Source organism: Plecotus auritus, assembly GCF_963455305.1.
Source record: "Plecotus auritus genome assembly, chromosome: 2".
Lineage (NCBI taxonomy): Eukaryota > Metazoa > Chordata > Mammalia > Chiroptera > Vespertilionidae > Plecotus > Plecotus auritus.
The window spans coordinates 23,327,485-23,608,144 of NC_137771.1; the positions used below are offsets into that span (position 1 = coordinate 23,327,485).

The 280,660-nt window shown below is 44.2% G+C and overlaps 5 protein-coding genes and 2 pseudogenes across 20 annotated transcripts; 2 read left to right on the forward strand and 5 right to left on the reverse strand.

Moving 5' to 3' along the window:
- Positions 1–10,288: 10,288 nt before the first annotated feature.
- KIAA0319L (KIAA0319 like) lies at positions 10,289–142,051 on the reverse strand. Of its 4 annotated transcripts, none has more exons than XM_080653144.1 (21): positions 141,720–142,051; positions 138,042–138,211; positions 96,393–96,919; positions 57,472–57,718; positions 54,267–54,368; positions 50,504–50,601; positions 47,865–47,952; positions 46,591–46,683; positions 44,712–44,844; positions 38,907–39,135; positions 37,553–37,676; positions 36,835–36,967; positions 34,595–34,743; positions 33,303–33,454; positions 32,805–32,943; positions 30,959–31,118; positions 23,933–24,075; positions 22,773–22,895; positions 22,147–22,237; positions 21,138–21,229; positions 10,289–13,629 (listed from the first exon to the last, which is right to left on the reverse strand). In XM_080653144.1, exons 2-21 carry the CDS (start codon positions 138,181–138,183, stop codon positions 13,442–13,444), a joined length of 3,153 nt encoding a protein of 1,050 aa, XP_080509270.1. In that variant the 5' UTR covers positions 138,184–138,211; positions 141,720–142,051; the 3' UTR covers positions 10,289–13,441. The 4 variants fall into 4 exon arrangements, with proteins under 4 accessions (XP_080509270.1, XP_080509271.1, XP_080509268.1 ...); XM_080653145.1 differs by having other exon boundaries at positions 141,716–141,860; XM_080653142.1 differs by lacking the exon at positions 141,720–142,051 and adding an exon at positions 141,387–141,588.
- On the reverse strand, positions 63,579–65,338 carry LOC308242559 (acyl-CoA 6-desaturase-like; annotated as a pseudogene). Its single transcript has 2 exons — positions 64,469–65,338; positions 63,579–63,696 (listed from the first exon to the last, which is right to left on the reverse strand). The product of its transcript is annotated as an acyl-CoA 6-desaturase-like (transcript).
- LOC308242560 (ubiquilin-1-like) lies at positions 71,920–74,388 on the reverse strand (annotated as a pseudogene). The gene is made up of 3 exons: positions 74,322–74,388; positions 72,531–73,833; positions 71,920–72,313 (listed from the first exon to the last, which is right to left on the reverse strand). The product of its transcript is annotated as a ubiquilin-1-like (transcript).
- NCDN (neurochondrin) lies at positions 141,926–150,383 on the forward strand. 11 transcript variants are annotated; one of them, XM_080653168.1, is made up of 8 exons: positions 141,959–142,389; positions 143,235–143,375; positions 144,309–144,361; positions 144,439–145,425; positions 146,145–146,386; positions 146,918–147,142; positions 147,509–147,651; positions 148,879–150,383. In XM_080653168.1, the coding sequence occupies exons 3-8, from the start codon at positions 144,332–144,334 to the stop codon at positions 149,313–149,315; spliced, it is 2,064 nt and encodes a 687-aa protein (XP_080509294.1). In that variant the 5' UTR covers positions 141,959–142,389; positions 143,235–143,375; positions 144,309–144,331; the 3' UTR covers positions 149,316–150,383. The 11 variants fall into 11 exon arrangements, with proteins under 11 accessions (XP_080509291.1, XP_080509288.1, XP_080509294.1 ...); XM_080653163.1 differs by having other exon boundaries at positions 141,959–142,057; positions 144,457–145,425; XM_080653171.1 differs by having other exon boundaries at positions 141,963–142,389; positions 144,457–145,425.
- Positions 150,384–156,792: 6,409 nt separating this feature from the next.
- TFAP2E (transcription factor AP-2 epsilon) lies at positions 156,793–170,217 on the forward strand (the record flags this gene model as incomplete). Its single annotated transcript, XM_080655641.1, has 7 exons — positions 156,793–156,819; positions 157,096–157,578; positions 158,139–158,190; positions 165,820–166,042; positions 167,276–167,394; positions 167,934–168,075; positions 169,935–170,217. The coding sequence occupies 7 exons, from the start codon at positions 156,793–156,795 to the stop codon at positions 170,215–170,217; spliced, it is 1,329 nt and encodes a 442-aa protein (XP_080511767.1).
- A 2,427-nt stretch (positions 170,218–172,644) lies between these two features.
- PSMB2 (proteasome 20S subunit beta 2) lies at positions 172,645–214,204 on the reverse strand. Its single transcript, XM_080654747.1, has 6 exons — positions 213,968–214,204; positions 207,709–207,831; positions 205,570–205,640; positions 177,182–177,344; positions 175,043–175,092; positions 172,645–172,879 (listed from the first exon to the last, which is right to left on the reverse strand). The coding sequence occupies exons 1-6, from the start codon at positions 214,056–214,058 to the stop codon at positions 172,772–172,774; spliced, it is 606 nt and encodes a 201-aa protein (XP_080510873.1). The 5' UTR covers positions 214,059–214,204; the 3' UTR covers positions 172,645–172,771.
- A 52,278-nt stretch (positions 214,205–266,482) lies between these two features.
- LOC308241440 (UPF0500 protein C1orf216) lies at positions 266,483–271,903 on the reverse strand. Its single transcript, XM_080654868.1, has 2 exons — positions 271,568–271,903; positions 266,483–268,959 (listed from the first exon to the last, which is right to left on the reverse strand). The coding sequence occupies exon 2, from the start codon at positions 268,952–268,954 to the stop codon at positions 268,277–268,279; it is 678 nt and encodes a 225-aa protein (XP_080510994.1). The 5' UTR covers positions 268,955–268,959; positions 271,568–271,903; the 3' UTR covers positions 266,483–268,276.
- Between the last annotated feature and the right edge of the window lie 8,757 nt (positions 271,904–280,660).

A 280,660-nucleotide genomic window follows, 5' to 3' on the forward strand; every position in this document is an offset into this window, starting at 1 on the left:
TTATCTTATATAATTGAAACTTTGTAGCCTTAAGCGGAGGCCTGGGCCGGCCAGGGTGTGCAGAAAGCTTGTCTTCCTCCATCGCTGGGGAAACCCAAGCCTCCCTCCTGCTCTCTCCGTGGCCGCAGCCATCTTGGTTGGGTTAATTTGCATACTTGCTCCTGATTGGGTGGTGGGCATGGCTTGTTGGTGCAGCAGAGTGATGGTTAATTTGCATATTACTCTTTTATTAGATAGGATATTGAAAACCCTGAAAGCTAGAAATATCAGGTATATTGTATATATTTCATTTCGGGCAAACTTTTTTGAGATTTACAAAGCTTGCATCCATTCAGCTTATACAATTTTGAAATTGTGGAATTAGAATAAAGAATATGTCCATTTTTAAGAATATTTACATATTTAATTTGGGAATGTGGGGCTAAATGGTATTTTCCTTAGATTTTAGAGCTATCTTTACAAATATACCTTCAATTCCATATACACTTTCTATCAAACTGCCCTTGTGGCATTACTAATTTTGTAAAATAGAACTTTTCTAAAAAGTTCAACGTAAAATGAATTTTTGCTAATGAATCCCAGTTTTCTGTTAAATTCAGAATTTAATTTTCCATGTTGGAAAGGTTCCCTATGGTACTGAGTTGAAATTTTAGGAAAGAATTAAGCAATAATACCCCAAATTCTTCCTGTCTATCATCATCATATGTTACTATCATTGAAAAAATATAGAGGTATTGTTATAGAATGGAAGATCCAAGGTTTTGGATGCTAGTCTTTTCACTTACTGGTTGTATAGCTTGTAAATTATTTAACCTCTCTGTGCCTCAGTTTTTCTCACAAAGTGGAATAATAATAACTTATCATTTATGCCTGGCTTTCAAATGTTAAGTAAAGATATATGTACCCCTGTATTCATTGCAGCATTATTCACAATAGCCAAGATATGGAAACAACCTAATTGTCTTTCAATGTACAATTAAAGCTGTGATACATTTATACAATGGAATACCACTTAGCCATATAAAAACGTAGAATGTGTTACCTTTTAAACAGAAGAAAATTATCCATTGCTACTCAGTGGAATGCAGCAGGGAGGTGGGGAGGGGAGTACAGTAAATAGAAATTGTAAAATAACAGCAGAAATAAGTTCTAAATTATAGTGAATGTAAACATCTTAAATTTAACTGAAGACAGATTCTTACCCTTGTTTTCCCATCTTTATTTACTTGCCCTTCTCTGCATAGAGACATTAGTGTTTGAGGAAGTAAAAGCATGGAGGAATTGGTGTGTGCTGGAGCCCATGGAAGCCCGCTGGTGAGAGGTGCCACAGTGAAGCAGCGCAGCATCAGAGCAAGTGAGGCAGTGAGTGGCTGGAATGGTTAGGAGACTGATTACATTGTGCAAATAAGTTAAATGATTGAGAAATAAGTATACATATATTGAGCATAATGGGAGCCAGATTTCTCACTGTTTGAGAAAGGATTTATGAACAAGGAAAGGGAGAAGGCTAGGAAGAACCCTGAGATGTTGAAATTGGAAGAGTTGGTATGACCTCATAGGTTTAGACAGATAGATATAGTTGTATATAGTGATATGAGTATCTATATATATAAAAGGCTAAGTGACCGTCTGACTGTCCGACCGGCTGGTAGGTATGACATGTACTGACCACCAGGGGGCAAATGCTCAATACAGGAGCTGCCGAGCTGCAGTGACTTGGCAGTGACGGTTCTTGGGTGACACACCCGAGAACCAGAGAAGAGGGAGCCCGATTCCTCACAGGGCTGCGTGATTCCACCTTTGGCCATAGGTTATGTTGTTGCTGGGGCACTGTCAGCCCCGAATCTGGTTTACTGCACACTTGTGTTTGCATTGCACACCCCGTATAACAGCAACTTTGCAGAGAGCCCTCTCGCACTATGGGACCCCTCCGGGGATATAGGAGAGCCAGTTTTGGCCCGGTCCCCTCAGGCCAGGCTGAGGGACCCCACCTGCTGGAGGGATCACACTCACTCCGCTGCTGTGCCACCTCAGGTGCAGCCAGCTGGGAAGGGACCACGGGAGATTGGATCCAGGGCATGTCTGGCCCATCTTGCCCAGGCCCAGTCCCGCCCCACGGGCCACCGTCTAATTAATTGCCTTTCAATGTGCACTAGTGTGTATGTGTATTTTATGGATTGATAGATTCTATCCACTGACATGGTATAGAAACAGTTTTACCTTGGTAGCAATGAGCATACCAAGAGCCTTGCATGAGGGCTCAATGACTGATTCCAAGACTGGGGAAAGAAAGATAATCCTGGAATCCCTTTTGAGTATGTAAATGCTAAAAAAAAGATAGGGACATGTCAGAAGGAACTAGGAGGCAGACAGAAGAGGCTTCCATTGGTTAAATCTAGGAAAATTTGTGTATCAGATTACAACCTAATGAATAAAATAGGAATTCATGAGTTGATATTGATATAAATGAGTAAAAAATTACAAGACTGGATAAATTTTAAAAAATCTAACAAGGGTAAAAGTGATGCAAAAACATTATTAGACAAATATTAAGAGATATCTGGGGAAGCAATATTCATAGTATTTGATAAAAAGGATTTAATGCAAAAAAAGGTGGATTACATACTGATAGAATTAATAAAAAATTATAAATATGGATATTACTGTACTTCATAAATAGTCTGAAAACTACCAATATTTTGGGTGAAAGGGAGGATGGATAACCCTTGGAATAAAAAGGGAAATGAGAAAATTATTATGTCTGAATCTGGGAACACAGCTGAAGCAGAACCGAGATGGAAAAATTAGATTTAAAATCATGTTTCCTTTACATGAAATCATTTTCAGGGAACAGAGATTATGAATGAATAAAGCAATCATTCAATTCAATAATTTAAAGAATGAACAACAGGGGAAAAAAGAAAATAGTAATAAAATCAGAAAAAAATGGAAAAGACGACTATCATATATGGCCTTTATTGTGTTGAGGCACTTTCCTTCTATACCATTTTATTGAGTGTTTGTTTTTTGTGTGTGTGTGTTTTCTTTAGGTAGCGAGGTAAGGGTTCTTTTCAGGTTTTGTTCTTTTTAATTTAATCTTTATTCAGATTATTACAATTGTTCCTCTTTTTTCCCCCCATAGCTCCCCTCCACCCGGTTCCCACCCCACCCTCTGCCCTTACCTCCCCCACACTGTCTTCCTTCATAGGTGTACGCTTTTTGTCCAGTCTCTTCCCACACCTCACACACCCCTTTCCCCCCGAGAATTGTCAGTCCACTCCCTTTCTATGGCCCTGATTCTATTATATTTACCAGATTATTCTGTTCATCAGATTTTTTATTCACTTGATTTTTAGATTCACTTGTTGATAGACATGTATTTGTTGTTCATAATTTTTATCTCTACCTTTTTCTTCTTCTTCCTCTTCTTAAAGAATACCTTTCAGCATTTCATATAATACTGGTTTGGCGGTGATGAACTCCTTTAGCTTTTTCTTATCTGTGAAGCTCTTTATCTGCCCTTCAATTCTGAATGATAGCTTTGCTGGGTAGAGTAATCTTGGTTGTAGGTTCTTGCTATTCATCACTTTGAAAATTTCTTGCCACTCCCGTCTGGCCTGCATAGTTTCTGTTGAGAAATCAGCTGACAGTCGTATGGGTGCTCCCTTGTAGGTAACTAACTGTTTTTCTCTTGCTGCTTTTAATATTCTCTCTTTGTCTTTTGCTCTTGGCATTTTAATTATGATGTGTCTTGGTGTGGTCCTCTTTGGATTCCTTTTGTTTGGGGTTCTGTGCGCTTCCTGGACTTGTAAGTCTATTTCTTTCACCAGGTGGGGGGAGTTTTCTGTCATTATTTCTTCAAATAGGTTTTCAGTATCTTGCTCTCTCTCTTCTTCTGGCACCTCCATAATTTGGATGTTGGTACGCTTGAGGTTGTCCCAGAGGCTCCTTACACATCTTCAAATTTTTGGATTCTTTTTTCTTTTCAGGCTGAGCGTTTTTTCCTTCTTTGTATTTCAACTCTTTGACTTGATTCTTGCAGTCCTGTGATCTGCTGTTAGGTCTCTGTATAATATTTTTTATTTCAGTCAGTGTATGTTTAATTTCTAGTTGGTCCTTTTTCATATCCTCGAGGGTCTCGCTAAATTTATCAGCCTTTTCTAGGAAATTCTTGAAAAACCTTGTAACCGTGGTTTTGAACTCTATATCTAGTTGTTTGTTTTCCTCCATTTCTTTCCTTTGTGATCTGTTTCTTTGTCTCCGCATTTTTGCTGCTTCCCTGAGTTGGTGGAGTGGTAGGTGAGCTTTGTGTGGTACATGTCCTCTAGGGCACAGTGGCTCAGCCTCCCCAGTTACCTGAGGTGGACACTCTTGCTGCACCCCTTTGTGGACTGTGTGCTCAGCCTTGTTATAGTTAAGTCTTGATTGTTGTTGGTATCACTGGGAGGAATTGACCTCCAGGCCAATTGGCTGTGAGGATCAGCTATGTCTACGCTGGGAGAACTTCTGTGCTGGAGACACTCTTTGAGACAAGACTTGCAAAATTGCAAAAACCTCTGTCCTCAACTTGGATGGGGTTTCCCGTCAGCCCTGCCCTATGAGGCCCCTGGGTCTCAGTGTCCCTCGGTAATTGCTGCAAGCACCTCTGAGAGAAAGCTGCCCTCGAGTTTTGCCCACTGCCAGACAGTCCAGTTTCTCCCCAAATGAGTCGTGGTTCTCAGAAACTTGCCCGGAACTGGAGTTCAGCACAGTCGGGAGCTTCCGTCTCCCTCCTGCTTTAGAAAGCCAGCCGCGCACTCAGCCTCCCCTGCATTCAGCAGTCAGTACTCTGCCCGCGTGCACCTCTGGACCTCTGCCTCCTTCCGCAGCTCCCAAGTAAGTGTGCTTTCTCTTTCCCTGACAGTCCAAACCCCCCCACCCCCCGCCAATGAATCTGGTTTCCCAGCGTCTTGCCCGGGACTGGAGTTCAGTGCAGTCAGGAGCTTCCGTCTTCCTCCCGCTTTAGAAAGCCAGCCGCGCACGCTGCCGCCCATGCACACAGCCACCCATCCTCTCCGTGTGCGAGTCTCCGTACCTCAGCCTTTTGCAGCTCCTCTGAGTCTCAATGTGCTTTCCTCTTTCCTTCTACTTGTAGAATTTCCACTCAGCCAGCTTTCCTGTGGTTCTGGATGGTGTCCGTTTTGTCTTTTAGTCGTAATTTTGATATTGTTGTGCAAGGCAGCAGTTTAGGTGTTTACATATGCCTCCATCTTGGTTTCTCCTCTTGAGTGTTTTTATCATAAATGGATGTTGTATCTTTTCAAATGCTTTTTTTTGCGTCTGTTGATATGATCATATAAGTTTTATTGTGTTAATGTGGTATATCACATTGATTTGTAGATGATGAATCATCTTTGCATCCTTGGGATGAACCCCACTTGATCATGATGTGTGATCCTTTTAATATATTGATTTGACTTGTTAGTATCTTATTTAGGATTTTTGCATCTTGTTCATCAAAGACACTGGCCTGTAACTTTTTTTTTTTTTTTTTTTTGTATTGTATTGCCTGGTGTTAGTATCTGGGTAATGTTGGCCTTCTAAAATGAGTTGGGAAGTATTCCTCCTCTTGAGTATTTTTAGAAGAGGTTGAGGAAGGGTGGTAAAATTGACCAGCGTTTTCGGGGAGGTTTTGATTATTCTATTTCCTTACTATAGTGATTGGTCTATGTAGGTTTTACAGTTCCTTATGATTCAGCCTAGAAAGTCGTATGCTTCTAAGAATTTGTCCATTTCTTCTAGGTTATAAAATTTGGTGCCATATAGACTTTCATAGTATTCTTGTATAGTCCTTTGGATTTCTGTGGTGTCTGTTGTAACTTCTCATTCTTTTATTGTTTATCTTTTCATAGAACCAGCTCTTTGTTTCATTAATTTTTTTCTATTGCCTTTTCAATCTCTATTTCATTTATTTCTACTCTAATATTTATTATTTCTTTCCTTCTATCTGCTATTTTAGAAAACAGAGATTTAGTAAGAATTGGTGGACCTTGAAAATGACTTCAGGTTTTCTCACTGTGCAGAATATAGACAAACACTGCTGAAATTAAATATTTTACCCTTTGTTCTCCCTGTGTGATCTACAATAATAATCTGCTTTGTGTTGATAGTTACTACTGTGTTGCTGACAATTACCTGAAAGAGAAGTTGGGGTGCTTCACTGGGCTGGAAAAACTTCAGCTAAATCAGAAAGCAGGTCTAATTAAGGAAGTTTATTCTATATCTATAAAAGGCTAAGTTGACTCGTACATGCGCGATACATATAAAGCTCTCACTGGCGCCAATCACACGTGTATTTTTTTTAAAATATATTTTATTGATTTTTTACAGAGAGGAAGGAAGAGGGATAGAGAGTTAGAAACATCGATGAGAGAGAAACATCGATCAGCCGCCTCCTGCACACCTCCTACTGGGGATGTGCCCGCAACCAAGTTACGTGCCATTGACCAGAATCGAACCTGGGACCCTTCAGTCCGCAGGCCGACTCTCTATCCACTGAGCCAAACCGGTTTTGGCAATCACATGTGTATTTCAATCTGTCATTGTTGATCATGAATTTGGTTAACACTTCTATTATAGAAAAAGGGTGAATAGCGATATTAAAATATTTCTTCTAGTTAAGTTTCTTTCAATGTGCATGAATCCATGCACTGGGACATTAGTGTACAGGCAGTCCTCGGGTTATGTCGGATATCTGTTCCTATGGCACAATGATTTTTGCTGTAAGTCAGAACCCACGTACATAACCACCTACGTCACTCACATGGAGCACATACACAGCAGTAATTAAGTGAAACAGTAAAAAAATTTTAAAAGAAAGATAAAAATTCCTAACTTTTACTTGTGGTAAATAAATAATAAAAAACATAAAGCACATATGTACATATATCAAAATGATGGAACTTTTTTTTTAATACTGTAAATGAGAGATGGCGACGTAACCATGAAACGACATAAGTCGAGTCTGACGTAACTCGAGGACTGCCTGTACATATAAACTTCCCTCTTAATACTACTTTTGCTGTGTCCCAAGACTTTTGGTATGTTGTATTTTTATCTGTCTCTGTGTATCTTTTCATCTCTTCTTTTATTTCTTCTTCGAATCTATAATTAGTTGTTCAGTAGCATGTTTAATCTCCACATAAGCAGGAGTACCGGTTAATAATGAGGATTTTTTTCACTAGATGGATTTACACATGTGTTGATATATATGCGATTTGATATGTATGCTGTTTGTTGTATTGACAGCAAGCTTCAAAACTTCATATGTCAATTTGCTGAAGGTATTAACATCATAGGTATTTTTACGCTTGAAAATGTTGAATTTCGTGCCAAAAACGAGCATTTGTGGGAAGTTTTAATTCATTATTTTGAAGAAGTTATCGTATACTTTGGGAAGCTTATGGTGAACATGCTCCATCTCAAGATACTTGTGAACACTGGTTAAACGCTTTAAAGGTGATGATTTCGATGGGAAAGACAAAGAACGTCCAGGTCAACCTAAAAAGTTTGAAAACCAACAATTACAAGTATTATGTGTATTCTGTCATTTTAGGCGGGAAAGTTGTAGAATATCAACTAAGTCTGTTTGGTCTAATGTGTCATTTAATGCTATTTTCTTATTGACTTTTTGTCAGGGTGATCTCTCATTGCGGTCAATGGGGTATTAAGGTCCCCTGCTAGAATTGTAGTTTTATCCGTTTTCTTTTTCTTTTAGGTCTGCTGGTAAATTATTCCATGTATTTTGGTGCTCTCATCAGGTTGGGTCCAAATATATATTTGTTATGTCTTCTTGATGAGTTGTCCCCTTTATCATTATAAAATAGCCATCTTTGTCTCTTAACTTTTTTATCTTGAAATATTTTGTTTGATATAAGTACTGCTACACCTACTTTTCTGTGGATGCCATTTGCTTGAAGTATCATCTTCCATCCCTTCACTTTGAGCCTGTGTTTGTCTTTGTAGTGGTCTCTCACGGCCAACATTATAGTTGGGATTTGTTTTTTAATCTGTCCCACTATTTTATGCCTTTTGATTGATGTTTAGTTCATTTACATTTAGGGGATTATTGATGTATTAAACTTACTATAGATAATTTATCTTTTCTTGCTACTTTTGTATCTCTCTTTTCCCCCCCTTGTGATTCTGTCTGCTATTTTAGTTTGGTAGTTTTCTATGTTATTTTTTTCTCCATTTCCTCTTTATTTTTGGAATCTCAGCTCTGGATATTTGTTTTGTGGTTAGCATAAGGTTTATGTAAAATGTTTCATACATATGGTAGTCCTTGTTCTTCTGATTCAGTCTTCCTTCACCTGTACCTACTCAAGTCACTTTCCACCCCACTTTTATGATTTTGTGGTCACAAATTCTCCCTTTTTATGATATTACCACATTGCAGTAGCATCTCTTCACTGCCCCCCCCATTGACCTTTGTTATAACTGTTTAATATCATATTCTGAAGTAGATTTCCAGTTTCCTGTTTCTGTTAGTCATCTTACTCAGTTTTATATACCTTTGTCTTTTTGTTTCCAATAAAAGAGCTACTTTCAACAATCCTTGCAATGCAGGTCTTGTGGTGATAAATTCTCAGCTTTTGTCTGGGAAAGCTTTCATTTCTCCTTCATATCTATAGACTAACGTGCTAGATATGTTACCCTTGGCTGATGGTTCTTTCAATATTTTGAATATTTCCTTCCATTACTCCTGTATTGTTATGTTCTACTATGAAATCTGATCATCTAATGGGGTTTCCTTTGTAGGTTAGTCTTTTTTTCTCCCTGACTTCCTTGGGAATTGTCATTGATTTTTGACAGTTTGAATAAAATGTGTCATGGAGAAGGTCTTTTTGCATTGATATAATTAGGTGTTATGTTCACTTCCTCTATTATAAAGTCCAGTTCTTTCCATGGGGTTTGGAAAGGTTCTCTTCAATTATTTGAGTAGGCTCTCTGTTCCTTTTTCTTCTGGTATACCTGTTATCCGTATATTGCTCTTTCTAGTTGGATAGTTTTCAGAGTTCTTTTTGTTTGTTTCTTTGTTAATCCTCACCCAAGGATATTTCTTCCATTGATTTTTAGAGTGGAAGAGAGAAAGGGAGGTGAACAAACATTGATGTGACAGACATACATTGATTGGTTGCCTCCTGCACATGCCCCAGCTAGGGCACGGATCAAACCTGCAACCTAAGTATGTGCCCTTGACTGGGAATCAAACCCGAGACCCTTCAGCGCATGGGCTAATGCTCTAACCACTGACATAGGCCAGGACATAGAGTACTTTCATTTTAAACTCTCAGTTCTCTTCTCCCTCCTGGGTCATTTCTAGATTTCCATCTTTCAGCTGTTTCTCTCTTCCATTTGATCTGCTCTATTTTCATTGCTCTTTAATGCATTCCTCAGCTCATTTATTGAGTTCTTCAGCTCCAGAATTTGATTCTTTTTATAGTTCCAGTCTCTTTAGTCAAGTACTCCTTTTGTTCATTAGCTCATTGAACTGCCCTTCTGAGTTTTCTTGTATATCATTGAAGTTTCTTGATAGCTGCAATCTTGAATTCTGACATTTAAATCACCATCTTCCATGACTTTGAGTTTGGTTTCTGGACATTTCATTTTGTGTGCTCCCAAGTTACCTTGGTTGGTCATGTTATTTGATGGATTCTCTATCTGTGCATTTGAGGTAGTGAACTTTGTTTACTGTTTTGCTTTCAACAATTCAGCATGTTGATAGGTAGGGCACTTTATTTTCCACTAGATGGTGGTATAGCACAAGTTTTTGTTTTCTTTCTTACCTGCAGTATTTGAGCCTCTATAATCACAAAGAGCAGCAGTGCTTTTGTTAAGAAAAATGCCATGTACCTACATGAGTTAAGGGGCACCCCTAGGAATATGGTGGATGGTAGAGAACTGATTTTCTGAGCTCCCAGAATTCCCTACTTTTCACTAATGGCTGCTGTCACAGCTGGGTGTTTTTTTGGGGGGGTGGGTGGGGAGGGAAGGGTGTCTCAACTGCCTCTACTAGTCTGTGCTCGGATGTGTGGAGCAATGGAGGCAGGTTTGGAATTTCACGGTTCTACCCCTGCCTGCAGTGGCTGTTGGTACTGCTATGCCGTGTAGGGCAGCATAAATCTGTTGTGGCAGCCTGAGCTGAGGCATCATTGTCAACCCTAGTAAGTACTTGGGCCCAGGGAGACCTGTGACAGAAGCGAGCCTAGACCCATAATCTTTTTATTTTTATTCTTTATTTTTTGTTAATCCTCACCCAATGATATTTTTCCATTGATCTTTTTAGAGAGAGTGGAAGAGAGAGGGAAATACAAAGAACAAAGAGAAACATCGATGTGAGAGAAACACATCAATTGGTTGCCTCCTGCATGCACCCCGAGCAGAGCCCAGGCGCGGAGGAGCCTGCAACCAACGTATGTGCCCTTGACTGGAATCAAACCCGGGACTCTTTGGGACCGCAGGCCGACTCTCTATCCACTGAACCAAACTGGTAGGTTTACCAGCCGTGGGCAAACTATGGCCCGCAGGCCGGATCCGGCCCGTTCGGCTGTTCTATCCAGCCCGCGGAGCCGGAAGAGCGGAGGGTTCTCTTGCTCTCCCCTCCGCTCCTTTACTTTGAATTTATATTAGTTCACACAAACACTCATCCATGCTTTTGTTCCAGCCCTCTGGTCCAGTTTAAGAACCCATTGTGGCCCTCGAGTCAAAAAGTTTGCCCACCCCTGCTTTAGACACATAATCTTAACATGAGTTTTTTTAAATATATTTTTATTTCTCAACAATCCAAAGGCCATTCTGGTAGGGCAGCTCTCTTCCAGATGGTGGTTCAGGAAGAAGGTTCCCCAAGTGCGCCTCTGCTCTGGCCAGCAGATAGAGGAAGGGAGCGGGAGTCACAGAAAACTTGAATGGGCCAGGGCTGAAGATGGAATTCTCTTCTGCTCATATTGTGCAGAAGTCTGGAAATGTAGATGAGCTGTGTGTCCTGGGAAAGGACCTTGGTTTGGTGAACAGTTGATCTCTGCCACACCCAATTTCAGGGGCCTCTCCCTGCAGTGGTTAAGAGGTACTGGGTGTCTGGGTACTTTACCTCTTTGTCTACCAAACCCAACTGGCTATTTCCCCCTAGTCCAGGACTTGGTATGGCTTCACAAATTATAGGAGGACTTAATAAAAGTTCAGTTAAATATTCAAAAGTCAAAACCTCCTGTGTGTGGGTTCCAGGTATTAGTGTGGTTTAAAAGGTGCTCAGGTGATTCTAATAGGCAGTCAGCATAGGATCCACAGCTATTGTTGCCAGAATGTGATTAGCTTAGAAGTGAGAAGGGGTAAGGGAGGGTCAGGGTTAGGCTAGGGCAGTGGTCGGCAAACTCATTAGTCAACAGAGCCAAATATCAACAGTACAACGATTGAAATTTCTTTTGAGAGCCAAATTTTTTAAACTTCTTCTAACGCCACTTCTTCAAAATAGACTCGCCCAGGCTGTGGTATTTTGTGGAAGAGCCACACTCAAGGGGCTCTCGAGCCGCATGTGGCTCTCGAGCCGCAGTTTGCCGACCACGGGACTAGGGCAAATTTGAATCTGCACTGAGAATTGGATAGAAAACTGGCCAAAGGACAGGTCTTGGTCAAGACCTGTCCTTTGCATGAGAGGTAAATACCCTTCAATGTCAAACCTGAGCAACTCTTTCCAGCGGGAGGCACAACGGTAGACAGCCACAGCTCCAATGCTGGAAATACTGGAAACTAGGTAGCAACACCAACCCCACCCCCAAACTGAGGGGTAATAGTTGGAAGGGGTTATAATCATGGTCTGGGCATAACGCAAGAATGTATAGGCCCCTTAAACCCATCAACACAGATTCCACAAAAGTCAAGGGCCTCATCCATGCTCCTGAAACTCTTTTTTCCAGGGACTGATGGCCCGACTGCATGCACCTTCTTTCCATCCTATTTTCAGAGAGTAACCCTCAATGTATGTGACCACTTCTTCAGCTCCTTCCATTTATCAGATGGGCCAAAGGGAAGTTGTAAGGACAAAGATCAGTCTCCCCCAAGCAGGAAGGCCAAGGCTGCAGCCTTCCAGCCCTAGGAGTTTTCTTTGAGTTTTGCTTTCTGGTAAGTTTCCTCTATGTACCTAGTGGGGTTCCAGAAATGCAAGGATGCCTTATATTTGGCATTCCTTGGCGACAGGCCCTGGGGTAAGGGGAAGCTGTGGGTATTGAACGAAGGACAGAAAACTCCCCTCCCTAAAAGCCAGGGCATCTGGCCAGCAGGGGCCAGGAGGGATGCACTCCTCCACCAGCAGCCAGGCACAACCCCAGCACCATTGGCCACAGCGTTGATGCCAGTCCCACGACTTCCCTGCTAGAGGCCATCACCTCTCAGGGATGTACCGGTGGCTGGACCTATGGTACAGGTCAGTGATGGAGCACAGTAGCACAGTCCGTGGGCACATGTACAATTAAATAGCATGTTTAATCATCTCACAACAGACAGTAGTATAAACTGTAAGCTTTTTAAAAAGTCACCCCCCCGCCCCCAAAAGCTCCCATTCCTCAATACCCAGACACCATAGGAAGTCTCTCTTCCAAGGAGCTGAAAGTCTTTCCAGGTCAGGGTCGCCTTGTGAGTAGCCAATGCGCGCACACACACACGCACCAGTGCACACAGACACACACATACACGGGACACAAAGAAGAACATGGTGGGACAATCGCACACATGCGCTCTCATGCCATAACATTCCAGTCAGCTGTGGCTCTCTGCTCTCGGCCAGCACTGGTCAGGAGGAGATGGGGATGCAGTCTGTGTCCAGCCTCACTGCTCTGACACAATTGCCAGCTCTTCCTTACCCTTGGGCCAGACACCATGTCTCACCACCAGCCCAGCATCTGTGGTGAGGAGAACGCGGTGCTACATCCTCTGGACCCAGTGATCCCAAAGAAGAGAAGAATACAGGGCAGGCTCTTGTAGACTGGTAGTGCTTGGTTCTGTACCCAGGCGTGGGGGGCACAGCCAGTCCTCGCTGTGCAGGTGCTCTGGGAGTGCAACACTGCCAACAGGGAGCTGGCTGTGTCTACCCTCAGAGCAGGGGAGGGGTTTGCAAAAAAGGAGGCCCTGAGGTGAGGATATACGGGGGAAAGAGGAGGTAAGAGGGGAAGGGAAACTACCAGATGGTTTAAAGAGGAAACCTCTTCATTCACAGCTTTGTTCAGGGTTCCTGGAGAATGTCTCTGGATCCAGGTATCAGCAGCTCTGGTTGTGGATATGGGGAGAGTTGACCAGCGAATGCTGGCAGAACAGCTGCCCACTGAAATGGGAGGTTTGAGAACCAGCCTGGCAATGCTGTGGACCCCAGCACTGCCAACCTCTACCCTGAGGAGACAGACCAGGTGGCTGGCTATAAGAGCTCCTCCCGTGGGCTCCTGGCCTTAAGTGGGGTCTGTCCGTTGGGCACGGAGCCATTCTGACCGTGCAAGAGTTTGCCCTTCTCTCTGTCTGGCCACGTGAAGATGGCATCATCGCTGTCCAGCTCCGACTCAGAGTGCATCAGGCTGCTGCTCAGCATTGGGCCTTTCTGTTTGATGCCTGCAAGGGAGATAAGGGACTTCCGCATCAGGAGCACCAACCTTCCCCAGCTTGAGCCACACCCTCCTCCCAGCCTGAAGAGCAGGGGGACAGGGAGTCATGGTCCCCTCTTCCTGCTGGGAGGGGCAGGTTGGAAGGAGGCGGCTTCCTGAGTCTTCCCAGTGCTGGCTAGCTGGAACAGCCCTATGAGGGAAGTCAGAGTAAATGAGACCAACAGTTCCAATGCTGATTATCTCCAGTAGTTTTGGTTAGTGCCACCCAATGACATTCTCTTTCTCTTAAATGCGCAATGTTTTATCTCCCTTTATGAATAGGATGGAGTTCTTGGGAGGCAGGAAAGCAAGCTCTAACACGTTCTCCGTGTTCTGGCTCAGCACGGGTGTGAAGTGCTCGCCAGTTTCTGACACTGAGTCAGCCTGGACTTCACTCTACAGAGATGTTTGCACTGGCTTCACTGAGCGGGACCAGAGGTGGGAGAGCAGGCACCTGGCTCGGGAAGGCTCTCCTGCTGGGAGAGCCTGACTAAATAGGGACCCTGAGACAGTTTTCCAAGCCATCAGCTCATCAGAATATGCAAATAAGGACCTATAAGAAGCACCCGAGGTAAGAAAATATGTCTGAGATTCACCAAGCCATGGAGGAGGTCACGTTTACTACTGTCCCTGTGGCTGCAGAGAGGCCACACTGTACAGTGTGGTCTGGCCAGGGCTTTAGGGCAGATCCTGTCCAACAGCAAGATGGCTTGGGCTCTGACTGGTGCAAATAACATTCCAGAGAAAGCAAAAGGTAGGCTGAGACAGGAGACAGCACAGCAGGATTAGAAATGGGACTTGTTTCCAACAATGAGAATCCAGCGTGGCAGTGCTCTGAGTCCTGACACTGCCCACACCCAAGAGCTAACCTATCTCCTTTCCTAAAAAGGTGACTAGTCAGATGAGGTATTCGAACCCTCATCATCCAACAATCACTTTCCCTCCCCAGGTCCCACTCAGATCCCCAGATGATTCAGAGCCATTGTGCCTCTTCCCCGCCAGACATTCCTGAAGTCTGTGAATGCTGAGGGCAACCAGACTCTGACTGCATCTGGGCACCATCTCGAGTACAGTTCTGGGACATAACTGCAGAGCAGCAGGGCCAAAGAAGAACCCTCAGCATCTTGGGCTTCTCCAATGTGGTGGGGGATTACCCAACTTAAGAACCATGCCCGGGTGAGGCTCAAGGTCCTCAATACCCCTGCTTTGCCCCTGTAGATGAAATATCCCTGCCTCTCTGTGCCCTCTGGGGGCTTTCCCCAACCAGTCCCCACTCGAAGCTTCCCTTCTTCCCCACAGCCCTCCCAGTCCATAGCTGAAGAGGACAGAAGCCTGAGGGGGAGACAAATGCTCCTGGCTCCACAATACATAGCACTACACAGGGCCCTCCCATTGTGGGCTTCTGCTCTGCTTGAAGAAGTGAGTGACCTTTGAGAGAAACCAAGATGGAGGCATAGGTAAGCACCTAAACTGCTGCCTCGCACAACAATTTCAAAACTACAACTAAGAGACAGAACAGACACCATCCAGAACCACAGGAAAGCTGGCTGAGTGGAAATTCTACAACTAGAAGGAAAGAGAAAAGCTCACAGAGAATTGGAGGTATGGCAAAGGGTCTTTGTGTGCGCAGAGAGGTAGGGCGGCTGAGGGCCTGGCTGACTTTCTCTGGCGGGAGGGGGAAGGAAGCCACTGACTGCACTGAACCCCAGTTCCGGGCGAAACCCCATGGACCCAGGCTCATACAGGGGGAGTCGGGACTGTCAGAGAGAAAGGCACCCGGAGACTTGGAGACCCAGGGGAGCCCCGGTGGGCAGGGGTCTGAAGGCACGCACACCAGTGTGCACAAAGACGGCAGAGGTTGCCACAGGCTTTCCCTAGCAGAAGGGAGTCAGAAGCTCCTGACTGCACTGAACCCCAGTTCTGACTGCACTGAACCCCAGTTCCAGGCGAGCCCCTGGGGACCCAAGCTCTTGCATGGGGAAATCTGGACTCTCGGGCGGAGACTCGGGAGCCGGGGAAGGCAGAGGTCTGGAGGCGCGCGAGCGCGCGCAAGGACAAGGCTGACTGGAAGCCAAGACTGTCTGCTCCACCCCATCCAAGCTGAGCACAGAGGCTTTTACAATTTGGCAAGTCTAATCCTATAAGGCTGTCTCCAGCACTGAACTTCTCCCAGCGTAGACACAGCTGATCCTCACAGCCAACTGGCCTGGAGGTCAATTCCTCCCAGTGATACCAACAACAATCAAGACTTAACTACAACAAGGCTGTACACACAGTCCACAAAGGGGTGCACCAAGAGTATCCACCTCAGGTTAACTGGGGAGGCTGAACCACTGGCCCATATAGGAAACCTAGCACAAAAAGCGACCCTACCAACTCAGGGAAGCAGTGAAAATGCGGCGACAAATAAACAGATCACAAACGAAAGAAATGAAGGAAAACAAACGACTGGATATAGAATTCAAAACCACGGTTATAATGCTTTTCAAGAATATCCTAGAAAAGGCCAATAAATATAACGAGAGCCTCGAAAATATGAAAAAGGACCAACTAGAAATTAAACATACACTGACTGAAATAAAAAATATTATACAGAGACCCAACAACAGACTAGAGGAACACAAGAATCAAGTCAAAGAATTGAAATACAAAGAAGCAAAAAACACTCAACCGAAATAGCAAAAAGAAAAAAAAAAAAAATCCAAAAAGTTGAAGATAGTGTAAGAAGCCTCTGGGACAACTTCAAGCATACCAACATCAGAATTATGGGGGTGCCAGAAGAAGAGAGAGAGCAAGATACTGAAAACCTATTTGAAGAAATGACTGAAAACTTCCCCCACCTGGTGAAAGCAATACACTTACAAGTCCAGGTAGCGCACAGAACCCCAAACAAAAGGAATCCAAAGAGGACCACACCAAGACATGTCATAATTAAAATGCCAAGAGCAAAAGACAGAGAATATTAAAAGCAGCAAGAGAAAAACAGTTAATTACCTACAAGGGAGCACCCATACGACTGTCAGCTGATTTCTCAACAGAAACTATGCAGGCCAGACGGGAGTGGCAAGAAATTTTCAAAGTGATGAATAGCAAGAACCTACAACCAAGATTACTCTACCCAGCAAAGCTATCATTCAGAATTGAAGGGCAGATAAAGAGCTTCACAGATAAGAAAAAGCTAAAGGAGTTCATCACCACCAAACCAGTATTATATGAAATGCTGAAAGGTATTCTTAAAGAAGAGGAAGAAGAAAAAAGTAAAGATAAAAATTATGCACAACAAATACATATCCATCAACAAGTGAACCTAAAAATCAAGTGAATTAAAAACCCGAGGAACAGAATAATCTGGTGAATATAATAGAATCAGGGGCATAGAAAGGGAGTGGACTGATAATTCTCAGGGGGAAAGGGGTATGGGGGGGTTCATGAAGAGACTGGACAAAAATCATACACCTATGGATGAGGACAGTGGGGGGGAAGTAAGGGCAGAAGGTGGGGTAGGAACCGGGTGGAGTGGAGCTATGGGGGGGAAAAGGAGAAACAATTGTAATAATCTGAATATTTAATTATATGTATAAAAAAGTGAGCAACCTTTGCTCACTACACAGTACAAGCTGGGAAACTGGTAACATCAATGGGAGGTGAACAGACATTTATGACTCAGCAATTCCATTCGTAGAGCTATACCTAACAGAAACCCATACATATGTCCACTGAGGACATGGCAGAGGAACATCTATAATGCCACTCCTCATAACAGCCAAAAATAGAAAGAAAGCAATTGCCAATTAACAGTATTCCTGACGAATATTCAAACCGGAAATTATCCTATATAATAAAAGCCTAATATGCAAATTGACCAAACAGTAGAACGACCGGTTGCTATGACACACACTGACCACTAGGGGGCTGACACTCAACGCAGGAGCTGCCTGTAGGCTAGGCTGGCTAAGGTGGGTGCCAGCAAGGGGGAGGGGGTCCGCCCTGCTGGTTTCCCCACAGATTGGCCCTGATCACTGGCCAGGCATAGGGAACCTATGTGTGCACAAATTTCGTGCACCAGGCCTCCAGTACAGCAATAAGAATGAATGAACTATTGCCCTGCCTAATAATATGGGTGAACATGATAAATAGAATGTTGAGTGAAAGGAGCCAAATACACTGATTTCATTTATATCAAACTCCCAAGATATTAGAAGTTAGGGGAGGTGGGGACAGTGGCTGGAGAGAAGCACAAAGGAGGCACTTCTGGGGGGCTGATTACCTGTGCCTGTTCAGTTGTGAAAACCCATTGAACTGTGTTGAACCACAAAAATGCCATTTTTAGAAGCTAAATAGTAATTTCACATGGTTCAACCTAATATACTTCAATAAAATGTGTTTTTTTTAAAAATGATAGAATAGCATAACAAAATCCAAAAGAACAGCTGCTAAATGTGAATCCCATCTTCGGAGGGGGCACGCCCCATGCTCCACCTGGCGGCCTTTGTCCCCAAGAGTTCCCTCAGGTGGAACCATTCTGTCTCCAGTCACCCCTCACCCAGGCTTACCCTGGCTCCCAGCAAACATGTCTTCCTCCACAACATGCCCCACTAATTCCCTTCTTCAAGCTGAACTTCAAGTCCATACTTCGTACAATATAGTCTTGAATTCCATTCCCTCATCCTACTAGTGAACCTGCTCTAGGCTGCTCCTGCTAATCCACAGAGCCCAAAACAAGGGCCAGGGCTTGTGGCCTGGTCAGCCACCCCAAATCCAAGGGCATTCTCACCGCCCCCTTAGTTAGACACTGCCCTTAAGAGAAGGGCCTGCTGAGCCTCACCTAGTCTCAGTGTAGTTACATAGATGCGATTGGTCACGCTGGCCTCTCGGGCTCTTCCTCACCACCCTCCCCTTTCACAAGAAGCCTGCCATACTGCAGTCCACCCTCCCATTTTGCCTTTTCAACCCAGCACTTAGTGCGGCCAGCCAGCTTTTCCTCCCTTCCTCAGAAGAGGTGTTGTAGTTTCATTTATACTCCTCTCTCCTTTTTGCCCTACTCCCTCCATCCTTCTCAGGAACCGCACCTGTACCATCTACATCTCGTGAACCCCATTTGAGGAAACTTTGCCTTCGAAGCCCTGTCCTGCTGCTTCTCCACTTTTCATTGCTCAGCTTCTACGAGGACTTTCAAATAGCTAGGGCCTGCAATTCCACACCACCTACTTCCTAAGTAACATGTACTTTCGCCCTAGCTAGTATTGCTCAGTGGATAGAGCACTGGCCTGCAGAACAAAGGGTCCTAGGTTCGATTCTGGTCAAGAGCATGTACCTTGGTTGCAGGCTCCTCCTTGGTTGGGGTTCATGCAGGAGGCAACCAATCAATGTATTTCTCTCACATCAATGTTTCTGTCTTTCTTTCTCTCTTCCACTCTCCCTAAAAATCAATGGGAAAATATCCTCGGGCAAATATTAACCAAAAAAACCAAAAACCTGCACTTTCTGCTGTCATCCACCACTACTCTAGCTTTTTTTTTTTTATTGTTTAAGTATTACATATGTCTCCTTTTTCTCCCGATTGACCCCCCACCACCACGCCAACCCCCCAGGACAAGCCCCCACCACCCCAGTGTCCGTGTCCATTGGTTATGCTAATATGCATGCATACAAGTCCTTTGGTTGATATCTTACCCCCACTACTCTAGCTCTTTAGGTGACCAGAAACTACTCTGTGTTGTCATCCTTCTCAATTCTCTTCCTGCAGCGGCAAGTACTGTTGACCACTCTTTTCATGATGCCCCTCTTCCTTTCCTGATGACCATCCTTAGACTGCTCAGCCCTGGGCTCTTCTCTTATCCCTCAACATTCTCCCCAGAGGGATCTGACCCACGTATGTGGTGCTGACTGGTACCACCAGCATATAGAAGATCCCTATATATTGACACTTCTCCTAACTGTTCTGTTGACTTCAATGTAACTCATCTTCTCTCATCCAAACCCATCACTGCACTAGATGTCCATATTCTGTCAACAGTGCTATCATTCTCTGTCAGGTCAGAAGCCAACCCTGGCCTTTCCTGCTGTCTCTCCCCTTCAATCGATGAAATGTTATCATTAGACTAATTTTCCCAAAGCCAGCACTTTGAAGATGTCACTTCTCATCACATCAAAATAAATGCTTAATTCCTTAGGCTGACGTACAAATCTTTTCACAGTTTGATCCTTGTCAATCTTCCAGCCTCATTTCCTCATCCCAATCCATAACTGTCCTGAAACAAACACTTCATCTCCATTTCTTCCAGGCATCCTCACCTCGAGCAGTAACATCACCCAACCCAGAGATGCTCAAAGCAGCAGCTTGGTGGGAGGACCATCCTCTCTCACACCCCTCTGACAACATACCACGGACCTCATTAAGTCCCCCCCTAAGTGTATTTGCCTCTGTCTCATCATCTCTACCATGAAGACATTCTAGCGAATCTCCTTTCACTTACTCTTGCCCCTCTCCAATTCCTTCACACAGTAGCCTTCTTAAAATGTCTATCATATTGCACCATTCAAGGCTTAAAAACTATATGTGGCTCCCTATGCTCTTAGAAGGAACCTACAGCAAGTTCCCCACTCGTCCAGCCTCATGCCACTTGCCCCATGATCATCATGTCGCCTCCTTCCACTTCCTCAAATGTCCTCTGCTCTTTCCAGCAAATGACCTTCACTGACTACTCTTTGCCTGAAATGCTATTTCCCAGGCTTTACATGACTAACTTCTACTTGTCCCTCAGGACTCGGCTTGACTGTTAATCTTTATAAAGACCTTTCATTATCACCTTTGTGTGTATTTATGAGTTTGTCTGGTTTGCTATAATACAAGTGGTGTCTGGCACAGGGCCTGGTACACAGTGGTCTCAATCCATGTTCACAGATGAGTAAGATAGATGTTGCCTGTCCTGTGGCATTCATGATGGATGGAAACCACCCATGACAGCCCAGCGAGGAAGAGAGGCCCTCTGCAGTCCTGACTCTCCCAGCCCCACCCCTGGAACCAGCTGGGAACCTGCCCTCCTCTGGTTCTAAGACAAGGACAGAGGCTATGGATCTACCTGTAAACACTGGAGAGAAGTGAAAGGAGGTCAGCTGGCAGACATCCCTTTAATCGCATCGCTGCCTCACCTTGTTGTCTGCACAGAAAGGAGAGCCACAGTCCCTGAGCCTGACTACACAGGGCAGCTTGAAGAGCGAAACCCCAGGGAATAAGCAGGCAAAGGAGAGCAGGAGGCCTCGCCTGTCTGCAAAGTGAAAGGACTGCTGAGAGAGCCTTGGCATCAGAGCTGGTCCAGCAGGCAGCTTCTGCCAGCACAGGGCCAAGCCCACCCTCGGCCTTCATCAGTCAGGACACAAAATGCTTTTCCAGCACAAACAGCTGTGAGTGACAGTGGCTCCTCACAGGGAGAGTGCACAAACAGACGCCCCAGCCCCAGCTCCCAGGGCTACTACCTGCTCGGGAGGTTGGCTTCAGCTCCAGGCTTTCCTGATCCGTGGCATCCAGGATTTTGTACTTGCTTTTTCTCTTGGGTTTTCCTTTTTGCCTGAAAAACGCAATCCCCTCCCCTGCTTAGGAAGGAGGCTGTGTGTGAGGTTCAGGTTGACCCCACAGGATGCCAGCCATGCCCGTGCTAGTGGGAGAGCTGTTTCTCCTGCCTTTCAGCCAGGAAAGTTGGCAACTATAATTTATTCAAATAATCCTCACCAATTCCAGGAAAGGGCAAGGGAGACGTGAATATCTTAGCGTGGACTCACCAGTCCACAGTGATACCCAGGGGCAGATTAGTTAAAAATGTAAAGAAAATGAAAACTGTATGCTAAAAGTTCTTTTAATTTTCTGTCTTATACTGCAGGTTGAATCTCAGCTCTGCCACTTATTTACTGTGTGTCCATGGACAGGTGACGTCTATAAGACGAGGAAAGGTTGTCATGTGCATTAAAACAGCTATTATCTATACAATTTATCATGGTGCTTGACACACAGTAAATGTAGAAATCATACTTACAGTGAAAAACATAATAAGCATTACTATTAAGTATTATAAGACTAGATAGGAAGACCAAATGAAAAAACCCATTACCCTTAACCATGACTAACCTAAGTCTGTAACTATGTGAAAACTTGTATACATGTGAATCCCAACGAGTGAGGAAGGCCGAATATAAAATGATCTAAGGTCGTGCGGATGAGGTATGGAGTGTTAAAAGACATACGTCCTAGAGATGTGATCGAGTTCCATACCCAGGCCCTCCCACTCCCACCCTAGCCACCCTTCCCAGGATGCGTATCACTGCGCTGACAGCACTGGCTGAAGGATGTGGGCCAGAGCACTGGAACACTGACAGGAAGGGAGGAGCCCAGGACTCAGTGCCTTCCGTGTGGAAAGGGCCAGATACCTCTCTGATGAGTGACTACAGTGACTAGAAGCCTGAATGAATTTCCAAAGATAATCCAACTTACCTCTTACAACAACAGATCACAGTCCAGGACAGGGTTCCGAAGGCAACGACAATGACAAAGCAAGCAATGATAACATATAACACGCTCCACTCTGCCAAGAAAAACAAAATGGTCAGAGTTGTAGAGAGAGAGAGGCTAGAGGGAGGTCTGGGCTGCCCCCACCTGAGCGAGAGATGGCTTCACTCTGTAGATAATAATGACCCAGGGCTCCCCAGGGAAGGTGAGACATCAGAGTTGAAGGCAGCTCAAGTTTTAAACCTTCAGAATTGTCCCGCTTTCCAGTCCCTTCTCTGAGACCCTGGGACAGTGGGCAGCTGTAAGGAGCTATAACAGAGGGACGGGGGAGCAGAAAGACAGGCCTTGCGGCTGGTTTGATGTAGGCTGCAGTTAGCAGTTGCAGTGAGCAGTTGGTGTGATTTCAGCGTGATTCTTACACAACTGCTTCAGAGCTTTCCTCTAACCTTGAGCAAGTGCAGAGGAAAGAAGTAAAAATCCTCTGCAAACAGAAAATACACAAAGTTCTCCTCGCTTGCTCATCTGCCTCAGAAACACCAACACCCACCCACTCACAACTCAGAACCAGTCAGTGCTAAACCAGCTGGCACAATGCCAAGCAGAAAACTCACCACAGTTGCTGTCTCCATCTCTCAGCTGCACCTTGATGAAATTCTCCATCCAAAAAGGGTCACAGATGCAGCGTTTGGTAAAAGAATCACAGTGGCCATGGTCAGAACAGTTCAACTGGCATGCTGAAAGTAGCAGAAAAGGGAGAAAAGACAACAGGAGTCAGAGCTGGGGGACAGTCAGCGTCCAGTGCCTGTGAAAGCAGGAAGGCACCCCATTCAGTGGCCTGGGAGACGTTTCTTGAAGACCTGCTCCAAGAGCTTCTACACACATTGCCTGTAATTATCATCACAGCTGGATTCAACTGGAGCAGTTAAAAAGGCCACTGGAACATGGTTCCAAACTGTTCGTTTTTGATATTTTGAGAGAGGAAGGGAGACAGGAGGGAGAAAGAGAGATTGATGTGAGAGAAAAATCAATCGGTTGCCTCCCACACTCGCCCCTACCGGGGATTGAACTCCTAACCTGGGTTTGTGCCCTGACCAGAAATGGAACCCACCACCAACCAATTGAGCCACACAGGCCAGGGCGGTTCCAGATTGGTTTTACTTGTTTCTGTATATCAGCAGTTCTTAATATTTCATGTCCTGCAGACCCCCCCTTCTCTGAATAATTTAATTGGCAAAATAAAATGCACAGTATTATAAAGGAAAGCAATTACATTGAATGTGTTTTTAAAATATCTAAGAATATAATTTTTAAAAATAATATATGTGCTTTTATCAAAAAATGAAGTAGCAAGATCTAGAAGCGAGTCTCACAACTGATAACTTTGAAATAGTGATGAGTAAAAATATGTCATCATGCTGTGTGATAGAAATTACCTCTGATTGCTATTGCCTCAAAGTCATGGGTTCTATTAACAGTGTAGTTTGTTGCCTACCTTCATAACTGAGGGAAATAATAAATTTCAGTTAGAGGTTAATGAAAAGAAAGATGTAATTTTTTCCAAAATGTACAGCCCTCTGAACACTCTCAGGGGCCCACAGACCCCTGGTTAAGAACCTCTATGAATCGGGACCCTCATGGTAACAGTAGTGGAGGGAAGAAATTATCTCCATGTTCCTGGAGAACAGGTAATGAGGCCCAAGGACAGTGGGGACTGACAGGTGAGAGGGGGCACTGGGTAGGGTCTTGTTCCCAACACCCCAGAATTACTCACTGACAGTGTAGACTTCCAGGGCTCTGAATACTAGAAAGTCTGCCTTTTGTTTCCGCAGCTCATTCTTGAGCTTCGCTGCCACCTCATGGCCTTTGAAGATCTGGTGCGGAGGCTCGTTTTGAACAAAAAATACCATCTTGGTGCTGCAGAGACAGGCAATGGTATATATGAAAAAGCTGAAGCTGTCAACAACAGCAGCAGCAGCTACCATTTGCCAAGCACCTCTGCTTGTGCCAGAGCCTGTGCTAAGTATTACATGCATTCTCTTACAGCAAGCCAGGGAGAAAGGCCTTATCGGTGTCAGCTCCATTTTACAAAGGACAACACGGGCTCAGAGGGGTTAAGTAACTTGTCCAAGGTCACACAGTTAATTCCGACAGAGCCAGATACCAACCCTGATATGTCTGATCCCAAAGCCTATGCTTTAGAGATGCCCTAAGCTGCCCCAGCTAACAAGAGGACCCATACCAAACAGGTAACCAGAGGCCAGGAAAATGGGGATTTGGTTATGACCACGTCCCTGCTGTCAGCCTTTTAACAGCTAAGACTGTGGTGCTGTTGGATTTGTGCCTGCGTTACTTGTATGACAAACCACAATGCTTTGTGAAATGTAAATTATCAGACGACATCCAATAATTATCCACAGGCCAAAACGATCATTACTACGACAGTAATGACTACACGATGGTGTGGCTAGAACGAGATTCTGTTACTCCAGGCCCAGAATCTGTTTGCTTTCTGACTGTCAATTTCTGTCCAAGGCAGACCATGTTTGAACTCACACCTGGGTGGCACCAAATCTGTTCTCTATGGCTTGGCCTCCACTTTTGGTAGCCTGCCTTTTTACTTCATGTTAGTCTCACAGACCGAACCTTCTCAAGCAGTGAGCCACAGGTTTATAGGTGTGCCCAAGATACTGATGCCCTCCGCACACAGCATAGCTGGGTGGCACCAGCTGCTTACAGTGTAACTCTGTTTACCCCAAAGTGCCATGTAAATTGCATAATTTCCTGTGTGGTATGACATAAAAGTTTGGGAAGCACTGGCATAAAAGTCTTTCTAAAAGCTTGCTGTACAAAAAGGCTAACAATGGATAACATAAATTCTAGAATCAAGAAACAAATCTTTACCATAAAAGATCTGTGGTCCTCTTCTCATTTTCTTATAGTGACCTAATCCATGGGTAATTTCAATTTCTGTCTATATACCAGTAACTCTCACATCTTTAACTCCTTTCCCCGTCTCTCCTGAGTGACCAAATCTTTATCTTTAAATGCTTGCTAGAATATCTGTCCTAGATGTTCCACAGGCACCTTGAATCCAACATGTCTCAAAATAAACTTAGAACAACCATTAATAGGGCACTTACTGTGCATTACGGACTATACAAACATTACCTTATTGGATCCTCAATAACAAGCCTATAAAATGGGTACTGGTTGCCCTGACCGGTTTGGATCAGTGGATAGAGCATCGGCCTGCGGACTCAAGGGTCGCAGGTTCGATTCCGGTCAAGGGCATGTACCTTGGTTGCGGGCACATCCCCAGTAGGGGGTGTGCAGGAGGCAGCTGATCGGTGTTTCTCTCTCATTGATGTTTCCAACTCTCTCTCCCTCTCCCTTCCTCTCTGTAAAGAATCAATAAAATATATATATATTTTAAATGGGTACTGGCATTTTTACTGCTAGAACAGGTTTGGAGAGGGGTGGTAACCTGTCTGGTGGAAGGACCATGCTCTTTCCCACTATATTAACTATCTCCCTCCCAGTATCCAATCCCTCCAACATTCCTCAACTAAGCCAACCAAACCCGAGCCAGAAACCCAGCCACTGTGATGCTCCTCTCTTCTTTCACACTTGATGCGGGGGCAGCAAGTCTGCGAGCAAACCCTTCCACAGTGCTCTGACCAGCACTCACACTGCTTCCACTGCCTGTATCCAGCCAACAGCACCAGCTAGATGGATCCCTGCCTGCTCCCAGGCTGCTGAGCAGAGCTTACAAACCAAGTCCTAAATCACTATGCTGTCTCTGACCCAGTGAACCCTGGCCGCATGTTAGGTTCACCTGGGGAGCTTTCAGACTTTAGGTGCCCAAACCTCACTCTAGACCAGTGGTTCCCAACCTTTTTTGGCTATGCCTCACCTAAGCATCTCTAAAATCCTGATGCTCCCCTGCCATGACATGTAATTCTTATTATTCAAAAAGTGAACTCCTATTCACGTAGAGGAAGCCTAAAAGGCCATTAACTTGGTCTAAACAAGCTTCCAAGAACATGGCATCCATGAAAGAGAAAAATAAAAGAACGAAAGGGCAGTTGAAGTACTGAGGAAGAAATCACTAAGAAATTGTTAACAATAAGAATATGAAGAGAAAGGGGTCCTCTCGAGAAACCAAGATGGCGGCATAGGTAAGCACCTAAACTGCTGCCTCGCACAACAATTTCAAAACTACAACTAAAAGACAGAACGGACACCATCCAGAACCACAGGAAAGCTGGCTGAGTGAAAATTCTACAACTAGAAGGAAAGAGGAAAGCTCACAGAGAATTGGAGGTACGGCAAAGGGGCTTTGTGCGCGCAGAGGAAGGGCGGCTGAGAGCCTGGCTGACTTTCTCTGGCGGAAGGGGGAGGAAGCCCCCGACCACACTGAACCCCAGTTCTGACTGCACTGAACCCCAGTCCCGGGCGAAACCCCATGGACCCAGGCTCATACAGGGGGAGTCTGGACTGTCAGGTAGAGAGAAAGGCACCCGGAGACTCAGAGACCCGGGGCAGACCCGGGGGAGCCCCGGCAGGCAGAGTTCTGGAGGCGCGCACCAGTGTGCACAAAGGCTGCGGAGGTTGCCACAGGCTTTCTCTAGCAGAAGGGAGTCAGAAGCTCCTGACTGCACTGAACCCCAGTTCCAGGTGAGCCCCTGGGGACCCGTGCTCTTACGGGGAGAATCTGGACTCTCGGGCAGAGACTCGGGAACCGGGGAAGGCAGAGGTCTGCAGGCGCGCGCATGCCAGTGCGCACAAAGGCTGCGGAGGTTGCCACAGGCTTTCCCTAGTGGAAGGGAGTCAGAAGCTCCTGACTGCACTGAGCCCCAGTTCTGACTGCATTGAACCCCAGTTCCAGGCGAGCCCCTGGGGACCCAAGCTCTTGCGGGGGGAATCTGGACTCTCGGGCAGAGACTCAGGAGCCGGGGAAGGCAGAGGTCTGCAGGCGCGCACGCGCGCAAGGGCAAGGCTGACTGGAAGCCAAGACTGTCTGCTCCGCCCTCAGACTCCACCCCATCCAAGCTGAGCACAGAGGCTATTGCAATTTGGCAAGTCTAATCCTATAAGGCTGTCTCCAGCACCGAACTTCTCCCAGCGTAGACACAGCTGATCCTTACAGCCAACTGGCCTGGAGGTCAATTTCTACCAGTGATACCAACAACAATCAAGACTTAACTACAACAAGGCTGTACACACAGTCCACAAAGGGGTGCACCAAGAGTGTCCACCTCAGGTTAACTGGGGAGGCCGACCCACTGGGCCATATAGGAAACCTAGCACACAAATCTACCCTACCAACTCAGGGAAGCAGTGAAAATGCGGCGTCAAAGAAACAGATCACAAACGAAAGAAATAGAGGAAAACAAACGACTGGATATAGAATTCAAAACCACGGTTATAAGGCTTTTCAAGAATATCCTAGAAAAGGCCGATAAATATAACGAGACCCTCGAAGATATGAAAAAGGACCAACTAGAAATTAAACATACACTGACTGAAATAAAAAATATTATACAGAGACCCAACAACAGACTAGAGGAACACAAGAATCAAGTCAAAGAATTGAAATACAAAGAAGCAAAAAACACTCAACCGAAAAAGCAAAAAGAAAAAAAAATCCAAAAAGTTGAAGATAGTGTAAGAAGACTCTGGGACAACTTCAAGCGTACCAACATCAGAATTATGGGGGTGCCAGAAGAAGAGAGAGAGCAAGATACTGAAAACCTATTTGAAGAAATAATGGCTGAAAACTTCCCCCACCTGGTGAAAGCAATAGACTTACAAGTCCAGGAAGCGCACAGAACCCCAAACAAAAGGAATCCAAAGAGGACCATACCAAGACACATCATAATTAAAATGCCAAGAGCAAGACAAAGAGAGAATATTAAAAGCAGCAAGAGAAAAACAGTTAATTACCTACAAGGGAGCACCCATACGATTGTCAGCTGATTTCTCAACAGAAACTATGCAGGCCAGACGGGAGTGGCAAGAAATATTCAAAGTGATGAATAGCAAGAACCTACAATCAAGATTACTCTACCCAGCAAAGCTATCATTCAGAATTGAAGGGCAGATAAAGAGCTTCACAGATAAGAAAAAGCTAAAGGAGTTCATCACCACCAAACCAGTATTATATGAAATGCTGAAAGGTATTCTTAAAGAAGAGGAAGAAGAAAAAAAGTAAAGAGAAAAATTATGAACAACAAATACATATCTACCAACAAGTGAACCTAAAAATCAAGTGAATTAAAAACCTGAGGAACAGAATAAACTGGTGAATATAATAGAATCAGGGGCATAGAAAGGGAGTGGACTGATAATTCTCAGGGGGAAAGGGGTATGGGGGGTTCAGGAAGAGACTGGACAAAAATCATACACCCATGGATGAGGACAGTGTGGGGGAGGTAAGCGAAGAGGGTGGGGTGGGAACCGGGTGGAGGGGAGCTATGGGGGGAAAAAGGAGAAACAATTGTAATAATCTGAATAAATATTTATTTAAAAAAAAAAAGAATAAGAAGAGATATGAAAAAATAGCAAATAAAGTTTCAAAACATATAATAGAGAAGTGAAATGCATAAATATGCCACAATATATATTTATATACTGTATTTGAGGCCCCTAGAACCATAAGAAATGCAGTAACTTCACTGTTAATAACTCATTCTCGAACTGTCCCCCTTAAAAGTCAAACTGCCCCCCTTGGGGCGTGTGCCCCACCCCCACTGGGAACCATTGCTCTAGACCAGTGGTCGGCAAACTCATTAGTCAACAGAGCGGCAAACCGCGGCTCTAGACCAGCGGTCGCCCACCTTTCGGACCTCACAGACCACCGCTGCTCCAGACCAAGTGAAATCATCTGTGGGTGAGGCTCAGGTAATGATGTTCATCAAAACCCCATGTGATTCTGGGAACCACTGCTCTCATCGGTCTCTCATCTTGGCTGAGACACCAACATTGCTCAAGACAGCACCCATTCCTGGAGCTGCTACCCCCAACCTTTAGCACTTTCCTCATGCTGCCCATCTCATTCCCACCTGCTCAAGCAGAAGGCCTTGTCTTGTTTCAGAGATGAAACACAGGGTGTTGGCACCAATGGTCTCAAGCTTCATCCTCTCTACCTATAAATTCACCCTAAAATCACATCTTCCCTCCTTTCCTCTATCTCCAGAGTGGTGCTCCTGCTCGATGAGGGCCGGTCCCCAAGACCTACGTCCCTTTATAACCCTCTAAACGCCCCGGTCTCCTTTTCCTGCGCCTGCTCCTCAGTCTTTAAGAATATTCAAGTATTTCCTGTCTTTAAAGGTGTTCTTTTGATCTTATCCCCCATGTTATTTTCAGCATCAACCTCTTCAAAGAGGTGTTATACTTCCCATCTCTGTATCCTCAAACCATAAAATGAATTTGTCCTCTGTCCCCCAACATCTGAGTAAAATGTGTTCTTACCACACCTGCGTCTCTGTAAGCATCTGAATCCTTTGGCAGCCCCCCCTTCCCCTCCCTCCTTAACTTACAGCAGACCAGCCCCACCTGGTTTTCCTCCCACCCCTCTGACTGCTATTTCTTACTTTCCTCGTTAAATATGGGTTCTCCAGAGCTCTGTCCTCAGCCCTCTTGACACTCCCCGGTGTGTCTCATCTGTCCTCATGGCTTTGACTCCTGCTCGGATGCAGACTCCCTCTCTCTGGCTATTCCTCCACCCCAGGTTCCTGCCTATACTTGCTACTATCTGATGAAACATCTTCCCATGCAACCCATAGACACACCAAGTTAAACAGTCAAAACTGAACTCGTTATCTTTTCTTTGAAACTGATTCTTTCTGTATCCCTGATCTCAATTAATGGCATTCACATCTATTCAGGCATTCAAACCCAAAGCCTCATGTTTGATACCTCACAGGGTCTCCAAGTCCTGTTGATTTACCCCTGAATTTCTTCTTAGTTTCTTCTCCTCTTCTGCTGTTTCCATTGCAACTACCTTAATTCAGGTTTTATTACCTTTTTACTAGACTACTCCAAAGTTTCCTGCTTGGTCTCCCAGTCTTTGGTCTCCCTATTTCAGTCTAGCCTTCACACTACTGAATTCCCTTATAAAACAACCACCAATCTCCTTGCTTTAATAAAACAAAAACTTCAGGTACATAAAACAAACTAACTTGAGTCCTCCAGCCCAAAATATAATCTTCTTGACTTGCATATGACTATTCTCAGTCTACACAGCAGTCCTACCTTCCACCACATTCTGGGGCCCAGTAAGCTCTCTGAACCTGTGATTTCTTCTAGAGGGATCATTGTGCTTTCACACCGTAGGACCTGCTCATGCTGTTCCTCCATTCTGAATTTCCTCCTGATTTCCCTAAGCTTGATCAATGCAAGTTTTACTTTGGGAAGAATCTCTGGACTATCGCCTACCCCAACCTCTGGAAGAATTAATTACCCTTGCCTCTGTGCCTCCGTGATACCACACACTCTGTCAAACCCACCCTGTACTGACGTTTACTTGATTATTTCCCTACTAGATTGGCCTTCAAACATAATGGACCTCTTCTGACCTGGTGCCCTGGCCCCTTGCAGCAGTGTCTAGTACAGAGCATGTGACACATATCAGAAGAGAGGAGCTCATTAAAGAAACGGACACCATGAGTGGTTCCTGGTCAGAGAGCCCACTCTTCTCTATCTACCCACACTATTTCTTGGCTCAGTCACAAAGCCCAGGGGGTAGGGGGAGGCGTTGGTCTTTCTTTTCTCCCCCAATTCATTGCCCAGCTACCTCTGTTCCGTGTACGGCTGAATCTTTTGCACAATGATGTCGGAATCCAGCACCCCCAGGAGGACCCCAATCTGGCGGATGAACATCCCCTTCAGCCTCTCAGTCAGCTGACTGACGTTGACATCCAAGATGATCTCCACTAGATTGTTTTTCCTGGGATCTGGAAAGCATGTGGATTAGTCATGGCTTTAGAAGCAGGAGAGGTAACACAGACCCACCACTGTGCATGTGCTTTGGCACAGGAGAGGAAGGAATGAGAGCATACAGAAATGGTGCTGGAGTTTCGAAAGGACTCCTGGTCCCTATGTCAACCTGAGAATTACCACCATGTGCTGGGGGGTGGGGTGGGGGGGTTGTCAGGGAGGCAACAGGGTTTAGTGAAGGGAGTGGGAGAGAGAAACATGCTTTGAAAACCTCTCCTCAACTGGCTTTGCTGAACTCTCTAGGGTGGGTAGGTTTATCTAGCAAACTCTCCTGATCCACATCTGATTTTCAGGGACTGGTGTACTTTGTCTACAACAATGGGAGGGAAAATGCCCATCTCAACCTTCTTATCAATAATGGGAATGCATCTGCCCTGTAGGTTTGAAACAGTCAACACAAAAGAAATCAGGCACAAGGATCCCAGAATCAAGGATTTCCTTGGAGTCACCTCACACAGCTACATGGTGTTTTTACAACTTAGAACTGGGAAACCATTGTGCTTTACTTTTGATTATGTCCTAAAGACTGTTCTACACTTAGAAGTTCAGTGATTATTCAGAATACTTTATTCACACACTTGAATGCAACATTTGCCTGTTCTGATGTATAATTTACACAATTAGTGGACAATGTGATCTGATTTTAAACACAGAAGAGACTTTTGTTTGTTTTAATCCTCACCCGAGGATATTTTTCCATTGATCTTTTAGAGAGATTGGAGCAGAAAGGGAAAGACAGAGAGAAATATCAATGTGAGAGAAACACATTGATTGGTTGCCTCCTGCGTGCGCCCTGACCAGGGCCCTGGCCAGGGAGGAGACTACAACCAAGATATGTGCCCCCAACCAGAATCGAACCCAGGACCCTTTGGTCTCCAGGCCAATACTCTATCCACTGAGTCAAACCAGCTAGGGCCACAGAAGAGACTTTATAGTGACTTGGGTGCTGTCCTTCAGAGAGATGGGACAAGGACTGGAACATCTGCCAAGATCCTTCCCATCTCAGATACGGATACACAGGTTTGGCCTAGATAATAAAGAGCAGGTTTAAAGTTAATCCCTCCTCATCAGATGCTCAGAAATTTATCAAGCTCTATCCCACTCCACACTCACTTCCTCTCTAAAACCAAATTAGCCTCAAAGCAAAATAAAAACATGGTTCTATTTAAGAAAGAAATTTTATTTCTGCAAATCTGAAAAATGTAAAGGACACCAGTTACTTTACCTTCCCTGGATTGTCAGAAAAAGCCTGAGGCTCAACTTATAAAAATAAATGTTTTCTGCATTTGGGTGCTGATGAGACATCACGACTCAAGTTATTCCTGTGCTCAGATCCCCAGGGTACCCTCTCCCGTCACATGTAGAGCAGGAAGTGCTGGACTTGGGCACAAAGGCCCGGCTCTGAGACAACCATCCTGAGTTTCTGTTTCTTCATCTGAGATGAGGAGGAGGAGGTCCATATTCTTGTGTGGGTAGGAGAGGTAATGTTGGAACAGACAGACTCTAAGGGTTTTTCAGCTTGGGGTTTCTGGATTTTTTAAAAAATCTGGCTCTGTCCATGCTGGGGAGAAGGTGTCTCAGGATGGAGGCCCTGCTTGGCTTATCCAGCAATTCCACTCAGTCTCATCACTAAATGAACTCACCAGGTTTCACCTCCACAGTGGTCTGGTCTGTGTTACTCTCACCCTTCGCATCAGTCACTTTCAGATGAAATGTGTAGGTTCCCTCGACCAGGTTGGAAAGAAAGAGGATAGGGTGGTGGTCAGAGTGATTTAACACCTCCTGTGGGGTTGGATAACATGGCTATGTTTGCAAAACAAAACAAACTCCTTCCATGGACTCAGTTGCTGCTGTTACCACTAGGCCCCTCTGAGCTGGACTGCTTCACCTCCAGCAGCTTCTGCTCTGGAACAGCACTGCAGCCCATGGCTGCTCGCGTTAGGGAAGAGAAACTTACCCTGTGCCACGCTAGCTTGCAGAGTGGCCCTATGCAAGTCATTTAACCTCCCTGGATTTCAGAGAGCAATCCAGGTTTGATACAAGAAACCACTTGGTTAGAACAGTAGACCATCTGGCTCAGCCCCCTCTCCCCATCTCACCCCTTGGAACATGTGTTGCTCTCCAGCTCCTGGCACACTTACCCCTGCCGCTGGGCTCCCCTCATCTCGAGTCCAGAGGTAGCTGACTATTCCCTTGTCATCTGAGGACTTGGAGCCATCCAGCTCGGCTGTGTCCGTGGGCAAGGTTATCACCACATTCCCAGTTATCTTGGCTATAGGTGGTTTGTTGGTTTCTAAGCAAAGAGAAATCATTGAAATCATATAATATTCTAGGGGGAAAAAGGAAGTGCTTCTTCATGTTTATGGGAAATTAAATGGAGAACTGTTTTAAGAGTCTATCCATGCAAGCAACTAACAGCATCGATTTTTTATTTTTTTTAAATCCTCACCCAAGGATATTTTTCCAGTGATTTTTAGAGAGTAAAAGGGAGGGATAGAGACAGAGAGAGAAACATCGATGTGAGAGACACACCGGTTGGTTGCCTCCCACACGCATCCTGAACAGAGCCAGGGATCGAGCCTGCAACTGAGGTGTGTGTCCTTGACAGGAATTGAACCCATGCCCCTTCAGTCCACAGGCTGACACTAACCACCGAGCAAACCGACCAGGGCTAAAGGTCCTGAGGCTCCAGTCCCATGGAGAGAGAAATACTCTCTGACCCATACAACAGAGGGGATAAGTGTAGTTTCCTCCTATATTCCCACAGCAGCCTCCCCGAAAGGAACCCATTTATGTCCTTTGGAGGTATATGATAATTGGAAACGAAACCCCACAATTGGATTAAAGCCTTGGAGTTTAGGTTTCATCTATCTGATACCACAAGTTCTCTTTAAAATATGGGTAATATGGATAATATCTGATGGTTTTTCCTACTGTCAGCTTGGAGCCCTCTCTCGAGGCCATTACTGATCATGAGCCTGCAAACCAGAGCAAGGCCAATCAACTCTTGTCTCACGTTGGCTTCGGCGTGCAAGTTCACAGGAAAAGCACAGAAAGCTACAGTGCAGGACAGTCATTCTGAAGTCTGACAGCAGGTGTCACTGTAGCTAGTGGGAGAGTCACAGAAACCCCAGGTCTTAGCAGCACAGAGGCAAAATAAAAATGCAAAGGAAAAAAAAACTTAATTCTTTCCCTATTCAATAGAGAACGAAGGAAAGGAGAAAGGGAGAGAGGGGAATGCAAGAAATGAAAAATCACCTTACAATCACTCTCAATGAAGATTGTTTTAGAAAAGCAAGTATCAGCTGCCCTTACCCCAACTTTCTTCCCCACACCCTGTCTCTAAATCGATTTCTGCAGCCAAACAAGAGATGATGAATTCCTCAGTTATCTAACCCTGAGGCTGCTGTAACAACCTGAGGCAGGGAGGTACCTTCTTTGACAATGACATTCACAGAGCTCTGGCTTTGCAGGTTCCTCTCATCTTTGACAGTCAAGGTGAACACGTAGGTTCCCACTTGCAGCCCAGTCACAGTGGCGACACTGCTGTTAGCCTTCTCGAGCTGCACCCCATCAGGTCCCCTGGACAAAGAGAGAAACCAGAGGCTGGAGTTGTACCTGTTTGCTGCTCTCCTGTCCCTGACTCAGCAGGTGCAGACAATTATTGCCTCAGATGAGACATGAACTACTGTTTCCCAGACCTTGAGAGGACAAGTTTTAAAATATTCCATTTGGACAGCGTGTCATTTGGCCCCACAATACAGGCTACCTGCTGATCAGAAAATTCCATTCACCAGTTTTCAAACAGATCTAGCCTTATCCTTTATATGAGCTTCTAGAACATTCAAACCCTTTGCTGTTCCAGTTTGTAAAAGGAAGAAAGTGTTCTAAGCAGGTCTCTGATCAAAAGAATGATTTCGTAGCGATGTTTCTGAAAAGTATTTCTGGCCCAGTAGTTGGTCCAGCTCTTGCCAGCAAAGAAGCAAAACACATTTCTTAATCATATGACAAACTCACTCTTGCTGAAAAGTCAGAGAAAGGAAATGGGCCAAAGCTGCAGAGGAATTCTCAGGGCAAAACCATCCTCTTCCTAGTGGCTCTGGAAGCAAAGCTCCCGCCAGCTCCCAGACAGGGACCATAGGGGACCAGGCACACTGGGCACCCTTCCTTCTCCCCTGGGGCCTCACTCAGCAGTCTGCAGCAGGCGAGTGAGCTGTGTACTGACACCCAGACACAACACTGCACACACTCTTGAGTCCTTCTGCTCAAGAGTCAAAATGCCCCAGAGCTTTCCTTAAAACTACAGGACAACCAGAGAAATCTATAGACTTTTCTGTTTTGTTTTGCTATTGAAACTTATGACCTCTGGCCCTATTAGCCCCTCCTGAAACAGATTCTCCCCAATGAAGCTTGCTAATAAGCATTATTTCTGCTGTAAACACTAATAAAACTCAACCAAAAGATTCATCACTAGTATCTTCAGTACTTATAATTAAAACACACGGGGCTGAAGAAGAAAGAATAGGTTCTCCAAAAGATAGAAACAAGAGCTGAGAAAAATAATTTCTAGAATCCAACTCACCAATAGTAAGGTAAGTAGTTTCTGTAATCCAATTACAGCCCTTTCCCATCCACCTCTAATGCCCCTGACCAAAAACAAAAACAAAACACCCAGTCTATTCTATGATTGCTACCTTTGGAAACAGAGAAATTTAGCTCCTTTTTAACTTTTAACTCTTCCTTGGAATTCTTTCACTACTTTTGAGTTCCAGTTGTTATGGTTTAAAGGAGCTGAAAGAAACTGTGAGAGCCAGGAATGGTTCAAATTTTAATTAGTATTATTTGGTAGCTGCCTTTCGCCTCTGGCTAATGTAGTTGGTAAGTGTGGTCTTCAAGGATATAGTAATAGAGCAATGCTTTCATTTTGTAGGTGAATTTTCAATTCTCCTTGATAGCTGCTCTGTCCCATCCCCCTGCCAGCCTTACCCAGTTAATTTTGAGCAACAGTATTTTTCTGCTCCATTACCCCTTCCATCTTGGCTCTCAAGTGTAATTAAACTATGCATTTCAGCAGATGGATCACACCTGTAAAAGCACCAGGACTGCAAAATACTACCTGGGGACTAGCTCAGTGGTCGCCAAACCGCGGCTCGCGAGCCACATGCGGCTTGCAAGCCGTGGTTTGCCGCTCTGTTGACTAATGAGTTTGCCGACCACTGGACTAGCTGGTGGTAAGCATTCTTTATTTCTTACAAAAATTAACTTATATAATTTTCTTAGCGTTGAAGTTTGGCATTGCAAACCTTTCTTTCTCAGTTACAGCCCCCTTGAATAAGCCAACAAGAGCAAGTAAGCACTTAAAAAATTTTTGTAATCCTTGCCCGAGAATATTTTAACTGATTTTTAAATTTGTTTATTTATTTCTATTGATTTTTAGAGACTGAAGAAGGGAGGGAGGAAGTGAGAGGGTGGGGGAGAGAAACATCGACCAGTTACCTCCTATACATGCCCCAACTGGGGATCAAACCTGCAACCTTTTGGTGTATGGGATGATGCTACAACCAATTGAGCCACCCAATCAGGGCACAGCAAGTACACTAAAAAAATAAGTAAAACCTTGCTCTGCAAATGTCTGGAGCCTTTGCATAAGTAAGGCTTTGTGTCAGTACTCACTGTGTTTTTTCCCAGAGATACGAGATAATTTTCTGATCATCTGAGCTTTTGCTACCATCCAAGGTTGTGCTATCCATGGGAAGTGTCAGCTCTTTATCTGGGCCTGCATCTGCCCGTGGCGGCTTGTTGTTTTCTAGAAGACAGAGGCATACAGATCAAAAGCAGGCAGTCAGCTGGGAAAGGAGAGGATCCAATTGGGACATATATTCTGGAAGCCATGAGGACTCTGCCTCTCTGCCCAGAGATGGTCAGATACTGTGGGACAGATATGTACTGGGGTGTGATCAGGAAACTCACAATGCAGAATAGAAGACTGAAACATAGAACACTTCTGAAAGAACATGGCAGAAGTTACAATGCCATGCTAAATGGGAAATATAATGCTCTAGGAGTTCAAAGGAAAGGGTATGAGTGATACGACAGGGCTTTCTTAAGGAAGTAGGCTTGAAGCTGGTCCTTAAAAGACACATGATAGGATTTGGGATGGCAGAGACTCTACCTGTTATGTCTCCTTGAAGGCACATTAGCCCAGGGCAAGGGATAAGTTGAGGCTAGGGGAATGGACAACAGAAGTTACAAGGACAATAGAAGCTGCCAGGGGCTCAGTGGATTGGCGCCTCCTACTGCTCACTCATACAGCTCTGAACCCAAACCCTCTTCTCCTCAAGGTTAAAGGAACCAGCCAATAGAAGAGCCTGCACCTCAAGGTTGGACTTACCAGGCTGCACAATAACAGTCACTTGAGCGGTGGCCTGCTGTCCTATTGTGTCAGTCACTGTTAGCTGGTAAGTGTAGTCTCCTTCTTGCATGGCAGAGAGCTGCAGGATTGGTGTTCTAACACCCTGGATATAGAAATACAGACCATGGAAAAGCAGCCTCCAAGAGTCACAACATCATACGCTAAGTCCTGCTTGGGTCTAAGAGACTTACCCAGTTTTCTAAACCTATTTGGTACTAGGCTACTACCTCCTAGAGTTCAGCAAAATTAGTGAATGCTGGATCAGACGCTGTGGGACATCTTGTTAAAAAGTTTCCCCCCTAAAGAGAACAACCCTCCCTGATACAGCAGCAGTTTCAAATAAAATCAGAGCTCTCACAAGGGAGGGGAATACAGGAAAATGTACAAAGATAAATAAGATCAGCCTCTAAGACCAAAGGCAGAAAGAAGACCATGGATATATAATAACACAATTTTTTAAAAGTGTTCTTCCTACGAAGGTTACACAGTGATCCTAATGAAGTGCTCAGTAAAACATGGCAGCAATTCCAGATGCTATGTCACGCTATGATGTTCCCTTACAGATTTGTGCAGATTCTGCAGCAGCAGAGAAACCCAACACAATACTTAAACTAAACCCAGGTGAAACGTGAGCTTTAAGTCATGCCTTAAATCTAGAAACATAGACTCCTGAGTGTCACAAGGAACATTACATATCTTAGGACAAACTCCAATGCAGGAACTTTACAACAGTGGGAAAACCTGACAGCCTCTTGCAGACAGTTTGTTGTGCCTATATGTCTTAAAAGTTGTAAACTTTCACATAAAGGTCTGTATTTCCTGATAATAATGGGACTGTACTTCCATCTGGCCACAACCAGCTGGGCCTGAGGAGCAGCTGGCCCCTTTAGTCAGGGCTTAGGTTCTCTGGTTCACCACAGCCCCATCCAGTTTTCTTTACTTACTTATGTTACCTGTATGGTGACAGATCTAGTCTCTTATTAAATATCTGCAGAGAAGAGCTCACCGCCTAGTTGGGCAATCTACTCCAATTTGTAAGATTCACACCCATGCAGCTTCTAAATAGTTTGACTCTCTGGAATCATCCTAGAGCAGCTACCATTTCTCATCCAGTCTTTTCTTCTGATACTAAACATTTAAGATATAGGTTTTTGATAGTATGTTAATTAAAGGCTCCTTAAACTTTGTGGATTTTTAAAAAAAATTCAAATATTCTATGCACAAATCTGACTTCGGTAATTAAAATACAGCAAAAACAAGCCTTGGGTGGGCGATCCGGTCCAGTAGCTCTAATTCGCCTGGGCAAGAAAAGACAGAAACTCTTCCCTCCTACCTGCATCTCCACCACTTTCCCTTTGCTGCTGGGGCTGAGTGACCACTCATAGCTGGTGATGCCATGGTCATCAGTGCTCTGGTTCCCAAAGAGCGTGATGGAGTTTTGGGGCAGGGTGATCACTTGGTTGGGGCCTGCATTGGCCACAGGGGGGTAATCCACAGCTTTGTTCACTGTCAGGCTTGCAGTGGTCGAGTTGGTAGCTCCATCAGAGTCTACTACAGTCAAGCTATCAGGGCAGAGAGGAGTGCAATCAGGGATGGTTTTCAGTAAAGAAGAAGAAACATAAGAGGACTGAAAATCAAGAATAAGAAATACCAGAGTGGAAGGGTTACTAATTAGTAACCAATTCTTACCATTCCTCTTAGAAAGGTAGAGTAATACTAGAAGCTAACTCTATAACTGAGGGCTCACTGTGTACCAGGCACTGTTCCAAGTGGTTTAGAACACAATAAACAACAGCTCTATAAAGTCCTATCTTCATTCTACTCCCTACACATATGAGGGTCTAAGGCAGAGAGAGGTCAAGTAACTCGCCCAAACTTGAAAGTAGTGGAGTTAGGACCTAAGCCCAGGCAGTGTGTCTCCAGCGCTGTTTTGCTCTGATGCCTGCATGTACCCGTGTGCTGGGACCGGTACAAGCACTGTCTGACCTAGCCCTCACAGCAATCATCAATCTCAATTTATGAGTGGCTAAGAGAGGCTAAGTAACCTGCCCAGCACCCCATTGTGAGCCAAGATGCAAGCCCAGTTCTCTGACTCCCAAGCCTAGAAACCAAGTCTTAAGAGAGAGTCCCTGGTCCCTATTCCTATGGGGTACAGAGACGCTACATTAACTAGTGCTCTGACTGCAACAGGCTCTTCTCCCCACCATCCTTTTCGGCTATGTACACTCACAGGAATGGACATCCTGAGCAGACAGCCTCTGGGATGGACTAGTAGGGCTGGCTGTGGTAAGACAGGAGCCCGAGATGGAAATGAATTCTCCTATGCAACAGTCTCACAGTTTGTGCCAGTGTGAAACAGGATTTGAAAGAGAAAAATAATGTTCATTTATAAGAACAGGGCAGTTACCTAAATGATGCCATCCAGCTGAACAGCCTAAAGCTGCTCTTGCCACCTCAAAATGTGAGCATAAGCAAGCAAGGAGGTTTGGGCTCCTTCCATTTTGCTGACAGAAAGATAAAAAGCATAAAAAAGACATGTCATTTATTTAAATCTTACCACCAGCCACAGACAGGACCAGGCATCTGTGGGGTTTTACCCCACAGCCTCACCTTTTCCTATGGTCTGAAGAGGATTTTTGGTATTACAGCCTTGAGAAAAAGAGCACAAGAACATCCGATACATAGACATGCAAATCAAACATCAGAAGAAAAATCCACAGAAGTTTTCTTCATTTTCCAGTTTGCCTGTTGTTTTCAATTTTTTGTTTTTTATATACTATTTGTCTCCTCTTTCAGAATAAAAGCAAGTTATAGATAGGTGGCAAAATGGAAGCTGCCCATTACCGGCTTTCACCTCGGTCCCTAGCTTACACGCAAGAATGCTGGAAACAAACACCAGCTGACCGCAGGGCTGGGGAAAAAGGATACTGCCATGTAAAAGCAGGGTAGAGGAAAAATGAGTGGAATAGACTGGATCTTAATGTTAATCAAACTCAACCCCGTCAGTTCACAGATTGAGGCTTAGAAAAAAAGAATAGATCCCTAATACCCTATCCATCTGAAACCCTGTTTTTAACCTTGGTTAAACGCTCAGACTGCTTTTGTGACCTTGGGCAAGTTACTTAACCTCTTGGTACATAAATTTTCTAATCTATAAAATAAGAGTAATTATAATATTTGTTGTAAGGTTTAAATGGCCTTCTGCTTGCAAAGAGCTCAGAACAGTACTAAACACATAGCAAATGTTCAAAAACCAGCAGTTATTTTTCAAAACATCAACCTAGCCCAGGTTAAATTCCATAAATGTTAAAATTCCTATATTAGAAATCTAAGAAAATCAATTCACTTTTCCATTTAAAGCCAATAAAAAGGCTTCAACCTTGTTAAATGGCAACTACCTTTCATTCTCCTGAAGTCTTGAGTCAGTGACAGTGCTGCTAAGTCAGAACCTGCATATGTATTTATTTTTATTATTATTTTTTAAAATATATTTTAATGATTTTTTTACAGAGAGGAAGGGAGAGGGATAGAGAGATAGAAACATCGATGGGAGAGAAACATAGATCAGCTGCCTCCTGTACACCTCCTACTGGGGATGTGCCTGCAACCAAGGTACATGCACCTGACCGGAATCGAACCCGGGACCCTTCAGTCCCCAGGCCGACGCTCTATCCACTGAGCCAAACTGGCTAGGGCTGCATATGTATTTATATGGTAGGTGTGGTGCTACGACATTCATCACTGTGTCTCTGGTAGTGTCTAAAACTTGATTAATATCAGAGGGACGGATAGAAGATGGCGGCATAGGTAAGAACCTAAACTGCTGCCTCGCACAACAATTTCAAAACTACAACTAAAAGACAGAACGGACACCATCCAGAACCACAGGAAAGCTGGCTGAGCGGAAATTCTACAACTAGAAGGAAAGAGAAAAGCTCACAGAGAATTGGAGGTACGGCAAAGGGTCTTTGTGCGCGCAGAGAGGAAGGGCGGCTGAGAGCCTGGCTGACTTTCTCTGGTGGGAGGGGGAAAGAAGCCCCCGACTGCACTGAACCCCAGTTCTGGGCGAAACCCCGTGGACCCAGGCTCATACAGGGGGAGTCTGGACTGTCAGGTAGAGAGAAAGGCACCTGGAGACTCGGAGACCCGGGGGAGACCCGTGGGAGCCCTGGCGGACAGGGGCCTGGAGGCGCGCATGCCAGTGTGCACAAAGACTGCGGAGGTTGCCACAGGCTTTCCTTAGCAGAAGGGAGTCGGAAGCTCCTGACTGCACTGAGCCCCAGTTCTGATTGCACCGAGCCCCAGTTCTGACTGCACTGAACCCCAGTTCCAGGCGAGCCCCTGGGGACCCACGCTCTTGCGGGGGGAATCTGGACTCTTGGGCGGAGACTCGGGAGCCGGGGAAGGCAGAGGTCTGCAGGCGCGTGCATGCAAGGGCAAGGCTGACGGGAAGCCAAGACTGTCTGCTCCGCCCTCAGACTCCACCCCATCCAAGCTGAGCACAGAGGCTATTGCAATTTGGCAAGTCTAATCCTATAAGGCTGTCTCCAGCACCGAACTTCTCCCAGCGTAGACACAGCTGATCCTCACAGCCAACTGGCCTGGAGGTCAATTCCTCCCAGTGATACCAACAACAATCAAGACTTAACTAAAACAAGGCTGTACACACAATACACAAAGGGGTGCACCAAGAGTATCCACCTCAGGTTAACTGGGGAGGCCGACCCACTGGGCCATATAGGAAACCCAGCACACAAAGTGACCCTACCAACTCAGGGAAGCAGTGAAAATGCGGCGTCAAAGAAACAGATCACAAACGAAAGAAATGGAGGAAAACAAACGACTGGATATAGAATTCAAAACCACGGTTATAAGGCTTTTCAAGAATATCCTAGAAAAGGCCAATAAATATAATGAGACCCTCGAAGATATGAAAATAAGGACCAACTAGAAATTAAACATACACTGACTGAAATAAAAAATATTATACAGAGACCCAACAACAGACTAGAGGAACACAAGAATCAAGTCAAAGAATTGAAATACAAAGAAGCAAAAAATACTCAACCGAAAAAGCAAAAAGAAAAAAAAAATCCAAAAAGTTGAAGATAGTGTAAGAAGCCTCTGGGACAACTTCAAGCATACCAACATCAGAATTATGGGGGTGCCAGAAGAAGAGAGAGAGCAAGATACTGAAAACCTATTTGAAGAAATGACTGAAAACTTCCCCCACCTGGTGAAAGCAATAGACTTACAAGTCCAGGAAGCGCACAGAACCCCAAACAAAAGGAATCCAAAGAGGACCACACCAAGACACATCATAATTAAAATGCCAAGAGCAAAAGACAAAGAATCTTAAAAGCAGCAAGAGAAAAACAGTTAATTACCTACAAGGGAGCACCCATACGATTGTCAGCTGATTTCTCAACAGAAACTATGCAGGCCAGACGGGAGTGGCAAGAAATTTTCAAAGTGATGAATAGCAAGAACCTACAACCAAGATTACTCTACCCAGCAAAGCTATCATTCAGAATTGAAGGGCAGATAAAGAGCTTCACAGATAAGAAAAAGCTAAAGGAGTTCATCACCACCAAACCAGTATTATATGAAATGCTGAAAGGTATTCTTAAAGAAGAGGAAGAAGAAAAAAGTAAAGAGAAAAATTATGAACAACAAATACATATCTATCAACAAGCCAACCTAAAAATCAAGTGAATTAAAAACCTGAGGAACAGAATAAACTGGTGAATATAATAGAATCAGGGGCATAGAAAGGGAGTGGACTGATAATTCTCAGGGGGAAAGGGGAATGGGGGGGTTCAGGAAGAGACTGGACAAAAATCATACACCTATGGATGAGGACAGTGGGGGGGAGGTAAGGGCAGAAGGTGGGGTGGGAACCGGGTGGAGGAGAGCTACGGGGGAAAAAAGGAGAAACAATTGTAATAATCTGAATAAAGATTTATTAAAAAAATAAAATTAAAAATAATAAAACTTGATTAATATCAGATCTGGTGGGGAACACAAACACCCAAGAATAAGCTGTTGCACCGTGGTAGGTGCCACATAAGGGCACTGAGTGCAACCTTCTCTCCTCTCTGGAGGGATCTAAGACAGCCTCAAAGAAAACTGTAGGTCCCTATGGACAGGCAGAACTCCAACAGACTGAGAAGAACACTCTAGGAAGCAAACAAAATACATATGGGTCAAGTCAAGGAACAGAGTAGAATGAGCCCTGACATGAGGGTTAGAAAATCTGCAATTCAGTGCAGTTTAGTAAATACACTGAGCCTCATTTTTCTCAGATATAAAATGAGGACAGTATCATGTACATATGGTATTTGGATGATACAGTACTTTGTAACAAGGAATTATACAAATGTAAGGAGGATTACTCTAGAGTCAGCCTCACACTCTTATTAATCATATTCTAGAATGTTGGCTCTAGTTCCCAAAAGGACTGTCTTGAAATAAAATTCTCCAAAAAGCCTTCTTTCTCATTTGAATATCAGAAAGATCCTACAACTCATATTCAAATAAACCATGTGTCAAAAGTATTGACCTATTAACCAGGAGGTCACGGTTCAATTCCCGGTCAGGGACCATGCTCAGGTTGCAGGCTCCATCCCCAGTGTGGGGCCTGCAGGAGGCAGTCAATCAATGATCCTCTCACATCATTGATGTTTCTATCTCCCTCGCCCTTCCTCTCTGAAATCAATAAAAATATATTTTTTTAAAAAGTAAAGGTTTTGAGATATTAAGTTAAAGAAGCATTTCTCATAGGGAAGAGACAAGATGGTAGTAGGTTCATGCTAGATTATTCCTGAGAAAAGGCAAAGAAAGATGGGTCCTTTCACTTAATGACAGAAATCCTAAAAATGTCTGGAGAACTGCCAGGTAAGACTTTGAAAAAGACTAACTGTGGTGGATCCTAATCAATCATGCAAGGGCTTTTGCCCTAAAAAGTTATTTGTGTTGTGATCACAATTACTGTAGGGCTCAAAGAACCAATGGAACCACAGGCTATATTTTCAGCCACTCTACAATTAAATTGGTATCTGTCAGTTACTCCTGTAAGAATGCAGAACCCATAAGGAAAATAAAGGCCAATGGTAAACTTGAAGGATCCTGAATTTACCTGAAAGTGTAGTTCCCAGGGACGAGCTTACTTAGTTTTAATATGGCCGTATCTTCAGAAATCTTTTCTTCTCTCAGAGGTCCCTTTAGTTCTTCCCAATGGTACCTGACGATTTTATCATCATCAGTGCTTTCTTGATCATAAAGAAACATCGGTTACAACATGAGAGCGCCTGGTCTCAGCACTTACTCAGTTTACACAAATGAGGGCAACTACCTATAGAGATTTGAGGCTAGGGAAACTTCATGAAATTACAGGCTATCTCTCCAGATTATTTCTTCCCTACGAATATTGGGTCATTCTGCCTCTCTATGACTATTCCACTGCATAGTTTTCCAAGGACTCCAACACAGGCAACTCTGGTTAAAAAGTTACTGCATAAAAAAAGGAAAATAAAAAATTCTTAAATGCATGAAAAGATACTCAACTTCACTTAAAAGAAATGCAAATTTAAATTTCACTTGAGATACCATTTTTACACCTATCAGATTGGTAAAGACCAAAGCTTCATGACACATAAATGGGTAAAGGTGTGGAGAAAGAGGAACTTTCTTAAGTCATGGTGGAAGCATAAATTGATACAACTACTGTAAAGAGCAATTTGGCAAAATTTACTTTTGTCCCTGCAATTCCTCTTCTAGGAATTTATCCTACAGATTTCCTTACATATGTGTTCATCATCATACTTACAAGATTATTCACAGTAACATTATTTGTAATAGTGAAAGACCAAAAATAATCTATATGGTCATCAATAGAGATTGACTGAAAACAAGTATATATTCAAACAATGAAATTGTACATCCATATAATGGAAGGCTATGTAATCGTTAAAAGGAAAAAAGAATGAAGTATTTCATATATTGATTCAGAAAAATTATCCAACATATAGAAACAGGCATTGTACATACTGTTTTATCATAAAGACTGTATATGTATCTCTTTATCTATGCATAAGATAACTTTGGAAAGATACATAAAATAATACCATTGCTTGTCTGCAGAAAAACTGGATAGATGGGAGACAGGAATGATAGAGCTTCTTTTTGCCCTGTACCTTTACATATTATTTAACTTTGACCTATTCAAAAATATAAAATGAAATGGTACTATATGAACCTTTTCTACCACTCTCACAAGTGCCTCTTCCTGTCCTATCTTTTACCTCTTAGCCTGCTATTCTTCTAGCCTCCTCTTGTCAGAACTAGCTACGTGAAATGTCTAACACTGCTGGAGATTCCTCTGCTAAAGCAGTGGCTACCTCTGCCAAAAACTCTGCCAAGATATTCAGGGTAACAGGGCCTTAATGGGTCTCAAGAGAAGCCAAGCAAATATTGGTGAGATGATAGGCCCGAAACCTTCTGCACACACATAGCCAGGATCAATGGCAAAGACCCAGAGATCCTCTCCTGTCCTCTGAAGGGACAATGTTAGTGAGCCAAACAGGGTTGTGGAGCACATTCTGTGAGCCTCTCCAGCAGAAGGCTGACAATCTTGTTAGGCAGTGATGGCTGGATGAGAGCTCCTCAGTTAAGACTCTCAGTTACTCATCTTGCCATGATAGGAAAGAGCTTTATTTCCATAACTGAGAATGGCAACTCCATCTAAAAAAATTTGAAAACCAGCAAGTTCCAACTAAAATAATGCTAAATGCATGCATAATCTCACTTTCTTACCATCTCAGAATAGAAATGTTACTTCAAACAAGCCACATGGGGGTTTTAAATAGGGGTCTGGTTTTTACTTCCTAATCAGTTGCTTCAAGTGGTTGGTCTTCCCATAATGTGGTCAAGAAGCCTAAGCATAATGCTGGTCCAAATCTTTGACCAGAATACCCAGTGAATGCTGTTCTAAAACATTGTGCCCAGTAAGTACTCACGGCTGCCATCAATGACTGTAGAAGTGGTTGGCAGAGAAATCTCCTGGAACTGTGGTGACACAATGGCAACAGGAGGCTGATTTTTACGGGGCTCTGTAAGAAAATGACCCAGAAGAAATTAAAAGAGGGGCTTTGTAATTTATAAGAGGAGCAGACCACCTCTGGGTGGATTATAAATGTTTCCATTACCTAACCTGTGTCTGAAGCATCGTCAAATGTGTAAGTCACAAGACCAGGTTGGCATTCTAACATAAGACATCTAGGAGTGTTTAAGTCTCTTGCAAACCTGACTATTCTTAAGACCACACCCCGTGCATTCTTTCAATGCTCATGTGCTATCTAGTTTGTGAAAAGTACTAAAGTAGCAAGTGACTGCTTTCAGGCAAGCGACCAGAGGTGGACAACAAATAAAATGTGTGCAATAAAGGCGTTGGAAAGCAAACTATCCCTTGCCACAACTGTGCCGAAAAGATGAGTAATTTCTCAACCACCTGGGAGCTGACTATGTGGAAGGTGACTAGGCCGAGTGTTGGAAAGGTCACAAACCACTCACTCTAGTCCACCTCAATGACTGCGAGCCCAGTGGCCTTTTCATTGAGAAATGATCAAATGGTCTTTATGCTAAACACATTTTTAAGAAAGAGAAAGTATTACCTTGGCTACAAAATTAAAGGAATTAAAAGAAAATCTATTACTAACAAAGACAGAATAGTATTAAGAATTTGTGCCAATATATGGGCCACTTGCCAATTTCCCCCAAATATCTCTGAAAATACAAAACAAGATACCTTGCTATCATACTGTAATCTACTGATCACTTAAAAAGAATAAAGGAATTTGGTGTTCAATGTGAAGGAGGAACGGCAGGGGTTCTGTGAGGAAGTCTGTGTACAAAGACCCACATTTCTGGAATGAGATCAGAAAGGGCCAGCCACTTGGCTGGTTCTCCTACATACTTTTCCTAGGCTCCTGGCTTTCTTGTATCTCTTAATTACAACACATGGTCCTCTCTCAGCATGATCCACTGGAGAAGTAGTTCTCAGGCAGACAGGCTATCGCTCAGTGCCATACTGCACTGTAGGTCAGCAAAGTGTTCCAACTAGAACCAAAGTATATACTTTGCCACCCTATACCTTTTTCTACATTGAATTAGGAATTGCCCAATAAATGTATTTTTAAAAAAGAATGGAAATTAAAAACCCCTAAAATCAAATCTCCCTCCTTGGAATCCTCAGAGGGAGCAATGGAGGCACAGCCAGGGCTGAGAAACATACCTGGCTTTACCGTCACGTTCACACAGCCTTCCCCATGGGAATTCTGACCATCTACAATCACTTTGAATTCATACAGGCCTTGAGTGAGCTGCAAAAAGGACAGAAAATCTTATAGTCAACCATAAAGAGGAGCAATTATACTTAAAATCACACATCTGTGAACTTTCCCCTGGTGATTCTTGCACTCTCTTCTTGCACTGTTTTCAAAATGGAGAAAGCAAACTAACCAAAGAGATGAAACAATGAATTATAAACTAAAAAACCATAGCTTTTAATGTGAATCTTATTACTAGCTGACTCTGGAACAACAGAAGGGATTTCAATATCTCTGTACTCCCATTTTCTTTTAAGAAAAACATTAAGGGCCCTACCATCCTACTTCTCAGCATTATGAAATTAAAACAATCATCTCTGCAAAGAAAAACATTTTGTAAAAATACCAAATAGCTCCCAAATATCTGACTATTTTTCCCTACTGACTTTCGCTAACTGTATAAACTTAATATAAAAGAAAAAATAATCATCCAAAATCCCACTGTCCTAACACATCAATTAATCCTATATCTCTTATTTCCTCCCAATCCTTAACCACACAAAACAATAGTTTTAAACAGTTCATCCAATTCAACAAACATTTATTGAGAACCAATTATGTACCAGTTATTGTACAAGTCCTGGGATTTGGAGATAAATAAGATAAGATCCCTGCCTTCAAGGAGCTTGTATGTCAATGGTATTCAGAGTATAGCTAAAAATCAAAGTGTGAGTCAAATTTTTTATTATTCTTTCTTCCATTCATTTAGCATCAACACTTTTCCCATTATAATAGTCTTTTTAATAGTCACTTTAATGGCTGCAGAAAAGTATATGAATAAATGTGTGATAATTCACATAAGCATTCCACATTGCTGGCTATTTGAATTGTTTCCAAATTTTTACTATTATAACCTATTACTGTGACATCCTTTGGGCAAATAGGTTTTCTTTCTTTTGAATTACCTTCTTTGGGTAAATGCTAACTGACTGCATATAGCGTTTTTAACCACTTCCTTCTTTTTGTAATGCTCTCCCTTCCTTGGCTTTCACTTCCCTGCCCACTCCTCATTTTCTTCAATTTCCTCTTTCCCTTAATGACAGTGTTCCCCAACAATCCAATCACAGACCATTTATTTCTTCATTATACACTCTCTGGATGATCTCATCTATTACCATGGCTTCAATTGCCATCTATTTGAAGTTGGTGTGTAAATTTATCTCTCTAGCCCAGATCTCCAATCCATTACCCTTTATTGAACACCTGCACTCAAACGTTTCACAGGTATCTCAAACTCACTCTATCCAAAAATGAATTAATCATCTACAAACTTCCTCTAAACCTACTCCACTTTATTTAAAATAAACCACTTTATTTTTCCAATTTTTCATTTTAACATTTATAAAACATATATTAATATCTAGATCTTGGGGGTGTTATAAAGATTAAATAAAATAATTGCATAAAAGTACTGTTTCTAGCATATGGTATAAGCTCAATAGTTGGTTTTAAATTTTTATTTATTTAGTGTTTTTTTACTCAGCTATCATCATCTCACACCTACATTTGTCAACAGATTCCTCATTGGTCTCCCTGGTTTGAGTCTTATCTCCTCCAATCTGTGGTCAGAGTGATCTTTCTAAACTGAAAATATGAACATGTCTTTCTCTTGCCTGAAACCTTTCAAAGGCTCCATGTTCCCTCTGGATAAAGTTCAAAGTCCTTACAAAGGCTCTGTGCAATCTGCCCTCTGTAACTCCCCAACTTACTTGTGCCACTGCTCTTTTCATACTACAGGGTTGCTGAACCACATATAATTCTTTTTCCCACATTTCCTGTCTAATATTTGGCCCAGTGGACATATTACCTCCCCTGTTTATAGTATTATCACTCTACCCTTTATCCAGTTAAGTTAGTAACTTTTCATGACCCAACTAGACAAACTCTAAAAAATCTACTCTGACTCTCCAAGGTTTCAACATCCTCTGCACTGACCTAGTGAATCCCACGTTATAATTATTTGTTTTCAGTCAGTATCTCTGGTAAATTAACTCACTGGTAACAATACCTGCCACATAACTAGTGTACAATAAATAGTTGTTAAGGAAGGGAGGAAGGAAGAAAGAAAAGGGGGTGAATGAGGAAGGAAGAAAGGAAGGAAGGAAGGAAGGAAGGAAAGAAGGAAGGTAGGAAAGAAGGAAGTTAATTGCTTGACTAAAGAATATGTAAATTTTTATGGCTCTTAATAACTACAGTGAGTCAAAAAAAAAAAAAAAGACTGCACCAATTTACAGTCATGTGGCCACAAATAGTCTACCTTATTTCCCAAATTCTAAAATTCTGATGTTACCCTTAAAAGCAGCTAAGCATATATTTGCACTCAAAAGCTATCACCACCATGCTTATACAGTCTTTTCATCATAAATGAAAATTTGAGAATCACATACTAACAAATACTGGATGTCAGCCAGTCAAGATTTTTGAAGGATTCGCTTCTGAAACATTATTTCCGACTTAAGTGTTGACAGAAAATTCTATGTTATAAACTGTTTTAAATGGTCAACACCTCTAACCCGGTCCTGCAAATGACAGGATACGAATTCACCTTGGATAGTTTGAGGATCTGGGAATGTTTCCCTTCCATTTCTCCACTGTAGTCTTTAGGATGAGTAATCAGCTGCCAGTCGTAGGTGTAGGTTTCTCCTATGGAAGGACAGTTACAAAAATCATCAAAACACACACCTACACACAAAGAGGGCAGCCACACAGCCTGCCAATAACAAATCTCTTCTAAATCTTGACAAGGCCTTAGTTTTTAAGATTTCACTCCAAAACCTATAGGGAAACCAAACATTCTGTTGAAAGAAAGGGTATGTTCTGCTAACTCAGCTATAGTCAGGGTTTCTTCCACTTTCTCCCAGCAATGTTCAATCCTGCCTCATACCCACCCTACTCAGGACCAACCCTCCCTCAAAATACCAGGTTTCTCCTGGTGTGGCATGCCAAAGAAAATGCATGCCCTACCAGCCACTATAGATGAACTCATTGGAAACAAAGGCCATTTTCTTGTAAAATTTCTTTTGCAACAAAGAAAAGCAATAACTTCTAAATAACATGGTTCAAAAATAGCTTTTTATAGAATGCGAACAATGCTCCACTCACTGAGGTCATCACACCCTGGTGAGTTAAAAGAGCTGCTTCATTCCAGCTGAGCGAAATAACACTGCAGAAGATGGCAGAGGATGGCCCACTTAAACAGGCCCCACTGAAGTTAATTAAGATCAAATGAAGCATTAAATGGTCCTCATTTGTAGCTCAGACTATATGACTGGGTGAGGCAAAGACAGAATGCCATTTTCTAAATGGAATCCATTCCCAGTTAAAGTAGTCTTTTTTTTTTTTTAAATATATTTTATTGATATTTCACAGAGAGGAAGGGAGAGAGATAGAGAGCTAGAAACATCGATGAGAGAGAAACATCGATCAGCTGCCTCCTGCACACTTCCCACCGGGGATGTGCCCGCAACCAAGGTACATGCCCCTGACCGGAATCGAACCCAGGACCCTTCAGTCCGCAGGCCGACGCTCTATCCACTGAGCCAAACCAGTTTCGGCCCAGTTAAAGTAGTCTTAAACTTGGGGGAACAAAATGCACGTCTGGCTAGGAAAGAGTGGGATTTGGTAGGAAAGTTTAGTTTAAGTTACACCCAAAGTAAAAAATAAAAGGAAACATAAGAAATCTCAAATGCTTAGCAGAGAATGCTCATCTTTTTCTTATTTCACAAGTTCAAAAGTTAAAGTTAACACATAGAACCTAATTCTAAGATAGCCTTCATCTTAAGACCAGATATTCTTTTATAAGCCTGAGATACAAGATCTATTACTCCACCTTCTTCTCCAAAACACTAGTTTTCTTTTGGCTCACACAAATGTGCATGGAGAAGCTGGGCTAGATAAGGAGCAGGGAAGAAGCAGTAGAAGTAGAATTGGTGTAAGAGATGACATTTCTTCCAACTGTAGTTAAACATATTTTTCCACACAGAAAATAGACCCACACTAGTTTGGGAACTAACAATCCTATATAATAAAAGACTAATATGCTAAGTGCCCAGTCATCCGGTCAGCCATTCAATCAATCAAAGCATAATATGCTAATGATATGCTAAGGCCACTCAACTGCTCGCTATGATGTGCATTGATCACCAGGGGGCATACGCTCTGACCGGTAGGTTAGCTTGCTGCTTGGGGTCGGTCTGATCAGAACTGAGCAAGACGGGCCCGACATGCTCTGGATCCCTCCCACAAGCCCTTCCTGGCAGGCCAACCTCCTCTAAGGAATATAAATAATATTCAGCTACTGCCTGAATTTTGTTCCTCCTCCCCAGCCCTGATCATGCACTGGTGGGGTCCCTTGGCCTGGCCTGCACCCTCTTGCAATCCGGGACCCCTCAGGGGATGTTGGAGAGCTGGTTTTGGCCCGATCCCACAGGCCAGGCTAAGGGGCCCCACCCATGCACGAATTTGTATACCAGGCCTCTAGTTTTATAATATATGAGGCTAACAACACAAATTTCCAAAAAGGACAATAATCCTAGGACAGAAAAACTCAGGGGATGAATTATGCCTTACAGCCAAAAATTTATCCAAGGATAGAAATGACTAAGTATAGGTCTGTTAGACAGATTGCTGGTTTTAATAATTTAGGGCAGTGGTTTTCAAAAATGTGCCTCCAAACCCTGGAGGGATCCTTAGAGTTGCGTCAGGGGCTGCCACAGAAGAGGATGAAGAGCAGGCGTAGCTGGTCCTACCCTCACTGTCCCCACCCTTTGAAAGTTTGAAACATCCACTTTATGTATTTGATTAAAGTCTGAAGAACCTGGGGAATGGAGAGTTGAAAAGGATCTGTTTCTGAACTGATGTGCTTTAGAATACTGAAATACAAGGCAATATTAACCCACAGAAATGTACATGCAAAGAGAGGTTAGAAAAGAAAACACGGTACAGCCCAGCCTATCTTTCACCAAAGAGTAAAAGCAATGGCAGCTCAAGGCAGTTCTTTCCTTACCACCACCTTCAAAGACCATCAAACCCATTCATCTTAGCACCAGAGGAGGAAAGAAAAAAGCTTCTTTACCCTGGCTGGTGTGGCTCATTTGGTTGGAGCATGATCCTGTACACTGAAAAGTTGTGGGTTTGAACCCCAGTTGGGGCATGTATGGAAGGCAACCGATAGATGTTCACACTCACATTGATGTTTCTCTTTCTCCTCCTCCCTCCCTCCTTTCCCTTCTCTCTAAAGTCAGTAAGTATATCCTTGGGTGAGGATTGGGAAAAAAAATACTTCCCTAGAGGAAGGTGGAATGAATTGACAAGGAAAACTCAATTTGAGGACAGAAATATAGAACAGAGTGGGAGGGCATTTAGGTTCTGGAAAGTACCTTTTGCATAAATGTACTATTTGATATGAGGCCCAGAAAGTAGAAATACTGTACTGGAAATGTGTATACCTAAAATGGAAGTACCCCTTCCTGAATCGAGTATGGCATTCTACTTAACTAACCTTATAAATGACAGTAATATAGACCCAATGCAATCATTTTCCATCACAGTATGTTCACTTCATGTCATAGACAGTCTTAAGAGAATATTTATGTGTTTATAAGTCAAACCTTGGTATATTAATGTATATTTCAAAGGTGAAAGGGATGTTCATATTATAAAAGTTTTCTTAAACAATGAATTAATCATCCCTTAATTTATATATTTATAAATTTGAGTTTTGTATATTGTATTGGACCTGTCTTTTTTTTTCCAAGTAACAAATTACAGTAGCAGTAGTCTTGAATAACTTCTCTGTAAGTTTTGTACCTGCTATTTTCTAGTTGTTTGGCCAAAATAAAGAGATCAACCTAAGCTTCAGTTTCTTCTTTTGGTATAATACAACCTTTAATGAGCATCAGCTATATGCTAGGCACTGAAGTGGATGTCTTGTATACCATTTAATTTTGCCCTTAAAGTAACCTAATGATGTAGAAATCATCTGATTTTACTGAGAAATAGAAACTTAGAGAAACTAAATAACTTGCTTAAAATCATTCAGCTAATGACCGGCTGAGTTGGGATTTGAATCCAGGCTTGACATTATTAAAGCCTATGATCTCAAACATTATGTTATATCGCCTCGCATATCACATATATTGTATATTTGTGCACGTGCATGCTATATCCTATTCTCACAGGACTGATGCAGTGAGTAAATGAGTTAAGATACGTAGATTATAAATTAAAACATTATAAATTAAATTATAAATTAAAACATTTCATTATAAATTAAAACATTATCCAAATTTAAGGGGATGTTTTACTACCTTTAAGTGGTTCTTGGAGAACATATGCATTTAACTGGACTGCATTCTTAGGCAGGGTCACCTGGACATTCTCTCCAGCAGATATGACCAGCTTCTTTATAACTGTAAACAAAGAAAATATACAAGAGATAAGAAATTAGACTCGCCCTAACCGGTTTGGCTCAGTGGATAGAGCATCCGCCTACGGACTGAAGGGTCCCAGGTTCAATTCCGGTCAAGGGCATGTACCTTGGTTGCGGGCACATCCCCAATGGGGGGTGTGCAAGAGGCAGCTGATTGATGTTTCTCTCTCATCAATGTTTCTATCTCTCTATCCCTCTCCTTTCCTCTCTGTAAAAAAATCAATAAAATATATTTTTTTAAAAAAGAAAAGAAATTAGACTCGCCCAGCCAGTGTGGCTCAGTGGTTGAGCATCGACCTATGAACCAGGAGGTCACGGTTCGATTCCCGGTCAGGGCACATGCCCGGGTTACCGGCTTGATCCCCAGTGGGAGGAGTGCAGGAGGCAGCCAATCAATGATTCTCTCTTATCTCCCTCTCCCTCTCCTTTCCTCTCTGAAATCAATAAAAATATATATTTAAAAAAAATTAGACCCAAACTATCTCATTTCTATCCTTCCTTTTGTGGCCAAATTTCTTTGATAAACAATATTCAGCTACTGCCTTCATATCCTCATTATTTATCCACTCTAATCGCCTGAAATTTGATTCTGCCTCCACTTTTCACTGAACAGGATCTTCTGAGGCCATTAACAAACTGCTTCTTGGCAGATCAAACAGCTGTTTCTCCACCCTCATCCTTCACTTCTGTGGCATCTAATACTGCTGACTGCCTCTATATATTAAAACTTTGCTATCATGACACCATATTATTCTACTTTTCTTCTTTTCTCTAAGTTTTCTACACTGTATTTTAACTGTGGTTTACCTTTAAGCTCTGTTTGTATAGAGCTCAATAAACAGCTTACCTGTTTCAAGGATCATCTTCATGCTGATAAATAATTTTCTAAATAAAATACACATATGAAGGCCCTGGCCAGGTAGCTCAGTTGGTTGGAGCATCATCCTGATACTCCAAGCTTGTGGGTTCAATCCCCGGTCAGGGCACATGCAAGAATCAATCAATGAGTGAATAAGTGGGACAACAAATCAATATTTCTCTCTCTCAAGTCAATTAAAAAATATATATGAAGTTTCTAGAAGAAAAGCATGTGTCAATCACAAAGCCAGCCTTAATTTATTTCCATTCCAACTGTTATAACCATAGGCTTAGATTATTCCAAGAATCTTCACTATTCTTCCTTCTGTTAGCTCTCCCCACTCTAATCCATTCTGTTTTCCTAAAATACCCACCACCATTAGTTTTTCTAAAATACTCCCCCACCATGTTACTCAAGATGCCCACCCCACCATGTTTAAGGCCAAATTCATAACCTGATACTAGAGAATCATTATCCTCTAATCATACCATCTCATGCTTTCTACCCAATTCTGTCTCTAGTTATATTCATTTTCCGTCTCGTGTTCCCATTGAAGTCTATTCTTTTTTTTAAAAAAATGTATGTATGTATTTATTTTAGAGAGAGAGAAAGGGTGAAGGAGAGGGAGAGAAACATCAATGTCAGAGAGAAACATGGATTGGTTGCACCCCAACTGGGATTGAACCCACAACCTGGGTATGTGCCCCGAACAGGAATCAAACTAGTGACCTTTCCATGCACGGGACAACAGTCACACAACTGAGCCACACAGTCAGGGTATTGAAGTATACTCTTTGGGAATTCAACGGGGGTGTGAGTTTTCTTTATTCTAAATACAGTACTTTGCTTTTAGCTCAAAGCCACTCTTCTCTCCAAGAAATCTTCCCAGACCATTTCAGTTCAAACTGATCTACTTCTTGAACTACTTTAGCATTTTTGGAATACCACATCAGTTAATAGCTATATATTGTCTTTTATACTATTCACCAGCTATTTCATACATGTTAGGATTTCTCAACTTTGACACTTTGGACCAGGTAATTCTTTGTTGTGGGGAAAATTGTGTCCTGTGTATTCTAAGATGTTTAACAGGATCTCTGGCCTCTACCCACCAGATGTTAGCAGCACCCCCTTCTCCATAGTTGTAACAGCCAAAAATATTTACAGGCTGTTGAGAAACACTGATTATATTAATCTTATTTCTCGGACAATAATTGTTCATTTGGTATGGGACCTCAGAACTAGAGAGCTTAAATCAAATAACTGGCTAGTCCACCTACATTTCAAGACTGGACGTGAGAAAGCTTCCTAGACAAATATGAAATCTGAAATTTATCTGTCTGCTTGGGAACACTGCATGCATTGGGGAGAAATAAAACCATCCATTATGGAAGCTTCACCATTTAGACACCCCAGGAGGTGGAATAAGAATTCTCTGAAGTGACTCTCAAAAAAAGAAAAGAAAGAAATAAATCACTATGCTTAGAGAAAGTATAATGGACAAAAATGAAATACAGCCCAAACCTTTCACAATTACACCAAAATTTACAGGCATTTTGTCTGAGTAAAAAGTTACTTTAGTGCCACAGGATTTATACCCATAATTTTACATTGTTTACAATTTAAAAAGACCATTAGAAATTAAAAATTGGCAAAGAATTATTTTTACTGGCTTTGCTTCACCCTTTTGACTTTTTTGGGAGTTGAAGATCAACTTGGTTTCCTTGATTAACCATTTCCTGCTAATACCTTAGAGCAGCACTAATGAAGCACAGACTTGTTCAGGCAATATTCTAAGTATAAATCTTCCTATGGGTTGCTTTAAAAAAATAAAGATGCTGTCAAAATCAGAGAGATAAATATCTGGCCTACACTCAGCTGTACAGAAGGCAAATAGGTGCACAGATCCAACTGTTTCTTCCCAGTGGCCTTTGCTTGCTTGATTCCTTGAACATTCTTAATTGAATTTTATGCCTTTAAGTCCCAAGCACAGTGCAATCTGGTTCTGAGAAAATGAGCTTCATAAACTCCCATAGGTTGGGGCCTGTTGAGAAAAGGACCCAGAGCCCCCAATCCTATGATTACAGGAATACTTACAGGATTTTTCTTTAACCTACATAATTAAAAAGCATGCTTCCCTCCTTTCTTTCCACTAAAAGGGAAAATTTGATCAAATGTTCTACTTTCCCATCCTATCTCCATGGACAGAAGCAAAGGGCCTCACCTGGAAATGGTGCAGAGGTGCTCTGGAAAGAGGTGTGTGGGGTAGGGGTGGCATAACTGTAGGAGGGAGTCACTGGCAGAGGGGTAGCAATCTGGGTTATCCCAGAGTTTTTCACTTGCTGAGTGCTAGACGTAGTACCCAGATCCTCTGACGTCTCAAGTTGGACTGATACAGTCTTTGACCAAACAGGAATCTCCCCAGCCAGATCTGTGGTTAGGGGATTGGAAATTGTAACTGTCTTGTGGACCTAAAGAAATGCAAAAATTCAGTTGAGTAGGCAATGTTATACAGCCTGTTTTTTAGGTTACGTCTCATAAAATAATTGCACATTAAATGTTTTTAATGCAAAACTGTCAAAAATATTAAAGAAACTAATCTCACCACCCGAACTAAAGTGTTAAAATAATGATATAAATTTTCCTAGTCTTTTTTTCTATGGAAAGAGTTTTGCTTAAAACAAAATAGTAATAATTATACTATGTATAGTACTTTTATCTTCTTTTCTCACTTAACATTTATACTCAATCTTTCTAAAAATACTTATTAAGCACCTATATGAAACAGACCTTCTGGATCCAAAATATAAATATAACATAATCACTGTAGTCAAAAGTGCACAATCTAGTGGAGGAGAGAGAACTTAAAAGATAGTAAGCCAAAATTATAAATATATTTATAAAAGTTATGATAAGCCAAAGAAACATAATCTGAGAGTATTTAACTCTGAAAGGGAACATGTAAAGAAGGATGTTTAAAATAAAGGCTCTCTGGCTCAGCCGGTGGTGCTCAGTGGTTGAGCAATGACCTAAGAACCAGGAGGTCACAATTCAATTATCCAGTCAGGACACATGCCCAGATTGAGGGCTCGATCCCCAGTGTGGGACATGCAGGAGGCAGCTGATCAATGATTCTTTCTCACCAATGATGTTTCTCTTTCTCCCACTCCCTTCCTCTCTGAAATCAATAAAATAAATAAATAAATAAATGCTATCTGTAGGGGGACAGTCCTGAGCTGAGTTTTAAAGGATAAAACTAGACAAAAAGCTAACATCAGAGATGAGTACAGGCACAAAAAATGAGGTTAACATGGTGTGTATTGGGAACTGAGAATCATAAGCAAAAAGAAAGGCAGGAAGTAATGGAAAATGAGCCAAAAAGATAGTCAAGGGCCAGACTAAAGAAGACAGAATATGCTACTTTAATGAGCCAAATAAGGGTGAGCAATTAAAGGGTTGTATGCAGGGAAGTGACAAGTTCAGCTTTGTTTTAAATGGATCATTCGGGTTGCTGCCTAGTATATGGGTCTGAAGAAGACAACTGCAGGAATACCGCTTAGGGGAGTACTGTGTTCATCCAAATGAGAAATGATAAGTGCCTAAACAAAGGTGGTGGTATGGATTTTTTTAAAAAATCAACTTAATTGAAGTATAATTTACATAAAATTAACAGCACACATTGAAAGTGTATAGGTCAATGAGTTTTGAAAAGTGTATACATCCATGTAACTGTAATCAAGAGAGAACATTTCTATCAGCCCCAAAAGTTGGTTTTTGCCCCTCTGCAGCAAATTCCTGCCTCAATCCTTAGGCTCAGGCAGCCACCGATTTGTTTTCTGTCACCTTTTACTAGTTTGGCTTTCTTATATTTCATATTTAAAAAAAACTTATAAATACTATTTTTGTTTTTGGCTGTTTTCATGCAACATGTTTTAAAGATTCAGCAATGATTGTGCATATCAGTAGTTCATTCCTTTTTATTACTAATATACCATTATAGAGATATCAAAATGTACTTATCCATTCCCTATTGATAGATTTAAGTTGTTTTCAGTTCTTATAAACAAAGGTGTTATTAATATTTCAATACAAATGTTTCTGTAAACATGTTTTGATTTATTTTGGGTAGATATTTAGAAGTATGTATTGCTAGTTACACATAAGTGTTATGTTTAACTTTATAAGAAATGGTGAACTGTTATCCAAAGTGGCTGTACCATTTTGTATTTCCACCCAAAAATGTATGAGAGTTCCAGTTACTCTACAACTTCACCAATATTTGGTGTTCATCTTTTTATTTTTTGTCACTCTAAAGGTATCTCACTATGATTTATCTTGCACTTTCCTAGTGACTAATGAGGTTGAACATATTTTCATGTGTTTATTAGCCAGTCATATATTTTCTTTGGTTACGTTTATTTAAATCTTTGTTCAATTTTTTACAACTTTAGTAAGGTATAACTCAAACACAATACACTGAACATATTTAAAGTCTACAATTAGGTAAAATTTGACATGTGTGTACACCTATGAGGCCATCACCACAATAGGATAATGAACATATCCATCACATCCAAAGATTCCTTATGTTCCTTTGTAACCCCTTCTCTTTCCTCCCTCTTCCCCACCCAACCACTGATCAGCTTCCTGTCACTATAGATTAGTTTGCATTTCCTAGATTTTTATATAAATGGAATCACACAGTATGGCTTCTCACTCAGCAAAATTATTTTGCTCTTTACCCATGTTGCTATGTGTATTAATAATTCTTTTCTTATGACCGCTGAGTAGCATTCTGTCTGATTCATTCACCAACAGATGAACAATGGATTTGATTCCAGTGTTTGGCTACTACAAATTGAGCTACTATAAATATTCCTCTACAAGCCTTTGTGTGACCATATCCTTTATTTTCTCTTGGAAAAATATCTATGAGTAGAATGCCTGATCATATGAAAGATGCACCTTTAGATTTTAAAAAAACTGCCAATTTTCCAAAGTTTTATATCATTATATAGTCCTGCCACGAGTGTGAGCATTCCAGTTTTCTACAACCTTGCCAAAATTTGGTGTAGGAAGTCTTTTGTCTTTTTAAAATTGTAATCCTCACCAGAGGACATGCTTAGAAAGAGGAAGAGAGAAACAATGTGAGAGAGAAACACCTATCGGCTGCCCTCTGCATGTACCCTGACCGGGGATCAAATCCACAACCCAGGCACATGCCCTGATCGGGAATAGAACTGGCAACCCCTTGGTTCACAGGACAATGCTCCACCAACCTAGCCACTCAGCTGGGCAGGAAGTCTTTTTAATGTTAGCCACTATTGAGGTATATAGTAGCATCTTACTGTGGTTTTAATTTGCATTTTCCTAATGATTAATGATGTTGAGCATCTTTTTATGTATTTGTTGGACATCTGTATAACTTCTTTGGACAATCTGTTCATATTATTAGTTTTCTAACTGAGTTATAAAGAACTCTTTATATATTCCACAAATAAGTCCTTTGTTAGGCATTTAATTTGTAAATATATTTTCCCAGATTGTAGCTTGACTTTTCATATATCTTGATAGCATCTTTTAAATAACAAAAGTTTGTAATCTTGATGAGCTCCAGTTTATCATTTTTTCTTTTTTGTTTCGTGCTTTTAGTGACTCATTCATTCATTCAAGATCACAAAAATGTTCTCCTGTGTTTTCTTCTACAAGTTTTATGGTTTTAGCTCTTAAATTTAGGTCTATGTTCCATTTTGAGCTAATTTTTTATGTGTGATGTGAGGTAAGGGTCAAGGTTCATGTTTTTCCTTACCATTATCCAATACCATATATTCTTTCCCCACTGAATTGCCTTGGCACATCAACTGACCTTATTTGAGTGAGTCTATTTCTGAATTCTATTCTGTTTCATTGATTTAGTTTATACCAACACCACTGCTTTTATAACTGTAGCTTTATAGTAAGTCTTAATGTTAGATAATTCAAGCCCTCCAATTTTATTGTTCATTTTCAAATAATTTTAATTATTATAAGTCCCAATCCATGAGCATGATTGTATTAGTTTCCTAGGGCTGCCAGAACAAGTTACCACAAATTTGGTGAGTTCAAACAACAGAAATTTATTCTCTCATACTTGTAAAGGCCAGAAGTACAAAATCAAGGCATTGGCATGGCCACATTCCCTCTGAAATCTCCCTTTGTGCCTCTTCCAGCTCCCAGAGGCTCTTAGCATTCTTTAGCTTCTGGCAACATAATTCCAATCTCTGTCTCCATTTTCACCTGGCCTTCTTTCTTGTGTCTCTGTGTCCAAATTTCTCTCTCCTTTTTCTGCCAGTCACTGGATTTAGGGCGCACTCTAAATACAGGATGATTTCATCTCAAAATCCTTAACAAATCATACCTGTAAAGACCCTAGTTCCTGCCCTAGCCTGTTTGGCTCAGTGGATAGAGCGTCAGCCTGCAGACTAAAGGGTCTCAGGTTCGAGTCTGGCCAAAGGCACATGCCCAGGTTGTGGGCTCGATCCCCAATGGGGGGCGTGCAGGAGGCAGCCGATCAATGATTCTCTCTCATCGATGTTTCTATCTCTCTATCCCTCTCCCTTCCTCTCTGAAATCAATAAAGAAATATATTTAAAAAAAAAAAAAGACCCTAGTTCCAAATAAAGTCATATACTGAGGTTCCAGGTGTACATGATTTTGGGAGGAACACTTTTAACCCATTACAATGGTATATCTCTCTCCTTTAATTATTTTCTCTCAGCAATGTTTTATAGTTTTCTATAAAACTATTTCATGTTTTTTGGATGTTATAATCATTTTAAAACTTTAATTCCCAATTATGCATTGCTAATATATAAATACAATTGATTTTTGTCTATTGATCTTATATTCCTGCAAGCTTGCCAAATTCACTTAATTCCAGTAGCTTTTATGTACATCCATTGGAATTTTTCTAGGTACATGTTTATTTCATCTGTGAATAAAGACAGTTCTGTTTCTTCATTTCCAAATTGTATTTCTTTCACTTTCTTGCATTATCACATTGGCTAGGACCTCCAGTACAATGCTGAATAAAAGTGGTTAGAAAAAAAAAGTGGTTAGAGCCATTCTTTGTTATGTAATTATTATCTCATTTTCCTTAAAACTTTGAACACAGATTCTTTTAATTTTGAAACATATTTAAAAATTCCTTTGAAGTGTTTGCTAAATCTAACAGGTGAGTCCACTCTGAATTCATTTATGTTGATTATTATTTTTCCCCTGAGCATGGGCCACACTTGGCTGATACTTTTTTGCATGTCTTATAACACCTGGTTAAAAACTGGAAATATTAGATAACATATTGTAGCAACTCTGGATTCTGTTTTATTTTTCTGAAGGGTTGTTATTTTTAGTAACTTCCCTGTACTTAAACTAAAGAATCTCTCCCTCCCCCCGCCTCTCTCTCTCTCTCTCTCTCTCTCTCTCTCTCTCTCTCACACACACACACACACACACACACACACACACACACACACACAGTATGATGCCACTGATGTCTCTGCTCAGTTTTCTTTTTAATTCTTATTTTTACTTTAGCCTGGGTTTCTAGGTATCACCCTAAGTATCTGCATAGTTTAGCAGTCAGAGGTCAAACACCTGAAACTCATAAAGCTTCACCCTCTACTAATCCATCTGTGTATTGCTAGAGGCATGTATTCAAAATTTCAGCTAATTCTTAAATCTCCCTTGATTTTTACTTTTTACCAGGCTCTCTTGGGTCTCTCTTAAACATGCAGATAGTTTCTCAGTCAGCTAGTGATATGTAGAGAGCTTACCTTAGCCCTTCTGTGACTCTCTCTCTCTCTCTTTAAATATATTTTTAAATTTATTTCAGAAAAGAAGGGAGAGGATCGAGCCTGAAACCCAGGCATGTGCCCTGACCAGGAATTGAACCAGGACCTCCTGGTTCATGGGTCGACGCTCAACCACTGAGCCACACCGGCCACGCTGGCTCTCTTATTTTCAGGATCTTCTCCATAAAGCAAGTTTCTGGCAGGTCCTCCACTCACCTCAATGGGCATTGCAATCTCAGCCTAGCAAAGCTGGGGATTTTCTACATTTATTCTCAACCAAGTTTGCCAATTTTAATTGACAAAACTGCAAGTCTTCACCCTCTACCCCAAATAAAGTCCACCCCATCTTGCAGAAGAGTTGCAAGTTTTCATGTCCAGCTACACACTGGTAGAACTACAGGTTTAAAAAAAAAAAATCACAAATTAAATCATTAATTTGTCACCATTAAATGTCCAAATTTTAAACAGATTCTTGGACCTGGGGCTCACATCCATCAGCTCATTCAACTTTAGCAACTGTCGCATCCTCAGTAGCTTTTCTAGAACTGCTACCTTCATCATGAAGTTCCATGAGTTTTCCCAATTCAAAGTTGGACTTCTTCAGCATTTTGACTTTTCTTTTTAAAAAAATATATTTATTTTATTGCTTTCAAAGAGGGGGGGGGGGGGAGAGAGAGAGAGAGAGAAACTCAATGATGAGAGTCATTACTTGGCTGCCTTCTGCATACCCCCTACTGGGGCTCGAGCCTGCTACCTGGGCATATGCCCTGTCTGGGAATTGAACCATGACCTCCTGGTTCATGGGTTGTTGCTCAACCACTGAGCCACACCAACTGAGCAGCATTTTTAAAAAAAATACACACACACACACACACACACACACACACACACACACACTAGAGGCCCAGTGCACAAAAATTTGTGCACTGGGCGGGGGGGGGGGGGGGGAGCGGTCCCTCAGCCCAGCCTGAGCCCTCTCACAATCCGGGAGTCCTCAGGGGATGTCCTACTGATGGCTTAGGCCTCCCACTGCAGGAGGCAACTGGATGGGCCGATCAGGAGACGGTGCCAGCCCCATCACCCCTCCACTGCCACTGGTTGCCGCCCCCACCCCCCATCGTCGTTCCCTCCCTCTGCCCACTTGGCTGGCCTGGCGCCACCTGCTCGCCAGACCCACCTCCCTGCCAACTGGTCGTTTTGTCGTTCGGCCAATTTGCATATTACGCTTTTATTATATAGGATTTTTAAATTGATTTCAGAGAGGAAGGGAGAGGGAGAGAGATAGAAACATCAATGATGAGAGAGAATCATTGATGAGCTGCCTTCTGCATGCCCCCTACTGGGGATCGAGCCCACAACTTGGGCATGTACTCTTGACTAGAATCGAACCCAGGACCCTTCAGTCCACAGGCCAGCTCTCTATCCACTGAGCCAAACCAGCTAGGGCCCAGCCCAATCAGGAAGAAGTACTCATGCTAGTGGTTGTAGGGCAGGTATTTCAGCTTCTTCTTGTCATACTCAGTGGGCTGCCATTCACCCAGGACGAACATGTGCCGCATGTTCACATCTGGATCCTTCGGAAAAACATTGGGTTTTGCGTGATGCTGGAAGTAGTGATGGTTTCACCAGTTGGGAGAGGCACCCTCTAAGTGGCCAATGATGAACTTATGGATGATGTGGTTCTACATGGACTTCTTGCAGACAGAGAGGTGGCTGTAATCCGAGTTGCAGCCAGCCAGCTTAGGCCTGAGCAGTAGCAAGGACAAAGGGTGTGATGATGGTTGGGATCCAGCCATTGCCAAAGTAAAAGATGGTGAACCAAGCGATGCTCTCCATGACGATGATGTGGGCCAGGAGGAGGAGGAAGAAAAGGTGGTTTCTCCTGAACAGGTCATGTCCTCAGCAGTCTTCTTCAGGGCCCAGAAGTCCTCGGTGATCTGGGAGTTCTTGCCCCAGTCCTGGCTGGGTTCCTCTGGGGCCAGCTCACCGATCAGCAGGGGCTTCATGAACTTGCACACAAAATCAAGGTCACAGTGAAGGTGCGGAAGGCATCTGTACCATCTTCCCCTGTGTAGTGCTCAATGACCTGGTGGCCTCCCCAGGTGCCAGCTGGACCATTTGGTGATGTTGTAGACCTTGTAGTCGATGATGAGCCACTTGGTGTACAAGGTTGTGCTTCTGAATTTCCTCCCAGCTGACAGTGGGCATCAGTGACTTGTGCTTGGTGGCCCCCTCGCCCTTGTTCCTCTCCTTCCCCATGTTGCTTATTGACCAGGATCCCCATGTACTGCGGCCTCGGTTGCCCAAGTTCCTAATTTTTCTAACAAAAACATCACGGAACAGATAATTAGATTGGCAAGTGCTTTCTATGTCTTTTCCAGTACTATCTAGAATCAATTTATTGACCACTTCTTTCAAAGTCCTTTGTCTGCACCTCTTGGGTCATGATTTCCATCATCTTCTAGATTTGATGGACCTACTGATGCTGAGCACAGGAGGTCTTCCAAATCTGATTGTTGCTTTATTTAGTAAAATTCACACAGAACAGAAGAAGGAAATAACCATCGTTAGTCTTGACATAAATATGAGCTTCAATCATAGTCTGCCATTTTTTGCCCAAGAAGCAAGTATATTTTGTCACAGGTAAGATCCATGCCACAGGAAATTAGGCAGTTTTTGCCGTGAACATCCTTAGTAATTAGCTTGAGTTTTCTAAATGCAACTTCATCATTCTGCAGATCAGGTAGGCTCACTTCAAAAACACAATCCATGAGCCCTAGCCAGTTTTGCTCAGTGGATAGAGCGTCGGCCTGTGGACTGAAGGGTCCCGGGTTCGATTCTGGTCAAGGGCACATACCCGGGTTACGGGTTCGATCCCCAGTAGGGGGCGTGCAGGAGGCAGCCAATCAATGATTCTCTTTCATCATTGATGTTTCTCTCTCTCCCCCTCTCTCTTCCTCTCTGAAATGAATAAAAATATATTTTAAAAAATTGTTTACATTTATTTCTATTGAAATTCCTTAACTGTTAACACACTAAAACCATTCTCCCTCTTTTTTGGGGGGTTAATCCTCACCTGAGGATATTTTTCCCATTGCTTTTCAAAGAGAGTGGAAGGGAGGGAGGATGGGGGAGAGAAAGGGAGAAGAGAGAGAGAGAGAGAGAGAGAGAGAGAAAGAAAAATCAATGTGAGATAGACACATGGATTGGTTGCCTCCTGTCAGGGCGGGGAACAAACTGCAACCCAGGTATGTGCCCTTGACTGGAAATCAAACCCACCCTTGATACTCAGGCCGACACTAACCACTGAGCAACACCATCCAGGGCAAAACCATTTTTCTTTAATTTCCTTTAGTTCTCTGAACATACTTTGAAGTCTTTGACAACTAACTTGAACATCTGAACAACTTAGAGTCCATTTCTATTGACTGCTTCTCCCCCCCACCACCACCCTGAATACAAGTCACTTTTCCTGTTCCTTTGCATGTCTGATAATTTTTTGAATATTTTGGACATTCTATCGCATACATGTACTGACTTCTAGATTCCACTTGTTTTTCCTTGGGATTGGGGTATTTTTTTTTTCCTAGTAGATAAGTAACTTATCTGGAATTAAACTGTAGACTTTGCTTCCCCTGCAATGTGCAGCAACTGATACACTGTGGAATTCTTTCAGCTCCTTTATTAGCCTGGTTCCCTGCAGGTCTTCTCGAGTAATCTGATGACTGGCCAAAAATTTGGCCATAGATTGTCTCAGATTTGGTGGGGCCTGCTCTCACTGTGCTTTCTTTATTCTGGAGATTACTCCCTAATTTTTCAGTCTTAGACTCTGTCTTCTCACACCTCGATAACCCCAAAAGATAGATCTATTTTTATAAGACTTCAGATTTCTGCCATCTGAGCTACACATGATTGGGAAATGCACTGTTAAAAAAGCAGCAAGGGAGACAAAATGGCGGCAGAATAGACTGACGTGTCCTGAGCCTTGTCCCGGAGCAAATAGAGGGAGCAGCTGAAATGAGTGAAGTCCAGCCCGAATTGGCGAAGGAGGCGCAGCTGGTGAGACAGTTTGCAGCCGGGAAGGGCAGAGATCCCCCTGATAAAGTTTATATAAAGTTACAAAAAGAAATTGACAGCCAGTTTGAAATTGAATTGCCATGGCCTAGAGCAGGGGTGGGCAAACTTTTTTGACTCGAGGGCCACAATGGGTTCTTAAACTGGACCTGAGTGCAGGAACAAAAGTATGGATGGAGTGTTTGTGTGAACTAATATAAATTCAAAGTAAAGGAGGAGCGGAGGGGATCCGGCCCATGGGCCGTAGTTTGCCCACGGCTGGCCTAGAGCAAAGAATATCCTTACATGATATTATTCTACAATGTCATTATAATTTTAGATATTTTACAACAGCATATTGTACAATTATCCCAAACAAACTTACAAACTAATTCTTTGAATGTTTGGCAGCAATTTAAAAAAAAGGACATGAAAGGATTTAATCCCTTTCAGAAGGAATTAAGGCACTGGGAAGGCACTTGAGCATTCTATATTGGCCCCTCTTGCTTTTTGTGCCAAGAGGGACCCTCTTCTCACAATCCAACTGCCTTAAGCTGTTGCCTGAGCTATCAGTTCATGCTGAGCTGGAAGCCTCGTGGTGGCTGGTACCATGGATCTGTCTCTCGCCCAATCGTGTGAGTTGGGCCCTCCCTGGAGAAGAAATCTGAGTTACCCGAGATATGTGATCAGTGCTGGGGCCCCGCCAGCAGGCCAGGGGATCCCAAGGCAGGTGCTGGGCGTGGAGGCCACGGGGGCACAGGCTACCAAGGAGACAGAACTGAACCTCACATCACCCTGCTTGGCCCCAGAGGATGACTGGTTAGCCAGAGACGGGTAAGATTCCTCAGGGAAGGAACAACCTAAGACAGGCACAGTTGCAGAGGGGCAATCAGAAGAGAACTTGGGGGTCAACAGAGGTGGGCACAGACCCTCACCCCCGCAACCTTGCAGGGGCCTGAACCCTCACCCCATCTGAGGGAGGTCTCCTGCCGCCATGGCTGCTTTGCTTCCCACGCCCAGCTCAGATCGGGACACAGGTGACAGACAGTGACTTGGCCCAGCTCATATTGGGTCCCAGGTAACAGACAGAGACTTGGCCGACAGCAGCTGCCCTATATCTAAATCCAGCCTAGCACCAGGAATGCTCAGGGCCTACTCAAGAATGCAAATAATCCTTTCCACTAATATTTACAGGGTAAACTAAGATTGTTGGTAGAGTATTAAATTTGACAGTAAAATAATAATCAAGTTTTCAGATTAATTTAAATAGGCTAATTGAAATAAGTGAATATTCAAGAAAATTTAATTGTACTGGACAAAAAGCTGTTCCTAAAGTGGTAACTAAAATTTCTATTGGTAGTTCATCTCATGGTAAAATTCCTGAACATACAATGAAACTAAAGCAATCATATTTTTGTGCAAAAAATTAAAATTTAAAGTTATCAAGACTGCATTATAAAATTTACAAAAGCCTCCATTAATCAAAAAAAGGGGGATAGTAGGGTAATATCATGTAAGGAAAAATATCCTATAAGTAAATTACATCTAGAAAATTTTTACTTTACAAAATTAATTTTCATTTGTAATGCTAACAGCAAGACACCCATGAAAAACACACATGGTGCCGAAACCGGTTTGACTCAGTTGATAGAGCGTTGGCCTGCAGACTGAAAGGTCCCAGGTTCAATTCCGGTCAAGGGCACATACCTTGGTTGCGGGCACATCCCCAGTGGGGGGTGTGCAGGAGGCAGCTGATTGATGTTTCTCTCTCATCCATGTTTCTAATTCTCTGTCCCTCTCCCTTCCTCTCTGTAAAAAAATCAATAAAATATATTTAAAAAAAAACAAAAAACACATGGTGTCTAAATAAGACAAAGGAAAATCGTTTGGGAAAATAAAAAGGATCCCAAATCAATTATATAGAAAAGATTCCTTTATTAACTTTTGGTCGAGAATATGTTTGTATATTTTCAGAAAACAACTCCAAGACCATGTGGATTCCTGCAACAGAGAGGAATTGACAGGTCTGCTCCAACCACGAAGACAAGAGGAGAAACAGTCCAGAGATGGAAGACGCTGACGACGCCTTGCCACGCTAGTAGTCAGCAGCTGTGCGTCGCAGCAGGTTGCCTAGGACCAAACCAGAGAGGGTCGGACCTGCATTGCCACCATGTGCCCACCATCCAGATATCATTGCCGACATGTACACATAAGGAACTGTTTGACATTGAAACGGGGACTCAGAACTGTTGGACATTGAAATTGGGACTCAAACATTTTTTGTTATTATGTTTATTTCTAGTCTCAGAGGCAAGATTTTTTAAAGGAAAGAAATGGGGGAAAAAATAGATACAGAGGCAAAGAAGCATTGAACAGACTGTGAAACTACAGCGGAAGGCAGGGGAGGTTGCGGGGGGCGGGCTATAAGAGATCAACAGAAGGACTTGTATGCATGCATATAAGCATAACCAATGGATACAAGACACTGGTGGGGGGGACAGGTAAAGGCATGTACTGGGGGGTAGGGGAGGCTGGGGGGGAGGTCAATGGGGAAAAAAAAGGAGACATATGTACTACTATTTGTAATACTTCAAACAATAAAACAATATTTTGTTAAAAAAAAAAAAAGCAGCAAACTCACAGAGCTTACCTGGTGTAGATTCAGTCTTTCAAAGACAGAATTCTGCCTCTCTGATTTCTGCCTGCTTTTTCACCAGGACATCTGGAATCTTCCCACGTTTAGAGGTTTCCCCAGGGCTTTTAGTAGTGTTTATAGTCAGGTTATGGCTTTCACCCTCTTCTATGGTTTTACTTACTTTCAAGGATACCTTCCCTGATATTTCCAGGTAATTTTTCTACCCTGAACTCTGTTCTTTGCCACCATAAGAAAGTAAGACTGAAGTTTTCCACTGCCACTTTCCTCTGCTGTAGGGGTTTGTAAATGCCCTTGGGCAAAAACTTAAAAAGCTGCAAACAGATAATACTTATCATTTCCAATTACTACTTTTTTAAAAGCTAGAGATTTATTATTTTGTGATTAATAACTGTCAAATTGGTTATGACACTATCCCACACTGTATACCACTATTCGCCAGTACAAGTTTTTAAACCAGACTGAGGCATAAGGCAGAGAGAGCAAAGACACATGAGTAATCCTGAACAACTTTCTCTAGCCATGCCTTCACCTTGACCTTCATACAAGTTTTCCTCCTGGGGAAAGTGTCAGAACAGAGCATGGCTGTTGACCCTTTTGAATAGCAAGCAACTTATAGAAGTAATGCAATTCAACTCGTATTTCCTTTGATTTTATTGGTCTGAACTCATTTTAGGTAACTTTAACATTTTAATTTCCTGTACATGAGACTATAAAGACCTAAGAGAATACTGAACCAGAGTCAGCCAAATATATTACTGACCTAAAGTTATGTTTAATTGGTCCTAAAGGAATGTACCACACCAACAATTTGAGAGTTAGGCAAACAGAACTTCTCTGAGGAGGAAAGAAAAAGGCTGTAGAACAGCCAAATGTACTCAACATTGTTAAAACGGCTCTTGTTTATCACCCCTGAATGATACCTGTTTACTACATTATATGCACAGAAATCCCAACAGAACCTTGGGTACCAGTATTATTTAGGCTGGCCCATTCCAGGATAGATCCCTCCCCCTCCCCCAAGTTCCCCTCTCTGAGGCTCTGAAAAGCACAATATTTACCTATTTCTTAATAAACTACCGAAACACTTCAGAAACAAGTAGCTCACAAATCATTTTAAATTCATGTATTGCCTGTGCATGAGAAATCTGATAAACCCAAAAGATAGATCTATTTTTATATGACGATTAAAAATAACTGAAACATCAAGACACTTTCAATGAAAGCAACATTTCAATTACAAACTGTAATGCCTGTTAAACTATCTATGGGAGAAGCTGAAAAGTCCTAGACAAATGCACTTTTGTGTTATATTACCGTGCTCCTTCAGTCTGCACAAAAATTAAGGTAATTTACAATTAATCAGTGAATGTTGAGACACTGTTACATTATGTTGTCTGTACAAGTAAATGTTCTTAAAGAGATAACCATAATCAGCTTTTTCTGACTAACTGGCACTTTTGCTGAAAGATGTTTATCAAAGATGCTGTAAGATTCTACACAATTAGGAGTACTTAACTTGAAAGTATTTCCTTATCTTTACTTTTTTAGTTATGTGTTTTGCTCATAATCTACTGCAGTATGTTTCTAGAAATGCATTCCCAAATGTGCATAATATATTGTATACAAATAAAGTAAAACTGTCAGTAGTATAAATCTTACAGCATTTTGTTTGCAAAAATACATGCCAAAGTCACAATAAGCAATACTATAACCACAAATTATAGTGTGCAAATGATTTGCTTCTTTTAATACTTTTATTCTACATAAATTACCACCATAGGCTAATGTTTAAAAAGCAAATAAATTGGACAGATACAGTACAAAAATCTGTTCACCCACTAAAAAAGGTGATGTTTTTTTAAAAAAATTACAATAAATGCAGAAGTGTTTGATGCATGCAGTGGCCTTAAATGAAAAAGCATTGATTCCCATTGTTCCACAAGGAAAAAAAAACACACACACACACAGAAACTCACATTATCTTACTGTACTCCACCTTAAAATGCATCATTCTGGGTTTGTTTATAACAGCACAGAATTCCAAAAGTCAAAATGAAATATAGCAGGTATTTTAAAGATTTAAGAGCCGTTATAAAAAATAAATTACATTTTTCAAGATACAGAAATGCTGCTATGATGGCTGGGAGCCCAGTAATCTTTCAATAGCCGTACTGATATCACCTCCCATTGCTATCAGTGCTTGTAAGTTTGCTTCACAGTTCAAAAACCCCATTGCACAGAGTTGTTCCAATTGTTGCTGAAATCTGACTTCTGGACTCTGTAACTGAGGATTTACTGCAGCAAGCCCTCGAGCATTTGTTGGATAAACTGCTGGTGTCCAGGTTCCGTGGTTCCTTCTGTGGGTCTTGGGTTTTCCCTAAGGGCAGTGCTAGAGCCATTGGTTCCTGAAGAGCCTCCAGTGCTTCCTAATGTCTCCAAGCCAGGAGTAAAGCCTGGGATGAGGCCGGGTGCTTCCATTGCTAATGTCTGCAAACCCTGCTGAATCTTTAACAAGGCCTGCAATGCTCTAGCAGTGGTCGGCAAACCGCGGCTCGCGAGCCACATGAGGCTCTTTGGCCCCTTGAGTGTGGCTCTTCCACAAAATACCACGGCCTGGGCGAGTCTATTTTGAAGAAGTGGCATTAGAAGAAGTTTAAGTTTAAAAAATTTGGCTCTCAAAAGAAATTTAAATCGTTGTACTGTTGATATTTGGCTCTGTTGACTAATGAGTTTGCCGACCACTGCCTCTAGGGTTTGACTTTGCCGATAATGTATCAGGATTCTGCATTTGTTGGAGGAAAATTGGGAGCTGTTGTCTCATTTGTTCTTGAAGTTGAGGATTTCCAGCAAATATGGGATTATTCAGCATCATCTGTGCACCAAGGTCAGGATTCTGGCTTAGTGACTGCATCATGCTTCTCATGTAGGGGGCAGACAATATGTTTTGCATAAGTTGTGGGTTTTCAGTTATTTGTTGCAACAAGCTCTGCATTCCTGGTGTGTTGAACATACTAGCTCCTACTCCAGGCCCCAAACTTGATGCAGAACTCTGCCCAGCTCTGCTCACAGTACTACTACCAGTGCCCCCCCCCCCCCCCCACAGCGTTGGTGGTGCCACTGGAAGCTGATGAACTCTGAGAAGCCATGGATTGTGTAATGGATCTCTATTTTCTGTACGGGAAGGTTGACTACCTTCACCTGAGGATGTATTGCTCACTAAGGAAGCAAATGGATTACCACCAAACTGTTCTTGCGCAGCACTCAGCATTGGCTCCTAAATATCTGTGTACATGTGCCGTAAAGCATTGTGTCCCCCTGGAATGCTTTCCAGATTACTCAAGGCTCGGTCCTGGTTTCTCATGATTTCCTGCATCATTGCCAGATTCCTGGCAAGTTCCAATGTTTGTCTCATAATATCTGGGTTATTCAGCATATGACTAATTTCTGGATTTCTCTGTATCAACTGCTGCATTTGTGGATTGGCCATAATTAATTGCCTCATCAGGTCAGGATCTGAAAGCATGTTCTGGACAAAGGGATTCTCCATGATCTGGACCGTCATTTCAGGATTGGACATTAGTTGCCGCTGCATCTGGCTTTGTAGTTCAGAGAAGTTGGTAGAATTCAAACCCAAGCTACTTAGACAGGCAAGTCCTCCAAGAACACCTAAACCAAAAGTGTTGCTAGGGGCAGAACCAGATGTAGAGCTACTATTAGGAGCTGAAGATGTGGTAGCATTATTTCCACTAGTATTTATTTGCTGGGCTGAATGATCCTGAGGCCTGTTTTGTGTTTTGATGATAAGGTGAACAATAAGTCTATCATGAATTCCATGCTGACTCAATGTATCTTGATCTTTTAAAATTTTTTCCAGCAAATATCAACATAAGTTGGTCGGTATGTGATTTGAACCGTTTAGAGATTTATTCCTTGAACTGCTGGACAGAGCTATCCTCTGGCACAGAGAACTCCTCCTTCTCCTTCGGGGTCTTCACAGTGACCTTCATGATCTTGGGTTCCACGGAAGCAGCGGCCGTGGGGGCACCTGGTCCCTTTCACTGCTTTCACCACTCTAGGCCATGGTGGCAGCAGTGACTCAGGAAGGAGCAGGCAAGCGATGGGGAGACAGCAGACACCAGAGCCAGCTGGCCCAGACAACGGAGAACGCAGGACCCAATTACTGTTTTTCAAAAGTAAACTCCTCCTCTAGCTTCTGTCTGCTTCTGGACCATTTCCAGTTTCTTTAAATACAATTTTTACATATTTTATAATTATTATATGTGGGAGGGTTCAGGAGACCACTTTACTCTGCCATCATTACTGAAAATTCACCCTGAGGGATGGAGATTTTAAAATATTAAGTTTCTATATTTGTGAAACTGAAATGCACAGTTTGGTGAAAAAAATTTAAGATGACTTCCATGTTTCTAGCTTGAGTGAGGGACTAACTATAGCAGTGTCAAAAACTAAGATAGACTAGCTCTAAGAAAATAACAGGCAGGTTATATTTTAGACATACTGAATCTGAAGTACCTCTGGAAAATTCAAACAGAGATCCCAGAGTTGGAATCAAGTTCCCAACGATAGTAGCTAAAGCCATGGGAATAAATGCACTTTCCCAAGAAGAACATGTAAGTAAAGGAAACAGGATCAAAAATAGAATATGTGGGAATACCAATGTTTAGATGTGAGCACACGAAATGACCTACAAAACTGACTAAAAAGGAATAACTGGAGAGAAGGAAAAAAAACAGGAAATAGTTATAACAAGAAAAAAGGGACAACTGCAACCTATATGAAACAATGCAGGGAGATTCAATCAGATAAGGACTTAAAATAATACACTTGGCAATTGTGAAGTTACCAGTGACCCCAGCAAGAGCAGCTTGAAAACCAAATTCTACAGGGCTGAGGATTAAATACAATCAAATGAAGAAGGGAAAGCAAGTGTAGACTATCCTTCAAAATTTTAAATGAAAAGAGAGAACAATGTAAGAGTAACTCAAGATGCAAGGGGACAAGATCAAGGATATATTTGGAAGGACTGAATCTGAACAATAAGGGCCATGTTCTCAGACTGAAAAGACAATGATAGAGTTTGGGCTATCGCACATTTAGGAGAGCATATGAGCCCGATTTGGGAAAGTGTGTATCAGAGAAGGCTTCCTAGAAGAAGTAAAGCCTGGGGTGAGTCTTGAAGAATGAATAGTAGTTATCAGGTGAATACCGCCCCCCAAAATAAATAAAGACAGTATGATGCACCTGAAACCTATATAATTTTATTAACCAACATCACCCCAATGAATATGATAAAAAATAAATAAACTTTAAAAAGACAAAAAATAGAATTCTGCTTCTAATCAATTCTGTTATGGAGTAACAGCCCAGCCCAGTAGTTGAGCATCAACCTATGAACCAGGAGATCACAGTTGATTCCCGGTCAGGGCACATCCCCAGGTTGCAGGCTCGATCATATTAAAAAATAAAAAAGATGGAGTAACTGAGATTAGATTTATCATCCCATCTGCAACATTCGAAAGCCAGACAAAATATATCAAACAATAGCAGTCAAGACACTGCCATTAATCAATGAAAAGCAATTCCTAAGAAATGAAAATAGTGGGGAGTAATTAACCTGGGAATTTATATGCACATATGCATAGCCCATGGACACAGACAATAGTGTGGTGAAGGCCTGGGAGGGGTGGGTGCGGGGTACAGGGGGTCAATGGGGAAAAAAAACAAAGGGGACACCTGTAATACATCCAACAATAAAGATAAATAAAATAAAATAAATGAACATAAATAAATAAATAAGACGAGTCCTATGAGTGTCCCAGAAAACTGTAGAAATAATTTCTAGGCCACAGCACAGAAAGAGGAAATCCAGAGAGAAACTGGCAGTCTTCCTGAATTGAAGAGGTATAGCTGGAAGTCTGGGAGAGCAGAGAACTACAAAGAGACAGAACTCTAAAAATCTGAAGAGGATCCCCCTAAAGTATTCAACTTAGTATTGATCATCCCATATGTCTGTCAAAACGACAAAGTCCAGAGAAAGAAATACCCAAAATGATTACAGGGCACAGTATACAGAGTTTACATGGACTAGGAATAATACCTATTCCAAAAAGTCAGAATAAAAATTTCATAATTCACGGGGCATCAGTTAGAACACTAATAACCACACAAATGTATCATCTTACAGTTCTAAAGAACAGAAATCCAACACAGATTTCACTGGGCTAAAATGAAGGGGTTGGCAGGGTTGTTCTTATCTGGAGGCTTTAAGAGAGAACTGGTTTCCTTTCTTTTTCAGTTTCTAGGAGCTACCCAGCGACTTGGTTCAAGATTGCTTTCCTCCATTTTCAAAGCAAGCAATGTTACATCTTTCTGTGTTTTTCCATAGTTATAACTTCCTCTTCCACTTTTAAGAATGCTTGTGATTCAATTGGACCAACATAATCTCCTTATTTTAAGCTCAGCTATTTAATAATCTTAATTCCATCTGCAACCCTAATTCCTCTTTACCATGTAACAACATATTCACAGGTTCCTGGATTAGGACATTGGCATCCTTGGGGGAAGGGGTATTATTCTGCTTACCACAACTAGGAAATCAACAAAAGGTAAACTGGAATAAAAAATATACTCCATTAATTCAAAAGGAAGCATAAAAATAGAGACAAAATAAACAAAGCACATATGGGACAAATAGAAAATAAATACTAAGTTGGTAGATTTGAATCCAATAATGTTAATAATCACTCCAGTTAATCAGCAGAGATTGTCAAACTGAATAAAAAGTAATACCCAACTATATGCAATCTGTAAGAAATCTACTTAAAACATAAAGACACAAATAGGTTAAAGGTTAACAGGATGGAAAAAAATATATTATGCTAAGATTAACCAAAAGAAAGCCTGAATGGCTATGTTAATATCAGACAAAAGAGATTTTGGAGTAAAGAATATCACCAGAGATACCGAGGGTAATTTTGTGATGATAAAGAGTCAATTCATCAAGAGGACATAATAATCCTAAACATGTATACATCCCAACTAATAAAGAGGGAATATGCTAATTGACCCTCATAACATCGCAAAAATGGCGGCACCCACAGCCAATAAAGAGGGAATATGCTGACTGTCACGCTCTCAAAGATGGCGGCGCCCACAGCCAATAAGGGACCTCCCTCCAGTGCATGAATATGCTAATTGACTGCCCCACCCTCAAAGATGGCGGTGCCCACAGCCAATAAGGAGGAAATATGCTAATTGACTGCCCACCCTCAAAGATGGTCGCACCCACAGCCACTAGATGGCGGCACCCAGTCCCCTCAGCCCCGCTGGGGCGGAAGGGGAACCCAGCCACTCTGCGCACCTGCCTCTGGAGTCCCCCAGTCCCCTCAGCCCCCCAGACGCCCAGGGCCATCCTGAGGCTCAGGGAACAAGGGCCGGCTAAGGCTTGCGCTGCTGGCAGTGGCAGCAGCAGAGGTGTGATGGGGAGTTGCCTTCCCCTGATCACTGGGTCGCCTCCCGCCCCTGAGGGCTCCCAGACTGTGAGAGGGGGCAGGCCGGGCTGAGGGACCACCCCCCTCCAGTGCATGAATTTTCATGCACAGGGCCTCTAGTCTAATAATAGGACTTCAAAGACCATGAAGCAAAAGCTGATCTAACAGTAAGGAGAAACATATATATCTACAAATACAGGGTGATTATTTCATTCTCTCTCTGATAACTCATAGAAATTAATAAAAAAGAAGTAAGGATATAGAAACTCTGAACAACACTAACCAATGTGACCTAATTGACATTTATAGAACATGTGCTCAACAAATAGCAGGGTACATATTCCTTTCAACTGTACATGAAATATTTAACAGGATAAACCATATTCTGAGCCATAAAACAGGTCTCGATAAATTTAAAAGGATTCAAGCCATACAATGTTCACTGGCTACAATGGCATTAAATTATCAATCAATAATACAATAATATCTAGAAAGTCCCCTCCAATAGTTTAAAACTACATAACATACTTCTAAGCAACTCAAGGGTTAAAGGAGTAGTAACAAGGGAAAATTTAAAGCGTTCTGAACTGAATGAAACTGTAAACAAAAAATATCAAAATTTGTAGGATGTGGCTAAAGCAGTATTTAGAGGGAAATTTATAGCACTAAAATGCCTATGTTAGGAAAGAAGGCAGTCTCAAATCAATTACCTCAGATTATAACTTAAGAAACTAGAAAAGAGCAAATGAAATCCAAATTAAGCAGAAGAAATAAAATATTAAAGATTAGAGCATAAATCAATGAAATAAAAAATAGAAAAGCAATAGAGAAAAATGGATGAAACCAGAGATTGTTTTGGAGAAAAACAAGCTAGTCTGATCAGGAGGAGAGAGGAGAGCGAAGGAAAAGGGAGGACACAAATTACTAATATCAGGAATAGGAGAGGTAACATATTAAAAGGGCAATAAGAGAATATTGTTAACAATTTTATGCCAATAAATTTGACTACTGGGATAAAATGCATAAATTTCTTGAAAGACACAATCTGTCAAAGCTCACTCAAAAAGGGCTATTATCGATAATCAAAATAGTTATATAGCTATTACATAAATTGAATTTGGAGTTTAAAATGTTCCTACAAAGAACTCCAGGCCCAGATGACTTCACTAGAAAATTATATTGAACACTTAAGTAATAAATAGTACCAATTCTACACAAACCCTTCCAGAAAATTAAAGCACAGTGAAAATTGCTCAACTCATTCTATAAGGCCAGCATTACTCTGATACTAAAACCCAACAAAGACATTACAAGAAAACTACTAGTACATATCCCTCATGAACACAGATGCAAAAATTAACAAAATTTTATTAAATAAAATATGACACTTTATACAAAGGATAATAGACCATGACTAAATGGAATTTATCCCAGGAATGCAAGGTTGGATTAACATTCAAATCAATCAAGTTATTCACCATCATTAACACACTAAAACCAAGAAAACTATATAAATCTCAATAGATGGAGAAAAACTATTTGACAAAATCCAACATTTATTTCTGATTCAAATGGACATAAAACTAGGAATAAAAAGGAACTTCCTCTAACAAGTAAAAGACATCTTTAAAAAACCTACCGCTAATATCATACTTAATGGTAAAGACTGAATAATTTCTACTAAAATCAAGAACATGGCAAGTATGTACACTTTCATAACTTCTATTAAACATATATTGAAGATTCTAGCCAATGTGATAGGCAAGAAAAAGAAAAGGCATCCAGATTGGAAAATAAGTAAAATGGTCTTTATTCATAGACAACATGAAACATGATTACACATATAGAAAATCCTATAGAATCTACAAAAAAAGTTACCAGAATGAATTAAGTTAGTTTTGCAAGGTTTCAGGATACAAAATCAATATACTAAAATATAATTATATTTCTGTAAACTAGCAATAAATGGAAACTAAATTTTTTAAAATACCAATTATAATACATAAAAAATATGAAATACTTAGGGATAAATCCAACAAAAGAGAGATCTGCTCCCTAAAAACTACAACACATCGCTGACAGAAATTAGAGATGACTCAAATAAAAGAGAAAATATACTGTGTTCATGGATCAGCAGACTCACTATTATTATTAGGCTATCAATTCTTTCCCAATTGATTTACAGCCCTATATAATCCTAATCAAAATCCTAGAGGGCTTTTAAAAAAGAAAATGAAACAGATTGACGAATCTCAGAGGGAAGGCAGGGGTAGGTGGGTGGGTGGGAAGAGATCAACCAAAGAACTTGTATGCATATATGCTAACCCATGGACAAAGTTAATGGGGAGGGGTGAATGCCTGGGCTGGGGAGGCGGGGGCAGGTTAGAAGGGGTCAACAAGGGAAAAGAGGACATACTAAATACTTTCAACAATAAAGATTTAAAATAAATATAAAAAGAAATTGATGATTCTATAATTTATATGAAAATAGAAAGGACCTAGAATAGTCAAAACATTTTTTATAACAAAATACAAAATTGTAAGATTTACATTATCCGATTTATTTATTTTTCTTTTTTTTTTCTTTTATTTTTTTTTAAATAAATCTTTATTCAGATTATTACAATTGTTTCTCCTTTTCCCCCCCATAGCTCCCCTCCACCCGGTTCCCACCCCACCTTCTGCCCTTACCTCCCCCCGCACTGTCCTCATCCATAGGTGTATGATTTTTGTCCAGTCTCTTCCTGAACCCCCCCATACCCCTTTCCCCCTGAGAATTATCAGTCCACTCCCTTTCTATGCCCCTGATTCTATTATATTCACCAGATTATTCTGTTCCTCAGGTTTTTAATTCACTTGATTTTTAGGTTCACTTGTTGATAGATATGTATTTGTTGTGCATAATTTTTATCTTTACTTTTTTCTTCTTCCTCTTCTTTAAGAATACCTTTCAGCATTTCATATAATACTGGTTTGGTGGTGATGAACTCCTTTAGCTTTTTCTTATCTGTGAAGCTCTTTATCTGCCCTTCAATTCTGAATGATAGCTTTGCTGGGTAGAGTAATCTTGGTTGTAGGTTCTTGCTATTCATCACATTGAAAATTTCTTGCCACTCCCGTCTGGCCTGCATATTTCTGTTGAGAAATCAGCTGACAGTCGTATGGGTGCTCCCTTGTAGGTAATTAACTGTTTTTCTCTTGCTGCTTTTAATATTCTCTCTTTGTCTTTTGCTCTTGGCATTTTAATTATGATGTGTCTTGGTGTGGTCCTCTTTGGATTCCTTTTGTTTGGGGTTCTGTGCACTTCCTGGACTTGTAAGTCTATTTCTTTCACCAGGTGGGGGAAGTTTTCAGTCATTATTTCTTCAAATAGGTTTTCAGTATCTTGCTCTCTCTCTTCTTCTGGCACCCCCGTAATTCTGATGTTGGTATGCTTGAAGTTGTCCCAGAGTCTTCTTACACTATCTTCAACTTTTTGGATTTTTTTATTTTCTTTTTGCTTTTTTGGTTGAGTGTTTTTTGCTTCTTTGACTTGATTCTTGCGTTTCTCTAGTCTGTTTTTGGGTCTCTGTATAATATTTTTTATTTCAGTCAGTGTATGTTTAATTTCTAGTTGGTCCTTTTTCATATCTTCGAGGGTCTCGTTATATTTATCGGCCTTTTCTAGGATATTCTTGAAAAGCCTTATAACCGTGGTTTTGAATTCTATATCCAGTCGTTTGTTTTCCTCCATTTCTTTCATTTGTGATCTGTTTCTTTGACGCCGCATTTTCACTGCTTCCCTGAGTTGGTAGGGTAAATTTGTGTGCTAGGTTTCCTATATGGCCCAGTGGGTCGGCCTCCCCAGTTAACCTGAGGTGGACACTCTTGGTGCACCCCTTTGTGGACTATGTGTACAGCCTTGTTGTAATGAAGTCTTGATTGTTGTTGTTGGTATCACTGGGAGGAATTGACCTCCAGGCCAGTTAGCTGTAAGGATCAGCTGTGTCTATGCTGGGAGAAGTTCGGTGCTGGAGACAGCCTTATAGGATTAGACTTGCCAAATTGCAAAAGCCTCTGTGCTCAGCTTGGATGGGGTGGAGTCTCAGGGCGGAGCAGACAGTCTTGGCTTCCCCTTAGCCTTGCCCTTGCGCGCACTCATAGACCTCTGCCTTCCCAGCTCCCGAGTCTCTGCCTGAGAGTCCAGACTCCCCCCACAAGAGCGTGGGTCCCCAGGGGCTCACCTGGAACCGGGGTTCAGTGCAGTCAGAACTGGGGCTCAGTGCAGTCAGGAGCCTCTGACTCCCTTCCACTAGGGAAAGCCTGTGGCAACCTCCGCTGCCTTTGTGCGCACTGGCACGCGCGCGTCTTCAGACCTCTGCCTTCCCCAGCTCCTGAGTCTCCGCCCGACAGTCCAGACTCCCCCCCCGTAAGAGCGTGGGTCCCCAGAGGCTCGCCCGGAACTGGGGTTCAGTGCAGTCAGAACTGAGGTTCAGTGCGGTTGGGGGCTTCCTTCCCCCTTCCGCCAGAGAAAGTCAGCCAGGCTCTCAGCCGCCCTTCCTCTCTGCGCGCACAAAGACCCTTTGCAGTACCTCCAATTCTCTGTGAGCTTTTCTCTTTCCTTCTAGTTGTAGAATTTTCACTCAGCCAGCTTTCCTGTGGTTCTGGATGGTGTCCGTTCTGTCTTTTAGTTGTAGTTTTGAAATTGTTGTGCGAGGCAGCAGTTTAGGTGCTTACCTATGCCGCCATCTTGGTTTCTCTCTACATTATCCGATTTAAAGGCTTATTACAAAGCTATCAAGACAGTGTGGTATTGCCCTGGCCAGTGTTGCTCAGTGTTTAGAGTGTAGGCCCAGACACCAAAGGGTCGCAGATTTGATTCTTGGTCAGGGTCACATACCTGTGTGGCAGGTTCATCCCAGCCTCTGTGGGGATGAGTGCATGAGGCAACCAATTGATGTGTCTCTCTCACATCAGTGTCTCTGTCTCTGTCTTTCTCTTGCTCTGTCTCTCTCTCTCTCAACCCCCCCTTCCCTTTCACTCTCTCTAAAAAAACCAATGGGAAAAAATATCCTCAGGTGAGAATTAACAACAACAACAACAAAGACAGTGTGGTGTTGATGCTAGTATAAACAAGTAAATTGATGGAACCAAAGAGAATCCAGAAATAGATTAATAAATATATGGCTAACCAGTTTTCAATAAAGATGAAAAGCAATTCAATGGAGAAATGACGGGAAAAAATTATGATGCTTAGCACAACTGAATTTTCATACGCTAACAAACAAAACACAGCAAAACCCTTCCACCCATAACTCCCACCATGTACAAAAATATTCTAGACCTAAATTTAAAATCTGAAACTAAAAAACTTAACCAAAGAACTTATATGCTTTTATACATAGCCCATGGACACGGACAATAGGGTAGTGAAGACCTGGTGGGGGTGGAGGGGTGGTAGGGAGTTGGGAGGAGGGAGTAAGTAAGAGGGAGAAAATAGGAGATATCTGTAATACTATCAACAATAAAAAAAAATACATTTAAAAGTAAAAAAATAAAACTTTTAGAAGAAAACTTAAGAGAAAATCTTTCTTAGATATAATATCAAAAGCGTGATCCATTAAAAAAGCTGATAAACTGGACATCAACAAAATTTATATCTGCTCTTCGAAAGATACTGCTAAGAGAATGAAAAGACAAGACAGACTGAGAGAGAATATTTGTAAATCACATATCTGATAAATGACTTATATGCATAAGATATATGTAAGAAAACGACCCAATTTTTTAAAGTCAGGGGAAATATGAACAAACACTTTACCCAAAAAATATGAACAGAAATTAAGCACATGAAAAGATATTCAACATCATCAGTCATTAAGGAAATGCAAATTAAAACCACCATGTGATCTTATTACACATCTATTACAATGTCTAAAATGAAAAAGACTCACCATACCAAGTGGTGGTGAGAATGTAGAGCAAATGGAACTTTCATATATTACTAATGGGATGTAAAATGGTACAACTGTTTGGAAAAGAGTTTGGCAGTTTCTTAAAATAGTAAATACATACTTACAATATGATCCAGCCATTCCACCACCAGGCATATATCCAAGAGAAATTAAAACATATGCCCATACAAAGACTGGTACATAAATGTTCCTAGCAGCTTTATCTGTAGCCAAAATATGGAAACAATCCAAAAATCCATCAACAAGTGAGTAGATAAACAAATATGAGATGTCCATACAATGAAATACCATCCAGCAATTAAAAGGAACCAACTACTGACACATTGTCTCTCTCACATCAATGTCTCTGTCTCTGTCTTTCTCTATATAATAAAAGGCTAATATGCAAATCCAACAACGGTAGAAGGACCGATCGCTATGATGCACACTGACCACCAGGGGGCAGACACTCAATGCAGGAACTGCCCCCTGGCAGTCAGTACGCTCCCACAGGGGAGTGCCACTCAGTCCGAAGCCCCGAGCCAGGATCACGGCTGGCGAGCGCAGTGGCAGTGGCAGGAGCCTCTCCTGCCTCCGCAGCAGCACCGAGGATGTCTGACTGACACCTTAGGCCCGCCCCCTGGGGAGCAGGCCTAAGCTGTCAGTCGGACATCCCCCAAGGGCTCCCGGACAGTGAGATGGCACAGGCTGGGCTGAGGGCCATCCCCCACCCCCCGCCAAGTATATGAATTCCATGCACCAGGCCTCTAGTAATACAAGAATGAACATCAGAACTGTATGTTAAGTGAAAGAAGCCAGAGACAAAAAGACTACATAGTATATTGTTTCATTTATAAAAAGTCCAGAAAAGGCAAATTTATAGAGACATCAAATTAGTGGATGCCTGGGACTTGGGGTAGGAGTGGGGATGGCACAAGGGAACTTTTTTTTTAATATGTTTTTATTGATTTTAGAGAGAGAGGAAGAGAGAGGGATAGAGAGATAGGAACACTGGTGAGAGAGACACATTGATCGACTGCTTCCTGCACACCCTGCACTGGGGATCATACCCACAACCAGGGCATGTGCCTTGACTGGGAATCAAACTGGGGACCTCTTGGTGCATGGGTCAATGCTCACCTACTAAGCCACACCAGCTGGGCATGAGAACTTTTAAGCAAACTAGCACAAGGGAAGTTTTTGGAGTGATAGAAATGTTAATAAACTGGATTATAGTAATGATTGATAAAATCATTGCACTGTATGCTTAAAAGGAGTGAGTTTTGGATGTAAATTGTTCCTCAATAATGCTGTTAAAAAGAAGAGTACAGCCCTAACCATTTTGGCTCAGTGGATAGAGCGTCGGCCTGCAGACTGAAAGGTCCCAGGTTCGATTCCAGTCAAGGGCATATACCTTGGTTGTGGGCACATCCCGAGTAGGGGGTGTGCAGGAGGCAGCTCATCGATGTTTCTAACTCTCTATCCCTCTCTCTTCCTCTCTGTAAAAAATCAATAAAATATATTTTTTAAAGAAGAGTACATAATGTACAATTCCATTTATTTTTAAATTCTAGAAAATCTATGATAATCTAAAGCATATCAGTGGTTGTCTAGGGATAAGGACAAATTACAAAGGGACAAGAGGAAACTTTTGGGATAATGAGTATCTTTTTTTGTGGTATGGTTTTATGGATATATACATATATAAAAGTTAATCAAATTGTATACTATAAACATGAGCTGTTTATATGTCTATTATACTTTAATAAAACTTTTTTAAAAGTATGGTGTCCACAGAAGAGCAAACATTCAAGTACGGCTGGAGTGAAAAGTAGAAGAGAGACCTAGCCAGTTTGGCTCAGTGGATAGAGTGTTGGCCTGCGGACTGAAAGGTCCCATGTTCGATTCCTGTCAAGGGCACATGCCCGGGTTGCGGGCTCGATCCCCAGTAGACAGCATGCGGGAATTCTCTCTCATCATTGATGTTTCTATCTCTCTCTGCCTCTCCCTTCCCTTCCTCTCTGAAATCAATAAAAATCTATATATATAAAAACCTAATATGCAAAGTGTCCACTTGGGAGTTTGACTGACTGGGAGTTAGATTGCTCGCTATAATGTGCACTGACCACCAGGGGGTGGCGCGGAACAAAGGAAGGCCCTGGCTGACAGCCGGCAGCCAGGGAAGGGAGGCCCTGACCAGCAGCCAGCAGCCACTAGGGACCCTACCTGTGCATGAATTTTGTGCACTAGGCTTCTAAAATATATATATCCTAGCTAATAAAAGAGTAATATGCATATTGACCGTCACTCCAACACACAAGATGGCTGCCCCCATGTGGTCAAAGATGGCTGCCCCCATGTGGACAAAAGATGGCTGCCACAAGATGGCCGGCAGGGGAGGGCAGTTGTGGGCAATCAGGCCAGCAGGGGAGGGCAGTTGTGGGGGACCAGGCCTGCAGGGGAGGGCAGTTGGGGGGGACCAGGCCAGCAGGGGAGGGAAGTTGGGGGGGACAGGCCTGCAGGGGAGGGCAGTTGGGGGGGACCAGGCCAGCAGGGGAGGGCAGTTAGGGGCAATCAGGCCAACAGGGGAGCAGTTAGACATCAATCAGGCTGGCAGGGGAGTGGTTAGGGGGTGATCAGGCTGACAAGCAGAAGCTGTTAGGGGCAATCAGGCAGGCAGGCAAGTGGTTGGGAACCAGCAGTCCTGGATTGTGAGAGGGATGTCGGACTGCCCGTTCCCACCAGGATCGGGCCTAAACGGGCAGTCGGACATCCCTTGAGGGGTACCTGAAAAGATGGCAGCAGCCCCGCACCCCAGCCACTCTGGGCCTGTGGGAGTCGGAGAAGTCGGGTGCCAGCGCCTGAGGCTGGCTGCAGCCCAGGAGACGAAGAAGCCGCCTGCCCCATGATGTCAGGCCTCAGACAATAGCAGAAGCCTTAGAAGCCTTATGTCCGCCTGCCCCACATCCTGGGGGAGACAGAGAAACCGGGCCCCAGCGCCTGAGGCTGGCTGCAGCCCGGGAGACAAAGAAGCCATCTGCCCCATGACCTCAGGCTGCAGACAGCAGCAGAAGCTGCCCACCCCACGTCCGCCCACCCCACGTCCACCCGCTCCACGTCCTGTGGGAGACGGAGAAACCGGGTCCCAGCGCCTGAGGCTGTGTGTGGCCCGGGAGACGAAGAAGCCACCTGCCCCATGATCCCAGGCTGCAGCCAGCCAGAGAAGTCGCCCACACTGCATCCCAGGAAAGACGGAGAAGCTGCCCACCTGCGGTCCAGGCGCCAGCACCTGCGGCTGGCTACAGCCTGGTAGACAGAGAAGCCGCCCATCCCGGTGTCCCAGGCACCAGTACCTGCGGCTGGCTGTGGCCCGGGAGTTGGAGAAGCCGCCCACCCCACAGTCCTAGGCGCCAGCACTTGCAGTTGCAGCCCAGGCGAAGCCACCTGCCCACCATCCCCTGTGGCTACAGCCGGCCTGGGCGCCTATGGCTAACCAGAGGGAGGGAAGCTCGGATCCCGGGTGCCTGTGGTCAGCTGGAGGAGGGAATCCTGGGTCCTGGATGTGGGGCCGAGGCAGAGGTGGTTAGGGGCAATCAAGCCAGCAGGGGCGCAGTTAGGGACAATCAGGTTGGCAGGCAGAAGCAGTTAGGGGCAATCTGGCAGGGAGGCGAGCGGTTGAGAGCCAGTAGTTCTGGATTGTGAGAGGGATGTCCGACTGCCGGTTATCCCCTGAGGGGTCCCAGATTGGAGAAAGTGCAGGCCGGGCTGAGGGACACCCTTCCCCCCAATCCCACCGCCATGCACGAATTTCGTGCACCGGGCCACTAGTATATGTATAAAGTAGAAGAGAGTAACATAAAAGCCATTCATACAACCTGATATACATTTTTTTAAATATATTTTATTGATATTTTACAGAGAGGAAGGGAGAGGGATAGAGAGTTAGAAACATCGATGAGAGAGAAACATCGATCAGCTGCCTCCTGCACACCTCCCACTGGGGATGTGCCCGCAACCAAGGTACGTGCCCTTGACCGGAATCGAACCTGGGACCCTTCAGTCCGCAGGCCGACGCTCCATCCACTGAGCCAAATCGGTTTCGGCCTGATATACATTTTTAATGGCTGCACAATGTACACTTTCTAGTCAGCTTCTACTTTATTAAATAAACAGCATCTCATCATTGCTTTATTTAGAAATTACTGCTTTAGAATAGATTCCTAGAAGTAGAAGTATGAATATTTTTAAGACAGAGTTTTATTTTTAAAGAAACAGCTTTATTATTAACTAGGGGCGCAGTGCACAAATTTGTGCACCTTGAAAGGAACTGTGGGCCACGAGGCTGCAGTAGGCACAGGGGTGGGTCTCGGCCCATCCTCCGTATCCTCGCCCAGCCCCTCCCCCCATGGCCCCGCTCCCGCCACCGCCGCTCCCACATGCTGACGGTGCAGTGTCAGCAGCGGTGCGAATGGGGCCGGTGCTGTCAGCCAGTGCGAGCAGCGGCTGCTGCCCCAATTGCCCCTCAGGAGCAGGGGGAGGTGGAGAAGCCCTCAGGGTGATCAGGGCCGGCAGCCGCCGCTCACACCCACTGATGGTGCTGAGTGATCGGGACCGGCACCAGGCATGGGCAGCGGGTGCGAGCGGAGGCTCTGGCACCAGCTGTGGGTGCAAGCGGGGCTAATGCTAGCAGCAGATGCGAGCAGGGCTGGCGCCGGCAGCAGGTACGAGTGCCGGGCGGGACCACGGTGCGCAGGAGCAAAGAATTTTCAGTAACCACCAGAGGCTCACCCCGATGACAGCGACCGGTGCCTTGGTCTGGCGCCCCCACTCACCTGCTCCACCCTCCTGCCACAGCCAATGCCCACCATGTTCCTCACATGCCCCCTGGTGGTCAGCGCACATCATAGCTACCGTTTGTTCGGCTGTTCTACCGTTCGGTGTATTTGCATATTAGCCTTTTATTATATAGGATTATGATTTTTAAAGAAACAGGAAAAGGAGATATGAAGCAAATTATTTTACTTCAGAAACTCTGAAATAATAGTGACATTTTAGGGGATGATATAGGATTGGGACACTTGGATGAAATTTTCTTAGGCAATTTTTTTCTGGCACTTGACAGAAATCATAAAAACTAACCCAATTCCGAACAAACTCTAAGTCATATAATAATGCCCCAGGAGTACATCTATTTCTTCTTCAAAGAAGCTTTATTCAGAATGATGAAAGGTTTTTATTCATGTTCCCTTTCTCCATCTCTCATTTCTCTTCCTCTTTTTCCCTCTTGCTCCTTCCTCCTTTCTCCTCACCTCAGTCTGGGAGCTACCCTCTCCAAATCAAGCAAGCCAGCCCCACTGGTTATGATTAATACCATAATTCAAGATGACCAAAAAACAAAAACCTCCATCATGAGTTATTCTGTTTTGAGTAATAGACTTCAGGGTACACACAGGATGCTGATACTTATCTGGGTCATAACTTCACAGTCCAGGTAGAGACCCTCCTTGGTAAGATACATGCTACCCTGGTGTTTACTTAATATTAAAGAACTACAGGCCTGGTGCATGAATTTGTGCCTGGGTGGAGTCTTTCGGGGTGGCCTGTGGGGATCGGGCCCCAGTTCATGCCCTTAGGCTTGCAGCCCCAAGCTCGCACCCCCAGCCTTGCAGCCCTGCCTGGCACCCCACCATGGCCTGGTGCCAACCCCCTCACCTACTTCCCCATCCTGCCTGCGGGGCAATCTATCAGGTCCAGGCCCATGCCTGGTTCCCTCAGCTCGTGGGAGCCGGGCAGCGGCTCCACACCCCGCTGCTGCCACTGGTTGCCATCTGTGGGTCTGGCTCCTGCTTGTACCTGCCTTGGCCTGGCACCGCCCGCTCACCTGCTCCACTATCCTGCCACAGTCCCGCTGTCATCCGGGCCGGCAGCGCCTCCACTGACACCCGCTGCCAGCTCCGTGTCGCCGATGCCTGCCACGTTCCGCGCCACCCCCTGGTGGTCAGCGCACATCATAGGGAGTGGTCGAACTCCTAGTCGAACAATTTGCATATTAGGCTTTTATTATATAGGATGATTTGCAAAAATTCAGCTTTTAAAACATTTTGATTTGAGACACAACTGTATTAAAATAAAAACTACCATTGTCACAAACAAAAATCCTACTAGATGAAAGACAGTGTCGTCCTACACTAGCAAAGCCAGTGGGGAATGAAAGACATAACCCAAGCCAATTCTTAGCAACTAAAGATGAGGCTGATATGGCAGGGTTTAAGTTTGTAGTAGTTTGTTCAAAGTTATGTCTTCTCAGATCTCCCTGGAGAAACTAAGACCATCACAGAAAGGAGAAATGGGGAGGGATGTTTTGTTAACTAAGTCTTAGCAGCTTTTGAGACTTTTTTACTGTGGCTCAAGTTTGGCCAATTAGCAAGGATCTGTTAATAAATTCACACCAAAATCAACTCTTGCCTTATTAATTAACTTACAAAGCAGCCAACAAAAACATGTCAAATTCATTTCACATAGTAAAATTAGATAAGCAGATTAAAGAACCAGAATACTAAGAGAGAAAGTAAACAACTGTTGTGAGAAAAAACAAAGAAAGGGCATTATAGTTCAGGCACTAATACTAGGAATTTCTGCACACCCCCACACAAGGAAATGAGCTGCCCAGGTTTTCTCTTCATGCAATAAGCTACTCATGTAAGATTAGAAGGGTGGGGAGGTGGGATTGGGGAAGTGTTTAGTGAATATATGCACACAGACAGTATTGGAAAAGCCTATGTCACTCAGGGGTTAGAAACCCATACAAATTACACAGGCAAAGAGCTGAGGGGGGCCTAGGGCTAAAAAAAATTTTGGTGTCTGCTGCTCAGATAACTAAGAATGAGAATTTGGGAAAAACTAGGTCCTGAGGGATTCCAATTTTGTCAGGAAATAATGGTCAGAATAATAAATGAAACCTTGGCAAAAATTTTACAAGCCCAAAGGATTAAAGGAAAGATTTAAAAACAAAAACCAAAAGAAAGCAACCAAGCAAAAAAAAAACACCCCAATAGACAAACCAAAACAAAACAAAAGCAAGAAGGAAGGGAAGAAAGAGAACTGCTGGGGCTTCTGTCCTTGGATATGAGAGGCTCTTTTGTGTCACTGCCCACAGTCAACACCTCTATCTCCTGGTAAGAGGTATGCTCTGGACAAGAGTTTTCCTCGGTGAAAAAAAAGGCAGCAGAGAGGTGTCCAAGGGCTTGGCTCATTTACCCACTCAGTCATTTGTTCCTCAGAAAACCCTTGGTTTGCAGGGGTTGAAATGCTGTGATTATTGACTGGAAACAGGGAGATGGATGGTAGAGAGAGGAGGATCTCAGTCTCCTAAAGTCAAACCTTATGTGTAGGGATAACCTAATAGGATCTGCATTTCCTGGGCTCAAAGAGAACGCTCCCTTCTTCTTTCACAAAGGCAGCAATTAATTGCCAGAAACTGAAATGCTTATACTGCAAATGTTCCAGTACCAAATCAACAAACCTGCAGGCTCCTCTTGCTAGCAATTCAGAGGTTCATGGCATAGAGCCAACGCGGTAATTAAACCAAGCATTATCAGCTTCTCCTTCTTTAAGTTGAGAGAGGGAAATAAATTGGTGATATTCCTTTGCACTTTGGGAATTGCAAAAGATCCACAATACCTGCTCTTCGATACAATATATGTATGTTTCCAAAAGAATGAAAAATGCTACTGACAACACAGGGCCTCTAGAGCTCTGCAGACATTTCAGGCAAGACAAGAACAATTTATGATACAATTTCTTCCCATTTTGGATGCAGAGTTGCTTGACCTACCTTAGTGAAAACAGTACAAACTAGAAACTAGTGCTGCTAGCCAGTCATCCCTAATTAGAAGGAGAAGATCTGCCGTGTATACATTTCTCTTCCATTCCCTAGTAGTGCATAAACAGAAGTTTGAACACTAAGTCCTCTCCTAAAAGAAATGCCTACCAGTTAACGGTTCTGAATGTACAAGGAAGGTGACCTCACCACCCTTCCAAAGCTATCCATGGCCTTCCTAAGCATAGTATATAAGGTCAAACATAACTTGTCTGGATCTGAAGATTTCACTTGGCCCCATTTTTTAACAATGCTTGCAGTTCTCAAAAGATGCCAAATTCTATGCTGCCTCTGTGCACAAAGGCTCACTCCCACCTTTGGGGCTCATAATCCAAATTCAATATTCCTCCCCCCACACCCATTTTCCATGTTAGACCATTAAACTTGAGATTCTGTTCACTGGCAGCAATTTATTGCCACTGCCCACAGCTGGTGAACAAGAAGAAAAATACAGGATCTTCCTTCAAGCATACAGATGAAGCCTATTAGGACTGAGTTTGAGCTTTCACCATCTTCCAGGAGATTATCAGGTCTAAATCTACCATATTTTCATTTTACTGGTCTACTTCTGTGGGGAAGCACGGGACTTGGTTGGAATGTCTATAAGGAGGAATCTCTGAAAGGTCAGGGCCTCTGAGGGGACCTTGCCGAAGGCGGCAGCCCCTACCTTGACTTTTCCAAACAAGTCCGATCCCCAGGGGTGTTTTGCTAGAATCTCTATGTTTAGTCTTTAAAGGCCCGACCTTGTAGAAGCATATACTTTCTCAAGGACATTTACCCCACTACTTGTATCTACAGGTTATGATAATAAAAACCTAAGGAGGCAGGTGAATGGGACTACTTGGTGACAATAGTCAAGTAGTGCCTTAGCCCTTCTCTTTCACAAAAACGTGTTTTAGAGTAATCATTCATCCATTGTTCAGGGTCTGCCGGTCAGCCACAGCACACTTCTAATTTTATTGATCACAATTATCCTGCAGTGTGCTGACTGTACCCATCTCTCTTAACTCTGTGTTCAGTGAGTTCATGTTGGTAGCTTGAAATTGGTTATGGTGATAGTATTTACACTATGAAATTGACAAAATCTACAATTCAGGGCTTGTTTTTGTTTTCTAGGAAAACCCAGCTGTTAAACATTTACCAGACTAAACTGTTACCCCTATAATCATCCATACTTCCTCTCCTGTGAGACCCAACCTCCTTTTCTTTCACCCAAATATTCCATTGAATTGTCTTGGAATTACTACTCCATGATTAATAAGTCACTTGTATGCTCAGTCGTTTCATCTTTTGTTCCCTATACCTCCTGCAGGACAGGCTACATAATTTGCAGGATCTGGTACAAAATGAAAATGCAGGATCCTTTGTTCAAAATCTATTAAAATTATTAAGAATTTTAAGACAACAACAACAGTAGAGCATTAAACCAAAAACAGGGCCTTTCTAAGAGTGGAGATTTGTATAACCACACAGGTCAAGTGCCCATAAACTAGTGACCACCTATTCTTAACTGTAAGCCTGACCTCCCTTGAGGATACTGTTTCCATGTATGATAGCTACCTATTCTCCCATACTTTAGGATTGAAGGTGGGTTGCTATGTTATTGACTCCCCTTCCCAATTCTCTTTGCAAACAATTACTCTTCTATCTTCTTTGTAAAAACCTCTTCTCCTCTGCCATCTTGCTGCACTACACTTCAACTCTCATCATAGCTGTCATCTCCCAACATACTAGTTACTCCTCCTACTTTACTGATGGCTTTGGTATCTGGCTCTCAAAATTCCTCTTCAACCCAAGTCCATGCCTAATTAAGAGAACAGACTCTGGATAGAAGCAGAGTGCCTGGGTTCAAGTCTTAATACTACCATATATTAGCTATGTTGCCTTGGCCATGCTTTTTTTATTTTTAATATATTTTATTGATTTTTTTTACAGAGAGGAAGGGAGAGGGATGGAGAGCTAGAAACAGCGATGAGAGAGAAACATCGATCAGCTGCCTCCTGCACACTCCCTACTGGGGATGTACCTGCAACCAAGGTACATGCCCCTGACCGGAATCAAACCTGGGACCCTTCAGTCCCCAGGCTGACGCTCTATTCACTGAGCCAAACCGGCTAGGGCTGCCATGCTTCTTAACCTTTTTTTTCTTGAGCTTCCTCATTTATAAACTAGAGATGATATTACTACTTCATAGGATTTGTTGTATGGATTAAAAGAGTTAATACATGTAAAGGGTACAGAATGGTATCTGGCACATATTAAGTGCTCACTCATTAAACATTAGCTATTGCTATTATCATCATCATGGTAAAGTCTATTTCAATGTCTACATGGATAGCTCATTTAGTATGTTCTTTTGAGCTCCCTGTCAATAAATTTCTTCTCCACTCTACCCCAGCAACCTTCTTCCACAGCTACACCCTAGATCCTGTAGGCACTTCTCCACCTCCTAAATCTTAACTTCAAATATCCCTGACTACTACCTCATATCCTTGCAGGACAAACATTTACCTATGCTCCTCCCCGCCCCCCATATGTCTGCTTTCTATCAGCAAACCTATGAATATCAGGTATATCTCTTCTATCATATCTCTGCTATCTTCTGACACTCTCTTTCATCCTCTCTCTTGACAATAACCTCAATTTCCATGCCCCAGTTTCCTTTTACACAAGACTGGCAAAGTTCCAATCTTGGATGAATCAAACTGTCAGTACCACTCTTATAAATTCATGGTCTCCTTCAATGCTGCCCAGCAATCCTTCTATTTCCTTACCTATTCTGCCATCTCCTATACTTCACAATGGCTATTTCAGACCTTTACTGCTCTCTCTGAACTTCTGATATTCCTGCCTCTACCCACCTATCCCCACTCCAGCTATCTTCGCTTCTGCTCTCAGTAACTATCCCACTTCTGAAAAAAACAGGAACAAGATTAAAATTACCACAATGTTCTCTACCAAACCTCAAAATCCACCTTAGCTGCCCTTATATCCATGCATTTCTTCCTTCCTATCACAATGAAGGGGATGTCTCTTCTCCTGCTTAAAGCTAATCTTGTGTTCCATTCTCTGGATTCTAACCCCCCTGTCCTAGAAGGCAATGGTTCCTGAAATATGGTTCTGAGACCAGTAGTTTCAGCATTCTCCAGCATTTTACAAATGCAAATTCTCAGGCCTCGCTCTAGACCTACTAAATCACAAACTCTCAAGTTGGGGCCCAGCAATGTTTAACAAGCCTTCAGGTGATTCTGATGCACGCTAAAGTTTGAGGACCATAGCTCTGAGGGATTATTTTTTATCCCCTTTCCTGTATCTTCAACCTCCTTTTTTAGTTCAATGGTTCCCTTGCTTGAAGAGCCTCCTATTTGAGTGCTCCATGTACATTCTTGCCTTTCTCCAGTCTATTCACCACACAGAAACCTATCTGATCATGCCATTCCCTCCTTAAATAAAGACCAATATTTTAAGACCTTAAGGCTCTGCACACCTCTCAAGTCTTTTCTTGCACCACTCGCTCTCTTGCTCTGTTTGACAAACAAGACCAGTGTCTCTCAACTTCTTGATCTTGCCACGTGACAAACTTTGAATTTGTTATCCCCTCTGCTTGAAATATCCTTGGCTTGTTTCTTTCCCTAGCTCCTACTTCTACTTCAAGTCTCAGATTAAACTTTCCTTTCTTAAAGTAGCCTAACTTACCCCTTAGTCTTGATTAGGTCCCTACTAGATGCTCTTAAAGAATCTGCATTTATCCTTTCATAACCTGCATCAAACTTATAATTATCTAATTATTATAAATGTAATATCTGTCTTCCTTGCCAGAGTGTAAGCTCTATTCGGGCAGAAATCATGTATATCTTATTTACTATAATATTCCTAGTGTCTAGCCTAGTATAGTACCCTGTTCTAATAAATGTGCAATAAATATTTGCTGATAGACTGAGCCTTGCATACATGGTGCCTCTGTCCAGAATACTTATAATATCTTTAATCCCTTAGTGAAAGCCTACTTTCCTTTGAGAAATAAGTTAAACATCTCTATAAAGTGTTCCCTGAACATACACATCACCTCCCTGCTCAAGTGGATCACGACCTCTTTTGTGATCCTATTGTATTGTGTATATAACTCTAATAATGCAATAATTATACACTATTGTAAATATCTATTTTCATGTCTGAGTCTCCAATAGACTGTAAACTTCCTGAGGGAACAGATTATATCTTGCTTACCTATGTATCTCCAGTGCTTAGAAAAGTGCCTGACCTTGATAATAGGTGTCTATAAATGTTTATGGGCATATTAAGCCTAAGTCTATAATCTCTAATAATGGACTGAAAGTTCTTTTCTTAATATTAAATCTGGGTTTCAATTCTAGGTTTGCTATTCATTAGCTGCATGATCAAACTGTTTTAACTTTAGGCCTCAGTTTCCACACCTGACAAACTTTGAAACAGTAAAGCAGGGTTAGTAACACCTATTTGGAAATATTGCTATGAAAATTAAATAAAATGACATGGCAAAATGATCAGCACACACAGTGCCAGGCATGCAGTACTGCCTCCCCACTCTGGCTTCAACTTGATAGAGATAACTAGGACAAAACAAATACAAAAATAAGTCACGGGAATCAAGGGAGACTGAGCATGGAGTGAGTCATTCCTTTTAATAATTTGCCCAGGAAGATCAACAGTGAAGAAACATAATAAGCGGAATAAACTCTACTGGTGGTATCTCCTTTGGTATACAAAGCTTGTGAGAATTCACTGTAGAAACCTCTTGGCTAACGGCCACATCCAGCTCCCTAGCCCAGCAGGTCAGGTCTTAGTCTGCACTACCAGCCCTGGTTACTTCAGACTGGAATAGAAATGACCTCATAAGGAATATGTCTACAGGCAGGAGATAGGGGAAAAGGAGGAGGAGAACTTGACTGCAACCACATCAATCAAGTGTTTTGCAATCTGGCAGAAGTCACTGCAGAATTGTTGGTGGAGACTAACACCCACACAATGGCACTTACCTGCAGCCAACAACCAGTTTAGACTAGATAATGAGCAACTTTCTGCTTTTATCAAAATAATGTCAGATTTGCATGGAGTGAATATCTCTAAGGTCATATTACCCTTGTTCATCTGGGAAGCACCCACAAAGATGACACTAAGCAGCTTTATACATACACTCCTCAGCCTAGGAGCACTGGCCACAAGCACAGCCTCATTACCTATGTGTGCCAAATGTAAAAACAGATTTAACAGATTCTCTGCTCCTTATTCATAATATGCTTACCTCTTCGGAGCCATTGGTTTTCAGATCACCTAGTTCCTTGGAGTCATTCACTTCAGAATGCTGTGTCACTATAGGTATAACTTCTTCACTGGGACTCTCTCTCTTCTGAAGTCTCCTGATTAAGTTCTGTTGGTCACTGGAAGATACAGCAGGTCGGAGTGGAGCTCTGGGAAGGCTCTGTCTCCTCCGAGATGCCCTGCTCCAACCTAGCCCCAGAATATGAGGTGCAACATCTTCAGGTAGAAAGCCCAAGTCATTTGCAGTTTGGAATTTCTTAAAAAACACCAGCATGGAATTGGAAGAGTCTGTCCTAAAAGTCCAGCAGCTCTGGGGACTGTTGCAGTCTGCCTGAATGCACATCCCTTCTAACCACCAAAGGGCATGACATGCAGAGTCCTGGCAGCAGGCAGCCCAACATGCCTGGAGAGAAGGGGTTCCTTCAAGAAGCCGGAGGTAATTTTCTCCCCCAGATCTCAAGCCAACTCCAAACTGTGTCTTCACCTGCTTGCACCTGCTCTCACTGGCATCTAAAAACAAAGAATGAAAATATTTAAAGATGAAATAAAAACAGACTACTACTCTGTAAAGAATCCTGAACACCAACATTTGAGGTTATTGTGAAAACTGGTTTTTAAGGGAGTGGGAACGCTATCTAGTAAGAGGAACAGAAGGTGCAAAATAGAGTGTTTTTGGCTCAGGATTATTTAGCTTGTAGAGTACTGCTCCACATTCATTGCTGGTTCCTCTCTAAATAATTCCCTTCCAAGTAGACCTTTTACAGAGAATTCCATCCAGTTTATAAAACAGAAAAAAAAAATCAAAAGAGCTATTCTGGTGGCAGTGTATGGAGGAAGGGGGTGGGGGATGGAGGGGGGGGTGCACGTGCACACCAAGATGTTTCTCAGGAACAGTGTGAAGACTAAGAGACCAGAAGAGCAGATAGCTAAACCAGATGGAATATGTCTCCCACTGAACTGGCAGCAATACAAACAGATGCTTGACCTTTTGCAGGTTACAGGTTTATCATGTTCTAACCAATTGTTTGCCAGAGTCAGGTGGTTTTGCATATCATGGTATCAGCCAGACCAGTAGTCAAGCTTAACAAAATTTTAATCATGACAAGCTATGTCATGATAGGTAAAACAATGTCCTACTGTGGTTAACCTTGATAAATGGTCCGAAATTCTGGCTAATGCTGCTTATGGAGGAATTTTGGGCTGCTGAATTACTTAAGGCATAGCATTGATTTTCACTTCTGTATTCTTAGATGAAGTAAAGTCAGAGCATTCTCTAAATGAAAGTTGTTATACAGAGTTCATTTTAAGGTACTGTTATATAGGTCTCTATAACCAACTGTGGTCAGGGTGATATAGGGCCAGAACCAGGATAAGGCAAGAGAGGTGCCTGGGGCCCAAAATTTAAGGAGGCGCTTACTCTCAGAGTCATTCAAGTGCAAGGTTGGCTTACCCAACCCTTGAGTGAGTGTCTCCTTAAATTTTATGTCCTATGTGCCTCTTTCTTCACCCTAGCCCTGGCCCTGTGATTATAACATAAAGTATATTTTAGAAGTAATACAGAAAATATGCAGAAGAATCAAAGTATTAAAGATATAGATAATCATATGTCTGCATGTACACATAACTGAAAAAGGGCTATAACTAGCTAAAGCAACAAACTGATAATCATCCAAAGCCAACCTAACTCTCAGAAAATACCTACTAAATGTCCAAGAGACTAAATGTGGACACCAGGCGACTGAGACAATAAAGGCAGGCTTCTGGATCACTGAGTTAAGCAAGTGCTAGGAAAGCCAACTTGCCATTGTTCTTCACAAGAATAGAGAGATACATTAGCACCACCCTAACACTAAACCAGGCAATTTGGAAGGCCATAAAAAAGACAGGACTTCCTTAAGAAAATGAAGAAATAGCTCAGCTGGCATGGCTCGGTGGTTAAGCATCAAACTATGAACCAAGAGGTCACCGTTCGATTCCTGGTCAGGGCACATGCCTGGGTTGTGGATCCCCAGAGTGGAGCATGCAGGAGTCAGCCGATCAATGATTCTCTCTCATCACTGATGTTTCTATCTCTCTCTCCCTCTCCATTCCTCTCTAAAAATCAATACAAAAATATTTTTTAAATAATGAAGAAATAGCAACTATGAAAAAAAAAACCAAAGTTACCAAGAGCTACAGAAATACCCATTTCCTCATTCATCTTCCCACAAAGTAACCAATGGTAACAGCTGAGTGTACAGACTTGGTTGAAATCAAAATATTGATCAGTAACTAGTTACCTTTATATCAATTTTTCATCATTCTTCTCAGAATAATTCTGTCATGTTTAACACTGAAGAGGTCCACACAGATGAAAATAAATTGTACTTTTCTGCAAGCTACTATTTTATATTTTGAAAAATGTACTGTGACCGCCCCCCCCCCCCTCTGCCACTTCTGCCCTTAAGGAAGAAATTGCCATAGTACTTGCCCTCCCACCATGAGAAGCTAGAAAACCAGACAAAATATATGAAACAACTGTTTTTAGATATTGAACAACAGATAGTTCAGGGCTGTGATCTCAAAAAAAAGAGGAAACAAACAAGGTATGACCACCTTGGCTTTCCATATAGAAGCAAGCTCAAAATTGTGGTACAGGGTAAGAGATCCAAAGCAAAACAGAGAGGTCTTGCTGAGGAAAGAGAGTTCAGAGTGACTGTGATAGAATTTTAGAGCAAACTACCAGAAAGGAAAAAGCTCCACAGAGAAAGAGCTCCAGACATCTGGATAATGGTCCCCTTTAATCTTTGAACACTAATTTATGCCAAGTGTAAGTTGAAACTACATGAGAGAAATTAGAAAATATTTGAATGAAAATTAAAACAAAACATATCAAATTTTGTGGGATGTAGTTAAAGCAATGTTTAGAGGGACATTTATAGGTTTAAATGCTTATTTCATCAAAGTCTAAAATCAATGATCTAGAGAGACAAACAAGGAGAAGGCCATGTGACAACAGAGGCAGAGATTGGAGTGAATCAGCTGCAAGCCACAGAATGCTAAGTATTGACAGTGACCACCAAATGCCAGGAAGAGTCAAGGAAGCATTCCACCTAAAGTCTCAGAACATCAACCCTGCCAACACCTTAATTTTGGACTTCCAGCACCAAGAACTATTGGTTTATGCAAGATTCTCTGCCCTTGCCTGGGAGAACAGTTCAGGAGACAGATGGCTCCAAGACTACCAAGTACCTAGATGCAGGGATCACTTGACATTTGAGGATGTGGCTATGCCCTTTACTCAGATTGAATGGAGATGCCTGGATGCTATTCAGTGGACATGTATAGGGATGTGATGCTAGAAAACTATGGGAATTTGGTGTCTGTGGAGATTCTCTCTTCCAACCAAAATTAACTGCCCAACTGGAGCAAGAGGCACAGCCCTGAATGAAGGTAGGAGAAGTTCTGCAGTCCAGGAGTACTTGTTTGAAACAAAGATGTCAGCCCTAAAGCAAAATACTTCTGAAGGACCTGCTCTGGAAGAGTGAACAAAGTGTTATTGACTGATATTGGTCTGGACTGGGAGGACAGAAGCTCCATAGAGAAGTAGTACTATAATGTGGGAAAGTCTTCAAATCTAATTCCTCCTTTATTAGCCATGAGAGAAATCATACTGGTGAGAAATCCTATAAAGGTAAAGAATGTGGGATAGCCTATACGAAAATCTCATTTCTTTTAAATCATCATAAAATTCTCATAAGCAACCTTATAGATGTATTGAATGTGGAAATTTTCTCTTAAGAAACACTTAACAATTATTAATCATCGCAGAATTCACTATGGGGAGAAACCCCACTCAATGAATGGACAAACACTTTCAGAAAGAACGGTATCTTTTTAAGTAACCAGAGAACTCATAACCGTCAGACATGCTACAAATGTAGACTGTGAGAAAGCCTTTGCTCAGAAGGTAGCCCTTACTCTTTATGGGAGAAAACAGTGGAGAAAAGCCTTTTAAATGTATAAATTTGGAAAAGCTTTCAGGGATGATTCAACTATGTTGGAACACCAGAAAATCCATACTGGTGAGAAACCATATTAATATAATAAATGTGGAAAAGGCTTTAGGAAGAGAGCTCAACTTTTTTTTTTTTTTTTAAGATAGCATGGGTTTAATCAGTCTTTCAGTGTTAAATTACATCAAAAGTGTATGTATGTATGTATGTATGTATGTATGTATTTATTTATTTATTTGAAGCCAGCTGGCTTCTAATGGCACTGAAAATATAAGAAAAGCAATTTATAAATTGTGAGGAATGGGCTAAGGGTGTAGCACTAATATACAGGAGCTCAGACCTCAAGATTCTGATACAGCCCTAACCGGTTTGGCTCAGTGGATATAGCGTCGGCCTGCGGACTCAAGGGTCCCAGGTTCGATTCTGGTCAAGGGCATGTACCTTGGTTGCAGGCACATACCCGGTGGGGAGTGTGCAGGAGGCAGCTGATCGATGTTTCTCTCTCATCGATGTTTCTAACTCTCTATCCCTCTCCCTTCCTCTCTGTAAAAAATCAATAAAATATATTTAAAAAAAAAAAAAAAGATTCTGATACAGATGCTCCTGAGGAAAAAATATGTGATTAATGGGATACAAGCCAAAAGAGGCAGGACTGATTCAAAATATCACAACTTACACACCCAAAACAACAGGTAGGCAGGAGGGAGAGGTGGAGGCAGGAGTACTTTCATCAGGCCTCTTAGCAAGAGCTCCTGATAGCAACTCTTAATAGGCACTAAAGAATGCATACATGAAAGAAACCCTATCACTGTAATCAATGTGGAAAATCTTTCAGGTATACATCCTTTGCTGAACATCAGAAAACTCATGGTGGAAATAAACCTTGTTGGTGTAATGAAAGCCTTTACGAAGAACTCAATTCTTATTAGACATCAGAGAATTCATACTAGACAAAAACCCTATCACTGTAAAAAATGTGGGAAAGTCTTCAGTTATAGCTCAAGCCTTGTTGAACATCAAAGAATCCACGAATGTCATTTATGTAGGAAGACTTTTCCCCAAAGTTTGGCCCTTAGGTTTGATTCCCAGTCAAGGTACATGCCCAGGTTGCAGGATCCACCCCAGTAAGGGATGTGCAGGAGACAGTCAACTGATGTTATGTTCCCACATAGATGTTTCTCTCTTCTCTCCTCTTTCTCTCTAAAATTCAATTTAAAAAAAAAAAATCTTTTAAAGTATTTACTCCTTTAAAAAAATAAAATCTGTTTACCTCTATTCTGGGGAACTTCTCAGTTGTTAGGATTTCACTGTAGTATAGTCCATACTCGTGAGATATTTGAAGACTCTAAATGTGTATCAATATGGAAGTAGTTACTAAAGAATATAGTGTGTATAGTGTGCTACAATGTGTTGGGGGGGGGAGAACATAATGTTTATGTATATTATGCATAGATTATTTTTGGAAGAATATTATGTGCAGCCCTCGTTGGTTTGACTCAGTGGAAAGAGCATCGGCCTGTGGACTGAAGGGTTCCAGGTTTGATTCTGATCAAGGGCATGTACCTCGATTGCAGGCTCCTCCCCTGCCCAGGCCCTGGCTGGGGCATGTGCAGAAGACAACCAATCGATGTGTTTCTCTCACATCGATATTTCTCTCTGTCCCTCTCTCTTCCACTCTCTCAAAAAATCAATGGAAAAATATCATTGGGTAAGGATTAAAAAAAAAAAAAAAGAATATTATTGCAATTAAAAACAATGAGGTAGAGTCCTAGCCGGGTAGCTCAGTTGGTTAGAGTGTTGTCCCGATATGACAAGGTTGTGGGTTTGAGCTCTGATCAGGACACATACAGTACAAGAATCAACCAATGAATGCATAAATAAGTGGAATAACAAATTGATGTCTCTCCCTCTCTCCCTAAAAATCAATCAATCAATCAATCAATCAATAATTTTTAAAAATAAAAACAGTAAGGTAGAGTTTTATATTCAGGATGGGGCAAAAGTAGGTTTCAGTTGTGAGTACGCAAAACAGAGTTTATTCTTGTATTATCATTTATTAATTATTATATTATTTTCCATACAAACAACTGTAAACCTACTTTTGCACCACCCTGTGCAGCCATAGAAACAACCCCACAATACCTTGTTAAGTTAAAAAAGCAAGTTGCAGAAAATCTATATATTATGATCTTACTTACATTTTTAAAGGAAGCTTTTTTGTTTCTACATATCCTAGCTAATAAAAGAGTAATATGCAAATTGACTGTACCTCCGCTACACCCACAAGCCACGCCCACCAGCCAATCAGGAGTGAGTATGCAAATTAACCCAACCAAGATGGCTGTGGCCACGGAGCGAGAAGGAGGCTTGGGTTTCCCCAGCGATGGAGGAAGCCAAGCTCCCGCAGCCCTGGCCTCTGCTCAAGGCTACAAAGTTTCAATTTTAGAAGATAAATAAATCCCAACAAAAAATGGCAGCAGCCACGGAGCTAGAGAGAGCAGGAGGCTTGAGTTGCCCCCAGCAATGGAGGAAGCCAAGCTCCCGCAACCCTGGCCTCTGCTCAAGGCTACAAAGTTTCACTTGTAGAAGATAAATAAATCCCAGATACAAGGGCCTCCGCTTGGGTCACCTGGGGGCGTGGTCGGCCTGCAAACCACCACAGGCTCCTCGCCCAGGCCGCCCCAGGCCCCAAGGGAACCCCCATCCTGATCCAGGACACCCTTCAGGGCAAACCAGCTGGCCTCCACCCATGCACCAGACCTCTATCCTATCTAATAAAAGAGTAATATGCAAAATGACCATCACTCCAATACACAAGATGGCTGCCCCCATGTGGAGACAAGATGGCCGCCACAAGATGGCCAGCAGGGGCCGGCAGTTTGGAGGAACCAGGTCTGCAAGGGAGGGCAGTTGTGGGTGATCAGGCCAGCAGGGGAGGGCAGTTGGGAGGGACCAGGCCTGCAAGGGAGGGCAGTTGGGGGCGATCAAGCCTGCAGGGGAGGGCAGTTAGGGGTGACCAGGCTGGCAGAGGAGGGAAGTTGGGGGCAACCAGGCCTGCAGGGAAGGGCAGTTGGGGGGGGACCCAGGCCTGCAGGGGAGAGCAGTTGGGGGGTACCAGGCCTGCAGGGGAGGGAAGTTAGGGGTGACCAGGCCTGCAGGGGAGGGCAGTTAGGGGCAATCAGGTTGGCAGGGGAGCAGTGAGGCATCAATCAGGCTGGCAGGGGAGTGGTTAGGGGGTGATCAGGCTGGCAGGCAGAAGCGGTTAGGGGCAATCAGGAAGGCAGGCAGGCAAGCAGTTGGGAGCCAGCAGTCCTGGATTGTGAGTGGGATGTCCTGCTGCCCGTTTAGGCCCGATCCTACAGGATCGGGCCTAAACGGGCAGCAGGACATCCCTCAAGGGGTCCCAGATTGGAGAGGGTGCAGGCTGGGCTGAGGGACACCCCCCATGCACGAATTTCGTGCACCGGGCCTCTAGTTTATATATATAAAAGGCAAGTGTCCGTCCATCCGACCAGTAGCTATGACGCGCACTGACCACCAGGAGGTAGACGCTCAATGCAGGAGCAGCCATGATGCGCACTTGCCATCTGTATTATAAAAAGCCTGTGGCCGTAATGTCGTGACACTGTAACAACCAAACGAGCAGTGGCTCCTGTGGCAGGCGGGGCAGGGCATCAAGCTACTAGTGGCGGAAAGCTACGAGTGGCGGAGGGCTATGAGTGGCAGAGAGCTATGAGAGGCGGAGGGCGGGGCACGAGCTACAAGTGGTTATAGGCGGGGCGGCCAGCTGAGGCAAGCAGAAGCAACCAAACAACTGGTCACCAGGAGGTGCATAGAGTGTCTCTCGGTCCTTCCCCCCCTCCCCTGCAGCCCGTGAGCCGCTTGTGGTGGCAGGGCAGGGCCCACGGCTCATGTGGTGTGGTGGCTCACGGTGGCCAGCTACTCACGCACGATTTTGTGCACACCAGGCCTCTAGTTTAAAAAAAAATAAACAGCACCACAGACCTGGTGCCGACAAACCAACACTCAGCTTCCACCAAGTGGGACACAGGTCCCACCACCACCCAGAGTGACACCCCACCAAATCGCAGCCCATGCTGCCAAGACCCCATGGAGCAGCCCAGCCCAGAAACGGTCACTGTGGGCGCCAGGTAATGACATCACATAGCAACGGCCGGCTTCCTTTCCCTAGTGACTAGCCTCTTTATAGTTTCTTCAGCCCAGGAACACGACTTGCTTTATAGCCAGGTGCAAACATTTCACACTTTAACCAAATGTTTGTGAAGTGTTTTCCCATGCCTCATCTCATTTGATCCTCACGGAAGTCCTAGAGTAGATAGATAGGAGACTCGGTAAAATCCTATTTTTTTTTTCATTAGCCAGAAAACAGAGATTTAGGAAGCTTAGTAACTTGACCCGACTGAAAAGAAGTAAGAAATGGTGGACCTTGAAAATGACTTCAGGTTTTCTCACTGCACAGAATATAGTCAAACACTGCTACAGTTAAATATTTTACCCTTTGTTCTCCCTGCATGATCTACAATAATAATCTGCTTCATGTTGATATTTACAGCTGTGCTGGTGACAATTACCTGAAAGAGAAGTTGGGGTGCTTCACTGGGCTGAAAAAAGTTTAGCCAAATCAGAAAGCAGGTCTAACTAGGCACATTTATTCTACATATACTAGAGGCCCAGTGCACGAATTCGTGCATGGGTGGGGTCCCCCGGGTTGGCCTGCGGGGATCGGGCCCCAGCTCACAAGCCCCAGCTCGAGCCCCCAGTCTTGCAGCCACGCAGCCACGCAGCCCCGTCTGGCACCCCGCTATGGCCTGGCACCTCCCCCACACCTGCTCCACCATCCCACCTGCAGGCGATTGATCTGGGCTGGGCCCCCCACCTGGCTCCCTCAGCACCTGGAAGCCGGGTGGTGGCCCTGCCCCCAACCGCCGCCACTGGTCCCTGTCTGCAGGGTGATCAGTGGGAAAATCAGGCTCCCACTGGCACCCACCTTGGCCTGGTGTCACCCGCTCATCTGCTCCCACCATCCCGCCACAGTCCCCCTCTCGTTGGAGCCCATTGGGGCTGGCAGCGCCTCCACTGCACCCGCTGCCAGTGCCGCATTGCCAACGCCTGCCATGTTCTGTGCTGCCCCCTGGTGGTCAGTGCACGTCATAGCGAGCAGTTGAACTCCCAGTCAAACAATTTTCATATCGGGCTTTTATTATATAGGATGAAAGGCTAAGTTGACTGGCACAAGTGCGATACATATAAAGCTCTCACTGGTGCCAATTGCATGCATGATCTGTCATTGTCGATTGTGAATTTGGTTGACAGTTCTATTATAGAGAAAGGGCGAATAGTGATATTAAAATATTTCTTCTAATTAATTTCCTTTCAATGTGCACGAATCTGTGCACCGAGACACTGGTATATTATATGCATTCAAAAAGATTTAGAAAAATAAAAACTAAATTTTAACAGTAAAAATAAAAAAAAAAACAATGATCTATGCTTTCATTATAAAAGCTAGAAAAGGAAAAGTAAACTATACCCAAAAAAGTAGAGAAAGAAAATGACAGAGATAAGAGTAACTAATGAAACAGAAAGCAAACAAAAAACAATGCAGAAAATGAAAGAAACCAAAAGCTGGTTGTTTGAAAGATCGCTAAAACTGACAAAAGTTCTAGTCAGACTGATGACAGAAAAAAAGAGAGTACTGACAAATTAACTGTATCAGGAATGAAAAAAGAAATATCCTATTCATTCAGTAAACCAAGGGCAGCAAAACTATGGCCCAAGGGTCAACTCCAGATGCTGCCTACTATTGTAAATGAAGTTTTATTGGAACATTGTCACACTAATTTATTTATGTCTTGTCTGTGGCTGTTTTTACTCTAAGATAGCAGAGTTAAGTAACTGTAACAGAGTAATCCTAAGTCTGGCAAAGCCTAAAATATTTACTATCTGACCCTTTTAAAAAAGTTTGCCAACCCCTGTCTAAGAAAATGTACTTTTATTTGACTTACTATTTACTATTGAGTAGAGCCTCAATTTATATGTTAACTTATAGAAAATGGATACATTGCAAATTTGATTTTTATAGAAGTGCAAATTATTTCTTACTGGTATAAAAGACAACCTCTAAGGTTTAATTAATAAGGTGTCCTTATATCCCACCTAGATATTATCCTTATCTCCTTATTCATTCAGCCATTCAACAAATATTACTAAGCATCTGTTTCATGCTAGGCATTGCTTTAATGGAGCTCATTACTTGGAAAAGGGAGACAGAAATTAAATAGACATAATAATAAATGTAGGACTGCAAACTAATGGAAGTGCTCTGAAGGAAAGAAATTCGGCCTTATAGAATAAAGGTAGCTAAATTTGGAATTTATTGAACAGTTATGGTATCACACATAATATCAAAGATATTCACTGTATGTTGTTTGAGACCAAAAAATATTGGGAATAACTTATCCATCAATAGAGAACTGGTTAAATAAATTAAGGAAGATCCACATAGTTACTGGAATGAATAAGACCACTCTATATCATCTTGATATGGAATGATATCCAGGATACACTATGATGAGAAAGAAAGGTGCAGCATGGTATGTATAGTGTGCTACAATTTGTGTTGGGAGGAAAAAGAACATAATGTTTATGTATATTATGCACAGACTATTTTTGGAAGAATATTCAAGGAATTGGCATTGCTGTCTTTAGGAGGGGAAAGTAGGAAGCTGAGAGCACCAAAATGAGCGCAAAATATGTTTTCTAAAGAAGAATCCTGGTAAATTGAACTTATTGAGGTACTTCATTTCTAGTAATGTTTTTGCCTTCAACTTTACCGCACATTACTATAAAATTATTTATGTTTGCATAATACATGTTTGGGCAAACTAGGTTTCAAGTTGTTCACATGGAAAATAATATACAATTAAATAATAATGCAAGCGTAAAAACAAGCAACAAAAAAGACCAGAAGAGCAGTTTTGAAAAATACATAGCCAGAGAAGGTGATCCAAACCAGCTGTAGAAGAAAAAGCTGATGCTATTGATTCAGAATAAATTTCCCAGTTTACTTAAAGGTCCAAGCATCCTAGAGAACCTCTTTCAAGAATTGGACAAGATATGGAGACAGAAAAGTTAGTTTCAAAGAATTCCAGAGGTTACTGAAAAAAATATCCATCAGAGAAAAGGCAAAATGACATAATTCTGCTAAGAGAAGAGCACCTGGGAAGTGGCCATATTCTGTTTGCAGTCCTCAATATCTCCATTTAATTCTTTCAAATTATAATGATCTCACAGTGATACCCAATTATTGCTAATTAATACAATAACAATAACAACAAAAAGAATGGTCAGGAAACCAGGTGGCCAGGTATCACATAGGTCATACTGAAGACATCCAGACTGATGACAAGACTTTAACAAGAGATGAGCCCCATTTGCCACAATAAATCAAAGGGATGAATGATTGTTAGTAGATGAGTAATGATTAGCGGTAGGAAGTGGTATAAACCTCAAAGAGCAGGAGTTTTTACATGAAAAGTGGAGGCGTAACATTCAAGAAGTGACAGTGAGGAATGATAAGGACATCAGATCCACCTCCAAACTCATAGGTACATGGAATATGGGAGAATGAGTAACCACTGCCTGCAGGCAAGAGGGAAAACAGTAACTTTCTCCAAGAAAAAGCCAGGTCTCAGAACATTCCCCTTCTCTCTTATCTTTTTTTTTAAAAAAGTGTATATTTTTATTGATTTTAGAGAGGAAGGGAGAGGGAGAGAGAGAAACATCAATGATGAGAGAGAATCATTGATCAGCTGACTCCTGCATGCCCCACACTGGGGATCAAGCCCACAACCCAGGCACGTGCCCTGATCAGGAATTGAACCGTGACCTCCTGGTTCATAATTCGATGCTCAACCACTAAGCCAAACCAGCAAGGCCTTCTCTCATGTCTTAACTAACAAGTCTTAGTATAAAGGGGATTTAATAACTCAATAGATTCCTGTCACAGTGAAAACGTTGGGAAGGGAGAGGTGATAAGTATGAGTGAGTTGAAAAGCACAAAGTTATACAGGAATATCAAATCTGACTCACACAAATCATAATGGTTAAGGCACTTCATAGCGAGAAAAAAAGAAAGGATGGAAAAATATGATGAGGAACTGATGACATGATTGCTGCCTATCTATCTTTGGTATAAAATGGTGAAAGCTTTGAGGCAAATCATGGTGGATGTCTTAACAATGGAATTTCGGGGAAACAGATTTGCAATCAGGGAAAATGGTCAATGGGATTATGAGGATTTCCCATCAAAGGGTAGATAGCAAAAAATTGTAATTCCATGGCTGTTGCTAACAGCTCTGGTTAAATCCTGATCTTTGAAAGAGAAGGAGATAAAAGCAGGGTTGGGGAAAGCTACAAGATTGGTTTGTCCTGGAAAAGCCTTCTTTTGCTTCCATGGCTCCCTGAAGAATGTCACATAAGCTATATAAATATCTGGTAATATAAAAGAAATGTTTCATAAACCAAACACTCCCTGCTTTATAAGGTGGCCTGGAAGCCTCAGTTAGAGATCTCATCCATTACTCTGGCTGGAGGGAACACGTTCAATGAGGGAAAGGAAACCTGGGGTACATACACGATGTTCCAGACTCCCTACTTCACTTGTACCTTTTGTTTTTCTTTTTTTCTCACTTGTACCTTTTGATTGTTGTATTGTTAAAATTATTACTAAAGTTTAATTATGGTAAGCTCTCCAATTCATGTGAATCTTATCTGACAATTTGATCCTTTGTCTTAGCTCAAGGAAATAAGAGTCCAAGAGAGGACAAATGGTCAGAAGCACTTAGTGACCAGGAGTAAAAGAAATGAGGACTGGGGAGGTTAGATAGCTACAGTGTTGCTAAGAAAATTAATCCCAATAGTTCCCAATAAGGGAAGGAGGTACTATGAATTCTTGGCTTCCCATGTTTAGTGGGATTTGGCTGAGTTATTTTTTTAAACTATATTTTTATTGATTTCAGAGAGGAAGGGAGAGGGGGAGAGAGATAGAAATACCAATGATGAGAGAGAATCATTGATCGGCTGCCTCTTGCACCCTCTACTGGGGATTGAGCCTGCAACCGGGGCATGTGCCTTTGGCCAGAATCGAACCTGGCACCCTTCAGTCTGCAGACTGACGCTCTATCCACTGAGCCAAACTGGCTAGGGCTTGACTGAGTTATTTTTTATTTAATGTTGTTCCACTATATGTTCAATAATAAAACTATAGGGGATAAACAATTCTTTTTCATCCATTCAGTGGATAATTCTTCCTTTTAGATGATTAAAAGATGGTTAACCACCTTAAATGGTTAAAAGGCACAGGTTGTGGTTTCAGCTCTAGGTCCATCATTTACTAGTAATTTAATCTTTTTTTAAAAAATATATTTTATTGATTTTTTACAGAGAGGAAGGGAGAGGGATAGAGAGTTAGAAACATCGATGAGAGCGAAACATCAATCAGCTGCTTCCTGCACACCCCCTACTGGGGATGTGCCTGCAACCAAGGTACATGCCTTTGACCGGAATCAAACCTGGGACCCTTGAGTCCGCAGGCCGATGCTCTATCCACTGAGCCAAACCGATTAGGGCTACTAGTAATTTAATCTTTGAAAAACAATTTACCCTCTCCAAGATTCAATTTTCATTGTTGTTACTCTCAAGAAAGAGTTCACCAGAGGAGGAAGCAGGGAATCATTTGTAGAGTCAATATTGGATTCTAGATGTAACATGGATAAAAGGTAAGATGAAAATAAGCTCCAATTTTAGATCCCTGCCCACGCCTCCATAGCCTGGCTCTGCTCCCAGGGCCTAAGCAAAAGCAATACTAAATCCTTATCTTAAAAAAAGGGGGGGGTGGGGGTCCTGGCTTACAATAGGTGGAACCTTAGACTAAAAAACACTTTGGGAAAGTCTGGAACTCACTGCTGGTAGGAGCATGTAGAAAGTTTACCAAGTTGAGAACAGTGGGCAGAGCCGATCCTTTTCTTTTCAAAACCATAGCAAAGCAGAGACTGTAGGACTCCCATATGCATTACTTGGAGGATTCCCAAAACAGAAGGCTGTGGAACTAGCAATGCTTACTTATTACTTCTCAAGACAGAATTCTAATAAATCTGGCACAAAGTCCAGACCAGGTTTCCTAATTCCAAATCCCAGGGTGGAAAAGTCTATAGAATATATGAATTATTGCCATTAGAAAATTCACCAAATATTTTTAGGAAGCTGTGAAAAACTGGAATTATTTAGAGATAGTGCTGTTGCCTCTAGCATTCTTATATCTCAGGTAACAAGCTTGACTTCTCCAGCTAACTTGGAAACTGTGCTGGCTGGCAACCAAGAGGAAAGCAGAGACAGAATGTCCCCTATTTTAGGAGCGATATTGTTAAGGTCCTTGAGAATTCACGCTTTAACCAAATTCATCAAATTGCATCCCAATGGAAGGGCTGAGATGGTGGGAATGAGCAGCAAGGGGAACCAAGTTGCTGTGGTAAACAGTACATAGTTAGGACATTTTATAGGTAAAAGGTATACTTACTTTGAACTTTCATTGGAACTAAAATTCTTTTCTTGAACTCTCACAATTTTAAAATATGGTCAAGAATACATTCAAAGCTTTCCTTAAATAAACTGTTATCAAACAGTAGAACAGAAGCCTTAAATTTGGTGAAGTCGGTGACTGAACTATGGCTCCATATAATCTGCCTTCCTGTAGTTATCATCAAAAGTATGCAATGGTGATGGAAAAATTAAAGTAAAATAAAGTATGCATTCTCTCAGAAGCAGCAGGTCTCAGCCAAGAAGGCTGCTATATGAAAATGAGATAAGCAGGCATATTATTAATCTCAAAAACAACTCATAGGAACTGTTCAAAAACAAACCACCCCAGGGGGCACCCTCCACCTTCCTTTTGACTGTCAGTGTGTCTGTCACCTGCACACCCACTAATAAACAAATACAAAAATGGTTTCACATTACTCTCCAACACTAGTTCTCTCCTGCAGGAGTTAGCATATTCAGAAAGCCAGGCATAAGAGGTAATTAAATCCTTTAAAATGCACAATCAGGTATTTATGAAGTTTAGAAAAAAACAGGGTAATAATAACCACTGCCCTCTCTCCTTTTCAAAAGGAGAACACTTTTTTCCTCAACTCTACACAAGTTAGATTGAAAGGTGGCAGTAGCCTCACAAAAGCAGTCCTTTGAAAAGAAAGTAATTACTACTCATTGCCTTTGCTATGTGCCTAGCTTTAAGAGCACAGTTTGTTAAATGTTATGGTGTAAGTAACGGGAGAAACCAAGATGGCGGCATAGGTAAACACCTAAACTGCTGCCTCGCACAACAATTTCAAAACTACAACTAAAAGACAGAACGGACACCATCCAGAACCACAGGAAAGCAGGCTGAGTGAAAATTCTACAACTAGAAGGAAGGAGAAAAGCTCACAGAGAATTGGAGGTACGGCAAAGGGGCTTTGTGCGCGCAGAGAGGAAGGGCGGCTGAGAGCTTGGCTGACTTCCTCTGGCGGAAGGGGGAAGGAAGCCTCGGACCGCGAGCTGGGAAAGGCAGAAGTCTGAAGGCGCACACGGGCCAGTGCGCACAAAGGCTGCGGAGGTAGCCATAGACTTTCCCTAGTGAAAGGGAGTCAGAGGATCCTGACTGAGCCCCAGTTCTGACTGCAGTGAACCCCGGTTCCAGGCGAGCCCCTGGGGACCCACGCTCTTGTAGGGGGAGTCTGGACTCTCGGGCGGAGACTCAGGAGCCGGGGAAGGCGGAGGACTGAAAGTGCGCACACGCGCCGCGCCGGTGCGCACAAAGGCTGCGGGGGTTGCCACAGGCTTTCCCTAGTGGAGGGGAGTCAGAGGATTCTGACTGCACCGAGCCCCAGTTCTGACTGCAGTGAACCCCAGTTCCAGGCGAGCCCCTGGGGACCCACGCTCTTGTGGGGGGAGTCTGGACTCTCAGGCGGAGACTCGAGCTGGGGAAGGCGGAGGACTGAAAGCGCACATGCGCGCAGGGGCGGGGCTGACAGGAAGCCAAGACTGAGACTCCACCCCATCCAAGCTGAGCACAGAGGCTATTGCAATTTGGCAAGTCTAATCCTATAAGGCTGTCTCCAGCACCGGGCTTCTCCCAGCATAGACACAGCTGATCCTTACAGCCAACTGGCCCGGAGGTCAATTCTTCCCAGTGATACCAACAACAATAAAGACTTAATTACAACAAGGCTGTACACACAGTCCACAAAGGGGTGCACCAAGAGTGTCCACCTCAGGTTAACTGGGGAAGCAGACCCACTGGGCCATATTGGAAACCTAGCACAAATATCTACCTTACCAACTCAGGGATTCAGTGAAAATGCGGGGTCAAAGAATCAGATCACAAACGAAAGAAATGGAGGAAAACAAACGACTGGATATAGAATTCAAAACCACCGTTATAAGACTTTTTAAGAATATCCTAGAAAAGGCCGATAAATATAACGAGACCCTCGAAGATATGAAAAAAGACCAACTAGAAATTAAACATACACTGACTGAAATAAAAAATATTATACAGAGACCCAGAAACAGAATAGAGGAACACAAGAATCAAGTCAAAGAATTGAAATACAAAGAAGCAAAAAACACTCAACCGAAAAAGCAAAAAGCAAAAAAAAAAATCCAAAAAGTTGAAGATAATGTAAGAAGACTCTGGGACAACTTCAAGCGTACCAACATCAGAATTATGGGGGTGCCAGAAGAAGAGAGAGAGCAAGATACTGAAAACCTATTTGAAGAAATAATGACCGAAAACTTCCCCCACCTGGTGAAAGAAATAGACTTACAAGTCCAGGAAGCCCACAGAACCCCAAACAAAAGGAATCCAAAGAGGACCACACCAAGACACATCATAATTAAAATGCCAAGAGCAAAAGACAAAGAGAGAATATTAAAAGCAGCAAGAGAAAAACAGTTAATTACCTACAAGGGAGCACCCATATGACTGTCAGCTGATTTCTCAACAGAAACTATGCAGGCCAGACGGGAGTGGCAAGAAATTTTCAATGTGATGAATAGCAAGAACCTACAACCAAGATTACTCTACCCAGCAAAGCTATCATTCAGAATTGAAGGGCAGATAAAGAGCTTCACAGATAAGAAAAAGCTGAAGGAGTTCATCACCACCAAACCAGTACTATATGAAATGCTGAAAGGTATTCTTAAAGAAGAGGAAGAAGAAAAAAGTAAAGAGAAAAAATTATGAACAACAAATACATATCTATCAACAAGCCAACCTAAAAATCAAGTGAATTAAAAACCTGAGGAGCAGAATAATCTGGTGAATATAATAGAATCAGGGGCATAGAAAGGGAGTGGGCTGATAATTCTCAGGGGGAAAGGGGTATGGGGGGGTTCATGAAGAGAATGGACAAAAATCATACACCTATGGATGAGGACAGTGGGGGGGAGGTAAGGGCAGAAGGTGGGGTGGGAAAGGGGTGGAGGGGAGCTATGGGGGGAAAAAGGAGAAATAATTGTAATAATCTGAATAAAGATTTATTTAAAAAAAAAAAATAAATAAAATAAATGTTATGGTGTAAGTAAGTGATTTGCTGTAACTAAACTAACTGCTAAATAAGAATGAGTAGGCTTTGTATCCATAGTCTGACTCCCTTCCCTTTACTGTAATGTTTCCATTTTTCCCAAAGACCGTTCTGATCAGACACACTCCCTATTGAACTAGCTGCCCAACAGATACCTCTCAGAAACTCTTCACATTAACTCTCATCTGTTAAATGGGGGGGAAAATGGCTTCCAACGACTGATGACAAAACCTGGGCCTTGCAGCACTTCTCTAGTTAAGAACACTTAGAAGATTAAGTCCTCTCCTATAAGACTGTCGCTCAAGACACCTCAAAGGTACTGAATGAACTGTGGCAAATTACCAAAGAGAAAAATAGTATATAACATCTCCTTAAAAGAGGGTCAGCCTGGCCGACGTGGTTCAGTGGTTGAGCATCGACCTATGAACCAGGAGGTCATGGTTCGATTCCCGGTCAGGGCACATGCTTGGGTTGCGGGCTCAATCCCCAGTGTGGGACGTGCAAGAGGCATCCAATCAATGATTCTCCCTCATCATTGATGTTTCTATCTCTCTCTTCCTCTCCCTTCCTCTCTGAAATCAATAAAAATATATTTATAAAAAAGGAAAGAGGTAGGGGAAATAAGAGATCAACTGAAGGACTTGTATGCATGCATATAAGAGTAACCAACGGATGCAAAACATTGGGGGGTGAGGGCAGGTATGGGAGTGGGGTGGGGGGGGGGGCAATGGTAAGATATGTACACATATAATACCTTAATAAAATTTTTGAAAAAAAAAAAAAAAAAAGGAAAGAGGGCCAAATTTACAGGGTAAAGAGGAGAGAAACGTTATCTACCTACTTAAGGCAGAATAACTATACTTTTCAGATTAAAAGAACTATGAAAACAACACTCATTTAACCTTGGTTTAATGAAAAAATATATCCAGTCTCCAAGTTGAGAGTCATAGAGAACCCTCAGAAGACTGAGCTTAAAATTTTGTTTCAAAAGAAATCCCATATGACAAACAATACCATGATTCCATCTCACTCTATCTTCTAGCCTCCACCCCACAAGTCTGGTTAAGGCTTTGGCCCCTGAAGTAAGACTGCCTCGATTTGAATCCCAATCCAGTCAACTTACTATATCATCTTGGGTCAAAATTCCAGGTTTCTTCATGTGTAAAAAAAAAAAAAAAAAAAAAAAAAAAAGAAAAGAAAAGAAAGAAATGATAACAATACCTAACTCATAGGGTTATTATAGATATTAAAGGAGATAAGCCATGCAAAGTAGTAACACAATGCCTGGCATGTAGTAAAAGCTCAGTAAATATTGGCTGCTATTACTTTTGTTGTTATTACACTTCATTTCAGCTCAGGCACCACTTCTTCCAGAAAGTTTTCCTTGATGAAACCTTCATCCCACTTCTCTTCTGCATATTTTACATATACTTCTATCATAGTATTTCTCTCACTGGGTCATATTTGTTTGTCGACCTCACACACTCTGTCCTCATTAAATGCTGAGGTTTTATCTTGCATCTCTGTATTTGTAGGCCCAGCAAAACACCTGGCACATAGCAGGCATACAAAGAATTATTTGTTAATTTTAAATTTCTCCAATATTTAAATAAATTTATGTTATTTTTTTAAACTAACAAAATCTAGCAAAAGATGTCAGTTCCAATATGGAGTTACTTGAATTTTAGTCATTTGAGTCAGATCCTTAATGTTAATTAATTTCTTTGAATAAAAGAAGAGACACAGGAGAACAAAGCAAAAGTTCCCAGTTCACTAAAAAATTAGAAAGAGTTCTTCTTTCCTTTTTTAAAAAATGTTTTTATTGACTTTTTAGAGAGATAAAGGGAGAAAAAGAAACATGGATGAGAAACATCCATGGGCTGTCTCCTGCATGCCCCCTACTGGGGATTGAGCACAAAACCCAGGCATGTGCTCTGACCAGGAATAGAACCGACCACTTCTTGGTGCATGGGACAATGCTCAACCAACTGAGCCATACTGGCCGGGCTAGAAAGAGCTTTTCACATTAAATTGGGGAGAGCAATGAAAAGGAGGTATGATGAGAAATGTGCAAAGAGAGAAACTGAAGATAATCTAAGTGGGTTAAAAAAAGATAACTGGATCTAACATAACCAGCTAGGAAACAGCCTTTCCTCCCTAAACACTAAACTGAAAAATCCTTTCAAATCTCAAAGCAATCTTTCCTCAGGAAAGGATGAACCAAATTTCAGTTCCCTGAGCTATCTATTTCAGACCACTCCATTTCACTCACAATCAAGATGGGCTTTCATCATGGAACACAGCAACAATGGAGAATGGCTTCCCAGTTCATCTAAGCAAAGAACCATCCATTACTGATGACATCTAGATACATTTAATTTCCCTTCTCCTGAGTAATAATGAGAAGGGAAAGGGGGGGGGGGGAAACCCCACACAAAACCCCTCAAAGTTCTAGTCACCTAATTGACAAAATGGAAACCAGTCTATCATAATTTTAATGCCTTAGTGTCTACCTGATTGATACTTTACTAATCAAAAGTTTGCATTAACTGGATACAGTTGCTATTAAGTTTCAAAAGACCTATCTGTTAAGGTTAGTCCAAAGCCATTTTCACAACCAAGTTATAAGTAAGAGTATTAATACAAACACTGGGCCCTAACCGGTTTGGCTCAGTGGATAGAGTGTCCGCCTGCAGACTGAAAGGTCCCAGGTTCGATTCTGGTCAAGGGCATGTACCTTGGTTGCGGGCACATCCCAGTGGGAGGTGTGCAGGAGGCAGCTGATCAATGTTTCTCTCTCATCAATGTTTGTAACTCTCTATCCCTCTCCCTTCCTCTTTGTAAAAAATCAATAAAATATATATATTTTTAAAAACACACTGGTATAGCTGAAAATAACTCTCCTACCATAAAGTCATCTGCTCAGAAATTATCCAGTCATCAAGGGCATTATAAAAGCAGATTGAAGGCAAATGACTTAACCATGTACTTAAAAAACAACAACAAAAAACTAAATAGGGGGTTACATTGCTACATGTGACATACTCAGAATTTCCTGCTTCTTTATTTCTCCCACCACCTTATGACTAAAAGACTTTGGAGAATGCTGTCAGCAAGGAGAGCACGCCTCCAAGCCACAGCGTGATGGAACCCACACCTCTCTGTGTAATCGTCATTGTACTTTAAAAATCACAGGTATCAAATGATAACAGATAAATTTTGGCCTGTACATAGAAATGGTTCTAAAAAGAAAGAAAATGTTTTTTCTAAAGAGAAAAGTACTTAGATATGCTGTCAAGGATCTAGCAGTTACCTGTACAGCCCACTGTAGATGTGATTGTTATAAACCTGCAGTTGATTGCTATCTCCCACTGCAGGGCTAATAAATTGCTTGCATTCACCACAATCATACCAACCTTCTTTTGAAACCCACACAGTGAACCTTGAATCAGAGCACTTTTGTTTATGGGAAGGCCTTTCTTTTCTTTTTTTGTGCTGACTGGTTTTGTTGTTTCTAAAGAGAAGGCCATTTAGAGCAGCAGTCGCCAACCTTTTGGACCTCGCGGACCACCGGTTGGTGACCGCTGGTTTAGAGGGTTGTGGCAGAGATATGTAAATTAAATAAAATAGCAGTAAGCTTGGGAGGAAATAATACAGCAAACCATGATGTGTTATTTTAGCAAATATGGCCAATAGAGGAGAAGTTTATGTCGATTTATCCATTAAAAAATCTCTGGTTTTGGAACATTATGTAAGTGTAAAAAAAAAAAAACTGCAGTGGGCTGAACTGGGACATGTAAAGACTCAATACAACCAAGCTTCGAATACTTAAATATCTCAAACCACTTTTTGCTTATTGCAAATAAAACGCAGAGCTACAGATGCTTTCTCATCTGTGTGTAAATGAAAGCAAAATTATGTGAGTAGTTAGTATTCTTAGAAATTTTGGGAGCCGGTTTATTTAAATGAAATCAAAGCCAATCTGTGTCTGTACAGAAATAATTTTCTTAGGGCTCTTATTCTCTAGACTTTACAGACCTGTACATACTCTTCCCTCCTTCTGAAATAAAGAAGTAAAAAGAGCTCTGCAGGTTAAAAAACACTTCAAATAAATCTGGTAGAACTAAGTTCAAAGGGATTAGAATATCACTTGTCTCAGAAAGCTGCTGCAGAACAGGGTTCAGATCATCCTTGTCCCACTCTTTGTGCTCCCTTAGTGCATCTTGGAATTTATCATGCTACTTTAAGTTTCTATATCTATCTCTGCTTCCATAGTGTGAATTCTCTGATGACAGGAACTGGGTTTTATTTTGATGGGGACAGTATTTGTGGACCTAAACTGAATATATGTACAGTGTGCACATAACACACAGATATTATCATTGATCTGAATTAAGCATCCTAAAGAAGGTATTAAAATTCTGTATGCATATCTTAAGGCACTGAATGTAGGAAAACACATATAAAGAATCAGGGATCACAAATATTAGAAATGTATAATCAAGTTAAAGTCATCAATATAATGCAGGCCTGGCCAGTGTGGCTCAGTTGGTTGAGCATCATCCTATAAAACAAGAGGTCATCAGTTCAATTCCAGGTCAGGGAATACACCTGGGTTGTGGGCTTGATCCCCATTAGGGGGTATGCAGGAGGAAACTGATTAATGATCCATATTTCTTTTTCTCTCATCAGTGTTTCTCTCTCTCTCTCCCTTGCTCTCTCTGTCAAATCAATAAAAACATATATTAAAAAACTAGAGGCCCAGTGCACAGATTCATGCACCAGTGGGGTCCCTCAGCCTGGCCTGCGGGGATTGGGCCGAAACCAGCTCTCTGACATCCCCCAAGGGGTCCCGGATTGCGAGAGGGCATAGGCCAGGCCAAGGGACCCCACCAGTGCATGAGTCCGTGCACTGGGCCTCCAGTATGCATATAAGATCTTTGGTTAATCTTTTCCCGCCTTCCCCCCTTCCCTCTGAGATTCATCAATCTGTTCCATGTTTCCATGCCTGTGGTTTCCACTCCTGCGTTGAGCATCTACCCCCTCGTGGTCAGTGCATGTCATAGCTACCAGACAGACGGTCGGCTGGTCACTTAGGCTTATCTATATACACTGAGTGGCCAGATCATTATGATCTCCGAACGCCTAATAATCTGGCCACTAGAGGACCGGTGCATGAATTCGTGCATGGGTGGGGTCCAACCAGCCTGGCCAGGGGGAGGGGACATGGGCAGTTGGCCGGCCAGCCTGCCTGCTGGTCAAACTCCTGGTCAAGGGAACAATTTGCATATTAGCCTTTTATTAGATAGGATATATATATACACTGAGTGGCCAGATTATTATGCATTCAGAGATCATAATAATCTGGCCACTCAGTGTATATAAAAGCCTAAGTGACCATCGCAACCGAACGGACAACTGAACAGGCCGCGTGGGGCGACCTGGCCAGCAGGGGGTTAGCAAGGGGTGATCAAATGACTGAGCAGCAGGCTGTATGGGGTGACCAGGCCCACAGGTGGGGCAGTTGGGGGCGACCAGGCCGGCGGGGGAGGAGGGGCCAGTGAGGGGCGACCAGGCCGGCGGGGGGAGGGGGGCAGTAAGGGGTGACCAGGCTGGTGGGGGGGGGTGGCAGTTGGGGGCCACCAGGCTGCCGAGGGGGGGGGGGAAGTTGGGGGTGACCAGACCAGTGGGGGGGGGGGAGTTGGGGGCAACTAGGCCAGCAGGGGGGGCAGTTGGGGGTGACCAGGCCAGCAGGGGGAGCAGTTAGGGGCGATCAGGCAGGCAGGTGAGCAGTTAGGAGCCAGTGGTCCTGGATTGTGAGGGATGTCCGACTGCCAGATTGGGCCTAAACCAGCAGTCGGACATCCCTTGAGGGGTCCCGGATTGGAGAGGGTGCAGGCTGGGCTGAGGGCCCCCCCACCGTGCATGAATTTCATGCACCAGGCCTCCAGCACATATATATATATAGTGCAGCCCTACCAGTTTTCTCAGTGGTTAGAGTGTTGGCCCCCAGACTGAAGGGTTTCAGGTTCAATTCCAGTCAAGGGCATGTACTTCAGTTACAGGCTCAATCCGCGGCCCCATGTACGGGAGGCAACCAATCAATGTGTCTCTCTCACATGGATGCTTCTCTCTCTATCTGTCTCCCCCTCCCTTTCACTCCCTCTAAAAAAAAAAAATCAATGGAAAAAACATCCTTGGGTGAGGATTAATAACAACAACAAAAATAATAATAATGTAGTACTGCCCTGACCGGTTTGGCTCGGTGGATAGAGCGTCGGCCTGCGGACTGAAGGGTCCCAGGTTCGATTCCGGTCAAGGGCATGTACCTTGGTTGCGGGCACATCCCCAGTGGGAGGTGTGCAGGAGGCAGCTGATCGATGTTTCTCTCTCATCGATGTTTCTAACTCTCTATCCCTCTCCCTTCCTCTCTGTAAAAAAGCAATAAAATATTTAAAAAAATAATAATAATAATAATGTAGTACTAACATTCAGATAATTAGATATTTTTGATTTATTTACTGCAAATGTGTGGCTTTTAATATACTTCATTTTTATGACAGGTATCTATATGTATCTTCCTCTTATAGCTCCATTTTCAAGTTGATTGTAAGTCACACATTCTACTGACAGGAATAAAAATTTGGGCAAATGGTCAATACTTCTGACTATCAAATTACCTAGCATGGACTCTTTCTAACCACAGAGAAACTGGTTTTTCTTTATCCTCATCTATAAAATGGCAATATTCCTCTACTGCTTCAAAAGTGACATTAATTCTAGGCAGAACATAAAGCCTTATGGCTATCCAAATGTGTCTTGGATAACCTTATATTCTGCCCAGAACACACACACACACACACACACACACACACACACACACCCCATAAGCACACAGGAAAAACCCCTGAAAACACATCAGTGCACAGAGGGCCTTTATTCTTTACCTCTTCCTCCCCACTGACAGAAGCAGCCATGCTGCCAAGACAGCAACCCCCACATGAAATATGAGAGTGGAGGCGAAACAGCTCAATCGAAACAGCTCAATCAAAACAGCTTGGGAAAGGAAAGGAGGGTATGCTTGGCAGTGAAAGTCTCCATGAAAAGGCCAGAGAACTTTTGATTCTGCCTTGACATCCTGGGCAAATAATCCTGCTCAAGGTCTGCTTACCTGAGCTTAGAGGCCAAACACCAACCTTTAACCTTTCACAGAGAGGTAATATGAAAATGCGCCGTTTTTTGAAAAGTGCCCTGTGAGCAATGTCAGGGTTCAGCTTAGAAGCATACTCTGGAGCAGAGCTGAGAGCGATTTTGAAATCAAGCTGTTAAGAGACTGATGAGGTGGAATGCACAGGTAGAAGAAAAGCTTGCACTGCTTCAGCACAGGGGGCTGTTTTGCTTCAGGCCAAAAGCCACAGACTGACCCAGTAGGATACAGATTACTCAGCTTTCTGAAATGGAATATGACTCTTCAGCTTCTCTCTACAAGGCTGCTTCATTTGATCTGATTAAGACTCACTCATTCTACCAGGCCTACTTCCATAAGCCTCCAGATGACTCAGGTTGCCCTCAGTTAAGGACAATAAACATTGTTATCAAAAAGAGAAAAGGCAGGGAGGGCATTTCTTAACACTCAGAATGGCAGTTCTTTAAGATTTTAAGCTTGAATCTCAAATTAGAGCTACAGAAGTAAAACTTCCCCATCTCCCAGGTATGATAATGCTAGTCATTCCCTTTATTACCTAAAAGAGAGAATCCATGAGCACATATTTATTTCAAACTCAAATGTGCTACTTGGTTTAGAATCGAAGCATAAAGTTAAGCCAGTTGGAAGAAAAAGAGCATTCTTTAAAATCCTGTAATTTGCTGGGAGAGTGTAAAAGGGGCATTGGAGTGAGTCACACTGGGCACTTATCTTTAGGGGCAGAATCTATAGTTGGAGTTTCAGAGAGGCCTTGGCCAGCATTCTTCTCCGCTTTTGTTTCTCCTAGCCAGCCTCTCTGATGGTTAATGCACCATCTGGGACATTATAATTCCTTCTTATCTTAGGGTATTTTACAATTTCCTTTCGTGACTGACCAGAGAAGTTCAGGATTTATATAATTTGGTGTTTGCCAGATGCTAAGCATTGGAACTGTTCACCTGAGGGCCTGAGTAACAAACCTGATGCCAAAAAGGTAGGAGCACCCTGATGCAAAGAAGATTTTAAAGAGCTGACTGGCTGAATACATCTAATACCCATGAAATCAACAGAGAACACATACTTCCACACTGGGGATAAAGACTACAGCTGTAGCACTTTTTCTAAATCTCCAGATAGCCACCCTCACTGTTTATTCAGGAATGTGGGTTATCAGTAGTGGAGAGGATGGGCTGGATTGAAAGCTGGAGACCTACTATACTGTAGATAGGGGCTTCACCTACATAAATCTTAGCAGAAGGTTATTCTATTGAGACCAGCTTGGGATATCGATTGCTTAGTCTCTTACATTCCTAGGATTCTGCAAAGAATGGGTCTCTGTCACTGAATTACCTTGGGACCCTAGGAAGGCCTCAGCCTTTTTGGAGGAAATCTTGATACCAGTAACATCTACCCTCTCAAAAAGAATTTCTGCTCCCTAGAAATGACAAAGGAATCAAAAGACTGCCAGTTCCATGAGTACAGAGACCATGTCTGTCATTTCACTGCATTTCTAATGCCTAAGATTGTAAGCTCCCAGTAAATACATTTTGAAGGAAGGGACTAACTCTGCAAGCTACTTCTGAAACAAAAATCCAAAAGTGCTATTGAATCAGCTCCAGTCAAAACACTGTTCTGACCAAAAGACAGAGCTAACCTGGCCTAGCATGAGGCATTGCTAAGCATAGGCACATCATCAGTGCTGCAGGAAATAAACTAGGGCTGAGGGCCATGTGGTGTCATGGCAGCAGAAGAGTCCTCTTCCAGAGGGAACGCATCCTTGGCTGAAGGAGGAAATAAGTAGCCAGCCATGCTCCTTAGTGGCATGTTACAATTATGAAAAATGCACAATACAGCTCACCCTGTCATGGGCTTCAACCAACCTCAGACCTGTAAAGCTGTATGAATGGAAGTCTACTTTTCCTGACAATGAAGAAAGGCCAGAGGAGAACCTAGATGGCAGTGTAGGTAAATACCTGTACTCGCCACCTCCCACAACCACATCAAAATTACAACTAAGCCCTGGCTGGTTTGGCTCAGTGGATAGAATGTTGGCCTGTGGACTGAAGGGTCCCAGGTTTGATTCCAGTGAAGGGCATATGCTCAGGTTGCGGGCTGGATCCCCAGTAGGAGGCATTCAGGAGAAGCCGAGCAATGATTCCCTATCATCATTGATGTTTCTATCTCTCTCTCCCTCTCCTTTCCTCTCTGAAATTAATAAAAATATATTTTAAAAATATTACAACTAAAATACAGAACAATCATCATCCAGAACTGCCTGAAAGCTAGATGAATGGAAGTCCTACAACTAGAGAAGTAAAGAAGAAAGCACGGTGAGACGGGTAGGAGGGGCAGAGGCATGGCATGGGCTGGACCAGCACCCACGTGTGCTGCTTTTTAATTCGGGAGGGAGATTGTCTCTGCAGAGGGCCCCGTGAGGAGCAAAGGGTCCCAGCCTCACACCAGACCCCCAGCCCAGACTTCTAGAGCTGGGAAAAGAAGTCCCCATAACTAAGGGCTGTAAAAACCAGAGAGGATTGGGGCTCAGTGACATGGAGGCTGCCAGAGACCCAGCTGTTCCTCTTAAAGAGCGGGCACATGAACTGAACTTACAAGATCCTGCTTCCTCTAAGCTCCAGCACCAGGGACACATACGAGGAGGAACTGGATTGTCTGGCATCAGGGCAGGAACTCGGGGGCAGCTTTCTTCCAGATGGAGGTGCTGGCAGGGGTCATTGTTCCTGTTCTGGGACCTCCCAGGTCACAGGGCTGACTGGCAGCGATTTCTGTTTGCTCTCCTCTGGTTATTCCCTGAGTCCCCACTGGATCCAATTTGCAGCCCCACCCAACCTGTGTGCAGTGACTTTTGCATATGAATGGCCTGTCCTTGCTCCTGCATCAGACTTTGCTAAATGTCTCAAACAAGCAGCAGCTGGGTCAGGATGCCCCAAACCTATCAATAAAAGGCCCAAGACCTGGCACTAGCACCAGTCTTCCTTGCTTCACATCTGGGCCTTGCCTAGGCATTTACAAACACAATACAAATAGGAGAAATCTGAAGACCTCTCTGTAGCTCCTGCAGAGTGGCCCCAGGAGTGGCAGAGTTTGCACCTCCCTGGAGATCCAAGAGCCAGTGCACCCAGTGGACAGCATCAGACCATACCAGATTACAACTCCACACATCCATAAGCACACTCAAGTGACAGACTCAGTGAGCACCAAAGCCCCACTGAAGCAAGTCCTGCTCCATCAGGGTGTCTCCTGCACAGCAGCTCTTCCGCTGTAGCCGCAGCTGGTCCTCACAGCCAATTGGCCTACAGGTTAATTCCTCCCAGTGACACCAACAGAAATCAATTCTCAACTACAACAAGACTGTGCAAACAGCCCACAAAGGGGCACACCTAGAGTGCCTGGCTTAGGTGACTAGGGAGGCTAAGCCACTGGGCTCTATAGGACAACTATTATATAAGATCACTCTACCAACTCCAGGAGATATAGCAGCTCTACCCAATACATAGAAACAAACACAGGGCAGCAGCCAAAATGCGAGACAAAGAAACATATCACAAACGAAAGAAATGGAAGAAAGCAAGCCACTGGATACAGAGTTCAAAAACACAGTTATAAGGTTACTCAAGAATCTTCAAGAGACCTGAAAGTAACTTAGTGAGATTTTCAAGGATCTTAGTGAGAAAGCCAAACACTAAGAGAATGGAAAAGGACCAGTCAGAAATTAAGCATACACTGACTGAAATGAAGAATAATATATAGGGATTCAACAGTAGAGGATTCTGAGAATCAAATCAATGATTTGAAATATGAGGAAGAAAAAAACACCCAATCAGAAGAGCAAAAAGAAAACAAAAATATGAAGGTAGTGTAAGGAGCCTCTGGGACAACTTCAAGCACACAAACATTAACATTATGGGGGTGCCAGAAAAAGAGAGAGCCAGATATTGAAAACCTATTTGAAGAAATAATGACAGAAAACTTGCCCTACCTGGTGAAAGAAATAGACTTATAAGTCTAAGAAGCACAGAGTCCCAAACAAGAGGAACCCAAAGAGGACCACACCAAGACACATCATAATTAAAATGCCAAGGGCTAAAGACAGAAAGAGAATCTTTTTTTAAAGTTTTTTGAAAAGATATTTCTTTATTGATTTCAGAAAGGAAGGAAGAGGGAGAGAGATATAGAAACAACAATGATGAGAGAGGATCATTGATCAGCTGCCTCCTCCATGCCCCCTACTGGGGATCGAGCCCGCAACCCAGACATGTGCTCTTGGCCAGAATCAAACCTGGGACCCTTCAGTCCACAGGCTGATGCTCTATCCACTGAGCCAAACTGGCTAGGGCAAAACGAGAATCTGAAAAGCATCAAGAGAAAAGCAGTTAGTTACCTCCAAGGGAGCACCCATACAACTGTCAGCTGATTTCACAACAGAAACTATGCAGGACAGAAGGGAGTGGAAAGAAATATTCAAAGTGATGAATAGCAAGGACCTACAATCTAGAGCTTCCTTTAAAAAAAGCCCATGTGGATAACATCCTTTAGACTGCTGATTTCTCTACCCAGCAAGCTATCATTTAAAAATGAAGGTCAGATAAAGAGCTTCACAGACAAGAAAAAGCTAGGAGCTTATCACCACCAAACCAGCATTACATGAAATGTTGAAGGGTATTCTTTAAGAAGAGGAAGAAAAAAAGATAAAGATAAAAACATGAATAATAAAATGGCAATAAATACATATCTATCAACAATTTAATCTAAAAATCAAAATAAACTAATAAGGAATCTAATGAACAGACTAAATGGGTGAATAAAATAGAATCAGAGACATGAAAATGGAACAGACTGGTGATTCCCAGAGGGAAGGGTGGGGCGGGAAGAGATCAAACAAAGACCTTATATGCATATATGCATTACCTATGGACACAGACAATAGGGTGGTAAAGGCCTGGAGCAGGACAGGAAGGAACTGAGTGGAGGGAGGTAATGCAGGGAAAAAAGAGGGACATCTGTAATACTCTCAACAATAAGGATTAAAAAAAGAAAGAAAGAAAGAAAGGCTAGGTCTCCTACATTATACTTAAAAAATGTAGGGACTGAGATCCCACTAGAAAAAGGTTTAAAGAAGCCAGCTGCCCACTTGGTCATCCTGGAATTAGACAAGAGTTTAACCAAACAGGATTTTGTGTTATCACTAGTGGCCTGGTGCACGAATCTGTGCACAATGAAAGGAAATTAATTAGAAGAAATATTTTAATATCTCTATTCGCCCTTTCTCTATAATAGAAGTGTCAACCAAATTCACAATCGACAATGACAGATCGAAACAAACACATGCAATTGGCGCCAGCGAGAGCTTTATATGTATCATGCATGTGCGAGTCAACTTAGCCTTTTATATATATAGAATAAACTTGCTTAATTAGATCTGCTTTCTGACTTAGCTAAACTTTTTCCAGCCCAGTGAAGCACCCCAACTTCTCTTTCAGGTAACTGTCAGCAACACAGCAGTAAATATCAACACGAAGCAGATTATCATTGTAGTTCACACAGGGAGAACAAAGGGTAAAATATTTAACTGTAGCAGTGTTTGACTATATTCTGCGCATTGAGAAAACCTGAAGTCATTTTCAAGGTCCACCATTTCTTTTTTTTTTTTTTTTTTTTTTTTTAAATATATTTTATTGATTTTTTGCAGAGAGGAAGGGAGAGGGATAGAGAGTTAGAAACATCGATGAGAGAGAAACATCGATCAGTTGCCTCCTGCACACCTCCCACTGGGGATGTGCCTGCAACCAAGGTACATGCCCTTGACCGGAATCGAACCTGGGACCTTCCAGTCTGCAGGCCGACGCTCTGTCCACTGAGCCAAACCAGCTAGGGCAAGGTCCACCATTTCTTACTTCTTTTCAGTCGGGTCAAGTTTCCAAGCTTTCTAAATCTCCGTTTTCCAGCTAATGAAAAGAAAATAGGATTCTACCGAGTCTCCTATCTACCTACTCCAGGACTTCTGCGAGGATCAAATGAGATGAAGCACGGGAAAACGCTTCACAGACATTTGGTTAAAGTGTGAAATGTTTGCACCTGGCTATAAAGCAAGTCATGTTCCTGGGCTGAAGAAACTGCAAGGAGGCTAGTCGCTAGGGAGAGGAAACCGGGTATTGCTATGTGACGTCATTACCCTGACAGTCAGACACTTAGCATATCAGCCTTATATATATATAGATATAGATATTATAATGACTCTGCTAACATTTCCTGAATTTCTATTTATGCACCTGGAAGTAGATTAAGCACTTGCATGAACATTTTATTTAATCCTCACAACAATTCTATGAGAGGCAGTGTCATTCCCATTTTGTAGATAAGGAAACTGATGAAAGGTGGGTTTCAGAAACACTAACCAGTATCTACACTAATAAAAGAGAAATATGCAAATTGACCATACCTCCGTGATGCCCACAAGCCAATCAGGAGTATGCAAATTAACCCAACAAAGATGGTGGGTTCATTTGCATACACAGGCACAGAGTGGCTGGGTGGGGCAGGACGCCTGCTTTGAGGGGGAGGGCGGAGGGAGCTTCAGGAGCGGCGCTCCGGCCAGAGCAGAGAAGACTGAAGGCTCCAGCTGGAGCGAAGATGGAAGGCAGTGGCCAGAGCGAAGGCCTGGGTCCTGGGTGCCAGAGGAAAACCGGTGCTGGCAGCTAGGGAAAGGAAGGCCTATTGCACAAATCTTTGTGCAACGGGCCTCTAGTATAACAGGACTCACATTCAGGCTTGTCTGACTCCTGAGTGCCTTCTGTCTCTTGCTTAGTTGATGAATAGGTAGGTGATCAAGATCAATTCTTAACTTCTCTCTAAAACTAATCCAGTACTGTCAGGAACCAAAAGTGTCTAAAGGATACTAACCACATGGGCTGACTTTTTTAAAGGAAGCTCTTGGACAAAGGATCAGAAAGAAAGTTCAAAATACAGGCCCTTAAACCAAAAACTATGCATTTTGACCCAATTTCTTCAATACTACTCAGCTGAGAAAAAAATGTCCAAACACTAACCAGACACACAGTTCTTGGTCATGTTCCGGCCAATTCCACATAATAATGCCTTGAATTGGAAGCTGTTCCAGTTAGTAAGATTTTTATACAATCTCCAAAATAAGCCAAAAGGCCTTGCTTTGGCCCTGCAATTGTTATTTTGATGTTATAAGCTCCTCCACTATATTATTATTTCTCCCTTGAGGACTTGCTGAGGAAAGTCAACTTAAGGAAATTTTTAAGTTTAATTGGATTTACTGGCCAATTATGTCATTTTCTTATCCCTCTTCACTTTGTTAGGAAATGTATTTGCATGTTTCTAAAAGGCAAAAAGAACCCACCAAAACTACAGTTTTTCAAGATAGAGAGAAGGACTTAAGATGATTATCTTTTACTAAAAAGTATTCAAACAAGAGACAATTACTTCATTTCATTGGGAGAGAGGCTAACTTTAGAGGATTCTGACTGGTCTTACTTAGCACAATTAAATTGTGATATAACAAGATACCAATGACTTACTCAATGCTAGCTGACTTTTAGAATAAAAAAGCTTGCATACTTTGTGTTAACAACCAGAACACTCTACCTTCCCCCAGCTGCCATGTACTCAAGTCATTATCCTACAATCTGAGGAGACAGATTTAGGATTAATAATTTATTACCTCCCTATACTGCAATGTAGTTAAGAATATAGGACAGTTTGGCAGGAGAAAGTTCCTGCTGAAGGCTCATTGCTGTGAGACATATTCCATTAGTCATTCACCTTAAATTAGGTGCCCAGCAGATACAAGAAGAGCAGGGATATAATGCCACCTAAAAAGTCTCCTGAAAATGCTTTTCTCTTGAAGATAAGACCAATGCATGTTCAAAATATATTATTCTCTTAAAAGAAAATGATACCACTTGGTCTGACTGGTACAACAGGGGCTACAGCCCTCAGAGAACAATCAAAGGGCAGGTACATCGAAGGTGCCTTCTTTCTGCCAGGGGCAGTTATGAGATCAAAACGAGAATTAGTGGGGAAAAGACCTCTTGCCCAACCAGGAGCTGTTTTTGTCCCATCTGTAGTTTCTATGGGGTTTGAGGGTGATAATTATTCTCTTCCACCCAGAGATTGGGACTAATTAAAAAGTAAAACATGGCAGTAAGAGGTAGACAGAGATCAAAATATCATCATTATAAGAAGCGATAAGGTGACTGGAGAACATAGCTTAGATGTACAATCACAATGGGCTTTCTAATACTTTCCTATGCAGAATGAAATTTAACCAATTGGACAAATGCAGGCTGTCCTATCATGGACAAACCAGTTAGAACATGGCAAGGAGAGAACACATACAAATCCTGAAGACTGGTCATTTCATACAACAGGATTCTTTTCCAAATTCACCAATCAGGAAAATGAGTCTTACATTCATGACGACAGCCAGAGAAAGGGTAGGAAAAAGAAGACTTTCCTTCCAAATATTATTCCCTCCTGGGAAGTGAAGTGTCCTTAATTAATGGGCTAAGACTGAAAACCAGAATAGGAAAGAATGATTCTTCTTAACATGTGTATTCCAACATGGTGCTATTTCCAGCATTATCTTTAAGCTAAACCAGCAAACCTTTATTGTTATCTATGTGCCAGATGCTTGGTATGTTTCATGAATAAGACAGTTTCATGAAGCAGATACATAAGCAGGTAATCACAGTAGACTTCTACTCACAGCAATGACCGAGTAACTAGTATGAGACTCACCATCTATTATAAAACTGGGCAGAATATACAAGACAACTGTTTTCAGGAGATAAGAGGCAGGGCAAGGCAATAACCCTCGAAATAAGGGACACTTGAAGTGAGCCCTACAATTGCCCATTTCTCTGTGGGGGACAACTTCCCAACCAGGGCACAGAAAGCTGGAACCCAAACAGAGCAGGGGCTTCACTGAGACCAAGAAGCAGACATCTGAGTTTGCCTAGAATCTGAGTGGTAAGACAATGAAGAGGAAGGAACTGTGAAAAGAGGGGGCAGGGCCCCAGAAGTCCATTTGGAGGGTCCACTACCAGGCTGAGGGGTGGGATGTAAAGGCAGAGGGCAAGACCACTGAGGTTTATTAGATGTAGATGGTACAGGGCTGAGGGGGAAACAGAATCACCAGAAGTCATGCAGTGCTGGGGGAAGAAGGCAGAAGCATTTTGGAATTCCAGCTCTGCAAGAGCAAAGAAATCCCATTAACACTGCAGATCAGCAAACACCAGGAAGGCTTCACCTTAGAGAAGCTCACACTCCAGAGCAAGACCTACTCAGACCTCTCTTCAAAAGTCTAAAACCCCACAGTATAATGTGGCAGAGATGTACAGACACTATATGAGAACATTAAAGAACAGTTCAACTGAGGGTTCCCAGGGAAAGCATTACAAAGGAGCTTATGTTTACCTGAATCAGAGTACATCAGGCAGAATGATAACAGCACATGCAGAGGAATGGAACACTCTGCCTAGAAACGTGAGATGGTACTCCTCAAACAGTGATTTGAATGTGGAGGAGAGAAAAGGGTATAGAATGATTCAGGGATTTATACCTCAGAATATGAGTGAAGGTGATCTTTTCATGGTTGTAGGGGACAAAAAAGGAGGAAGAGGGCTAAAAGATCATGGGTTCAGTTTTTATATATTAAGTTAGAGGTGCCCAGTCGGTGTGGCTCAGTGGTTGAACGTTGACCTATGAACTAGGAGGTCACATTGTTCAATTCCAAGTCAGGGCACATGCCTGGGTTGTGGGCTTGATCCCCAGCAGGAGGCATGCAGGAGGCAGCCAATTAATGATTCTCTCTCAGCATTGATGTTTCTATCTCCCTCTCCCTTCCTTTCTGAAATCAGTAAAAATAAAAATCTTTTTTAAAAATATTTTTTATTGATTTTTTACAGAGAGGAAGAGAGAGGGACAGAGAGTCAGAAACATCGATAAGAGGGAAACATCGAGTCTCCAGCACCGAACTTCTCCCAGCATAGACGCAGCTGATCCTTACAGCCAACTGGCCTGGAGGTCAATTCCTCCCAGTGATACCAACAACAATCAAGACTTAACTACAACAAGGCTGTACACACAGTCCACAAAGGGGTGCACCAAGAGTGTCCACCTCAGGTTAACTGGGGAGGCAGACCCACTGGGCCATATAGGAAACCTAGCACACAAATTTACCCTACCAACTCAGGGAAGCAGTGAAAATGCGGTGTCAAAGAAACAGATCACAAACGAAAGAATTGGAGGAAAACAAAAGACTGGATATAGAATTCAAAACCACAGTTATAAGGCTTTTCAAGAATATCCTAGAAAAGGCCGATAAATATAACGAGACCCTCGAAGATATGAAAAAGGACCAACTAGAAATTAAACATACACTGACTGAAATAAAAAATATTATACAGAGACCCAAAAACAGACTAAAGGAACACAAGAATCAAGTCAAAGAATTGAAATACAAAGAAGCAAAAAACACTCAACCGAAAAAGCAAAAAGAAAATAAAAAAATCCAAAAAGTTGAAGATAGTGTAAGAAGCCTCTGGGACAACTTTAAGCGTACCAACATCAAAATTATGGGGGTGCCAGAAGAAGAGAGAGAGCAAGATACTGAAAACCTATTTGAAGAAATAATGACCGAAAACTTCCCCCACCTGGTGAAAGCAATAGACTTACAAGTCCAGGAAGCGCACAGAACCCCAAACAAAAGGAATCCAAAGAGGACCACACCAAGACACATCATAATTAAAATGCCAAGAGCAAAAGACAAAGAGAGAATATTAAAAGCAGCAAGAGAAAAACAGTTACCTACAAGGGAGCACCCATACGACTGTCAGCTGATTTCTCAACAGAAACTATGCAGGCCAGACGGGAGTGGCAAGAAATTTTCAAAGTGATGAATAGCAAGAACCTACAACCAAGATTACTCTACCCAGCAAAGCTATCATTCAGAATTGAAGGGCAGATAAAGAGCTTCACAGATAAGAAAAAGCTAAAGGAGTTCATCACCACCAAACCAGTATTATATGAAATGCTGAAAGGTATTCTTTTTTTTATATATATATTTTATTGATTTTTTACAGAGAGGAAGGGAGAAGGATAGAGAGTTAGAAACATCGATGAGAGAGAGACTTCGATCAGCTGCCTCCTGCACACCTCCTACTGGGGATGTGCCCGCAACCAAGGTACATGCCCTTGACCGGAATCGAACCCGGGACCCTTCAGTCCGCAGGCCGACGCTCTATCCACTGAGCCAAACCGGTCAGGGCTGAAAGGTATTCTTAAAGAAGAGGAAGAAGAAAAAAGTAAAGATAAAAATTATGAACAACAAATACATATCTATCAACAAGTGAACCTAAAAATCAAGTGAATTAAAAACCTGAGGAACAGAATAATCCGGTGAATATAATAGAATCAGGGGCATAGAAAGGGAGTGGACTGATAATTCTCAGGGGGAAAGGGGTATGGGGGGTTCAGGAAGAGACTGGACAAAAATCATACACCTATGGATGAGGACAGTGGGGGGGAGGTAAGGGCAGAAGGTGGGGTGGGAACTGGGTGGAGGGGAGCTACAGGGGAAAAAAGGAGAAACAATTGTAATAATCTGAATAAAGATTTATTAAAATTAAAAAATAAAAATAAAAAAATAAAAAAGAGGGAAACATCGATCAGCAGCCTCCTACACACCTCCCACTGGGGATGTGCCCGCAACCAAGGTACATGCCCTTGACTGGAATCGAACCTGGGACCTTTCAGTCCACAGGCCGATGCTCTATCCACTGAGCCAAACCAGTCAGGGCAAAAATAAAAATCTTAAAAAAAAAAAGTTAGAGGTAGCTGAAACATCCAATTGCAGATGTATAACATAGAAGTGGCTATATGGTTTGTAACCCAGACAGAAGTGAATGAACAGTTATAGATATTGGAGTAGTGGGCACATAGGTTATAATTATGGGGGGAAATGAGATTGCCCAGAGAGAGCACACAAGAATGAGACAAAAAAAGGGTAGAAACAGAACCACGAAGAACAAAACATTTAAGGGACAAGCTAAGAAGGGAATGAGGGAAGAATAATTAGAAAGCTTAATGCATCAGCAGGAAGGAGAACAAAGTAAAGTCTGGTGTAACTTAAGGTAACCAAGGAAAGTCACAAGAAAGAAGTATGCAATGCAGCAGAGATGTTAACTACAATAAAAACTAAAGGTCTGCCCAGCCGCGTGGCTCAGTGGTTGAGTGTTGACCTATGAACCAGGAGATCACGGTTTGATTCCCGGTCAGGGCACATGCCTGGGTTGTGGGCTCAATCCCAAGTGGGGGGCGTGCAGGAGGCAGCTGATTGATGACTCATCATCAATGTTTCTATTTCTCTCTCTCCCTCTCTAAAATCAATAAAAATGTATATATTAAAAAAAAAAAAACAACCTAAAGTTCTCCAACTAGAAGGTCACTGGTTACTTTGGCAAAAACCAAGGTTTGAGTAGAAGCCAGACCTCACTAGATGTCTGGTGTGGTCTATCCGCATTCAGAAAGCTTCACTGCCTGGGAAGAAAGACTAAGTCAGGGAACTGGCTAGAGATTCCTCACAAAGAACAGGTCTAGCTCAATAAATATTTGTTGAATGAATATGTAACTTTAAAAAAGTGAACAAAAGAATAATCTGTACCCATCTGGTTATTTTACCAGTCCTTGTTTCTTACTGTGACTGTTTGTCTATCTGCAAATTGGATATGTATTATGCATAAGCCAAGTTCTATTTCCTCCATGAAGCCCTCCCTGATTTTTCTAAACGTCAGTAACATCCTGTACTATAATAAAAAAGACAGACAATAACAAGTGTTAGTGGGGACAGAGGGAAACTGGAACCCTCATATATTGCTGGTGTAAATGTAAAATGGTGCAGGTGCTGTAGAAAACAAAAAGTTAAAGAATTCCCATATGATCCAGCAATTCCACTCCTAGGTTTATAAACAGAATGTGGTATATTATTCAGCCATGAAAAGGGATGAGGTACTGATACATGCTACAACATGAATGAACCTTGAAAACATCATGCTAAGTGAAAGAAGCCAGACATAAAAGATCACAAAGTGTATGAATTCATTTATATGAAATATCCAGAATAGGCAAATCCAGAGTCAGAAAATAGATTAGTGGTTTCCAGAAGCTAGGGAGAGGGAGGAATAGAAAGTGACTGCTAATTAGTACTGGGTTTCTTTTAGCGGAGGGAGGTTTAAAGAAATGTTCTGGAATTATATCTCTATATATATATATATATATATATATATATATATATATATATATATATATATATATATCTCCTCCTCTAATTTCTTACTAAAGAACTCCTAAATTCTACCCATCTATTTAGCACTACTTCATATTGAGTGAAATTACTCTCTTCAGTGAGAAATTTCTTAAAAAAAAACCTCATCAATTTTCTCCTGGACTACTTCATTCACTTCCTAATAGATATCCTACTCTAGTCCTGACATCCCTCCCCTTTTCATCTTATTTCAAGCCCCACTATTATCATTCTTCTATATCCCAGCAAAATGATCTAGAAATTTACCAGTATTATTCTTCTGCTTAAATTTTTCAATAGCTCCTAATTCCTTAAAGCAATGATCTCTAAGGTAGAATGCTTGCTTACAAGAGGTGCACAAGACAAATCACTGGAATATGAAAATATTAGTGCTATTTATATGTTTTTTAGTTGATCCCTTTAAATTTTTGTTTTTGCCAGTACAATGGTATTTGTTATAACATATGAACAAACACATATTGGGGTACATCCTTAACTTTTTTATGGATTAGAGTACATAATCAAGAAAATTTGCTGAAACCGGTTTGGCTCAGTGGATAGAGCGTCGGCCTGTGGACTGAAGGGTCCCGGGTTCAATTCCGGTCAAGGGCATGTACCTTGGTTGCGGGCACATCTCCAGTGGGAGGTGTGCAGGAGGCAGCTGATCGATGTTTCTCTCTCATCGATGTTTCTAGCTCTCTATCCCTCTCCCTTCCTCTCTGTAAAAAATCAATAAAAAATATATTTAAGCCAAAACTGGTTTGGCTCAGTGGATAGAGCGTCGGCCTGCGGACTGAAGGGTCCCGGGTTCGATTCCGGTCAAGGGCATGTACCTTGGTTGCGGGCACATCCCCAGTGGGAGGTGTGCAGGAGGCAGCTGATCGATGTTTCTCTCTCATCGATGTTTCTAGCTCTCTATCCCTCTCCCTTCCTCTCTGTGAAATATCAATAAAAAAAATATATTAAAAAAAAATATATATATATATATATATATTTAAAAAAAAAAAAAAGAAAATTTGTAGACCACCTACCTAAAAAGATTAAAATCAAAGCTTCTTTGCATGGCATACAAGATCCTTCGTGACCTGGCCACCATCTACCGGTTCAGGAGCTGCCATTCCAGCTAGCTCTTTATATACCAGCAACACTAAACTGCTTATACTAGTAGAATTCCCACTATATACCAGGCTGTTTCACACTTTTGTGTCTTTGTTCTTGCATTCCCATTGCCAGGGAATACAACTGCCCAACCATCACAACTTTCAATTGTAGGGAAGTTATACAATGTTATGCAACACAGAATAAGTGGGTGTTGATGAATGTTCTCCTTCTAAATGTGTCCTTGGGATAAATTCCTAGAAGGGGAATTACTAAGTCAAAGAACATAAAACTTTTGAAGATCTTGATATTTATGCCAAAAAATTCTCTGTTCAAATTCCCAAGCACAATATAAGGGCAACCACATCACCCCTTGGCAGCACTAGATATTTTTACATTCATTTTCATCAATATGATGGATTAAAAATTATGTCACTTTAATCTGTGGTTCTTTAGTTAGTAATGAGAATGAACATTCTTTAAATGTTTATAAATCATTTTAATTTCTTACTTATGTTACTCTCTGTTTATGTCCTTTATTCAGTTTTTTCTACTAGGATATTGGTTTTTTTTAAAAAAAAATTATGAGAAAGAGATCTGATAAATTAAAATATATAACAAATTTGTCATGTGTTGCTTACATGTTCACTCAGTTTGAACACACCTGATTCTTGGTTCTTTCATGGTAAAAGTTCCAAACTTTTCTAAAACACAAGTAGTACAATCTAATCCCCACTAGAACCACTCCTAACAATACCAACTTTGTACCTCAATACTCAATCTGCTCTCTAGGATGCTGTTTTTAAGCACCCAGCTCAGGAATATTAAGACTAACCCAAGGAGCCCACAGTACAATGTCTAACCAAGTATTAGCCCAAAAAATACAGAAAAACGAGGAAATGCTTCTTCCTCCTCTGTACTTGGAATCCCTCAAATATCATGGTTCAGGGTAAAAAAATTGTCTTTGGTCCTCCAAAAGATCACCTGTAGTTAAAAGGTACAGTAGCATCGAAAAAGAACATGAGTTTTAGAGCGGACAAACCTGGGTTTAGAATCCTGGCTTTATCATGTTCTTGCTATGTGATCCTACTCAAGTCAATTGGCCTCAATTTCCTTATCTATAAAATGAGAATAAAACTATTGGTTTTAGGCTTATCCTGAGAATTAAATGAGATAAGATATGTAAGGTTTGTAACCAGGGGTTTTGAATACTGTAGGTGCATTCCAAAAAAACGTGGTTTTCCCACTCTGATTGTGCCAAATCAGTAACTTATTTAATTCAAATGATCTTACATAAAATGTTAGCCTGAAATAGCTGTCCCAGCAAAGCATCATCCAGGTAAAAAACATTTAGGTCAGCTTTCTGTCAACTGCAATTTCCAGTGCTATAATTATGCAATCATCAACCACCTCTGCAAGACAACAAAAACCCCAAAGTTGATGTTACTGAAATTGCTAAATACAGCAATTACTTGAGTCTCAAGATCATGACCACCAATTCCTTTAGGAAAGCAATAGAAACCTTTGTAATTATAGGAGCAAAAGGCTGATTAGTTATCCCAGACAGTGGTCTCTACAACAGAAGCCTTTTTTGGTCACTACCCAGAATGGCAGCATACTCAGAAGTCTTTCTCAAATTGCTATTTTCTCACATTTCATACTCTGAAAGAAACAATGTAAACAAATGAACTGAAGGGGAAGGAAAGAAAAAAAAGAAAGGATATCCTTTGAAATCTAGCTTTCTTGGCACTCTTTTCTGGCAAGACACTCTAAGCTGGTGAAATAATCTCTAGGAGGAAAACATACTTTATGAAATCTATCAGCATAACCCCTTTCTATGGGAAAAGCAAGGAACACATTCTCCCTGTAACATTGATCTTTTAGGAAAGGAAGCAAAGTATCATTTACTAAGCACCTATGTTCAGATGCTGTACCATACTATTTAATTATGTTATCTCTCAAATCAAACTATGAGGTAGGTCTTACCTTCCTTATAGACAACAAGTAATTTGCTCAAAGTTTTATTATTATTAAGTGGAAATATCCAGCTCCAAGTCCAGGTGTCAGGTCTGTCCAACTTTGAAACTTTTCTCTTTTTATTACACCTCAACAAATCTCCAAATGACTGTGCCAATTCTCTCATATCAGAAAGAACCCAATTTAATTGTTAGTACCAAAACAAAACAAAACAAATAATTCCAACTAAGTGTCCACCAATAGCCTGTTTCTGTCAATTAGCCCACTGCTTTTCTGCCTCCTTCTGTTTTACCAAATTCCCTATATAGTCTTTAAAATGAACTGAAGGACTCACACAAAATGCCCTTTTTTAAAAACTTTAATAAATCTATAAAGAAAATGGTACCTGTTGACAAGCACAGCACACTGAAGCAGAAGCAAATATAAAACAGATGCAGGCTTCTCAACCACTTCACAGATGTCTGCCAACAAAATCCTGATAAAATCCAGGAAGCAGAACTTGGCTTGACTCCCAGCTTCTTCTCCATTGCCTTCCAGATAGGCAGAACCAGTCCACTAGAAAGAAAGAGAAGAAATAATATGCCAAGTAATTAATAATTGATTCCTAGAAATGTGGCATGCTAGATAGAGAACATGATAAATTAGGGGGAAGAAAAATTTCAAGTTTGTCTTTCACTGCTCATCTCTGCCCATAAATTTTAAACCTAAGCTTTGACATAGCCTATAATTATCAGGATAAAAAGATAGCAAGGGATGTGAAAATGAATCCACTGTAAAACGGAAACACCTTATATTCCATTATTTTCTAGTCTAACAGTAAATCAACTATGTGGAAGAATGGAAAGAATACCAGCCTGAAAAAAAGATCTGAGTTTCAGTACCAGTTCTGCTAACAGGTTTGTGGCTTTGACCAATACACTTTCTTATCTATGAAAAGATGAGGTTGGACCTGAAGGTTTTATGTAGCCATGTTTGTTTGTTTGTTTTTTAATTTAATGTGATGGCCTTTAGGCAGGACATATACTCTTCAGTTTGCTACTGTCCCCACCACTATTATCTTAAAATTTTACCCAATGTGTACTTCAATGTCACCTCCCTAACCCCTAGAATCATTTGCAATTCCTGACTTGAATTCATACATTAAACAAATATTTACTGAGCCCTTACTGTGTGCTAGATATTGCGCTGGCTACTCTAGAATCTAGGGGCTATTGGACTTATGTCCCTTTCAGGAGGAAAACGTGATTTTCCATTGGTTTCTTCTGTATTATACAACTTCCCTATATCATATAATTATATAAATCCTGTCAACATTATTAGAGTTGATCAAGTTCTGAAGAAGCCAATCAAAAACTTCCTGTCCTGCCGAAACCGTTTTGGCTCAGTGGTAGAGCGTCAGCCTGCGGACTGAAGGGTCCCAGGTTGAATTCCGGTCAAGGGCATGTACCTTGGTTGCGGGCATGTCCCCAGTGGGGGGTGTGCAGGAGGTAGCTGATCGATGTTTCTAACTCTCTATTCCTCTCTGTAAAAAAATCAATAAAATATATTTAAAAAAAAACAACAACTTCCTGTCCAAGCCCTGGCCTATATAGCTCAGTTGGTTGGAGAGTCATCCCCTACGCCAGAAGTTGGTGTTTGATTCCCGGTCAGGGCACATACCCAGGATTCAGGTTTGATCCCATCAGGGCATGTTTGGGAGGCAACCATAAAATGTTTCTCTCCTACATCCATGTTCCTCTCCCTCTCCGCCTCCTTCCCTCTATCTCCCTCCTTTCCTTTCTCTTAGTGTTAGGGTTTGGACCAAGTCACACCTCTTAGATCAATTTAAAAAAAAAATCTTTTGTCTTAAATGTGTACCTGTCATCTACAGCCAACATACGGGAGAATGGCATTGCATGGGTTGGATGTGAATACTAATATCAGGAAACACACACACACACACACACACACACACACACGCACGCACGCACGCACGCGCGCGCGCGGCTACAAAAGTAAGATACAGCCCAACCAAGAAAAGGCTCTCACTGAGCCTTAAACATACGAAGGACTTCATCTTTCTCACTCACTTCCATCCATTCCTGTTTCTAGTTGTTTTGTAATTGTATGTTAGGGGAAAGGGGGCAGAAAGGTGTGTGCACCAGAGACATGCTCAAGAGATTAATAAAGCCTAAGTTAAAAGTACTATTATATCCAGCAACTTCTCTAGCCTCCTAAGATGTAATGGGAGGGAGGAGGGAGGGAGGGAGGGAGAGTGGGAGGGGGAGGGGGGGGGAGAGAGAGAGAGAGAGAGAGAATGAATCTTAAACAACAATTTCTGTCTACCACAAAAGGATTTTAAACTGAAGGTGACTCAGCACCTGTTATCAATAATAGCGTGACAGGTGGGCGATAGAAGCATTAAATGAATAGGTTTTGAAAATGGGAGTAATAAACACTATTGAATTAGCAAGCTGATTTAAAAGTACAATGTCTTACAAATCATGCATAAGAGAGAGGCAGAGCTATCCTATGAAATCCCAACCAGTCATTCCTATGAAACCTACAATTGCCAAAGGGCACAAATCACTGCTGGGTCTAGTGGAAGGCTTGCTGACCAGGGCAGGAACAACACATCACCAAGATCCAAATGGTTGGTTATAGAATCAACGGTAACAGCCCAGGGAGACAACGCACACCCCCACAATACTTGACAAATGAAAATCTAGAAAAGCTTGCAACAGTTCTGGCATTTGGGGCGTTACAAGTACACGCGAAATAAAAGCACTCTGTTGCAGCAGCTGTTCAGACAGAGCAGGGGGTAATGTTTACTTAATACTTCAGGTTGATGGGGAATGTATCATAGTTCAGTCTGTCAGCTACATACGTGGAACTCCATTTATGTACACAGCGATAAGATATGTTTGAACAGCCTATTCAGTTGGTGTGAGTAATCAAGAATAAAGCTTCTTTTAAGAAAAAAAAAAGTCTCAGATATTTGAGAAAGTTACAGAACAGACTGCCATGAATAAATAGCTTTGCTTATATTTGCAGACATTGTTTTCCAAATAGCTGGGGAAATGAACAGATTGTTGGGGGGGGGGGGTCGTCTATCCAATTTGCTCCTAGCTTCCAGTCTGTTAATCAATCATATAAGAAAGCACACGAGTCAGCTAATTCTCTTCACCTGCTGCATCTAATGTCGGTTGGGCACAACCACCATGAGGTGAGAGAAGGCAAAGCTTTCCTGGAATCCTGCCTGGTTCTCTTCTGATTTCCTTCATTTCACCTTTGCGCTCCCTGCAGCCCCCACGGGACCCCTCCGTGGGGCATAATTTTCCAAGTCTTGGATAAGGCAGGTTTCCGCAGAGTGATTTACACCTCGTGCTCAGCCCCGCCCTCCTTAATCTGCATCAACTTTCTATCTAGGTGGAAACACCAAACACCTGAGACAGCAGCTAAGGGCGAGGCTGCAGAAGTCGAGGGGGCTGAGACCGCTGTGCCCCGAGCCGGTCAGTCCTTCAGGGGATGGAGGGAGCTGCAAGGCCAGGCCCGGCCTGAGAAGAGGAGTGCAGCCTGGGACCCGACCTCCGCATCTATAAAGCCAGCAGCTGGCAGTCCTAGCCGGGCCAGAAGCGCCACCTCCGGGTCCCATCAACCCGCAGCGCACCCCAGAAATAGCCCGTTCCGTTTGTCCCTTCCCTGAACTCGTGGTCCTCGGCCGGGCAGCCAGCCTCCTCGGGCCACCTACCAGGGCTCAGAGCCACACAGCGGGGCCCCGGCTATTGGGCGCCTCCGCCTCCTCCCGGTCCATGGGGTCGGGACCCCACCTCCGCTCCCCTCACCCGGAGGGGGAGGAAGAGGAAGAAGGTAGCACGGGCTTCCCACCCAGCAGCTCCCTTTCGCCTCAGCCTTCCCGGACAGCGACGGCGGCCGGAAACGCTGCCTCCTCCCACCTCCGGGCACAACCCGGAAATACACTCTTCATGCTTAGCTAGCCCTCCCACTCTACCCCCCAGGAAACTCAATTCCACCCGCGAGACGGACGGGAGGAGGGGCAGGTCTGGGAGGTAGAACTACCTACGGGCTGAGGAACCCGAGCCTCCAGGCCGTCGCCTCCCGCACTCCAGAGGCGGTCTGCACCTTCGCCTGCCCTGCGCGCGCCCGGGCCCCAGTCTCGGGCAATACCCACAAGCAAAATGGCGGCAGCGGCAGCACCTTCGACGGCTTAGCGCCCCTCCGTGCTATTGGCCAGGGCCTGGAGTGAAGACGCCTCTGATTGGTCGAGAGCGCTGCGGGGGTGGGGGTGGAGCTACAGCCGCCGGGCGCTGGGAGTGGGCAACGCGGTGTGAGCAGCAGCCCCAGGCTCCTGGAGCATCGCGCTCGCTCCGAGAGGACTTCGCCGCTCGGGGCCGCAGCCTGGTGAGCTCAGCCCCCTTCAGGCCCTCCCCTGCATCCCAGCCGGGGCCTCTCCGAGCCGGCGCTGATCGACGCCGACACACCCCGGAGACCCTATCGTGACTCCATCGCGCCATATCGCGACATCATCGTGCCCTGTCGAGACTCCATTTTGTCACAGCTCTTTTCAATATATAGCTTTTTTTTTTTAATTTGCCCTCTCATCTTTGGGGGCTGTCCCTTGTGATTTTGCCGTGATCTCCGTGACATCACCGCACCATCGTGAAGTGTGATCTCATCGCCGCCCTGTCGTGACTTCATCAATGTCGTGTTGTGACCTGGCTGCGGCCGGACAGGTGGTGACTGCCAGGAACCCTTCTCCCCTTCTCATCTCCCCATCTCAGCAGCCCTTCTTCGATTATCCGGCTTTTGGATTCTCCGTTGTCCTGGGAGCTCTACCCGGGACCCTTTCTTGCTTCTCCAGCCCCTGCCAGCATCCGCGGCTGGTAGCGAGGCGGGGAGGGCGAGGAGAGGGAGAGCAAGGGGTTAATTCTGCTGCTGCTGCTGTTGCTGCTGCTGCTGCTGCTGCAGCAGCCCGAGGGAGGGAAAGGAGAGAAGGCAAGGAGCCTGCGGGGGCGACCCTGGCTGGAGGGGTGGGGTCCCCAGAGGGGCCTCCAAGCCTTTGGTATTCTGCTCCCTGCATCCTCACTTCAGCTGAGGCTTGTCCTGCCTCTTTTGAAGAAGGGAGGGGAAAGGAAACGTAGGGTGCCCTTTTCCCTCATGTCAGTCTGAGTACGGATAATCGAACTTCACTCTTATATGTCTCCATTCCTACCTGTCTGTCCTCACCACTCCCTCCCTGTGTGCCTTAGTGGAGTGAGATAAAACTAGGCTTCTGGTGCTAGGGGACAGCTGAACTGTGGGGCCAGCTCCCTCCCACTCCCAGGAGATTGGTGAGGAGAGCTGTCGAACTGAGCAGCAGGATGCATGGTCCTTTCATTCCCGCTTTCTGGAGGTGACCTTGGACCAGGGTCCCTTCATCCCTAAAGATTTGAAGGTCCAGCCCCTTAAAGGGAGGTCACTCCTGAGGAGCCCATCCCTCCCACTGTGCTAATCCCTCCTTCCATCTTCCACTCCCACCCCTGCCCCCGCCCCCGCCCCTCCTCTGCAGAGGGATGCTCAGTCCCTCTTGTGTTCACAGTTGGGCAAGACGGGCATCATGGCCTCGGATTGTGAGCCAGCTCTGAACCAGGCAGAGGGCCGAAACCCCACCCTGGAGCGCTACCTAGGAGCCCTCCGTGAGGCCAAGAATGACAGCGAGCAGTTTGCAGCCCTGCTGCTAGTAAGGAGCTAACTGAAAATTGGGAGGTGGGAAGGGCCGGGTGATTGGGCCCCCTAGGAATGGGGTCAGCAAATCCCCAAGGATATATAGGTGGTGCTGGCAACCCTGGAGTCACCAAAGTAGACTCAAGATGCCTCTTTGGACTGAATAGAGGGGCAAAGGGGAGAATGGGGGTGAATAATGCTTGTGGCCCTAGGAGCTTTGGAGGAGGCTGCCTAGGTCTGCTCTCTGGGGTGTCCCAGAGCAGATGGGAGCTGACTCATAGGGTAACAGCAGCAGGTAGTAACTATTGCAGAGTACTTGATTGCTGGGGATGGTTGTTCTGGGGGTGGAAAGAATAGCAGGACTGGAAGTGACTGGGAAGGGGTCCCAGGGGGATGGCCAGGATGGCAGTAGGGAAGTTGAGGATAAGGGAACTGGCTCTGGGCTTAACCCTGTTGGAGAAACCCAAGCTGGGGACAGCAGAGCAGAAGCTGCAGTGCTGGGAAGAGGGGGGTTGGTGTGTGGGGAGTGAAGGGAGGAGGGAGTACAGCCCGCTGCTTGTTTGCCATGGCAACAAGGAGAAGGCTCTGGAGTCAAGGGCTCACACTGCAGCAGAGGAGGTGTTTAGGTGAAATGTAAGGGGAAATGTTTTGACAGGCAGAGTGGCGAGACACAGGAGCCATTTCCCCTGAGAATGTGGCGGGAATGGATCAGAGACGTTACTGGAGGGAGCAATTAGGAAGGGACTCTAAATCCTTGGAGGATTTTAAATACTGAGTTCTAAGCCCCTTCCAATTCGGGTTGTAGGCATCTAGATTAGACATCAGGAAGAACTTCCTAACTGACTAGGTGATGAAATGGCAGAACAGTTAGTTGAAGAGGCTTGGACCTCCCTTCCACGGAGATAATCATAGATGAGGGATCCTAGAAGTCACACTTGTCTGTCTCCAGGGAGAAGGAAGGAGCTGGATGAAATGATCTCTGGGAGGCTTCCTGATCCCAGAGTGAGTCCCATTACTAAACCTAATCCTGCTAGAGTACAAGGGGACAGTCTTTGCCACCTCTTTCATCCTGCTGATAGTACATACTCCCCCTTCAGGTGACCAAGGCAGTCAAAGCAGGTGACATCGATGCCAAAACTCGGCGGCGGATTTTTGATGCCGTGGGCTTCACCTTCCCCAATCGTCTCCTGACCACCAAGGAGGCACCGGATGGCTGCCCTGACCACGTTCTCCGAGCCCTGGGTGTGGCCCTGCTGGCCTGCTTTTGCAGTGATCCTGAACTGGCCGCCCATCCCCAGGTCCTAAACAAAATCCCCATCCTTGGCACCTTCCTCACAGCTAGGGGGGACCCTGATGATGCTGCCCGCCGTTCCATGATCGATGACACCTACCAATGCCTGACAGCTGTGGCAGGTACACCCCGTGGGCCCCGGCACCTCATTGCTGGTGGCACTGTGTCTGCCCTGTGTCAGGCATACCTGGGGCATGGCTATGGCTTTGACCAAGCCCTGGCACTTCTGGTGGGGCTGCTGGCTGCTGCTGAGACACAGTGCTGGAAGGAGGCGGAGCCTGACCTGCTGGCGGTGTTGCGGGGCCTCAGTGAAGATTTCCAGAAAGCCGAAGATGCCAGCAAGTTTGAGCTCTGCCAACTGCTGCCTCTCTTTCTGCCCCCGACAACCGTGCCCTCTGAATGCCTCCGGGATCTGCAGGCCGGGCTGGCACGCATCCTCGGCAGCAAGCTGAGCTCCTGGCAGCGCAACCCTGCACTAAAGCTGGCAGCCCGTCTGGCGCACGCCTGTGGCTCCACTTGGATCCCGGCGGGCAGCTCCGGGAGCAAGTTCCTGGCCCTGCTGGTGAATCTAGCATGTGTGGAGGTACGGCTGGCACTGGAGGAGACAGGCACAGAGGTAAAAGAGGATGTGGTGACTGCCTGCTATGCCCTCATGGAGTTGGGGATCCAGGAATGCACCCGCTGTGAGCAGTCACTGCTTAAGGAGCCACAGAAAGTGCAGCTTGTGAGCATCATGAAGGAGGCCATCGGGGCTGTCATCCACTACCTGCAGCAGGTGAGGGTGCAGTGACCCAGAGGGAACCCACTGTGGGGGGAGCCAGTAGGCATGAGGAAGGGGAAAGTAAAACTCCTGCCCCTCCATGTGATGGGGAGACAGTGAAGATGCTCTTACCGAGGGCTGATCCTGCAGCACTCCTGGATGTAGTGTGTGACCGAGCCTTCCTCTCTCTCCCTCCTTGTGCCTCCACACAAGCACCATACCACACACCATATGTGCACTCACATCACAGTACACACACGCGCACATAACACAGTAACCTCCCACTCCCAACTCTCCCCCCAGTACACACACACACAATTGAAGCAGTCTGTTCTGCTCAATCTGTAGCATTGTTTTACACACATGCACATACAAACTTGAAACCCTGTAGGGAAAAGGAGCGAGGCTGCCTGGTTCCTGCTCTCTGTAGAAGTTCAGCTAACTCCTCCCAGTTCAGAGCTGCTGTAGAGGCAGTGTTTACTTAGCTCTGGACCTCCAAGTTTCCTTCTAGCCCTGAGGTACTTCAGAGGTGTCAGGACAAGGGGAATACTAGTTGAGTCCCAGCAAGTACAAGGGCATGACATCTAGAATCCAGTTGGCTCAGCAGACATGCCTTGAGGGCCTGCCTTTGAGGGCCCAGGCTAGAATTCCCTTCTAGTTGTTATTCCAGAGCTGGCTGGCATGCTGTCCAGGCAGGGATCCTGCTCCATCTCAAGGGGGTCCTGTGGCTACAGGTGGGGCCGGAGAAGCAGAAGGAGCCCTTTGTGTTTGCTTCGGTGCGGATCCTGGGTGCCTGGCTGGCCGAGGAGACCTCATCCCTGCGCAAGGAGGTCTGCCAACTGCTGCCCTTCCTCGTTCGCTATGCCAAGACCCTCTATGAGGAGGCTGAGGAAGCCAATGACCTCTCTCAGCAGGTGGCCACCCTGGCCATCTCCCCCACCACTCCAGGGCCCACCTGGCCAGGGGATGCTCTCCGGTGAGTTTGTAGTTGCAGTTTGTCCAGCCAGACTGTTTTAAAGAAAAGTGTAACACATAGACACCTCCTCTCCAGTCATCACTTCCTGACTGGAGATGGCCTTGAGGATTGTTTCTGTTTGTCTGAGAAGGCTTGTTTCCACAGGACTCCTGGACTGCCAAGTCTCACTTGTCAGATTGCTCTATTAGGAGAGAACTCTTGCTTATTGAATATCATGCCAGACATTTTTCTATACCCTTTACCAAAAAAATGATCTCATTACATCCACAGAGCAAATCTGTGACATCAGTCTCATCTGCATCTTCAGGATGAGAAAAGTGAGACTCAAGGAGGTTAAAGTCACTGCTCACACTCACACCATGTGGCAGAGCCCAAGTCTGAGCCTAGGCCTGTGCATCTCCAAAGCTTGTACTTGTGCGGTATCTATGAGGATGCATCCTCCTCCCCTACTTCCATTTCTCTTGAGTGGGGTGCCCCCAAAAAGGGAATCTCTCCCCACTCCTCACACATCTGTCCCTTTCATATCCCCAGGCTCCTTCTGCCCGGCTGGTGCCACCTGACAGTTGAAGATGGGCCACGGGAGATCCTGATCAAGGAGGGGGCACCCTCACTTCTGTGCAAGTATTTCCTACAGCAGTGGGAACTCACATCCCCTGGCCATGACACCTCAGTGCTGCCTGACAGCGTGGAGATCGGCCTGCAGACCTGCTGCCACATCTTCCTCAACCTCGTGGTCACTGCACCAGGATTGATCAAGTGAGGCTGGGGAGGAGGTTGGAGGAAGCAAAGGGGGTACTGCTCAAACTTGCCCAAACTTCCATCTACTTTGCTTCCCTGTGCCCATGTGTTCCTGTTAGTGTTAGCATGAAAGGGTCTCAGATACACTGAACCACCCACACAATTATGTGGCATCTCTGGAATCCCTCTGGGCACATCTGCCATTCTAGTCATAACCCAGATGCCATGAATGGAGCCCAAATGAACTCTCCACCCTACTGCCTAATTTTTTGCCAAATCCTGACCTGCTGAAACCGGGACCCCAGGATCCCAAGTTTTCCCAGGGTTTGGTCTGACTCTCTCAACTCTCCCCCACCCCCCATCTTTACTTCCCTTTCTTCCCAGGCGAGATGCCTGCTTCACATCTCTTATGAACACCCTGATGACGTCGCTACCTGCACTAGTGCAGCAGCAAGGGAGGCTGCTTCTCGCTGCCAACGTGGCCACCCTGGGCCTTCTCATGGCCCGGCTCCTTAGCACCTCTCCAGGTAAGTCCTGGGGACCCTGTCCTAATGGATGGAGGCAGACGGCTGGGTGGACCTGCTGGCTACTGGACATGTCACCATTTTCAGAAAATGGTTTTACAGAATTTTCCAATCAGAGGAACTCTCTAAATTATGTCTCCAACCCCACCCTACCCTTCTTCGCAAAATGATAATATTCTCTTCTTTCTGAAGACTTTTAAGGCAAGGTCTGGTGGGTGTAAGTACAGGCCTACTCAGAAATCCAGCAGCCCAAGGAATCTGAATCCAGTGTTTTCAAGGTGGAGCCACCCCCAGCCTTGAGTCAGAAACCTGACTTCTCTCCATTGAGGTTTTTCTCTGCCTGGCACTTCACCTCCCTTGTGACAAGCTTCAGTGCTTGGTGCTCCTCTGCACATACCCTCTCCCCAACCCTGCTTTACTCTGGCTGTGTGCGGGGGGAGGGGCAGCCCCTACCAGCCCTTTGTGTCTCCCACTTTAGCCGTGGGTGTCTGCTTTGGTCCCTCTGTCCCTGCCTGTTCCCTGTGCCCATCTGTCAGGTTGGAAGAGCTGAGCAGATGCCTGGAAACAGGGTGTACTGAGCCTGTACCCTCAGCTGCCTCTGTTCCCTATAAGGATCCCAAGGGGGTACCCAGCAATAGGACAAGGAGCCCCCCTGCTCTCTAGCCCTGAACTCCCTCAGTCCCAAGCATCACCACCACAGGCCCTGAGCAGAGCCCCAATGCTGGTTCACCCACAAATGCCACCAGGTTAGACTAACAGCTCTGGGAGAGAGTCTGCAGTGCAGGGGTGACCCCAGCCCAGCAGGTAAGCAAAGCTAGGTCACAAGCTCCCGGTCCCCCTCTGGCGCCCTCTTCTGGCCCAAGCATCAAATTGGTGCAACTTCCTCCGCCTGTTGAGGAGCCCTAGGCCCAGCAGGGCTCCTGTCACTACTGAGGCTATAGGAAGGTCTGACCATGAGGTTGAGTGCACCAAGATTATTACATTTAATTCTCACAGCAGGTATTTAAGATTATAGTACTACTGTAGGTCCCATTTTACAAGTGAAGAAACAAAACCCAGAAACGTGAATTATCCAAGGTCACACAGTGAAATCAAAGGCGGGCCTTGAACCCAGGAAGGCTCATTCCAGTCTATGCTTCGCTCCTTGAGTGCCCACATAGAAAGGGAAAGTAAGGGTCTGGCAAAGCAGCTGGCCCCTCTGGTTAATGCCCCCACTCCCTTGCCTTCCAGCTCTTCAGGGAACACCAGCATCCAGAGGTTTCTTCGCAGCCGCCATCCTCTTTCTATCCCAGTCCCACGTGGCGCGGGCCACACCTGGCTCAGACCAGGCAGTGCTGGCCCTGTCCCCTGACTATGAGGGCATCTGGGCCGATCTGCAGGAGCTCTGGTTCCTGGGCATGCAGGCCTTCACTGGCTGCGTGCCACTGCTGCCCTGGCTGGCCCCCGCTGCCCTGCGCTCCCGCTGGCCACAGGAGCTGCTCCAGCTGCTTGGCAGCGTCAGCCCCACCTCCGTCAAGCCTGAGATGGTTGCTGCCTATCAGGGTGTCCTGGTGGAGTTGGCACGGGCCAACCGGCTGTGCCGGGAGGCCATGAGGCTGCAGGCGGGTGAGGAGACGGCCAGCCACTACCGCATGGCTGCCCTGGAGCAATGCCTGTCAGAGCCATGAGGGGTTTCCACTGGGGACAGACCTGGGGGTGGGCAGTGAGGGAAGGAGGGAGGAGGCCTCTTCCCTGAAGCCCCCAAACTGGATTCCCCTCCCCAAATTCCCCCCCCAAACACCCCAGCTTTCTGGCTTTTTCAAGGGCAAGGGCATGGTGCCCACCCTTCAAGTGTAAGGAACTGCGTCCCGCCCCCTGGGGCCACTCAGGGGCAGGGGTTGTCTTGGAAATCAACGTGGCTGTCCCCGCCAGGACGGGGAAGATTGGAGTAGCCCCCAGGGAGGGGGCACTAGGTGTCATTGTGCCCAATGTCTGGCTCTCCCGTAGGAGGGAGGCCCCAGGGTGTGTCAGGGCTGGCAGGAGCTGGCTGCTTCAACCCATATGCCCTGCCGGCCAGGGTGTGGGCTCCCCTAAGCTGTGGTGCCCCTCTGGCCTCCCAGGTCCATATCCTTTAAATTGGCCATTTTATTCTTGCCCTTGGCCCTATTGGGCAGAGAGCAGGTTCAGGCCATTGACATTGCAGTTTTTCCTATCAACTTCAGTGACCCAGGGTCTGAAATGCCCCATCCATCCAAGGAAATCTGGGCAGACAGGCCTAAAGGGGGCAAACCTTCCACCTGAGCTTCCTTGAGGGACCCAGAAGCCCTTGGGTCCTGGTCTCTAAGCTTTTGTGTCATGTTGCAGCAGAGTGATGATGAGGGTTGGGGGGTTATTTATTTTGCTTGTCCTTATCTGCTTGGACACCTGAGCATCTGATTTCTGTCCCGCTGGTGCCGTCTGGCCTGGCTGGGAGGGACACTTCCCCAGAAACCGCATGTTTGCCCGGTGATTGCACCCCATCGCCATCGTGGTGCCTGGCTTTAAATCCCACCCCTGCTTATGACTCCTTTCTGCAGAGAGACGCGACTGGCGGCTCCAGCAGGGACTACCATTCTTAGGAACCCAAGGGGACCCCAACACACACACCTGATTCCTTGCTTCCCTCCTCCCCCCTCCCCCCTATCCCCAGTGCGTTCTGTGATCGCCAAGTTCAAAGCTGTGCACATGTGGACACAATAAATGTTCATTGGTGACAAGATGGCTCCTGTGTGGTCTATCCTGCATCTTCTCTCTCTCGGGTCCCAGCAGATCACAGCTACCATTTGCTGAACAGAAGCCCTACTAAGCATACTTCACAAATGTTATTCAGCCCACCCAAGAATCCTGTGAAGCAAGCATTGTCCTGATTTTACAGGTGAAGAAACTTAGACATAGGTAGGTGATTTGCTCAAGTTACAGCTACTAAGTGCCAGAGCCAAGACTTCATGCAGGCCATCTGACTTAGCCCACACCCTTCATTGCTAGTGTAGGGTTGCAAACTCATGTTGATATGACCAGGCCTAGTGGGGTCCTGGTGACCTTCTGTACAGATGAAATGCTGTCCCTCCATGTCAGCAGGTTGTTGCCAAGTGGCAATGCCACATTCTCTAATTTTTTTTTAATCCTTACCCAAGGATATTTTTTTCATTGATTTTTAGAAAGAGTAGATGGTGGGGAGAGAGAGAAACTGATGTGAGAGAGTCACATCAATTGGTTGCCTCCTGAATGCGTATGACAGGCCGGGGATCAAACCTACAACTGAGGTACATGCCCTTGATCAGGAATCAAACCTGCAACCCTTCAGTCTGCCAGTTGACGCTCTAACCACTGAGTCAAGCTGGCCAGGGCCACATCCTCCAATTTTTAAAGATATTTCATAAATTCTAATTTTTATGTGGAATCTGACTTTCAAATGTTGATAATTTTTTAAATTCAATCACTACTACCCCAACAAACATCTGCAGGCCAAATGTGGCTTTCAAGCAACCAGCAGTTCACCTCTGTTCTATGCAAGTGAAAAGGGGAAGGAAGGGCCTGAGACTTAAGCAGGAGATGAGCAGACCACCCACTGCCTCACCAGGCCTGAGCCAAAGCTTTCAGATTGGAGCCAGCCCAGCCCAGGGACCACAATCTCTGCAGACTCTTCTCCATCTAGGCCCTCAAGTCTAGCATTCTCTAAGCATGTTCTAAATACCTCCTTATGGTTGGCTATGCATAGACAAAGAGGGATATTTATTTACTTACTGGATGTACAGAAAGTCATATTCTTAGCATGGATTCCCTAAAATCCCTGAAAAATATGAAAAGACAAACGCTGCTCTCAAGCAGCTTAAAATCTAGAGGGGAAACAGACAAGGCAGCAAACAGTTCCTAAAGGTATAAACAATTGCCCATATGGGGGTTTGAACTAAAGTGTGGCTGGAGCCTGAGAGCCCCTCGGCCTGGCTGAATAAGTCCAGGAAAAGTATTTGCTCTGAGACCTGAGGATGAGGAGGGCTTGCCAGGTAGACAAGCGGAGGAACAGCAGGTAAGGCATATAAGCTTGGGAACTGCAAGTAGGTCATTAATGCTCTAGTGGAGAGTGAGTGGGGAGTGTGGAAGATGAGTGGACATGAACCAGATCTTAACAAGTCCTGCTGTGCTGTGCTAAGAAGCTTAAATGTGGGATCATGCTGAGACTGCAGACTTTTGAGTACATTGAATGTGATCCAGTTTGCACTGAAGCAAGATGATTTTGGCTGTAAGGGACAACTGAAGCACAGAGCTTGAGAGGAGGTAATAAGTCTGAACTAAGCCAGCTGCAGTGAGGATGGAGAAAATATAGGTAGGAGTTATTTAATAAGGCGTGGTGATAAATTGGAAGTGAAGATGGATGAAGAGCCAAAGATGACTTCCAGATTCCTGATCTAGGCCACTGAGTGGATAAGGCCAGTCACTCATGAGGAACACTGGGATACAGGGTGGTGCAAAATATAAGCTCTAAATGTAAAGGGTGCATTTGAGCTACTTGTGGAATATCCAGGGAGCAGTTGCTTTCTGAGCTCTAGAGTCGAGACAGGTCTGAATGAGCAACAGATTTGTAAGTTGTTGTTATAGAGGGTCCTTAAAGTCATGGGAGTGTTTGAGATCATCTGGGGAACTTCAAAGAGCCCCAAAGCAAGTGGCAACCACTCATGGTCCCTGCTCTCAAAGTACTGTCCCTCATGCAGTGGGGGAGCCAAACGCTGAAGAAAGCCTCACAATACAAGGCCGATTGAGTTCTGTCTGTACTTTAGTGAGGGACAGTCAGAGAATTCTGGCCTCCAGAATAGGGAGGGGGTTAGGCTAATTAGGAGAGGCCAGGTAATTCAGTCTCCAGGGAAATAGGGAGACCCCAGCTGCAGTTGTGAGATCTAACCACAAGGTGGAGCCTAAGCATCTCCTTGTGCCAGATTTCCCCCACCCTGTACTCAGCCAGGCCCAGAGCAGGAGGTTATCAAAGGATGGGAGGAGGGTGGCTGTGTCACAATAAAGGAGGCAGGCCTGAGTATTTTTTTTTTTTACATAAAAGTTCAAATGCAAACTCACTTTTTGAAAAGAGAGGGAAAATTCTGAGCCTGGGGGAAGAGCAATATGCCAATGGGGATGGATGTATGTTTGAACATATACACCTATGTGTCAATATATGTCCTGTGTTCCCATGTGGTATATGTGTTTCCCATGAGTGTCTCTGTGCATGTTGCATGTCCCATGCATATCTCAGGCCTCCACATGTGTGCATGTGTCCAGAGAAACCAGCACAGTCCATGCCTGACAGAATGAAGAGTCCCTTGGCCCTGAAAGAGAAGGGCAACAAAGTCTGCAGCCATAGGACCCTTAAATTTTTAGGAGTCCCCCAAATCAGCAGCAGACCATGGATAACATCCCTCTCTCCAGTAGTCATAAGCAAAATCACTTCTTTCTCAGATGACTTTCTCGATTATATTTGGGTTCTAGCTATCCAGGGCCATGCTTGCAGGGAAGCTTCCTATATGAATGCTCAATAGACGGAAGGATTCATAAACTCATCCATTGATTCATTTATTATTTATTTAATATGCATTCACTGACCACCTACCATGCATCAACCCCAGTGCAGGACACGTTTTCTCTTTCTTCTTTCATCTTGTGAAGTAGTTCATGAGGCAGGAAAGGAAAATCAGTTGCAGCTACGAAAAGCCTGGAATGCTGGTTAGAATGTTTAAGCTTCTTCCTGAAGATGGGTCATGGGGAGCCCCAGCAGAGTTTTCAGTAGGGAGGTTACATGGTCTAGTCACTGTTGTTGTTGAATGAAATTGGAATTGGATGAGAAGAGATGTGGATGAAGGCAGGAGACCAGTTAGCGGGTTTGTGATGGTCGGCAGTAGTTCACAGACTATACTATACTTGAATCTACCTTATATGGGCTTATTAAAACACAGATTGCCAGCCCCCCCCCCTCAAGATACTGATTCAGCATATTTGGGGTGGGGTCCAAGAGCTGGCACCTCTAACACATTCCTACATGATGTAGGCGATGCTGGTCCAGGGACCACACTTTGAGAATCAGTGGTCTAATATAAGAAAGAGTGTAGCTTAAGGTGCAGACAGAGGGGTGGAGAGATATGTTTAAGGGTTAGAAATGACAACATTCCATGAGGAGCAACTTATGGGTGGGGGAGGTCAGAGTTAGAGTCTGGGATGACTCTATTTTTAATTTGAAGGATGGTGGTGCCATTTATGGAACTACAGAACTCAGGAGAATAAGGAGGTAGGGGTTGTGGTGGGGTGAAGGAGGTGTTGAGGTTCCGTTTTGGACTTGGCAAGTTTCAGATGGTGGCAACAAGATGTCTGGAGGAAGTATCCTACTGGCAATTGCATCTAAGGGTCTGGATTTCTAGTGAGAGATACAGACTGGAGATAACAGAGCTGGGGAGCTGGGAGATAACAGCAGATGGGGAGGCCAGAATGGCTACCTGATAACAGCAGGTAGTCATTAAAGTTTTGAGAGGGGATGAACTGGCTCGTGAAGATTGTAGATAGGAAAAAAAGGCAGAAGCTGCAATTCTGAGGATAACTGACACTAAGGATGAGGAAGGAAAGGGAGGAAATAGAAGACTGAGAAGTGGCCAGAAAAGAAGGGAAAATAAGGTAAAAAGGGGGGTGTCTTAACTGCAGGGAAGTAGGGTGAGGAAACCCAAGGAGGCCACTGGACAGGCAGCCCATCCTGTCATTCTGGCCTCCCCAAGCCTGCTGGAGAAAGCAGGGGATCCCACAGCTGGGCACAGGCATGACAGCCTGGCCTCCCTGGACTTCTCCCAAAGAGGTCTACCTACCTGCATGCCATGCATCAACATACATACACCTGTCCTGGAGCCTGACTTCTGAGGTCTTTTGCTGAAGTTGAGGGTGGTCTCACCACAGACTCACACACCCACATATATAGACACACATACAAGCATACTCCTGACCTCTGATCTGTCCTGGCCACAAAGGCTGCAGAGCTGCCCAGTTCTGTTTCATCCTCCACTCTAGCTGGTGGTGCCAACCTCTGGAAAGTTCTTAGTGGTGACTCTTTAGCTGTTATTAGCCTCCTCATACCCCACAGACCCCTAGGCTGAGATGACGCAGACCTGAGCTCTGCACCTTCCGTGTACCTCCTGGAACACCCCTTTCAAGTCTCCTCCACCTACATTTCATGGGTTAATGGTGTCTCCTCTATTTCCCCTTCTCCTCTATCTCAAATTTTTTACCTTTATGTTCTGTCTCCCACATCTAGTCCTCTCTGTCCTCCCCCACTTTATTGTTGTTTTTGAAGTTGCAGAAACTGAGATCAGAGAGGAAGAGGGATTTGCCCAGAATCACAGGTCAGTTGAAGTCAGGACTAAATTCTAGGTACCTGAGTATCAGACAACACAGAATAGGAGTTCTGAGCACAGAGAGAGGCTAGAAGAGGACTATCCCGGCTCTGGCACTTAACTACCTGCTTGACCTTGGGCAAGTCGGTTCACCTCTCTGTGCCTCATTTTCCTCACCTGAGAATGGGGGTGACAAGGCTTTCTATCTCTTAGGGCTGTTGTGAGGGTTAAATAGCTCAATATTCATTAAGTACTTAGCACAGAGTCTGGCACACTCTGTAATAAGTGTTTGCTGGGACTATTTCTATTATACCCTGGTTTGAGCACCTTCTGGCTTTTAAAAAACATCTTCCGCCCTAACTGGTTTGGCTCAGTGGATAGAGCATCGGCCTGCGGACTCAAGGGTCCCAGGTTTGATTCTGGTCAAGGGCATGTACCTTGGTTGCGGGCACATCCCCAGTAGGGGGTGTGCAGGAGGCAGCTGATCAATGTTCCTCTCTCATCAATGTTTCTACCTCTCTATCCCTCTCCCTTCCTCTCTGTAAAAAATCAATAAAATATATTTTTAAAAAAATAAAATAAAAAACATCTTCCTTCTTAATTCTTATTCCCCTTAGCATTCCTCTCATTTCCCTTTCTTTCATCTCTGTCCCTGTTTCTCTCAGGAGGGCAGGATTGGGTTTTGGGAAATAGAAAGATAGAGTGACTGCAGAGACTGGAACATGTTTGAAAGCTACCCAGTGTTTGCCATGGTAACACAGCCTGTGCATGCTAGTGTAAGGATCACATACCATCCACACAGTGTCAGTTACACACAGATGCACTCAACAGGCCCACATTCAACCAGCCTAGGCCCTCCTCAGATGGAACTCATGCTCAACCCCAGTCCCAGGCAACTCTCTCTGTCTGGAGAGATCCTCTCCATCTTACTCAGACGCTGGCTTGGCACTGGGAACGAACAACCCCAGGGAAGCCTCCTGGAGTAAGTGGGCACCCTCAGAGGCGCTTTGATCTGGAAACATTCAGAGAGACTGATGGCCCCTACACACACACACACACACACACACACACACACACACACACACGCATACACGTGAGCCGGTGGCCTGGAGTCTACAGCTCACAAACTTCTTCCACATTCACGATCGCCCACCTCATGCACGGTGAGGTGAGGTGGTTAGAGAAAAGACGGATACCCATTTTACAGACAAGGAAGCTGAGGTTGAGGAACAGTGGTGCTTTGCTTAAAGGCAAAGAAGCAGTAAAGCCCCTACGTCCCAGCCTTGAATCCTCTGCTTCACAGCAGCTGTGTGACCCGCGGGGACTGGATTCACCAGGCGTTACTCACCCGCTGGGGTCGCGCCAAAGCCACGCCTCCCCCAGAGCCTTCGCTGGTGAGAAGGGAGAAAGCGGCCACAGCTTGTCTCTTTAATGCGCGCCCCCAGAGGCCCGGCGCGCCCCCGCCACTATAACTGGAGTGCATGGAGCAGGCTGCGCTCAGAGGAAGAAGGGCGGGCGCTGGGCACCCGCTGACCGACTTTTCCAAGTGCGATCAGAGCCCGTTTGGCCCACGTCCCGCCCCCATGGACTCGCCCGGGGTCGCCCACACTTGAGGACCCGACGCCCGCTGGGTTCCAGGTTGGGTTGACCTCCACTCCCGCCACCAAGTGATCCCCTCGGGCTGTGCAGGCTCCGGTACCTCTTCCCGCCCGCTGGCCGTCGGGCGAGAGCTCCGCCGCCGCCACGCCTCGCACCCCACGCTACCTGCCCCATGCTGGTGCACACTTACTCCCCCATGGTGAGTAGTCTGGGGCCCGGGGGTGCGGGGACAGCAGGAGGCCTGAGTGCTGGACCTTCCGATCCTCCTCCTACAACGAAATCTCCGAGGGAGGGGACCGCAGGGGCCCCGCCAGCTGAGGACGGTGAGCGCAGGTCTCCAGAAATAAACCTCGGGCCCCGGGAAGCGTGTAGGACGGCAGCTGGACCCTTGCGAGCTGTCCAGGAGGAGGGTCCTTTTGGGCCGGACCCCTGTCAGCTGCGGGCGATCGCCTAACGCGCCCTTCTCCTTCTCCAGGAGCGCCCCGACGGGTTGGGCGCAGCGGCTGGAGGGGCCCGCCTGTCGTCCCTGCCTCAGGCGGCCTACGGGCCGGCGCCCCCGCTCTGCCACACGCCGGCGGCGGCCGCGGCCGCCGACTTCCAGCCGCCCTACTTCCCGCCGCCCTACCCGCAGCCGCCACTGCCCTACGGCCAGGCGCCCGACGCCACCGCCGCCTTTCCTCACCTGGCGGGCGACCCGTACGGCGGCCTGGCGCCCCTGGCACAGCCGCAGCCTCCACCGGCCGCCTGGGCCGCGCCCCGCGCCGCCGCCCGCGCCCACAACGAACCGCCGGGCCTGCTGGCGCCGCCCGCCCGCTCCCTGGGCCTGGACCCGCGCCGCGACTACGCCGCCGCTGTGCCCCGGCTCCTGCACAGCCTGGCCGACGGCGCGCACGGCCTGGCGGACACGCCCCTCGGCCTCCCCGGGCTGGCGGCGCCGCCCGGCCTGGAGGACTTGCAGGTGAGGCCGGAATTGTCCAGGATGGGCCAGATTTAGGACCCTGGCTGGAGGTAGAGTGCCCAAAACGGGAAACCAACTTTTCTCCCTGCCTGCCTCTTCTCACTCATGATTCCTAGGATGTGTCCAGGTCCTGGCTTAGGTGCTGCCTGGCCCTTAAGGCGGCGGGGACTGCGTCTCTTCGCCATGCCTGGATGGCAGCAACCCTCCGCGGAATAAATGGGAAGAGGCTGAGCCACCTCTCTCCCTCTCGGCTGGGCCTCGTAGGGCATCTATGCCGAGTCGGGTCTGCTGAGGCAGCCTGAGCCTAGAGCGAAGAGAGGCAGAGATTCAAAATTCCCTAAGGTTCAAAATTCCCTTACGGCAACGGTGAGGTACCCAGAGCCCCGATGGGCCGCACAGATGGTGCCGAGCCTCGGCGAATCCTGGTCCCACCCGAGGCGACCCGACCGTAGTGCACGTTGGCCGGAGCAGGCAGGACAGGGACCAGGGACCGCGGGGCTTGGGAAGCGAAAGGACACTAGGTCCACAAGCACTCTTACCACCGTCTCTCCTATTTGCAGGCCATGGATGATTCGGGAGTGAGCCTTCTGGACCAGTCTGTGATCAAGAAAGGTAAGGAATGGCGTGCATCTATCTGCCAGGGCAGAATCGGGCGAGATGGTGCAGGCCCTGGGCGCACAGACCCATTTTCTCTCCCCATGGAGCGTGCCTCCTGTGCGTCACCGCCCCGCTTGGTGGCCACGGGGCATTCTTCGGCCCAGTAGAGGGGCAGTGGAGGCGCAGGGAGGGCAGGGGGCTGGCCAGAGCTTGGGCAACTGCGCAGGTTGGTGAGTTGGTCCCAGAGCCTGCGGCCTGGGCTGAGCGAGTCCATCAGCGCTCACCCAACTTGCCCGCCAGTCCAGCCTCACAGGGGCCTGGCCTCTCCCTACGGAGGGGAGGGAGCTTTTGTGGATCTGGAGTTAATTTGCAGAACGAGTTAAACCACTTCCCTGTTTCCTAAGAGGTGAGAATGGAGGTGCTGTTCCCACATTACAGAGCCTTACCACTTGCTAGCCTGGCAAGGGCTTTCTGCCCCCTTCCTTCCCTGCAGGGCCTTGGCGGGTGATGGGGAGCTGCGGGGGAGGGAAGACGGTGGTAAATCTTGCGTTTCCCTGGGGAATTTTCTCTCCAAGCGGGAGCCTTTTCGGCATTTAAGGTTAAGGGAGCTGGTGTGTGTACAAAGGGTGAGGGCCTGCCTGCTCCTGGGTGTCAGTGTGAGTTCAGGTCCTGTATGTCCCTTTCCTAGGTGTCTTTCTGGTATTTCTTGGTATATGTGTTTCTGTTGTTGAGTGTGTGGTGCGTTTCTATCATGTTGGTGTACATTTCCATGTGTTTGGGGGTTTCTATATGTGTATCAGGGTCTTCATTGTGTCCTGGAATTTGATCTTTAGTACTGAGGATCTCTAAGCATGTGAGGGTCACTTCCTGTGTATTTTTGGGGGGAGGGTGGGGGGGATGGACTAGAAAAAGACAGGGGTTTCAAGTGGATTTTCTGGCTTGAGTTCTGGCCGTGCCAGGAAAAGGTGAGACAGAGACAGAGATTCTGAGGGGTCTAGGCCTTGGGCGGGCTCTTTAGATTCGGGGCTGGTGCGGGGCAAGAATCCAGACACAGACAAATCTGAGGTGCTGCTCCAGTGGGATGTGCCTCGAGCTGTTTTTCAAGAGTGAATTCAAGCACGGGCTCTGTTTACCCTCCACCTGTTCCCGGCAGAGGCTGGGGTGGAGGTGGAGGTGGAGGTGGGGGTTGGGGATGGACTTCGAGGAGCTAGGACTGGACTGAGAATTATTTGGACTGCTTGAAGTGTGTGTGAGCAAGCTGAGGGGACAGACCTCCTGAACTTGAAGAAGGAGGGCTCCAGGTATTGGGGCTGTGACCTGGAGCGGGGGTTAGGGAGGACTCCGGGAACCTGGCTGCCTGAAGTCGGGACCTAGCTCTTTGGGCTGGGCACTGCGATGGCTTAGTTGTGTGGTTTTTTTAACCCCTCGGAAGGAAAGGCTCGGTCGGCCCAGAGATATGATCATGGTCTTGGTGTCCAGTGCCTTGGCTGGAGGGGCTGGGAGACCTAAGGGGGGGGGGGCGGGGAGACTAGCCCCCTGCATTTTGGGAAGGGGCTTGGGGACTTCTGCCTGGGGAAGAGTAGAAAATCAGCCTGTTCTCTGGGTACCCTAAACCCCAATCCCCAGACCAGAGCAAGGGTGGGAGGGCTGGCTGTGAGGAGGGAGTTGGTTTCTCTCAAGGGACATCAGTTTCCATAAATCCCGGGTCCAAGGTGTGGGCCGGTCCCCAAAGGCAGTCCCAAGAACACGGTGAGTGTGGCCAGGACTGCCCCGAGTCCTGCTGTGCTGGCTGGGGGCGGTTGGGTGGGGTGGGGTGGGGTGGGGTAGGTGGGGAGGCAGATGTGGTTGTCGGTGCCACGCGGGTGTTGCGGGAACAGGCGCACACACCCACTGGACCGCAGTGGCAGCGGGTCAGCGGCTGAATGAGCTGGGTAACCGGCGCCCTGGGCACCCCATCCTGGACGTCAAAGCCCGGTGCGGTCAGGCTTTGCAAATACGGAGTCTGGTCCCCGGGGTCCGGACCTGGGGCTGTGCTCTTTGGCTAAACAGGTGGTCTGGCTGGAGCCCTGCTCGCAGCGGGCCATTTTGGCTGGGGTCCTCCGCTAGCAATGCGGGACTCGGGTCCGCCACTAGCTCCTTGTGGGAATTAGCGCCCTGCCTCGCCCTCAGGCCTTCCGAGGCGTAGGGAGCCCCTGGGGAGTCCTGAATTCGTCTGGCACCTGCCGCCAGCTGTGGGGACCTCGTTCCAGCCCGGCCGTGGATTTATGGGAAATCAGTCTTGGCTAGCTGAAGCATCCGATTCCTCCAGCATCTCCCGGCTCCGGCGGGAGGGGCCCCTGTGTGTACAGGACGGTTGGAGTTCTGGACGCTGGATGAGAAAGGAGGCGGGCAGCTTGGGCCTATCCCCAAAGCGGTGCCATCTTCCTACCTGGGGCTCCTCGGGGGAGGAGAGCCTGGAAGTTGTCGGGGCCCAGCCCTTGGTTGTAAAATCTTGGCTCTCCAGCACTTATCCTGGAGGGCCCGGGAGGCGAAGCCCCGCCCCCACCACACACTTCGGGTGGGCAGCCCCTTGAAGCCACGGTGTGGGTTAGAGAATGGCAGGTGGGGTCCCAGCCGACCCCAGGGGAAGCAGGGAGCCCTCCATTTTCTGCCCACATTTGTTTCCTCCAGTTTTGCGACCTGTCCTAGGGGCACAGAAAGCAGGCGGGCGTGGAGAGGAAGACAGACCTGGATAGGAATTTTTCCTGGCTGAGAAAGGCAGTGAGAGGGCCTGTGCAGGTGGTGGTGGGAGCTCAGAAGGAAGCGGTGGGGGCCTGAGGTTGGGAGGCTTCAGGGAGAAGACACTAGGAAGCGGCTCCCTGAGCGCCCAATGGGTGTTTGTTGAATGAATGATTGATGGGTTTTGAAGTCTGAGTGCATTGAGGGAGCGGGGGTGTAGAAAGGATCCTGCTGCTTTCACTGCACTAGGCACAGCGTGTGCAAATGCCCTGTCTGTGGAAAAGCCAGACCGCTTATAAAGGCTAAACATCTCCATGGGTTTCAGTTTATATAGTCAAAGTTGGAGGGGAGTGGTTTGGAGATGAGAACTGAGATATTCCTCCTTCCCTCTGAGGGGAGTGGGTTGCCTCCTTGGGGGTGGGGAATCCCTCTCTGCTGGGCTCCATCTTCCAATCTCAGGGGGAACTCTGGGGCAAAACTGGGGGCTGATGTAAACAGCCACCTCCCCTCTGCTCCTCTTGGCTCTGGGGAAGGAAAGGGAGATGGGGAGGGCATGGGCTTCCAAATGAATATCCAAGCAGGGCCAGGCCTAGGATGAGGTACTCACTCTGAGGCAAGATTTAGATACATAATATATTTTAATGCAATATTTTAAAAATAAAAATAAGCAAAAAATCCATGATACACAAAATATCAAAATTTTACTACATAAAGACAGAATCGGACCCTGCACTTGCACAACCCTGCTTCATTTGCCTCCCAGACAGGCCACTGTCTGCCCCTCCAGAGGCTGAAAAACCCGTGTCCATGCAGAGAGTTTGGGTGGTATCTGAGGGCAGTGTAAAGCATGGGAGTGAAGGGTAAGAACTATATTTGAAAGAACCCCTCTGGCCCTAGCCGGTTTGGCTCAGTGGATAAAGTGTCGACCTGTGGACTGAAGGGTCCCAGGTTCAGTTCCGGTCAAGGACACATGCCTGGGTTGTGGGCTCGATCCCCACTCAGTGTGGGGCGTGCAAAAGGCAGCCAATCAATGGTTCTCTCTCATCATTGATGTTTCTATCTCTCCCTTTCTCTCTGAAATCAATAAAAATATGTAAAATAAATAAATAATAAAATAAAAGAACCCCTCTGGCAGTTGGTGAGAAGGAAACTTAAGCAGCAAGCCCCACTTGGGGAGATGAGGAAATAAATGCACGTGGTCTGGGAGGAGGATCACTACCTCTTCGGTCTGCCTTCCTCCTGCTGTCCCTCCCCCTCAGGCTTTGGACAGTGATACTCTAAGTGTGGTCTAAGGAACCACTGTGTCAGAATCCCTTGGGGGTACTTGTTAAAAGATGCAGATTTCTGGGGTACCACCTCACATCTACTGAATGAGAATCTCTGGAACTTGCGTTTTTTACCCATTTATTGAAATAAAACTTACATACCTAAAATTCATCCATTGTTAGACTATATCAAGATTATTTTTAGTAAGTTTCTATTTGCATAGTCATAACTACATCCATTTTTTAAATTCTTACCTGAGGATATGTTTCATTGATTTTTTTTTTTTTTTTTTTTTGAGAGAAAGAGAGACATCAATTAGTTACCTCCCATACGCGCCCAACTGGGCATCAAACCCAAAACCTAGGTATGGGCCCTGACCCGGAATCCAACCTGCAACCTTTTGGTGTGTGGGATGACACTACAAACAACTGAGCCAACCAGCCAGGGCATACCCACATCCATTTTTAGACATTTCCCCCAAATTCCTTTATTTGTAGTTAATCCCCATTCTCACCCCAAGCCTTAGGCAACCACTATCAGCTTTCTGTCTACAAATTTGCACGTTTTAGATATATTATATAAATGGAATATATAAATATACAGACTTTTGCATCTAGAGTCTTTTAGCATAATATTTTGAGGTTCATTCACACTGTAGCATGTATAAGTACTTCTTTTTTCAAAATTGCTGAGCAAGTATTCGATTGTATGGATGTAACACATTTTGTTTATTCATTCATCAGTTGATGATTACTTGGTGTTTTCGCTTCTTGGCTATGATGAATAATGCTGCTATAGTCATTCACATACATGTCTTTGTGTGGATATACATTTTCATTGCTTTTAGCTAAAGTGGAAATGCTGGATTTTATGGTAAATTTGTGTTTAAATTTTTGTTGTTGTTAATCCTCACCCGAGGGTATTTTTCCATTGATTTTTAGGGAGAGTGGAAGAGAGAGGGAAAGACAGAGAGAAATATCAATGTGAGAGAAACACATCAATTGGTTGCCTCCCACATGAGCCCTGACCGGGGCTGAGGATCAAACTTACAACCCAGTGCCTTTGACTGGGGATTGAACCCTCGAAACTTTGGTGCACAAGCGGACAACACTCTAACCACTTAACCACCCTGGCCAGGGCAGTTTGTGCTTAATTTTTAAAGGAAATACCAAGCTGTTTTCTAAAGTGGCTGTTCTATTTTACATTCCCACTAGCAATGTAAGGGTTCCAGTTGCTCCACATTCTCACCTACACTTGATATTGTCTATTGTTTTTATTATAGCCATCCTAGTAGCATCTCAGTATAGTTTTGATTTGCATTTCCCCAATGATTAATGACATTGAGCACTTTTTCATGTTTAAAAATACAGAGATTTCTCATAGAAATCCAGAGTCCTGATCTCACCAGCAAAAACAAACAAACCAGGATATCGGGCAATGTCGGTATGTCCAGCATGGTAAGAGCCAAGTGGCAGCTTTGCACAGGGCAGCGCCAGTCACCAGTCGCCCACATCTCACTGACATAGGTTACCTATCGTGCTTCCCCTTTGAAGTCTAGAGCTGTGTTATCTACTGTGGGAGCCGCTAACCATATGGGGCTAGTGGGCATTGAAATGTGGCTAGTCTGCATTAAGATAGGCCGTAAGAGTAAAATATGCATTGAATTTTGAAGACTAAGTATAAGAAAAGAATGTAAAAGAGCCCAGTAGTAATTTTAAACATATTGATTATGTTTCAATTATAATGTTTGATATAGTGAGGATAAATAAAACATATTAACCTTGCATGTTTCTTTTTACTCTTTTAAATGGGGCTCTGAGAAACTGTAAATTTACATACATGACTCACAGTACACTTCTATTGGTCAGTGTGGGTCAAGAGGCTAAAGGGTAAGTGGGGGACCAGGCAAGAGGGGTAGGCATGGGCGGGCTACAAAGGAGGGTGAAGCAGGGTATGATGATGGTTAGGATGTGAGCTCTGGAGTCCATGATCAGAGTCTGTGCTCCTGATTGCTGTGCCAAAACTGAGTTTTTTCATTTTGAAATAGGGATGGATAATGGCATCCACTCCCCAGAGCTGTTAATGTAAAGCACTGGGTACAGAGTCGGTACCTCCTGAAGGACAGGGGACATCATTGTGTCCAGCTATGGAGCTGGACTTTGTCTCTCAGGGAACTGACTGGACACTGATCAGTGTTAGGCTGGAGAGTGATGTGTGTTTAAGAAAGTTCCTTCTGCAGCAGGGCAGGGAGACCAGAGCAGGGATTGTGCTGAAATTCAGGCAGGAAGTGAGTGTCTGTGCATACCTGGAGAAGTGCCACATTCAGGGCACGTGGAGAAATGGAAACCTAAGACATGGTGATGGATGGGATGTGGTGGGAGAGGGCAGTGAGAAGGGCATCACTGAGGTTTCTGGCTGGGGGACAGGGGAAGGGGGAAATGCACACCCAGAGAGGGAAAAGCTGCAGGGGCTCTGCCAGGCCAGGTCCTGGTCATCCTTGTCTGCCTCTGCATTCCCAAGGCCCAGCCAGCTTCTGGCACACAGACACTCAGCAAATACTTGCCGAATGGCTGAGGGGTTAAAAGCGCTGTCTTTGAGACCACAGTCCAGGGCTTGCTGCTGGTTCTAAGTCTACCAGCTGTGTGATCTCAGGCACACCACTTCACCTCTGTGGGCTTCAATTTTCCCATCTGCAAAATGGGAATAATAAATGTACTAGTAGCCCCCTGTGACTCCCCACATGACCCCCCCCACTACCACCACCACCAACACACACATAAGACCTGCTTTTTTCTTTTTTAACACCAAGGCTTTCACTTCCTTGAAAGAAGCTAAGCCTCAGGTGTTCTCCCTTCCCTCTGAAGCTAAGCAGGAAGATGGAGGTTAGATTGCAGGAAGAACTTCCTTTTAGAGGCAAGGATGTCCAAGTGGGTTTTAGAAAATCAACTTCTCAGATTCCCTTCTCTGCCCTTTGTAGCTGTTGGTAGATAATTAAAGAGCATTTGGGGGAGGGGGCCAGAGGGTGTCTCTTTATTCCTGGTCTCCTTGAGTATCCCAGAGTGACTTGACAGGAAGGGGCCAGGGCTGGAGGCCTAATGGGGCTGTAACCTCCCTGTCCCCTCACTACTCTGGGGGAGGTGAAGACATAGGATCACAAGTGGGCAGGGAGGAGTTGGGGACTCCTTGTGATTGCCCTGATCTGGCTGGGCCCTGCCATAGTGACCCAGGAATCCTGCCTGCCTCCAGCTCAGACCCCATTTTCTCGTTTCCAACTCCCTCTATGGTCACACATGCCCAAACCCCAAGAGTCTGCTGGGGCTGTTTGAGTTTTAACAGGGAACCAGCCTGGCTTAGTGAAGGGAACACAGGTTCGAGAACCAGACAGCTCTAGATTCAGTTTCCACCACCCATTAGTTGAGTGAACTTGGGTGAGTCACATTGACGTCAGTGTGCCTCCGTTTCTTCCTTGTTAAAGCAGGATCGTAGAACCTTCCTCTGAAAGATGCTGGGACATTTAAATGTGCCTGTGTGCACAGCATGTAGCCTGGTGCCCAGATCAGAGCGGGTGCTCCATCAAAGTGCTCACTCCACAGCTGCTAGTGTCCTGAAGTCCCTGGCTCAGTGTTGTCTTTCTCCTTTGCTCTTGCTTCTGCTCCACAGTCCCCATCCCCTCCAAAGCCAGCAGCCTCTCGGCCCTCTCACTGGCCAGAGACAGCCTGGTTGGCGGCATCACGAACCCCAGTGAGGTCTTCTGCTCCGTGCCAGGCCGGCTGTCACTGCTCAGCTCGACATCCAAGTACAAGGTGACAGTGGGGGAGGTCCAGCGGCGACTCTCACCTCCCGAGTGCCTCAACGCCTCACTCCTGGGTGGTGTCCTTCGCAGGTAGGAAGGCCAACCCACAGCTCCCTGCACAGTGCTTGGGCCAAAATCCGTGGCCATCTCAGACCTCCTCAGGGGATCAAAGAGGGTCCAGCCTCACCCAAAGCCACAGGGCCACCTATGCCTCAGTCTCCCAGAGGGGAGGTCCAGGTCCCCAGCAGTAACTACAGGTCTGAGGCCTTGAGGGTGGGGTGTGGAGGAAGAAGCCTGGGCATCGAGGAGGGTTGGAGGATTCACCCCTCTTGGGCAGGATGGACAAGGCTGGGTCCGGGAAGAAGAGTGCCCTCCTCTAAAAAAGGGACCCCCAGGACCCAAAGCCCATCCCCTGTGGAGCAAAGGCCTCTCTGATGTGTGCGTTTTGGGGTCCATAGTTATCTTCTAGCTGTGTGTCTGTCTCTCTTTGTGCATATCTTTGTGCCTAGATAGGGCTGAGTCTTCGTGTGCCTGAGGATGGTGTGTGCATGCATGAGTGCATGTTTGTGTGTGTGTGGTGTAGGGGATGGCTAGGAAGATATGTTCCATGAATGTGAGTTTCCTGTGTTACTTTCAGTGGGATGTGTTAGAAGGAGTGTGTCCTACCCTGTGTGTATGTGATCACATGTACATCTGGAGCTAGACATGTGTATGTACCTCCGTGTGGGGGTTGCATTTGTGCAGGTATGGGAGTATCTCCTTATTCCTGGTCTCTTCGAGCATCCCAGAGGGGCTTGTGTGAATGTGTGAGTGTCTGTACATGTCCCTGAGATCCTGACTTCGTGTGAACATTTGTCTCTGTGTCCCTATGTGTGCCTGGTGTCTGAGTCTATCTCTGTATGTCTGTCTCTGTTGGGGTGTGTTTATTCTTGGCCCTCGGTGTGCATTCATCTATGTATGTATCTATATGTATCTGTGTGTGTTTGCTTGTCCCAGTGTATCTGTATAAAGGTCTATGTGTCCCTGCATAGCTGTGTATGGCCTAGCTGGCATGTGAAGGTGGGAAAAAGGCCCATCTTGCTTGCCTTTTGAGAAGATTAGGGAGAAATGAGGGGCTCCTGGAGCTAGGCCACCCTACCCTCCATCTTGGCTACAAAGCCAGTGAGGTTAGAAAGAGGCTGGGGCCAGGCTGAAAGAGGCCCAGACTGTCCCCAGGGCCGAACCCGCGCCGCAGCAGAGGTTGGTGGAAGCAGCAAGGTCACTTAGCCTGCGTGCTTCTCTCTTGTCTTCATAGTGTGTCTGTCTCTCTTTGTGCACGTGAAGGGCCAAGTCCAAGAATGGAGGCCGCTGCCTGCGGGAAAGGCTAGAGAAGATTGGGCTCAACTTGCCAGCTGGCCGTCGCAAGGCCGCCAACGTGACGCTGCTCACTTCGCTGGTGGAGGGTGAGTGAGGCCTGAGGGTGGGCGCTGAGGCACGGGGGGACCTGTGTCATCCAGTGTGACTGTCTCCAATGCAGGAGGGTGTGTTTAATCACATGTTTGCTCTCTGTCATGTATGAGTAAGTGCTGTGTATGATATGTATGTACAGCCTTTGTATGTGTGTGTATATGCACATGCCCATGCAATAGAGAGCTGTGTGTGTATGGTGGGGAGGAGTAGCCAGTGATTGGATGAGGGAAAGGGATAAGGGGGTTAGAGTACTTTCCCTGGAGGTTGGTGACTCTGGGTTTGGTTACCTGGAGCTCAAGCTTTGGGATACAGGGTGGGCTCAGCTCCCATCCCTGAACTCAGAGTCCATCCCTGGTGGCCCCAAGGGACAGCAATGGAATTGCTGGAGTGGGAAATCAGAGGAAAGTATCTATAGAAGCAAGATGGGGTAGGATGGGTCCTGGCCAGGGGGTCAAGGTTCAAGGTGGTGCTCCATTCTCAAAGTACACCTGGTTATAGTGACAGCTCATCTGCTTGCCTCTCCTCCTCCCAGGAGAGGCCATACACCTGGCCCGAGACTTTGGCTATATCTGTGAGACCGAGTTCCCAGCCAAGGCAACTGCTGAGTACCTATGCCGACAGCATGCTGACCCTGGGGAACTGCACAGCCGCAAGAACATGCTGCTGGCTGCCAAGTGAGTGAGGGTGCAGTGTAGGCACTTTTGGACACTATGCGCAGGCTGTCGTGGGTGCCATGAACAGGCACATGTAGGTGCAATGCACAGACCCCACGCATGGGCACAAGTGGCACCACACACGTCACACCTACACTCAATGCTGTGCATGCTACAGAGCACACATGGACATATATGAATATAGCTGAGTTCTGTGAATCAGCAAAAATGGTGTCACCGACAGGCTTACATAGTTTGTGCCACGCTCGCATACACTGCCCCATGACACCACCAGCCCTAGTCCCATCATGGCTCTGAGGTTCCATGGTCTTGCTCCCTCTGCTTGAGCCTTACCCATCAGCCCTTCTGTTCCAGTGATTTTCATGAGAGCACCCATGCCCACCCAGGCCCCAGGTTGATCACTCCTTGTCCTTACTTCACATTTAACCTCTCCACAACTCTCGTTATTGCCTCCCTCACCACCCTTCACATGCTGCCACCTCAGCTCTAGTCTTCTAATCTCTTTCCTGGATCTTCACTCCAGCACCCCACTATTCCTTCAGATTCCCTGCACATGCACTGCTCCCCTGTCCAAGAACCTTCAATGGCTCCCACTGCTACTGCATTGATTTTCAAACTAGGTTCTGTGGGGATGCTTTGGGGTCTGTTTAATGAACTGCTATTCCATTAAGATTTAGTTTTTAGAAAGAATCCCAGTGCAAGAAGAGACAGAGTGAGACATAGAGAGGAAAGAAATAAAAAAATTTGAAAACCACCAATCCACTGGGTAAAGTCCAAACTCCTTTGAGGACCCCACAATCCAGCCCACACAAACCCTACCCACTCCAATTGATCTCTCCTGCCCTCGCATCCTTGGGCTTACTCTCCTACTTAGAACACCAGCCAGTACCCCCACCTAATGCAGTCTTTCAAATCGCAACTCTACCTTCCCTTCTTTGAGGCTTCCTCAAGTCCCCTGGGCAGAAATGGAATCACAGACTCAAGGGACTTCCATGACTCATGAGACCTTTGAGACTGCTCATATTGTAGCTGAAGAAACACATCTAGGGCAGGACTCACCTCACTCATTAACCAGCCAACTCATTAAGCACTTCCTGGGTCCCACTCATGTCTAAGATGCTGACTGGTTCCATGGTGACACAAAGGTGAGACAGGGGTCATTCTTCTGCCTGAGCCACACACAAGATGCACAAAGAAACAAATAATGGCTGCAAACTAGAGCTGGATTCAAATCCCAGCTTAGCCACTTGGGCAGGTCATCTAACCCAGCGGTCGCCAACCAGTGGTCCGTGGACCACTGGTGGTCTGTGAGGTCTGAAAGTTTGGTGATCGCTGATCTAACCTATCTGAAACCAGTTTCCTCATCATACGATGGGATAATAATAAGAGTATAGATTTGTTGTGAGGACTAAGTGAGATGATACACTGTCACAGCATTTATGGTAGGCCTCAATTCATGTTCACTATGAGCTATTATTTCAATTATTCAAGGCAGATTCTAGATTGTTCCCTGATAATTTCAAAGCTCTGTGAGGCACTGGTATTTAGAGTGGGAGTAGGATTAGGAGAGTGGATCAAGGAAAGTTTCCTGGATAAGGTGGTAGAGCTAGACTTTGAATATGGGCAGGATGTCCACAAGAAAGATCCTAGGGTATTAGCATGTGCTGTTTACTAGCTGTGGGACAAATCAGTTAATGTCTCTGAACCTTAGTTTCCTTTTCTGTAAAATGGGTATGATCATCATTTGCAGACTATTGGCAGGGTCAACAACCATAAATATAAAGCACCCAGAACATGGTAGGTACTTCTCTAGGCTCAGACCTCTGACCTCTAACCTCTGACCCTCTTTCCCTCACCAGGCAGATCTGCAAGGAGTTTGCAGACCTGATGGCTCAGGACCGCTCGCCACTGGGCAACAGCCGCCCTGCTCTCATCCTGGAGCCTGGTGTGCAGAGTTGCCTGACACACTTTAGCCTCATCACCCATGGCTTCGGTGGGCCAGCCATCTGTGCGGCCCTCACTGCCTTCCAGAACTACTTGCTGGAGTCACTCAAGGGGCTGGACAAGATGTTTCTAAGCAATGCGGGCAGTGGGCATGGTGACACTAAAGCTTCAGAGAAGGATGCCAAGCATCGGAAATAACCGCTTCCCAGGCCCCATCCCTAAGGGGCTCCCAAGGCCTGAAATGAGGTCTTAGCTCCTGGGGGTGGGCCTGAAAGGATTAAAAGGTGGGGTTGGAGTAAGGCCCGTAAGAGGACATTCATCCAGGGACTCCCGAGTTAGAGGCCTGGGCTGGAAAAGGTGGGGATGGGCCTCTCTGTGGTGGTTTGATAAGGGCCCTGTTGTTTGCAATTTTCTGACCCTGGATTGCTAAGTGCTTGAACAGGAAATTGGCATGGTTCTTGGGGCTGAGCCCTCCCCATGAGGGTGCTTGGGCAGTGGGGGGTACTCTTAGGGTCCAAGGTCTTGCTGTTTTTACTGTTGGCAGGAGGGAAACAAACCAGAGGTGCTACTGAGGAGTTGGCACCCTTCATCCCAGAATCTTGACCCTCAAAAAAGGGGTGCTGGCAGGAAAACTCCAATGGGTTCTTTGGACCCCTCCCACTCTTGGAAAGAAGTGGGCAGGAACAAAGAAGACAAAGCACAAATTGTAGAACTTGAATCCAGGCTGCACTTCACAGCCCCGTCATTGTCTGCCCTATTTATTGTGTGTTGTAATTAAATTTGAAAGTTTTAAAATGTCCAGCGCAGCTGATTTATCCCAAGTTAGATTCGTTTCACTATTTTCTGCTCATGCTCCAAAATGTCCAGCCAGACCAGGATGGAGAAGGTATTTCTGTTCAAAGGAGTGTTGGGGGATGGGGAGCCAGAGGGAAGAAAGATGTGTTAGGGACCCTGAGGTTGTGGCTGGGATTTTGTATTTGTTAATGTTTCCTTTGACCCTGCGGGTTGATGAACCTCCCCAATCTCAGAATGCTTTCTCATTCTCTTATTAAAACCTTTCCATTGAATGTGAAGCCCCCCGACCCCTGCCAACCCCCGCCCCCCGCCCCGTCCTCCTTCAGCCCAGGCCTGGATTTGCCTCCCAAGGAAGAGTCCTAGGAGGGGCCTATGTGAGATGGGGTACAGATGGTGGGTCTATCTGGCTTGTCAGTGTGGCTTTTAGGTCTATGTGAGTGTGTGAAGTGACTCCTGGGTCTGTTTGTACATTATTGTGACTTGGGCCTGTGCGAATGTGTCAGTCATGGGTGGTGGGTCTGTATGTGTGTCAGCGTGAATGCTGGTGACTGTGGGTGTGTGTGTTTTAAGGCAATACTAACCTAGCTCTTTCGTCTACTTGAGGATTTCACTCTTTAGGCATCTTTTCTTTCCTGCATCATCAGTCTCTCCCTCTTACTAGTTTACTAGATCATTCCCCAAAGCACACACGTTCTAGGATCTCTTATCTTACAAAATATAAATCCTTTCCCCATGTATTTCCCTGGCAGTAAAGTTTCTGAAAGACTGTTATACCCCTAACCCCACTTCACTCTTCAACCCACTTCAAACAGTGGTACTGAAGGTTGAACTAGCTATGGTCATATGAATCATCTTTTCCCTCATTTATACAATAATTAACTTTCTTCTATGGTATAAAGCATTTATCATTGGTGTATTGAAGTGTGTGACATTTAAATCTGATGTTAACACTGTTAACACACATGTCCTGATCTGCAGGTAGTATCTTAGAGATGATATTCCACTTCACGTGAACCCAAACCCTATCTTTATGTGGTATTAAGAGTAGCACAGAATTGGATAAAATAGGGTTTATCTTACAACTGGAAATGTTAGAAAATGCAAAATCGCAGGCCACACCCCAAACATGCGAAGCTATAGGGGTAGGACCCAGAAAGCTATGTTTTAATTAAGCCCGCCAGAGGACTGGGATGTGTGCTAATGTTTGAGGATCACTGCCTCAAAGAAACTTCAATCCAGTGGTTCTCTGTCAGGACTGAGGATAAGAATTATTTGGGAATAAAAAAAAAAAAAAAAAAAAAAAAAATTATTTGGGAAGCTTTAAATATTCCTAATCCCAAACCTACTTAGTTGAAACCTGGGAGTGAGTGCAGCCTTATTTTTAAAAGAGGGTGTGTGTGTGCATGTGCACATTTTATACTGGAACAGCATATCTGAAGTTTCCTCTGGGAGGGGAAGCAGGTGATCAAATTTTAGGGACAAGAGAAACATTTTTTACTGTGTCTTTGTACTATGTGCATATTTTTACTAAGTGCATGTAATACCTATTCATATTATTTTAAATTTTTTTAGCTTAGGGGGAAGAAAGAATCACTGCTTTAGAAGGAATGAGACATTAACCAGCATGATATACGAATGAGCTAGATGGGAAAGAAGTCAGGCAGTGAAATAGAATGTGGGGGTGTTGGGCTGCTAAGGGGCAATTACAGCATGAGCAAAGGGAAAGTAACAGGAGGAAAGACAGTCTCCGCCAAAAGTCCAAGCAGATAATCCTTTTTCCATTTCCTTCCTGAGGTGATGTCAGGTAAACTGAGATTCAAACTAGAGAGCTCAATTTATCCATAGTCAGTTTTATTCTGAATTAACCATCTATCAAGAGTGCACGTCAAAAGAGTAGAAAAAAATAAACGAGCCCATCAAAAAAAGTTCCCTGGCAAGTGGGAGAGAGGGCATTTTGTTAGGAGCCGTGTTTAGAGAAGGAAATGTTGGCCAGGTCATGGATGCCATTTTTGTCAATGATTCGAACACTGAAAGCTGGCAGGTTCAGGATGAAGCGTTTCTGGAGCTGCAGAGAGACACAAAGGAAATTAGTCAACAAACATTTACTGATGGGCCAGGCTCTGAGTGAGGCACTGGGCACACTAGCAGATAAAAATCCCTGCTTTTGTGAAGCTTATATTCCAGTGGGAGCTGCTGGGACTAGGACACTGAAGAAAGCCCAAACTGCAGCTGAAAGCTGACTGGAAGGTGGTGAGCAAGAACTGGGAGATGCAGCTGGGAGTCTGTCTCTAGCCAGTCAGCTGATGAAAGAATGAGACAGTCTATCTGTTCCCCACAGTCTTCTACCAATCAGCCTAAACACAATCTTGCTTTGGACCAAAGCAATGTACCCCTAGGTCCTAACAGTTTTCTCCAGTCACCCACCCATATTATCAGGACCTGGTGTGTTTGAGTGTGTAGCTGGAGGGGTGGTGGGAAGGATGTTGGCAGAACTGCTCTTGGAACAAACTCTGCTTGTCTCCTCTAATCCAAGCTGACCTATCATTAAAGTAACAATTCTGCATTTCATAAGACTCCTTGCTTAAGAGACTGTTCCAAGGAGCTGCATGGTCTTGTGTGCATGGAAGCAGACAGTCCCACTAACCTGGCTGGAGATTACTGAGGGACAAGCTGGAGGAAATTTTTGCTCCTGTGGCTACCTGTCCTGGACACCTCACTTAATAGTCTCCAGAGAAAAGGCACGAAGTTCCTATTTCCTGAAGAGCCTACCCCAGAAATGTCCACCTCCCCAGACCTAAGCAATCCCTCCCTGGATGTTTCCCATCTCCTTTACTACTGAGAACTGGACAGCAACAACCAGTTCACTTTCAGAATCCTCTCTTTCTGATGACTCCTATTATCCAGAAACACGACTCAAGATTAAGAAAAGGTAAAAATAAGGAAATGTGGGTTTCTAATATGATCACCTTTAAGATTTATGAAGAATAAAGTCTCAAAGCATTTAATATTCCAGTGGCTTCTTCCTGGCAGCTCCTTGAACACTGGGGTTGCCCGGCTAGGCTAATATGACCTCTCAGCTGAATGGTTAAGAAAATTACATGAGTTTATTCTCAGCATCGGCTTTGGAAAGGGGATTCACAAACAAGAGGAAGAAGGGGGCACTGTGGGCTGAAAATGACAGGCTTGTGTAAGAGGCAAACTGGCATTATGTTCAAAGCATCCCCCCCACCCACTTGCTCTCATCCTCCCACTCTCTCACTAGACTACGAATTCAAGTTAATCCTTAGGCCACAAGAACAGTAAAAGAATGAAAAAGCCTAAGACCGTGGTCGGCAAGCTGCGGCTCACGAGCCACATGCGGCTCTTTGGCCCCTTGAGTGGGGCTCTTCCACAAAATACCACGGCCTGGGCAAGTCTATTTTGAAGAAGTGGTGTTAGAAGAAGTTTGTTTAAAAAATTTGGCTCTCAAAAGAAATTTCAATCGTTGTACTGTAGATATTTGGCTCTGTTGACAAATGAGTTTGCCGACCACTGGCCAAAGGAGCTGCTTTCTTTTCCTTCTCCACACACCCCCCAAAGCCTCTGACTCTTAGGAGTAGTACTAGACTGGGTGGGGTCTGAGGCCTCATAAAGTAAATGCTACTCTCTGCTTCTGCCCAAAGCTTTCTAGTTGCTTTCTATGGCCTTTGGAATTCTCAGGAGAGGCTTCCTCTCCAAAACTCATGCACTGTTAAGGGGAGCAGACACCAGCAACTCCAGATGGAACAAGAATAAAGGAGGTATAAAGGGCAGCAGTTGTTCCAGTAATGGCCCCGTTACCACCTGCAGCAAAATCACCTGGGCCTGCTGGTTAAACTATTCTCAAGCTCTACACCCGGACAAACGTATCAGAAGGGGCTGGGAGACTGAATCTATTTGATTTTTAAAAACAAGCTCCTCAGATGATTATTATAATGCTAAAATTTGAGAACCACTGGTCTGGATGAACCAAAAAGAAAAGTAATTAAACTGTAAAACATTGACATCGATGAGGAGATGACCCATGAGAGGAAAAAATAAGCTTAACCAAACTCTATCCCTGGCAGCAACTTCACATCTGGTTAGTGGGTATTTATTACACCTTCTGGCAAGGATCAGAAAAAATGTAATGGAGGAATGGGAACAACATTGGCAAAGAGAGACAAAGCATTCTTTTCAGTCCTTTTAGAATCCCACGGGAGCTACTCACCTCCTCTAGACATTTCCTGAGAAGCTCCAATGCCCGCTCACGTGAGAGATCTGAAAGAGAATACAGAGACCAAGCACTCAAGGTATTGCCATTAACTTTTGATTAAGTTTCAGACTTTCTCAGGTCAGCATGTCACACAAACGGAAAAGGGGGAAAATGCCTAGCCTTCTAGCTTGCAACAAACTTATTCCATATGCAGTTGAGGGTGCCCCAGACCCAATGCTCTGGCAGCCACAAGCCATTGCAAATTGATTTGCTATAGAGAAGGGTAAGCATGACGGAATTCTGCCTCCCATGGCTGGGCCTGCCTCTAGAGAAGTCCAGCAGTCTGCCTCTTTTTTATGGCCCCCGCCCCGCCCCCACCTCATTCCCACACCCCCTTTAGACCAGGGCTTAAACCAGTTCCATCTGCCCTAGCCAGCTGCAAATCAGGAAAAGGAAGGACAGGGCCAGAGTTTCAGCCTCACTTTCCCAGCTGGTTCTGTTTAACAATGGAAAGAGAATTCATAGGATGGGGCTGAGACGCTCATAAAATAGGAGCCAAAGGAACTATCCATGGGCATGTCAAACTGGGATGACATATTATGCAGTTAGGCTTCAGGGGTGGTTGGTGGTTATACTGGTGGGCAAATCAGCTGTATTACTGACAGCTGCCAAATCAAGAAATAGTCACCAGGAGGCCAGGCTAATTCTTTTTAGGATGTGAGCTCTGGCAAGGCTGAGGTTGAGTGAGGGGGCAGCACCAAAAAGGAATGAATAAGCCGGATTGAATAAGGGAAGAACAGAATGTAAGGAGAGAGGTGGTTATCTATAGTGCATCTACAGCCTGTAAAAGCTGAGATTCCCAAATATCTAATGCTCACAGTGGCTAAAGTCAAAGTTAGGATTGGGGTCAGAAGTTAAAACTTAGCACAAAAGCATCTCTACGTCAGAGGCTTTGCGTCAAGTTGACAATTTATTGACAAGTAGAGAGGCAGCTTTATCTTGCAGGAGGGGGCAGCCATCCTATATAATAAAGAGGGAATATGCAAATTGACCATCACACCATAACAAGATGGCTGCACCCACAGCAGAGGCCAAGTTCCTGTAATGAGCCTTAATGAGCAATCAGCAGGGACCTGAGGCTGTGCCCCCTGCCTGTTGGGGCTTGACAGGAGACCTCAGGCCACACCCCCTGCCCTGATGCCAGGCTGGGGGACCTCAGGCAGTTGTCCTGGCACTGGGCCAACAGACCTGAGGCCATGCCCCCTGCCCTGGTGCCAGGCCAGAGAACCTCAGGCCATGCCCCTGCCATGTGGCGCTTGACGGGGGACCTCAGGCCACACCCCCCACCCCAGCGCCAGGCCGGGGGACCTCAGGTAGCACACTCCGCCCCTGGTGCCAGGCCAGGGGACCTGAGGCTGCACCCCCCACTTGGCAGGGTTTGATGGGGGGGGCCTCAGGCTGCACCCCCTGGCCTGGGCCGGAGGATCTCAAGGCGCGCCCCCCCAGCCTGAGGGACCTCAGGCCGCACCCCCCACCCCGGTGCCTGGCCAGGCGACCTGAGGCCACAACCTCCACCCAGTGGGGCTTGATGGGGGTGGGGCCAGCCAGGTCTGGATCTAGCCCAATGGGGGTGGGGCCGGCCGGGTCTGGTGCGATTTCAAGGCACACGTGGGTGGGCGGGGACTTGACTCTGGTTCCTGTGGCGCGCCCCAGAATCTGACAGGAGGAAGATTTTCATATACATTTTACTAATGTTCTTTCATCCCTGACACTTCTATTATAGAGAAAGGGCAAATAGCAATATTAAAATATTTCCTCTAATTAATTCCCTTTTAATGTGCACAAATTTCGTGCACCAGGTCACTAGTTAAGTAATAAAGACTTATGGCCTTCAAAAGCTCTGACATTTAAACAAAGAAATCCTCAGTTGTCATGCTGGAGAACTTGTTCATCCTCATAAGCTCAAGAGGGACTTTTATCAGCTTTTCAATAACTGTACTGACCCACAGGAGAAAGCAGCTTTGAGAGGGCACCTGAATTTACTTCTTAGGATCTCTCCTCTATTTAAGCCCTGGCCACCCACGTGCACAAAATCAGGAAGCAGCTGAGGACAGAGCTCTGCTATGTTTTCCTACCTAGATTCCTGGAACTTACTTGGTGTGTAGTATCGGTCCAGGATACTGAGAGTCAGGAAGGCACCATAGCCATGGGCTGCAAAAGGGGCCTTGGCCAAGGCTGCCAGGTAGTCCATGTAGTAGAGTGCTGGACCCTCATGCTCATCGTAGCCAGCCAGGAGGAGGTTGACATGATATGGGGTCTGCAAAAGAAAGACATGGCAAAGTGATCATCAAAGGAGTAACACCAACATCGCTTCTTATGACAAACGGGAACATTCTAAGTCTTGATGAATAAAAAAAATAGCAGCAACTAAGTAATTCGTAAAATTTAGAGAACCCTAAAGGACACAGAATGTGGTAAGAGTTTAAGAAAGGGCCACTTGTCTTCTTGGAACAGAAGAACACTTGGAGCACTTTCAGGTACATGAAAAAGCTGCATTCTTAAAGCCTATGGACCAGAACCTGTTACAAAAGCATTTCAAAGGCAAAGCATGGGTGCTCTCGTGTCTCTCCTAATGGGTGAAACCAACAAACACAATTCTGAGAGTGTCAAACCACATCATCCTAAATAAACAGGCTCAGGCTGAGCACCTGAACCAAAATCTTAAGTGGTTAACTGTATGCTCCTCTATTAGAAACAATTATTGGGCGGGGGAAGGATAGTAGGTCTCAAACGTTTAGGTTAAATCACTAAACTTTTAATGCAGACAATAATAATGGAAGTACATGAATAATTTAAAAAAACATAGAAGAACTGTAGATTTCAGTGAAATGCTAACATTTTTCTAATATAACAACATTCCCCTACGATAAAAGAAGTAATTTTTATCAATGAGACAAATAAAAAGTAATTTATAACTTGGATTTACAGATCTCCTTTCTCTGTTTTTGTTTTGTTTTTTAGGTATCTTTCTTTTTTTACCTGCAAGTCTAAGAATGCAAGTTCCTATAGAGAACCTTGACTAAGTCTGCTTTGTTCTTCATGTCCACGTGGATTATTTCTTTTCTACATCAGCTGGGCATTTTCCATGTAAAATTCAATCTGCCTATACCCCCAGGCATCAGCAGCATGACTCTTATCTTACATAGCTTCCTTTTTCTCTGCAAAATGTGTTTTCCCTCTTGCATTTGCCTCACTGAGCAGGCCTTGCCCAAGGTTATGTGCTCATCCTTAAACTTAGTATTCAATTAAGAGCACATTAAATGAAATAGAATACCTTTATACCCCGCTATCATACAGCATCCTATATAATAAAAGCCTAATATGCAAATTGACTGAATGGCGGAATGACCGATTGCTATGACACGCACTGAGCACCAGGGGGAAGACACTCAATGCAGGAGCTGCCCCCAGCCCATAGGCCAGCCAAGGTGAGTGCCAGCGGTGGCGGGGTGACTGGCGGGTGGGGCCAGTGAACGGGCAGCGCCAGGCCAGCCAAGGTGGGTGCCAGTTGGGGCCCCCCAAATCGTCCCACTGGTCGCCCCACAGATTGGCCCTGATTGCCGGCCAGGCCTAGGGACCCTACCCGTGCACAAATTTTGTACACTGGGCCTCTAGTAAAGTAATAACAGCTAATGGTCATTAAAGTGACATCTTACATTCTTTGACCACTTGGCAGCCTGAAGAAACCCATGTTAGAACACATAAAAATATATTATTTTACTTGAAATTCCAAGCCAATTGTGCTAAGTAACATCTCCCCAAGATTACAGAGTAGATCTAACCTGCAAACAAGTTTCTGCCTTGAGGATAAGATGGCTGATAATCTCCAAGGAGTAAGAATTGACCAGCAGTAGTCAAGTCTTCTGAGAAAATAATTACCTGCCTATCACATTTCCCAGTGGGTAGTGTGCTACACTCTGCCAGGCTCTGGAATTCTCTGCTGCATTCTGTGACTATGTTTTGAGTACATATGACCTTAGGGGTAAGACATTTAATCCCTATGAGCTTCTGTTTCCTTATGTGTAAAACTGGGTTAATTAATCTTTCCCCTTTCTATCTTCTAGGGAGTATGGTGAGAAAAAATAATAGAAATGAAGTATCCCAAACTTTGGAAGAAAAGATGCTACCTAAATTCCTAGTATATTACCTATTTCCTTTTGACAGCTTACCACTTTAACCAACAGCAAAACTGTTTAAAGATACAAAATATATACAGTATAATTAATAGCATTTTTAAAATGTGAAAACAGTACTACAAAATGAGGCAAACAAAATACCTTGGTATTCTTGTAGGTAAAATTAGAATAGCAAAGGAGAGAGGGAGGCAGTGAGGAAGAGCCAGAGAGAGGAAGAGAGAGAGGGAGAAGGAGGCGGGAGAAGAGAGACAGAGAGATAGAGGTAGAGAGAGAGAGAGAGAGAGAGAGAGAGAGAGAGAGAGAGAGAGAGAGAGAGAGAATATTCTAACAGGTTTCTCTCCCCAAGAGATTTAATAATACACTCACAAAATAACTATCACAAAATAAGTTCATCTTTTTGCTAAAAGGATAACTCTACTCTTCTTCATTCACTGGCCAGAACATCCATTGTATGCTTAACCAAAATAATTTTATCAAGATGCAATGGCATGTTAAGAATCCACCCAGATATCCAAAGAGGCCTAACTAGCAGAACCCAGATATGTTCTGTCTCCAATGAGGATCTTGCCCATACTATTATTAGATTACACTGTGTTTAAAAAAATTAATGTCATTTAAAAAGTCACCACCAAAAGATTTTATATGAAACTACTGGCCTGGTGCACGGATTCGTGCACATTGAAAGGAAATTGGGAGCCCACGCTTGTGTGACCAGGAGTTTCCACGTCCCTGTGAGCCGCTGGGAAGTTGCATGGGAAGTTTGTCTCCCTCCCCGCAGCTTCCTGAAAAAATATTTCCAAATGTCCCTTCTGCGGCCAGGGTCAGGCCTTGCCCGCCGGGAGGTCCCTGGTGGATGCCTTGGGCCATGCTGGATGCTTTCCGCTGCTTGGAGCCGGATAAGGAATGCTCCGAGGTGAACAATACTAGGTTAGAGATCTTGGGGGGCGGGATGCTCTGTTGCCATGCCCCCACCTTTCAGATCCATCTCTCTTTGACTTTTACCGATTGTCAGTTGCCACCTTGTTATATTGCTGTCTTCCTCTGTAGCTCCGGGGCAATCGGTAAGAGATGAGATTTGATCTCGATGCCTGAGGTAGAGTTCCAGGAGCCCAGCAGTGATATCAGGCTTGTCCTGGTTACTCCAAGTATCTGCGCTTCAACCATTCTCTGGAGGTTGTAACTGTAGGCTTATAGGGTATGAGGGATGTAGCAGTGTGCTAAGCGGCAGGCAGCCAGGCTAAGCCAGAACTGGGGCTGGGTACCACTGCTCCGCTCGCCAGCTGTGAGCCCGGCTTGAGTGGCGCTCCCACTGTGGGAACACACTGACCACCAGGGGGCAGCTCCTGCGTTGAGCGTCTCCCTCCTCCTCCCCCCCTGGTGGTCAGTGCACGTCATAGTGACTGGTTGACCGGTCATTCCGGTCCTTCGGTCATAACAGTTGCTTAGGCTTTTATATATATAAATTATGTCAACAGAATTCCTAAAGCAAACTCTATTGCTTAATTGTTCTATATAATATCATTAATTTATGCTTAAGTATCTAACACACACACTTGTCAAAGTTGGTATTCAGAAGCTACAACTCGTGGTACAGAAGATAACTCACAAATTATTGTGTGACTTCGAATTACCAACTTTTGCATGTGTGAGATGCTTAAGCATAAATAAATGGTGTTATCTAGACTAATTAAATCAATACATCTGTGTAACAACTTGCAGTTTCTGAAATTCTTCTGACAATGCTCCATCAAAGATCTCTGGTTCACACTAGTTTTTTAAGATTTCAAATAATGTGTTGTGTTCTGTCATTCTCTTGCTCCTCTAAGAATCATGACATTCCAAGTGATAAAGCCATAGTTATGGATTTCTTGATTGTTATACTCCTGATTCATTAGTGTTTTCTTGGAATGAGACAAATTCCAAAACATTCAATTTTGTGCTAGTCATACAACATGTGACTGCTTGTGGTATGTTTAGGGAAATACTTAGTATGTTTAAGACACAACTTACCTATTCAAATATTTATACAAATTATAAGCTCCATGAAGGCAGGACTATGTCTGGCTTGTTCAAGGATGTATAAGCATATAGTGTATGCTCAATAAGTATTTGATGAATGAATAATAATCATACCAGAATGCATTATATGTATTTTATTTTATTTTTAAATATATAGTTTTATTGATTTCAGAGAGGAAGGGAGAGGGAGAGAGAGATAGAAACATCAATGATGAGAGAGAATCATTGATCGGCTGCCTCCTGCATGCCCCCCACTGGGGATCGAGCCCGCAACCTGGGCATATGCCCTGACTGGGAATCGAACCGGTGACCTCTTGGTTCCAGGGTCGACGCTCAACCGCTGAGCTACACCCAGCTGGGCCATTATATGTATTTTAACATATATATGTGGTTAATGCCTAGTATCACAAGTGGAAAGATTAAGAAAACCACTAAACAAATGTCAGAAAGTGACAAGTCCTACTTTTGAGAACTGGTTCAAGTTTAAATCAATGGCCAGCCTCTCTCTGAATGCACAAATATTGTTGCTTTTTGCTAGACTCTTGTGTTCTTCTCTTTCTACCTCCCTTTAGACATGGGCTGCTAAGTAAAGAAAAATTTAGGATACAGGTCAAGCATTTAGAATTAAATAAGAACATAAATAAATATCTCAGAAGAAACAGCTGGGCTACACTGCAGAATTAGACCCTGAATTTGAAATTTGGCTCTATTACCAGATGTGTGGCTTTAGAAAAGTTAGTCATTTAACCTAATCTCTCATTTTTAGTGTTTTCATTGAAAACATGCAACAGTTCACAGTACAAATACCAACGTGCTTAAAGTTGTATCTGATATGCTAAAAAATAAATAAAAATAAAAAAATTATGAACCATCCTGAGTATTCAAAATGAATTTTAGCTTCTAAAATAAGGTACCATCAAATTTTGCCTCTTTACAAGTGGGGAAAAAATAACCTAGACAAATGTTGTATCTTTTCCTCCCTTAAAAAAATACATGACATAAACTCATTTTTAAAGTAGAGAGCTTTAAGTCATTTTAAGATCTTCTTCATCTATACAACAGGATAAAAACAGAGTACATCAGATAGTTGCCAGGAGGAGGGGGTTGGAGGATGGGTGAAAAATGTGAAGGGATTAAGAAGTACAAATTGGTAGTTACAAAACAGTCAGAGATGTATAGTACAGCATAGGGAATAAAGTCAATAATATTGTAATAACTATGTATGCTGCCAGGTAGGTACTGGAAATATCAGGGGGAACACTTTGTAAAAGATACGATTGTCTACCACTATGCTATACACCTGAAATTAATACAAAATAATGCTGAATATATACTGCAAATGAAAAATTAAAATAAAATAAAAACATTATATGCTAACAACATGGACAACCTGGAAGAAATGGATAAACTCCTAGAAACATACAAACTTCCAAAATTAATTCATGAAGAAATAGAAAAGCTGCACAGACCGATAATTACTAATTAAATTGAACCAGTAATCAATAAAAAACACAAAGCAAAAGAGTGTGCATCATTATAGGATTATGGCAAAGTTTAAATAAATAAATATAAAGTGCTCTATGTAATGCTTGTTACATACTAATAATATAATTAGTTATCATTACCATCATTACTACCAACATCATCATTTTTAGGATCTTACTACATTATTTAACAGATCTAAATAGATAATAAGATTATGAAGATGTTCCACAGAGGGCAGATAAAATTATTCACCTTTTTTTGGCTGCTAAAACACATCTTTTATGCACTTCTCTCGGATTGCAATGGACTTCCCAAGTACCTCTGAGCTCTGCAGAACTGAGCTCAGTTCTACCCTGTACACTTGAGATTGGTTCCCTTGTACATTCAGGAATGGGAGATGTACATGGGACACACATGTAAACTTTCCTAAAGTTAAATGAAACATTTCCCTCCCTCCAACTCCTTGCATATTTCCTCTTTCATGAAAAAGAAACACTGTAGTGATTAAGAAGAGTGTGAAATTCCATAAATTTTACAGCTAAAGAAAACAGTTGTGATAAATACACTGCAACAACAAAATCAGTGATGAGAATCTGGGTGGTGACAAGCAGCAGTGTGACATCTGGCGGAAGCCAAAGTCACAGCAAGGGGGAGAGAGGTGGGCGTGAGGAAGCATCCTGCTGAGCGTGGACACAGAAAAAGAGAGGAATTGACAGTCTTCCTTTGGAGCCGGGCCAGCCTTTGCCACCTCTAATTGAATAGAACGACATTGCTGAGAGGTGCCTTGGAAAACAGTGCAGCTTCTTTTGCAATGTGCTGCACCTTGGAACATTAAGCAGTGTGTGAAGCATACTTCCATTCCTGGAGGGACAGTAATTTGGAAGGAGATGCAGAACTATTAATGGGACAAAGGACTTATATAGTTGTGACAGTGTTTTAATAAATAGGCTTCTAAATACACTAAACAAAGACTGGGCTTTGAAGGGAAGTGCCTGCTATTTCTTTTAGTGCAGCCGATTGTCAAAGCTGCCTAAAATTCGATCTTTGCCACTGAGAATATTTCACAAAAATGCAGCTCATAGTTAGGAGGGACCTAAAAGCTCAATTGGTTTATCTAACATCTCTTTCACAAATGTGGGGACTCAGCTCAAAGAAGAGATAGTGACTTGCCCTAAACTACACAGCTAATTAGTGTTAGAGTCAGTACCAGAATTCAGACTTCTAGATTCCCAGTCTTGTGTGCTTTTCTAGGAAACCATGCTGCCTCTACAAAATGGAAATTAGTGTGAAAATATGATTCAATATGTAAATGTCAGTTTCACACTCAAATATTTCAGAATGTACTACTTTGCATACCAGCATCTATTGTTCTCTATTTCATGCATTACATCTTATGTGACCAATAATACTTTAAGTTTAAAAAGGGCAGGTTTAGCCGAAACCGGTTTGGCTCAGTGGTAGAGCGTCAGCCTGCGGACTGAAAGGTCCCAGGTTCGATTCCGGGCAAGGGCATGTACCTTGGTTGCGGGCATGTCCCCAGTAGGGGGTGTGCAGGAGGCAGCTGATCGATGTTTCTCTCTCATCGATGTTTCTGGCTCTCTATCCCTCTCCCTTCCTCTCTGTAAAAAATCAATAAAATATATTTAAAAAAAAAAAAAAAAGGGCAGGTTTAACACCAGACCATTATGACTCCTCTAAAGCAGCGGTCACCAACCAGTGGTCCACAGGTTGTTATTGGAAATTGGTGGTCCGTGAGGTCCAAAAGGTTGGCAACTGCTGGTTTAAGGAAACCTTAAAACACAGGAGGACCACTGGTGGTCCATGTGGTCCAAACAGTTGGTGACTGCTGCTCTAAAGGGTCTAAAACTATGTAAGATATATAGTAGGTACTCAATAAATACATGTGATGATAGATACCAACCCCTTAACTGCTTTGCAGTGCCCAAAATTTCAACGTCATTAACAAATAAGATGGATGAATTATCTTATACTGGTGCTCTGAACTCTAAATCAAGAGCTTATCTCTATATATAAGACCCTAATATGCAAATAGACCGAACAGTGGAACAACTGAACAACCAGTCGCTATGACGTGCTCAGACCACCAGGGGGCACGCAGAACATGCTGGGTATCGGCCGTGGTGGGATGGTGGAGCAGATGAGCAGGGGCGCCAGACCAAGGCAGGGCGTCGGTTACTGAAAATTCTTTGCTCCCATGGGCCGTGGTCCCGCCCAGTGCTCACACCCGCTGCTGGTGCGGCTACCGGCCCCAATTGCCCCTCAGGCGTTCTCCACTTCCCCCTGCTGCTGAGGGGTGATTGGGGCTGGCAGCCGAAGCTTGCACCCACTGCTGGCGCCAGCCCCTACTGCTGGAGCCAGCCCCAATCGCTCCATGCTATCAGCGGGTGCAAGTGGGGCCGATGCCATCAGCGTGTGGGAGCGGAGGAACGGGAGTGGGGCTGCCAGCAGACAGGGGACTGGGGGCCGTGGCAGGAGGGGCCGGGTTGGGGTGCAAAGGATGGGCCGAGACCCGCCCCTGTGCCCACCACAGCCTCATGGCTCACAGCTCCTTTCAAGGTGCACAAATTCATGCACTGGCCCCCTAATTTCCAATAACAAGCAGAATTTACTAGCTATTTGCTTTAGGTGGGTTTGATGACATACCTTGCAATGTTCACCATTTCAAACAAAAAGATCTCAAAGATTTCAGCAACATCCAACTTGATTTAGCAAGTACCTTTTCTAGCTCTAAAAGATTATGGTTCTCTGGATGGAGATAGGGCTGGGGAAGAACTATCTATCCCTAATGCCTAAGCAGTACAGAATCATTTGTATCCTCTTTGACACAGCCTTTTTAAAGGAAATCATCAATCCTTTTTTTTCTAATAACAATGACTATGCCTTAAGTATAAATGTACACAGTTTATAAAAGGCTTCAACCAAGTCATGCAAGGTTTCTTTGAGACTATGAAATAGACAGATGCCCTAGTCCAGTGGTCGGCAAACTCATTAGTCAACAGAGCCAAATATCAACAGTACAACGATGGAAATTTCTTTTGAGAGCCAAATTTTTCAAACTTAAACTTCTTCTAACGCCACTTCTTCAAAATAGACTCGCCCAGGCCATGGTATTTTGTGGAAGAGCCACACTCAAGGGGCCAAAGAGCCACATGTGGCTCGTGAGCCACAGTTTGCCGACCACGGCCCTAGTCAATTTCAGTTTGCATTTGGAATATATATATATATATATATATATATGCAAATTAGCCAGGACACCGTGACATCATGACCAAACATCAAGGACCTGAGGCTGCATGGCGCCTGGCTGGGGTGAGGGACCTCAGGTCGCACCCCCCGCTCCGCAGGGCTTGATGGGGACCTCAGGCCACGCCCCCCCACCCCAGGAGACCTCAGGCCGCGCCCCCTGCCCAGCAGGGCTTGACGGGGACCTCAGGCTGCACCCCCACCCCAACACTGGGCCAGGGGACCTCAGGCCACACCCCCCACCCAGTGGGGTTTGACCGGGGACCTGAGACTGCGCCTCCCCACCCGGCGCCGGGCTGGGAGACCTGAGGCTGCATCCCCTGCTTGGTGCCAAGCTGGGGAACCTAAGGCTGCACCCCCTGCCTGGAGGGGCTTGACGGGGGTGGGGCCGGCTGGGTCTGGATCTCACCCAATAGGGGTGGGGCCAGCTGGGTCTGGGTCTCCTGTGTTTTCAAAGCACGTGCCGGTGGTGGGTGGGGACTTGACTCTAGGTGCCATGGCATGCCCCAGACTCCAACAGGAGGGAGATTTTCATATACATTTTATTAATTTTCTTTCATCTCTGATACTTCTATTATAGAGAAAGGGCAAATAGCAATATTAAAATATTTCCTCTAATTAATTCCCCTTTATGTGCACGAATTTCGTGCACCGGGCCACTAGTGTGAATATATTATAGACTCAATAATGTTATTTGGCATTTACTCTGAGAAGCATTATGCCAGGTGATGAAGATGGAAGCCTGAATCTGGAAGGAGCTCACAAGGTAGACAGGGTACAAAGGATTCCAGATGGAAGAAACAGCATATGTGAAGGCCAATAAACAGAGTAACATGGACTACCTGGGTAGTGATGAATATGGGACATGTATACCTAGTGAATTTCAGCAGCAAGCAGAGAGAAAATGTAATGAGAGGAACTGACGAATACTGGCATTAGCTTCCTAAAGAAGATGAACTTCAGTCTATAATCCATGGAGGAGCCAGTGAAAACTATTCCCACTCTCCTGCCAATCCAAGCCTTTTTCATGTCTTAGAAGACTGCAGAAGCAGTGAGGATAGAGGGGAAGACATGAAATATCAGAAGATAGAACTGACAGGAATTACTAACTAGTAGACTAGAGGATGAGGGAGAAAGAGTTGTTAAAAGAAATCTCAATAAGGGGAAAGGTGGTAGAGCAAATGAAAAAACTCAAGTGGCCCCAAAGAGCTTAAGTTGAGCTGTCCAGAGGTACCTGAAAAGAGAAAACAGTGTACAGCCGCAATCATGAGTCTGAATGAAGAGTCAGCCAATGAAAAAGTTTCATTTACTATTTACTACCAAGCCCTCTGTGGGCTCGCAAACTGCCCTCCTTCAGACAGCAATCAGCCCACAGAAGTGTTTTGTTTTCTAAATGCTGAATTTTGTTTTAAAGAAAGTGTTTCAGGTGGAGGGAACAGCCAGTGCAAAGGCCTTGAGGTTGGGCTGTGCCTGGGGTATTGGAGAAACAGCAGGCCCTATGTGGCTGGATGGAACTGAGTGAGTGAGGTGAAGACAGGGAGGAGGTGAGGGGCAGGGAGGGTTCATGCAGGGCCTTGTGGCCTTCTGGGCTTTTACCCTGAGGGAAGTGGGAGGGCTATCAGCTAAGGAAGGCAGAATCCAGTCACTATTTGTGACAGTTCCCACCGTGCCCTGTTGTGCCCCTCCTAAAGCTCCCTGTTTCTGGCAGAGACTTGATGTAGCACAGAGATCTCTGGCTCTGGACTCAGCCTGCAAGGTTTGAATCCTAGACCTTGCACTTACGAGCTGGGAACTTTGTTGTTTTGTCTGTGCCTCCATCTCCTCATCAGGAAAATGGTGCTGATAAAAATATCTCTTTTAGAAGATAATAATTTAATAAATAACAATAAATGTTAACGAAAAAAATAAAAGTTTCATTTACACAAACACACATTCCTATGTTTACATGTGGAAGGCAGTGAAGAAAACAAATATAAAAGAACACTATGGCAGAGGTATTCCTAGATTGTCATGAGAACACAAAGCTGAGGGTGATGTATGTGTGTGGGAAAGTACAGAGAAAGTGTCCCTGAAGAATGCCATTGGGAAATGTGGAAGTATATTTAGGGGAGAATGATCAGCAAAGTGGTGGAATGGACAAAGGCACAAATACTAGAGAGAACCACAGCAGGTTAGGGGAAGTGCAAGTAATTTGGTATGAAGAGGAGATTGTGAGTGACCAAGGTGAGAGGTAGGACTGGAGAGAGAGCAGGTGAAGAAGTGAAAGAAAACAGATGAAGCAGGAAGGCTACCCTCTAAGACTGTGAACTAGTGAGCTATGAAGTTGGAAGGTGAAAACAGTTTCCTATTAATTCTGTGACTGATTGGGATTGGAAAACTATACTGAACTTCACAACAAGGAAGTTAAGTTAAACCAACTGTTTGGCTTTTCTTTCTCTCTCTCTCCTGTTTCAGATACATTTATCTTTTGTAGCACTAAAAACCAAACTGGCCCATGTTTATAAATCCTCACACTAAATTGAGAAAAAGAGGAAGCAAATGTGTCTCAAACGAAGCAAACCTTTCATTATCAAACCCCAAGAAATAATAAAAGAAACATTACTCGGATAGTGAGACTGTCTAACCAAGGTTTCCCTTTTCTTTTCTCTGCCTTAGGTCATACTCTGAAAGTATATTTAGTATATCTGATGTTGGCAGATACAAAAATCATAATGTAAAAATAGTCTTCATTTTTCTTTAATAATGATTAACTTACGTTCAAATGTTTTTGCTTAACACACTGGCAAAAATTCTTATAATGGTTGCGTTCTTGAACTTAAGCTCAGGAATGTTCCTGCATTTATAACCAACATTATGTGTGTTTTTTTCATTCATTCATTTATTTTTTTGCAACCAACATTCTAAACTTTAAAGTTAACACACCTTTTAGTCTGGCCAGTGTAACTCAGTGGTTGACCATCAACCCATGAACCAGGAGGTCATGGTTCAATTCCTGGTCAGGGCACATGTCCGGGGTTTCAGACTCGATCCCCTGTAGGGGCGTTCATGAGGCAGCTGATAGATGATTTTCATCACTGATGTTTCTATTTCTCTCTCCCTCTCCTTTCCTCTCTAAAATCAATAAAAAACATTTTTAAAAATTTGAAAAACACCCTTTAAATTATTTGAATAAACTAGATTTTTAGATGCCATAAGTTGTAAGATAGGCATGTGTTTTGGGGGGGGGAAAAAAAACAGGAGAAACCAAGATGGTGGCATAGGTAAACACCTAAACTGCTGCCTTGCACAACGATTTCAAAACTACAACTAAAAGACAAAACGGACATCATCCAGAACCACAGGAAGGCTGGCTGAGTGGAAATTCTACAACTAGAAGGAAAGAGAAAAGCACACTGAGACTCAGGAGCTGCAGGAGGCAGAGGTACTGAGACGCGCGCACAGAGAGGACTGGCAACTGAGTGCGCGGTTGGCTTTCTCAAGCGGGAGGGAGACAAAAGCTCCCAACTGTGCTGAACTCCAGTTCTGGGCGAGACTCTGGGGACCCAGACTCATACGGGGTGAAACTGGACTGTCAGGAAAGAGAAAAGCACACTGAGACTCAAGGAACTGCAGAAGGCAGAGGTACCTAAGCGCGTGCGGCTGGCAACTGAGTATGCGGCTGGCTTTCTCAAGCGGGAGGGAGACAAAAGCTCCCGACTGCACTGAACTCCAATTCCGGGAGAGACTCTAGGGACACAGACTCATTCGGGGAGAAACTGGACTGTCTGGCAGCGGGTGGAACTCGAGGGCGGCTTTCTCTCAGAGGTGCTTGCAGTGATTACCACGGGACACTGAGACACAGGGGCCTATTATGGCAGGGCTGATGGGAAACCAATGCTGTCTGCTCTGCCCTGAGACTCCGCCCCATCCAAAATGAGCACAGAGGCTTTTGCAAGTCTTGTCCCATAAGGGTGTCTCCAGCACAGAAGTTCTCCCAGTGTAGACACAGCTGATCCTCACAGCCAAATGGCCTGGAGGTCAATTCCTCCCAGTGATACCAACAACAATCAAAGCTTAACTACAACAAGACTGTGCACACAGCCCACAAAGGGGTGCACCAAGAGTGTCCACCTCAGGTAACTGGGGAGGCTGAGCCACTGGGCCCTATATGACATCTAGCACACAAAGCCACTCTATCAACTAAGGGAAGCAGCCAAAATGCGGAGACAAAGAAACAGGTCACAAATGAAAGAAATGGAGGAAAGGAAACAACTGGATATATGGTTATAAGGTTTTTCAAGCATTTTCTAGAAAAGGCCGATAAATTTAGCGAGATCCTCGAGGATATGAAAAAAGACCAACTAGAAATTAAGCATACACTGACTGAAATAAAAAATAATATACAGAGATCCAACAGCAGACTAGAGGATCGCAAGAATCAAGTCAAAGATTTGAAATACAAAGAAGCAAAAAACACCCAACCGGAAAAGCAAAAAGAAAAAAGAATCCAAAAATATGAAGATAGTGTAAGGAGCCTCTGGGACAACTTCAAGCGTACCAACATCAGAATTATGGGGGTGCCAGAAGAAGAGAGAGAGCAAGATACTGAAAACCTATTTGTAGAAATAATGACAGAAAACTTCCCCCACCTGGTGAAAGAAATAGACTTACAAGTCTAGGAAGCACACAGAACCCCAAACAAAAGGAATCCAAAGAGGACCACACCAAGACACATCATAATTAAAATGCCAAGAGCAAAAGACAAAGAGAGAATAATAAAAGCAGCAAGAGAAAAACAGTTAGTTACCTACAAGGGAGCACCCATACGACTGTCGTCTGATTTCTCAACAGAAACTATGCAGGCCAGACGGCAGTGGCAAGAAATATTCAAAGTGATGAATAGCAAGAACCTACAACCAAGATTACTCTACCCAGCAAAGCTATCATTCAGAATTGAAGGGCAGATAAAGAGCTTCACAGATAAGAAAAAGCTAAAGGAATTCATCACCACCAAACCAGTATCATATGAAATGCTGAAAGATATTCTTTAAGAAGAGGAAGAAGAAAAAGGTAAAGATAAAAATTATGAACAACAAATACATATCTATCAACAAGTGAATCTAAAAATCAAGTGAATAAAAAATCTGATGAACAGAATAAACGGGTGAATAGAATAGAATCAGGGGCATAGAAAGGGAGTGGACTGACAATTCTCGGGGGGAAAGAAGTGTGGGGGGTGCGGGAAGAGACTGGACAAAAAGCGTACACCTATGGATGAGGACAGTGGTGGGGAGGTAAGGGCCCAGGGTGGGGTGAGAACTGGGTGGAGGGGAGCTATGGGGGGAAAAAAGAGAAACAATTGTAATAATCTGAACAATAAAGATTTATTAAATAATAAAAAAAAACATGAAGATCTGAGATCAAATGTGCCTTTATCACTTTTTAAAAAATATATTTTTATTGATTTCAGAGAGGAAGGGAGAGGGAGAGAGGGATAGAAACATCAATGATGAGAGAGAATCATTGATTAGCTGTCTCCTGCACAACCTTCACTGGGGATCAAGCCCTTGACCAGAATCAAACATGGGACCCTTCAGTCCGCAGACCAACATTCTATCCATTGAGCCAAACCAGCTAGAGGGCCGGTGCATGAGAGTCATGCACTGGGGGGTGTCCCTCAGTCCGGACTGCACCCTCTCACAGTCCAGGACCCCTTGGGGGATGTCCACCTGTTGGATGTCCCCCCCAGGGGGGATCGGGCCTAAGCCAGCAGTCAAACATCCCTTTCTCAGTCCAGGCTTCTCGCAGTCCAGGACCCCTTGCTCCTTACCACCAATGCACTCGCCAGCCATGAGTCCAGCTCTGACCACCAGGGGGCAGCTCCTGAATTGAGCGTCTGCCCCCTGGTGGTCAGTGCGCGCCATAGCGACCAGTCATTCTGCTGTTCGGTCGATTTGCATATTATGCTTTTATTATATAGGATATTTGTGTTACTTGCGGTAGTCACCTGGCCTTGGAGCCTCAAGTGCCCACCTGAATGTAAGAGATAACACTGCTTGCCTGATAGCTGTGAAAAATTAAAAATGCTCCCTGTGTTGCCCTAACCGGTTTGGCTCAGTGGATAGAGCGTCGGCCTGCGGACTGAAGGGTCCCAGGTTCGATTCCAGTCAAGGGCATGTACCTTGGTTGCAGGCACATCCCCAATAGGGGGTGTGCAGGAGGCAGCTGATCGATGTTTCTCTCTCATCGATGTTTCTAACTCTCTATCCCTCTCCCTTCCTCTCTGTAAAAATCAATAAAATATATTAAAAAAAAAAAAAAATGCTCCCTGTGTTGAAAGTCCCTGGATGATGGCCTAGTAAGTAATAGGTGACCAATAAATGTCAAATGAATCTGAATTTTAGGAGCAAAAATAAATAAATAAATATTGTATATATTTCAATTTTTAGCAAAACTAAATTTTAGAGTTCCCCTTCAATAATTCCAAAATTTCTTTAAATTTTACTTCTCTAAAGCCATGACTAACCCCAAGTTTGAACGTTCTCCTATTAAAGTTGTAATCTTATTGTAATTAGAAGTTTAGAAATTTAATGAGTTGAAATGCAACATGGCACAGATGCCTTATTATACCAACTAGTTAACACAGTATTTGTTTTCTACATTAATTTTACTTGCTAATCAAAAATACTGCTTTCTCCAAATAACATCAAAATAAAATTGCTGATTGTGCAATGGCAAAACCAACAACACCATGTCTGCAACAAGGCCACTTGAATTTTTCTTTTTAATGAGCTGGCAGTTTCCAGGGAAAATGTAAGATTCCATATACCTTTAAGGCAGTTCTCAAAAATTCAAGTGCAGAAGACATGCTTTGTACACAAGGCATCTATTAATTTATACATCCTAAACATGCCCATGAGTATCTATTAATGTTGAACATCAGAGCTGACGCATCTCCCTGAGTTAATAAATAAGTCTGCTGCCCTGGCCAGTTGGCTCAATTGATTAGAGCAGCAGTCGCCAACCGGTGGTCCCTGGACCACTGGTGGTCCGTGAGATCCAAAAGGTTGGTGACCACTGGGTTAGAGCATTGTCCCAGGCACCAAAAAGGTTGCAGCTTCAATTCCTGGGCAGGACACATACCTAAGTTGCAAGTTAAGTCCCTGTTTGGGCACATACTGGTACAGGGAAACAACCGATCGATGTTTCTCTCTCCCTCTTTCTCTACCAGTAAAAGCAATAAAAACATACCCTCAGGTGAGGATAAAAATAAGCAAACAAGTAAATAAATCTACTGGGGGAAAAAAAAGACTATATATGATTGTATATGTTTCAGATGTCCATAGCAACTAGATAAAGAGTATTAAGGAAATTTTGGGGAGAAGGCTATTTAAGGATCCCTTCTATTAGAACACAGTGCTCCCCCCATCAGCAGCCTAGGTTCAACACAAGTTACTCCTGCTTTTTCAATGGACATGGAAGCTCCTTGTTGGTCTCCCTGCTTCTTTCCCCAAAAGGTCTACCAAAGAGCAGCCAATGGTCTAACTAAATTTCGTTTGATGTTAATCCCCCATAGCCAACATGTTTCCAGAGAGCCCCACTACTTTTAGCATAAAGCTTTTTCTTTTTTGTTAATCCTCACCCAGGCATTTCTATTCTACTGATTTTTAGAAAGAATGGAAGGGAGGGGGAGAGACAAAAAGAGAGAAACGCTGATCTCCCATTGATTGGTTGCCTCCTGCATGCAACCCAACCCGGCCAAGAATTGTACCTGCAAATGAAGTACGGACCGTGAACTGAAATAGAACCCATGAACCTTCAGTCCATGGGCCGATGCTCTAACCACTGAGAAAACCGGCCAGGGTTAGCATAAAGCTTTTTCATGAAAGTTTTTATAACGTGGACTACCTCTCTAGTTTCAATCTCTTACCATTTCCCTAAAAACCTCAGCTGCATTTAACAAACTTTTATTTTGGATGTTAGCTATATAATAAAAACTATACAAAGGTATTTATCTATGTCTGTTATTCAATCAGTAGAGTCCTGATTTGTATGTAGTACCCTACCAGTTAAAACAGATTAAAAATTAGGAGTAGGAGTCTCAGAAGGACTATTTGACCCTGCCCCAAATATCACTAGAAAACCACTGTGCCTAACTCTAACACATTCTCTTACAAACCCCCTTGGTCTACACTTTCAGTTTTCCCTTTTGTTTCATCTTTGCCTTAATGACAGCTGGTCCTTCAAGGTTCAGGTTAGACTCTGTTCTCAGAGCACCTATCCATCTGTATGGCTATTATAGCAGCTGTCACTCTGCAATGCATTCTGTCACCGGGGGCAACCCAAGCCTCCCACTCGTTCCAGCCTGCTCCGAGGCCCCTGCCCACAGGCCCCTCCTTCGGCAGCCAGCCCAGGCAGGCGGGAAGCTTGGCTTCCTCCATCACCAGGGGCAACCCAAGCCTCCCGCCATCTTTGTCCCGCTAATTTGCATATTCCCCCTGTGGGTGTTGTGGAATGACAGTCAATTACCATATTACTCTTTTATTATATAGGAGGATTATGGGGACACTGGTTAATAAAACCATACAGGTTTCAAGTGTTCAACTCAATAAAACATCATCTGCACACTGTATCATGTGCTTACCACACAATGCAAGTCTCTTTCCATCCCCATTTATCCTCCCTCTGGCTATCATTATACTGTAGTCCGTGTCTATACATGTATATTTTCTTGGTTAATACCTTCACCTTTTTTCACCCAGCCCCTTAATCCCCCACCCCTCTAACAGCTGCCAGTGTGTTCTATGCAACTATGCTTCTGTTTCTATTTTGTTTGTTAAATTATTTTGTTGATTAGATTCCACATATAAGTGAGACAATAAGGTATTTGTCTTTCTCTAACTTGCTTTCTTTCACTTAGCATAATTTCCACATCCATCCATGCTGTCACAAAAGGTTAAGATTTTCTTTTTTTTTTTTACAGCCAAGTAGTATTCCATGAACTTACTTTTTTCATTTTTAACTTTTTCAAAAAATATGTTGTGCTTTCATGCCCTTTAATCCTTCCTTTTTATTTTCTTAAACTTTTTCAATGAAATAACACATACATATAAAAATGCATAAAATATACATGTACAGTTTAAGGAATAAAGTGAATATGCATTCCCAGGTCAAGAAACAAAACAGTCAACTCTTTCCCCACCCAAGACCCCACTGTCCTCCATTTTAGATACTTATTTTTTAGGAGAGAATAAAGAAAATCTCACAGAGTTTTTGGGCTCAGCCCCTAGGTTCATATCCTTGCATGATCCTGGGCCAGGGCAGATAAAGAGGCACCAAGATGCCAGGGTATATGTATATTTGTATCTGTGAGTATGTAAGGGCATGCTCACACAAGCCAGGATACTGGTTTAAAGCAATCTTAAAAGTTCAGGTACACTGGAACTTCCAATGGCAAACATCCTATATAATAAAGCGGTAATATGCAAATCGACAGTCATGCCCTCACAAGATGGCCGCCCCCATGTGGTCACAAGATGGCCACCTCATGCAGTCACAAGATGGCCATCCCATGCAGTCACAAGATGGCCGCCCCATGCAGTCACAAGATGGCCACCCCATGTAGTCACGAGATGGCCACCACAAGATGGCTGGCAAGGGAGGGCAGTTGGGGGCAACCAGGCTGGCAGGGGAGGGCAGTTGGGGGCGACCAGGCCTACAGGGGAGGGCAAGTGGGGGGGACCAGGCCTGCAGGCAGAAGCGGTTAGTGGCAATCAGACAGGCGAGCAGTTGGGAGCCAGCAGTCCCGGATTGTGAGAGGGATGTCCGTCTGCCGGTTTAGGCCCAATCCCAACTGGCAGTCAGACATCCCCCGAAGGGTTCCAGATTGGAGAGGGTTCAGGCTGGGCTGAGGGACACCCCCCGCCCCAGTGCACAAATTTCGTGCACCGGGCCCCTAGTTTAAGAAATAAAAGCATGTTACCCTGGCCAGGTGGCTCAGCTGGTTAAGAGTGTCATCCCATATACTGAAAGGTTTCAGGATGATTCCCATTTAGGGCACAAACCTAATGGTAGGCAACCAATAGATGTTTCTCTCACATTGATGTTTCTCTCTCCCTTCCTCTCTCTCTAAAAATCATTAAGAACATATCCTTGGGTTTTTACTAAGCAAACACAGTACTTTGCTGCTCCTGGCTTAATCCATACCGTGATAGGAAATCATATAATTTTCAAGACACAGTTTCAAAAGAATACAAATTTAGACCAATTACCTATATTGCTCTACCTCCACTGTGGGTAGGAAAGATGCTTTAAGTGGATACTTGGCATTATGGGGTTGCATAATCCCAGCCACCCAATAGCATCATTCCATTCAACCAGAACAGGGGTTCTCTCTGCTCACAGCAGACATCCAACAGAGTAGCACATATATGCTCTCTGAGTGAGAAAGCAACACCTTCTCACATATAACCCCCTGGAGAGAGATGGGGAAGGGGAGGGGGAGGACTTTACACCTGCAAACTCCTAACTCTATCACCACTAGGGCTGGGAAAAACAGCACATACTTTCTAAAAAGAAGGAAATAAAAGGTTTCCTGATAAAGCCAGTAACTTTCAAAGAAGAATCTTCTTAAGCCATTTTTTCTTAGGAGAGAGACTAGTAAGTATAATGATTCAATATCTAAGTCTTTATCTTCCTAATTGACTATGTCAAGCCCTAATGACAGTATAAGCAAACTGCTTAAAAGGGCAGCTATCAGAATTCTTATTCTTCTTAGTAGAAAAACACTATAACCATAAAGTATTATCATATTAATTAAGGCATCTCAATTTCAAGGCACATTTGTCCCTGGGCCTTTGGAAAATATAAATATCTCCAATGGGGCAGACATGACCTACCGCCAATCCTAAGAGACTCCTGTGAGATATGACCTGAGATGCACAAGTGTTTTGCAATATCATTGAATACTCACCTAAACATAGCCATATGTTTTCGGTTTTTACTTTATGTCCTATTAGGGCTGGGAGACAAAAATAATTAACAGACATATATATAACTTTTGGCCCATTGTAAAAATACTAACTGCAGTCTCATGGAAAAGAAAATTGCTATCCAGGACTAACAGAACTGCTATTTGTACTAAATTCCATGAGTTTTATGATGAGCATCTTGATTTTCTTTTTTAATTTCCCATCACCAAAAGTAAGCCAGCTCTGTCTGTCAAGATGCCCAGGCTATGTGGCAGCAGTGTCAAAGGCTGCCATTTGCTTCAAGGCACTGCCATCTGCGGCAGCACAACTTTTTGTCTCCGGAAAATAAACACATCTGCCTTTGCCAGTGTCCTCCCACTGTGCCGCCCATCTGGAGCAGGTGAGCTGGAAGGCAAGCTTGGGCATGGGTGAGAGAGGGGCGAGTAGGGGAGATAAGGCCTCAAGGGAGATGGCACTTGGAGGAAGAAGGCAGTGCTGTGTCATGTCACATCCTGCTAACCACATTTGCCAAACAGCATGTGCAATTACTCTTGTTAGTGACATTTTAATCACATGTAACAAAAGCTGGTTGTATTTAGGGGACAAGACCTAAAAAGTCAAGGTTTCACCTGGGCCATCTGTTCATAAGGTCACATGACCTTACTATATCAATATAAACAGTTGATGTCTTTGTGCCAGCCACCAAAGGCAAGAGGACGATAACTCTAATGGTCAGAATAGAAGGTTCAAAACAATAGGATTCTTCCAGGACAGGAGCACACTATACATGCCTATTAACTAGACCAAACACACTCCAATTCAGGCCAGGGTCCTGGGACAAATCATGGTCACTTCCAGAAATGAATTATACCTGAAATTTTTCCCTATATATTCTTTCCCTTTCACTGAAAAACAAAACAAAACCAATTCAAGTCTAATTATGGTCTTGACAGCAGATCTTTAAATGGTACTATTTGGAGGGGCAGAAGAAACCATAAAAAATTATCCAATCAAATTATTTCTTTCTCCCAAGGTGTTCCACTAGTCTGCAGGAGAGCTAGTGCTAACCTCCTGGAGCAGGGCTCTTTCAACTATACCACTGGTTTTTATCCTTTGATGGGAAGGGGATAGTGAAGCCACTTTTTCAAATAAAATCATGAACAGAATCCCAATACATAAAATAGATACAAGTTGAGTTGATCTATGTGAAGCAGAACTAAAGTTTTGCCACACTGGCCTTCCTTGGTGAGATTCCCGAGGCAGGTTCATTGAATAAAATTTGAAAACCACTATATGAGGCTGGGTATGTTTTTCCAACTTATTATTTCTATTGTTTATTTACTAATCATTATAAGTATAGACCTATAAAAAGACAAATTACTAAAGGCTCACCAAGCACTTCAGAAAAAGTGCTATGAAAATACTTTGGCCAATGAGTAGCAGTAGGAAAGCCCTGAAGATTACACACAATGGAGGTCAGCATTCTGCTCTAAGCCAGCAATATTCAACTGGTGTGTCCCAAGAGGCACACTGTGTGCTGAAAGAAGTTGTACAACATGCACTATTTAGTCAGAGGCACGGGACCTCTTTTCCCTTAGATTGTCAAATTAAAGAATGACAACAGTCAACACAACAATAACCATTCAATGTGAAAGAATCAAAAGTATATCTATTTTTTTGTCAGATCAGCAAAAAATATATTTTTTGGTGTGCCGCAGAATTTCAGTAATTAGTTTATGTGTGCCATGAGATGAAAAAGGTTGAAAATCGCTGCTCTAAGCCTTGCCACAAACATGACATTCCCCAAGGATATTAGATTTCACTGGTTCATATATCAGTCTCCACATATGTAAAATAGAGATCTTGGTAGATAATAACAGAAAATTTTAAGGCATTAAGATGGGCTATACCAAATATGCCACATAATTCATTCCAAGCAACAAATGGCTCCATTGCTTATCACTCTCCCTTTTATAGCCAAATAATCAAATCATAAGGAGAATTTAAACAAGCCTCGTGTGAACTATCCCTATAAGTCATCACAAAATTCTCAAAATAATCCTGTTAAAAACCCAAACAGCAGTTCTTAAATGATGGAGTCACTTATTAAATATCTACTATTTTTCCAAGGAGGTATCATTCACTCATTCCAAATATATTTTATTAAACCAATGGTTAATTCTCAGTTCTCCTAATTTGCCACATTTGATCACCCCTTCCTTCTTAACAGATGAAAAAAGTGAAACTCAGCAAACATAATTATTCAAGATCATACAAATAGTACGAATCAGAGAAGAGACTGGAATCTGGCATATTTGCCTTTAAAATCCATGCTCCAAAAAGCCTCATAAATATTCAAAATTGGGGAGTCAAACCCATAGCAAAAGCCTAATTAGCACTTTTCCTGCTCTTTAGGGTCTAACCAGGAGCAGACCAACTTAAATGTACACATGCATTTAAATAAAAACTAAACTGTGGGGAGGGGCAATGGTAAGATATGTACACATATAATACCTTAATAAAAAAAAAAAAGAAATAAATAAAAACTAAACTGAAGACTCTTGATATTTCCCCGAATCTGTCTTTTTTTCCTCTCTTCCTGCTGATCCCAGATCTATAATTCTTTCATGAAGTAACATCCATTCATTAAGAACACGTTAATAAAATTCTCTTCCAGTGTATGACTGCATAATAACACTTTCAGTGGTATATGGGAATGTAATTGGATGACATTTATTTACCAAATTTATTGAATACCTACAATGGGTACATATCTATACCTTATCTACATAATCCTATATGGAGAGCTTGGCATTTTAATAGAACTGAACATTTTATGTTTTCCCAAATGCACAAACATTAGTTCAATAACTAATATAGAAGAGAGTATAAAAGAGTATGGTATTTGAAGTTAGAATCCTACCTCTCAGCCTTTTGTGCCTTTGATATACCTGGACACATAAGAGAAATATTTAACCTCTCTACTAACTAGCCTTAGTATTCTTGTAAGTAAAATGAGAATTATACTCATTTTACAGTGTCATAATAAGCATTACATAAGATCACAAATATAATTATTTAGAATAGCACTGTCCAAGAGAATGATGATAAAAATGATCTCTGTCTTCAATGTCTAATATGGTAGCCATTAGCCACATATGGTTATTGCATACTTGAAAAGTGGCTAATGTAACTGAGGAACAAATACTTTTTTATAGAAACAAAAGTTTACCTCTCGCCCTAACCGGTTTGGCTCAGTGGATAGAGCATCGGCCTGCGGACTTCAAGGGTCCCAGGTTCGATTCAAGTCAGGGGCATGTACCTTGGTTGCGGGTACATCCCCAGTGGGGGGAATGCGGGAGGCAGCTGATTGATGTTTCTCTGTCACTGATGTTTCTAACTCTCCCTCTCCCTTCCTCTCTGTAAAAAATCAATAATATATTTTTTTAAAAAAAGTTTACCTCTCACTCAAAATTCAGGAGACCCTCACCTAGGAAGTGAATTTTAAATATTATTTAACTTTCATTATTTTAAATATAAATAACCACATATGACTATTTGTTACCACACGGGGCTGAGTAGATCTAAAACAAAGCCTAGCACATAATAGATTATCAATGTTGGTTTATTTCTATTTTCTCTATCAATATCAGTAATTTTTAAAAATATATATTTTTTTTGATTTCAGAGAGGAAGAGAGAGGGAGAGATGGAAACAGCAATGATGAAAGAGAATCATCGATCAGCTGCCTCCTGCAGGCCTCCCACTGGGGATTGAGCCTGTAACCCAGGCATATGCCCTTGACCGGAATCGAACCCTGGACCCTTCAGTCCGCAGGCTGACGCTCTATTCACAGAGCCAAACTAGCCAGGGCATCAATAATTTTTTTTATAACCCTCTCTTTACTAGCAGATCAGTTCAACTAAAATAGCACAACAAAGAACCTCCCATAGGAAACTAACTTATAGCTATTAAATTGCTTCTTCAGCCAAACAACAGCAGCAGCATAAAAGCAAGTGATTTATTAATTAGATGTATATGCTATACACTATGCTAACAGCTTTGCATGATTATCCCACTTAATATTTATAATAATTCTATGAAGTAGTGCTACTATTTTTTAAGTAGGAAAATTAAGCTTAGCACCGGTCCAAAGACACACAGTCAGCAAGTCAGTGAGCAAAGATTTAAACTCAGGCAGTCTAATTCCAGAGACTACACTTAACTACCATGCTAACCTGCTTTCCTCTTAAAGAACCAGTTTACATAAGATTATGTACTCTATGGTAAATAAATGTCCTCCCAACCAAATACCACCACCAAACACACACATGACTAACTGGAAATCTAACAATTTCAGCTATAGAGACAAAGTTATGCATGCTAAAATAAATCTCATGTCCTAACTGGTGTGACTGTGTAAATGTACCAAATCTAATTACTTTGCACTTATCAGGAAGACTGAAAAACTATCATCGCCTTTCTCCCCAGAACAAAATTACTAAACCATAAATTCATATTTTAGAACAAATAACCTATTTTGATAAGTGTGGGGGAGCAGGGATTGGACCTAGAAACGCAAGGCAGAGGTAGTCAATATTTACTAGAGCCCTACCCTATGTCATTGTCTATACAGAATATTTGTTTGTTGAGACATCAAACATTTCTGCTAGGAGATTAACTGGATTCACTACATTTGCATGAAGCACATCACCACTCTTATCTTAATTCTAAAAGAAGCTTAATTCACTTGATGTGCAGCATTTATGAAAAAGTATTTATTGTGCCCAAAGCTGGAATTCTTATTCCAGTTCTGCCTGACAAGTCAGAGGAATATTTTACACAGAAAGCCACAGCATACCCTATTGAATTTTATAGGAACCTCGGGGTAGCAAAAAAAGTCATATCTGACCCATTTTCCTTTCTCATGAACGAGTGACTAAGAAAAGCCCACTAATCTTTCACCCAGATAAAACAAAAGTATATAAAATTATCTCCTCCTCCCAATCCATCATATCTCTGGCTTCTCTTTAAACTCGCACAAATTCCTCGATCAAAGCTAGCACTGAGAAAAAGTTCTATTATTGTGAAGTTCTCAATCCAGTATTATTAGGCACTAGAAAATAAACTGCTTTACAGATCTGTAATAAGTTAACTTAAAAAAAAATAACATGTACTTGTTTAGTTTTCTGTCATAACTCAGCTTAAGCAAGTGCAGATAAAGCTAAAACTGTTAATAAAAAATATGAACAGCACCAATTTTTTAGAAACACTTCTGAAAAACTAAGGAGCTGATTGAGGCAGAACTGTCAAGTAATTATGGCACCATTAGTGTAGCTTTGCCAGCACTCTGTGACCTGGAGCTAGTCCCTTTGCCACTTTGTACCTTTCATTCCGTATCAGTGATAAGAGAATTAGCCACTATATATCTCAGTGGAATATTGAACAGATTAAATTATTAAGCAAAATGCTTTGGGCAAAAGTCATATGAATGTTAAATATTATGATACAAGCATTCATTCTCCTAGCACTCCTGTGGGGTTAGGAAGTTATCTCGATTTCATAGCTGAGTAAATAGGCACAGGGGGTAAGGTCACATGGTAAGGCTCCATTCACTTAGTCCCTGTGGGAAGGAAATAATGCACACCTTTAGCAATCATATGAACTTTCCTGGCACATCCTGCACAAACTTTAATACATTCAATCCCTAACTTAATATTGCATCTTTTAACATGCTATCGATGGAACAAAGATAACTATGAGATACCAACAAGGCCAGAATAAGCAAGGAGGAACAATTCTGTGTGCTTTGTCAAGAATAGTCATAGAAAGACAGAGACAACCTCAAGATAAAATTTCCATTATTATTTTTAAGATTTCATCTCTACTAACATGTGGGGATCTTCAACCACAGGAATTAAGCAACATGGTTTGCTATAAAAATACTTTGAAAATTTTAAGCCCAGACCATCTGGCTCAGGGATTGGACATTATCCCATACACCAAGAGGTTGCTGCTTTGATTCCTGGTCAGGGCACAAGCCCAGGTTGTGCCTGGGTTTTGGGCTCGATCCCCAGTAGGGGGCATGTAGGAGGCAGCCAAATGATGTTTCTCTCTCTCTAAAAGCAATAAAACCATATTTTTAAAAAAGAAAAGAATTTTAAAAAGCTATCACAGGACTTCATGTCGGTGTGCACCATCCAAATTCTCTGGGCTATATTTGCTCTCTAGGCTTTAATTAGCAACAACATAGAAAGAGAAAACAGAGGAGAAACCAAGATGGCGGCATAGGTAAACACCTAAACTGCTGCCTCACACAACAATTTCAAAACTACAACTAAAAGACAAAACGGACACCATCCAGAACCACAGGAAAGCTGGCTGAGTGGAAATACTACAACTAGAAGGAAAGAAGAAAGCACACTGAAACTCAGAGGAGCTGCAAAAGGCTGAGGTACAGAGATGTGCGCGCAGAGAGGATGTGCAGCTGAATGCACGGGCAGCTGAGTGCGTGGCTGGCTTTCTAAAGCAGGAGGAAGACGGAAGCTCCCGACTGTGCTAAACTCCAGTTCCGGGCGAGACGTTGGGAAACCAGATTCATTGGGGGGGGGAATCTGGACTGTCAGGAAAAGAGAAAGCACACTGAGATTCAGGAGCTGTGGAAGGCAGAGGTCCGGAGATGTGCGCGTGTGCGCAGAGAGGACTGACTGCTGAATGCATGGGCGGCTGAGTGCGCGCTGGCTTTCTAAAGCGGGAGGGAGACAAAAGATCCCAACTGCACTGAACTCCAATTCCGAGCAAGTTTCTGGGAACCCAGACTCATTCGGGGAGAAACTGGACTGTCTGGCAGCAGGCAAAACTCAAGGGCGGCTTTCTCTCAGAGGTGCTTGCAGCGATTACCATGGGACACTGAGACACAGGGGCCTCATAGGGCCGGGCTGACGGGAAGCCAAGGCTGTCGGCTCTGCCCTGAAACTCCACCCCATCCAAGCTGAACACAGAGCCTTTTGCAATTTTGCAAGTCTTGTCCCATAAGGGTGTCTCCAGCACAGAAGTTCTCCCAGCGTAGACACAGCTGATCCTCACAGCCAACTGGCCTGGAGGTCAATTCCTCCCAGTGATACCAACAACAATCAAGACTTAACTACAACAAGGCTGTGCACACACTCCACAAAGGGGTGCACCAAGAGTGTCCACCTCAGGTAACTGGGGAGGCTGAGCCACTGGGCCCTATAGGACACCTACCACACAAAGCTACTCTACCAACTCAGGGAAGCAGAGAAAATGTGGAGACAAAGAAACAGATCACAAATGAAAGAAATGGAGGAAAGCAAACAACTGGATATAGAGTTCAAAGCCACGGTTATAAGGTTTTTCAAGAATTTTCTAGAAAAGGCCGATAAATTTAGCGAGACCCTCGAGGATATGAAAAAGGACCGACTAGAAATTAAACATACACTGACTGAAATAAAAAATATTATACAGAGACCCAACAGCAGACTAGAGGACCGCAAGAATCAAGTCAAAGATTTGAAATACAAATAAGCAAAAAACACTCAACAGGAAAAGCAAAAAGAAAAAAGAATCCAAAAATTTGACGATAGTGAAAGGAGCCTCTGGGACAACCTCAAGCATACCGACATCCAAATTATGGGGGTGCCAGAAGAAGAGAGAGCAAGATACTGAAAACCTATTTTCAGAAATAATGACAAAAAACTTCCCCCACCTGGTGAAAGAAATAGACTTACAAGTCCAGGAAGCACACAGAACCCCAAACAAAAGGAATCCAAAGAGGACCACACCAAGACACATCATAATTAAAATGCCAAGAGCAAAAGACAAAGAGAGAATATTAAAAGCAGCAAGAGAAAAACAGTTAATTACCTACAAGGGAGCACCCATACAATTGTCAGCTGATTTCTCAACAGAAACTATGCAGGCCAGAAGGGAGTAGCAAGAAATATTCAAAGTGATGAAAAGCAAGAACCTACAACCAAGATTACTCTACCCAGCAAAGCTATCATTCAGAATTGAAGGGCAGATAAAGAGCTTCACAGATAAGAAAAAGCTAAGGAATTCATCACCACCAAACCAGTATCATATGAAATGCTGAAAGGTATTCTTTAAGAAGAGGAAGAAGAAAAAGGTAAAGATAAAAATTATGAACAACAAATACATAACTATCAACAAGTGAATCTAAAAATCAAGTGAATAAAAAATCTGATGAACAGAATAAACGGGTGAATAGAATAGAATCAGGGGCATAGAAAGGGAGTGGACTGACAATTCTCGGGGGGAAAGAAGTGTGGGGGGTGCGGGAAGAGACTGGACAAAAAGTGTACACCTATGGATGAGGACAGTGGTGGGGAGGTAAGGGCTGAGGGTGGGGTGAGAACTGGGTGGAGGGGAGCTATGGGGGGAAAAAAGAGAAACAATTGTAATAATCTGAACAATAAAGATTAAATTAAAAAAAAAAAAAAATCCAAAAGGACTAAATAATGAATGAGTAGCAATGGGAAGGGCTCAGGAAAGCCAAAAAATGGCAAAAGTACTACTCATATATAATGGGATATAAAAGAAGCACAGAAGATTTTCTGCTCTTATCCAGGCTGCCTGCTATATTGCTTACCCGACTCCGAAGACAGTCAGCCAGGTTTCGGCGTGTGAAATTAGCTGCTGCTGTGGGAGACAATTCATAACCTGGTCCAAGAGATAAATAGTCATACTTAAAGTAAGGCAGAAGGAATAACAGTATCCCAAATCATTCCACTACTCCTATTCTTACAGTCTACCACCCTTTGTACACTCGAGAATATATAAAGTACACAGAATAAGGAGTACAATCTTACTTCTTGTCCCTTTCCCCATCTAACAGTTGTGAAATAGCTAATTCATAATTCTTGACTACAAAACAGAACCAAGGTGACATTTAACTATTCTAGCTTGCTTAAGCTATTTATTTATCAACAGACTGTGGTTTCCTCTGTAGAAGGAAAAAAAGTACAAATACATAGGTGTTGAAAAAAAACAAGAAAGAGGTCTTGAGATGCCAAATTTTTTGTTGTTGTTAAAAAAATATCCTCAGTGGATATTTTTAGAGAGAGTGGAAGGGAGAGAGACAGAGAGAAACATCGATGTGAGAGAGACACATCAATTGGTTGTCTCCTACACGCTCTCTAACCAAGGCAGGGGATCGACCCTGCAACTGAAATATGTGCCCTTGACTAAAATCAAACCCAGGACCCTTCAGTCTGGGGGCCAACACTGTACCCACTGAGCCAAATCAGCTAGGCAGCTCAGTGGATAGAGCATCTGCCCTCGGACTAAAGGGTCCTGGGTTCGATTCCAGCATGTGATTAGATTATTCCCCACAACATTTTAAACAGTGTCATATCAGGAAGATTTAGATTAAAATTCTAACAAATATTTACTGAACAGTTATGTTTCAGGGTCTATGCTAGGAGCTTTCACATATATTAATAAATTTCATCCTCACAAATCTATTAGTTCATATTAAATCATAATGGAAGCAACTCTGGACAAGCAGGAATACTTTCCAATTCTCCACCTAATCCCCTAAACACAATTAAGGATTTGACAGTTACCTTAAAGGCAGAAAAGTCTGATGTCTGACCACAGCATATAGATTATTCTCTTTCCCTTATTTTAGCTCAGTTCTTAAACTTTAATATGCATAAGAATTACTATGTAAAGTGACATACACAAAACTATACTTGACAGGTAATTTAAGCGTTTAAAGAATTTAAATTTTAACCACACATGATTTTTGTATTACTCAGACTTCAGACCCTAAAACTTATATAACAAACAACTCTCTCAACTCTTGTTTATTGTTCCTCTCTCTCCCAGGATAGACAGTTAAGTACTGTTTTAACTACTGTAGTTCAGAAACATTATTGGCATCCTTCACCTGCCATGTAGGCATAAAGTAGAACCACTAAAAAGTAATTCTTACAAGATTCTACTTGCTTAAACCTAAGTACATGTTTTAGGTTCCTGACTGGTGGGGACTGACCCTTATTCATCATTGAACTCTCTGTGGTACGAGGCAGAATGTTTAACATAGATGAAGCCCTCAAAAATATTTATGAATTGACTACATGATGTTAAATTTGCTGCCTAAAAAACTACACGAATGGGTATCTAGTCATACAATTATATTGAAATTAAGTCCCTCCACAACTCCACATTATACCAGTGCTGTGTATAAAGTGTTATTCAACTGTGAAGTAAGTAAATGGAAGTAAGATTCTTTCTGCTAAAGTGTCACTATAAATGTTCCTGGATCAAAGGACTAGTGGCTAGTACTATTTGATAGGGGTACTTTCCTAGTGGATAAAAGTTCATTAGCCCCAGAGAGAACTCATGAAACATCTCACAAAAAACGTAATTATCTTCCTAGACAAAAACATGCTGAAGAGGCAAGGCAGGACTCTTTATGACATAGTAAAACTCCTAAAATTACATAGAGCTTTAAGTTTACAAAGCATTTTCATAGATATTATTCATTAATATTACAATTCCATTTTAGAGATAAGGAAAATAATTATAATGGTTCCCTTTTCTGAATTTTTATAGAAAATCTTTATAATCTGAAGAAGAGTCTAAAAGTAAGGTTTCAAAAATAGAAAGACTCAAGTAAACCGATGACCACATTGGTCTGCTCATGTGTAGAACTGCCAGTAGAGAATATTCAGTTCAAAGTTAAAAACAAACCAAACAAAGCTACTTTCTAAGTGTTACCCACCATTTCTCATCTTATAAAGTTGCACATTTTTCTGAATGTATTCTGCAAACTGTACAGTGTCTCCAGCCTCTCCAACACATAGGAGTAAGATTTTTTCACTCATCTTAAACATCTTGTCATGATCTGCTCAAAGAAAAACACAGTATTAGAAATTAACTTATCAGAAATTTACTATTATAGAACAATATATAAACATTTATCAATTACTACATTGAATAATTTGACTACTCACTGGTTTTAGAAGACTTTCATGGGCAACCGTATTAATCACTTTCCCTCTCCATGTTACAACCACCAGTATATTTTATTAATTGTCAATTTCAGATAGTGACTATATATGAAAGCTGACAATTAAAAATATAGTTAAAAACATTTAAAGGCATTTGAAATGCAAAGAACAGAATCAAAGAAACTGAAGGAATCACAAGCCAAGGGCCACTATTTTTAGGCTCATGATTACAAAGCCTTAAAATGTCTCTACAAATACAAATGTTAGTTATTATATTTACACACATACAAAAGCATATATAAAAGAACTGATACTACAATTAAAATTAAGGAACCACCTCAAGAAAAAAAATAAATCACCTTAAAAAGTAAACCACCTCCATTTCCAAAGCAAAGAGAAAATTAAAATGATTTGCCAAAGCAAAAATTCTAACAAATACTGCAACACTAAGCTATTTTAAAACACCTCAAAAATTCCAATACTTTAATCTTATCTAAGTGAACCAGACTCATTCAGATTAGATAAATATTCAGATAGCAGTTAGTACCTAAGGAAGAAAACTCCATATTCATTTAAGCTTCAGAAAAAGCTTAAATCTCCCTATCTTAACTCTCACTTTCACTTTTCATTTTTCAAATAGTGCTGAATAATCTTCCCTGGGAGACATGTTTCCTGTTTGAAAGCTTCTAAAATGTCAAAATCCCTTAACAGGATTTAAAGAACAAAATGCTACAGTCAAATACAGTACTTAACTGCAAGTGTTTGAGTTGTGGATACCGGTAATATGGCTTAAACCTTGCAAACACACACACATACACACACACACTCTCACACCCAGTGCTTCTAGACAATATCAAATTGCTTTGAAACTCCTAAACAAACACATTTTTCTTTTGTTACAAACTACAGATTTAAAGACTGTTAATTTGCAAACTTTTTAAAAAAGAAAAAAAGTTTACCCATAGCTGTATTATCTATGCAAAGAAAAAGGGGACCAGAAAAGTATTAGGTGCCACTAGCATCTAAGTTCTTCCTGGTAGCAAAAGTATGGTTAATTTTTATTTCCTTATTTGCTTATCAGTATTTCCTAAACTGTCTATATTTAATATGTACCATTTTTGTAAGAAAACATCTATAATAATAAAATCATAATATGCAAATTGACCAAACGACCGAACAGCAGAACAACTGTCCTGACAATCTTCCGGACAACCACGCTATGACACCACTGGCGCCAGGCCAGCCAAGGTGGGTGTGATGCGATTGGTCCGGGGCCCCACCATCACCCCGCAGAGGGAGGCGCAGGCCACCCTCTGCGGGGCGATTGATGGGAGGGCTCCGTGATTGATCACCCCGCAAAGGGAGGCCCAGGCCACCAGCCAGCGACACTCTGGCAGGTGTGCGGGGCAAGCCAGCAATCACCTCGCAGAGGGAGGCCCAGGCCAGCCAAGCGATCGCACCCCATGCCTGTCACCCGTAGAGGGAGGCAACTGGTGGCCAGGGCGGGGGGAGGGCGCGCGGGGGCGGGGGAAGGGGCAGCACTGCACAGATGGCAAGCAGTGGCAATGGCAGGGGTGGGGCCAGCTGCTGGCAGCTGGAAGAAGAAAAGCCCCGATAGGCCCTGATCACCAGCCAGGCTTAGGGACCCTACCCAAGGGTTTCTGGATTGCGAGAGGACATAGACCGGGCTGAGAGACACACACCCCCATGCACAAATTTTGTGCACCGGGCCTCTAGTTACTTAATAAGTTTGCACTATTTTCATAGTGAGAAAAAAAGCTGTTATTTTTTTTGGGGGGGGGACACTTGTTTTCAAAGCATTTATGAAGAAACTAGAGGCCCAATGCACGAAATTTGTGCAAGGGACTCGGCCCTCACAGCCCCGGCTTCGTCTGGAAGGTTGTTCAGCTGTCTGATCTAACTAGCATATTACACTTTTATTATTATAGACTAGAGGCCCGGTGCATGAAATTCATGCACTGGGGGCGGGGGGGCGCGAGTGTCCCTCAGCCCAGCCTGCACCCTCTCCAATCTGGGACCCCTCGGGGGATGTCCGACTCACAATCTGGGACTGCTGGCTCCTAACCGCTCGCCTGCCTGCCTGATTGCCTCTAACCGTTTTTGCCTGCCAGCCTGATCACCCCCTAACCACTCCCCTGCCAGCCTGATCGTCCCCAACTGCACTCCCCTGCTGGCCCGATCGCCCCCAACTGCCCTCCCCTGCTGGCCTGGTCATCCCGCGGGGCCATGGGAACTGTGGCTGCAGGCACACGGAGCAGCCGGCCCTACCCCCGCTGTGCACACCACCATCTTGTGATGGTGTTATGGTGTGAGGGTTAATTTGCATATTACCTCTTTATTATATAGTATGCCAAAATTCTAGGCTAAAATGCTAAAGCTGTTCAACTCTGAAATGAACTTAATACAAGGCCAAAAATGTTTTTAAACACCTACTGCCTGTCCAGTGAGTAGTGAAGGGAGATATAAAAAGTGATAGATGCTAACAGCTCCCCGAGTTGTGCAGAAAACAGCCTATGTAGCTCTAGGGAATTTCTGGTTCTTAAAGAACTTACAAGATCCACATACATGAAACAAATGGACAACAAAATGAACATCAATGTACAATTCTGTGGAAAGCCAACTGGACTAGAACTCAATTGAACTTAATTATAATCTGGGCTCGGCACTCTGAAATTGGGCAAATGGTTTCCAAGCATGTAAAATGGTAACACTATTGCTTTCTGCTACCTAACTCAGTGGTTTCCAACCTTTCAGACCTCACAGACCACCTGTTGATGACCGCTGACCTAACTCATAGGTGGGAAAACTGTACATGTACAATATTATTAAATTCAGTGTCACAATGTAGTTCCATTATACATGCTATAGTAATTCAGAAAAAAAGAAAAGAGCATTCTGTGTGGGTTGGAGTACTCTGATCAATTCTATATAGCCAGGAGAGAGACATGAAATGTGGCATATAACCAAATTAAAGAATTAGGCCACATTAATAAGCAAGTACTCTCCTGGGAAAACTGGAAGTATCATTCTCATTTTATACTTGGAAGAAAAATAATTCCAAAATATTATTCATTTTCAGCATTCTTGCCTACCCTACACAAATTTCTTCATGAACCCTGGCTGGTTTAGCTCAGTGGTTAGAGTGTCAGCCCAAGAACTGAAGGGTCTCGGTTTCTATTCCCAGTCAAGGGCCTGTACCTTGGTTGCAGGTTCCCTGGCCCCGGCAGGGATGCATGCAGGAGGCAACCAATCAATGTGAGACACATCGATGTTTCTCTCTCTCCGCGCCCCCCCACCTTCCACTCTCTTTATAAATCAATGGAAAAAAATATCTCCAGGTAAGGATTAAAAAGGAAAGAATTTCTTCCTGAAATGAAAATAGGGAAAAGTCCACATGCCAATCCAAAACATTGATTTTAGAGTGAAAGGGAGAAAGAGAGAGAGAATTATCAATGTGAGAGAAACATCGATCAGATGGAACCTATAGCCCGGCTATGTGCCCAGACTATGAGACCCTTCTGTGTATGGGACAATGCTCCAACCAACTGAGCCACACTGGCCAGGGCTATCACACAAAAAATGTTTTATCAGAAAAGACCATATGGAAAATTAGACAGTGAGTTGACTGCAATTATTTCTAAATATTTTTAAAGAATTAACTCAAATTCACTTTTCTTCCACACTGCAGTGATCTTTCTTTTCTTTGAATACACATAGGACTTATTCCCAAAATCATCAATTTAAAAACTAACCTAATGGGTGGTAGGCATACAGTGCAATATACAGATCTTGTAACATAGAAACCCACATCTAAAACCTATATGTTCATGTTGACAAATGTCATCCCGATAAATTTAATAAATAAAATTTTAAAAGGAAAAAAAAAACAAAACCTAACCTAATACTTACTAGTGATATCTTTTATCATACAAAATCATCTTGTATTTATTTCCTTGTTTTCTTCTTTTTTAATATGTTTTCATCGATTTTAGCGAGAGAGGGAAAAGGGGCAGGGGAAAGAGAGAGATAGAAACATCAATGATGAGAATCATTGATCGGCTGCCTCCTGCACATCCCCTACTGGGGATCGAGCCTACAACCTAGGCATGTGCCCAGACTGGGAATCAACAGAACCCTGTGACCTCTGGGTGCATGGGAAAATGCTTAAACCGAGCCACTATGGCCAGGGCTATTTCCTTACTTTCTTAATGTCTTAGGCCACTCTATGGATTATTTCTAATACGTTGCATCCCTTATAACACCTAGAAGTACTGTGTATATACTAGTAAATTAGGTTAAAGCACATTCTACTTTTCAATGTAATTTAATATACATTGTAATAAAACGGAAACCTGTAGCCCTGGCTGGTTTGGCTCAGTGGATAGAGCACCGGCCTGTGGACTGAAGGTTCCTGGGTTTGATTCCAGTCAAGGGCACATGCCCAGGTTGTGGGCTCAATCCCCAGTACGGGGCATGCAGGAGGCAGCCAATCAATGATTCTCTCTCATCATTGATGTTTCTATCTCTCCCTCTCTGAAACCAATAAAAATATATTAAAAAACAACAAAACCAGAAACCTGTAAAGGTACTAACTTAGTTATTGCTCTGTTTAGACACTATTTCATGCTAACATCACTTGCATGCCAAAGGTCTTAGTAGTCAAAATAATGGACAGACTTACTCTCAAAACAAATTTACTCCCTTGGGATGGATGGTTTACAAATAGAACTTCTATAAACGATTTATGCAATTTTACACAGTAATTTGACATAAGGAACAATCCATAAAATAGATGTTTAACAAACCACTTTCAGATCTCTCTCTTCTTCAGAAAGACCAAAAATCAAGCAGAGTCCCTCATGGTTCTTTCCATCACCCCAAGTGATGACAATCTGACAATCAAATGCAGTGATGGACACTTTTTACCCGTTGTTCACATACTTCAGGAAACCGCAGATTTAGTAATTTTTCTTTCTTTAAACCCAAGATGAACTATTATCTGCCCTCAAAGCTTTCCCTAATCTCTAGAACCAGAAAGATCTCTTCTTACTCTGGATTACCTAAAAACAATCTCTTCTATCTCTGCTCTGCCTCAGAAGTTTGACTGCACTTTTCTTATGCAGCATACATTTCTAGCTTGTGCTATGATTATTTATACACATATCTGAGTCCCTTGTTAAACTGTAATATAATAGTGTTTATCTTAAAAGGTTACATGAAATTAATGGAAATCACTTAAAACAGCACCTGATACATAAGTGCTTAGTGTTATTACTACCAAGTATTTGTTACTGTGCTAAGCATTTGCACAAAACTTTTTCACGCAATCCTCCCAACAAGCTTGTGACTTAACAGATTTTTATGAGTTTGTTTCTGCCAAACTGACCACAATGCCAGGAAGCAAGATCTCAAATGCTCCCTGATTTAACAGATGGGGCACTGCGAAATAACTTATGCAGTCATAAAGTAAATAAGTGACAGGGCTCTAGTCTCCGCGCTCCACCAACCACTTAAATATAAGAAAAACGCGACAGCTTGTGTCCTGGAAAACTGGAAAAGGAGGATCTGAGCTGAGACACAGGAGGATACAGGCAGCGGAAGAGAAATGCCAAGTTTCTAGTCCACAGTCTCACGCTGCCCATGATCCCACCTCATGCTGCCAACAAACTAACCTCATTAGTAGCGACATCAGTAATTTCTGGGTCTAGGGAGCCTGGTGCTCGGCAGGTGCTAAAAACTTAAAAACGGAATTCCCTTAGGCAACTCTCGCCTAGAGCGCTTTTAGCGAAGGCCAGAGCAGAGCACTGACCAAGCAGGCCTGAGAGGAGTAAATGTTAAGGCCCTAAGCTTGTCTGCCAGTCTCCTAATTCTAAAAAGCAAGCAAGTGGTGATCAGGACAGGCGGGGTTCCAGCTCCCGGACCTCCCTGGTATTCACCCAACACCCCGCGAACTTCCTCCCGGATGCCCCTACACTCAGGCCCCGCCGGGCCTCCCCTGCCTCCTCTCACCGTCCTTCATCTGGACAATATTGCTAGCGGCCACCCGGTCGGAGGCGACAAGGACGTAGTCTGGGCCCTGTATGCCGATGAGGTACTCCATGGTGGCGGGAGGCCGGGGGCTGGAGGCTCAACAGGACACGGGACTAGCCGGCTTCTCTGCCTCACCGGTGAGACAGCACCACGGACCGCAGTTTCACTCTACGCAGCCGCGCGACTGCCCCGGCTACCGGCGCTCTCGAATGACGTACAACTACCGCGAGAGTTTGGAAGTGGGCGTGGCGTCGGGCTATTCAACCTTGTGCTCGCGTCCCGACCTTTGCCTTGGAAGGCTTTGCGATTCCGGCTCTACAGGCATAATTATAAATTGAGTTTAAAATTCGCTTGAAGATTAAGTCACACACTAGATGTAAAGTGCCGAGCACATGTGAATGCCAAAAAGGCGTGTGTTCCTAGATGGCTGTTGCTTGGTAAAATATCTCCCAAAACCCCTTCCCTACAAATCAGATTGGAGAAAAATAAACTTGACAGCCGTATTTACGACTTTCACAAAAGTAAAATATGGTTGAGTTAAATATATAAGAATAAAGACTAAAATAATAAAAACAATGGAGGAAGAAAGAATAATTTGATAATCTTTGAAAGTGACATTTGTTTATAAGCATAGCAGGGGACCCAGGAACAGGAAAAGATTGGCAATATGGCTACATAAAGTCTCTCTGGTAAAAGTCATCATAATGTTAAAACATAAATATGAACTCAGAATGTGTTTCAACATATGAAATAGTTAATATCTATAACTTAGAAGGCATTCTTACAAATCAATGGGGGAAAGATAGCACAATTTTTAAGTGGCAATTCACAAAAGAAGCAACACAAATAACCAAGAAATATGAAAAGATCTGCAACCTCATTGGTAATTAGTAACATGAGACATAAAAAACACTGAGAAATTGTAAATTGATGGTAAGAATATAAATTGTCATGACCTTTTTTTAAAAAAACTTTTTATTGTGTCATGATCTTATAGAGGTCAAATGGATATTTTTAAAAAGGTAAATGTACATAACTTTTATATGGGTCTTACACAAATATATGCACAAATACCCAAATATCTGTATGCAGAGACATTCATTGCAGCAGAGCAACAGCAAAGAGGGGTGAGCACCAACTGAAATGTCCATAAGTGAAACAATTGTTACATACATTTTGTACACTCATGCAATGGAATATTATGGAGCCATTAAAAAGAATAAAATCAGCCGAAACCGGTTTGGCTCAGTGGATAGAGCGTCAGCCTGCGGACTGAAGGGTCCCGGGTTTGATTCCGGTCAAGGGCATGTACCTGGGTTGCGGGCACATCCCCAGTGGGGGGTGTGCAGGAGGCAGCTGATCGATGTTTCTCTCTCATCGATGTTTCTGACTCTATCCCTCTCCCTTCCTCTCTGTAAAAAATCAATAAAATATATTTTTAAAAAAAAGAATAAAATCAATCTAAATTCTATGTGGCCCAGATATATTAAGTGAAAATGAAAATGCATTCCTATGTGTAGCATGATGCCATTTTTGAAAAAAACCCAGCCCTAGCCGGTTTGGCTCAGTGGATAGAGCGTCAGCCTGCAGACCAAAGGGTCCTGGGTGTGATTCTGGTAAAGGGCATGTATCTTGGTTGCAGGTTCCTCCCCTGCCTGGGCCCTGGTCAGCATGTACAGGAGGCAACCAATGTGTTTCACTCACATCGATATTTCTCTCTGTCTTTCACTCTCTCTAAAAATCATTGGAAAAATAACCTCGGGTGAGGATTAACAAAACAAAACAAAAATCCCCACACATCTATATGAATATGAATGTAAAATATATATTTACAGATGTTCCAACCTCAAATTATATGCAGTTCTTAACTCTAGTAAGAGTGATTAGAAGAGCTGAAACTGGTTTGGCTCAGTGGATAGAGCATTGGCCTGCAGACTGAACGGTCCCAGGTTCAATTCTGGTCAAGGGCATGTATCTTGGTTGTGGGCACATCCCCAGTAGGGGGTGTGCAGGAGGCAGCTGATCCATGTTTCTTAACTCTCTATCCCTCTCCCTTCTTCTCTGTAAAAAATCAATAAAATACATTTTTTTTTAAAAAAGAATGATTAGAAGAGAGGGCTTTCACTTTTTATTTTATATACATCTGTATTGTTTGTCTGTTTTACAATGTTCAGTATTACTCATTTTTTAAAATAAGAAAACACACAGCCATTCCTTTATATCTTGCAGCCACTCTGAAAAAAGCTGAAATATTCCATGATTAGTTTCTGACATCCACAATTCAGTCTTCATACTGGCCATACTAGCTTCCTGAGAAATGGAAACACAATTTCAATTATATATCAAATGCAACTATGCAGTTCATTTGCTTCTGTAGAAATTTGTAGCCCTTACTCTATTCTGAATGTTTCTTCCAGCTCTCTGCCCATGAAGGAACAGAGACCCTGAGGAGTTTGGGGCAGCCCATCTATCATAGCATGGATGCCAGGGGCAAGGAGGTCATTAAGTCAACCATCCCACTATGAACACAGATGCATCCATCATCTTAGAAATCCTTTTCTTAAACACCACTGGGAAAGAAGTCTCTCAAGTTTTTTTTTTCTCTCTCTCCCTCTCCTTCCTCCCTCCTTCTTCCTCTGTCATTCTGTGTTTGTGTGTTTTTTTAATTGCAAAATGTACATAGTTATACTACACCCACACCCACACACACACACACACACACACACACACACACACACACACACACAAATATTACAGAAGTGAAGAGTTAAATATCTCACCTTCCACCAAAGGTAACTAACTATCCACCAGATGTTTGTATCCTTCCAGACCTTTCCCCCTTCCTACATACCAATGTTCATTCAGTCATCCACTAAGACTGCAGAATTCTGAATTGGAAGATCCACAATCTTTTAAAAAAGGATTCGAGGATCCTGAACGATAATCAAACTGTGACTTCCTGGTTCATAAGTCAACCCTAAACCACTGAGCCACACCAGCCGGGCTTGAGGATCTTTTAAGCTGGTTGTTCTCCAGGACTCTTGAAATTCCCTCTAGCTAAGTTACACCAGTTATTTTCTTAACTTCTTGTTAATATAGAAGAAAATGGGTTTTCAACACTCAACTTGTGCTATCTCACTAGGAATCAGGGAGAATTCCTCTTCCACTTAAAGTCTTGGAATAACTGACCCTTAGAAAGTGTGTGGAGGTTCCAGAAATAGCATGCACAGTCAATTTTTTTTTCTATAAAAGGCCTGATAATAAATACTTTTGGCTTTTCAGTCCATACCGTGTCTGTCACAGCTACTCAATGATGCCATTGTGTGCAAAAGCAAACATAGCCAATACATAAACAAGTGACCATTTCTATATTCTAATAAAACAAAAGCAGGTATCGGGGGAGGGAAGAAATGGGTTTGGCCCATGAGCTATAATTTGCTGACCCCTAATGTAGTAGGAGGCCTGCAAATTAACCCCTAACTCTGGTTCCAGCTCTACCTATTCCAATCTTGGTGTAAAAATCATTAAGCCTCAATTTCTTTATTTATAAAAGGGAAATTCAGAAGAGAGATTTGCTTTGTATTTCTCTTGGTTGGTTTTGTGAGCAAAAGGACCATATCCTAATGCTTCATGACCTTGGAGAGTTTTAAAGCATCTTAAAGAAGAATGACTGTAGCCCTAGCTGGTTTAGTTCAGTGGATAGCGTACTGGCCTGTGGACTGGAGGGTCCTGGGTTCGATTTCAGTCGAGGGCACATGCTGGGGTTGCGAGCTTGATCCCCAGTGGGGGGAGTGCAGGAGGCAGCTGATCAATGATCCTCTCTCATCATTGATATTTCAATCTCTCTTTCCCTCTCCCTTCCTCTTTCTGAAATCAATAAAAATATGTGTTGTTTTTTTTAAAAAAAGAAGAATGACTGTAGTGTTTCTAGAGAACATGGCCATAATATGTGAGGCTACCAGCTTTGTCAAGAATCCCAAACTCAAGCTTGACATAGAAGCATCAGCGCAGCTCACACTCACAAGACTTTGTGAGTTTAAACAACAGGATTGGGACACAGATCTGAGGCTCATCCCTAAATATTCAGGGATGTTAATGTATTGGATACGGTTGATGCCTTGCTCATATCCCTGTTACCTACCTGTGGTACTTGCTATCCCTCAGCTGCTATAAATGTTGGTCAATAACTCACAATTGTTTATTTCACCAAAGAATAAACCACATGGGAGGCATCTCCTCAACCACATGGGAGGCATCCTTGCCTGGGAGGCTATGTACCTACACCCACCCCCAGCCAATGACTGGTTGACACAGGATAAAAGTTATATTTCCTTAACTTAAAATGGGATAGTTTGTCCTCTAGAGTTTTCCCAGGGGTCAATCTAAAGCAATCTCCAGCCAAGACCACATTCTTTCTTAGCTCCCCCCAACCCCCGAACATCAATAATGAGAGAGAATCATTGCTTTGGAGAGAACCCTCTTGCTTCTGTTATTCCCTTTCTCCTAAGAACACTCTTCAAGTAAATGACTTGAGTAAACATTCTCATTTTGGTTCTGCCTCTAGGAAATTCAACCTCAAATAATTGGTAGCAAAAATGATCCTAGGGATGTATGGAATGCAGTAAAAGCAGTTCTAAGAGGGAAGTTCATAGCTATATAGGCCTACCTCAAGAAACAAGAAAAATCCCAAATAAACAATCTAACTCTAAACCTAAAGGAACTAGAAGAAGAAGAAGAAACAAAACCCAAAGTAAACAGAGGAGGGAAATAACTAAGATCCGAGTGAAAATAAACAAAATTTGAAGTTAAAATACAATAGAAAATATCAATAAAACTAAGAGCTGGTTCTTTGAAAAGATAAACAAAGTTGACAAACCTTTAGCCAAACTCATCAAGAAAAAGAGAGCCAACATAAATAAAAGTACAAGCGAAAGAGAAGTTACACAGAAATACAAATAGTCATTAAAGAATACTATGAACAATTATATGCCAACAAATTTAAGAAGAAATGGATATATTTCTAGATGCATATTGCAGTCCAAAGCTGAACCAGGAAGAAACAGATGATCTAAACAGACTGATTACTAGCAATGAAATTGAAACAATAATAACTTAAAAAAAAAAACTTCCAACCATACAGGATCAGACAATTTCACAGTTGAATTCTACCAAACATTTAAAGAAGAATCAATACCTATTTGTCTTAAACTAATTCAAAATATTGAAGAGTAAGGGACACTTCCAAACTCATCCTAAGAAGCCATCATTACCTTAATACCCAAATCAGACAAAGACATTACAAAAAATAAAATTATAGGGCAATATCATTGATAATAAACATAGATGCAAAAATTCTTAACAAAATACTAGCAAACTGGATTTAACAATACATTAAAAGAACTATACACATGACCAAGTTGGATTTATTCCAGGGATTCAAGGATGGGCCAACATTCATAAATCAACATCACATTAAAAAAATAAAGGGTAGTTAGGGAGAGGTGGGGGAAATAAGAGATCAACTGAAGGACTTATATGCATGCATATAGGAATAACCAACAATGCAAAACATTGGGGGGTGAGGGCATGTATGGGAGTGGGGTTGGGGGGGCAATGGTAAGATATGTAACACATATAATACCTTAATAAAAAAAAAATAATTCCGTAAAATAAATAAATAAATAAATAAAGAGAATGACAAGAGAAGCTAAAAAAAATAAAGGTAAAAATCATATGATCATATCAGTAGATGGAGAAAAAATTTGACAAAATTCAACATCCTTTTATGATAAAAACTCTCAATAAAGTGGGTATATAAAGAACATTCCTCAATATAATAAAGGTTATATATGACAACCCCACACCTAATATACTCAATGGTAAAGAGCTGAAAGCATTTCCTCTAAGATCAGGAACAAGTCAAGGATGCCACTATCACCATTTCTATTCAACATGGTATTGAAAGCCCTAGCCACAGGAATCAGCCAAAAAAATAAAAATAAAAGCTTGTATTTGGAAACAAAACAAGCCTGAGTTAGAACCCTGGTTCTACCCCTTATCACTTGAGAGACCATAACCAAGATGCTCAACTTTTTTAAAAAATATATTTTATTGATTTTTTACAGAGAGGAAGAGAGAGGAATAGAGAGTTAGAAACATTGATGAGAGAGAAATATCCATCAGCTGCCTCCTGCACACCTCCTATTGGGGATGTGACCGCAACCAAGGTACATGCCCTTGACTGGAATCAAACCTGCGACCTTTCATTTCACAGGCCAACACTCTATCCATTGAGCCAAACCAGTCAGGGTGTCTTTTTTTGATACTCAGTTTCATTACCCCCAGGGACCAGGATGGTCATATCTGCTGATAGCCAAACACCTAACTCTGCTTGTAGGTCCCACGGGAGCTGACTCAGCACCAGTAGAATTGAAGTGGTTCATGATCAGAGATCTGTTGCTGCTTTGTACAGTCTTAAACTGACTGCACCAAGTGCATCACTGGCAAACAATTGCTATTTACCATCTAGAATTGTTTCAACCTCTTGCCCAGAGGCAGGCGAATGGACCTAATGACTTCTGGAGAATTTTATTTTTTTAAAATAAATCTTTATTCAGATTATTACAATTATTTCTCCTTTTTCCCCCCATAGCTCCCCTCCACCTAGTTCTCACCCCACCTTCTGCCCTTACCTCCCCCACACTGTCCTCATCCATAGGTGTATGATTTTTGTCCAGTCACTTCATGAACCCCCGTACCCCTTTCCCCCTGAGAATTATCAGTCCACTCCCTTTCTATGCCCCTGATTCTATTATATTCACCAGATTATTCTGTTCCTCAGGTTTTTAATTCACTTGATTTTTAGGTTCACTTGTTGATAGATATGTATTTGTTGTTCATAATTTTTCTCTTTACTTTTTTCTTCTTCCTCTTCTTTAAGAATACCTTTCAGCATTTCATATAATACTGGTTTGGTGGTGATGAACTCCTTTAGCTTTTTCTTATCTGTGAAGCTCTTTATCTTCCCTTCAATTCTGAATGATAGCTTTGCTGGGTAGAGTAATCTTGGTTGTAGGTTCTTGCTATTCATCACATTGAAAATTTCTTGCCACTCCCTTCTGGCCTGCATAGTTTCTGTTGAGAAATCAGCTGACAGTCGTATGGGTGCTCCCTTGTAGGTAACTAACTGTTTTTCTCTTGCTGCTTTTAGTATTCTCTCTTTGTCTTTTGCTCTTGGCATTTTAATTATGATGTGTCTTGGTGTGGTCCTCTTTGGATTCCTTTTGTTTGGGGTTCTGTGTGCTTCCTGGACTTGTAAGTCTATTTCTTTCACCAGGTGGGGGAAGTTTTCGGTCATTATTTCTTCCAATAGGTTTTCAGTATCTTGCTCTCTCTCTTCTTCTGGCACCCCCATAATTCTGATGTTGGTACGCTTGAAGTTGTCCCAGAGTCTTCTTACACTATCTTCAACTTTTTGGATTTTTTTTTTTTTTGCTTTTTGCTTTTTCGGTTGAGTGTTTTTTGCTTCTTTGTGTTTCAATTCTTTGACTTGATTTTTGTGTTCCTCTTGTCTGTTTTTGGGTCTCTGTATAATATTTTTTATTTCAGTCAGTGTATGTTTAATTTCTAGTTGGTCCTTTTTCATATCTTCGAGGGTCTCATCATATTTATCGGCCTTTTCTAGGATATTCTTAAAAAGCCTTATAACCGTGGTTTTGAATTCTATATCCAGTCGTTTGTTTTCCTCCATTTCTTTCGTTTGTGATCTGATTCTTTGACGCCGCATTTTCACTGCTTCCCTGAGTTGGTAAGGTAGATTTGTGTGCTAGGTTTCCAATATGGCCCAGTGGGTCTGCCTCCCCAGTTAACCTGAGGTGGACACTCTTGGTGCACCCCTTTGTGGACTGTGTGTACAGCCTTGTTGTAATTAAGTCTTGATTGTTGTTGGTATTACTGGGAAGAATTGACCTCCAGGCCAGTTGGCTGTAAGGATCAGCTGTGTCTATGCTGGGAGAAGTTCGGTGCTGGAGACAGCCTTATAGGATTAGACTTGCCAAATTGCAATAGCCTCTGTGCTCAGCTTGGATGGGGTGGAGTCTCAGTCTTGGCTTCCTGTCAGCCTTACCCTTGCGCGCACGTGCGCGCCTTCAGACCTCCACCTTCCCTGGCTCCTGAGTCTCTGCCCGAGAGTCCAGACTCCCCCCACAAGAGCGTCGGTCCCCAGGGGCTCGCCTGGAACTGGGGTTCACTGCAGTCAGACCTGGAGCTCAGTGCATTCAGGAGCCTCTGACTCCCTTCCACTAGGGAAAGCCTGTGGCAACCTCCGCTGCCTTTGTGCGCACTGGCACGCGCACGCGCGCTTTCAGTCCTCCGCCTTCCCCGGCTCCCGAGTCTCCGCCCGAGAGTCCAGACTCCCCCCGTAAGAGCGTGGGTCCCCAGGGGCTCGCCCGGAACTGGGGTTCAGTGCAGTCAGAACTGGGGTTCAGTGCAGTTGGGGGCTTCCTTCCCCCTTCCGTCAGAGAAAGTCAGCCAGGCTCTCAGCCGCCCTTCCTCTCTGCGCGCACAAAGACCCTTTGCCGTACCTCCAATTCTCTGTGAGCTTTTCTCTTTCCTTCTAGTTTTAAAATTTTCACTCAGCCAGCTTTCCTGTGTTTCTGGATGGTGTCCGTTCTGTCTTTTAGTTGTAGTTTTGAAATTGTTGTGCGAGGCAGCAGTTTAGGTGCTTACCTATGCCGCCATCTTGGTTTCTCCAACTTCTGGAGAATTTTAATGGCCTAAAAAGCATGTAAGCGTTTAAGATTGTGATTCCAGGGTCCTTTAGGAAAAGTCATAGAGAACGTAGGAGGATTCTACACTAACATCTGAAGTATCATTTGTGCCACCTGACTTCCGGTTCCCGAGGAGATTATACAGAATGAGGAAGCCTGGTGTGCTCCTCCCAGGGTGTGGGACTATAAAGAAATTCACAACCATGTTAAGACCTGCCTTATCTGTCCCACTCCCATTCTCATCCCAAATTCAACTTCCACCTGAAGCCCACCCCTAATTACCTCATCACCCTTCGGGCTTTGATCCAAGGAAAGCTGATAAGTCCACTTGATTAGGGCTCTTTAATCTGATTCCTGCTCCATAGCACTCCTCTGCTACGTCCCCACTCTCTGATATACCTAGAGACAGGAGTAAAATGCAAATATGTCCTGACCCAACCACCCGGAACTGATGTTCGGATGGCGGAGACTCCAGGCTGAAAGCCCATCCTCCCTGCTGCTCATCTTCTAAGAGCATTTGCTTCCCTGATGCTTCTCCTGCCATGAGGAAGTGTGGCGGGCCAGCTTGCTGCTGGCACCTGCCATACTGTCGCATAACACCAACACTAATGGTAGAAATAATCACAGTGACAACAACGGCTTGGTCTACATGCAGAAGGTACTTGTCATCTCCCGAGGAGCCTCCTGGCCTGGGGCTCGACTGTGACGATGTACCTGGCCCCTGGCCCACACTGTCTCAGTCACACAGCAGATTCATCTGAATGGTTCACATTATCATTACTGTCATCACCAGTCTTGATAAGGATTCATTTATTTCTGCAAGACACATTTACTAAAGACAAAGTGCATGCCAGATTCTGTGCAAGATTGTAAAAGAGTTAGAAAGTTTAACACCTTCAAGGAGTACTCCACAGGAAGAGAGAGAGAGAGAGAGAGAGAGAGAGAGAGAGAGAGAATTTCCAAAATAGGATCCTACAGACTGTTGTAGATGGATAGATTTCCAATGTCTATAAAATGATAAACTATAGTGAGTGCTCAATAAAAGTTTTGATGAATGAATGAATGAATGAATGAACAAAAAGCTATGGGATCTGACAATGGGGGAAAAGAGTAACTGTGGGAAAGGAGTCAAGGAAGGCTTCCATAGGAGGTGACATTTGAGCTGAAGTCTGAGAGCTGAAAAGGCAGCAGAGTGTACTGGCTAAGAGCATGGAGTCTGGGTCCACAGTGCCTGGGTTCAAATACAAACTCCGTGTGATTTGGAGCATGTTACTTAATTTCTTGGTGCCTCCGTTCCCCCATCTATAAAATAGGCTATTAATAGTACTTCCCTTATGAGGTTGCTGTAAAGATTACATGAGTTAATATTTGTAAAATGCTTAGAACATAGCACTGGCACTACATACATAGTAACACATAGTACTACCTAAATGTTTGATAAATGAAAACAATTGGCTAAGAGCTCACCAGGCGACCGGATGGAAAGTTAAGGGTGTGAAGAAGAGCATTCTTCAATGTAATGAATGGTATTGAGATTTCCAACACAATGGCGTCCTCAAGGAATGGTGGGAAGGCAGTGGGAAGCAGGAGTTTGCCAGGGGATCTTGGATATTAGCATAAGGAGTGTGACGAGCCATTACTTTTTTGAAATAATTTTAGATGTACAGAAAAGTTGCAAGGTAGTGCTAAGAGTTTCAAGATATCCTTCACTCAATTTCCCCTAATGGTAACATCTTACAGGGAGCCATTGCTTTTAAGGCAAGAGCATGACATAATCAGATATGTGTTTTAGCAAAGTTGTTGCAGCCATTGTGAGGTGGGAGAATTTGAGGGGGGTTGGCAGTTAGCATCATCCAGTGGGAAATGGTGCAGTCAGGTCAGGGGCTGATAAGGAAGGCATGGATGTGAGAAAACCCTTATACCAGAGTAGCTGGTTATGAATGCTCTGGAAAAGAAAGAACTGAGAGAACAGTCAGGAGATGCAGGTCCTGGGCTGGCTGGCCCTCTGCTTGAGACATTTGATAAGCAGCTGTCCATGTGAGTGACCTGGCAGGAATCTCCCTACAGACCTCAGCAGGCTGGCAGGCCTGGGGGTGTTCAGATGGCTGTGCAGAACCTGAGGTGGGACAGGCAGTGGCCAGTGCTACTTTCCAGTACCCTGGGTCCTCATTCTATGCCCTGCTCTAGCTCCAGAGATGTCTGATGAGGCTTTTTATTCTTAGTGACTGTTTAGATCAGTGTAGCTTCCTGGCCCTCATTTTGGGAAATGGGCCCAGATGAGACCAGGACAAGTGATGCAGATTCATCCCCGACTTAGGATTTTATTCATGGCACCAGGCAGACTGATTTCAAATCCCAGCTCTACCACTTAACAACTGTGTGACCTTAGGCAGGTTACTTAACTTCTCTGTGCCTCAATTTTCTAATTTGAAAAACAGAGATAATAATAGTCTGCCTCAGAAGCATGATGTAGTAATTAAATGAGTTAATTAATAGATAAAAAGAGTGTATAACAGTTCTTAAGACATATTAGGTATTATTTATAAATTTAAATTGTTTGATTAATGTGTTTAAATCAAATGTGGTTCAATTCTTTAATACTACTATTATGTTCACCTTATATATATAAAAAAGTGAACCCAACAGAATGCAAGCTCCTTCTTTTGTTTATATTGCTTCTTTGTATCCCTGTATGGAGTATGGTACCTGGGACATAGTGTTACTTGTTATTTACTAAATATTTTTTTAATGAATGAATGGTGTTCTACCTCAAGGATATGTGTGATGTGCAGATGCTAATTTGGAAAACTTTGAAAGACCTATTCCATGGCCAAATAGTTTCTAATTCAGTTTTTAGTAATTGTTCCACTTAACGTGTCAATCTTTACATTAGGCATTTTGTTTTTTTAAAAAGTTAAAGTAGTAGTTGTGCACTTGAGATCTGTTCTAGGAAGAGGGCTATTTGGCAGCAAGAAACAGTAGTGCACCCAAGACAAATTAATAAAGGGTTATTTATATTGGAAGGACACAGGAGAAACTCACTGAACCCCACTTGACAAGTACAGTCAATAGGTGCTGGGACTAGAAAATCAGCAGCAGCAACTTCCCCCATTGTTGTTTCTTAGGGCCCCACTATTTCTTGCTTTACATTTTTCTACATGACTGCTCCGTTTTTCTTTCATCAAACTGGCTTCCTCTGTTCCCACATACACTACTCATACACTATTATGGCTTCCCCAGTGCACATGAAGTTAGAAAACACTGATTGGCCCTAGCTGGTTTTGCTCAGTGGATAGAGCATCAGCTTGTGGACTGAAGGGTCTCGGGTTCTATTGCGGTCAAGGGCACATACCTGGGTTGTGGGTTTGATCCCCAGTAGGGGGTGTGCAGGAGGCAGCCGATCAATAATTCTCTCTCATCATTGATGTTTCTCTCTCTCTCCCTCTCCCTTCCTCTCTGAAATCAATAAAAAAGGAAAGATAAGCCTGACTGGTTTGGCTCAGTGGATAGAGCGTCAGCCTGCGGACTGAGGGGTCCCGGGTTCGATTCTGGTCAAGGGCATGTACTTTGGTTGTGGGCACATCCCCAGAGGGGGATGTGCAGGAGGCAGCTAATTGATGTTTCTCTCTCATTGATGTTTCTAACTCTCTATCCCTCTCCCTTTCTCTCTGTAAAAAATCAATAAAAATCAATAAAATATATTTTTTAAGATAAGAAAAGAAAAGAAAACACCTGATTGGCCCAGTTTAGGACAAACCTAAACCTACATCTGTCTAATAATCTCTGACCAAGGGCTATGACTGAGGAATACAGAGGACTCCTCCTTTTAAAATATATATATTGATTGATTTCAGAGAGGAAGGGAGAGGGAGAGGGAGATAGAAGCATCAACGATGAGAATCATTGATCAGCTGCCTCCTACACGCCTCCAGCAAGGATCTAGCCTGCAACCCAGGCATGTGCTCTGACCAGGAATCGAACCGTGACCTCCATGTTTATAGGTTGATGCTCAACCAATGAGCCACACCAGCCAGGTGAGGACTCCTCCTTTTAAAAGAGGACATTCATAGGTAGAATATGAAGGGTATCTCTAGAACAAATTAAACAAAACTGATGAGTAAAAGTATCTACCAACATGGGTGAGATTTCATTTTTGAGAGTAGAAAATAACCCTAGAAATTTACTCAGAGCCCTAGAAACACCCTTTTCCCAGGCACTCCACCTGGCTTGGCTGAGTCCAGCTCTGTCCAGTTTCTGCTGCTTCTAAGCTCAGTTTCCAGAACCCAGAAGCCCTCACCAGAAAGTGTGATCATGTCAGGAGAACAAGGACTCAAGAGTTGTTTTGGCTACTTAACATAACTAGAGAGAGGAGAAAACCTCTCCTGGGCCTATGTCAACAGAACTTCCCTCCCAGCATTGTCAGACCTCCAGGATAGGACTTGAGGTGAAAGGGAAGGACCAGATTTGGGGAAAGAACCTATTCTTCTAGGAGCAGCAGCCTGTTCTTTACATTAGCTACATTTTGCAGCGTTTCCCAATTTTACATTCACTAGATATAATTGGGATCCTCACAGAGACCCTGTACAGCTAAAATTTTTATCTGCACTACATACATGAGAAAATTGAAGTTAGAAGGATGAAGTGACTTCTCCAAGTTCACAAAGTGAGCTGCTGATCTGAGACTGGAACCCAGGCCTATTGGACTACCAACCCAGAGTTCTACTGTACTGCTCTGTCTGACAATGGTTTGGGGAGCAAGATTGTATCTGGGAAGAATATAGAGAAGGACAAAGCTTGCAGGTGACTGGAGGTGCAGAGTTAACCAGCTTCTCAGCCCTTCAAAGATGAGGCTGGTTGGGGATTGTAGAGAATGAGGAATCGATCTGCCATTCGATGTGAAAATGGATTGTAGCCCCAGCCTGCATGCGCCAACGAAGCTGATTAGCACTTGCGTGAGTGTCCAGCCATCGATTGGCAGGTGAGAATCATTCTGGGAGCAGCAGGGAGCCAGTCCTCTCTCACTTCCATCCACAGAGGTTTTCTCCCCCTCCTTGCCAGCTTAAGTCTTCAAACCTCCTCCAACTTCCAGGCCTAATGGGTGCTCAAAACTCCTCTAGCTGCCCCTGAGTCAAAGAGGAGGGCATAGTGAGTATCCTTATTCGGCCCTGCTAGGTGCGCTGATAGAAGGAAAGATGGCTTTTCCGAAAAGCACTGCCTGCTTGTAGGGTCCAGTGTGACTGAGTGGGTGCAGGGTTTAGCTTGGAGTTTATAGCATGCAATGAAAAACATAAGAATTCTGCCCTATATTGGCTATGTGACATTGGGCAAATCATTTGCCCTCTGGACTCGAGTTTCCCTATGCGGATGTGTGATGGTTAATTTTATGTGTCAACTTGACTTGGCTACAGGATACCCAGATATCTGGTAAAACATATCTGAGTGTGTCTGTGAGGGTGTTCTGGAAGAGATTGGCATATGAATCTCAGTAAACTGTGTAAGGAAGACCCACCTTCACCAGTGTGGGTGGGTGTCATTCAATCTGTTGATGGCTCCAAATAGAACAAAAAGAAAAAGAAAGGGTGAGTTCTCTCTCTCTCTCTCTCTCTCTCTCTCTCTCTCTTTCTTCTTGAGCTTGGACATCCATTTTCTCCTACCTTAGGACATCATAGCTTCTTGTTCTCAGGTCTTTGGACTCAGGCTGAATTGTACCACCAGTTTCCTGGTTCTCTACTTTGCAGATGGCATGTTGTGGTACTTCTCAACCTCCATAATCATGTGAGCCAATTACTATAATAAGTCTCCTCTTATGTATGCCTATATATATCCTATTGGTTATGTTTCCTGGAGAACCCTGATTAATACACATGGGATTAAAAATAGCTTTCTCCCTGGATTGTTTGTATTAAATAAGGAAGTGTGTGTAAAAGTATTTTTGCAGTCCCTGGCACACAGTAAGAACTAAAAATGTTAGTTGAAAATGGACTCTCCACTCTCCTCAAGAGGCGCCCAACTCTGGGGCCCCCTCTTCTAGGTCGATCACATTTCTATCTCTCTTTTCACCATTTGAATGTCATGTGCAAGTGATAGCAAGACCCTCATGTGTTTTCTCTGATCCGGAGAAGTTCTGCCTCCAAGGAAGCTCAGCCCATAGTATTGGGTTGCCTTTGGGAGAGTGAACTGTCAGTTTCCAGCAAGGGAACCAGACGGGCTCAAATTCATCAGATCCCCAAGGTCTATCTAGACTTAGAGGGTTTTTTAAAATTGATTTCATAGAGGAAGGAAGAGGGAGAGAGAGAGATAGAAACATCAATGATGAGAGAATCATTGATTGACTGCCTCCTGCATGCCCCCCACTGGGGTTTGAGCCCGCAAGCCAGGCATGTGCCCTTGTTCAGAATCGAACCCGGGACCCTTCAGTCCACAGGCCCACGGTCTAACCACTGAGAAAAACTGGCTAGGGCTACACTTAGAGTTTTTATCCTAAGCTTGTCACATGGTATCTAAGGATGCCCTGGACATTCTTATGTCTGTCAGGCTGTGACCTCTTCCATTACCCCAGTTATGCCTCGTCTACATGGCAGGCTTTCTCAATTAGTTCTCTCCTGAGTTGGGCACTGCAGAACCATCCAAGTTCTGTGATTTTATAGCCAGAGGGGAGATTCTTCTTGAGTCCCAAAGCTCTGGTGCCTAAGGTTGTAATGACAAAAAGAATTGTGTTCAGGACCATGGACAGAATTCACAGGGTGCCAGGTGCTTAGGGTTGAGGCTGCGTTCAGTGGCTCTGACTCCATGCAGAAGCAGAGAATGGGGGCACAGAGTCAGCACCATGGACAGACACCACAGGCTGTGTTATCCTTGAAATTCAGTCTTTAAGACTCTGGATTAGTTAAGATTCTTCTGACTACAAGAAATGAAAACCGCCAAAACCGGTTTGGCTCAGTGGATAGAGCGTCGGCCTGCGGACTGAAAGGTCCCAAGTTCGATTCCGGTTAAGGCACGTAACTTGGTTGCGGGCACATCCCCAGTAGGAGGTGTGCAGGAGGCAGCTGATTGATGTTTCTAACTCTCTATCCCTCTTCCTTCCTCTCTGTAAAAAATCAATAAAATATGTTTAAAAAAAAAAAAAGAAATGAAAACCTATTTCAAACTAGCCTAAGCTAGTCTTTGGATGAACCAGGTGAGTGAGATTGGACCTTTGGTGTCACTGAACACCAAGACTTGGTGAAATGAGCAAAGGGAAATTATAGGTGCATCCCACTTTACCTTAAAACAAGATGTGGTTTCCTTACAAATGTAGGGCTGTTCAAGTCATCTATTTCTTCTTGAGTAGTTCAAGAGAATTTTTTTTTTTATCAAAATTATCAAATTTATTGGTGTAAAGTTCTTCATGGTGTTCCCTTAATATTCTTTTAATTTTTGTAGGATCTGTAGTCATATTCCCTCTCTGGTTCCTGATATTGATATTGGTAATGTGTATCTTCTCTCTCCATTCTTTTCTGATTAGTCTGACTAGTCACTAGTGGTTTATATATTTCATTGATTTTTCAGTATTCCTGCCACTGCCTCCATTGTGCCAGTTTAGAAAATGATCATTTCATTATGGCCGCCTCTGAGAGTATGCCCCAGCCTCCCACTCCAGTACACTCTGTATTCTGCTGCCAAATAAAGCTTCCTAAAAGGCCTGTTTTATGTGAAGACTTTCAATGGCTCTACATATAATCTCCAGGACCCTTCACCTGACATTCAAACCCTCCCCCACCATCTGACAAGCAATCACATTTCTGAACCATTGCCTGCTCTTCCCCTTCATGAATCTTCTTTTCCAGCCAAGCAAGTCCATTTTTAATTCCCATTAAATCTAGGTGATTTCTCAGCTCTGTGCTTCTACAATTCTTCAGCTGTCATCTACTGAGGGAAGAACACCAGACTTGCAGTTGAAGGCCAGGATTGGAAATGCTTGTCATCCCATTTATGGGTTATTGGCCTCACTTTCTTTATCTGAAAAATGGGGTAATAATGCTTACCTTTCAGAGTCATTCTTAATTCATTCAGCATGTACTTGAAGGAATATGCCCTGCAGCTTTCCTGTATACTTGTGTGCATGTGTGTACCTGTGTGCCCATGCATGATGAGAAGCAATGTTGCTGCCACAGCATAAATGAATGTACCCTGAAGATATATACAAAGAATAATAATAGATAACATTTATTGAGTGCTCACTAAACTTGTTTATTGAGTGGCTACTATACTAGGCTTCATGGATATAACAGTGAGCAGATAGCAAAACTCTTCGCCCTCTTGGAGTTCACATTTAATCTCTACATTCTAATTCGATATTTAATCTTCTGGAAATCTGAATCATAGGTAGAATTATTTTTTAATTTAAACTTTTTAAATTTTGGTTACATACATATTACATAAAATATACCATATTAACCAAAGTTTAAATTATTTATTTTTTAAATTGTAGTAAAATAAACACAACATGAAATGTAATCATTAATCTTAATCACTTTTAACTGTGCAGTTCAGTGGTATTAAGTACATTCACATTGTTATGTAACTATCACTACCATCCATCTCTAGAACTCTTCATCTTGCAAAACTAAAACTCATACCTTTCAATGAAATCTCCCCATTCTCCCTCCCCCCCAACCCCTGGCAGCCACCATTCTTCTTTCTGTCTCTCTAAATTTGATTACTCTAGGTACCTTATATAAGTGGAATCATATGGTGTTTGTTTATTTTGTAACTGGTTTATTTCACTTAGGATAAGGCCCTCAAAGTTCATCCATTTTGTCGCATTGTCTGAATTTTCTTCTTTTAAAAGGCTGAATAATATTCCATGGTATATTTATTTTTAATAAGAAAATTAATACATGTACATGGTTTTAAAAAAGTCAACTAGTACTAAGTCTTATCACAAAAAAACAGTAGTCCATCCCCAAGTCTCAGTTCTCAAGGCAACCACTTAAAATCATTTTAGCTGAATGATTTTACTTGTATTTACCTCTGAATAATATACTTTAATGCTAGTTTGTAATCTATTATGAAAGAAAATAATTTAATATTTATGGCACTCCATCCCCACATTTCTCTCCCTTGCATTCTTCCATTGTAATTATATCACAATTTTTTAATTAAATCAATATTCAGAGTTTTCCTTTATTGATTTTTTTTAAAATATATTTTATTGATTTTTTTACAGAGAGGAAGGGAGAGGGATAGAGAGTTAGAAACATCGATGAGAGAGAAACATCGATCAGCTGCCTCCTGCACACCCCCCACTGGGGACGTGCCCGCAACCAAGGTACATGCCCCTGACCGGAATCGAACCTGGGACCCTTCAGTCCGCAGGCCGACGCTCTATCCACTGAGCCAAACCGGTTTCGGCTCCTTTATTGATTTTACACACATGGATTGCTGCTGAAACTTATATTGCATCACCTTTCTTGTACAGATATTTTTGTCTTCGCTTGTCTTAATAGCCTTTTTCTTTCTTTCTTTCTCCTATTTTCTTAGTATTCCATACCCTTATCATGAATTCTTCCCAAACTCTTTAACAATGCAAAAATCTTTGGAATAGTAATTTCCACATGGTGAAACATATTAGGTAGTATATTAACTCACGTTGCTCCTCCTGAGGGCATCCCTCTTGGAGCCTCCCATTTCCCTGCTCAATGTGTGCTTACCCTCTGGGCCTTCTGCACAGCAGTTGTTCAGGGGATTACTTTTGTAATTTTTCTGGTGGATCTTCTTTTCCTGGCTCCACATCCTTATCTTTCTTGATTTCGTTCTTCATTTTGATGGCACACATCTTTTAGAAACTTCCTGAGAAAGAATATATGAGAACTAAAATTTTTAAAATTTTGAATTTCAGAAAATTTTTTATTCTACCCAGTTAATGTATAGCTTGGAATGTATAGCATAGGCATCTTTAGAATGTTAAAGGTATTTTCTTCAGTGTGGCTGTTGAGAGTCCTTTGCTATTCCTGGTTCTGTGTTATCCTTTGCATATATCCTGTCCTTGCTACATGGAAAAAGAGTTTTATGTGTATCCTTGACCATCTAAAACTTTATTTAATGGGATTTGGAACGGGCCTATTTTCATTTATTACATCCATCACACCTTTTGTAGGCCTTTTCACTCTGGGAACTTAATTTTATTCTATTATTTCTGTGAATCTCTTCTCTCCAGTTTATCAGATATCTCTTTCAATACCTAAAAATCTTTTTTCTGCTCCATTTCTCCAGTGAAGAATCCACCGGTCTCCTCTCTGTCTGTCTGACAGGTGCATCTGCAATCTAGAAACCATGTCTATATGGGCCCTAGAATCTCACTGTTCAAACTCTCCCCTAATGCCCTTCCTTTCATTATGACATTCCACTCTGATTTCCACTGTGCCCAGGATTCCTGGCTGGAGCCTTTCTGATTCACTTTTTCAATGGAACAAAACCTTCAGTCCGTGCCAGGATAATGAAGATGTAGTCAGCTGTCTGTGTGTGACAGAGAAGGGACCTGCTTTTTATGCAGACTTTCAACCTTGCTCTGTCCCCATGCTTTGCTCCCACCTTCTGCGGTAATTGTTGCTTCCAATATCTATTCTTTCCCTGGTCCTGAGTCTCCAGTTGGCTGACTCCCCTTTGGCATCCTTTGCTGTAGCACTTGGTAGGCAGCAATCCCAGCTCTGCCAACTCCTCCATTCACTTGACATCTAAAAATATGTTGACATCTGTGGTCCACCATTGCCTCTTTTATATTCCTTTACTTTTATTTTAGTGATGTTTGTTGAGGAAGCCGATACAAATTCATGCCTTCCATCTGCCGTTTTAAAGCAGAAATCCAAAGACTGCACTCTTTTTTTTAATATATTTTATTGATTTTTTTACAGAGAGGAAGGGAGAGGGATAGAGAGTTAGAAACATCATTGAGAGAGAAACATCCATCAGCTGCCTCCTGCACACTCCCTACTGGGTATGTGCCCGCAACCAAGGTACATGCCCTTGACCAGAATCCAACCTGGGATCCTTGAGTCCGCAGGCCAACGTTCTATCCATTGAGCCAAACTGGTTAGGGCCAAAGACTGCACTCTTAATTACTATACTATATTGAATCTCAAATGAGACAGTACCTCTGGGGTCCTATAGCCCAATGAGGATGAAATGAGATTACACATGTGAACATACTTTGTAAACTCTAAAGAGCTGTGTGAATGAGAGGGTCTATGTTAAATTCCCCACTGAAGTACCCTCCTTCCTCCTCGCTGCTCTCTGATTCCTCCCCATCTCCAAAGTACAACTCAAGCTTATCTCCTGGATGTTCCTGAGCTCTGAGCCACCACAGGACTCTCTACGCATATCTCCCCTGGCCCTAAGCAATGCTGCTTTATTCTATTGTAAGCACAGAGCTTGGCTAATATGCATAGTCAAATGTAGATCTTTCAGTATACAAGAGCTTTCCTTCTTCCTACAGGCAGGAGACCCTGATTTGTCTAAACAAGAATGAGGTTTGGGGGGCAGGGGAAAAAGTGTTGTTGGTGATAGGTTTAGGAGTTAAAGTGGCTTCTGTTGCCCTGCATTCTGAGCTTCTCCCTCTTGTCTCCTCTCCCCTCTCCAGACCTTTCCTCCAGGCAATAGGGGCAGTGGAGTGGTTATACCCACAGGTCTGTGTCACTGGTCCAGAGGTTGTGTCATTTTACTCCCTCACTCTTACCAGAGCTTTGATGTGGGTTCTAAGAGATTCAATTCATATTTTCACAGAGCTTCAGCCTAGGTCGTGGTGGGAAAAATGGACTGGTCTCTGGCTAGAAGCAGATCTCCACCAAAAGGTCACCAGTTCAATTCTCAGTCATGGCATATGCCCAGGTTGTGGGTTCAGTCCCATGTCAGGGTGCATGCAGGAGGCAAATGATCGGTGTGTTTCTCTCTCATATCAATGCTTCTCTCTCCCTCTCCTTCCCTCTCCGTCTAAAATCAATAAAAACATTTTTAAAAAATAATGGTTAAGATGGAAATTTTATGGTATGTGCATTTTACCACAATAAAAAAAAATTAGGAAAAAAAGATCCTGGTTAATTATCCAAGAGACAGATTCCATCTGACAGTCTTTACAGAACATTCTACTAGAGAGAAATGCGTCACCTCTTGTCCCTTGACTGATGTGATTATTATAAAGGAAACTGAGCTTTAGCCAATGACTGAGGCTGCAGGGAGCTCTCAGAAGGTCAGTGTTCATGTACTGGAGCGCCTCTGAACACACAGGTGAATAGACACACTCACACTCCAGGGCTGCAGGGCACAGGTCCATGTGCAGCACTAGCACAGCCCTGTCCCACGTGTGCACCAGGGCAGAAATCCAGTCCCTCTGGGTTCTCCTCTGTACTTTCCAGACCCTTCATCTTGGAGACCCTTGAAGCTGAGGCTGATTTGGCTGGAAGTAGCCAGCAAGAGCAGTTAGGGAGGAGAACAGCTAAGGAGAGAAAGACAGACAATGAGACGGTCATGTGACCCTGATCTGCCTCCATCCTGCTGCAGATTGTCCCAGGTCTTAGGATCCTACTTCCCAACTTCTTTTTATGTCTAGAGCTTTCATCCAATACAGAAGTACAAGTCACATGCGGCTATTGAGCACTTGAAATACGGCTAGTCTGAATAGAGATGAGCTGCAAGTGTAAAATACATCGCAGAATTTAAAGATTTAATACCAAGAAAAAGTAAAATATCTCCTGAAAAGATGTTGTTTACTGACATATACTAACAGGATAGCCTTTGGGGAGAAACCAAGATGGCAGCATAGGTAAACACCTAAACTGCTGCCTTGCACAACGATTTCAAAACTACAACTAAAAGACAAAACAGACATCATCCAGAACCACAGGAAGGCTGGCTGAGTGGGAATTCTACAACTAGAAGGAAAGAGAAAAGCACACTGAGACTCAGAGCAGCTGCAGGAGGCAGAGGTACGGAGGCACGCGCGGAGAGGGCCGGCAACTGAGTATGCGACTGGCTTTCTCAAGCAGGAGGGAGACAAAAGCTCCCAACTGCTCTGAACTCCAGATCCGGACGAGACTCTGGGGACCCAGACTCTTTGGGGAGAAATTGGACTGTCTGGCAGCGGGCGAAACTCGAGGCCGGCTTTCTCTCAGAGGTGCTTGCAGCAATTACCATGGGACACTGAGACCCAGGGGCCTCTTAGGGCAGGGCTGACAGGAAGCCATTGCTGTCTGCTCCGCCCTGAGACTCCACGCCATCCAAGCTGAGCACAGAGGCTTTTGCAAGTCTTGCCTCATAAGGGTGACTCCAGCACAGAAGTTCTCCCGGCTTAGACACAGCTAATCCTCACAGCCAGTTGGCCTGGAGGTCAATTCCTCCCAGTGATACCAACAACAATCAAGGCTTAACTACAACAAGACTGTGCGCACAGCCCACAAAGGGGTGCACCAAGAGTGTCCACCTCAGGTAACTGGGGAGGCTGAGCCACTGGGCCCTATAGAACACCTAGCACACAAAGCCACTCTATCAACTCAGGGAAGCAGCCAAAATGTGGAGACAAAGAAACACGTCACAAATGAAAGAAATGGAGGAAAGCAAATGACTGGATATAGAGTTCAAAACCACAGTTACAAGGTTACTCAAGAATCTTCTAGAAACTGCCGATAGATTTAGCGAGACCCTTGAGGATATGAAAAAGGACCAACTTGAAATTAAGCATACACTGACTGAAATAAAAAATAATATACAGCCGAAACTGGTTTGGCTCAGTGGATAGAGCGTCGGCCTGCGGACTGAAGGGTCCCGGGTTCGATTCCGGTCAAGGGCATGTACCTTGGTTGCGGGCACATCCCCAGTGGGTGGTGTGCAGGAGGCAGCTGATCGATGTTTCTCTCTCATCGATGTTTCTAGCTCTCTATCCCTCTCCCTTCCTCTCTGTAAAATATCAATAAAATATATTTTTTAAAAAAAATAAATAATAATAATATACAGAGATCCAACAGCAGACTAGAGGACCGCAAGAATCAAGTCAAAGATTTGAAATACAAAGAAGCAAAAAAACACTCAACAGGAAAAGCAAAAAGAAAAAAGAATTCAAAAATATAAAAATAGTGTAAGGAGCTTCTGGGACAACCTCAGCGTACCAACATCCAAATTATGGGGGTGCCAGAAGAAGAGAGAGAGCAAGATACTGAAAACCTATTTGAAGAAATAATGACTGAAAACTTCCCCCACCTGGTGAAAGAAATAGACTTACAAGTCCAGGAAGCGCACAGGACCCCAAACAAAAGGAATCCAAAGAGGACCACACCAAGACACATCATAATTAAAATGCCAAGAGCAAAAGACAAAGAGAGAATATTAAAAGCAGCAAGAGAAAAACAGTTCATTACCTACAAGGGAGCACCCATATGATTGTCAGCTGATTTCTCAACAGAAACTATGCAGGCCAGAAGGGAGTGGCAAGAAATATTCAAAGTGATGAATAGCAAGAACCTACAACCAAGATTACTCTACCCAGCAAAGCTATCATTAAGAATTGAAGGGCAGATAAAGAGCTTCACAGATAAGAAAAAGCTAAAGGAGTTCATCAACACCAAACCAGTATTATATGAAATACTGAAAGGTATTCTTTACGAAGAGGAAGAAGAAGAAAAAGGTAAAGATAAAAATTATGAACAATAAATACATATCTATCAACAAGTGAATCTAAAAATCAAGTGAATAAAAAATCTGATGAACAGAATAAACTGGTGAATAGAATAGAATCAGAGGCATAGAAAGTGAGTGGACTGACAATTCTCGGGGGGAAAGGGGTGTGGGGGGTACGGGAAGAGACTGGTCAAAAATCGTACACCTATGGATGAGGACAGTGGTGGGGGGTAAGGGCAGAGGGTGGGGTGGGAACTGGTTGGAGGGGAGCTACGGGGGGAAAAAAGAGGAACAATTGTAATAATATTAACAATAAAGATTTATTATAAATAAATAAATAAATAAATAAATAAATAAATAAAATGATAGCCTTTGGATGTACTGGGTTAAATAAAATACATTATTAAAATTAATTCCATCTGCTTCTTTTTATTTTCTTTAATTAAATTTGTGGCTCACCTTATATTTTTAGTCTGCAACCTATCCTGATCCCAGACTGCTTGGCTGGGCCCTGATCCCCTGCTTGGATCTTGTAATTTTTTTCTCTCACAGAAATGGACCCCTGGCCTCTGTTGAGGTCAGTTGCTGAATGAAATAATGCTGTACCCACCTGAGGTGGACATCACCTCCTATCTGGACTTCTTCCCACTGTTCCTTCTAATTTGGGGGCCAGAGCACTCCTCAATATCCATTCTTCCGGAAGTCCCAGCAGAGGCTGGTCTCTGTCCTAGATGCAGGCCCAGAACTCTCCAGGAAGCCCCCTGGAGGCTGGGCCCACACCACTGTTAGGGTAAGGGCAGGTGGCCACAAATATATATCTTTTTCTTATTTTTCCCCCTTCCTCCTTATCCACCCAATCCTCCCCCACACTTCCCCTCTTTTTTAAAAGTCTAATTCGGAGCAGCCGGCTCTGTTCAGCCTGACTGGTTTGTTATGGCTTATAATCTGCGCCAGGATTAATTAGCTAATTACTGACAAATGTCCGCTGGCAAGATTCTGCTCCAGCTTGTCAGCTTGAAGTGTTTAATTATTTTAATCATTTACTTTCATCTTCAAAATTTATGCTGCCAAGAGAGTTGCGGGGCATCTTTTAATTATGATTTGGGGTTTCTGCTGGGCTGTGTTCTGTTTCTGGGGACAGCGGACATGATTTTTTACTAGTCTGCCACCAAGGCCTGAACACCTTCGACTCCAGGGCCTAGTGCCATGCTCCACGGATGGGAGCTGAGGAGGCAGCCCAGATCTTCTCTGCATACCGTCCCTTCTGTACCCCCAGAGCATAATGTGCATGGGTGCATGATGTGAACTTGCATTTTTTTTAAAATATATTTTTATTGATTCCAGAGAGTATGGTAGAGGGAGAGAGCGATAGAAACATCAATGATGAGAGAGAATTATTGATTGGCTGCCTCCTGCATGCCACACACTGGGGATTGAGCCCGCAACCTAGGCATGTGCCCTAACCAGGAATAAAACCATGACCTCCAGGTTCATAGGTCAACGCTCAACCACTGAGCCACCCCGGCTGGGCTGAACTTTCATTTTGTGAGTACCTATTGTGTGCTGAATATTATGCTGGATGTTTATATCAGTTCACATTTGTGAGCACAAAGCATATGGGAACAGCCTGAGAGCTGACAGAGTGGCCTGGGGGTGATCAGTGGTGAGTAGAAAAGTAAGGAATGGGTTCATTTACTTATTTGTCTATAGTGTCATTTATAGTAATGTGATATCACCTTAATTATAAAGCTCAGTGGTGTCACCCACCCAGAACAAGGTACCCTATATACTCCCTTGTGCCCCCTCCCCACCATTACCTCCCAAAGATGACCATTTCTGCACCATAGATTTGTCTTGTCTAGTCTTCACTTTCATGTAAATGGCATGTCCTCTTTCATGTGTGACTTCTTTTGGTCAACACTTTGTCTGTGAGAGGAAAGGTGCTTTAATATAAATCATATTCCCTGACCAAGGCTTTGGTTGGGGTCCAGTTGAAAGATTCAACCCCAGTCTTTAGAAAGATTTTCTTCCTTTCTTTTTTTTTTAAATATATTGTTATTGATTTCAGAGAGAGAGAGAGAGAGAGAGAGAAACATCAATGATGAGAGAGAATCATTGATTGGCTGCCTCCTGCATGCCCCCTACTGGAGATCAAGCCTCAACCTGGGCATGTGCCCTTTACCAGAATCGAACCTGGCATCTTTTCAGTCCCCAGGCTGACGCTCTACCTACTGAGCCAAATCAGTTAGGGAGAGATTTCCTTTCTTAATAGCATTGTCCTGGAAACGAGTTTGGATATGACTTTTCTTCTCCATTCCCTCTGCTTCTCTGCCTCCTCCTCTTTTTCTGCCTTATCTTCCCCCAGCCGTAGTCATGTCTATCACCATGTCCTATTAGGAAGTTATTTCTGAGCTTTAGTTCATACCATTCTGGATGCAAAGGCGCAAGGATTTCCTAAAGACATATGGTGCTCGGAGGGGTTTAGTGAAAGGCAAAAAATTGTCCCCTGTTATGGGTTGAATTCTGTCTTCCATAAAAGATATGTTGGGCCCTGGCCGGTTTGGCTCAGTGGATAGAGCGTTGGCCTGTGGACTGAAAGGTCCCAGGTTCGATTCTGGTCAAGGGCATGTACCTTGGTTGCGGGCACGTCCCCAGTGGGAGGTGTGCAGGAGGCAGCTGATCGATGTTTCTAACTCTCTATCCCTCTCCCTTCCTCTCTGTAAAAAATCAATAAAATATATTTAAAAAAAAAAAAAAAAAAAAGATATGTTGGAGTCCCAGCCACTATTACCTCAGAATGTGACCTATCTCAAAGTAGGGTCTTTACAGAGGTAACCAAATTAGAATGAGGTCATTAGGGTCAGTCCTAATCCAATATGACTAATTCCTTATAAAAAGGGGAAATTAGGCCTGGCTGGTATAGCTCAGTGGTTGAGCATCGACCTATGAACCAGGAGGTCACTCATTCAATTCCCGGTCAGGGCACATGCCTGGGGTTGTGGGATAGATCCCCAGTAGGGGGCATGCAGGAGGCAGCCGATCAATGATTCTCATCTCCCTTTTCCTTCCTCTCTCTGAAATCAATAAAAACATTTTTTCTAAAGGGAGAAGAGCGAGGGAATGCCTATAAATTAGGGAATGCCAAAGAGAGCCAGCAACTCACCAGAAGCTAGGGAGAGGCATGGAACAGATTCTCTCCTCAGGCCTCAGAAGGAACCAACCCTGCTGACACCTTGATCTCAGGCTTCTGACCTCTAGAACCGTGAGAGAATATTCTGTTGTTGAAGCCACTTAGCTTGTGGCACTTTGTTACCGTAGCCCTGGCAAACTCATCCGCCCCCAAAGGGAGTACTGGTCAGTCTTTCTGAATCTGTGTCAGGGATCCAACTGCAACCCAACCTCTGCAGAATTCCTGTGCTAGAGCCACCAAGGGGTAAGCCAGCCCCAGGCTGGGAGTGACTGAGGCGACAGCTCAGAGCTGGGAGACTGAGGAGAGGAGAAAGATGAGTTTAATGAGCTCAGCAATGCCATTAATGAGGCACCAGGCAACATCCAGGGGGCTTCTGTGACAACCTACACCAGGGCGAGACAGGCTGAAAGATGCCACAAACCAGGTCAGCCTGAGTTCTGACGTGATGTGATCTGTCCTCTTGATGCCTTCCTTCCACAGGGCCCAGGATGCGGATGGGAGTAGACACAGAGAGTCCTTGCTCTCTGGCTGAGATGGCTTGGAACTCCCCTCTCCTTCTCTGGACTTGGGTGTGACCCCGCACATGGCATTGCACTTTCTAACATGTAGTTCGTACCCAAGTCCATCCTCATACACGTCTCATGCATTCAGTGTGCCAGGCTTGGCTATGAAACTCTCAGCTTTAACCTGAATTCAAATGACACCGACCTAACTGGGTGCCCTAGATCCACTCCTGCTGGTCTTTTCTCACTTATTCTCTACACCTTATCTAAGTGATCCTTTTAAAATACAAATCTGACTATATCCTTTTGCTGCACAAAATTCCTCATTGGCCTCTCATTGCCGATAGGATAAAATCCAAACTCTGAAGGAGGACTTAACAAGGCCCTCTGTGTTCAGACCCCACCTTCCTCTGTAGCCTCATCTCTCACACCTACCCCCTTGCCTTCTACATGCCTTTTCAGTTCAGCCAAACCCTTTTCACCTCCTCAAAGCATGTTCTCTCTTGCCTTTGGGCATTTGAGCATGCAGTATTATCTCTGCCTAGAACACCCCCCCTCCCCTCAATCCCTCCTCTTACCTAAATAACTTGCCCTTCAGGGCTCAAATTGAACAATGGCTCCTCCTTAAAGACCCCACCCCCATCCATCTATTTATTTATTTGTCCAGTTATTCAATGAGGGTAGCTGCACGTGAGATTTAAGAGCCTCAAGGAGAATGCTCAGTCCACTCATGGACCTGCTAGGGAAGGGAGAAAACTGGCAGAAGAGGATTACAAGGTCCTAATGATTTGTTAGAAGGCAAAGCTACGGGGAAAGCAAGGCTTCTCTGAGCTTAGAGTGATAGTACATAGTAAAACAAAATAGTTAACAACGAGACCTATGGGATTTCTCCCATGTATGTTTTAGTTAAAAGTTTCTCTCTGGGGGGGGATGAGGACAAATATGTGATACCTTAATCAATAAAGAAGTTATAAAAAAAAGTTTCTCTCTGGCCATTATGAATTTATAAAGGGTCTGTAGGAAACTCTATATTGGCTTTAAAAAAATGGACTTAACAAGCCATGTTTGTTGGCCACTACAGATCCTAGGTGAAGTATGTAATACATATTATCTACCACAATCCTTGTGACAAGGTAAGTGTTATTCCCATTTTGCAGATGAGGACAATAAGATTCAGAAAGGTTAAGTGATCTGCCCAAATTCTCACAGCACATTAGTGACAGAATCAAAGTTCAAACCTAAGTCTATCTGAACCCAAAGCCAAGTTCTTGATCTTGACATTCTTCTGCCCATTATTACTACTGGGGTGGGTTTAGAGAGAGGTTCAAATGCATCAAGGAGTGGGGAGCCCATCGGTAGTCCCCACACTTACTGTCCCCATGGCACCCATCCTCTGTATGCTGACAGTTTGACAATTTACACAGCAGCTGGTTTGCTCGGAGGAGATCTCTGTTAATTAAAATAGCATGAAGGGAGCATAGCACACAAACCATGTCAGCAGGTAATTAATGCAAAGGAGGGCATGCAAGAATGCTCAGCTTCTACCTGCCAGAGCTCAGCTTCATTCACTGCCCCCAACGTTGCCACTTTGTCCCTCTGGCCATGAGTTTCTACCTGCCTGCCTACCTCCATGGATGGGAGATGCAGGACCTGTCCTCTGGGGCCAGAACCTGGGCTACTTCTCTTACTGGGCTCTGTCCTCCTCAACCTCCTCTGAACTGTCCTCTCTCTCAGGAGATTCAGGAGGACAGGAGGAGCCAGAGATAAGCTCTCCAGGACCCAGGGCTTTGGGACATCATCTCTGAGGAAGTGTTAGCCTCTGCATGCCCCTGCTCCATCAAGCAGAGCCCGGCTTTATCTCCCAGGGCAGCCTATCCCACATTTCTATGTGTTTGGATCAAAATGTCAGCTTGGTCTGACATATTTTTTAAAAATTGGTTTTAGAGAAAGAGAGAAAGGAAGGGAGAGAGAGAAAGGAACATTGATTTGTTGTTCCACTTATTTATGCATTCATTGTTTGCTTCTTGTATGTGCTCTAACTGGAGATGGAACCCCCAACCTTGGCGTATGGGGATGATGATCTAATCAACTGAGCTACCCAGCCAGGGTCTCAGTCTGATATCTTAAGCAGAGATGCTAGGAAGAAATTACAAAGGTATAATAAGAACATTGAGACAATGATATCCCATAAGACAATAGAGAAAAATGGCCCTGCCGGTGTGGCTCAATGGTTGAGCATTGGCCCAGGAACCAAGAGGTCATTGGTTCAATTCCCAGTCAGGTCACATGCTTGGGGGCTCGAACCCCAGTAAGGGGGTGGGCAAGAGGCAGCTGAATTTGATGATTCTCATTGATGTTTCTATCTCTCTATTCCTTTCCCTTCCTCTCTGAAAATCAATAAAAATAAAAATATAGTCCTAGAATGTATAACAAAATTAATATAAAAAATAGAGGAAAATATTTCAAGGGAAGGGATCAAGTGTTTCATATCAAAAATTGCATGGTGGAAAAGTGAAATAAGAATGAATGGACCATTAAATTTGAAGACAGGGAAGTCATTGATTATCCAGGTATTTTATGGAATAGTGGGGGAATCCTAATTGTAGTGAACTAAAGATGAAAGGGAGGCGATGGAGAGAGGAAGATAGAAGGTTCTCCTTCTGAAACAGGACTTTGCAGAGAGGAGACAGCTTGTGGTAGTGGGAGAAAGGGTGGGAGAAAGGTGTTTGTGCACTGAAGGAAGGAAACAGTGGAGGCAAAAGAGAAAGAAGATGCAGGGAAGAAAAGGTGCCCCACAAAGGCTAGAGAAGGCAGGGGTCAAACCCAAAGGTGTCCACAATGAGCTATTACCTCACATCAGTTAGAATGGCTATTATAAAAAAGAACACAGAAATAACAACTATTGGCAAGGATATGAAGTAAAGGGAACCTTCATGCTCTGTTGGTGGGCATGTAAATTGGTGCAGCCACTATAGATAACAATATGGAGATTCATCAAAAATTAAATAGAATTGCCATGTTCATTACAGCATTATTTCCAACTAGTGACCCAGTGCACGGATTCATGCACATTGAAAGGAAATTAATTAGAAGGAGGCTGGTGGGGCGGGACTGGGTGAGACTGGCCTGATACACCCTGGAGTCAACCTCCTGTGGTCCCTCCCCAGCGTCTGCAGAGTGAGCAGGGTCCCTCTAGCAGGAGGGGTCCCTCCATCAGGTGGGGTCCCTCAGCCTGGCCTGTGAGGGATTGGGCCAAAACCGACTCTCTGACATCCCCCATGGGGTCCCGGAGTGCGAGAGGGCACTCTGCAAAGTTGCTGTCATACAGGGTGTGGAACTCAAATGCAAGTGTGCAGTAAGCCAGATTCAGGACCGACAGCACCCCAGCAACAACATAACCCACAGCCAAAGGTGGAATCGCAAGGCCCCAAGAGGAATTGGGCTCCCTCCTCTCTGGTTTCAGGGTGTGTCACCTGAGAACCTCCGCTGCCAAGTCACTGCAGTTCGGCAGCTCTTGCATTGAGCATCTGCCCCCTGGTGGTCAGTTCATGTCATAGCGACTAGTTGGATGGTCAGACACTTAGCATATTAGCCTTTTATATATATAGATAATCAAGATATGGAAACTACTTAAGTGTCCATCAATGGCTGAATATTTAAAGAAGATGTAGTGTTACACCTGAAACTAATACAAAATAATATTGAACATAAACTGTAATTTAAAAAATTTTTAGATTGAAAATAAATAAAGAAGATGTGATACACACATTGGAATACTACTTAGCCATAAAAAAGTGTGGGATCTTGCCATTTGCAACAACAGGAATGGACCTCAAGGGCATTATGCTAAGTAAAATAAATCAAACAGAGAAAGACAAATATCGCATGATCTCCTTTATGTGTGGAATCTAAAAACCAAAACAAACAAAAACCAAGCTCACAGATTGATGGTTGCCAGAAGGGAGGGAGGATGGCGTATGGGTGAAATGGATGAAGGGGAACAAAAGGTTCAAACTTCCACTTACAAAATGAATAAGTCATGGGTATGTAATGTACAGCGTAGTGACTATAGTTAATAATACTGTATTGCTTATTTGAAAGTTACAAAGAGAGTAAAGATTAAAAGTGTTCATCAGAAGAAAAAAATTGTAACTATGTATGGTGTGGAGTGTAACTAGATTTATTGTGGCGATCATTTCACAGTATATACGTATATCAAATCATTATTCTGGACACCTGAAATTAATATGTTAATTATATCTCAATTCAAAAAAAAGAAAAACCAAAGTTGTTGTTGGACTTTCCCAGAAGGAGAATTCAGAATCCAGAGGGAAAGAAGGATAGAGAGAACACAGAGGTCATTTGAGTTGGGGTTTCGGTGGGGGGGTGGGGGGGGTGGAGTGAGGGGATAAGAAGGAGCAGAACAGGTAGGGGCTTGGGGTAGGAGAGTGGGAGAGTTCTGATCATCCAGGATAATATGAGCATAGGAGAGGGGGCATCACTGAGTGACCTCTGGGGGGACAACCAACCTCCCACAACCCTCAGTGGGCCACCCTAAAGTGGGTGTCAGTCAGATAAGTATTGCAGGAGGCTGAGGATGAGGGAATTTGGGTGCTAGTGAGAAGGCAGAGCTGGCACAAGTGCACCTGGGCAGAGTAAGGATTTGGTGGGGGGCTGGGGGTGGGGAGGGCAATAGGTACAAGCCATCCTTGGGCAGAGAGTAGAAGCAAGGAGTATGGGGTAAAAGTAAACTTTTCCAAAAGCAGAGCTTGGAAAATTTTTCTTATATGTAAATTACTTTGTAGTTCTCTTTAACTAGGACTTGATCAGTAAATAAAGAATAAATGAACGAATGAATGAATGAATAATAAATAGATCAAATGAACACAGAAAGAGAGAGAGAAGTGGGGGAGAGAAACAGGCAGTAGGCAGGTGGCTAAGTGAAGAGAAGAGCATAAAATAGCTAGACTGACTGACTCTTTCCTCCCTAAAATTGATCTTCCTAGACTTAGTTATGTTCTCTGTATTCCTCCTTTTTTTCCTTCCTCTGTTTCCTTCTCTAGCTATCTAGTTGCTACATCTATGGCAGGTGCGTGGGGTGCTGGGGTGGGAGGCAGCAGCTTCAGGGATGCTGCGTGGCAGTATGAGCTGAAGCTGAGAGGGGGCGGGCGATGGAGAGGGAGAGGCAGCGGTGCCCCAGGCATGGAAGCTGCAGAGGTGTCAGAGACAGAGACTTAATGACAAGCCCGGGGTCCACCTGCACAGATGAGCGGGGCTGGGAGATGGGAGCTGTGGGGAAATTGGAAAAGGGACACGTTCATTTTTCAGCTCTCCCTCTCTCTCCCCAACACACACACACACACACACACACACACACACACACACACACACACACCCCTTTAATAAAAGCCAGAGGGTTACTCTGCTCTGGCTCTCACTCCATTCCACAAAGGAACCCTAGGAGAGGGGCTGTAAAGAGGGACAAAGATGGTCCTGGGGAAGGGATGGGGTTGCTTTCTCCCTTGGGCTTTGCCACTGTCTGCACATCTGCCTGGGGGAGACCCAGCCAGCCAAGCCTTTGCTGAGCTAAGGGAGGGGTGGGGTGGAATTGGAGAACCAAGGACAAGGCTGGGAGGCTGAATTGGTGCCCAGCACTGGAGCAGGCATGTGGCCAGAACCCCAAGCCTCCAGAGCCCCAGCTCAGCCCCTCAGAAGAGGCCTAACTGCAGTCTGAGAAGTCTCCTCAGTGCCCCCTCCCACACCCCAACACACTAGGGTCACAGGGCACTCACTAAGCCCACAGGCCTTAACTCCTGTGCTGGGTCTTCTTCCCTGACCCTAGAATTGGGACAATAGGAGCAGGGCTGAGCTGAACCACTGGGCCAGGAAGGGCTGGGTTGCCTCTAAGGTCAGTCAGTACCTCAGGACCCAATCTCAGCCCACACTACTTCACATCTGTTCTAGAGGAGTGCTACATCAGTGGGAGTTATACTGACACTGTTTCAACAAGCAAGGGCATCACACCCAGCTCCTGGCACTGGGAAGAAAGCCCTTCCCTCTGCTCTCATCTGCTTACGATGGGGGCGGCCTTTGTGTCCAGTAAACACGCATCTGCCCACACAGAAGCTGGAGACACCCTAACGTGTCTTTGAGGCTATCTTCAAGTAACAGGAATCTTGGGTGGCCACGAAGTGCATCCCTCTCCCATGTATTTCTGAGGATTTGGGAGGCGTTCGCATGTTCCTCTAACTCACTGCCCACCACTCCGCGCTGTTTTCCACAGTAGCCGCACCATTGTTCATTCCTGCCAGCAACACACAAAGGTTCCAGTCTCTCCACATCCTTGCCAACATTTATTATTTTTGGTTTTTGTTTCCCAAATTTGGAGCAGGTCAGCCTCTGCTGGTGGCTGTGACTATGGCAGAAGAAGGGGGGACAATCAGTGGCCAGGAGAGACTTTTAGCTCATGAAGCGTCTAAATTTTGTACTTTTATTTCCAATGAGATTTGGGGGGGGGTATTTTTATATCACAATTAAAATAATTTATTAATGGAAGGGTTTAAATTATACCACACTTAAAAGCACAGTGCATTGGTATCAGACATTTTTTAATGTACCCTTGACCTTCAAATAAACAAAAATGGCCTGGACTCAATCAACCTCTGAGAGGCCCTGACTGGCTGTTCCTCCTGCAAACAACCTTCTCAATCCTACATTGTCATACCTCAGCTCCCTTCTCTGGCTATTCTTCCTCTTTCCACCCCCTCAATGTAGGCCTTCCTTCCCTGAGATGTAGTGTCTGCTCTCTGGCCCCTCAGATTCCATCATATCACCCACTACTCCCCATGTACCACTCTTGTATAACAAATGGTCCCCAAATCCCTGTCCGCAAACACACTGTCCTCCCAAGCCCAGACATGTATTTCCAACGGTCTAAAGTTGGTTCCTTAAAGTCAGACTCTGAAATGGAGATCAGCAGGCAGGAAGTTTATTGGGGAGTGCTCTTGGGGTCAACATTAGTGAGGGAGGAAAGGAGGTAGAATGGGGCAGATGAAGGAACTGAATGGTCAAAACCAAAGCCACAACCAATCCCATAATCAGCTCTGGCATCTGGATGGCCTTCAGATTTGTCCTACCTTGAGCAAAGGTGCCCGCCCTTTATATGCCCACTTCGGTGGGTCTTGGATGTTGGCTGCCTAGGAAGGCAGTGTGACCGTGGACCACTCCTCAGCTAAGGGCAAACACAAGAGGGGGCCCACCTGAAAGCCCTCAGCCACAAACACTTCCAGAAATGGGGGAATGAGTGTTTGGGGCCTGAGAGAGGAATCTGGGGGATGTACCACAGCATCCACTATATCAGGCACCACTTAGATGTCCCTGGGCAGTGGTCAGCAAATTCATTAGTCAACAGAGCCAAATATCAACGGTACAACGATTGAAATTTCTTTTGAGAGCCAAATTTTTTAAACTTAAACTTCTTCTAACGCCACTTCTTTAAAATAGACTCGCCCAGGCCGTGGTATTTTGTGGAAGAGCCACAATCAAGGGGCCAAAGAGCCGCATGTGGCTTGCGAGCCGCAGTTTGCCAACCACTGTCCTTGGGTATCTCAAACTCAATATGCCTCAGACTGCACTGCTCCTTTTCTGGGTTCAATAGTGTTATGACCAAACTCCTAGGTTTGTCAAGTCTGAGTCAGTTATCTTCCCTCTACTTTACCCTACATCCAACTGATCCCTCATCCCATAGAGGATATTAGACTTTGCCTAAAGTCTCTTGAATGCATCCCCATCTCCTCCTTCCCACCACCACTGACCAGGTTCAGGCCCGCACAACCTTGTTCTTCAATTACCTTCCAACAGGTTCAGCGGAAAGAGACACTTAGCACAGAATAGGTGCTACATAAAGGTCCATTGGGGAACTGTTACAAAAAGGAAAGAGAGAGATCCATAGTCTCATTAGAAATCAGGACGGAAGGAAGGAAAGAAAAAAGGAAGGAAATTAAAATAACAGATTTGCCCTGGCCGGTTTGGCTCAGTGGATAGAGCGTCGGCCTGCAGACTCAAGGGTCCCAGGTTCGATTTCGGTTAAGAGCATGTACCTTGGTTGCGGGCACATCCCCAGTAGGGGGTGTGAAGGAGGCAGCTGATTGATGTTTCTCTCTCATCGATGTTTCTAACTCTCTCTCCCTCTCCCTTCCTCTCTGTAAAATAATCAATAAAATATATATATATATGTATATATATATATTTAAAATAACAGATTTAATAATATATAGTTAATTGTAATATTATCTATAACAATATATAGTATACTTTGTTAATTGTTATATATTCAATTATATCTAACAACTGATTTGGTAGTTATTAAATTTGCAAGGATGTCTTTTAAAAATGACTACTATATTTCTTAAGACCCATATAGATCCTTTGATGCAGGGATTCTAACTGAGAATTTACCCCAAACAATAATTTGAAATATGAGGAAAAATATGAACAAAGATGTTAATTATATTATTATTCATTATAGTAAAAGGTTGGAAGTAACTTAAATATCTAACAATAAGAGTTAGGTAAATTTTAGTTAGTTCTATGTAACAGGAAGTAATTTTTAAAGTGGTCAGAAAGTCTGTGTAACAGCATGGAAAATTATTATTAAGTCAAACATTCAGATTCATCATGCTTATGCATTACAATTGCAACTGTGTAAAAAGTTTGATTGGGGAAAACAATCTGAAAGAAAACACACCAGCATGCTCAGAGTTCTTGTGTTAGAGAAAAGCAAAGACATCCTAGGCCTCTTTAGTCCCTCTCCCTCCACCATAACCTCCCCCTCATTCTTTCATTTTCCTTAGTATGTAAAGTGCTATGGAAATGCAACTTCAAGATCTGCTTCATCAGATTGCTATCTTAAGTCCCGCATACACAATAATTATGGAGTCACCACCAGCCATCTATAATCCCACAACCCTATTTTTCAAAGTTGTAATTGGTAGCCTTGCTAATTTTATAGGATGATGATATGATATATGATATGTAGTATAATTATAATTACAATAAAATAAATTAAAATGCATCATTTCTATTTATTTTTAAGTTATATTTCATTATATGGATATATCACATTTTGTTTATTCATCCATCATTTGATAGATGTTTGAGTTGTTTCCACTTTTGGCTACTATGCACACTTACGCACAAGCTTTTGTGTGAATATAGGTTTTCAATTCTCGTGGGTATATATGTATTAGGATTGAAATTGCTGCTTTGTGGAATTATGGGAGCTCTACGTTTAACCTTTTGAGGTACTGCCAGATTGTTTTCCCAAGCAGCTGCATTATTTACATTCCCACCAGCAGGTCAATTTCTCCATATCTTCACTGACACATTATCTGTTGTGGTTATAGCCATCCTTGCAGGTTTGAAGAGGCATTGCATTGTGGTTAGATTTGTATTTTCCTGATGGCTGGCTAATGATATTCACTAGTATTCGTTTGTAACCCAAAGCAAACAAAGTAAGGTTGAAATGTCCCCATTATAAGAGTAATTCATGTTTATTAGATATTTTAGAAACAGGTTTAAAAAAAAAACAACTTTAAACCACACCTAAATAGCACCATCTAGGGGTAACTACTCTAAAATTTTCAGTGTGTTCCCTTTGAAATTTTTTTCTTTTTATTCTTTCAAAAATATGATTGAAGTTGTATGACACTTGCAATTTTGCTTCTGGCCTTTTCACCTAATACGAACAAAATGGGAATTTTCCCAACCTCTTTCTAAACATCGCTGGATGTAACCATTTCCTTAGCCATTCCCCTCCTGATGGACACTTGGTTGTTTCCAGCTGTATTTCATATTGTAAATAATGCAATAAGACAGTGCTTTGATATTGCTCTTTTTTTATTCTGTGTTCCATCTATTCAGTAAGACTGCCGTCTTTGGGATGGAGACCCTGTCTTCTCCCTCCCCACCCATCAGGACAGTGCTTGGTACAGAGTAGACTTATTAAGTCCTTATGATGGGCTAGGCACTATTCTGACCACATGATGCTTATCAATGCATTTAATCCTCACAACTTCCCTGTGATGTAAGTATTATTATTATCCCTATTTCATAGATGAGGAAGTTGAAGTAAAGAAATTTGTTAAACTGATGGTTCCCAAAGGGAAGAGGATTTGGAGGACTAGTTGAAAGAGGCAAAGGGATTAAGAAGTACAAATTGGTAGTTAGAAAATAGTCATGGGGATGTAAAGTTAAGTTTAGGGAATATAGTCAATAATGTTTCAGTAACTTCGTATAGTGCCAAGTGGTTACTGGAAATACAGGGGAGAACACTTTGTAAAGTATATGATTGTCTAACCACTATGCTGTACCCCTGAAACTAATGCAAAATAATATTGAATGTAAACTGTAAAATAAAATAAAAAGAAATTTGTGCGAGGTCATCAGCTAGTAAGGGGCAGAGGTAGAAACTAAACCCAGACAACCTGGCTCCAGAGCCTGAAAGTCTTAACCACCAGCCACATGGCTTCCCTATGATTAGGTGAGAAATTTAGGGTTGTTCATTGAATTATTTTTGCAATTTTTCCATAGGTTTAAACATTTTCAAAATAAAATGTTTAAAGGGAGGCCAAGGGAATTGGAGGTGGAAGGACAGCTATTAGGGCTTTGGGGGTGGGTTGGTCATATGTTTGAAATCCCTCAAGCTCCATCTCTTAGTTAGGGGTGAAAGTCAGGAAGCCTGGGGGGAGGGAAGCAATTCAGATCCAGCTCACAGGACAGAAGCTTCTAACTGTCCCCAGCCTTGCACCTTCCAATTAGCCTCCAAAGCACCAGTGTGGTCTTTCTCAAATGCAAATCCAACCCAGTCACTTCCCAGCTTAAAGCTCTCTGTTGCCCTCAGGACAAAATCCCCAGGTCCATACCTCTCTAGCTCAATCTCTCTCCATCCTGCACCAGGCCTCTCCTCTCCACTTTACATGCAGACTCTACACACCCCACCACGCTGTTTCACGCTGGTACCTGTTGGACCACTGGCCTGGAGAGCACTTGCCACCTCACCCCAGTTTGACCCCACTCTAAGCCTCTGCTTAAACACTCCTCAGTCTGCTCCAAACCCTTCACCTGGATTGTGTTCCCTGCTAGACCTGCACTTCTCTCCTGACACTCATCACATTTCTTGTAATTGCTTTTATGAAAAAAAAATTTTTTTCTTATAGAAAAATTACATGTAAGAAAAAACAAGAGAATATTCTTATCACACAATTTCAATTATCAACTCACAGCCAATCTGGTTTCACCTAACCCCCAACTACTTTCCTCCTTCTGTATTATTTTTAAATAAATAATACAGATAATTTTATTTCATCTTAAAATGTTTTATTTAGCAAGTGTCTCTAAAAAATAAGGACTTCAAAAAAACCATAGTTATACTGCACAGTATAAAAATCTTGAATCACTAAATTGTACACCTGAAACTAATATAACTAATATAATATTGTGCACCAACTTTACTTAAATAAGTAAATTAATAAAACGTTTAAAAATCATAGTTACAATAGTATTATCATGTTTTTAAAAAGCCAATCAGAATTTTTCTTTTTTCCAACTTTTTATTATGAAAATGTTTAAACCTATGGAAAAATTGCAAAAATAATTCAATGAACAAACCTAAATTTCTCACCTAATTCACCAGTTGTTCATATTTGCCACCTTTGTTCTCTGAATCATCTGAGGCTAAATTGCAAATATCATGATCTTTTACCCCCAAACACTTCCACATATTTCCCCCAAACAAGGAGATTCTTTTAGCCATAATATGATGCTCATATTCAGGAAATTTAAAATAGATACAATAAAATATCTATAATACAACCCATAGTCACATATTGTCAAGTGTCCCAATGCTGTCCTTTCCAGAAATTTGTTTCCATCCAGTATCTGATTCAGAATCAGACACTGCTTTTTGTTGTCTTGCCTCTTTAGCCCCTTTAATCTGGAAGAGCTCATTCTTCTTTTGTGACCTTGGCATTTCTCAAGAGCCCCTGCCACTGTTTCTTAGCCTGGCCCTGAATTTACGTTTGTTGGTGGCTGCCTCCTGGTTCTGCACTTCTCAGGCTCTGCCTCTTTGGCAGGATGGCGTGTTCTCAGGGCTTCACATCAGGAAGTGGGTGTTCATTTGTCTCACTACAATGATGTTGCTTTTGACTGCTGGATTAAGGTGTCCTATAATTGCTTTAAGATATTTTTAATTATCTGGGTGTTTTGTGTTTGTTTGTTTGTTTGTTTCCTGCTGGACTGTGAGCTTCATGACGGCAGAAGCCAAGCGTAGCAGGTGTAAACGGAAAAGATGTACCTGCCCTCCATGCCTTGCCCACCATTCAGCCTTGCTCACAACAGTCCTGGGAGTGGGGGGGGGCGCTAAATAAGACCTCAGATGAGGAAAAGGAGGCTCAGAAAGGGACAGGATCCATAACAGAGTGATGTTTTCAAACTTCTACCTGAGCTGTTCCGCCCTCCCAAGACTCTCCCTTTGGATGGCACCTGGGAAACACACCCACCTTTGTCCCCCTAAAAAAAATGGTTTCAATGAAAACAGATAAATTCCCCAAAAGAAGGAAATCACATTAGCAGTCCAGAGCCTATGGGGCTGGGGGAGAGAGGTGGGAGGCCCTATTTGCATTTTTTCTATTAACAAGCTTGGAGTTGAGCTAGCTTGCCTGGGGAGATAATTTGAGAGGGAAGTCTTTGCATATTTTATTTAAAAGCACGCCACGTTAGGCGGGTAATAATGCAGAGTGTGGCTGATTAGGTGAGGCCTGCAGGGGGCAGGGATGGGGGTCCTCTCCCTTTTTTCCTTCTACCACCTTTCCCAACCCCCACCTCCAATCACCCTTCTTCGGTCCTGGGAACCAGCCTCCTTAAAGGAACAGCCTCCTCAGGCCTCAGAGGCAGGTTGGGGCTCAAACCTCAGTAACTCCTGACACTTTCTTGCTAAGAGAGCCCAAGAGGGAGAGGTCCTGAAACTGAGATAATAGAAAAGGGACCAAACCCATAGCGAGACCCTAGTCCTGGGGTTCTAAGTGGCAGGGGGGAGAGGGGAGTTTGAGGAGATATCACCTCTATAGTGGGCTTTTTAAAATGTGAGAGAGAACTAGAGAGCATTATGCTAAGCGAAATAAGCCAGTCAGAGAAAGATAAATATCACATGATCTCACTCATATATGGGATATAATGATCAACATAATTTGATGAACAAGAATAGATCCAGAGACAAATGGTAGGGGAGGGGCGGAATTAGAGAGCAACCAAAGGACTTGTATGCATGCATATTAGCATAACCAATGGACACAGACACTGGGGCGGTGGGGGCTTCCCTGGGGTGGGGATGGCTGGGGAGGGGGGTCAATTGGGGGAAAAGGAAACATATGTAAAACTTTAGACAATAAAATTTTTTTTTTTTTAATGTGAGAGAGATCTTTTGGTTGTCTCAATAATTGGGTAGGAAGGGCTATTGGTATTTCATGTCTAGGGGACAAGGATGCTAAATTGGGACTCTGCATTGCCTAGGACAGTCCTACTCAAAGAATTACCCAAATGCCAAAGGCACTCCCATTGAGCTAGCAACCCTCCCTGCATGCAGGTGCAAGCCTTCCTTTTAAGTCCTGCCACACTGCTGTCATGGGATTCAACAGCGACTTGGGAGAGACCTGTGTGGTTGCGTAGGTAGTTAGTTGAAGAGCGGGGTTCTTGCTCCATCTCAAGCACAAATCGTTCAACCTCTCTTAGCCCCATTTCCTCTTCCATAAAAAGGCATACCAGAGTGTACCTCCCAGTGTAATCAGAGAAAACAATGGTAAAATAGGGAAAAAGTGTGAGCCCACACTTTATTATTATTATGGAAAACAGAACATAGACTGCTAATTTAGTAAGGAACTTCTAAAGTTATCCTTCTCTGTGTGAGGTTTATAAGGCCATGGAGACCCTAACCATTCCTGCCTCACTGGATGAGGGGCTCAGAAGCACAAAATCAACTTCCACAGTTAATGCTGCTTGAATTCCACTGAAAAATGGGGTTGATTGTACCTACTATAGAGTCAAATAACAGAAAAATGTTATTTGAAAAATGTTACATATCATGAAGAGGCAAGATACTAGAAGACTATAAGGTAATTTGCCATTTCCAGAGGAGCCAGAAAGATCTCCCTTCTCCTCTCCCTGCCTCAGTCTTTCTATCTGTTAGATGAGTACATAGACATTCTGACTCCCCAACCCCCAAAACTCATATGTGCCCATGCATGCAGGTGTGTACACATGTATACACACACATTAGAAGACCTCATTAGAATTAGGGGAATATCTAAGAGGGTCATATAAAACAAGTTTCATTAGGGAGAGCAAGATGGTAATTGTACCTGAGACAAATTGGGCGGGGGGGTGGGGGCAGGGCAAAGGGAGTCAGGCAATCACTTAGAAGGGTCTGCTTCTATCTGGGTAAGTTTGTGGGGTAGGAAAGAATTCAGGGATAAGGTGGCTTGTGAGTCCTAGGAGACTGTATGAGGATTTCAGGCACTCTAGGCACAGGAAGCAGAGTAGGTAGCACCTGCCCTTCGTGGGTTCACACATGTTGAGCACCAAGAGCAGTGCCCGTCCCGGCACAAAGTAAGCACTCTGTGGTCATGCTCTCCTCCCCCGACTCCCCTTCTGCCTTCTCCTGCTCTTCTTTTACCTTCTCATCTGGTGCTATTGCTGTTAGGGAGATGGTGTGGGCTACAATGGATATGTGAGTTGGAAAAGATGGCATTGAGAATGGGAAGAGGATGGCTGGCTACAGTGATAGGATTAACACATGAGGGTGAACATGGCATTGAAACCCACCAGATCCACCAGAATAAAAGAAGCTTTGGACTTCTTCACAGGGTCTGGACACATTTATACAGCTGTATACATCTGCATGTTCTGGGCTAAGCCTATATTGATGGCTCCTGAAGAACCAAATTCAGCTGACACAAAGTAAGAAAGGTCTTTTGAGGGAGTTTTGTTGGCTCCCATAATGAAACCCTAGTAGAGAACCTCTCTCTTCAGAAAACTGCCTCCTGGGGTTCTCATTCTGCACCCATTACTACCTCATACACACCCAAACTGTAAAGGTCCTGGGTGTACCTGAAGACAGAGGCATGTCTGGCTCACAGGCAAGTGAGATGTTTTACTGACCTTAGTATACTGCCTAGCATCCCAGGAAGTGATGTGATGTTTCAGGCCAAGCTCATGAGAGAGAGTATTCGTAATGGTTGTTCAGATAAAGCCCCTGTCCACACTGCAGTTGCTGTCTTTGGGACAGTGCCCTGCTTCTGAACCATCGAAGGCCCCTGGTTCAGGTCCCCTTCACTTTTCCTAGGATGCTCTCTTCCTCACCTACTTTTACCCATCCTCGAGGTTGACATGAGTTCCTCTATGAACTCTTTCTTGATTGCCCCTCATGTCCCTTAATCCTCTCCCTACACAGAATTAGTCTCTCCATTCTCTAGGTTCCTACGGCAGTGTGTTTCCCAAATGTGATCCCTGGAACATTCAATCTATAAGACAATCCATCAAAAAAGTGTTCCATGCTCAAACAAGTTTGAGAAGCCCCCTTCATACACTGCCCTCCTCTTAGAAATTCACAACACATACTTGCACAGTAAAGGCCCTGAGGAGTCCTGCATTAAAGAAGTCCAATTAGCCCTGCCTGGTTTGGCTCAGTGGCTAGAGCATCAGCCTGGGGACTGAAGGGTCCCAGGTTCGATTCCGGTCAGGGGCATGTACCTTGGTTGCGGGCACATCCCCAGTGGGAGGTGTGCAGGAGGCAGCTGATCAATGTTTCTCTCTCATCGATGTTTCTAACTCTCTATCCCTCTCCCTTTCTCTCTGTAAAAAATCAATAAAATATATTTAAAAAAAAAAAAGAAGTCCAATTAACATCGTTTAACCCAATGTTTCCCAAACCCCTTTGATCACGGAAATCTTTTATTTCCCACCTATTGAGACATGCTTTGGAAAGTGCTTCCATAGCACCGTGTACTTCTCTTAGCACTTAGCACACTCTCATTTTCCAGGACTGGATCTGTCTTCACGGATAGACTGTGAAGTCCCTATGGCTGGAACTGCGTTTGATCCACCTGTGCCTCGGTGCCTAGCGGAGGGTCTGGCACATGGTAGACAATCTTATATAATAAAAGGCTACTATACAAATCGTCTGAACAGCGGAACGACCAGTCGCTATGTCATGCACTGACCACCAGGAGACAGACGCTCAACGCGGGAGCTGCCCCCCTGGTGGTCAGTGTGCTCCCACAGGGGGAGCACTACTCAGTCAGAAGCCGGGCTCACGGCTGTCAAGCATAGTGGTGGTGGCAGGAACCTCTCCTGCCTCCCCTGGCAGTGCTAAGGACATCCCCTGAGGGCTCCAGGACTTCGAGAGGGTTCAGGCCTGCCTGAGGACCCCCCCACTCCAGGGCACGAATTTTGTGCACCAGGCCTCTAGAAATCTCTAGTAATAAATATTTGTTGAATGCAAGAACAAACAGTCCTGTCTTAGTCTTGTCTGTGACTAAGATGAAGATGTGAAGAGCACCTTAGTGACAGGTTCCTGGCAGTGCCTATGAGGTGGTGTCTGGTGACAGTGGTGACAGCAAGGGAGTGCCACACACATGCTTGCAGACTGTGTGATTCTGGGCCCTCTGGGGATGTGGCCCATCCTGAGGGATTTGGGACAGAGACAAGGGTATCCAGCATCCCTGGGGGTCCTATAACCACAGTGGCCTGAGGGAGCTGAACAAAGGGCAGGACCTCATCAATTTGGAAGGAACCCAGCTGTCCTGCATGTGGCAGACTTCGTGTGGACAAGACTGGGCCAGTACATACCATCTTTGGTGGGTCTGGCTTCCCTGAATCATCCACTGCCCTGTAGTTCCCTGGACCTTGGGGCTCTGAAGGATGGTTCTGTGAGGAACAAGTCTAGCCATTGATTTCATTCCTTTTCCTGAGATGGAAAAATCTCCATGAGATGTCTTGAGGAAGGTCTTTGTAGACCAAACAGAAACTTGTGGAACACTCAACCCTGGGGAAAGATCAGGCCTGCGAGGATGCAGGAACCAGCCAGAGAAGATCTTGCAGGCCACACTAAGCAAGTTGAACCACTGGAGAGCCTTGGAAAGATCTTAAATTGGAGGAGTCTTATAGGAGTCCACTCTAGAGCAGTGTGGTGAATGGAAGGGAGGGAGCCAGACCAGGACCCCTTCTAGATGTCCAGGTGAGAGATGATGGTGGCCTGAACCAAGGTGGGGAAATTGGAGTAGAGAGGAGGGCACGGGCTGCAGAAGTTCTTGGAAGTTGGAAGGAACTGGACATGGTGATTGAGTGCCATGAGGAGGGCTAGGAGGGCTAGACTCGCACCCCAAAGGACCGAGTGGAATGACCCAGTTTGTGGGTGAGGAGAAGATGAGCTCAGATTGGGACATGGGCAGTCTGAATTGAGTCACCTGGGTGGAGCTGTCCACTGGGCAGTTGGATATGCAGTGGGGGTGGGGGCAGAGATCCTGCTGGAGACAGAGGGTGGAAGTCCAGAGTATGAGTGGGGACTGAAGGCACAGAAAGGAGGAGACCCCAGGAGGAATGGAAGAGAGGAGGTCCCAGGCCAGCGCAGGGAAGCATCAAGGTCTAGGGAGAGCTGCCTGAACACTGGATAGTGGAGGCCGCCCAGAGGAGTCCGGGAACCATCCAAGTCCCCTCCAACCCGCTAACTTGCACGCACTCAGACCTGCACACCCACAGGTCCAGTCCCACATCTATGTGCTCCCCTGCAGGCTCCCATCACCTGCACACCCCTGCCCACCTCCACCGACACTCGCAGCGGAGGGCTCACCCCACAGCCCTCTCTTGGTCTTCCCACTTTGACCTCTCTCCTCCCTACAGACCCTAGAGTTAATCCTCCCCCTCCCCCAGATTAGGGGCGCCGCCCCCCTTTGTGCGTCCAAGGGCCTGAGGCGAAAGCCCTGGAAGGCTGCCGGCCTTCCTAGCAGCTGAGGTGGGGAGGGCGGCAGGGGGCGCGGGGGAGGAGACACAGAAGTGGGGAGGGATCCCAGCTGCAGCTGTCCCGCGAGGGGCCGGAACAAAGGGCCTGCTGGCGGGCCGCCCTGAGCCGTTTTCATGCTTGTTGGGATTAAGCGCAGGAAACGTCGCTGGCAGCCGTGCGGATCAGCGGTTGGGGGCGCGCCGGTGCGTGGGGCGGGCTCGGCCCCGCCAGACCCACGCTTTGTGGGGGAACCCCCAGCCCGCGAGGCTCCGAGGAGCCCGCCCCTTTGTCTGCTCCTTTGGAGGGGATGAGCCCCGCCCGGAGACCGCAGAACACCAGCTGACCGCCTGCCTCCAGCCCTCTCCTTCCCCGGCGCGGAGCACGGGAGCTCCACCTCGCACTCCCTTACGGGGCAAGGTCACGGCCCCCAACTCGAGCCTCTCGGACTGCCCCCATCTCACGGCCCGGTATCTCTTTCCCGCCGGGTGGGTGGGGGATGCAGGCCCTCAGGGACCTAGCCCCTTCCCGGCCCTGACCCCGTGCCACCTCCCTCCCCAGTCCCACAACCAGACACCTCTCTCTTCGAATCTACTGGTAAATGAGAGTGGAGCGACCACAGGACCGACCGGTTCTGAGCTCTGAGCCAGGAGGGGTGGGGGGGATGGTGTCTGAGGAGAGGAGCGGGGCAAGGATAACCTTTGGCTGGAGAAGCCTTCAGGCCTGGAGAGGAGAAGCAGACACATTGATGGCTGTGCCGTGCTGGGCTGGGAGAATCTCAGGGGTTTGCTGGGTGTGAAAACCGCTCCAGGCTGGTGCAGTCTTATTTCTGAGAGGGGTAGGGGAGAGAAGGGAGCAGGCATGCAGGCCTGTGTCCAGGAGTGTGCATCTGTGAGTGTGAGAGCTTGTGCATGCGTGTGCACACGTGCATAGGAGTGGTGTCCAGTGGCCTTGTGTTTGTGGGTGCCTGGTGGGTGTGGCTTTGAGGCCTGGTTCAAACCCCAGAGCATCCCTGTTTTATGCTCCTCTTCTCACCACCAGCTTCCATTAAACTCATGGGTCTGGGACTCAAGGTGCGTTGGCAACACTTTTTAATATATAGCACAATTGCCCGGGGGCATTTCCTACCTCTGATGACCTCCCACTCCTCTCTTAATCAAATAATAACATATGGACTATTTCCTATGTGCCAGGCTCAGATCTGAGCCCTTTACACATGTAAACTCTCGCATAACCCATTTCAGTTGAGAAAAGTGAGGCACAGCTACTACTAAATGGAGGATCCAAGGTTTCTGGGTTCAGTCTGCACTAGAAATCACAGTTCTCTGTTGCCTCAACTTCTACTCATTCTCCAGGCTCCTATTCCTCCAAGAAGCCTTCCTTGATCAGGTGATCTTGCTTTCCTGTTCCTGTCACCTGTTTATGCTGTGGTTAGGAGACACTAACACTAGATTTTGGCTTGTAGGAAACAGGGTGGAAGACAAGTCATGGGCTGCCACCAGGAATCATTCAATCTACACAAAATGCTGATATTCCAGGGGAGCCCACCCACCACAGTCTGAAGCTTCCTTATCCTCCTAACTCGTTACTTTCTTCTTCAGTTGCCAGTTCACTCCCTGTACCCCAGGCTCTGACAGTGCTTGATGGGACTGAACTATTTGGAGTCCCTAACTGCTCCCCTGCCAGCCTGTTTGCCCCTAACTGCCCTTCCCTGCAGACCCGGCCTCCCCCAACTTCCCTCCTTTGCAAGCCTGGTCACCCCTAACTGCCCTCCCCTGCTGGCCTGATCACCCACAATTGCCCTCCCTTGCAGGCCTGGTCCCTCCCAACTGCCCTCCCCTGCTGGCCATCTTGTGGTGGCCATCTTGTGTCCACATGGGGCAGTCATCTTGTGTGTTGGAGTGATGGTCAATTTGCATATTACTCTTTTATTAGATAGGAGGATAGAGGCCTGGTGCACAGGTGGGGGCCAGCTGGTTTGTCCTGAAGGGTGTCCCGGATCAGGGTGGGGGTTCCCTTGGGATGTGGGGTGGCCTGGGCGAGGGGCCTGTGGTGTTTTGCAGGCTGGCCATGCCCCCCGGTGACCCAAGCGGAGGCCCTGGTATCTGGGATTTATTTATCTTCTATAATTGAAACTTTGTAGCCTTGAGCGGAGCCAAGCCTCCTGCTTGCTCCGTGGCCACAGCCATTTTTGTTGAGATTTATTTGTCTTCTATAATTGAAACCTTGTAGTCTTAAGCGGAGGTCAAGGCAGGCCAGGGCTGCAGAAGCTTGGCTTCCTCCATCGCTGGGGGCAACTCAAGCCTCCTGCTCTCTCCAGCTCCATGGCTGCCGCCATTTTTGTTGAGATTTGTTTATCTTTTATAATTGAAACTTTGTAGCCTTGGGTGGAGGCCTGGGCTGGCTAGGGTGTGCAGAAAGCTTGGCTTCCTCCATTGCCGCAGAAACCCAAGCCTCCTGCTCGCTCCATGGCCGCAACCATCTTGGTTGGGTTAATTTGCATACTCACTCCTGATTGGCTGGTGGGCATGGCTTGTGGGTGTAGTGGAGTGATGGTCAATTTGCATATTACTCTTTTATTAGATAGGATTTAATCCTTGAGACAACCCTATGAGGTAGTTACAACCCTATGTTTTCATTTTAAAATGAGGAAATTGAGATACAGTACAGAGAAGTTAATTGACTTGCCCAAGGTCATAGAGACAGAGAACAATGATGCTAACATCCAAATCCAGGGGTCTGTGCTCTTAACCATTGGTTGTGCCCAGAAGAGCCTTCACATGTTTGGGAAAGGGGTCCTTCCTAAAAATTCCCCCTCTTGTGCTCTAGGGGTTTGATGTCTCATTGTTAGAAATCTCCATGGTTAAAGTTATTCAAATTTAGCTATAGCTCTTTGCTAGAACAAGATCTCTTAAGTGGAATTTGTCAAAACTGGTTCAATATTGTTTCTGTATAAATATCAAATGTAGAGATAATAAGAATTATTAATATCTTGGATCACAATTTCTGAGAAGTATACTTTCTGGGATTTAAAATATATATACCTTTCTCTAAAATGTTTCAATTATTTTGGAGAAACCAAGATGGTGGCATAGGTAAGCACCTAAACTGCTGCCTCGCACAACAATTTCAAAACTACAACTAAAAGACAGAACGGACACCATCCAGAACCACAGGAAAGCTGGCTGAGTGAAAATTCTACAACTAGCCAAAACCGGTTTGGCTCAGTGGATAGAGCGTCGGCCTGCGGACTGAAGGGTCCCGGGTTCGATTCCGGTCAAGGGCATGTACCTTGGTTGCGGGCACATCCCCAGTGGGAGGTGTGCAGGAGGCAGCTGATCGATGTTTCTCTCTCATCGATGTTTCTAGCTCTCTATCCCTCTCCCTTCCTCTCTGTAAAAAAATCAATAAAATATATATATAAAAAAAAGAAAATTCTACAACTAGAAGGAAAGAGAAAAGCTCACAGAGAATTGGAGGTACGGTAAAGGGTCTTTGTGCGCGCAGAGAGGAAGGGCGGCTGAGAGCCTGGCCGACTTTCTCTGGCGGAAGGGGGAAGGAAGCCCCCGACCACACTGAACCCCAGTTCTGACTGCACTGAACCCCAGTTCCAGGCGAGCCCCTGGGGACCCACGCTCTTACGGGGGGAGTCTGGACTCTCGGGCGGAGACTCGGGAACTGGGGAAGGCAGAAGTCTGAAGGTGCGCGCGTGTGCACAAGGGCAAGGCTGACGGGAAGCCAAGACTGAGACTCCACCCCATCCAAGCTGAGCACAGAGGCTATTGCAATTTGGCAAGTCTAATCCTATAAGGCTGTCTCCAGCACCGAACTTCTCCCAGCATAGACACAGCTGATCCTTACAGCCAACTGACCTGGAGGTCAATTCTTCCCAGTGATACCAACAACAATCAAGACTTAATTACAACAAGGCTGTACACACAGTCCACAAAGGGGTGCACCAAGAGTGTCCACCTCAGGTTAACTGGGGAGGCAGACCCACTGGGCCATATTGGAAACCTAGCACACAAATCTACCCTACCAACTCAGGGAAGCAGTGAAAATGCGGCGTCAAAGAAACAGATCACAAACGAAAGAAATGGAGGAAAACAAACGACTGGATATAGAATTCAAAACCACGGTTATAAGGCTTTTCAAGAATATTCTAGAAAAGGCCGATAAATATAACGAGACCCTCGAAGATATGAAAAAGGACCAACTAGAAATTAAACATACACTGACTGAAATAAAAAATATTATACAGAGACCCAAAAACAGACTAGAGGAACACAAGAATCAAGTCAAAGAATTGAAATACAAAGAAGCAAAAAACACTCAACCGAAAAAGCAAAAAGCAAAAAAAAAAAATCCAAAAAGTTGAAGATAGTGTAAGAAGCCTCTGGGACAACTTCAAGCGTACCAACATCAGAATTATGGGGGTGCCAGAAGAAGAAAGAGAGCAAGATACTGAAAACCTATTTGTAGAAATAATGACAGAAAACTTCCCCCACCTGGTGAAAGAAATAGACTTACAAGTCCAGGAAGCGCACAGAACCCCAAACAAAAGGAACCCAAAGAGGACCACACCAAGACACATCATAATTAAAATGCCAAGAGCAAAAGACAAAGAGAGAATACTAAAAGCAGCAAGAGAAAAACAGTTAGTTACCTACAAGGGAGCACCCATACGACTGTCAGCTGATTTCTCAACAGAAACTATGCAGGCCAGACGGGGGTGGCAAGAAATTTTCAATGTGATGAGTAGCAAGAACCTACAACCAAGATTACTCTACCCAGCAAAGCTATCATTCAGAATTGAAGGGCAGATAAAGAGCTTCACAGATAAGAAAAAGCTAAAGGAGTTCATCACCACCAAACCAGTATTATATGAAATGCTGAAAGGTATTCTTAAAGAAGAGGAAGAAGAAAAAAGTAAAGATAAAAATTATGCACAACAAATACATATCTATCAACAAGTGAACCTAAAAATCAAGTGAATTAAAAACCCGAGGAACAGAATAATCTGGTGAATATAATAGAATCAGGGGCATAGAAAGGGAGTGGACTGATAATTCTCAGGGGGTAAGGAGTATGGGGGGTTCATGAAGAGACTGGACAAACATCATACACCTATGGATGAGGACAGTCGGGGGGAGGTAAGGGCAGAAGGTGGGGTGGGAACTGGGTGGAGGGGAGCTATGGGGGAAAAACGGAGAAACAATTGTAATAATCTGAATAAAGATTTATTAAAATAAAATAAATAAAACTTAAAAAAAAATAAAATGTTTCAATTATTTTAAGTAGAATATAATTTTTACTAGTGGCCCGGTGCATGAAATTCGTGCACATTAAAAGGGGATTAATTAGAGGAAATAATTTAATATTGCTATTTGCCCTTCCTCTATAATAGAAGTGTCAGAGATGAGAGAAAATTAGTAAAATGTATATGAAAACCTTCCTCCTGTTAGAGTCTGGGGCGCACCATGGGACCCAGAGTCAAGTCCCCGCCCATCCACATGTGCCTCAAAATTGCGTGAGACCCAGACCCGGCCAGCCCCCCGCCCTCATTGGGCTAGATCCAGACCTGGCCAGTCCCACCCTTGTCAAGACCCGCCAGGCAGGGGACGTAGCCTCAGGTCCCCGGCCCAGACAAAAGCGGGGGGCATGCCTTGAGGTCCCCTGTCAAGCCCTGCCAGGTGGGGACATGGCCTGAGATCCCCTGTCAAGCCCCACTGGGTGGGGGAGCATGGCCTGAGGTCCCCCGTCAAGCCCTGCCAGGCAGGGGGGCGCAGCCTCAGGTCCCCCGATCCGGTACTGGGAGGGGGGCACAGCCTCAGGTCCCCCATCAAGCCCCACTGGGTGGGGGGTGCGGCCTGAGTTCCCCCAACCCAGCACTGGGGGTGCACCTTGAGGTCCCCCGTCAAGCCCCACTGGGTGGGGAGCATGGCCTGAGGTTCCCCGTCAAGCCCTGCCAGGCAGGGGGGCGCAGCCTCAGGTCCCCCGGTCCGGTACTGGGAGGGGGGCACAGCCTCAGGTCCCCCATCAAGCCCCACTGGGTGGAAGGTGCGGCCTGAGTTCCCCCAACCCAGCACTGGGGGTGCACCTTGAGGTCCCCCGTCAAGCCCCACTGGGTGGGGAGCATGGCCTGAGGTCCCCTGTCAAGCCCTACAGGGACGGGGGAGGATGTAGCCTCAGGTCCCTGCTGATTGCTCGTTAAGGCTCCTTATGGGAACTTGGCTTCAGCTGTGGGTGCAGCCATCTTTGTGATGGAGTGATGGTCAATTAGCATATTCCCTCTTTATTAGATAGGATTTTGTAATTTAAAAATAATAAAATATTTGATTGATTTAATCAATAAAATATGCCTTCTATGGTAGGCATCCTCTAAGATGCCCTCTGATTCTCCCTCTTCCTGGTTCTTAGATGCTTGTGTAATATCCTCCCTTTGAGAAACTTACTTCTCACTAACAGGATATGGCAACATGGAGGGGATGAATTTCTATGATGAGGTTGCAGAAAACTGACTGCTGTCTTGCTAGTACTCTGACTTTCTTAGCTTGCATGCTTTGATGAACTAAGCTGCCATGTTAGAAGGGCCCACATGGCAAGGAACTGAAGGTGACCTTCAGCCAACAGTCCTTGAAGAACTGAATGCTCCATGCACCCTGGACTGACTCGGCCTTGACTGCAGCCTTGAGAGAGATTCCTGACCTACAGAAATGGTGAGATGACAAATGTGTATTGCTTTAAGTCACTAAGTTTTAGGGTAATTTGTTATGCAGCCATAGGTAACTAATATACTTACTTTATAAAAGTAATGGATTTTTGAGACATCAATAAATCATCATACAAGTTAATATAAAATAGAAGGTCTAATATGATTGACATCAACAAATATCTGAAGTCATGCACATGTATAGTAACCACATCTGTGTCAGAACCATCTAAGGACCCTCAGTCTTTTGCAGTCAGGCTGCCTTTCAGGGAAGCAGTGGCTCTAGAGCAGGGTTGAGAATATGAGTGTTTGTGTGTTTTGTGTGGGGGTGTCTTTCACAATCAACACCCCCATTTTCAGGCCCAAAGTTGCCTTAGGACAAGGACAACCCAAATAGGGCTCTCGCAGAGGACAAGTCCCCCCTGTCAACCTGAGAAACCCCTTAGGAGAGACCTCTCTGTCCCACCATCAGACTGTCAACCATCGCAGGCTGGATTCCTCCTCCCCAGTGTCTTCCCCATCCTTACCCCCCAGCTCAGAACCCTGCTCAAAAAGGGACTCAGATGATGTGACAAAGAGGCCACCAGATGACACAAACTCAAGAATAGAATAGAAACACAAACTCAAGAAATGCATTTCTCTGCTCCAGTTTATTCATCTTGGTTCAGACTCAACATGCAAGAGCTAGACACAAGTCCCCAGGGTCACTGTCTCAGCCTCACTCCCCATTGCTTTCACCCACCCACCCACTTAGAGATAGAAAGAGCCCCCACATTTTACAGATAGGAAGACTGAGAGCCAGACTACTAGTATCAATGACCTCCATGCCACTGCTCACACATTAGGATCTTGCAACCTCTTGGCTCCCAGAAGCAAAACAGAGAGCTTGGCTACCTTAGTCTTTGGCTCTATCCAGAATTCACCAGCTCTCCACCTCACAGAGCTTCTGCTGGAGCCTGTCAACTCCCATTTAGAGGGAATTTCAATGATGAAAGGGGGTATGATTCAGCATCCTAAGAGTTTACAGAGGTAGGGCTGACCCTGCGCCCTGTTACCTCTTCAAAGAACTGTGGCTCCTCCTGGCACAGACCGTCTGATTTAAGGGAAAAGAACCAAACTAATTCAACATCCAGTGCTGCTAAATCCAGAGAGGCACAGCAAGTAGAGGCACAGAGACGCAAGAGAGATTTTACCCAACAGCCGGGGAACACCTTGTCCATTCCTTGCAAGCTTATTAGCACACATTTCTTTTCATCAGAAGCATAAATCAATATGGTCTGTAACAGCTCCTTTGCAGTGGAGAGGGGCTAGTTTGTGGTTTGTTTGGAACTGGCATTTAAGAATTCCCAAACTCCTATTTTTCACAGGGTTCTACCATTATCATCTCCACATCCCCATCTCCCACGTGCTGGGAGGCAGAGTTCAAGAGAGACAGTCCCTTTCTTCTTCTCTGATCCCACCCCCATCCCTGCCACGGTGTCAATCACCACCCCCAGCTCCCCTGCCTGATACTAATTCTCTACCAATTGCTCTGGCAAAATTGCAGCCAAAAGCCTTGACAGGCCAAAGCGGCTACTATCTACAGCAAATCCATGGTCAGGGACAACAGCCTTAGCAGAGCAAAATCTAGGAAGAGTAAGGGGAAGGCGAAGGAGGGGTGGCCTGGGAAACCCCAAGAGAACCTCTTTCCAGGAAGCAGTGGGGCCCTGTGGAGAAAAAAAGCTAGAGCAGGTCATGGGTAACATAGGGTGTGGATGGATGCCCCACATGTGCAATTGAATATATATTTGCACACCCTTGCTCAGCAGTCTGCCTGCAAATACATATTCCTAATAGACACTTCCCAGGCTTCACCAGCACACATGCACCCCTACTTATAGGCCTACACAGACAAGAGCTCACTCATATACACCCACCACAAGCCTCAACACTCAAACCTACCCATAGGCACACACTTCTTTTGTATGTGCAGTTGACCCATGAGCAATGAAGGTTTTAGAAGTGTCGATCCCTGAAACAGTCGAAAATCCATGTAGAACTTTTGACTCTCCAAAAACTTAACTACTAATAGTCTGCTGCTGACTGGAAGCCTTATGGATAACATAAATAGTCGATTAACACATATTTTGTATGTTATATGTTTTATACACTGTATTCTTACAATAAAGTAAACTAACCAAAATGTTATTACTCTCATACATACATACATAGATGGACACACACACAGGCCTGCACATAATTTAGGCTGTGTATATATACAGCACACATAAGCTGATGCCTGGCACATGTTAGCACATACATACTCACTTATGCTTACCTGCACTCATACCAGCTAATAATCATATACTTGTGCACAATCACACACATGCCTGCAAATATATACAAATACCCTTGCACCCCAGAGAGGCACACTCTTAGTCCTGGTCCTAAGGCCGGGATGGTGCTGCCTTATGTTGGAGACAGCGGATAAGCTCCTTTCGGTTGTCTAGGATGGTGTCGAAGCTCTCCTGAAGACGGGCCTGCTGGTCAACCAACTGATGCTGCAGGCCTCGGATCCACTGGAGCAGGGCCAGGCGGCGGTACATCACCAAGTGCATGTGGTGCTTCTCCTTCTCCTGCTCTTTGTACCGCTCTTGAGCCTGCAGCTTCTGCACAGCCTGGGCCACCGAGGGCAGAAGGGGATCTGAAGGCCCAGGGCTGTGAGGGGTCCCACAGGAAGGCTCAGGGCTGCTACTAAGGCTGTCAATGCTTAGGGAGCTGCTGGCATAGCCGTTGTCCTCCAGAGGGGAGCAGATTGTGCCAGCACTACTCATCTTCTCAGGCTCAGCTCTGGGGATCTCTGCTCCCTCTGGTGGGCTGCGGAGCTCCCCCTCAGGGAGTCCAGGGTCCTGAAAGGCCTGGTTGTCAGAGGGCAACTCGGAAGAGCTCCTCATCAGGATGGGCTCCACTTGGTCTGGCATCCCATGCCAATTCTCATTGGCGTCCTTGGCACTGGCCATGAAGTTGGAGTTGCTATCTGGATGAAACTCAGGTTGACATACTCCAGGAGGCGGCCCCCCCAGGAACTGGCCCCCCTCAGCTGCCTCTGGCTGGATGGCAAACATCTGGCCTGTAGAGGGGAAGCAGAAGAATGAGTCAGAGCAGGACAGGGTGGGTGTCCTGACAGAGTGGAGGCAACCAGCAAGCGAGCCTGGCTGCTCCTTCTCAGTCCCTTTCCCTGTACTCTGGTAACACCTCCCTTCCTGGTTTTCCTCCTCCCTTTCTGTCTGTTGCTTCTCAGTCTCCTGCACAGGTTTACCCTCAGCCCTCTGAGACAGGGTGTCTTCTCATTCTATGCACTTCTCCCTAGATGACCTCAGACTCTGCTGTAGCTTCAAGGAACATCATGTGTTGGTGACTCAGATCTGCCTCCAGCTCAGATCCAACTGCTTTCTAACCCTGCAACCAACCACAGGCTCCTCAGATTCTACGTGTCCAAACAGCTCTTCCTCTTCAGTGACCTGGGCAAAGTGGCCCCACTCTCCATCAGGCACTCTAGTCAGACACTTGAGAGCATCCTGGACCCCTCACTCTGCTTCTTTTCCCCATCTCATTGGCCACGAAATTCTGAGAGAAAAAACACACACCCTTTGTGTGTGTATGTACATACATCTCTCCTCACTTTCACTTGGTTTAGGCCATTTCTTACCTGGACTACTGACTGCCACAGCCTTTTCTCTGATCTCTCTGCCTCCAGTTACAAATGTAAATTTGATTCATCCTAGCTCCCTAAACCTCTACATGGCCTACAAGGCTGTGCTTCATCTGGCTCCTGCTCACCCCTCCAGACTTGCCTCTTGCCACTTTGCCCCTCCTGCCACACCAAACTGCTCAGAGATCTCAGAAATGCACCATTATTCTCCTCCCACAATTCCCTTGGCCTATGGTACCCTTCCTCTCCCCTCCCCTCTAAGGTCCTTCCTTCTCCACCCACAAATTCATTTTTTTTAAAAAAATTTTTTTTATTGATTTCGGAGAGGAAGGAAGAGGGAGAGAGAGATAGAAACATCAATGATGAGAGAGAATCATTGATTGGCTGCCTCCTGCATGCCCCCTCCCCCCCCAGGGGATTGAGCCCATAACCCGGGCATGTGCCCATGACCGGAATCGATCCCGGGACCCTTCAGTCCACAGGATGACGCTCTGTCCACTGAACCAAACCAGCTAGGGCACAAATTCCTTTTTATACGTCAAAACTCAGCTCAAATATCCCTCCCCCCTCTCTGATGCCATCCTGATTTTCTCCCCACTGCCCCAATATACACAAACACACACAGCTAACTGCCTTCCTCTGGGTCCCACTGCCCTGGGTACATTCTGTCTAATTCATGTTTGTTTCTTGTCCCCAACACATAATGGATGGTCAGTAAATGTCTATTCAATTTTTTAAAAACTCTCTTGTAATAGCAGCTTACAAATCCGGCTCCCTGACTAGATGGGGAACTCCTCTATCTATCCTCCATCATATTCCCAAGAGCCAGCATGGAGCTTGGCACCAGCAGGTGTCAGTCCAGACTTGCTGGGTGGTGAATGGGGGAGAGGGAGGCCTGCAGGTGGGGGAGAGGGGGGCCTGCAAGTGGGGGAGAGGGGGGCCTGCAGGTGGGGGAGAGGGAGGCCTGCAGGTGGGGGAGAGGGGGGCCTGCAGGTGGGGGAGAGGGGGGCCTGCAGGTGGGGGAGAGGGAGGCCTGCAGGTGGGGGAGAGGGGGGCCTGCAGGTGGGGGAGAGGGAGGCCTGCAGGTGGGGGAGAGGGAGGCCTGCAGGTGGGGGAGAGGGGGGCCTGCAGGTGGGGGAGAGGGGGGCCTGCAGTGGGATATCTCTGCTCAGGAAGAGCAGCAGGAGGCTCCTGCCGGCTGCCCAGGGCTGGCCCCGCTGGGTCCAGTTCCTTCCTCTGCCCAAGGAGGACCCCACCTCCCTATGGACAAGCCTCTTGGACTTTGCCTCCTTCCCTCCATACCTACTATCCTGTGTCCCTGCCCTTAACTTGCTCCATTTTGATGCCCTGGAGGGAGGACATACAATACTATTCTTACTTCCTCAATAACCCCCTTCTACCAAAAGTAGGGTTTCAATTGGCAAGAGGTTTCTACTGACCACATATCACTAGAATTAGAAAATCCGGGTATCAGTAAGAGTGAGAGATACTGTAAGTGACAAGGACCCTCCCCACATCCAGTAGAGGGCAGAAGTCCTGAGGTGGGGGTGGGGGTGGGAGTGGGGGTGGGGACGGGGGATGGTGTAGGGACCGTTCCTTTATAACCTTCAAACTCCCCGCTAAGCGAGGTGCCTGGAGATCCCCACCAAATGTTTCCTTTTTCCTAAACTTGGGCGGGGCCATGAAGGAAGCTGGGATGTGTTGGTGGTGGTGTTACGAACCGCAAGGGTCTCCAAGACGGTAAAATGGGAACCCAGACACCCCGGGATCAGGTTTTTCTCTCTAATCCGCAATTTGCCGGGGTTTGGGTGGGTGGTGGGGAGGTCGCTCTGTGAGGATGGGGGCGATGGGCCCCCCTCCCTGCCTAGCCTTGCAGGAGAGGGAGACTCCCGGAAGACAGAGAGTAGACACCATCCTTCCCTAATTTCCCCATAGGAGGCAGCTGTGCGTAGGCTCTGATTTCCCTCCAGCTCCCCCAACGCCTGCGGCTGAGCCCCAAGCCCTCCCCCTGGGCCCCCCGACTCACGGCCTAGAGGCGCCCGCCCCGGCACGGCCAGCTCTGGGTCCACTGGCCCCGCGACGGAAACTAGCCCCTCCGGGCTCGGAGTCTCTTGGCCTGGGCGTCCACGCGGGTCCGGCGTGGGGTGCGGGGTTCCTGAGCTGCGCTCCCAGCTCCAGGCGTGGACTGCGGAGCCGGCGGCGTCAGCGCGTGGGGCGGGGCGGCCTGGCCCACGTGGGCCGGTTCGGATTCCCGCGGAGAAGCAGAGCCCCTGGACCGCCTCCCCGCCTGCGCCTTCCGCAGCCTTGACCAAGGCCTTGCAGGTCCAGTATTAGTTCCTAACTGCCCTCACTGGGCTCCTCTCTGCAGATAGAATGACATTCTCAAGATGAAAATCTGGTCATGTCACCACCCTCCTGCCTAAAACGCCTTGATGGCTTCCCCATTGCAGGGTAAATCCTCCAGGCAGCATCCTCCGGGCTCTGAGCATCCTGCCCTGTCTCTCCCTCCTCAGCCTTTGAGCTCCATCTCGGCAATCCGGGCCTGAGGCTCCTTCCTGCCGTGCTGCTCTTGCACACACTGCTCCTTCTGCTGAACATGACCTTCCCCCTCTCATATTTTAGACCTCTTCTCAAATCAACCTTCTCTGATATTATCCCTGAGCACGTTGTTCCTTTTCTTCATAGCATCTATCACTGTTTGAAATTATGTATCCATTTTGTGCTTATTTATTAAAGTCACTTATGAAAGGTACATTTTTAAGAGCAGAAAGGAAATCTGCTCTGGGACAGGTATGGGGCTACTGCCAGGCCGGGTGCCAGTGCAGTGAGCTCTCCTCAGTTTCTATTTACTGAAGCCTGACCCCCTCACTCCCTTCCTCCTTGGGGGAAACGTATAGGGTTTGGGGCCCAGTTTGCAATCAAAGAGAACAGCGGAATTTCTGGCTTCAATCATAAAACCGAAAAGCACTGGCTGGTGTTAAGTAAGTTAAGGCTTCTTAAAATAAGTTCCCCAGAAAGAAGACTTGGACAAATTTAGCCTTCAGGGCACATGAGCTTCCAGGGGGGTCCCTTCCACACCATTTTATTTTTTTTAAATATATTGTATTGATTTTTTACAGAGAGGAAGGGAGAGGGATAGAGAGATGGAAATGAGAAGCATCCATCAGCTGCCTCCTGCACGCCCCCTTCTGGGGATGCTCCCGCAACCAAGGTACATGCCCTTGACTGGAATCGAACCTGAGACCCTTCAGTCCCCAGGCCGACGCTCTATCCACTGAGCCAAACCGGCTAGGGCCACACCATTTTATTGAACAAGCTATGCAATTGGCTACACCTTCCTCATGTACCCCCAACCCCATTCACCCCATTTCAAAACTAAACTAATATGGATTCATTATTGAATAATACAGTTAAAATACCTTGTCCCATCTCTCTCTCCTAATTTTTTTGGAGGTAACCAAAATTCTTAGGGGTCCTGTTTCGACAAGGTTATTAAAAATATAACAAATAGCCCTAACCCGTTTGGCTCAGTGGGTAGAGCGTTGGCCTGCAGACTAAAGGGTCCCAGGTTCGATTCTGGTCAAGGGCATGTACCTTGGTTGCAGGCACATCCCCAGTAGGGGGTGTGCGGGAGGCAGGTGATCAATGTTTCTCTCGATATTTCTAACTCTCTATCCCTTTCCCTTCCTCTCTGTAAAAAATCAATAAAATATATTTAAAACACACACACACAAATAAATAAATAAATAAAATGCCTTGTCTTGTCTGGCCTGAGTGGCTCAATGGTTGAGTGTCGACCTGTGAACCAGGAAGTCACGGTTTGATTACCTGTCAGAGCACTTGCCCGGGTTGCAGGCTCCATCCCCAGTGTGGGGCATGCAGGAGGCAGTCAATCAATGATTCTCTGTCATCATTGATGTTTCTATCTCTCACTCCTTCTCCCTTCCTTTCTGAAATCAATAAAAATATAATTTAACAAATAAATAAAATACCTTGCCTTCATCCCTTTCTATTGCTTTTTTTTTTATGAGAAAGAATTCAACTCTGTGATCTCTGCTGAGATGTCCTCTTCCAGTTTCAACTTGATTCCAACTCACCATTCTGCTACTGAGAGACTAAATGTAAATTAAATCACACCAACCAATCCTATATACAAAAATAAGGGAGATGGACGAGGGAAGAAAAACCATCTTATGAGTATGACAATTCCTATTTTTAAGAGGGAAAAGGAAAAAAAAGGGAGAAGGCAAAAGTAACTCAAACTTTGGATACTCCCCCCGCTTAGAATATACAGGTGGAGACCGCAGGTCTGAACTGAGTTTCCCTTTTCCTTTACCCACTGCAAGTTCCCCTTGCCTTCAGCCACAGAGTTTCCTTCCTTGTGAGGTGACCCAGATCTTTACTCCTACAGGCTCTGGGTTTCGATGTTCTGGGATTATGCAGCTCTCCCCATGCCATACAGCCATACAGTCACCTGATTGTTTGGTGGGCCCAGAACAGCTCCTCCCCACTTTTCCTTCAGCTCCTTCTCTCCCAGCCCTAACCACGTGGGTTAAACAGCAGCCTAATGAGTCCCAGGATAGGACTGCCCACTCCAGGTGAGTCAGTCAGTCTTTCTCTGGGATTTGCTGACATAAAAATTAAAGGGAGACAAAGCAGGGAAGATGTGAGCTTAGGACTGTAGCAATCACATTTCCTGGCAAGTAGAAGTCAGTTTGTAATAGGAGAAAATGATGCTGCCACACAGAAGCAGAGACAAAAGACAGTGTCCTGGTGATGTTCCAGTCCGTTTCCTGGGACCTTGTATACCTTCCAATAAGGCCCTTGCTTGAGTGGGATTTCTTTCGCTCGCAATCAAAAGAACCATGATTAATAGAGCATCTCTAGGTCCCACTCATGTACCTCTCGGTCCTCATTAAATAGTAGCAACTCTATTTCCCCTGGTGGCCATTATCAGTCCAACCTACATGGTGACCTCCTTTCTTCTAGTTCTCTAGTATTTATGAGGAGCTTGGAATGTAGTGGAATCATCTTTGTGTTCCCTGGTTAGAAACATTCCTCCCTAGATGCTAACGCCATGCAGAACCTAGAACGTCAGAGACAGGAAGTTAACTCTTTGAGAAAGTCATTAAGCACAATCACATAAGGCACCACACATACTCAACCCCTTCATATATGTTTTGGCTACAAAAGACACCAAATCATAGATTGTTGAGTTAGAGTCTATATTGTATGTGGCAGAGCCAGGCTTTGAAGGATGAATAGAAGCTCACCGAGAGAAAGCAGGAGAAGGCCAAGGAGACCGTCTGTGGTTTGTGTGTTTAGAGAGTGTGTTGAGACAACCCAGGGAAGGCCAGTGTGACTGGTACATGTTGGGCAATAGAGGTAGGAGATGAAGCTGGAGGATAAAGTAGGCTAAGAGGTGAAAGGTCTTGACCACTGTTCTGTGGAGCTGGGGCTTCTTCCTGGGGGCCACAGGGAAATAACAGGGAGCCCCCAGAGGTTCCTCATCAGAATAAAGCCCAGGCTCCCAGTCCTGGGGTACCAGCCACCTGCTTTATTTTCTTCCTGAGCTCATATCATCTGTCAACCTCCTCACATGGCTCTGGGAACTTAGGCAAATCAAACCATTTTAACCTTTTTAGGTTAAATAAAGATATTATGCCTTGAACATTATTAAATAACATTATAATGTGAACACTGTTAGTTGGGATCCCAAGACCAGGCACACAGCCTTGGAGAACCTTTGATGTATGAGAGAGCCCTGAAGGCATATTAGAAGGAAAATCATTCCCCAGAATTAGCTCATCTGGGGAAAGAAAGGCCTACAAAGCTGGTGACCTAGTTGTTTTGTTCATCCATTTTCTCCACAGCCTCTTAAAGGTAAAGTGCACTCTAGTCTATCAAGAAATTTCTGTGACCATGTTAGGTAAGACAGGTCCACTCCCCACCCCCCATATGGCTGTTTTCTCAGCTATAAAATGAGGGGAATGTACATCAAGTCTGAAGCTAAAAAATTTTTTGAAGGCTTGGAATCTTTTATTTTCATGCAAAATATTTGCAATACACCCAATTTGAGGTCTCTTTCTCCCCTGAACACCCCCACCCTAAACAGCTCCTAAGGGGGGATGTCCCAGGAAGTTTTTAAAGTTCAGTGGGACAGTTTCAAGTCCACTGCATCACATGAACGTGGGAGATGAATCCCGCCCCAACTTTTCCCTTCACTCCTGGAGGGAAAAGGGGCAAACTGAGGGGTGTTTTGGAGCTGTTGGAAGAATGAAATAGACCCTTTCCCCCAAGGCACCCAGTGGTAAATGTTCTCTCCCAAACCTCTCTTCTACCAGGAGTCCAGAAAAGTCAAATCCAAAGTCCTAAGGCTGTTTGAACACCCCAGAGCCCACAGCAATGGGAGTGAGCTAGATAGAAAATCGGATCTGAAGGAAGAATGAGAGAAGGGTGCCTGTTCCACCCCCTTCCTAGCAGCTGCCTCTGTGGGCTCCATAATCCCCATGCCCTCTCCCCCACCCCATCCTCAGGCCGCCCACCTCTCCTCCACCCACCCCATTCATCAGTAGGAGGGCTCAGTATCAGCACAGCCTTTCAGGGCCTGACAGGTCCTTTCTGGGTGCCCCCCACATGTAACCACTTAACCTCTAGCACAAAGGGCTAGCCTGAATGGGCTTGGAGCCGGTGGCTCGTGCAGAGGGGGAGGCCTCAATAGGATTTGGGGAGCTGGGTGTATAAACCACTCTGCTCCAGCAGCCCTCAATGGAGGAGCTGGAGTCGGGGCATGTGCCGAGGGGAGGAGCCCGGCAGCTGCATCCCGCCCCTGAACAATGATTTATTCATTCTCCTGGCACACACAGAGAACACAGGCCGGGGAATGTGGCCCCACAAATCGCCTTCGGCCTCTGCTGATTCCCATGGCAATCATTCTGTTTAAGAACGCACCCTCATACTTGTAATTTATTGCCTAAAGCCTGCCGTTCCCATCCCCATAAGGAAGTAGAGTACATTATGGGAGGCCTTTAGCAGCCTGAAGGTCAGGCAGGCAAATTTTGAATTGGGTCCATCCAGTCACAATCCCATTCTCTGAAAGCTTCCTGATCAGGTTTTTCTCTCACCCATTTCACAGCAAGAGAAACTGATGTAGAAGAAAAAAGCACAGAGCTTGGCCTGTCTCAGGACTGAGGGAAGGAATGAGAAAGAAGCTGGAAGTTGGGGAGCTTAGGCTAGAAATAACTGACAGGTACCGGGAATGCTGGATGAGTCAATGGACACTAATAAAAGGTGCCAAGTTTGCTGTCCCCACTCTTCTCCCCAGCTCCCGTCCGCTAGCCACACCTGCTCCATTTCCTGGGAGAATCTTCGGGAGAACTTTGGGACTAAAGGAGAGAATGAAGACAGGTAAACAATGGTACTAAAATCTATAGTTTGGGGAAAAAATGTTGGGTGGGTAGGTGGTTTCAAGAAGATAAATTGTGACAAGAATAAATGTGTTTTGCTCTCTCGCCTCCATACCTCATGTCACCAGGGCCAGATCACACAAAAAAATCACCATAATAAATAAAACTAAAAATCAATAATGTTAGTAGAACAGGGAGAACCAGATTGAAGTGACCATCTTCAGACTGGCCCCTGGGCCTTCTGGCCCCAAGCTCATAATTACCTTGTCACACAGAAAACAAATCTATTGTGGGTGGTAAGTATGGTGGGCTGGGGGATTCTGGGCAAGGAGTTTGCCCAGCTGAGGAGGGGGAGGGGTTGCAGTAGAAAGACAGATTGGCCTTCGGTGCTGGGGGAGAAGGGGAGGGAGGTTGAGACTGACAAAACTAAGGCAGTTTCAGAAAGTTTTCTTTCCTTAGACAGGAAGGTGGACACACTTGGGAGGTGAGCCTGCCTAGTACTTATTATACTGGTGATGGGAAATCAGAGGGGACAGGAAAAGGCCCAGCCCACACTGGGAGGGCAGGTTGCTTTGATGCTGCTGCCCTCTGGTGGACAGAAAAAGACAGCACCAACACTGCCCATGCTGGAAACACTGGGAACTGCAGAGGGATCTCTGTCCTTTCCTGTCCTAAAGCCTTGGCCACCAGGACTAGTACCCTCGCAGGCTGGATTCAGAAGGCAGACTCAGACAGTTCAGCATGAAGAATGTTTATTAAGAAGTAGCCTTTAGCCCTGTCAGCGTGGTTGAGCATCGACCTATGAACCAAGAGCTCATGGTTCGATTCCCAGTCAGGGCACATGCCCAGGTTGCAGGCTGGATCCCGTGTGGGGCGTGCAGGAGGCAGCCAATCAATGATTCTCTCTCATCACTGATGTTTCTATATGGCTTCCCCTCTCCTTTCCTCTCTGAAATCAATTTTAAAAAGTTTTTTTTTTTTTTTTAAGAAGAAGTGGCCTTTGGATCAATACCTGTGGAAGGGAGGGGACAGAAGCTGAACTGCCATACCCTCAGCCTATTTCTAGGGGAGCTCTGAAAATAGAATGTCCCATCAGAATTGTCTGGAAATGAGCTGAGATGGCCAGGCATTAATACCCCTGTATTCATTGGATGTAGGCTGTGCTGAAAAGGGGCATGATTTTGGACAAGGCGTTCTCTGCAGCTGAGGCAATCCCCAAAGGGATTGTTCCCGGTAGCTGGGCCAAAAGGCCTTCATCGAAGGGAGGATGGGGTGGTACATCTCGGGGTCTACCCCACACACCACTGATACTCACTCAACATGTGCTAAATGAATGGCAGGGTAGGATCATGTCTCAGGCTCCAGGCTCAACGGGACAGCACGTAAGTCTCAGTTATTCAAGCTGTTACACACTGACCTTTGGAAATGGTCACAGGAGCCCTAATGCTCAGATTCATGGGTTCATTCATTCAACAAGCACTCATTGAGGTTTACTATGTGCGAGGCCTGGAGGCAGACACTTTACAATTCTTTTTTACTTAATCCTCACCACTGTGGAGCTAGTATTAACTCAGATTATTCAGATGAGATCAAGTTAAGTGGCTTTCACAGTCCAATGACACTTAAAAAAAATGACACTCACAATGGGACAAGTGCTGTTGCCACTGCCAGGTTCCTTGAGCCAGAAAGGGTCTTGGCTCTGCTCTGTGTGTGCATGTGTGTATGTAGAGAGATGGCGCTCGCTCTCAGCCAGAACACTTCTTCTATTGCTGCCAAGAGTCGTGACTCCATGGCCTCCTGCTTCAATTCCTTACTAATGTTGCTACCCAGAGGGAAAAGACCCCCAGGCTTTAAACATTCCTGGTTGTGCCCTAGCCAGTTTGGCTCAGTACATAGAGTGTCGGCCTGCAGACCAAAGGGTCCCAGGTTCGATTCTGGTCAAGGGCACATACCTCGGTTGCAGGTTCCTCCCCAGCCAGGGCCCTGGTCAGGATATGTGCAGGAGGCAACCAATTGATGTGTTTCTCTCACATCCATATTTCTCTCTGTCTTTCCCTCTCTCTTCCACTCTCTTCTAAAAATCAATGGAAAAATATCCTTGAGTGAGGAGTAAAACAAACAAAAAACAACTATTCCTGGTTGTAATACACAGCTAACTCCTTCCCTGGATATTAAAGGGAGAGACAATCCTTATTCCTCAGTGTTCTTTGGCCATCTGATCATCAGGAAGGTATGAAATGGTAAGTTCTTCCCCTAATGTCCAACTTCCACAACTGCTGTGATCATTTGGGGATGACACTGAAGGAACAAGAGGTGGAGGTTTCTGTGCCTTTTGCTAACCCACTGGTTCTGCTGGAGGCGAGAGCTGGAGAGAGAAAGCTGTCAGCTGCTGCTCTATTGTAGCCCTGACATATTCCCATCCTTGGCCAATTAAACCTTTCAGCACTCCCAGCCACCAACATAAAGATTGTAGTTTTCTCATTTAGATTCCAGTCATAAAGAACTTGAAGGAAAAAGAAGGAGGGGGAAAGCTTGGATGTCATGGAACAATTTCTTTCTAAGTCTGACTACAGAGACATAAAGTACCCTCAATACCACACACACACACACACATACACACACACACACACACACACACACACACACACACACACACACAGCTTTCCTCCTGGGCCCCCAGAACCTAATTTTTCACATTTGGAAAACCCAGATGATTTTTGCCTGGGTCCATCTGGTTTTCCAAATAACCTGTCTATTTGATAAATAACGTAAGTTAAATTAGACAAGACAAACAAAGAGAGGGGTGGGCAGTCAGCTTTTTCCCTTCCCTCAGACTCTGAGGAAGAGACAGGGGATAAAAAGCCTACATCACGACTCACTCCCAACCAACCCTGCCCCAGCACTTTCCACCCCTTAGTGATTCTCCCTCCTGGAGCTGGGAGCTGCCTCTTCACCCCCACCTCCAGCCCACCAGCCATCAAGAATACTAGACTGTGGTTCCTTCTAAAGTAAAGGGAAAGAACCCAGGCATCCAGTCCCATAGTTTCCGCCAACTACCCTTAGGCTGTAGCTACTTCAAACCCCCCTTTCCCATTAGGTATCCCACCACAGGGAAAACCTAGATCAATAAACTGAAAATGAAAAACCTTTAAGGTGAAAGAAGAGAGGGCAGAAAGGGAATGGAAAGGACGTGGATAATACAGACCAAGACAATACAACTACTAGAGACAGAGATCTGGTATCTGGGTATCAAAAGGTAAAATCCAAGGTGACATTGGCCATATACAAAGCCATGCCTATTTCCCTAGCTCACTATGAGAGTCCAGGCACACAGCTGACCTCCATCCTGACTCAGCTAGCCATCACTGGTCCTGAGATAGGCCCATGAGCGGGCAGTTGTGGAGACTGGTAAGGCTTGGCCTCTTTCCTAATGAGCCAGACCGTAAGAGGCATCAGCACCAACCCTTCCTCGGCAGTGGGCTAGCCAGCATTAGCTCAGCCTCAATCATTTCACATTAATTTGTCCCTTTGATCCTAACTATAACCCTGGGAGCTAAACCAAGCCATTTCACTTTAGCTTCATTTTCCAGTTGAGGGGAAAAGTACAGAGAATGACTTATGCAAGGTCATGTCACTTGTAAGTTGCAGAGCAGACTTAAGGTCTCACATAGCAACCACCTCGATTCTATCCCACATTAGACAGCTTTGTAGGC

Bases quoted from the DNA above. Each gene is read 5' to 3' on its own strand.
- KIAA0319L (XM_080653144.1), bottom strand. From the start codon at position 138,183: ATGGAGAAGAAGCTGGGAGTCAAGCCAAGTTCTGCTTCCTGGATTTTA. The intron at 50,602-54,266 runs GTAGTAAAACAT...GTCCTTCCATAG, and splicing joins TCTCCAAGAACCACTTAAAG to GAGAAACCTACACCTACGAC. The intron at 22,238-22,772 runs GTGAGTTTTCTG...TTTTCTTGGCAG, and splicing joins AGATGGAGACAGCAACTGTG to AGTGGAGCGTGTTATATGTT.
- NCDN (XM_080653162.1), top strand. From the start codon at position 142,357: ATGTCGTGTTGTGACCTGGCTGCGGCCGGACAG. The intron at 145,426-146,144 runs GTGAGGGTGCAG...CTGTGGCTACAG, and splicing joins TCATCCACTACCTGCAGCAG to GTGGGGCCGGAGAAGCAGAA. The intron at 146,387-146,917 runs GTGAGTTTGTAG...TCATATCCCCAG, and splicing joins TGGCCAGGGGATGCTCTCCG to GCTCCTTCTGCCCGGCTGGT.
- PSMB2 (XM_080654747.1), bottom strand. From the start codon at position 214,058: ATGGAGTACCTCATCGGCATACAGGGCCCAGACTACGTCCTTGTCGCC. The intron at 177,345-205,569 runs GTAAGCAATATA...TTTCTTTTGCAG, and splicing joins CTGACTGTCTTCGGAGTCGG to ACCCCATATCATGTCAACCT. The intron at 175,093-177,181 runs GTAAGTTCCAGG...ATTCTCTTTCAG, and splicing joins GGACCGATACTACACACCAA to ATCTCTCACGTGAGCGGGCA.
- LOC308241440 (XM_080654868.1), bottom strand. From the start codon at position 268,954: ATGTTTGCCATCCAGCCAGAGGCAGCTGAGGGGGGCCAGTTCCTGGGG.